This window comes from Catharus ustulatus, chromosome 6 (genome assembly GCF_009819885.2).
Source record: "Catharus ustulatus isolate bCatUst1 chromosome 6, bCatUst1.pri.v2, whole genome shotgun sequence".
NCBI lineage: Eukaryota > Metazoa > Chordata > Aves > Passeriformes > Turdidae > Catharus > Catharus ustulatus.
In genome coordinates this window covers 27,481,070-27,769,427 of record NC_046226.1, presented here as the reverse complement: position 1 = coordinate 27,769,427, position 288,358 = coordinate 27,481,070, and the positions used below count along the sequence as shown (strand labels likewise).

The 288,358-nt window shown below is 38.3% G+C and overlaps 7 protein-coding genes across 30 annotated transcripts in view; 3 read left to right on the top strand and 4 right to left on the bottom strand.

Annotated features, from left to right (window-relative positions):
- STRN3 (striatin 3) overlaps positions 1-3,881 on the bottom strand; it is a 63,493-nt gene extending 59,612 nt beyond the window's left edge. For 3 of the 4 annotated variants that reach the window (XM_033062275.2, XM_033062278.1, XM_033062279.1), the window contains exon 1: positions 3,475-3,880. In XM_033062275.2, the coding sequence (XP_032918166.1) occupies positions 3,475-3,795 (321 nt within the window). In that variant the 5' untranslated portion in view covers positions 3,796-3,880. Of the gene's footprint in view, positions 1-3,474 lie in introns of all 4 variants that reach the window. The other variant, XM_033062276.2, reaches the window with a different exon arrangement.
- Positions 3,243-24,861, top strand: AP4S1 (adaptor related protein complex 4 subunit sigma 1). Of its 3 annotated transcripts, none has more exons than XM_033062281.2 (7): positions 3,243-3,328; positions 9,704-9,847; positions 11,509-11,705; positions 13,166-13,252; positions 14,208-14,276; positions 17,291-17,302; positions 24,108-24,861. In XM_033062281.2, the coding sequence occupies exons 3-7, from the start codon at positions 11,568-11,570 to the stop codon at positions 24,234-24,236; spliced, it is 435 nt and encodes a 144-aa protein (XP_032918172.1). In that variant the 5' UTR covers positions 3,243-3,328; positions 9,704-9,847; positions 11,509-11,567; the 3' UTR covers positions 24,237-24,861. The 3 variants fall into 3 exon arrangements, with proteins under 3 accessions (XP_032918172.1, XP_032918171.1, XP_032918173.1); XM_033062280.2 differs by lacking the exon at positions 3,243-3,328 and adding an exon at positions 4,025-4,086; XM_033062282.2 differs by lacking the exon at positions 3,243-3,328 and adding an exon at positions 4,195-4,413.
- A 1,228-nt stretch (positions 24,862-26,089) lies between these two features.
- On the bottom strand, positions 26,090-87,766 carry HECTD1 (HECT domain E3 ubiquitin protein ligase 1). 8 transcript variants are annotated; one of them, XM_033062267.2, is made up of 42 exons: positions 87,668-87,766; positions 85,347-85,626; positions 70,376-70,610; positions 69,250-69,477; positions 66,460-66,741; positions 65,896-66,184; positions 65,511-65,587; positions 65,325-65,423; positions 63,996-64,110; positions 63,269-63,443; positions 61,777-61,915; positions 61,415-61,585; positions 60,119-60,341; positions 57,360-57,635; positions 57,183-57,259; positions 56,257-56,391; positions 55,889-56,035; positions 55,438-55,532; positions 54,946-55,051; positions 53,890-54,024; positions 53,670-53,809; positions 52,858-53,181; positions 52,282-52,448; positions 51,931-52,107; positions 48,327-49,163; positions 44,487-44,708; positions 41,711-41,844; positions 39,596-39,752; positions 38,525-38,747; positions 35,843-35,897; positions 35,422-35,604; positions 34,866-35,076; positions 34,698-34,783; positions 33,110-33,237; positions 32,547-32,748; positions 32,264-32,401; positions 31,398-32,005; positions 29,816-29,894; positions 29,614-29,707; positions 29,164-29,314; positions 27,423-27,567; positions 26,090-27,043 (listed from the first exon to the last, which is right to left on the bottom strand). In XM_033062267.2, exons 2-42 carry the CDS (start codon positions 85,484-85,486, stop codon positions 26,906-26,908), a joined length of 7,743 nt encoding a protein of 2,580 aa, XP_032918158.1. In that variant the 5' UTR covers positions 85,487-85,626; positions 87,668-87,766; the 3' UTR covers positions 26,090-26,905. The 8 variants fall into 8 exon arrangements, with proteins under 8 accessions (XP_032918158.1, XP_032918162.1, XP_032918159.1 ...); XM_033062271.2 differs by having other exon boundaries at positions 48,327-49,022; XM_033062268.2 differs by having other exon boundaries at positions 57,372-57,635.
- Positions 87,767-105,936: 18,170 nt separating this feature from the next.
- Positions 105,937-171,203, bottom strand: HEATR5A (HEAT repeat containing 5A). Of its 7 annotated transcripts, none has more exons than XM_033063720.1 (38): positions 171,117-171,203; positions 163,172-163,255; positions 161,572-161,819; positions 160,351-160,562; positions 157,485-157,593; positions 156,818-156,967; positions 156,403-156,574; positions 154,394-154,554; positions 150,763-151,018; positions 149,490-149,645; positions 148,527-148,777; positions 146,016-146,127; positions 145,033-145,185; positions 142,864-142,963; positions 142,087-142,196; positions 137,876-138,039; positions 137,549-137,724; positions 136,108-136,213; positions 133,325-133,515; positions 132,734-132,893; positions 131,451-131,640; positions 130,704-130,873; positions 127,688-127,714; positions 125,711-125,849; positions 124,703-124,882; positions 123,633-123,872; positions 122,709-122,890; positions 121,024-121,092; positions 120,425-120,604; positions 118,256-118,490; positions 117,611-117,859; positions 115,884-116,011; positions 114,514-114,661; positions 113,578-113,850; positions 111,000-111,224; positions 109,410-109,564; positions 107,859-108,072; positions 105,937-107,584 (listed from the first exon to the last, which is right to left on the bottom strand). In XM_033063720.1, exons 3-38 carry the CDS (start codon positions 161,695-161,697, stop codon positions 107,283-107,285), a joined length of 6,171 nt encoding a protein of 2,056 aa, XP_032919611.1. In that variant the 5' UTR covers positions 161,698-161,819; positions 163,172-163,255; positions 171,117-171,203; the 3' UTR covers positions 105,937-107,282. The 7 variants fall into 7 exon arrangements, with proteins under 7 accessions (XP_032919611.1, XP_032919609.1, XP_032919612.1 ...); XM_033063718.1 differs by lacking the exon at positions 171,117-171,203 and adding an exon at positions 170,513-170,671; XM_033063721.1 differs by lacking the exon at positions 171,117-171,203 and adding an exon at positions 170,513-170,671 and having other exon boundaries at positions 109,410-109,561.
- A 7,606-nt stretch (positions 171,204-178,809) lies between these two features.
- Positions 178,810-186,579, bottom strand: DTD2 (D-aminoacyl-tRNA deacylase 2). Of its 2 annotated transcripts, none has more exons than XM_033063727.1 (3): positions 186,497-186,579; positions 181,096-181,165; positions 178,810-179,167 (listed from the first exon to the last, which is right to left on the bottom strand). In XM_033063727.1, exons 1-3 carry the CDS (start codon positions 186,560-186,562, stop codon positions 178,842-178,844), a joined length of 462 nt encoding a protein of 153 aa, XP_032919618.1. In that variant the 5' UTR covers positions 186,563-186,579; the 3' UTR covers positions 178,810-178,841. The 2 variants fall into 2 exon arrangements, with proteins under 2 accessions (XP_032919618.1, XP_032919616.1); XM_033063725.1 differs by having other exon boundaries at positions 186,455-186,562.
- A 13,975-nt stretch (positions 186,580-200,554) lies between these two features.
- On the top strand, positions 200,555-208,245 carry LOC116997394 (iron-sulfur protein NUBPL-like). The gene is made up of 4 exons (XM_033062013.1): positions 200,555-200,695; positions 201,587-201,734; positions 206,584-206,622; positions 208,214-208,245. Exons 1-4 carry the CDS (start codon positions 200,555-200,557, stop codon positions 208,243-208,245), a joined length of 360 nt encoding a protein of 119 aa, XP_032917904.1.
- On the top strand, positions 206,590-283,527 carry LOC116997449 (iron-sulfur protein NUBPL-like). Of its 5 annotated transcripts, XM_033062162.1 has the most exons (8): positions 227,139-227,253; positions 228,632-228,671; positions 228,762-228,852; positions 249,550-249,643; positions 262,210-262,295; positions 268,091-268,211; positions 272,994-273,076; positions 282,617-283,527. In XM_033062162.1, the coding sequence occupies exons 2-8, from the start codon at positions 228,640-228,642 to the stop codon at positions 282,677-282,679; spliced, it is 570 nt and encodes a 189-aa protein (XP_032918053.1). In that variant the 5' UTR covers positions 227,139-227,253; positions 228,632-228,639; the 3' UTR covers positions 282,680-283,527. The 5 variants fall into 5 exon arrangements, 4 of the variants coding, with proteins under 4 accessions (XP_032918057.1, XP_032918055.1, XP_032918056.1 ...); XR_004418191.1 differs by lacking the exons at positions 227,139-227,253; positions 268,091-268,211; positions 272,994-273,076; positions 282,617-283,527 and adding exons at positions 206,590-206,618; positions 217,126-217,216; positions 250,923-251,712 and having other exon boundaries at positions 262,210-262,278; XM_033062164.1 differs by lacking the exons at positions 227,139-227,253; positions 228,632-228,671 and adding an exon at positions 217,128-217,216.
- Positions 283,528-288,358: the final 4,831 nt, after the last annotated feature.

The following is a 288,358-nucleotide window of genomic DNA, read 5'->3' as shown; positions in this document are numbered from 1 at the left end:
TTGATTTTTCCCCCCGAAGTTACAAGCTTTCCTATGATACTCCTTTTTAACACAACTTTATCTTCCTTAAGAGTTTCTGTGCATCCCTATAGTGCTTTCCCATCCAAGGTTCTTTTCCTTTCAGGATACTATGGAGCCACTTACCACCTTGAACAAACAGTTATCTCTAACAAATACATAACATTCAATATGAACTTGCTGTAATTCCTCTAAAATACATACATGTCTTAGAAAAGACCATTTATCTCAGCATAACAGCTGGTCATTATTAAACAACATCAAGACCATTTGACTGGCAGATCAAAGTTACATTGCTACAGTGAAAAACCTTTCAGCTCACTAAACAGTGAACGGATCGTGCCCATTACTGGCAGTGAACAAGACACTACGCAAGGCCGTATTTTCAACACAGCAGCCAGTGAACTTCGAGAAGTCACTGCAGCAGCTAGTATTACAAGTAAAAGGAAAGAAGTATACTATGTTTCAAGTACTGCACTCCTGATATTTGCCATTTCTGTACTTGATACTGGTTTGAACACACAGATTTTTGCAATGATTATGTTGCTTCACTTTTGCACACAAGCAGAACATCATGCACCTGAGGAGGTGGAAAGACAGTGCAAAATTATTAACATTTTAGATTCAAAGTCTGATATAAATGTAGATCTAAGTCTACAAGTACAAGACTTCAGACCCAAAGGGCTTGAGACCTCCTGTCAGGCACTACTGCCACGGCATAAACCCCAACCCAATGAAGTAACATGTGCTTTATTTACAAAAATGTGTCCCATAGGTGGAACAAAAAAAAAAAAGTCATTACAAGAACCCAGAAAGAATAAACTGTTACTGAGGATCCTTTCTCCCTTCACTATCACCCCTCTATGCAACAAGCACTCCTACTAGAGGTGCCAATTCTTCCAGTCACTTGAATTACACAGGTAAAGAAAGGGGGTGGGTGGGTAAGCCACACAGAAGGCTCATTAATTCACACCAAAGATAAGAAAGCATCTTCTTCTTCAGAATATTAAATTCTTTGATTCAGAACACATAAATAAAATCACACATATTGTTAAGTCATTTGGCTTTCCACATACTTTTTAAAAAGCATCATTAGCAAAGTTATAATAGCAATAGCAATATAATAGCAATAGCCAGCACCGATAAGCAATGTTTATAGAGTTTACTGTCATTTTGAAAGAATGAAGAAATAAGAATGACATTAACTGCACGAGGAGAGCTGCAGCTAAATCATCCAACGTCCACTTCCATATAAATTATCTACTGTCATGCTATGGAATTACTGCTTTGCTATCACCCAGGAGGCCTCAATCATAAAAAAAACTCACAGTTGTACCTAATAACACGATTAACAATCTCAACAGCTTCAACGGAAGGGGTACAAACTATTACAGTTTTACTGGCCACAAAACATGCTATGACTTCACAACTTAAGTTGCAGAACCAACAGAAATCCCCGCAGACCTAGTAAACATCTATCTACAAAAATCATTCACAATATATCCCTGTATCAGTCTTCACCATTGTATAGGCTGAGACCTAAAATCTACCCTGGGCTTCCAAAGTTATATAAAAAAACCAACCAAAAACCCCCTACTGCATAGGCATTGTGCAGCAACTCTGCTGTCTCAGTCCCACGACATTTGCACACGTATGTGAATCAACACATACATCATCAGGGTCAGAACTGTTACTGTACCTCCACAGACATGCAAAAGAAATGGTACGGCCATGGCCAACAAACAGCAACCACAAACGAAAAGCAGCAGTTGGCTGGAGTGCATCAGGGAGTCTAGAGGCCATGTGAGTTCAGAGAAGCACCTTTTTTATCAATCAGACACAACTTTCCAAGCCTCCGGACTACTCTTCATGTTATGGTACAGCAGTGCCTCGTTTTCAAGTAACAAGTCCATACCTAAAACAAATACTTCAAGGTGGTTTTGTCTGGTAATGAATAGCACTAAGCAACTTATTTATAAAAATAACGCTATATCACTAACATGCTAGAGAAAACAGGAGAAACAGCTAATTGCTCTTTGCTAAAAACACCCACCCATGTCCACCACATATTTTAAATCCAGCCATTTCATGAGGTTTAATATGGCAAGACTAGTAGTAAGTGAAAGAAACAGTAAAATCTCTTCAGTTGTTTCCCTTGGTGGTTTGGGGCTTTTAAAATTCTTTCTTAATTATAGTTGTAATAAAAATAGTAGAAATTACTTGCTTATTATAGAACCAAGAAGTTCCTAAAGAATTGTCCAGGCTCAGGTATACTTCTCAGTCCTGAAATTTAAAAGTAAATGCCTTGCAGACGTCGGCTGCTGTTGCAGTGTAATTTGACAGAATGCTACTTCTGGACCATAAACATTCACTCAGTACAAAAATCACAAAAAAATTCTTTGGAAGCAATAAAGTCTGCTAACATTTTTATTATGTACACTTCTGTCCTATGAAAAGATAATGGCTCCTGTTTGGATACCTCACATTCAGTGGATTTCGTAATCTGTTCATAAACTGGTAATAATCTATGCATAATCTTTTTACTTGCAAAAATAATTAGTAGAATCATCCTATTACTAAAAGCAAACATTTAGTGGCAAGAAATATATATCACAACTCCAACACTTGCTCTCAACCCTGAAAAGTTATTCAATTTCCGTTCCCGAGACGAAGCTGCTATTTTTTTGTATACTGAAATGACCACGCCGCAGACTTATCGATTCCTCACTCTTCTCTGATATGAAATCTCCTAGGAAGCGACTCCGAAAGAAAGAGAGAACAGATCTGACCTGTCTCAAATTGCAATGCCTGGCTAAGTCTTTTACTCACGATTTACCTGAATTCCTTTTCCTCGTCCTGCCCTTGCTAAGAAGGCAGGCACTCCAGCCACCTCCTAACCCCCTCTTTTCCCTCCAAAGCCAGAGCTCGCTGAGATGCAAGGAGGCGTCACTCCTGCCTCCCAGGCCCGGAGGCTCTTGCTGTCGGTAACCCGCACGGGGCCGAGGAGCCCCGGAGTCATTGTGCTGCGGGACCCGACCGCAGCTGTCAAGGCGCAGCGCAGCTCGGCCCGCCGGCGGGGAGGAGGGAGAGGAGGGGGAGGAGGGTCACAGCCCCGCGCCGCGGCAGCGCCCGCCCTTCCCCGGCCGCGCTCCGGGCCCCGCACCGCGGCTCCGGGCGAGCGGCCTACGGGGCCGGGGCCGCTCCGGAGCCGGGCGGGCGCCATGCTACAAACCAAAATGGCTGCCCCGGGGAGGGAGCCCGGCTCGGGCCTCCGCCGGTAGCGCCGCTCCGCCCGCCGGACCTCGCCCAGGTACCGTTCCCGGGCCTCGGCGACCGGCTCGACCTCGGGGGCCCCGCAGACCCCGCTCGCCCGGGCAGCACTACCCCCGCACTCCGCGCGCGGCCCGGCCCCCGGAGCCAGCTGGGCCAGTCCCGGATCGCCCTCGTCCCCCGTACCTGGAGCTCGGCCCGCTCCACCTCCCAGTGCGCTCTCTCCATCTCGAAGCGAGCCCACTCGTGCTGGATGTAGTGCAGGATCCCCGGGATGGTGTAGTGCTGGGGCCGGGACAGCTCGGCGGGGCCCGCCGCCTCCTGACCGGCCGGGGCCGCAGGGCCTTGGGGCTGTGGCTGCTGCCCTCCTCCTCCGCCGGCTCCAGCCCCCACGCAGCCCCCACCCGACTGCAGGTTCATGTTCCCACCCGCCTGCGGCGGCGGCTGCTGCGGTCTTGGGGCGGCCGCCATCCCACCGCCTCCTCCGGCTCCAGGGTGCTCGTCCATTGTCTGCGGGGAGCCCTCCTCCTCGTCCCGCGGCGGAGGCCGGGAGCAGGGGCCGGGGAGGGGGCGAGCGGCGCTGGCTGGGGCGGGGAGGAGGGGGCGGGCCGGGCGGGGGGGCTGCGCCGAGCAGGTCCGGGTGTCAGCGCAGCGCGGAGCCGCCGCCAGCCGCCATTACAGCCCCGCGGCCCTCCCACCCTCCCACCCGGCCGGGCGGGGAGCGAGCGGCGCCTGCCGGGAAACCGCGGCCGGGCCGCCGCCGCCTCCCGCGGCCCTACGCGCCTGCGCGGGAGCGAGGTGAGCGCCGCGCCCGGGGGGAGCGGGACGGGCCCGGGGCTGCCCGTGGCTTCCTGCGGCGGGGCGGCCTCGCCGCGCCTGGGCCGGCCCTGGGTCGGTCGGTGTCGGGGCTGGCGGCTTGGGGCCCGGCCGGGCGGTTCCCGTCTGCCCCGAGTGACAGTCGGAAGTGGCGGCGAGGCTCGGTTCGCCCCGCGACTCGGGAGTGCCGAGCGCCCTGGGAAAGTCGGCGGGAATGCGACCAGGCCGGAGCCTGTGTCCTAAAGCGGCGCTCAGCCAGCGCAGCGCGGGTCCGACACTTGGGTTTTTGAGACTCTGAGCGGTTTAATGGTGCGCTGCGTTTGCCCTACAAGGAGGTGGTTTAGAATAGATGTATTAAACTTAGGGTATGCTTCTAGAAGCTGGCTAATCTCTGGTCATCTTTGCGATACGTCGGTTGTGATGTGTGTAATGTACTCCCCCCTTAAGGAAGAGTGCACCATGTTCGCTATTCAAAATTTCCACGTGAGGATGGTTTTGCAAGAAATTACTGGTCTGTTTTATCTGGCTCAGTTTTACAGTGATAGCAATGCAATGTTTGAGGCTGTAGTTTGCATATGGTGAAATTGCCTCTGTTGCAAAATACTACTCCGTAATGTAATACTTAAAAATTATCGGCACTATTTCAAATAATCCATAGGTCATCCATTATAGGTAAGGTAGGTCTTTGGTTTTGCCTCTCTTCAACATTTTTACATGTAGTGCTCATTCACTACGTGGGTAGTTTCCTAAATAAGGTCCATTCTTGACAGACCTGGAATTCTGTTAATTACTGGAAAAAAAATACTGTTTGTCTCAGTACTGGTATTTCCTTTCTTTACCAATCTCTCTTAGGTGTGTATTGATGCCTCAGTTAGTTCATCCAGTCCTTCCTTTCTTCTCCATTAAATCATTTCCTACTAAAATGTCATTGTCCATTCTTCCTGATTCCAAACTGATTAGGCAATCTAAATCCAGCTCATTTCCACCAGCTCCTAACATGACAGTTAGCTAATCATTATTAAAAACTGAGACTTAGCTCATAACTGGTTTAACCTTTTGTTTACCTCCAATTGTCCAGGACATTCCTCATTCCTGAGTATATAGGAGTTATTGCAGTCTAATTCTGCCAGCATTTTGACAACAGCAGCAAAGGAAACATTTTTATTCTTTCCTTCCTCCCTTGACTTCCCTAGATAATTAAGGCTGCTTTTTAAAAAAATCCCTGTCCTGAAATTGAACACAGTGTTTTATTTTAAAGCCACACGAACATACTTGTTTCATCTTTTTGATGAATTGTTACAGGCACAGTAAAAAACTAGAATGCAAGAATTGCTGGTAAATTTAAAATAGTATGTAATTTTATTAAATCCTTGTCCACTGACAGAACAAAACTAGGAAGACTGATTATCTGTGGCCTTCATTTGCTACATGGTTTTCTGCAATAAATCTGTAGGGAGTTCAATAAATGAAATTATAAAAAATGCTTGTTCCTGTGCTACACCTGCTGGTGCTTCATGCCTCTATCATTAAGCCATTTTTAAAATTTCATTAATGTTTTAATTCCAGTTTAACCCATTTTGTTCTGTCTTTGGTGAAGGACCCGGAGGGGAAGACAGCTGAGGTCACTTGGTCCGTTCAGCCTGGAAGAGACTGGCACCTCATCACAGTCAACAATTTCCTCTTGAGAGGAAGAGGGGCAGGCACTGATCTCTTCTCTGTGGTGCCCAGTGACAGGACACAAGGGAATGACCTGGAGCTGTTCCAGGGGAGGCTTAGGTGGGATATCAGGAAAAGGTTTTTCACCCAGAGGCTGATTGGGCGCCAGAACAGGCTCGCCAGGGCAGTGATCACAGCGCTGAGTAACAGAGTTCAAGAACCTTTTGAACAATTCTCAGGCACAGGGTGTGACTGGGGATTTTCTGTGCAGGGCCAGGAGCTGGACTCAGTGACTTTGTGGGTCCCTTCTAACTCAGAATATTCTATGATTCTACATTTCATGCACACATAGAGTGCCATGAGGTATCTGCATCCAGAAAATCAACCTGTTTAGAGTTGGACAGTGCAGTACATTATTAGCCGATAGTTTTACCTAACATTTATTTTTAATTCTTGCTGAAGCAGTTCTGTAAATATGTAGTCATGCCATTTCTTCTTTGCAAGTTTATATCTCTTACATTCTAGCTAAGAGCCCTAGAATGTTGCAAACCTTTCTTGGACTGAAATAACTAAAATACTTCTAAATCTGTAGACATTGACTGGAGGGGTTTTAGTTTGTCTAATTAGCTGTAGTGCAAGTACAATTCAAACTTAGGTTGTTTATTTTTTGTAATTTATGCATCAGATTATTTATAAATAATGGTGAAATCTGTGCTAAACTAAATTCAGTGCTTGTATCTATACCAGAAGAATAATTAAAATTATATTTAAAATATGCTTTATATTACTGCATGTAGAATCAGCTGGGCTGGCCTTGTGGGAGACTTAAGATCTTCATATCTGCAGAGCAGGTATTGCAGGCTTTGCCTCTCTGTGAGGTCTCAGCTGTTATCTGAAAAGGAGCGTCACTCAAACAGGGACAAGTTACTTTGAGTTGTCTCATGTGGTTATGCAGCCTGCAGAGCTGACATGTCCTGGAAGCAGCTCCTGAACCATGTCAGCCTGGCAGCATGAGTCACACAGGCCAATCACTATGTGAATTTTCTCATAGATACTTATCTGCAAAAGATACTTTAATGAGGGTGAGATCTAACACACTGTAACAGCTCATATTTAAATCACAGTAGATAAACTGTATGTCATCTTGTGCATGCCAAATTATCCTTACAGAAGATGTATTTCATAAGGGAAATAAAGGAGAGTGCTACTAAGTCACTCCGGAAGGTACAGTAATTTCACGACCATAAGGCGCACCGGATTATAAGGCGCACTTCCGGGTGTCGGCAAATTTCTGAACTTTTGCCCATATATAAGGCACACCGGACTATAAGGCGCACTTTTTTTTTGCAGCGAGGCTCTGCCCCCAGCTCCCCCTGCACGGTTGCCGGCCAAGGCCCTGCCTCAACCTGGCAGCCATGGGGCCCCGGGCCCCCCTGCACCCAGCAGGAGCGGCGCCATGGGCCCCCAGGCTCACCTGTACTCGGCAGCCATGGGGTCCCAGGCCCGCCTGTACCCTGCAGCCACGGGGCCCTGGGCTCGCCTGTACCTGACAACCACGAGCCCCCGGGCCCGCCTGTACCCGGCAGCCCCGGCCCCACGGCCCTGCCTCCACCTGGCAGTCGCGGCCCTGCCGGCTCCCCCCACGGCTCGCAGCTCACACTTCCAGGTTGGTAAATTTCCGAACTTTGTCCATTATATAAGGCGCACCAGACTATAAGGTGCACTTTTGGGTTCGGGCCAAAATTTTAGTCAGAAGGGTGCGCCTTATAGTCGTGAAATTACTGTAATTTCTTTTGGAGGAAAGTTTGCAGTTTCCAGACTTTTTACATCTTCCCCAAGCAATACCTTCTGAGGTTTTTGTTTATAAGGAGCCTTCAGGTGTTTTGTAGATTGGGTAGGCAGGACATGCAGGAAGTATATACCATGGGGTCTTCTGGACAAAATTTCTAATGCATGGTTGACTGGGATGGAGAGAGTTGGAGTCCATCAGTATCTTGATAGTATCTTCCAGTCTTCGGTTCCTAAGCACATTTGTGGTGCAGATAGTTGTCCAGTGACCTGGAATGAGAGAGCCTATTCATTTCTGACAAACAGCCTTCAGATAGTAATGTCTTTTCATTACTAAAATGAGCAAAATAATGGCAGAGATACGAAAGGCTTGCATCTTGTCACCAATTCCCTTGAACCATTTGATTCTGCATGCATAAAAGCATTGGAATCTGTGTGTGTGCATGGATACAGGCAGACATGTGCGTGAGAATGCTCAGAAAAGCATGTAAGAGTTGTATCAGAAGAAAGGTAGCTGGCTTTTTAAGTCGAGTACTGATTATTGATCATAAAAGGTAGCTTCTCAAATGCAAAGAACTTGAAGGAATGGGGTTTCTCTACCCATCAACATGCACAGATATGCTTTTTGTTTGTTATATTCCACAGATTTCTTTACGTCCTATATATGCAAAACTCATTTTAATGTGTTTTCTGTATCTGAAAGCCAAGATGAAAAGAGAAGAAATAAATTTTGTTTGTTAGAAACAATACTCAGTCATTTCCTTTTTTTGCCTAAATTGTGCAAGCAAATGCTTTTACAAGTGATTTTTTCAGAATTAATTCTAAAGGAAATAAAGAAACCTCTTAAGATATTTTTAACATTAGCATTATTCTCAAAGCCAGCTATGCTTGCGTCTTTTTTGTAGATTTTTACAAAGTTATTATTTGAACTTGTTAATTTATTCCACTTTTTCTGCACAAAACTGTGTGCTTGTGCTGCCATTCATATGAACAAAATCTTGACAGCTATCTTTGGGACTGCTGGGAAAATACAGAAATGGCTACCGACAGAGTGGACCTCTTTCCTACAGATTCAAAACCTGTTGATTATGTTTTCCAATCCTATGAAGAATAATTGTCTCATAAATTACAGATAGTACTTTTGAGTGCTACTATGGTTCTACCTCTGTTACAACCTTATTAATTTTTTATTTTTTAAAAATCTATTCTGAATAAGAGCATTTGTGCAGATTTTAAAAAAAACCAATCTGGTCTAAATATTTTCATCTATAGAACCATCTAGGCCATTTAAAAGGACACATGCAGATAAAATAGTCATAAGATCAGAAAGGGATTAACCATGTACAAAGATTAGGCTAATAAAGGAATAATTAGGATTAGGATCCAATCCTGCAATAGGATCATACATATGAATTTGTCATATGTTTTCCTGTTATATATTGCTTAACAGTAACTCAAAGTACAACAGCCCTGCCAGTACTCCTGGGGTAGTTGTACTCTTCTCCCTGTCCTCAAGCCCTTGGTGCTATTTATGACTAAATTATTAAAATAGCTTGGAACAAAACAGAGAACCATTAATTCTTGTCTCAGTAGTGCCAAACACAAAGATGAAGTGTAAAACACAGATGAAAAAAGAAGAGCTGTCTACGCCACTGTTATTATCTATTTCGCATGGACAGAATCTTTTTCAGTTGGTCTCCTGTGTCTGAGCTTGCTTAAAACAATGGGCAGCATTTCTTAGATTGTTTGTCTTTCATGCCACAGCTCCTTCTTAAGTAGCTTTGAAGTTTCAGGTTCCTTCTGTCATGAGGTTGGTTCCTGCTAGGGGGCCTCATTTTGAGCTGGAAGGGATTGTTCATTCTTGTCCTTCTTGGAAGGTTTTTATCAAAAACTGACTACCTCATCTTAGTATTTCAACTTTATGCTTAAAAATATTAATCTATCTTATTGCAACTCTAACTTTAGGCAGCAATTCAAAATAGAATGTGAGGGGAGGAAAAAAGGCCATATACTAAATAAAGCAAAGATTGTATAGATGGTAGTCTCCCATTTAGTCATCAATGTTATTACTTGCCATCCAACAGTGAAGATCCCATCGTACATTTCTACCTGGGCTTTTTGTTACCTTAATGACCTGGTTCATTGTTTCTCATAGATAAACTTGTGCTGATTCAGAAGTCTTGGGTGCAGTGCACAAGCCTTGTGGGCCACGGCAGCAGCACTGACCAGCATCCACGACTGCTGTCGACGTGACGCAACAGAAGTGCATTCCTGAAGAGGCTTCATGTGCCTGGAGGAGGTGAGAAAGCACTGAGATTGTCATGATTCCAAATAGATTCTGTTGTCTTGAGGACTGATCCTGAACTATGTGTCATTCAACTAAGAATGAATTCTCAGCGTCAAGTCAAATTAGTAAAAATACTTAGAAATTATATATGGCAATCTAAACTTCTTTGTAGCTAGTGTAAACTGCAGTATGCTGAGAAAGAGAGACACTTTCTTGAGATCCAAGTGATGGTAAAAGAGGTGGCTTTTCTTTCATAAAACAGTGACCACTCTGAATCACAAGTAAGCAATAATTAATGTCAGCACACTATGTTGGGACTAGTTGCATCACTAGTCATGAAAGATTTGTCATCACTTGTCATGAAAGATTTGTCACCCATGGATGGTATATAGCCACTTATTCAAGTTACTAATAATATGATGCAGCACCTATGGAGCTTGCCTTGTATTTTTTCTCCTTTTGCTTTTCTGCACTAAGATACACTGTTTTTACTCAAAGAGCTATATTGTATTGTTTTTTGGATTCCTGGTAGGTTTTTTCTGTTTAGACTTTGTCATAGAAGCTGTGAGACCTAAGATGCACCAGGGAAGGACTAACTTCTCAGAACTGGAAAAAAATAAATAACTTTTGCAGTAGTTGCTGTATTTCCAATGCACAAACCTCAAGATTATTTGGGCCAATAAATCTGGGATAAAAATAGTCAGATGGAAAACATTACAGTGATTGTTCTCAGGCATTAAAGAAAACAACCCAGAACTTGTATTTCAAAAAAATACATCTGCACCTTACTCTATTTTCATGCTTTTCAAAACATCAGAGATGTCAATTGTTTAGCAAGCAGATTCTGGCATACCCTGTGCTATTTTTAATGCTCCTTTTCACTGTACATTGCAATGTGGTATACTTGTATTATACAGCTATATTTCAGTGGTGTTGGGTGGATTAATATTTATTTATATTGAGATGAATCTCTCTTCATGTGAACTGATTTCTCTTTAGCTATTGAAGACCGACGCTTAGTTTTCATTAAGTGCAGAATTTGCCTTTTGCATCAGTGTGGGAAATCAGACAGGAGAAGACTGCTTTCGTTAGCTCCTGGTGCAGCTCGAGATATGTGTTGATACTGCAGATACCGAAATATTTAGGAGTCTCTCATTCTGCATTAAAGAAATGATCATGTGTTGTGGCCCATGGATTTCCCTTTGTCACCTCTCCATTCAATTTGTTAAGACAATGGTATGAATGTAATTGTTAAATACAGGTCGCAGTGGGGAGAAAGTGCTTATAGGCAAATTTTGCTCTTAGGAGCTGTATTAGTGTGGTTTGGTATTGAGCAAATTTCTGGTGTTCTCAGACCAGTTAGCATGCAGGAAGAAAACGGTGAGTAGATTTATGGTTATGAAGAAGTAATTGTTTACTCCTCCAACTTCCCAAATCCTATCAAGAAATTAATTTGATTGAAATGGGAAAATTTCAAATTTGAAACCTGTTATTTGTTAGATAGTTTGTGAATAGTTGTGTGGGGGAAAAGGGAGTTTTTCCATGGGATGTGTGCAAAAGATTTGAGATTTTTTTTCAGTGTTCTGAACTCAGTCATAAATATATGCATACCTGGGCTGGATAGCTTTTTGGAAGTCTGTATTCCTATTAACTTTTTTTTTTTCTGCTCCCAGAAATACTATTCTTGATTCTTGCGCCCAAAAATTGAAATCTACCACTGAAATCAACAGAAATGATAAAGTTTTTTCTTATGGTTAACAAACAAGGTCAGACAAGACTGTCCAGATATTATGAGCATGTAGAAATTAATAAACGGACAATGCTGGAAGCTGAAGTAATCAAAAACTGTCTCTCCCGTTCAAAGGATGAGGTAGGTTTTCTAGGTTTTATTTTACCCACATCTCATAACTTTCTCATATATATATATATATATTTATATATATATATATATGCTTCTCCCCACATCTCACCATATTCCTACTGATAACTCTGAAACCTATCAGTGTCTGTCACAGGTCATTATTTCATTTGTACACATGATAAAAAAGATTGTGTTTCTAGAATATGGGTTCATTCAGTTGAACTGTTACTCTGTATTAAATGAATATGTTTTTTTGAGGCTTGCAGAGATTTTGGAGCTGTGTGTATCACTGTCATGAAGATTCCTCTTCTTTGTTTGAAAAAGCTCAGAAGTTCAGGAAAAACTCATTTTGTCCTTGTATTGCTTGTGTGATAGAGATGAATGGAGGGATATTACTGTTCTGCCAGAATGTAGAAGGCAGAATACTGACAGCTCCAAGTTTAAACTTAGGGTAGAGCATTCCAAATTATGAAAACATTATCTAAAGCACAGGAGGGTTTGGAAACACAAATTTTTAGACCTCTGTATTAGACTTCCTTATTCAAAAAAAGTGTTCAGGTGTTCTGCAAGAAAATCAGAAAACATAGTAGTTGAAAAATTTTTGGATTAAAGTTGAGATTTTCATTCCTCTCTTAATTAAATCATTGGTTCTTTAAGAAAAGCACTAAACTTTTGAACACTTACTTGAATTAGAGGAGAAATATGTGACTTGGACAGTGAATGAAGTTTTTGTGTTCTGAAGTCAGCTTCTTTACTTTTCATTAATGATGTGTGTTCTTGCACAGCACTCCTCACATACTTATTCTAGGAAACCTCAATAAAAATAGCAGTTCTTATAAGTCCCTTAGTTCGCAGCTTTGACAGTGGCTAAAGAAATGAACGCCTTCGTGCTGCTCCTGCGAGGGCATTTCCGAGCGCAGGCTGCAGCGTAGGAGCTGCCTGCGCTGCCGCTGCCATTTCGGGCACCGAGCGAAATGACACGGAGAGTAAAGCGGGCGACATCTCCTCTAGCGGCGTGAAACTGCGCCATCTCCTGGCTCCCTCCTGACGGGAAAGATGTTAATTCCCCACTCGGTCTGGAATCTAATATTCTTAATTTTTATGTTAAAATAATGATAACTTTTTAAACAGGAAAATTACCCTTAGGTCTCTCTTTGAAAGGGTTTGCAAAAGAAAATTATGGGAAAGTATTGGGTACCATTATAACCCCAAACAAGTGACTTCTGTTCTGCATGTTTCAGTTTTTCCATTTAAAAAGTAGTGGCATGTTTTCTGCCAGCAGATGAAAAGTGTGGTGTAACAGTTACTGTACTAAATTTCTTTCAAGTTAAAATTGATGACTCTTGGAAAATCCATGTTCTCTGTGGGTCTCACCAACCTGAAAGCTCAGGCCCTTTGAGCAATGTGCTTTACACTGTTGTATGCTTAAATGGCAGCTGCTATATTTGACTCATTTTGCTTCTGCCTAGTGCTCTTTCATTGAGTATAAGGACTTCAAGCTGGTGTACCGACAGTATGCAGCCCTTTTCATAGTTGTTGGCATTGACCAGACAGAGGTAAGACATTACATACCCTCTTGCATGAATGTTTATAATGATTATCACAGGCTAGAGCTCAAGTTTTCATCCAGTTTTATTTCTTTGAAGTAAGAGAAGTATAAAAGCAAGTGTGCTATATTTGACTTTAGTCTTTAGCAGTAGAATGAACTGTTACCATGAGGCAGTCTTCCTGACCCTTGTGCTGATTCTGCACTCATTTTTGTGAGGTGAGTTTATCAACAAATGCTAGCATTACAGCCAGGTCAGCTGTCTAATCTGTGAAGACTTGTCACTGCTTTTAATGTCCTTGGCCAAAGAAAAAATTCCTGTACTGTCAGCTACAAAGATGCCAATTTATTTTGCTTTTCAAAAAGAGAAAAAAAGAAAGGTATTTGAAAGCTGGCGAGTACTATTACCTCATTTGTTCAAGTTGCATCTGGGAGGCCTTAGGGTTTACATTGATAACTGGTTCTCAGAAATTAATTCAGCTCTTTATGTTGGAGACCTTAACAGAGTGGTGTGGAAGGTAGCTACTGCCTACCGCAGTATCTTCAGGTCAGGGTTATCATGGTGGGCAATTTGGGACAGATTATTTTGGCTTTGCTACAGAAATCACTCAGCAGAGGCTGGCTCTGTGCTACAGCTGGCTGGTGTGACTTCAGCATGGGCAGGCTTAACACGTGTGTGTCCATAGGGCTGAGCTGGGAGGGGGTGGAACAAAGCTGCAGTGGAATGGCAGCAGCCTGGTGAGGGAATCCATTGACTATTGCAGAGGTGCTCTGTGAGACCCCTGGAGCTTCTGCCCTGAGCACTGCCCAGCTCTCAGCACCTCAGCTGGGTAACCTACATGGCCTGAGCAGAGGGCTCATTCTGTTGTCTAGTGGCTTTTCATTCACCACAAACTGAATTAACACAAAGAATACTATTACATTTTCTAGATATTGATTTAATATTAAGTTGGTTTTAATTTCAGAATGAGATGGCAGTATATGAACTAATTCACAATTTTGTGGAAGTTTTGGACAAATACTTCAGCAGAGTGGTGAGTGAGACACTGAATCTGTTATGAAATATTTTTTCTCTTTCAAAACTTTGGTGAAAGTGTCATTTCAGAGAATAAACTAAAGGAGAAAAATATTTAGTATTTTAGAATTTTGATAAATATTATCACTATGGGGAAAGGCAGTATGGGCTGATTTTTCAGAGAAGTAAAAGTATACATGGGTTATAAATTATCAGACAAGGAATACCAGAAATATTTATGTTAGAAAAGCATGGGTTTATGGGTTTTATGGGGTTTCTTTGGATCATATACTCTTAAATTATCCATGGGCATTTTATATGTTTTAAAGAAATAAAGAGGTTTTACTTTGCAGTCCTCATGTACTTTATAGCTTTACATTCCCCAAATGTACTTCATTCATGATTAAGATGGTGTAAGCATGAAGCAGGGAACTGACATCACTCTCACTGAACAAGATCAGAGGAATGAAGCAAAAGAAACCTCAGAAACCAGTCTCTACTTGTACTTCCTGTATTGTTTTCAGGCAACAGTGGATATCTGATAAAACAGCTATTACAGAGATAGTAATTTGGTTAAGGATTCGACATCAGACATGGCTTCACTTAAAATGACACTGTTCCTTTGCCTGGGAGATTTTTTTGCTTGTTTTTACAAAGTTTGAAAATGCAGCATTGTAATTCTGGTTAGAACATTTGCTATTTAATACAGGGTTTGTAATAATTTTGTTACAAAAAAACTTGGCTGAAGTCATACCTTGGTGCAGTTTCAGTTAACCTTTGGTGAAATGTGTTGGATATCCCTCTTGGAAAAGAGGACTGGAGAGTTTCCTCTGCAGTCTGTGTGCTTGAGGGTATTGCACTGGTAACTATACAAGATATCGATTTGCAGGGTCTGTAACTGCTTTCTCAGTTCTAGTACCATAGCAGGCATGGCAGAGCTCCCTCTGTGAATTCAAGGACATGCTTGAAAAAGTCATCTGCACACTTCACTGTTTAGATGCTTGGCAAATCTTTTAGGCTGTTATCTCAACTGACGTTGCCCCAGCCCATTGAAACTGCTGGTACTAAGTATATCACTTTCTGACTGCACTGAGTGCTGATTCTCTTAAAATTGCTGATTGTAGTCCCAACCTAAGCAGTGATAACCAGGAATGGAATTAGATCTCGGCAGCACAGGAATGCACAATAAAATTTAGTCACATCTTATTTGTCTGATTGAGCTAATAATTGCCAGCTACCTCTCAAATTTTATTCAACTAAAGCAGAGCAAAAATAGATGTAGTTATTATACATATAAATGTAGTATACATATAATCCTTTGACCACACATATAACCCAACCACTGATAGCTGTTAGAAATTTGCTGAGTTCATCATACCAGAGGGGTTTTTTTTATTTTCTATAGCATTTTGGGTTTGAGACTAGAGGAACCTAAAAGGGGGGTGCTAAAATAAATCTCATGCCATTTGATGGTTCTGGTTTTAATATCATATAACAGGGTAAATGGCAGAGCACTAAGACAAGGGCTGTAATTCTAGCTGGGGTTTCTGGCAGTAACCACAGAGCAAGAAAGTATAAATCTGTACTTTTACAGATTACTGTTTAGGATTTGCAGAATTTTAGCAGAATCCCAAATTAGGATGATGGCAACGGAGATAGAACTCTGGGAAAGGAGAACATGTCCCACTCTAGAAGGACGTTTTGTCATCTATTATTTTTAGACTTGGGAGCTTTAAACATTCTCAGGTCTTGTATTTTTATCTAATGGAGTTTACAGAGCTTGAATTCAGATATGAGAACAAACATTAGTGGAACTAGGGGAAAGCTTTCAAAATTGCTTGTGGGATGTAATTCTGACTCCTCTTCACTTTTATATGGCTGCCCAGGAAAAATTCTGCATACTTTTCAGAATAATTCCAATGTCTCCAACAACTTTTTAATGCTGAGAAAACTTAAACTAACCAGGCCCTTAGGCCTGTAGACTAGAACCAGTCCAGTTTAGATCATCTTTAGACCACAGAAGTAGTAGCAATTTTACCAGTAAAACTTAACAGCTTTATTCTGCCTTAAAACCAGGTTTAGACCATGAATGAAAACCATGTTATCAAACTAAATTCTCTAGGCAGCAAGTAAAGATTGCCTCTTTTAGTGGAGATTGAGGAATCTCCACTCAACTGTGCATGATCTTGTCCTAAGGCTGTGGTTAATTCTTTCTAAGTTTAGCTATTTAACTGAGGCACCTAAGTTAGAAATTTGGTCATCCTAAGCTCCCATTACTGGCAGTGGAGACCGATGAGTATCTGAAGAAAGTGAGTCATGCCTCAAGTGTGCTGAGTCAACTGGTGAAGATCCCCATCTCTTGTGCTGACTGCAGAGACCACGAGGGCTTCTAAATCAGACATTTTGGTTAAATGAGTAATACTGCTTGGGACAAAGCCAAAAATAGAAGGGGAATGATGACTAGATGAAAAATTGTGTTGCTGGGGCTGGACAATATTTAGAAGTGCTAAGGGTCCAAAACTTGGAGTTGCTTTGCCTTTCCTAATATATGCAGCCACTACCACAGCCATGGGTATATAGAGTGTCTAGATTTTGCTGTTGAAATGATCTGCAGCAACAACTTCAATTGTGTAAACTTGGCATTAATGTCCTGGTTTTGCAGAAGGAGGAAAAGAGAATATAGGGCTGGAGCTGCCATGATTAGAATTGCTGATTTTCCACCCACTCACTCTGATGGCACTGCCTATATTCAAATTGTTACTTGTAGGTGACCTCAGTGGGTTTTTTATGTAAAACATTAGCTTTGATTACAGAGACAGGGAACACACGTAAAACAAAGCATGTTCCAGGAAAGAGCATGTAATTGTCCAATCCAGCACAGAAATCTGAATCACTCTAAAATTTCCTATTGTTATTTTGAAGACTTTCTTTATCCTTTGAAGGGATGTGCAATGTTTAATGATTATGAGTTGAGATGATCTGAGATAAGAGATCAAACTGTCACTAATAGCTGTCTATCTCTTTTCCTTGCAGAGTGAATTAGATGTATCCTTTTCAGTATCAGAAATCAATTTATTATCACTTTTTGGTATATGTTCCAGTTCATACTGTCTTCATAGCACTGACTGTCACTCAAGTCAATGCAGATGTTCACCAGTTTTGCACTTGGAGTAAGTAGCACCATTTTGGCACCTTTCTGAAAGCACAGCTGATGTTCAAATGGGTCACCTATTTAAATCCTCCATCATTAAGATAAGCCTGGTTCCATTTAAAGTAAGACACAGAGAGCTTGCTTTGAGAGAACTAAGTACATGAAAAGTTAAATTCATGGAGAACTTTCAGTCTTAACCAGTTTAAGGTTTCACTTTCAGTTTACAATGAAAATAGGTATTGAAATTACTGTAATAACAACTGAATTATACAGCTTTGTCTTGAGCCAAATAGCAGCACTATTTGTAAGATCATGTTTGTAGTTTGATCTTGCTTCATGAAAGCAAGAAGTGAGATTTACTTTCTGTATTTTTGGAAAGAGGGAAAAAAACTGGGATGAGAATATTTAGAATACCAGGTGTTAACTCTTTTTTTCCCACTCCTCCCCTTACACTGGTGTATTTTCATGTGTAAGTTTTGCAGCGTATTAATTAAAATACAAATACAAATACTAAAATACAGTCCTGAACAATTAAACACAAATAGCATGATGGTATGAATAAAAATATTTAGAAAATAGGAGTGTACATTACTAACTTACTTGGTAATAGTGAAAAAAATACTGGAAAAGCTCATGTCTGATACATCTCTCCTTAACACACATGACATATGCATTAAGTATGTAGCTTTAGCATTCAGAAGTGCACTTTTTTATTATACGTTTCAGGGACAACTTTGCAATAAAACACTTCTATATATGTACAAAATAATTCTCCCATTTAGAGAGCTTAATTCTTAACTTGAAAGGCTATGTAAAATAGTTGAAATGAGATACCCTCCCTCATTAAATGTAAAGCAGAGGTGTAACTAAGGAAGTGGATTGTTCAAGACTTATTTATTTTTGACAACAGTTTGAATAGCTGACCCAGAAGAACAATCTGGACAGGTGCCTTTAGCTATTATTGCAGTGCAAGAAATAAACCATCAACCTGCTATTCAAAATATGAAAGAAAATATCCTCCCCTGTTATTAAACCATTGCCTTTGACAAATGGTTTTACACTAACTCTTGTGCTTAGTGCATTTAGCTTGGATGCAAAATATCTGCTGGAGAAGGTATCCTCTGAAGACCCGCAACAGTGAACACCAAGTAGTATTTACAGAATCTTTGTTTACAGAGTATCTTGCAGGAGTCTCTGCTATTATTTTTGTGTACAGATCCATAGGAAGTTTATTTTAAATGTGATAGTGACTACTCTATATAGCCAGGAGAGTTTACTAACAAGAGAAAAATAGCAGGAAATGACATGAACTCAAAACCTATTTAAAATAGACCATAATTACTAAGGCTATTCAGCCATGCACAGAGCAAAGCCCAGTTAAATCCAAAGGCTGAGCCTGTCACACAGTTGAGATGTCCCTGGAGCCTACACCAAGCCTGCAGCACACGCAGTGGTTCTTGCAGCTCTCAGACATAGTGCATTACCCCAGTATTCCTGGCAATGCAGCTTCAGCAGAGGCAGAACTCCAGCTTTTGTTTAGGTCCACAGCTGAACTCATCCAGCACATCTACACTATAGCTCATGTCATGATCTGTCTGGAGTCAGATATCAGGAACAGTGTTGTGGGCACAAGGCAGGGGACTGGGTCCGATCTGAATCCTTGCCAACAGGATTTATACATCCTGTTGGTATGTATGACATAGGCAGGTGTGATGCTAAAAAATGCATGAGCAATTGCACAGTTCTCTCATGTATTCTGCAAAAATGAACACAGATTACCTATTGACTAAGTACTTGAGACTAGTCAGCTTTTTACAGAAGCTTTCATGTGAGAATTGTGAACCAGTTACCCATCAGATGTCCATTTTAATTTCGAGACTCAGTTGCACACTTAGAGAGTACCTAGGCTGGAATGACATAACATTCCTAAAGTTGTTTGGATTGTTTTTAAAGTAAGGAGTCTTGTTGGGCCAGCTGAATGAACAAGTCCAGAAATTGTCCTCAGGTTGTTATGCCCTAATGTGTTAATAGCACTAATATAAGCCTCACTTTGTCTATAAAATAAGTGGGAGGAATTTTCTGTAGTACTAAAACTCCAGCTTTTGTGGTGTAGGAACAACTTTCTTGCTATGATGAGGACAAAAGAGACTATAAAAACACAAGTGTTAGGACAGCAGGTTTATAGGGAACAAAATGCTGGTAAGTGTGGCAGTTTCTAAAATTACTAAAGGTAACTTTTCTATTGCTTGAACTGGTGAAGCAAAGCTTACTTGAAGACACAATATTAATTTCTAGAGAAAGAGACACGCTCCCCTTGTGGGAAGGGAGGGGCTGACAGAGTACTCTAGGACTAAGCATCTGAAGAACGTTTTCTTGATCCAAAAAAGCCATTACATTCCATTGCAACTAGCTGCTGCTGCTCCTCCTAAGATAAATAAAAAGCTTTGATACAGGGAATACTTCATGTGAATCAACTATTCTTCAGTTCCCCGTGGGATAACACTGAGAATACAGTGCATTTAAGGAGTGAGAAAATTGAATGATGAATTTATTCTGCGAGTTTGTAAGGATACCGTTCAGTTTGCACTGTAACATAAGTGAGTGAAATGGAAACCTATAAAAACTAGCTTAAAATTAGCTTAGTTGTTCTAGAATTTCACAGAACTTGAAGGCACCTTTGTTTCATATTTAATATCAACATAGTCATTTGAGGAAGAAATGTTCAAGAAAGCATTTTATGGGTTTCAGTGCCTTAAACATGCCTGCCACTAGATAGGTTAAAGGTTATTGAAAGTGAACATTGGCAAAGATAAGTCAGAATGTGTGAGTCTAGACTAAAAGAAGCAACTCCAACTAATCTCTAGTTGAAGATGAATGTAGACTATGGAAATCAAGGGTTTATAGTGCTGTATATTCAGTAGCAAACCATCTGCCCCATATGTACCTGTACAGTAATCTACAAAGCATTTATATGTGCTCCTGGGTGTGCTCTGTGATCACAAGGTGCACTTCATCATCTCTTGAGCCTGGACACACCTTTCAATTACTTGCCTGGAAAACCCCGAGATCTCTTAAAATGCCTCCATCTGAAGAATTTATTTATTACATGCAAATCCTACCTGTGCCTTTTCCCCTTCTTTCCTTCCCCTCTTCCCTGCTCCGCTGTCTATATAATGTTCTGTGAAAGGAGACACAATACTTGTGTCACATGTACTTCTTCTTAGTGTACATTTGTCATAAAAGCTCTGGGATAGTAGAAAGTACCGTTAATGTCTTTAAGAAGGGGAGCTCTTTTAGTTACCAAAAGCCATTTTAACATTTAAAATGCCAGGCTGTGTAGGTATATTTACTTCTGCTGCTTGGTGTGCAGCTGCTGCAGCATTACCAGAAATCGGGAAGCCAAAGCCGGGGGGGCCCACCAGTCTGGCATGCAGAGATTAACATGTTTTCCTCTGTATTCTTCTTTTAAAAAGTCCTGGATCCAGTGAAAGTCCCTTAATGCTCTTTTTGTGGGCAGCCAGGATTCTTACTGGAAGCAGGACCTTAAATGACAGCTCTGGGTGGAGCACATGGCAGTGCAAACACCAAATACAGCTTTTTCCTGTTGCCAGCTGCTCAGACTGGTTTGCTTTGCTGCTTTCAGTTGGGTGTGGATCTATGACTTCAGGGCTTTAAACCCTGAAATTTGGGGTCACTTGCCAAACAAGTAACAGGTGGGGAGGATTGAGCCTTGCTAAGAATCAAATACATATCCCTCTCTGGGAAGGGCATTGAGACATGAACGGCTGAGCTACGTTGGGCAAGATCTAACCATAAAGCATAGGTGAAGGTTACAGGAAGGGGAAAAGGGCCAGGGTTGCTCCCTATACAATCCAGCTGTTTGCCAAGAACACTGTGGTGAAGAGAGGTGGGATGTTAGGTTGAGGGTAAAGGTTAAAGAATGCTTTGGGACCTTCTGAAATCAAGTTGATCTTTCCAGAATGGTATTAGTATCCCCATTCAAACTGCAGATTAAATTACTGCTTCTGGAATGATGACTGGGAGATTACCACATTAGAGATGGACAGAAGTCATATCACTTCTCTGCAATGGAGTAAGCTCATTTGGAAATAACCTGCAATGGCCTGCAGGGAAATTGACATCTCACTGAACTACATCTCATTAACTACTACTGAGTGGAACAGCTCCAAGATTCTTATTGGCACAGTTACAGTTTTCCTTTGACATAGTATTGGCTCTTCTGGAAATACAGCAGGGGAATAAACAGTGCTACATGTGATTTAAATGTTCTTAAACAGGATGATGCAGAAAAATAAGATGGGTGTGGCAAGTTGCTGCAGCATCACTGATCCTGGTAGATTAAGTCATCTGGATTTTAGATTTTTGGAACTATTAGAGGAAGAGGACGAGAAGGTCTGGACTCTGCCATGGGAACTGGGGCAGTGTAAATCAGTGGTAGAGTGTAAAAATTAAGTCAAGAGAAGTTGACTTTCTCACTTGTTGAAACCTGAATGGAATGTTATCTAATTTCCTTAAAAGACCCTGTAGCCCAGTACAGAGCAGTGCCAGAGGTAAACTAAGCAGCAAAAGAGCTGTCTTTCTAAAAATTCTCACATTACTGTAATAAAGAAATCCTAACTTCTTAGATTAAAATATTTCTGTAAAGGCTGATTTACTCAATAAGTTTATCACAGCAAGAAATTTGTCTTTCATCTTTAAACTGTCAAGCCAAGTGAAGCTACTACCTTTGTCTCTGGTGCCGTAGAAATGGTGACTGTTTGAAGTTGTAAGGACTGCACTGCTCCTTGGTATCAAAAGGCACAAGAAACAATGCAAATATTAGAAACAATGCAGGCCTATTTCAGATTCAGGAAGAAGTCTGATATTTAAAAAATACTTCAGAATTAAATTAGGTAGTTAAGTTTAGGTCAGCAAATTGGAAACTGTATGATGAACCATGGCCATCCGCAAGACCCTGTTGACAGCTATAGTTTCTCACCTAGCAGTACCCAGTAGAAAAGTTACTTGGGGACCTGAATTGCATTACTACTCATACCTAGACATGCTGTGCTCTTGGTCAAGCAGAACACTTCCGCTGGAGCAGTGTTACAATTGCTTCCCCTTCTGCACAAATACACAGTAGCACCAAGTTCAGCCCAAAGCGCTCACAGCAAGGAGTAAGAAATAAGATACCTGGCTCCTGAGCTGTTGTCATCTGCAGTTGAGTACTTACACTGCTCCAGCTCTTTAGCAAAGCAGTACGGCTGACTGCCAAAGTCAGATCCAGTGGCAGTCAGGAGACAGAGCAGTCTTCAATGCCTGAGTTGTGTTCAAAAAATAAGACTGGTATTTATCACACTGAGCAGAGGAAACTCTTGATGCCTTCAAAAACCTGATTCTTGCAACTCCACTGATTAGCAGGGAAGTCCACTAACAGTAATACAAAGACTAGAGCAAAACCAGGCTGTCTTCCTGAGTTCAATTCATAGTGTCATAAGTAGCAGGGTGGGAGAAAAGGCACTCAAGAGACTTATCAAAGTGGGGAGAAAGTATTGAGAGATGTATTCATCTGTTCTGTATTCATCAGTTACTGCACAAAGTCTTGCTAGCTCCACTGCAGCAGTCCTCAATACATGGGCAAGACTTAGAAGGTACAAAATGAAGGCAACGCAGATCTGTTGTGCTCAGCGTAGAACACATGTAAAGAGCAGCAACAGGTGGAGAGTAATGCAGATAAAGGGTTATTCATGCTCTGTGTATGTGAGACATAACAGATGCACCCAGCAGGCTGCTTTGCTGTGCCCGTTTCCATTTCAGGTTCTGGTGATACATTGCAACATCCAAGTCTCTTTTCACAGCGTAATCCTTGGCAGTTGTTCAGTGGATGTGGTGGACACTCATGTCTGCATGTATGCATTCATGTGTCATGAATGCCCACCACATCATACTCCTGGAGGGTCTGTCAATTGTTTTTGAGATAGACGCTGTTAGATAAAGTTAAGGAAAGACAGATGTGCCTATGGACTAATTTAATTTATCACAACTGTACAAATTCATATTGCTCCAGTTTATTTTCTTTTGGGTGAATATTAGAGATTATAAATATATTCTAGAATGTATTTAAAACATGAACCGTTTATTTACTTTTGCTCTTTATGAAATTTACTGCTAGATCAATGACTCAACTTTATCTACCAGCAAACTCCTCTTAAGCTATTTCCAAGCAGATCAAATACTGTTAGTTATTCAGGGCAAGGAAATTTTGAGTATCTAGTGTTTAAGAACTTGGTAATTACTTTTCTTTGAAGAATGCAGAATTTTTGCATCTTCACATAGAAGGTTGTGACCCCTTAATAACACTTCATATCCAAACAATACATGATACTCAAGCAGACAGTAAAATCAACCACCTACATCTGAGTGTAAGTTTACCTGGCTTTTGCCACTATGTACTACTATTACATTCCAGGACAGGATACTGCTGGGGCTTCAACTTGTCTACTTCTGACCACTCTGTGATCAGAAAACAGTGTCAGTTGAACTGTTTCCCTAGCTTTAATAACATAATGGTAAATAAACTAGCATAAATTAAGAAATATCTATTTCTGTAAATTTTTATTAAAGACTTAGGTGCCTAAGATTTTTTTTCTGAATTATCTTCATATTGTTCAAAATACACTTAACTTGAAATGTTTCTAGATCATGTTCAATTTGGACAGAGTCCACATAATTTTGGATGAAATGGTGCTAAATGGTTGCATCGTGGAAACGAATCGGAACAGAATTCTCGCCCCTCTGTTTGTGCTTGACAAAGTGGCAGAAAGCTAGGAAGATGCAAGCATGACTAAGGCATTTTACAAAAGATGAAATAAGCATCAAGAATGTGCCTATAGCAGTTTTCTGCTGTTGCAAGACTGACTCATGCAACCTTCAAATTAGTTGGAAAATATTTTCCATTTCTCTTATACTCTGTGTATGTTTCTCAATGGGAAAGATACAGCTAAACATGTGGATGCATTCAGATGCAGCTTCACTGACCCAGCAGAAATTTTCCTAGAATGGTCAATAATTTTAAAACATTTGAGGATGAAGAAACGGAAACTTACCATGAGTGACTAGGTATTACTTTGAATTATGCAGTATCATGCCAGACCTAGAAGACAAAAACCAAAGAAATATAAATTCAAATTGAGTTTCATTCCTTCCCTTAAGCATCAACTGGATTTATTTTCATACAAATTTATTGTTAATAATGGTTCTGTGATTTTTATGCCCACTTCTAAACTATATTTATCCATCAAAAAGCTGGTTTCCCTCCCTTTGACATCCAAGTCATGGACACAAAAAGAAAAGTACAGATGTAGTAAATATTTTTGCAAACTTTGCAAGTTATAACTGGAATTACTTAGCACTTAAATATTATAATATTAATAAAAGATAATTAAAATCAGAAGTTTAATGCTGTTTTGTTCTGTTGGCTTCATAAATTACACAAAATCTTTCCCACTTTGGCACACCAGTGTATTTTTTTTTCCTCTTGTATATGCTATCTATGCATCAAGATTAAAACTCTTACAGAAGATGAGTAATAAAAGAAATGCATGTTCTCAGGACCAGGTAGGTATGGAATGAAATCTCTCTTTTTGAGCAGGAAGCTGTAGCTATGCTAAGTTGCATGCCCAGGCATCCAGCATGCTGATTCACACTGCACACTACTCTGCAAATCAGGGAACAGTTGGCAATCTCAGCTTACTTCCACTTACCTTTTTAGAACTGTTCTCTGCCTCTGTCTTCTTAACCTCCAGCCCAATCCTACATATAATCTGATACTGAACAAGAACATTCTGTGTGAAAGCACATACTGGTCACATAAATACCCCTCAGAAACCAGGGTCTAAGGAGCATAGAGTGTTGTGTGTGAGAATAATCCACAGGGCTTTGACACAGTAACACATGTATCAAAACAAGATGATGTTGCAACTGGAACAGAGTTGCATAAACCTGGACAGGGGTGTTGGTCTGAAGCATGACAGGCACAGGAGTGGGCAGGATGGTGGATATTCCCCTCCTATTCTTCATTAGGGAAAATCTAAAAAAATAATGCTGTTAAGTCCTATAAACAATGCCATGAAAAGAAATCTGCATCAACCTGATGTCTATGTGCAAGGCAGAGTCTTTTGGCAAGCCCCTCTCATCAGTGGTCTGAGAAAAGGTTTTGCCAAAGAAAACTGGCACAAAGCAAAACTTACTACATACAATAGCCTTTTTTTTCTGGTATCAACTACTTTAAAATCTTTAAAACCATAGTCATCTTGCTTTATCTTACTGTAAGCCACTTTTTGTCAGTAAATATCATGTGCTAACACCAAGACAGCCAGTCCACCTCAAGTAAAACTGAATCAGCTGTATCATCTGACCCAGATTTTATTCCAGTGTAATGAAGACTATAGTCTCGGGTCACGTGGGCTCACTGAAGAGCACCAAAACCTGCCACATGCTGGTTATCACTGCCAGATTCATTCTAATGAAATTCCAATTACTCTGAAAAGATCTGAACACAGATGAATTTGTGAGATCAGTAGTTCTCTTATGTAGTTCTTTGAAACCTTAAAAAAAACATGGCATGTTGTTCAGAACATGTTTAGATATTTAGTAAGTACTAATGAAGTATTCAGAAGAGACATTTTTATATGTTGCAAACATTTTAATGATTACTTTTGAGCTTACACATTGGGTGCTTTTTTTTTAAACTTCAAACTGCAACAAGTTAAATAAATGTTTATAATATACAAAGAAAATACAACCGAAAGTAAAACTTGCTTTAAGTGTGCCTTGCACTAGGAACCAGTGTTTTTTAATAGCTTTATTGTTGAGCTGCACAAACACACTTAAGGATTTGATCTTTATAGCAGGGCATTGAGAAATCAAAATATATTCCCACTTGAAAGAAAAAGAAGAAAAAAAATGGTTGTGCATGATTATACGCAAAAACCCACTAAAATACTCCAATAGTGCAGGCACCATTAAAAAAGAAAAGGCTGGGGATGCCCATTAAGTCTAAATTTTAAAGGAAGCAAGTTTCTGACCAGTTAGCTTAAAGCCAGCAAAACAGGGATCAGTGATGGCAACCGTAGTGTACAGGGTATTAAAAGACAAACTTTACACAATACACTGTTAGAAATTTGTATCAGTGAACACTGAAAATCTGATGATCTGTTCTTTGGAACAGTCAAACAGAAACACCTTAATTTCCAGTTGTGCAAGCCCTTGAAGCATCACACAGTGTTCTGTGCCAATTTCTTGCTGGCTGTGTAGTTACAAGGATTTATTTTGTCATTAGCAGCTAACAAACATTCCACATTTTCCTAAAGCCTCACAGGTGAAAAAAAGGCAAGTCTCATCAGAGCACAGCGTGGAGATCGTATTTTTTGCACACAAACACAAGAGGCTTCGCTAGTATCAAAAACACTTCCGTGTCCCAGGCTGCGGTCAGCGGCTCAGTTGAGGTGGAAGCCTTTCTCCATGGTAGCAGCTAGCAGACGCTCCCTCATAATCTCCTCAGAAGAATACTCAGGCAACTTTAGGTAATGCACACATGTATTCACAGATGGATAACTTGCATCTGTAGCATCAACCTGAGGAAAAACAAGAATTTTACTGCAGTTGTTCACAGCACTCAGTATGGAAGTTCAAACTTGTCAAGTCCTCAGATTCATGGCACTTGTTGCATACTAACACCAGTTGTCAAGAAACAACAGCATCAGCAAAGCTACAGGCCAATTTATAAATATACTTGCTTTATATGTACATTAAGGTTTGATATTTAAATATATGAATTATATATGAAAATATGAGATTATAGTATCAGAGAGCAGACATGAAACAAGAGATTACTATCAAAACCTTAGCATAGTGCTATAAATTCAACAATGAAAATAAAAATCATCATTGTTAATGTAGAAAACTCTTGCACTGCCAAGCCAAAGCAGCTGGATCCTTTGATAGTGGCCTTACCTTGCGCACAACAGTGAGCCGGGGGTGGAGGTTTGCCAGCCCTCCTGGTGGGAGTGTGGAACAACCAGTGGTGAACTGCAGAAAAGCCTTCCTCTCATCCGAGGACATACCACACAAGACTCTCACAAATCGAAGGAATCCAGGGCTTAAAATAAAGTAAATTAATTAGTTCTGATAACACTACAAGAGAGTGTGGAGGTTTTTAAAATTTCTCTTAACTTGACACAGTAGAATTACAATCTTTAGTCATGGTTAAGCAGACATTTTAAGATTCTAGAGCCTGTTGAGTATTAAGAATAAAACATTCTTAAATCCAAAACAATAGTCTTTAATCTCCTTGCAGAGTATTACATAAAAAAATGTAGGTACATACTTATCTTGGGGTGTTATTTGGGTATTTTGCATTTGAATGCATATGAGTGGGTAGAGAAGTAGAGTTCAAACATTTCAGCAGGCTTATTCTAACAGTTCCAGAAGTAATTTGTACGTTATTGCTACCAAACATGACAAGCAGAAAAAACAAACCCCAAACTCAACAAACCTGAAAACATCAGGACTACCTTCTGATAGTCAGCCACCAGTAAGCATATTTGTCCCTTGAATAGTACACTTTGTTTTTTAACTACACCTCAAGAGAAAGGAATAAGAAATATGGGCAAAATAACAACTGTACACAGCCAGAAAGAAATTATAACTACTATCAAACATGAGACTAAAAACTCTAAAATCTAATTTTAGTATTAGGTGCCATTATGTTTTCACTAGTTACAGTAATTTCACGATTACAAGCCGCACCGTTTTGACTAAAATTTTGCTCCCACCCCAGAAATGTGACTTACACTCAGGAGTGGCTAATATGTGAATAATTTTCTGACATTTCCAACCCCAAAAGTGCAAACTGAAGTGCTGAGTCAAGCACCTGCCAGTAAAACCCGGCATTTACGCGATTGTTACAACTTGGTTACTCTGTTTCGCAGCGGGTGGAGCCGGCTCAGTGCCGACAGCAGGAGGAGCCGGGGAGTAGGGGGGGTGGGGGGGGGTGGAGGAGGGGGAGCTCTCTCCTGCTGGCCCCATGGCTCGGGGGGAGGCAGGGGGCTCCCGTCCCGCCTGCCACCACCGTTGGTGCCAGCGGGCTCCATCCCCGCCTCCCACCACCGCCGCAGGTGCCGGCGGGCTCCGTGCCCCCTGCCACTGTGGCGCAGTGCCAGGCTGGGGCGAGCAAGCTCAGTGGTGGCCGGCCCCGAGCAGCCCCGCCGAGCGGCAGCGCCAAGCTGGGCCACTTGGCCTGGTCGGCAGCCCCGAGCCTTCACGGCCCGAGCCGAGCCAGTAAACCCCGCCATGCCGCAATTCTGTTACTAATTGGCAACTTTGTTGCACGCGGGTCCTCGCTGCAAATGACAGAACGGCTTATACTCAGGTGCGGCTTGTGTATGGACAAAGAACGAAATGTTTGCCAACACCCGGAGATGCGGCTTATAGTCAGTGCGGCTTGTATTCGTGAAATTACTGTAGTTGTATTTGAATAATTTTTTTATCTTCTCTCAACAAAAAACTACTAAGTAGCTTCTAACCTATCTGTTGTAACACATGGTTATCTCATCCAATTTTAGACCATCACCTGCTCTTCACTAATCACCAGTTTCATCCAATTTGGCATCTGCATCTAATGAACATACTGGACATTCTATCACTTCACGTTTTCTTTCAGCTACTATTTTAAAATCACTCAGAATAGAAGTACCTATCTCTTGTATATCCCAGTTTGGGTTCGGTGTAATTGATGATATCCTCAGCTGCCCAAGAAGGTGATTGATTTCCACAAAGAATCATCTGAACCTCTTCGTGGCTGAAGGAACTCAGCTTCTCCATTGGAAAGACTCTATTGAAGCCATCTTTAATTTACACAAGATACAGTTATAAACATGAATCCAAATAATGTTTATAAAATAAGGTCACCATTTAAGTCATATTTTAGTCAAACCAGAATCAATCAATAGTTTTTTAATTAAATTAAATGGAACATCTTCACAATTAAAACCAGCATAACTAATGCAAAGGTATTCTGAAATTAGTATCTTACCTATTGCATTCTTAAGTAAAAAGTTTATTTTTGAAAGCCACCACTTTAAACCAGCATGCCCTAAACATCCATTATTCCACCTAACTTCATATATGTTATATTTACAATTACCTCTGAAGGCCTCCATTTGTTTCTGTATACCAGTATGCATGCAGAAGTCAAACATGAGATCTACGTACTCCTCTGCATTATCCATTGTTACAGTCTGCAAAGACAGTAGATAAACATTGTAAGAATTCACTGTTCATTAAAATTATTGTTGAGACAAAAATTTAACTGCTGGATAAACTGTAAAGGTAGGTTATTTCCTTACCTCATCTTCACCACCTGGTTTGAGATCCACAGCTGTAAACCCATATACTTTGGATGAAGGGCAAAACTGAAAATTTAAACTTCAAAACACAAAGGTAGTTAATAACTGAAAACAAGTCTGCTACTGCTTTTGTAAACACACCAGATTTCCAACCTGTCACACCCAAAAGAACTTTACTGGATTTCAAAGTGCATCACTTTGAACCACTGCTCATGTACATACAAAAGCACAGAACTAAACAGTAAGGGACTACATAGATCATATATGTTTCATACATGAGGTATGCAAATACATATTCTCACTATTTATTTGAATTTGATAACCACTGTAAATTTTATAAATTTGATGTATTTAAGCCATCAGCTTCTAAACTACTCAAACCACTTAATTTAGTTCACAAATTCAGAAAAATAATTTCCATTAAATTCCAGCAATAACAATTACAGAGCCACTTAACCTATTAGGCATTTAGGCTCTTCAATAGTGCTACTTGCTTTCCCTCCATAACAACCAAAGCTAAATTCCACAAGCCCTTTGAGGATATAAAGCTATTACACATTACTGACAGAAGGGAAACAAACATGGGGAAGGGTCTAGAGAGGAAGCCATACAAGTGGCTGAGGTCACCTGGTCTGTTCATCCTGCAGAAGAGGAGCTAAGGGAAGACCTCACAGCAGTTGCAAGCTCCTCATGAGGGGAAGAGGAGGGGCAGGCACTGATCTCTGCTCTGTGGGGTGACCAGTGATAGGACACAAGGGAATGGCCTTAAGCTGTGCCAGGGGAGGTCTAGGTGAGATATCAGGAAAAGGTTCTTCCCCCAGAGGGTGGTTGGGCACTAGAATAGCTCCCCAGGGCAGTGGCCACAGTGCCAGCCTGGCAGAGTTCAAGAACCTTTTGGACAATGCTCTCAGGCACAGGATGTGACTCTTGGGGATGGTGCTGTGCAGGTTGTTCCTTGGGGGTTCCTTTCAGCTCAGGACAGATGACTCCAAGGCTGTGAAGTCTGACACTAAACAATTTTTGTGGCACAGTATGATTATAACAAATAACCCATAATATTAATGGTAGAAAAACTGTTGCTTCAAAGGAAATATTTAAAACTAGGGAGGATGACATCCTGTCATGGATTTACACAGTATGACTACTTTGTCTTTTACAGTTACTAAAAGTCAACACGTGCTCTTGTTTAACTTGGATTCAAACAGTGCACTAGGAACAAAATCAAATGTCAATCTGTCCTCTTTAAAAGCTCTCCAAAAAACTTGATATATTTCAGTTTATCATAGCAAAGAAATTACTGAATCACCCTTTTTTAAAGCTGTAATTTTACAAGTATTTGTATTTACAAGTATTTATGTTTCCAGAGTCATACATCACTGCAGCATAGCCACATTTAAGATTAGGAAATTGAGCAAGACAGAAAACCCTCAAACCAAGGAAAAAGTATATGGCTGCATCTCTATGGATTCCCCCTTACAATGATGCTAGTTAAAACTAAGAAATCTTCATTTGTAATTATGTGTTGGCTCCTGTCTCTAATACAACACTGTTTGCCTAGCTACAAATAAATAAGAAAACTTACCCCAAATCCTCTATGCTAAGAGGAGGTCCCGAACCTGATGGATTCTTCAGCATTAATTCCTGCAGTTTTGTGTTCTTTTCATCTTCTGACAGATTTTTGTTGCTTAAAATTTGACGTCTTTTAATTGCAAGGTCCTTAATTTCTTTTAGAAACCTGGCTCTATGTGGGTTTACTAATTCAAAGTCTTCCCATGTCAAAATTCCATTAAACCAGGCAGGAGGCTTAGGTTTTGGTGGATCAAGAATAAATTCTGATTTGGAGTCTTCTTCCAAACTTCCTACTGACAAAGAATCATGTCCTTCTTCTGTAGAAGCCTCTGACTGACTTTCAGTACAGTGCAAGTCTCTGTCACCCCGTGATTCATATATCAACTTGCTCATGTTACTTTTAATGTCCCCCATACACATGAGTTTAAAAAAAGGCTTAGAAATGGGTAAATCCACAAGTCTATTGTCCTGAATGCATTTAGCCAAGAAAATTCCAAGAAAATGAAAGAGTTTGGTTATTCTTTCAAGTTCATCACTATCTTGTGGGAATGGTGCTGTAAACAGTCCACATGATCTCTGTACATAGTAGCCAGGCGGTTTCAATCCACCACCAATATCAACCTGATTTAAGAGACAGACAAAAAAAGCAGACGTGGTTAAAGGTGGATTTAATTAGATATCTGCACTGTCTTAACTTCTTATACTCCACTGCTCTCTCAAAAAGAGAAGAATTAGAAAAATAAGCTGTGGACCAGAGCAGTCATTATTGACCATGATGATTAGCTGCTGTATGAATATGTGTTCTTCCTTCCTGAATGTCTAGCTCATTTTTCATTTTTTTACACAAGCACTAAGTTTAAAATACAAATTAAAATATACCTGACGGGACTCATCATCTGGAAAATCATCATCACAAAGCCAAGCTCCCAAATCTGTCCTCTGAAATTCTGCTGCCACCAACGCATAAAATTCTAAGGTAGGACCCAGGCCTGTTCCTTCCTCCCCTAAAAACTCAACCTAGAAAAACATAAGAAAAGTTAATAGTAAAAGAAAAATCCTAGTGCAATGTCCAGCATTGGTTATGGAACAGGATATTCAATATCCTGTCCAGTACATTAGAAATAGCTATCTAACCTCGCTCTGCTAGGCAGATATGCTTTACCTCTAGAACAGATTTTCTGTCTGCATGAATCTGCATGACATTTTCTGCCCATTCCATCAAGGATTCACCTCGCGGAACTTTCACTCTTTCATGTTTGAGGCGTCCAACTCTGAATTCTCCCGGGTCATCACGTCGCACTGTGCTCGTGGTCCTTGTCCGTTCAACAGTGGCTTCACGTCTGTTCTGCAGCCATACGATTGCTCTGGGAAAAAACCAAACACTGGTTGTATAAAACTTTCATGTCTTCCAGCATGAAGACATGAAAATAATCATCAAAAGTACTATTTTGTAGTCCTTTATGCAATGAACTGCAACCCAGACAAACTGGCCAATAGGATAACCTTGCTATAAGTACACGAGCAAGTCTTCAGCTCAAGTTAAAATGAAATTCCTTGTCATTTTGAGCTTTTCCATCTTCTTCCTTATATTATGCAAAATTATTCAGATTTGGCAGGAAAAATTTGTCTCATTTGGATTAAGGCCCTTCTGGAAATAAGCAATTTAGAAACCATTATATGTAAAATCTGAAAAGGAAGTAGTCAATTTTTTTTTGTTTTTTTTACCTTGATGCTCCAAATGCTGTACATGTGAAGTACAACTGTCTTGTTTCAAATGGAATTAAGAAAGGACACTTGCTTGTTAGTTGCTCACACCAGTCTGGCAAAGCTCCACTTGCTAGTGCCAAGGGTTCCTGTTGTTTGATGCAAGAAATAAAAAAACCACCAGCATCAGTAATGTTTGACTTAGGTAGTCCCAACAAGTTTGTAACTAAGTACATAAACAGCAAACACATCCAAGTACAGAGTTTTTATCTGTGCTTGAAAATTCCTTTCTTCTCAGTAACTGAGATTTTCCTCCCTTTTAAATGCTATCAATCAAGAAAGAAGCTGTATGATGAGCAGCTGAGCTCACTTGATCTATTCTACCTGGAGGAGACTGAGGGGAGACCTCACTGCAGTCTATAACTTCCCCATGAAGGGAAAAGAAGGGGCAGGCACTGATCTCTTCTCTGGGGTGACCAGTAACAGGACACAAGGAAATGGCCTAAGTCAGGGAGACTTATGTTAGATATTGGGAAAAGATTATTTACCCAGAGGGTGGTTGGGCAGTGAAGAGGCTCCTCAGGAAAGTGGTCACAGCACTAAGCTTGACAAAGTTCAAGAAGTATTTAGACAATGCTGTCAGGCACAGGATGTGAGTCTTGGGATGTCCTGCATAGGTGCAGGAGTTGAGACTCGATGATCCCTTCCAACTCAGCATATTCTGTGATTTTAAGTTCATAAACTTTCTAGGACTTTAGAGTAGACACAGGGTGCTTTGACAGACACTGAAAGTTGTAGTAAATCTCTCGGATATACAGTACTCAAAGCACTGTGGGGAGATCTAAGTACCCAATTACCTGGAAAGAATTACTCCTGAGTTTTGTCCAAAAGAAATTAGATACTACTGTTTTAATATCAGAAGACATGAAAGAAACTTGATGGTAGGAAATTATCCCCTTGAAATATTATTACAGTCCCTTCTCAAATACAGTTATAATAAACTATACTACAGAAATTATTACTAAAAGGATGTTCACGGTGCCAGAACAGTCTTTGAAAAACATGAAAAATTGTTTTAAACAAATAATTAGGACAATGTAACTGTAAAAAATTACCCAAACCTCAAAAAGTACACAAGGGCTAATAAAGTTGAGAATCTTCTTTAATCTTTGATGAAGAAAATGTAGTTCTACTAAAGAACTACATCCTAAAGTTTTCCTTTAACTATATCTAACTAATATGGTACCAACGGGACATTTTCTAAATTATATTTTTGAAAGCTTTATGTAGAATATATGAATAATAAAATGTCTGTGAACCCTAACATAATCAATTGTCTTTTTTACATTATCATCATAACTAAAATATATCAATGAAAAAAAGTTTTGTATGCTTTGCACAAAAACAAACTGCATGGTTTTATTCAGACTAGTCTGTACTTACAGAATTTACTCATTCAAAATATAAGGAAGAAAATATGTATGAAATAATTCAAAAATCAAAAATGGCAAAAAAACAATAATTTCAAACAGTCAAGGTACAGAAGAGAGTAAGAGTTCTAAAAACAATACTACATATATATACTGCATGTAATGTATTAGTGTAATACCTCAATCTGTTGCAGAATCTTTGTAGTAATTTTTTTACTTGTGAATTCATCTGGTGGAAAGTTAAACTGAGGATGCTCATCTGCTTCTGAAAATAACCAAGAAGAAAGTTTTCCTTTATTTTTTCTTCATTAAAATATTTCAGAAGCTCTGCAAAATAACTAAGTTACCTTCTTGAGAAGTCCGTGCTGTGTAAGGGTCACTAGCAACTATATACAAAATTCTAAGTAATTGCAGAACATCTTCTACTCCACAGGAGTTCTGTCCACTGCCAGCTTTGGCCTGGGGTTGTTCCTTGGCCAAACTAAGGATATCAGAATTTTGAAGAGTAGAAATAGCCCCTTGACTCAATCCAGATTTTGATCCATGTTCACAAAAATCCTGTAAAAATAGAATGGTTAAGAATGAAAACTCTGTGTTGCTGTCTTTAAAATTGTATTCCAAGTAGATCTGAAAAAATCAAAACAGTTACTGTGTTCAAATTTGACATTTAATCAAATTGTGCAAGGTTTAAACTAGGATTCAAATGCATTTTAACACAACTATGTCTAACAGAAGACATTAAAATAAAAAAAGCAAGAGCAGCAAAATCTAAACTTGAAACTGGCTTTTGAACATTCAACTTCCCTACAAATACCATGGCTCTCCCTCCACAAGGATCTTTAAAGCTGCAAAACAAAGCACACAGCCATTCATAATAAAAAAAGTTTGGATGCAGACATATACCTTGTATGCAGCTATGAGCTGGGAACAATTTCTGTTTTTCCTAATACTTTTATTAGTGCCGGTTAATTTCCAGTGGCGCAGGAAAGCTGAGTCTGCATTCTTCTGCAGGTAGGTTATCAAGTCATTCTTTGGTAATTCATCAGTGCCAAGGTACTGCTCCACATGCTCTACTGACCAGCAACCCTACAACAGGAACCACCAAATGTTGGTTTTTCCTGATTGTAAAGTCTTCAAGATTTCACATGCAATATATAATGTCTTTTTTAAAAGGAGCATGCATTTACAAATATACTCACTCATATTCTTTAAGTAATTGAAAACTGTTAGTTTTTTTTAATGTAGCATTTCAAAAACGCAACAGTGTTTATTTTGCTTTTCTTAAAGCAGCCATAAACCACAAAGGCATAGAAGTAGGTCTTACCATTTTTCCACTTTCTTTCTCTTTATCAGAATCCTTCATTTCTCTGTACATGATTCTAGACATCAAAACAATGAGTTAATATTTCATACTAATAGCACATCCTCTAACTTCTGAGGTTATACATTGACTCATTAGGTATAAGTGACATTTAGATAATGTGATGTAAAACAGCAACAGCAGCTGCTCTTTGCTGCACAGAACATCTGAGATGCCCTGAGGCAGCAAAGTTCTTAAGCTCTATTTTCATTATGTTGGTACTTATCTTGCAAAGTATTTATGTTTCTTTAAGTGAAACTTGAGTAATCAAACAACCTTCATTGTGCCAATTTTCCAAACCAAACAGATTTTTCAGTACATGTGCACCAACTCCTTAAAATTCTGAAGTTCTAGGGAAGCTTGCTGTGCATTAACTTATCTTAACATATCTTTATGCACATTTACAACTATTTCTCATGTTTTCTAACTGGAAAACTGTTACAGCATGCAATTTTTGACACAAGGCAACTCAAAAAATAGGTGCAACACACAAGCACTGATGAAATCTGAACTACAGTTAAAAATACTGTACCCCTCCTTACTGCAGCTGTTGCTTTCATACACATTACTCTTCTAGTATGACAGAAGTTACACTGATTAGGGTAGTAAATGGAAAACACTTCCCATCATATAGTCTTACAATTTCTGCCTATTACTATAAATCTAGTAAAGTGAAATTAACATTGAGAGAACAGCTGAGGTAGGAAGGGCCCTCAAACATCTCATTTAAATAGAATTTCCTGTATTTCACTTTGAGCCCTTTATCTTCTTGTCCTTTCACATCACAACAAAGAAAAGTCCACAGTCTGGCTTCCCAGTGTCCTTCATCAGGTATTCATATACATTGGTAAGAGCCCACATGTCTTTTTTCCTCCAGGTTAGACAGATCCAGATCTCTCAGACTCTTCTTTGTATGACAGAAGTGATCAGCATTTTAATCATCCTAGCAGCCCCTTGCTAGACTCAGTCCAGTGTCCATGTCTCTCTGGTACTGAGGAGCCCTGAACTGGCACATAGCACTGCAGGTGTGTCTTGCCAGTGCTGAGAAGATGCAGATGATCACCTCACTCAGCTTTCCTAATGCAGCCCAGGTTGCTGCTGATCTTTTTTGCTACTGGGGTCCACAGCTGGGTCATGTTTAACTTTATGTCCACCCAAACCCTCAGGGCCTTTTTCACCAACCTTTTTTCCAGTCAGCTGGCCCCTCGCCTGAACCAGTACCGTAATTTCACAACTATAAGGCGCACCCTTTTGACTAAAATTTTCCCTCTAACCCGGAAGTGCGCCTTATAGTCCGGCGCGCCTTATATGATCTACAAAGTTGCAAATTTTGCCGACTCCCAGGGGGTGCACCTTATAGTCTGGTGCGCCTTATGGTTGTGAAATTACCGTACATGCAGAGTTACTTTTCCCCAGCTGACAGACCTTACATATCCCTTTGTGAAATGTCACCAAGCTCCCCATTTCTCCAGCATGATGAGGCCTCTTAGAATGGCAGCACAACCATCTGGTCCAACAGTGACACCTCCCCAGTTTTGTTTTGCCTGGAAGCTGAGGGTCTGCTCTGTCCCATTATACAGTCCACTAACTTAGATGCTTAAACATCTGGATTCATATTAACACGTGGGGTACACCAGCTGGCTTTTACACCAAGGACCACAACCATCTGAATTCAGCAGTTCAGGTGTTTTTCAGACACTACCTAGTCCATGCTTTTGAAATTTGTCAGTAAGAAAAAAAGCACTGAAAGCCTTCCTAAAGTTGAGGAAAATAACATCTGCTGCTCTCTTCTCATCCGCTGAGCTAGGCATATAATAGATGGTTATAAAGCTGTTTAAGTAGGATTTTCTGTTCATAAATCCATGCCACATAATTCCAATCACCTTATCCTTCATTGTTCGAAAATGGTTTCCAGGACTACCTCCATCACCTTTCCAGGGATGAAAGGGTGACCAGCTCATAGTCCCCTAGATCTTTCCCGCCTTTGTGAGAAGCAGGAATGACACTTCCTTTTCTCAGGTCCTCAGAAGTATCTCCCAGTCCTCATGACCTCCCAAAGACAATAGAGTATGGTCAGCTCGTGTGGGTACATTCCATTGGATCCCATGGATGTGTAGGTTGAGTAAGTGTTCATTAACATCTTGCCATTCACATATCACTAGATTCAACTCCAGATGTGCTCTGGCTTTCCTAATGCTCTGCCTTCAAGTTGGGACAACCAGGATTCCTCCTAGATCACTTGACCCTTCCACTCCTTGCATACTTCCCTTTCATACTTTTTCGTTCATCCATGCAGATCTCCTACTGACTCTGCCTGACTTCCTACGTATTGGGAGGGACTGTTCTTGAGTCTGGAGGAAGTGATCCTTGAAAAAAAAAACATCAATGAACTCTCCTCAACTCCTTTTTTTGCTAGGACTATAACTCCATGGGATTTTTCCAAGCAGATCCCTAAAGGTTATGATTTTTTTCCTTGGTTTTGCAGGCACAGCTGTAGTCTAAAAACCAGTAATAACATCCTGACATAAACACAAAAAAAATCTAATTCTAGCATTGCTTATTGCAGAGGAGGAGTTAAAAAATTAACATCCATTTCCTAATCAATCACAGTGTTCTCTACACAGAATAATGAACTGGTGAGCTTACGTGTATGTTGGCTCCCAAATACGTCTAAGTTTGTCAGATTTCACACTGCCATTACAGGAAAGCTGCAACAATTTCTGTACATAGTAAAAGATGGTAGATCGAAAGTTCGTTAGGGGCAGTTCTACTTCTCGAGTTGTTCCAAGACCCGAAACTTTCAAGGTAAGTGCTAAACGTGGTGAAGGCATGCACTCAACCTCTTCCAAGAGTTCTGAATGAGGTGTACCTGCAAAAATCATTTGAGAACCCTTAACACAAAATACATAATGCATGACAAGGTGGCTTAAACATCAATAACATGGTTCAATAAGGAAATGTAATGACTCACTGCACACATGCCAAAGAGACGAGACAGAGTTCTAATGATGAACTAAATTATGACTGAACCATTTCTTTATGGGAAAAAAATTAACAGGAATTTCTGAAATCCCTACTGATCTCTGTATCTTGGAAACATCTTAGATATTATCACAGCACATGCACGCTGCTTTTCCTATACCATATCTTCCTTTCAGTTCTTCAAAATAAGCAGTGGTTTATTTCCACCTAATCTAAAACCTACTTACTCCGCTCTACAATGAATATTGAGTACATCCACAGTGCCGAACAAGAATGACCTAAGGAGCCAAGGAGCAAGATCAGGTGCTGTGCTGCTGACCACACACTCTGCTCCATCACTGCATTACCCTGCCCCTGCCTCAGTTTTGCACTGTGTCAGCACACCCTCTCCAATCAAATCTATTCTGGGTAGCCTTAACACAGTTAAGTTCCTGCAGGTCAAACCAGGTATCTTTATCACATCTTTAACATATCAAGAGATTTTATTATTTATCATGGTAAGAAATTATCCTAGTTAAATTCCTAGATTTGCTTATTTTACACAGCACTTAATTTACTTTTCCCTCAGTAATGATTAGATCTGCAGAGGTAGATGAAACTCTCATTCAGAGAAAAGTCACAGCCACAAGAGCATGTTGTACTGATTAATAGTGGTAGCATCCCCAGATCCAGTGGGCCCTTAACCGAATCTCCATCCTAAAGCCAGATTAAGTATCACGTATTTTGTCAGCATACCTGGTGGAGGGATTTCTAGGTCAGTTGTTTGTTGCACATTAGTACGACCAGGTCTTGGGTCAAAAGCAGGAACCAAAGCAGAAAACTGCCGTTTCAGTACATAATCATCATCCCATGTTCTTCTACGGCCTCCTTTGGTTTCATACTCCTCTTCTTCCTAAACAAACAAACAAAACAAAACACCCCTAGTTGCTTTTTGATTCTGCTAAAGAGAATAATTTGATTAAAAAATTCATGAATACAGCAGTCACAAACTAAACTGCAACTCTACTCCGCTCTGGTAAGGCTGCATCTGGAGTGCTGTATCCAGTTCTGGCCTCCTCAGCCAGGAGAAACATGAAGCTCCTGGAGAGACCTCACAGAGGCTACAAATATGATTAAGGAACTGGAGCATCTTTCTTATGGGGAAAGCCTGGGGAAACCAGGCTTGTGCAGCCTCAAGAAGAGACAACTGAGAGGGGCCTCATCAATGTCAGTATCTGAGGAGACAGTGTCAAAAAGATGGATCCAGGTTCTTCTCAGTGATGCCAAGCAATAGGACAAGAGACAGAAAGTGACACTCAGCAAGTTCCACCTGAACATGAGGAAGAACTTTACTGTGTGAGTGTACACACACTGAGACCGTTTGTGTGCCACTCTGGGGATACTTAAGAACTGTCTGGACACAATCCTCAACATAAAATAAGTCAAAGCTGGCACAGATGTATTTATAGTTTCTGTAAAGAATTAAACTTTTCATGAAGCACCTGCACATAGGAAAATACAGAGTACTGTAGACCAAACTTGGTGTAGATGTTTTGTGTATTTCACAAACTTTGTAATACCAGAGGTTCAAATATATCCAAAACTTTTTTCTTTTTTAAACAAGAAGCACTTTTTTCCAAAGTGTATACATTTACTGATATATAATGTATACATATTTTATCCAGAGATTAACTCAAGTATCAAAATTCTATAACTATTTTGGTGGGAAAAAAAAATCTAATTTTCAGTAAGCTTTAACAAGTATTAATTGGTTATTAATTTCCTACAACAAGCTTTTAATCTGTTCAACTTCTCATTGAGAAGAACTGCATGGTATATCAGAGGGAATAGTACTGGAACACAAGAAAGGAAAATTTTCTTTTCCAGACCTACTTCTTGTTGTGTATTCTAAAGCAAAGTCTATTTTAGCTATTTCTGACACTTCCCACGAACAACATTAACTCCATTTAATAATTTATAAAAACTGGTCAACATTCTACAAACGAAAGTTACTGTTTGCAATGTAGATTGTAGACTTGGTTTCTTTCCTAACTTTGTATCTTTCTGCAGAAGGTGAAACAACAACATGTTTAGTGATGCACCTGAGTTTCTATTAAAACCATGAACATAGTAAGTTAAAATGCTAAATATTTTGGTTCAAATGAAATAAATATTTGCATATTAATTAGAAGATGAAGCTTCTATAATTCCACAAAACAATATTTATATTTATTCCGTAAAACATTAAATTAGCATTAGTGAAGCCTTCTATTTTTCCTGTTAGATCTTGCAATATTCATTCTGACCACTTCAGTAATGGTAGAAGAACAAGCACTATTTGTATCAGTAAAGAGCAACCAAATGAAAAGCCAGAACTCCTGACAGTGTAGGCAAGAACCATATGAACTACCATACTGGGTTTAGCCCCCACCCCACTGTTTTTTTTGTTGGGGTTTTGAGGGTGTTCTTGAGAAGAGAGAGAGGTCATCTGGCAAACTCTTGCTTCATACAGGCCTACAGTTATATACACCCCACAAATGGATCACTACAAAATGCAGCAGCATATCACAGTTATACAATTTCATCTGCCTGTGAACTATTGATCCATCATTTCTACTGTCTGTCAACTTGTTCCCAGCCTAGTTTTAAGACATTAATTCTGAGCTGTAAGGTCTTGGGTATGCTGGTGTTTAAAAACACTTTCCTTGTGGTTTTGACTATGTGCAAGAAACTAAATAAATCTAAATAAATTTGTTTTAACTAATGGAGATATTGTAGCTAGGACTTCCTTCCTATTGCAGAAAAGTATCTGTGGTTTTTTAAAGCATCTGTTAGTCAATTAAGATACCATCAGTCCTAACTAGATCATACCATAACTTCTTCATATTCTTGATCTTCTTGATTATCATCTTCATTTTCATCATCTTCTTCATCTGGTTCAGGTAGATCTTCATCATCATCTAACTCTGCCAACAGAGTACTAGCTCGGCAGCTATCAAGAAAATCTATAACACATACATATATTTACATACAGAACAAAAAACAAGAATAACTTTTAAAGTAGAATTTTTAAAATAAGGAACAGAAGCATTGGGAAGAGTGAAAAAACAAATCTCACTTAAACCAGAAAAAGAAAACTAAAATATTGCTTATTGCATAACAGGAATAAAAGCTGTGATGAAAGCATATACCTGTGAAAAAGTCCATGAATCTAGCCAATAGAATAACTATAGAAGCACTTACTATTGGTACAATTAATAGTGATCAGCAAGAGTGATCTGTTTCTTATTTGATTATAATATTTTATAATTACACTTATTTTAGATTACAGAAGACCACCAGAAAATGGTGCACAAATGCCTATTGTCTGCTTCTGTCTCAATAATTGAAAAACAGCTGAGTGATGTAATTTCCACTAAAAATGTGTGGTTTAGACCTTAACTTTCAATGTAAAGGACATATAAGATAAACATTTAAGAGTGATATTTTAAAGATTCAATTGCTAGTTAATTACTGTAACAAGAAGTTGAAGGCAAAGTTTCACTTACTCACTTAGTGCAAAGATTTAAAAAACATCCTCCCAAAACCAGAAAAGAAGTTCACAGCAATCCAAATGGACTAGGATGAAGCTTTGAACTTTTACATTTTTCTGTGCAGAAACCTTCTATACCACCCAAACACCCTTTGTATTGTTGCTACCACCCCTACCAATAGGTGAATGCACTCTATTTGCTCAGTTGTTGGGGATATACAGTAATTTCACGAATACAAGCCGCACCAATTTGACCAAAAGTTTGGTGGAAACCCGGAAGTGCGGCTAATATTCGAGGGCGGCTAATACATGAACAAAATTCTAAAATCTGCCAACACGGAAGTGAGAGCCCGCGGCAGCCCCAAGCCAAGCTGGAGCCCGGCCGGCCCCGGCTGAGGTGGGAAAGCCTGGCAGAGGCGGGGCCTGCAGTGTGGGGGGTGGGCAGCTGAGCCCGGGCCAGCAGGGCGGGGGAGCCCGGGAGAACTGGGGCTAGCAGTGCAGGGGAGCATGGCAGAAGCAGGAAGGCCGGCGGGTGGGGCTGCCTGGCAGCGGGGGAAGCCCAGCAGAATCGGGGCCAGCAGCGTGGGAGAGCCTGGCGGTGCGGGGGCCTGCAGTGCCGGCCAGGGCGAGCAAACGCGGCGGCGGTGCAGACGGGAGGGGGCGGCCGGCGAGCCTGGCGGCAGCCCTGCCGGCCGGGCGAGCAAACATGGCGCGGGGCGGCCGGCGTGCCTCGCAGCGGCGGCAGCGGCTGGCCCGCCGGCAGGGCGAGTAAACTCAGCGGCGGGGCGGCCGGCGTGCCTCGCAGTGGCGGCAGCGGCTGGCCCGCCGGCAGGGCGAGCAAACGCGGCAGCGAGGCGGTGCTGACGGGAGAGGGGGGCCAGTGAGCCCGGCGGCGGCTGCAGCACCACCCGGCCGGCCCCGTTGGCAACCATGAGCGGGCCGAGCCTTCCTGGCCCCGCCCCGAGCCAGTAAAGCCCGCTATGCCACGATCCTGTTACTAATTGGCCAATTTGTGAAAGCTGCGCACGGATTCTCACGACGAACGAAAGTGTGGCTAATATTCGGGGTGCGGCTTATCTATTGACAAAGACAGCAACATTGTCGAGGCACCGGAAGTGTGGCTTATACTCCGTGCGGCTTGTATTTGTGAAACTACTGTATTTTAAGACATGTCACCCAATCAAAGTATCAAACTAGACTTAATTAAAAGACTAAAGGAAAATAGTATATGCAGATATATTAATCCACTGTCTCCAAGAAGTTCAATTCCAATACCCATTGAAATGACCAGAAATTTTTCAAGTTAATTTGAATAGGCAACGAAATAGAACACAATCTTAATCTGAGAACATTTTAAATAAATCAAGAATCTTTCTTTCAAGAATATCTCACAATTCAATAAACCTTACATTAGAAAGCATTTTCCCATATCCAACCCAGGTTTTTCTTTACTTCATTTTATCAGCTCGATTCCTATGTACTACTGACCGAATTATCTAAATCTTTTTTCACTGTATTCATATGCCTCAAGTAACTTCTGTCCTAAAGTCTGTTTCTAGGGTATAGCGTCCACACAACTCTGGATCAACTTGTCAAATGTAATTTAATTCTTCCTGTCAATTTTCGTGGGTTTTTCCAATTTTTTGCAATTACTATTATGGTATTGAGATACCTGGAAGCTACTTTAAGGATACAATGTGCCTAATGATGCACGCTTTTCAATCATAGTAATACAAGCTATCAGAGTGTGCATGTAGCATGCCTATACAACACAACAAAAAACAACATTTTGATTGTAATTAGAAGTACATATGCAAACTACATTAGGAACTAAACTTGAACTAAACATTCAAGTGCTTAGATAAATTATACCATAAATAATAGTAATATGGGATAGAAACTGCTGAAATTAAAGATTTGAAAACATAAGGAAATACTACTACATTAAAATTATTTTACTTACTGCCTTACAGAATTATTAACATATGAACAGCTCAACTTTTAAATACTTTTCAGTAAATAAACTACTATATGAGAAAATCATAACAACGGGATAAAAGGAAAAATCATTATTGGGAAGTCTAATGCTTATGTTCATTTAAAAATGAAACTTACCATATAAAGAATATTCTGCCTCCTGCCCTGTATCGCTCTCACTAGATGTTGATGTTAGGCTAGTAGTTAGAGTATTACTAAGCGACTGACCAACAGATAAAACTGTAGTTGCTGTAGCTACATTGCTGCTGCTAGTAACACTGGATGTAGACATGGTCACTGTTGATGTGGTACCAGTTGTAGTCAGATTAGGAAAACTTTGGGCACCCATAAGAGGAGAAGCTATAGATAAAGATATGGTAAGATAAAATAAATGATTTGATGACTTGAAGAGTACAACTTACATGCATGACTCCTGTGTTGAAAAATATATTTGGGGTTGAAAAATTATCAGTGTGTCATATTATAATAAAGAACAACAGACTATAAGGGGGAAGGGCTTCCCAATGCAAAAATGCACCTTACAACATAGATGCCCACTTCTGAGATTATTCCCTTGCAAACATTTAAAATAAATAATTTTATCAAATAAATCCCCAAAATCCCACTATAAATCTGAATTTACTTAATTTCATTTTCAACATATATAAAGAATTTCTGAAATCTGTTACTCCAACATTGCGATCTGTCTTTAAACCTATATGAAATTTAACATCTAAATTACAACATTATATAGTGCAAACAAGTTAATTATATATAAGTTAATTGGGAACAGAATACTCAAATGTGAAACCTGTGATTATTGTGCATTTTTTTAAGGTTTTTAAATTAGCTCTGACTTGTTATTTTTCACACAACTACTAAAATATACGTTCATCACAGTCAACAAGCCTGAACTGACAGTACTATGAAACATATGACTTATACAGGATTATTTAAAATTTTCAGAATAAGCAAGAAACAACTAAAATGTTATCTTACTGTACATTCAAATAAAACAGTAAATGCATTTTAGTGAACAACTGAAACAAAACTGAATTCACTGTAGACTCAACAGAAATAACTTCAGATCGTGTACATAACTGAGTATAAGTTATATTTATGTGCAACTACACATTTATATCCCAGTCTTCAAAACACCCTCACACACTTATTTTTATACAAGGAGATTAATCATAAGCTTGTAGACAAGAAGTTGAGGGGTGATCTATACTTAGAATTTAAGCCTTAGGTTTTTCAATCAGCTTTTTCTGAACTTTATCAAATACAAGTTTTTCAGTTTTAAAAAGAAAAATTTTCATTATTGCCATTTATGTAAACTGAGAAATGCTTTTTGAAACAACAACAACAACAAATAAATTTGTTAAAAAATCTCTGCATTTCATATCACTACCAAATTTTGCAAAGGTTACTACTGTGGAACAAGGATATACCAAAGCTTCTTCCCCTAAGTGAATGTGGTAGCTTTTTATGACAGACAGACAAATGTTCCTGTCTCTGTTTTCCTTCTCTGTTACATACAGTTACTTATATACTTCCCTGCCCCTTAAAAAACATAGCCAACATTATTCAAATAAAAATACAACAATGCAGGGGAGGTGTGAAATACCAGTATAACAATAAAGGAAAGTGCAAATTTTAAATTTAGGGTTGTTAATAACCTTATGTTCTTCTCTATGAAAGCGTGGAAATGAAAAACCAAAGAGTTTTTATTTTGTTGTTCAAGAGCTTGAAAATAAGTTGCTCGCTATTCACATCTTTCACCCTCTACTAATTAATAGCAGCAAACTTGTTACTGTTACAGCAAACAGAAAACGCCATTAAGCATCAGCATTTCATTTACTCTGAATTGAAGAGCAAATGGAAATTGGCTACTCCAGACACGACTTAGCTTCTGGCAAATACTGATGTTTTCAATATAACCAGTACAGAAAGTCCAGAAAGACTTATCCACTAACAATTATTTCAGTCTTGATTTTTGGCATGTTGGGTTGTTGTGGGGTGGTTTGTTTGATGGTGGGGTTTTTTTTATTTGGTTTGGTTGGTCTTTAGTTTGGTTGGTTGAGTTTTTTTACCTGAACAGGCTAAAAAAACCAAAAAATAAAAAATTAATTTTTTTTAAAAGTCAAGTTTTTTTATAATGTTCTAATTGAACTCTGGTGAGATTCCTCAAATTTAGTCTCTAGTCTCTTTTAGGAACATGAGTTGCCATTTGCAGTTTCTATTAATATAAAAGGTATAAACCAAAATAACTCTTACATGAAGAATAATATAAAGTATGACTATTTTCATCACAGAATTAAATTTTTAAGTTGCCCCATTCTTATTTCTAACTTTTGCAGTGCATAGTATCAAACATCCATGAAATTTTAAACATGCTGTTGAAATATTTTATCATGTTTTTCAAAGGTGGTCTCTTTTCTCTCCCCTCAATACAGAACTACTTCTGAACCAGAGCCACTATCTTGTCTATAAGAGAATCAATTACTGAAAAAGTTTCTTTGAGTATTTTACTTATATTTCTATTGCAAGCTGCAAAAGACTTTGCCCCCATCCCCATGAATGTAAGGGTACATTAAAAAAAAATCTCCCCATCAAAAAAAGAACACATTCAGTATTCAAAAATAATTTAAAATGCTAAAAGTAAATACCACATTTCTAAATAAGGAAGCATAGAGTCATAGAATTGTTAGGGTTAGAAGAGACCTCAAAGAATGAGTCTAGATGTTAGCCCAGCACTGCCATGTTCACTTCTAAACCATGCTCCTGGGTGCCACCTCTACACAATGTCTGAACACTTTTTGGGACGGTGATTCCACTTCCCTGAGCCACACATTCCAGTGCTTGACCAACCTTCCAATGAGGAAATTTTTCTCCCCTGTCACTTCCAAGTGATGTCTCCCCTGTCACTTCCTACTTGCAAAGAGAGGCTGCCTCTGCTGCGCCCCACCTCACTACAACTTCCTTTCAGGTAGTTGTAGAGAGCAATAATATCTTTCCTGATCCTCCTTCTCTCCAGGTTAAACAACCCTCAGCTGTTCCAGACCCTTCACCAGCTTCACAGACAATCATATGACAAGCATGAAAGCTTAACAAGAAATTTATGCTTTTTTCTAGCTTGGGTAATTTCACTTTTTCTAACTTGCCTACCACCCCATGAAATGCAGTGCTCTGTTTAAAATACTAGCACCATCCGAGAACAAAATACCTAACAAGTAACAGCTTTAATGGGAGCATGCTCAAAAAAGAGTGAACTCACAATAAGCAGGTTTACAACTTACCTTGCTAATAACTTGCTCCTACATATACTCTGAGAACATTAACATGCAAACATTAAAGCATGTACATAATGTCATTTAAAACACTGTTAACTACAAACTTCCTTACATTTAATGACTGTACAGTTCACCAAATCTAAGCCTTAATGACCATACTATCTCTAGAAAACACACTCAGTATTAGAGTACATTATGTTATGCAGATTTACAGAATCAGGAATCTGCTAACATTTCATTATACTGTAGTTCTTTTTCCTTTGTACTGTGTTATTAGCTCCTATGCTGAGACACTTCACAATATGCACAAACTGTTCTTCCTGAGGAAAATGGAAAAATAACAGAAATATGCAACATCTACACATATCAGAAAGCCTAAGTATCTGACATTAGCTACTGCTGCTAGACTTCCATCCTCTTGTCTAAACCATACTCTCTCCTTAAATATATAATCAACATCAATTTCAAATTTCTTTCTGTTTCATGAGTACCTGTGATCTGAGATCACAGGGTACTGTAACACTTCAGCTGACAGCAACTCTGAGTCCTTCATGAGTTCCACAGGTACACACAAGGTCAAGGTTGCTCTAAGTACATTATTAGGCCAACACAACCCAAACTCAAGTGTAATGAAAGTTAAAGAAATAACAAAATTCTCAACTAAAAATAAAAATAGCTTACTTACTTGCAGTACTCACAACATTTCTTCCCAAAGTATTAGTATTGTTATCACTGCTACTCCGGCTTAAATTCATGTTGTTTGTGGCATTGGTACGTGCTATGTTTGCCACTCTTCGTACAAAGGACTCCAGGCTAGAAGTTTCTCGAGATGATAAGTTCGGAACACTTGCACTGGAGCTCATGGGTGCCCCAGCAGCCAACAAAGAACTGACTGAGAGTCTGTTACTTGCTGAAGAGCTTAGGGGTCGTTGGGAAGCTGCTTCTTTGTTAGTTAGTTCAGAGACTGAACTCACATCAGGAGAGCTTACGCTAACAATTCCCATGGATATAGCACTGGACTCCCCAGGAGTACGTATTGAGTTATCAGGACCTAACTTCCTCTCTGCATTTTCGTTTCCCATGTCCGCTGTTAAGGTGCTGGTGCTTGCACTGGAAGATGACCCTATGTCAGCCTGAGGCACACTATCAGCAGAAGACAGAACAACAATTGGTTCATGGACGTCAGTGCCTGAAACTATATTTTGTTCCAATACACTTTCTGATCTCCGCTCCATTTTGGTCGAACCCAAGCTGATGTCGCTGCTACTTGCCACGCTACACACAGAACTGCTGCTTCCTTTTCTACTTGAGGAGCCTGCAGCAGCAGTCGTCTTGTCTGGACAGTTGTTTTTCACCAAGCTGCTCCATGACTGCGTTGTGCCTGAAACAGTGGATGAAACAGGTTTGGGTGATGCCGCTGAATCAGGGTCGTACCCTGGTGCAAGCTTGAGGTCAAATTTTCCTTCTGCGCCCATACGGTAAGAGTTAGAGCCACCAGCATCCCAGGTGACATCAATCCAGCCTGGAAAGGGACAGGAGTTTGTGAGATCCAGCAGAAAGCAGACAGGAGGCGTGTCAGACAGTAGCTCCACAATGTGGGATCAGCTTCTCATAAAGGCTGCATGTCTGATCAATGAAATCACTAAATAACCCTTAACGCCAATTAAAAAGGAAGTGTTAAATCTAAACAATTTAGTATTTTGTAATGTTGTCAATTTAGAGGCTGCTCATTCTTGCCACCTTAGTCCTTGGGATCACAGAATCCAGCCAAAAAAAAAGTTTCCTTCAGTAAGGGACCTGACCTACTAGAATCTTTCAAAATTTTATTAGCATCTATCAAAATTGGATTCTCTAATAGCAAAAATGTATATTAAAACATATCATAACTTTACTAGCACCTCTCAAGAAGCTGTAATCATTACAGGGACATTCAACAGCATTTTTCTTTGTTGGATGCTTGTGGATAAGCATATTACCCAACAGAAGACATACCATGAAACTGCTTGGTTTGAGATTTCTTATTTTTAAATTGAAAGAACTAATTTAGTGATACACAACTTTTTAGTTCAGTAAGTTACACATACATACTTGAACACTCCTTATTCATAAAAATTTTTATGGCAATAGGGTAAGGGCTACATCAAGTAAAATTTCAGGGTTGTAAAGAGAATAGGTTTCAGAGAAAAAACTATCCTGGGAGCAGAACAAAACTCCAGAGAGATGCTACTCTCCTGTTCCTTTATTAAATGATTCTTTTGAGTAGCAAAATTTTTTAACAGCTACATATAATAAATATGCAATAATGAGGGTAACATACAAAATTTAGCTAACTAGGACTGAAATGGGGACAAAATGATTTATTTTTACTTGTCTAAATACGTATCACAATCTAAGAGTCAGCTAAAAAAATCCTCCTAACATTTCCCACTGTATCTTAACTGCAACAAATATTGGTGTAACTACTTTAATTGAAACACATTTCATCTAAAAATGAAATCTCTAAAGTTTAGTAATCTTCTGCAGTCTCAGACAAAGTCAAAACAAGTATCAGGTCCAGATACACAAGTATTTTGCTTTATGAAAACAGAAAAGAGTTAATATCAAGTAAAATGTTCTTTTTATTACTGTCATGTGCACCTTCTGCTTTTAACTATCCAAATGTCACCATTCCTAGACCAAAACAGATGTTCACAGGCAATGTGCTATTTATAAATATCACTCTGGAGGAAAAGCAGTTAAAATGGATAAAGTTTTTAGGTATGATTAGTAGACATCTCGTCCCTAAATGAGCAAGTTTAGATCATGTTATTTGTATGATTTTATTCCCTCTTCACAAGCTATAGTTGAGTAGTTTCGTGACACTAAACCTTTGAAGGGTAAAGTTGTGAAGCAGAGTTGAAATTTTTTCTTCTACAATTTATTTGCCTTTTTTAACAAATACAAAAAGAAAGTTCCATATTGCAGTTCAACAGTATAATTTTTCCCCTTTATGAATACCTGAACCTGGTATTTTTTCCAAAACATAATTAAATAACTGGTTTTGTTTTGTATAGCTCCTTTCCCTAAAGTATTAATTACAAGCAGTTTTAAATCTGAACAAGTTTTAAGTACATATTATGTACTCAAAGTCATCCTGCTTCATCATTACAGGCCTAAAACAAGTCAACATTTGACTACACTTGAGAGTAACCAAAAAAGTAAATCAGATACTGTTTTCAAAATTCTATATGAAAAAAAGCTGTGACAGGAATGAGACAGTTTGGCATCACCATTTGATAAATGAACCTCAATTTCACCTATGGTTAAATGGGAAAGTTTTACTGGAACATAGGAACAAAACCACTGATTTGGTAGAATACTACTCACCAATAATACCTAAAGTCTTCCAAGTTATAATGTAGCTATGGATACTGCTGCATCTGATAAGAAAAATATATGGATGATGGAAGACTTCCCCACAAGCTGTACTGAACAGCTTAAATAAAGTTCTGTTTCAAATCATTTTAAGGGATTGTACTTCGCAGACTTCTCCATGTTTGAGAGCTGACAACTCAACAAACTAGAAGAAATTTTGAAGTCTAACTAAAAATGAACCTAAAAGTATATTCAGAAACAAGGCAAGCCTTATACCTCAAAATAGGGGGAAGAGAAGGGAAATGATGCTTCATTTCCCTTCCGAAAAAAGGAAAAGCTGACAAGATCACCACCTCTCCTGGAGCCTCTTTAATAATTTAAGTCCCTGAGTATTGATTTCCCTGGTTGTTGCAGGTTTTTATTTTGCTCCTTAAGTGAATAAATTTTCATGCTTTAATTAAAAACAAAAACTTGATCCCAAAGAAGCTTGCAAGGTAGGAAAGGTATAGGATATAATAAAAGTTAAGAAAAATACTGCAAATGCTCAGCTAGAAGAAATGAGGAAGGTAATTATAGATTTTGCAGGCCCAAAGCTTAATTTATCAGTTTGCATCACTCACCCTCATATAGTTTGTAACAGATGTCTAAAGAAGTTTCATATTTTAATTAAATAAATTAATTTAATAACAGTTTAATATTTTAATTATCCAAAGCTGTATAAAAGTTTCGTTTACAGCAAGAATTTTTTTCATGCGCTCAAATGGAATTTCACAAATGGATTCCAACAGCTGTAGTATTTTAAGCTTCTTCCCTCCAAAGTATTTAAACTTTTCTCAACTTATCAAGGCATTACAAAGAAAGTGCTTTAATGCTACCCATTCTGCATGATGTAATCATGCAACAGACATTTATAAGTTCAGGCAATTCATGCTCACCATTATGCAGTTCTCCTGTAACAGTGCCTTCACCCTGGGGGCTTCCATCCTGATCTCTCCATTTCCAATCAATTCCTCTGATTACACGAGCTCCTGGAACCATGTATTTTAACACCTGAGAACGGACCAGACGTCGCTGCCTTCTCAGATTTGCTTCAGCTTCTTTAGCAGCTTTTCCTACAAGAAAAGTTAATTGAAAGGCTTAAAAGTATTGAATGGGGAATAATTTTGAGCTTATTTCTAAGCAAGTTCAACTACAAAAGTTAACCTCTTTTTTCACACTTATTTTTATATTGTACGCTGATTAGCATTTTAAAGGAGCAAATAGGATATACATGTTCTTTTCCTTACCCAGCTGATCTTCACATACTCCATTCACAGTGCCATAAAGTTCAAATCCAGACAGGGAGAGGTAGTGTGTTTGCCCACTGGCATTCTTTCCCATCTGTTTTATTCTAACATGTCTCCAACCTTGTTTCTCATCTTTGGGTGGATCTAAAGGCCATGTTGCTGTAGATCTTTATGTTTATAAGAAAGGGGTGTTGGCAGGTAACAGGAGGAAAAAAAAAGGCAAAACCAAAAAAAACGCCTTAGTATCAAAGCAAACAAAACCATAACACTGATACATATTACCAGATAGAATAAACCTATTAACACCACAGCAAACTTTGGATGAGTGTTAGTGTTATGATTTTGTCAAAAAACCAAAATGCGACATTTACAGTAATGGAAAAGCACAAATACCATAATGTGAACTACACAGAGAACCTATGAAACACCTATTCTCCAGCCCGTCCTTGATAATTTGTATCACTTCTTTAGATAGAGACATTATTACAACCACAGTACACATTAAATTAGTCTACAGTCAAGTAAATTTTTAACTGCATTAAATTTTATGAAAAGTGATAAAATACACTGACGTACCCTGGTTCATTGAGACTACAGTCATCAACATGAGTATACAAAGTAGTCCAGTTCTGTCCATCCTTAGATACCTGGAAAACCCAATTCCTGAGAGCAGATCGCCCATAACCTCGAGCATGGCGTAATGTGTAGGCTGATGGTACAACCCAAAGGCCAAGATCTATGGCAAACCAAGCATTCTTATCATCATTAGTGTGACAATTGAGAGCTGAACTGTCACGGCTCAGGATGTCCTCCAAACGACCATAAGGCAGATTTCTTCCTTCTGAGGATGTAACCACTACTAAGCCATAGGCTGCTGGATTTACCCACTCATATGCAGTTCTGTATTTAAAAAGAAAAACATACTGTTCAATTATTACTTAAGTAAAAAAACTGGTGACATTTACTGTAAATTGTATATAACAGCTGAGTTTATCACACATCAAAATTACCAAAACTATTTTAGATAATTAGATAACTTCAGATATGTTCCAAACATCACTCTGTACTTTTTAAAACACTGTAGCAAAGAAAAAAATAACCAAACTCATACCAACAAAATCAAAGAGAACCATGGCAAGCAAAAACAAAGACCCAAACTTCCCCACTCCATCTTCTTAGGGAAGCATACAAACTCTCAGCAAGTGATTAATAATTTTCTATTATTTGAGAAGATCCAAAAGAAAGGTAATCCTATTGACAAAAAGATACCTCCCACTTCTAAAAAAATAACAGATTTCATTTCATTATGAATTCTTTGTCCCCATCCTGGTTCATGGATTACAGTTTATTGTGTCTGACTTTAAAATATCTAGCTTTGAAAAACTCACTTTGCATTTGTTCCAATCCAGTAAATAATTCCATTTTCATCAAAATCATGTTGATGCCTGAACACAAATGTCTGGCCTTCTCGTAGTTTCCGTACAAAAACAAATGAAGCTCTATCAAAGTCGTACCACTGCTTTGCAACCTACATATGAAAGAAATCAAATATTAAAGAAGCAGAATACAACTATTCCCTGTGAACTCTGTGTGCAGTATGCAGCTCACCATTTTCAGGAGATACTGTTCCAGAGATTCAACAGTTGCCAACGGCTCCATCTTTAGCATTCTACCAGTTCGATCTATTAAAGACGTCTCCCCCGAGGCACGCTCCAAACGAAACCTCAAGCGCCTTGTCAGTATCTGAAAGAACAGCTAAACATTAATATAGGTGTTCCTGTTTAGGCTTTGGAATTTTAATAAAAACAGTGTATTTCACTACAACCATTTTAGTGGCCTTCAAGTATCTTTGTTGCTCTAACGTAAGCACTATATTCTGATGAAATGCTTTAAAAAGTAATTTCCTACTACCCTTTTTCAATTAATCAAACAATTCTTTACTATGACAATGAATAAGTCAATTAGACACTCAGCTACCATTTTCTCATTTTTTCTAAGTCTTCATAGTTTGTATGCATTGACTAGCAAATACAATAATACAGAAACTGAAAACTATTTTCAAAAATATTGAACAGCAACAGTGGTTTTGCAACTTTTTGCAACTATTTCCTAGACACTTAACATGAAAACAGAAATATTTATACTACCCTACCAATGTTGCAAAATCCTGAACTGCAACTTCAAACACAAAAAAGTAGACTCCACACAAACTGGGAAAAAACAAGTAATATTTTTACCAAACTGCCAAGTTTCCTGTGTATGAAACTGCTGAGCCTGAAGGCATCTTGCATTACCAACCAAACACAGAGCCCTAGACAAGACTCTTTAAAGCTTATCCCCTGTTCTTACTAACAATTGCCTTGAAATCGTAGTAACATGCACTTTTACTTGAGGGTATGTTCCTATATATAGACAACAATAAATGAAGACCGAAAGAACAAACACATTATCTCTTCAATCAAAATTTACTTTTACTTTACAGTGTTGAAGTGACAGCAGAGGAGCCACGCATTCAAGTGTTAGAGGAAATAGACATCAAAATTTGGTTGTTCTTTACCTAAATCCACATCTACAAGAATGTGATTCTTGCAGACAAGGTGTGCAACATAGAGCCTTCAGCTGTGCACCGCTCAGCATGATATGCTGCTATCACTGTGCATTTACCTGAAGATTGTACGTAGATCCTGGTGTATCATACAAGTGGAGAGGTAGCCGTTCAATAGACTCTAACACTGCTATCAATTTTCGAATTAAAGCAACTGCTGGACGACTGTGAAAGGGAACAATTACTACGTTACCACAAAACAAAACAAAGAAAAAAATTCCACAGTATCTCAGAAAACAGGAAACTATCTCAGCACGCTATTTCTACTGATGGTATCTGTTCTACTCACAGGGTGACAGCACAGTAAGAAAGATATTAATCTGCACAGTGATGAGCAAGTCACCTTTATTTCGTCAACAGATGTTCTACAGGTTGACTCTTAGAGACAAAAATTTTCAATTCCTACTTCAATATTAGATGTTGTCTTTTAAGATCAATTTTCTATTCCATTGAAATGGAAAGAACAGGTACTTTGTCTTTAAATTATTTTAAACATACTATACTGCTTCACAATTTCAAAGGGGGTTGTGTTGGTTTGATATTATTTTTACCTTTCATCATCCTCATTTTCACTGAATGCTGTTTTGAAAACGTTTATCCTCTCTACCAGTTGACTACAGTCTTGTTTCAGATCCAAATCAACATTCTAAGAGGAAAAAAAACCAAGTTACACTTAATATAATTTATTTAATTTTTATAGAGGTAAAAACATCTATGTAGTCTCAGTGAAATCCCTATTTAAAGTCTCTATGTGAAAAGCTAATCCTCAGGCACTAGACCTGAACAGAGTTATTTATAGATTTTTAAAGGCTCATTTAAACTTAAGTCATTGATTGTGATAGCTTATCTTTAACAGGTAGACAAGTAACTGGAGCAAGTCTGCCTCATTTTCACCAAGACAGGAAAAAGACAGATTTATAAAGGATCTTTCAAATGGTGGCACGTGCCTTAACTTCATTTTTTAGGAAGCTTTTCTTTAAACACTTATGTCAATAAACTCACATTGTTTAAAACTGTCAGCAGCGATTGAACTAAGCCACTACTGCACATTTCGTATGGAGAAATAGTATTCTCATCCTTCAACAGTACAATTAAGTTTTCCAGAGCAGTCTTCATTAAATCTCTCCAAGTATTTTCTCCCTCAATGCACTGAAAGACAAAAAGATTATTATCATGAAACAAAGTAATCTCTCCACTTGCTTCAGTTGAAAAATAATGTCCTAGGAAAGTATCTAACTAGGTAATACATGCATTAAAACTCCCTGCATTGCAGACATGCTGTGACTCTTCTTCACATCATGACAGACTAGTCTGAACATGATCTGATTTCCACTGATGTCACACATGAAAAATAAAGGAGATACACTTACCTGCCTGTTTGCATGAAGTTCCCATGCAGACTCTAACTGTGTTGCTATGTTCCTCAGTGTTACAACTACTCCTCGAGGCATACTTTCAACTGCTTTAAAATGATCATCATATAAATCTCTTGCCATAGTGCGTACCTACAAATGGATTTTGATAATCATAAGTCAGACCTTACTGTAATGAGACTGTTAATATACTCCTAGATACCTTGGTCTTTTTAATTAATATAAGTCCACAACAGGCAGACAAAAAGGGAAGAATAAAAACCCATGTGCATCATGAAATAGCAACGGTTGTGAAAAGAAAAATAGGTACAGGAGAAATAAATGAAAACAGACAAAATCTTACTGCCAGAAATGAAATTTAACATCATGTATTAAGTTACAGCATAAAGGGTGGTAGGAACAGGTATGATTCCCAATCTGCCAATCTTTCTTTTAGAACTGTATCATGCATCAGGTAATCTTTTTAAACGTAAAATTAAGCAGGTTTGATACGGTTTCTGAATGCTATATCAACATTCCTTAAATTCACACAAAGTCCCTATGATGCCTCAAGTTATATGCCTCTGAAACAAATGCACTAACTATTGTAACATTTTTTCTTGTAGCACAAAGACAAAAAAATCAAACCACAAAACCTGAAGAATTATATAAATGCAAGTCAGGAAGATTGGATTTTCCTACATTTTTAAAAAACAATTTGTTTTCCTCTAAAGGAGCACAGAGTGTACTAAGACTGTTGGATAAAATCACCCAAAGAAGTGCTTTCTTCTGATTGATGTTTTCCCCTTCAAGCCTCACATAAAACTGTATCTAGTTGAAATCAGAGATTTTAATCTTCTAAGAGGAAACTACATCTCCATAAGAATATTATAATATAAAACAAAGTCAACTAAATTGTAAATATAAAATTTATGCTCACCAACCTTTTGCTTTGTCTTCTCCAGTTTAGATTTCAGTTTTCTTCCTCTTTTGCCTGTCCAGCCAGTCACAAACTCTGACCCTGCAACATATATTTTAGAAAAGTCATATTTTCTCATAGCTTTGAAAAGCAACAAAAACTATCTCATATACACTTGTTCCTACCTGCACATAACACATACCTACATACTTACCCAAGGAAGTTTCAGCTGTAAACGAATGCTTTGTTCCTCTGTTGGATTCAAACACAAAGCCTGGCAGGTCTTCTTTCAGTATTGTAGCTTGCTGACCATCAGAATTGTGAATAGCAATTTCTCCTTCTTTTAAACAGGTCAGTGACCAGTTTCCTACAGTAAGTTTAGTTGGCCCTGGTGCTGATAAAATTGGCTGGCTTGTGGTAGATGGTTTTACTTGGCTTCGAGCTCTCTGTAACTTCTCAAGGAACTCACTCCTACTTTCTATTTAAAAAGAAACAAATTTGGTTTTTTTCTGACAACTGCTTCCATCATTACGTAGCTTATTTTTTTTCAAGAGCAAAACAACTGAGAAGATTCAATGCAAAATTAAGTTTGAAATTAAGGGTCTTAAAGTGTCCTAAATTTCAGTGTAATGTATTTCTGTACTTCAACAGTCATTATTCTACAGTCATATCAAAGCTGCAATGCAACAATGCAACTCTTCTGAAAGATGTAATTCAGATGTATTAATTCATCATTACAATTATAATAGGAAGATCAAAGAAATTCAGTATATATTTTCAGTCTTTAAAAAAGGGTTCTCAGAATGAGCCAGAATGAACTATTCTCAAAAGTAGGTTTTCAGAAATAAGAAATTTTAAAAGTTATTCCTAAAATATATCAGCTTTTATTAAATTATATATTTGTATTTTAATTAAAAGTCTGAGTATATAACTTTTCAGAAATTCCATGTAAAGTAAACATGGAAACACCTAATTAAAGATTATTGTTGTTTGCCTTTTGCTGCAATGACAAGCTCTAGGTTCTTTAAATATGCCCTTTTTTTATAATACAAAATAATGCAAAAATAAATATGCACTTAAGGCACAACATTTTTTTATTGCTTAAATTTCATAGCATAGACAGAATCACAAAATAATTGTGATTTGATATACAAGATGAAAATTCTGTTAATTAAAGATTTTCAGATTTCCATAAATATATTTTAATATATTTATTATATAGCATGTTGCACCAAAAATACTATATTTCTACATAGTTGGGAATAATTTCAGGTTCCCTTGGACAGAATTTTGAGACTTACTTAAAGCTTCAGAATCACCACTGAATTAAAATTTTTGCATTGAATTTTTTTTCTAAAAATTCAAACAAAGCAAATACAGAGTTAATGTGGAGAGGGGTGAGTACAGACCTTCCAAAATGATCACATTATATATACTTGCCCACCCACCCCAACTTTCATCATGCAATACACACTAACAGATTTCACTACTCAACCCTCTATATTCTTGCCAGTTGGGAAGTTACTAAAAAGTATACCACAAGATTAATCAGTAATGATTTAGGACAGCAGAACATATAGTACAGTTCAGGACTTAAAGATACTGTTCTGAATCTACACTGAACTGTAGTCATTTTAGTTAACAAATATTAATTTTTTAAGTAAAAAAGGTTGCTGCACATGCTTAGAGCTCATGGTTAAAGTTCAGGCAAATTACACAGCAACATCAGCAATCTTAGTAGATGTCTATTTGACTACATATTGCAAGAAGCCTCATTTAATCCTACATTTAACTCCTTTTGCCTCATGATATTCAGACTAGGTATCTTGTTAAAAAACTTGGGATTTATTCAGTCTTTTTCAAAAGACTGACTTGAAGTAACATCTTAAATGCTCAATCTGACCTCTTTTAAGTTCCCTTCACTTCAAATTCATCTGCACTGTCACCATTCCACTCATACAGAAATAGTCTCATCCCCTTGCCCAGACCATTCGGAAGGAAAAACCAAAAAATGTGGCATCCAGGGGCTATGAGAATTTAAAATATTATCTTCATGAATCTTCTTAAAATTGTATTGTATGATAAACAAGTATCTCAACACAGGATTTGTTTACCTTTTAAGGTATTAACCTTATTAAAAAGAATGCAAAGACACATTTTCTGACCAAAAAAGCAATAAATCTCTAAGTGGTTTCCAGCTGCATTATAATCAGAAATACTATATTGCATTTTGTCTTCTTGCCCTTGCCCCAAACTTGATGCATGAAGACATTAGCACTTCATTTCCATCCTGAATCATAATATGTTCTGTTATTTCACTCAATGGCTCATTGAAAACAAAATTGCAAAGCATTTTATGTCTGCAGGTTCATGAATGCATGAACTGCTGCAAAAAAGATGAAACAATAAAAGGAGAGTTGTTTCTGCGCCCAGAACAAGTTGTGTATTCTGTACAGAAAATCAGAACCAGCTGTGCATCGCCGGTGCATAAGGTCTGTTCCCTTATCCTCTCTCCAACAAACAGTTAAGACACTGTAATTTGTTTCCCAATCTCAATGAGAAACTTTCCATTACTTTGTCTTCAAACACATGCGAATTCATTCTGCCAGCTAGAAGCAAACAAATCACCATTTCAACCTGCTTTTCCTGGGATGGTCACTACAAAGTGCTTTTAATGACTGGGGTGAAAAAATTAAGTATGCATGGAGAAGAACCAAAACAAAAAGTTAATACGCTTTTACTGGCAAGATGTTTACTTAACACAATTCACCAAAAAAGTCAAGTTATGGTCACATGCTATCTGATAAAATGCATCACAATTAACTGACCACCTTCCACCTGTTTACATCCTTTACTATTTAGTAAGCCAATTCCTGAAAAACAAAATAGCTCAAATCAAATTATATAAACAAATATGACAGTCTCAAAACTTAACCTGGACTTGAATTGCAAAAAGTCTACCTGAGCTATCGGATCCTCCTTCAGGGCTCCCACTGGAATACATTGTGGCCAGCTTCCCATCCAAGATAAATCTGAACCATCCATTGCTACCATTAGATAGCTCCAGGGCTGCAGCATCACTCCAGATATACAGGCAGTCCCTTCCTCTAATGATTGACCAGTCTCTCCAGTGGTACGGTTTACCCTGCTGCAGTTCTTTAGCATCCTCCTGTGGTTCATCCTCCTGAAATAACATTGTATCGAGCAATAACAAGAACCTCAAAAAAATCTCCAATCCATTAAAAAAAAAGAAAAAGAAACCCCAAACAAACAAAAAAAAACCAACAGAAAAAACCACAGACATTCTTTAAAGGAGAAGACTCTGTCTTTAGGAGAGAAAAATGATTCAAACCAAAAGTGTAGGAACTATACTACTTCTGCCTGTAAAACATATCCTTAAAAGTATTCTTTGATAGAATAACATACTTCTTAGAAGTTTCCTTTGACACCCAGCTTTATCTTCTCAACAATAACATTGGCCTACTGCCTGCAACATCCACCTCTTCAAAACCCAAATTGTGAGAAAAGAATCACAAAATTATTGAGGTTGGAAGAAACCTTTAGAGGCCATCTAGTCCAAACCCCTGCTCAGGCAAGGCCACATATGACTGGTTATCTAGGACCACGTCCATATGACTTTTAATATCTAACCCTTTGAAACAAAAACGAGCGCCCCTCCCAAGAAAGCCCAGAAAACCCAAACCCACAGTAAAAAAGTTTAACCACACACTTAAGAATCAGCTAGAAATTTAATTAAATTGGTAACAGAAGAAGTCTGTTATCCATTCAGTTCATCAGACTGGCAATAAGACTTGGAAACTGATAAATAACTTCAATATGCACTTACGGCTTTCATTAACCAGAAAATTATTTTCTTTTTTATATGTTTAATATATTTAATAGCAACATTTAAAACATCTGGAACTATTTAATGCATGAACATCAAAAGAGATACACTTTTGACACAAATACTTTAGGAAGGATTCATTTTGTTTACCAGTCACTTTTCAAACACTAGACAAAATCAAGCACCAAACAACTTGACCACAAGGAAGTATGAATAGGAAAACTCAGCAGATAATAATATGCTAACAGAAAATGCAGGCAGAGAAGGAAACTATTAAAACAAGTGGTATAAAATAATCATTAATTTAATATCCTATCTCCCTTGCTCTGGCAATTTTTGTAACAATGAACATTTCAACAGAAGTGTCACTTTTACAGTAATAAATAAAGCTAATAAATCCATACACTTACCTTCTCAGGTTTAGACTCCTCTTCATTTTCATCATCAGATGATGGCCCCGCCAAAGTTGACACTTTACTAATTACACCAAGTCTAGCCAGTTGGTCTAGAAAAAGATCACCACCTTTATCCACTAAATCCCTTATGATTTGCAACGCTAACAAATGGCCATCATCATCATCCTGTAATACATTGGGATGAAAAGAAAATAACAAAGGAGATCTTGTTACTTTACACACTGAACTGAACATGTAGTCACAGATGGACACTGTAAAAGTTTTAGGGTTATTTATTAACAAATACACAGAATCAATGAGTATAACTCCCTTTTTTCTACTGGTTTCATAAAGGATAACATTTTCATTCTTCCTACCTCTTGATCAAGCACTGTAGCTGTTATCTCAACCAGTATTGTGGGTAGGTTGTGGCCAGCATCAGAGTCACAAACCTCTTTCAGCAGCGCCTCAGAACAAAAATGTATCATTTTTCTAATGAGCGCAAGACTTGCTTTCCTTTAAAAGATTGTAGAAAAAAAAGGTTCTTACAGTGATAAGCAAGCAATAATCAAAGGAAAAAAAGGTTCAAGATAAGACTTCTTTTGTACTCTATGCATGTTTTCAAAACACAAGAAATTCAATCTGTTTCAGTTCTTGTTATTGGTACCAAAATTAGTTATTGTTACTAAGTCCTAGATTATCTTTAAGAATAATGCACCTCAGATATTTTTTGATCCTATAGCACTATCAGTCTAATATATTCCTTTCTCCTCATCCCTTCCTAGGTAAACCTATGTCCTGTCTTTATTCACTTTTAACACTGGCAATTCACTTCCGCACACTTTGTCACCCTCAGAGGTATTCAGCCTTTCATTTCAGTCATACATTTCCCATGTTTCAAGATCCCTACAACTTTTACCTCTAAACACATTATTAGATCATGCAGTTTTCCACACTAAGAATCATAATCTGAATGCCCTACTCCTGTAGGGTTATAGATTAGTTTTTTGACTGTCTTCCAAAACCACAATTTTTCTGATTCATAAAGATAACTTTCAAGTAGAGAGCCAACTACTTCTTTGCACAATCTGCAACAACAATTAATCATGCACAGACTGTTAACATAGTTCCTTAATTATTTTATTTTAAATGACCTCGTTTAAGCTTTCTATCATCAGCTCATATGGAGCCTGTCTCCACTAGAGACCTTTCTTGTCTTGCATTTTCACCCAAAGTACCTGTCAACCCTGGGAACATAAATAAGAGATGGAATAAATGTCATATTTGTAGTATAAAAGGCTAAGAGGTTATAATCAGATGCAATTTATCACAACCATTACACCATGCACAGCATTCCCTTTGAAGTAATAAATTAGACTACATTTTTGCAAATCAACAGAATTACAAGGAGTATTCTCTCCAGTTAATACGCTGTTAAGTAAGTCTTCTAAAACCTTCTAAATACCTTTTTCTAGTCTTGCTGATTTTCCACTGAAAGCATCTTGGCATCATTTCATTAGTTTTCCTCTACTAAATTACAACTTTAATTACAGTGGCTACAAACAACTGTAACCAAATCCTGATGCATAGTGTACACAACATACCACATGAACACAGCATTCCTTCATCCTGCTGCTACAGTCAAGAGTGTGCTCTGCTATCTCATGACTAGCCAGGTTTTTTCTAACACATCACCAGAAGGGGAAAAAAGTGCTGCTTAAAATGCTAAGTAAAAATCACTCTTGCAACACTTTCTAAACAACCACTTCTATTCAAATATATATTGTCACTAGCATTACTTAAAACTTTTAGACTTACTTTGGCTTTTTTAAGCATGTATTAAGAAATTGTCTCTCATGATAATATTACCTTATTGAAGGCAACATAGTTTGTTGAAATGTTTGTGCAAACACAGGCAATAGTCTTTTCAAGTATATGGGTGCCATTTCTGGATCTCCTTTGGGTTCATTGCATTCTTCCTCATCCTTGTTTGCATCCTTCTTTTTCTTCTCATCCCCTTTGTTGACAGGACACATCCAATCCCCTAGAAGATTTATTTTCCTCAATACATTCAATTGCAAAAATCAACAAACCAAACAAAAACCCCTTCAAAACATCCAAGTTTTCTTTATTAACATCCAAGTACCTGAACTTGAACACGTATTCCTAAAAATATAAAATTTACACGTGCATGACATCTTGAATAAAGTATTTAATAGCAAGTATCACCTGTGGCACCAGAATTCTCAGGAACAGGGAAAGGGCAGTTCCCATGATGAAAGAAAAGATACCAGAGAAGCTAGCAAGGCTGACATGCTCTGAATCTACAACAAAATTCCCAGTTTAGCCTGATCCCACAGCTGAAGAGCAGGACAAATGGACCTGATCATGCCTGCTCACTTGGTTATTTCTTTGGTAATTCCCCTCACTTAACATCATCTTAAGGTTTTCATACTAACGTTTTTATGGGTTAAGGAAGATAAGTCACTTTTTTTTTTAATAACCTTAATAGAGTAAAATTCTAAAAACTGCATAACTTAACGTATATCAGCACTTCTCCTATAGCAAGTGTTATGGACTTAAATATTGCACTCACCTGGAGACTGAAGAATAGCTACTACTTCACTGTGCCCCCTTTCCCGAGCTTTGTCCAGAGGAGTTTTCCCATCCTCATCTCTCAAATCAGGATTTGCTCCATGTCTTAAGAGAGTCTGAGAACAAATATTTTTATATATGAAAAAAAAATAGGATTTCTTGTTCCAAATTAGCAAATGTGGTTTTTATACATCACTCCTGCAGTCTTCTCATGCTTCTAAGTATTCTGTTCTTTTTATATCTGTAGAGCTAATATAAACGACAGTAATTTCATGACCTTAAGGCGCACCGGACTATAAGGCGCACCCCCCGGGAGTCGGCAAATTTCGCAACTTTGTAGATCATATAAGGCGCACCGGACTATAAGGCACACTTTTTTTTTTGCACCGAGGAGTCGCGCGGCGCGCAACAAAGTAACGGATTACAGGCAGGTGCTCAATTTGCAAACACTTTTAAAAGATCGGTGTAGCCTTTAAATGCAGCCCCAGGCGCCCTCCCCATGCAGTGGGCCCTGGCACTCCCGCCCGCCCCCGGCGCCATCTGGCACAGCTCATGGCTCCCACCGCGCGGTCGCACTGCGTTCCGGTTTCCCCCTGGCTGGTGGCTGCGGCGGCCACGCCACTTCTCCCTACTTCCCTGCGGCTGTGCCGCTTGTCACCACTTCCCTGCGGCCAGCAGTGGCGCCACTTCTCCCTGCTTTCCCGCGGCAGCGCCATTTGTCGCTGCTTTTCCTCGGCCGCAGGGGCTGCGCCACCGCCACCGCTTTCCCCCAGTCGCCCAGGCCGTGCCGCCGCTGCTCTGATGCCGCTGCCGGGCAGGTTCTGCTCAGGGCTGTTGCGGGCTCGCACTTCTCGTTCCCCCCCGTGCCTGGGCCGGGGCCACCCGGCTTCACTTTTCCCCCGCACCTAGAACAGCATCGCCCGGCTTCTCGTTCCCCCCTGTGCCCGGAGTGGCGTTGCCCGGTTTCTTGTTCCGCATGCACCCGGGCCGGGGCCAGTGGCAGCTCCCACCCCACATTGGGGCTCACACCTCCGGTTTGGCAAATTTCGCAACTTTGTCCATTATATAAGGCGCAGCGGACTATAAGGCGCACTTCCAGGTTTGGGGGAAAAATTTAGTCAAAAGGGTGCGCCTTATAGTCGTGAAATTACTGTACTTTTATTCATTACTGTCCCACAATGAAAAATCTGTGTTTTGATAAATACTATGAAGAATATGTAAATATTTGATAGTGCATGTGTCCAGCACATTGCATTGAAATTATTTTGAACAGAACAAGATGAGAAGTCAGCAGGCAATGCTTTTTAATAAGGGTGAGTTTAAATCATACCTTTGCTACCTGAGGTCTTCCAAAACATGCTGCATAATGTAATGAAGATGACCTCTGACCTCTGTTAACATCAGCGCCCCTTTCACAGAGGAATTCTACCTGTTAGACGAGAAAAAGGAAAATAGTTTTTAAAATCTTCCTTTACATAAATAATGCAACTTCTTAAGGGTCTATTAAGCAATTTACCATTTCCTGAGTTCCAAAAGCTGAGGCCCAGTTTAAAAGAGTTTGTCCTACATCATCCATAAAATTTACTTCAAAAGCTGAAAGACAAAATTAAATAAAATAAAGCTCCCACAACTATGAACTAAAGTTCAACAGTATTTTTAAACAAAAAGCAGGTCTTAAAAAAATTAAGCATCCTCAATAATTCTGGAGAAGCATTTATGCTCTTAATTACAATACAAAAGTATGACTACTAACAAGACTTATTGAGTATTTAATAAAGTAAGCGAACTTGTATATAATTACTTTCAATGAACTACCTAAGCATTTCTTATGACACCTCAGATTATGAAAATCAAAGATAAAGCCAGCATCGTGTTTCCTTTTTCAGAGTATTTTTGCTTACCTCCTGTGTCAATGGCATCTATTAGTGCATCAGTATCTTTACTGCGGATGCAATCTATCAGTTGCCGATGAGAACGTTCCCCAGAACTATCCAGTCTTCGCAATCCTGGGATTCTGCCTGTAGATCCAGCACTAGATTTTGGCAGGGCTTTTCTGCCTTCGAACAGTAGCACCAAAAGAAGATCTACTAACCGCATGGTATCCAGTACACATCTCTCATCACCCTGCAATGCACTTTCTATAGAATCTGGAAGTTCAGATCTTAGGAGATCCTGGAAATAATTAAAAGTCTGAACAATAAAAAATATACAGGGCTTTAGAAAATACTATCAGAATTGGGTTTCATTTCCATATGAAATGTTTCCTTTTTTCCCCTCTTTAAAAATAACTTACATGTACATGTGTGAGCACATATGTGTACATATATATATATATAAATTAGATCTATAAATATGTATATGTATATTTATCTATAAAACAGCAACATAAATTTTGCATATATTGAAGCATATGAAGGGAAAAGCCCCATAAAAACAAAAAGTTGTAGTATAAAAGGATTTCTTACATGTGTTACTACTGGAGAGCCTCTACACAGGGTTGACAACAGGCTTACAATTGTTGACACCTGATTACTTAATTTAGAGTCTGCAGCTGTAGAGGGTGCTCCAGTGCTACTCCGTCCAGGTTTGCAAGCTGAAGATGGTCCTGAGGCTGTCCCACCAGCAGCTGCCATGCGAGATAACAACTCCTCAGTTAATCCATGTTTAGCTAATGGGGCTGGGTCAACTCCACGCCGTGTGAATCTGTCAGCTAATGAAGCAAAGCATCTCAAAGCTCCATCTGAAACCTAAAAAAGATGTGCAAGAAAAACCAATGAAATATCTTTTACTTAAGATGAGAAGATGCTAAGGGGATATCTACAAGAATACAGGACACATACAAGAACTTGATTTTCCCATGAAGCTTGATTGTTCAAGTTATATTTAAAAGCCTACATATTTCTCTTAAGCACAAGGAAGTTTTCAATTGGACCAAGCCTAAAAATAGGACAAACTGGGAAAAGCAAATTTTATGTTTGGATAACTCAGATTATCCACTGAGCACCTGACACAGGGACATGCAAGAATTTTTATGCTAACAAAATGCAAACTTCCAAATTTAGGTTTGTCACTAAAGGGAGGAAAAAATTCAACCAACCAATCTCACACAAAAAACCCCAATGATGCTGTAGAAAGGCTTACTGATGATCCTCTTAACAATCCAGCAAAAAGTACTGCCCAGGAAAGGACCCAACATCTTTTCATGTCAATAGTGAAAATAAAGGAAGGGTTTGACTTCAATGTCCCTCTACCTATACACTAAAAGTGTCTCATTCAGTCTTTCAAGATCGGGAGGTTTGCACCAGTCTATTGAGATAACTTGCTTCAGGCACATTTGCCTTTAAAGATGTGCAGTAGCAAACCAGACTGATGTCAAGAAATAGTAGAAAAACTTCCACAATACCTGTTCTCAAACTCTGAATCACTACAGTTCTTACTCCCTAAAAAACTCAGTCGTCCATTTTCAAAACAACTGTCTGGTATCACACCAAGGACTTCAAGACAGCTAGTCATCAACACACAGAACAAGATTACAGTATTAGCCAGACTTTATGAAGACAAAAATCTTAAATCTCCATTAAGTTTGCAGACTTCTGATATGGTCTGTATATGCCAAACATTCTGCATTATCAGTACTCTTTTGCACCAGATTTTTTTCTTAAATGTGTAATGGTCACTGTTCGTGTCCTCTGGCATCTTGCTCCAGTTCTCTGACAACACAGATAAACAATTCTGACAATCTTTATGTAATTTGTAAATACTCCACAGATCTTTACCTTAACAGCTGTAAGAAACACGTAAGAAAGTTGACTTGCTTAACACACTGCATTAATGGCATCAGTTTACAAAGCAAATGAATACTTGGAAAGTATTTACATTTCTTCTCCCAAAATGAAAGTGTAACACAAAGGCTAAAACCCAAAATTATAGATATGCTGCTGCTGGGGCCACATTCATATGGCCTGAACTTATTCATCAAGTGGTGTTACTAACTGGTAGCCCACACAATAAGCAATCAAACCCAACAGTGTAAAAGGACAAGGTAGAGAGCAACAAACTTGAAAAAGGACATTACTGGACAAAACCATAACACACATCCAACGTTCACTGTAATCCTGAGGCTTTCTTCATGCATAACCTATTTCTCAAGGATATCAGCACGGATTTATTTTCTATCATCTGGGTCCCATCTTAAGCATACTTATTTTTAAGCTTAACTGCTGAACAATTAAGTTAATTTGAACTCTCATTCCCATCTCCAACAGCCCCAGCAATTGCTTTTCTTTACCACCTTATAAACTGGCAAATAGTTAAAATACTAAGACTTAATGGTTTGAATTTCAAGATTACCTTGCCTCAGATGATTCGTGTACTAATAAAATTATTTAATGGCTAAAAAACATAATAGTTTGTTCTGAAATGGTTAGTGTATGACAGCCCCCTGAAAATTTTTAAGATCTAAAAATATATTTTAAAAAATATTATCTCACAGGCAGAAAGACTTAGCTTCCCAAATATGCTGTGCTTAATGAACCACACTGGAGGCTGGATCTGTGTATGTAGAGAAAGGAATGAGGACAGATGTCAGAGTGAAATGGGGATACAGTTCTGAGAACGGACAAGAAGCCTGGCCAAGTTACAGCAAGAATTTGGTTAAATGGCTATTCCAGAACATTAGCCTGACATACACAACAAGATTCTACTAGTAGAAAGATAATTCCTCTGGGATTCATTTTCTAGATTTGACAAGAACTACTTCATCTCAAGTTAGTAAAACTGCAGTAAAGCAGTGGAGCAAAATTTCTACTAGTATCATTTAAGCTGGCATCCAGTGTAATACTTTAGCATTGACTATGGATGGTTTCATTGCTTCATTGCTTGGCAAAAGAAACACAAACCAAATTTATGTTTGCCTCTTATGTTCAATTTTATAGTGATTAAGGTACAGGCATAGAACAAGAAATACTTCAGAAACTGCCTCAAAACACACTGAAAAAAGTTACAGGATATTTTTCAATACAGTTTTCAGAGGTTAAATAAGACTATATTCAAACACCAGCACTTGGAGCCAAACATTAAGCAATGTTTTTATTCTCTTACCACTACAACTATAAAGGAAACTATTGTAATATCCAAATATAACAACTTCTATGTAAACACACAGTTAGGGAGGCTGTAAAAAGTTACCTAGTAATTCCTTTATTAAACATACTGAAAGTTAAACTCACAGCACATTGAGCCAACTATTACATTACCTGATGGTCTTCATGTTTTAATAAACTAGACAGTGATTCCACACAGATCTCTAATGAAGAATCCTGAGGCTCCATTTTGCCACAGAGTCTGGATACCACAGCCATAGCTGAATGCAAAGTATCTTTATGAACAAGGTGTCCACTGTCACGAATGAATGTCAGAACACAGTTCAACCCTCCAGCTTCAAACACAGCTCCTGACTCACGGGTACAGATTAATTCTAACACCTATGCCAAAAAAAAATTTAATTTGAATGAAGTACACACAAAAAGTCAGTTATATCCACAATCAGATACTTATATCCATCTACAGAACTGCTTAAGAAAATGAAACAACAAGAAAAAAGAAAAATCCCTCTCTTTCTCAACATCCACAAGGGGCCAAAGCCTCCAGTACTCTACTAGTTAGTAGTTACAGTTGTCTTCAAAAATATGGGAGCCAATACAAGAACATCCCCCAAAGGTGTGGTCATAATAGGTGCTCATGAAGACAGGTAATAATCTCTCATCCTGGGAGAAATATACAACTGAGAGTTTTGAAACTTGTAAGAGCACTGCTACCCCAGTGAAGCACTTCTGAGTCAATCGGAAATAGTAAATAGGAAATACATGCATAAATTCTGATGCCATGGAAATCAAGAATTCCAGCTATATATTACCACATGGCCATGAGTTATGCCTTAAATGAGAGATTGTAAGGGTCTTTAAATATCCCTAAAAACTTCACAAGGGTGCAGAGGAGCTAGATCCAGTGCTATTGAAGAGGCAACAATTTTTTTACACCAGGTAATCTGTCTGTATCTGGAGCAATTCTTCTTTTCTTTAGTAGCACAAAAATAGCCTTTGGCATTCTATTAGCATTCTAGTCATACAAGATAAAAAGAAAATTTCTTCTAATATTTTTTGTTTCCTTTTCTATACTTTTTTAAAAAGAAGATCAAGCTGTGAAGAGCACTGGACTGACAAGTAAGCATAAGTAGCAGTGTCAGCATGTACACTTTTGCCATAATCCATGTTTTTGCATCACATTTTAACTTAAAAAAACAGAATTGGAATATGAGGATGCTCTTTGGAAATAGCAAATTACCCAACTCCTTAAAAACAAGAGGTTCTTAAGTATACTTACCTTCACACATTGCTCAGCCAAATCTCTGCTCGTTCTGTTGTTAAGTTCAACAACCACTAAACGGTTACAAAGCGCTTTGATAGCTCCATCCACTCCCACAATCCTACGGGTGCATTCAGCCGATACATCCAGGTAATATGTTATGGCACGAGCTGTTACTTCCAGTACGTTGTCTGGAGCACTTTCATCAAGAAAAATTTTGCACAGTGCTGGCAAAAAAGTTCGAGGAGGGCATCTGCAGGAAAAAAAAACACAACGCATTATTACTATGTTGTGCACACTTCTCTACATTAAGCCATTTCATACACTTCCATGTTAATGCTTTCCATGCACTCATAATTCGTTCAACTAGTTCATAGCTGGTTCAAAACGTTCATTTAGAACATTGCATCTCATACACACATGAAAATTCAAATAGGTAATCTGAAAAGATGTTGCATTAAGAAGCCAGCAGAAGAAGATGTTCCTGAAATTTTACCATCATACAGAGGGAAAGTTTATCTTTTTGGGATTTTTTTCTAGGAATTAACCTCATATCACCAAACAACGCATGTTTTCTTAACAGTGCTTCAAGGTTCATGATGATTACTAGCTACTTAATCATTAAATTTTATATACAAAGACTAAAGATTTTGGGTTTAATACACAATTTGATTTTGAGTGGTCCTTTTTTCTGTATGTTATTTTCCTTGTCTTTTCATTCTATTTCAGTCTCCTCCCCTATCCCCTACCTCATTTTTCCCTTAATCACACTGAGAACATATTTAATTAATGCAGCTTTGTGTCTATTGCATTTTCTCTCCACATCCATGTCTCAGTTAGCCTCTGACTCCTCTTTATTGTTAGCCTCACTTCCATATGCAAGAATGGTGAAGAACATCCCCAAAACTTAAAAAAAAAAAAAAAAAAAGCAAGCTGCAATGGTCCTCTTTCTATTCCTCTGACACTATAGAATATGAACTGAAATAATACTTTTCATTATTAGAACAGCTGTGGATAAGACTGATTTGGATCAAAAGTTCTAACACATGAAGCTACATTTTAAGTCAATGTATCTTCCAGCAGCATATTTAGCACAACTTAGCATTATGATGGCTCACCACAGTGGTAAAAGACTTCCAAGGTGATGGTGGGGAATTAAGTGAAGGGGATATATGCTGCGACAGTAGCCAAAATAGTGGATACCTCAACCCTAGATGTAGGAGATCAGACTAAATTTACAGGAAGCAAATATTGCAACTTTTCCTTCAAGTAGGGTTTTGGTTTTTAAAAGATGGCCTAAAACTTCTCTAAATCAAAAAAATAAATAATAACAACATGTTTTTTAGTCTGGAAGACAGGTGAAGTACTTGTTGATGAATCATGCTGAAGATTCAGAGGTCATTCAGTATCCCATCTGGTATGCAATGAGTCACACAAAGACACCAAATCCTGAGACAGCAAAATGCTAATAGGTTTCTTCAAGATCTTACCATGCTTCTTTATGAAACAACTAACACTGCCTGACAAATAAATACATTACTCAACAATACTCAACGACAAATTAGTAAGTAAAGTTTCAATAAAGCTCAATCACACATGTAAAACTTATACTGACCTATCCAGCCTATATATCTGTTGTTCTTAAGAAATTTGTTATTTAACTCTACGTCGGTAAGAAGGGTTTATACAGTAACTTTGCATTTTAGACATTATCCACTGGGAGAAAAAAGGTCTGAAATTTGTACTCATTATTAGATGACCATCATATGCTGACACAAGAAGCACTTCAGTACATAAAATTTAAAGTGGACAATGTATTCAAGGATTTTGGCGTTGGGCCTATTATATTGAATTTTATGCACCAGGCAGATCACTTAAACACTGCTAGAAACAATGTGCTTTAAACTATATTGCAAGAAAAAAAATCCAGTCAACACAAATCTTAAAAAGCCCCAAACAAACCAGACCAACACACCTATTACCAAGTGGAATGTAGGGAACTCCACTGTCTGTTTTAATATTAGCAAGAGTAGTACACCATTTTTCTTAGATGGTCACAGAGCTGCAGAAAGTTAAAATCCATACTTAGCAAATCTAAAACTTACTTTTTTTTCTATGATTTAACAGCTTATAAAGAAACACAACACAAAAGGAACTCAGATGTATTTTTTTTAAAAAAAGAAATTTTAAAAGGAAATTTTAAAAATTAAAATTCATGTCCTTAAAACACCTATCCACCAGAGCCAATCACCCAGCAGACACAGTAAAATACTATGTTACTAAGAGCGTATCATTTATGTAGAATTCTTTGTCAGCACACAAATGCCAGTGCACTGTATCAGCAATGCTGTCCTTATAAAAGTGTAACTCTCTAGCACAAACTTAAGGATTGAGGGTTTTTTTAACCTTTCTGCCAGAACCTCCAGCTACACTAATCAGAGACCACCTTTTTAATCAGCAGGTAGAGAACAATCTCCACTTGATGTCACTAAATTTGTTTTCTGACTTAGAGGAATGATTTCCAGTCTTCCCATAAGAAAACGAGGCTTCATCACAGAATCACAGAATGGCCTGAGTTTGAAAGGGACCTTAAAGATCATTCAGTTCCAGTCCTCCCACTGAGAACAGGGACACCTTTCACTAGACCAGGTTGCTCACAGCTCCACCCAACCTTGCCTTGAACACTTCCAAGGATGGGGCACCCAAAGCTTCTCTGGGCAACTATATTGGGTTTGTGTGACCAGCTTTTGGTAGCACAGAGAGCTACAAGGGTGGCTTCTGTGGGAAGTTGCCAGAAGCTTCCACCATGTCCTGCAGAGCCAATGCCAGGTGGCTCCAGGATGGCCTGGCTGCTCACCAAGGCTGAGTCAATCAGGAATGGTGGTAACACTTCTGTGATAACATATTTAAGAAAAGAAAAGAAGTCATTGCACAGATGTAACTGTGGCCAGAGAAGAGCAGGATGAGAATATGTGGGAGGAACAGCTCTGCAGACACCAAGGTGGAGAAGGGGCAGGAAGTGCTGGAGCTGAGATTCCCCTGCAGCCCACGGAGGACCATGGGGATGCAGAGATCCACCTGCAACCCATGGAGGAGACCCAAACTGGAGCAGATGGATGCTCAAAAGAAGGCTGCAAACCTGCTGGAGCAGGCTCTGCCTGAAGGACTGCACCCCATGGAAGAGTCACTCACACTGCAGCAGTTTGTGGAGAACTGTTGCCCATGGGGTGGACTCACATTGCAAAAGTTCCTGGAGGACTGTCACCTATGGGAGGAACCCCACACTGGAACATGGGAAGAACTCCTCTTCCTGAGTACCAGCAGGAACAGGGAGTGATGAGCTGACTGCAAACCCCACTCCCCATCTCCCTGCGCTATTGCTGGGGAGGAAGTAGAGATTGGGAAAGAAGAAAGGGTAGGGGAAAAGGTGTTTTTAATACTTATTTTCCTTCTCATTATTCTGCTTTGATATTGTTAGCAATAAACACAGTTAATATCCCCAATTCAACTTTGGTTTTCCTATGACAGTATTTAGTGAGTGATCTCTCTCTCCCACACCTTATCTCAACCATTAACCCTTCATTAACCCTTGCTCTCCTGTCCAATTGCAGATGGGAACAACAGACTGGCTTTGGTGGGTGCCTAGCATCCAGCCAATGTCAACCCACTATAGTAACCTTCTCCTGTCACCACATGCTCTTGTAAAAAGTTCCTCTCCAACTTTTTTATAGGTTCCCTTCAGCTATTGGAAGCCCATAATTAGGTCAGCCCAAAGCCTCCTCTTCTCCAGGCTGAACAATCTCAATTTTCTCAGCCTTTCCTCATAGGTGCTCCATCCCTCTAAACTTCATGGCCCTAATCTAGAGTCACTCCAGCAGGTCCATGTCCTTCCTGTGCTGGCATCCCAGAGCTGGATGCAGCACTGCAGGTAGGGTGTCACCAGAGCACCAGAGCAGAGCAGAACTTGACTCTCTGGGCTGGCAGTGCCCATGGCTGGCTCATGTGCAGCCTCTCAGCCAGCAGCAACCCCAAGACCTTCTAGGCAGGGCTGCTCTCCATCTTTCCATCCCCAGCCTGTGCTGGTACTGGGGGTTGACCCAACTCAGGTGCAGCACCAGCACTTGGTCTTGTTAAAACTCATGAGAATCCCATGTGCCCACATCTCAACATTGTTCATCCCCCTGGAGGGTATCCCACCCTTCAGGTGTGTCAGGCACACCACTCAGCTTGGTGCCATCTGCAAACTTGCTGAGGGTGCAATCAATCTCTTTGTCTATGACATTAATGGAGATATTAAATAACACTGGTCCCAAAACAGATGGCTGAGGCATACCACTTTGTCACTGATGTCTATCAGGACTCTGAGCTATTGACCACTACTCTCTGCATGTGACCATTCAACCAATTTCTAATCCATCTAACAGTTCACCCAGCAAATACTTCTCTCTCCAATTTAGAGAGAATTATGTTAGGAGGAAGCCTGTCAAAGGCTTTACAGAAGTCCAGATAAGTGACAACTGTAGCCCTTCCCCTGTGCACTGACAGGAACCCCATCACAGAGGGCCACAGGGTTAGTCATGCAGGGCTTGCCCTGGGTGAAGCCCTGCTGACTCTCCCAAAACACCTGCCCTGTTCTCAGATTCCTGAGGATCTGTTCCATGACCTTCCCAGGCACAGAGGTGAGGCTCACTGGGCAGTAGTTTCCAGGGTCCTTCTTTCTACCTTTATAGATGGGTTCAATGTTTCCTTTTCCAGTAACTTTGGATTGCAATGACTTTTTATGGAGTCATGGAGAGTGACTTGGCAATTACAAGCAGAATGGTTGTGGAATCTCCTCCGGAGATACACAGATTACTTACACCCACAAGCACACACAGCCCATTTAAATAAATTCAGATTCTTTTGTCTTGTTGAAGTTCGCTTGGGCCTTATTAGTGTAAAGTTCCTGAAAATAAAAGAGATCAGAAGTACAAGTTCTGTCATTCACACACAGCCTAGATCAATAGTTCAGCCTGTGATAGCAGCAAGAAGGATATATGGACACATCCCTAGTGCTCCAGCCATGATGTTCGCAAACAAGTGGCTTAACGATTACAGAATAAAATCGCCTAGCTGTCATTTTGAAGGACTTCAGCCTTTATGCTGTAGCTAACTTTTCTATCAGTAACTGCATACAAACAAAAGGACACTGGTCAGCTTTATAGTGATCACCCTTTAATTCCCAAATTTGCACTAAGCGATGACATGGGTCTCCTGTGGTTGAAACTATGAGCATCGGCTCTACATTGTCTCAGGGAGAAGAATATGCCTGTATGAGTAATGCCAGAGAAAGACCTAACAGGGGTAGGTGGGAACACCGGCCCCACGATGGGATGGGGTGCAACACCATCAGAGTCACATAGCAAAGTACATATTGTACATTGGCCATAGCCCAAAGTACACCTCTCCCTTCTGCTCAGGCAGCTCCACTGGGGATGTCTCTGCGCAGGCATTTAACCAATAAAAAGAGAGGGTAAGTGTTGTCTTTATTCAGTGGATGGTCTTTGTACCTCAAAATTGTGAAAATGGGTTTTCAGAGTAGCCCTTGAGTCCTCACCCAATCCAATCCCAAGTAAAGGCACTAAAGCATAAGCAAAGGCAGCAGAGGGAAAGGAAATCCACTGCTTACCTAGAAGGAATTCTAGCAAACAGGCCAAGCACGGCACCGTCTCAGGACCAGCCCGTCCTTTTAATGAAGCACCAAGCAAGCAAATAGAGTCAACACCAGCAGGAACCAAAGAGTGAATCAGACACATCATGTTATGTAAGCATCACTATTACACCATAATTCCAAGGTAAATCCTTACTGGCTATCGTAGGCAGGCCAAAACAGATCAAAAGGACCGAAAAATGCTTCAAACATTGGCTGAGGAAGATCAGGGTGCTTCAGTAATACAGACCTTACCGCAGTTCCAACTAAGGCTATGCTCAGTATTTTGACACATAGTAAATCAAAGCATTCCAGGAGTGTCCATAAAACAGACAAAGGCTGAACATTGAACTCACCTTTAGAAAACAGTTCACATGGGAAAAACAAGGCTGTCAAAACTTCCTGGGACCAAAGAGAAACTGAGGTCAGAGCTACAGCACTGAATGAACTGATGTGACGGGATGGCAACAATGATCAGCTTTTAGTACACTTCCATCTATTGACAAATCATGCTTTTAATTTCCAAGAGAAAAATACACCAATAAACCTGCCATTACTGCTAGCATCAGCACCTACCAAGGGCACAATTTCTAAATCATTCCAGTATCAAAACTGGGTCCACATGTTGCTTTTATCCAGATCATATATTAACTAAAAATAATATATCTCAGGAAAAAAAGAAACTATGACAGAAAAATTCCTGAAGTTGTCGGTGAGGAATCACTGTTCACAATGACCTATATGCAGTGAAACAAGCAAAAAGATACTGAGTTTTCTTAAATACAGAAAAATCTACATATAATAGTGTTTATTCTTTCTAGTCAGAAAATAATGGCAGATAGGTACCTCAGAAGTTCAAGTTTCTATTTAGGCCTTCTAATAAACATGGAAATGAAAGGAAAGTATTTTCAGATTTTTATTTGTAGGGAGCTGTATTAATATCACATTGGGCACTTCCTAAAGTACTTCAAATGTGTACTTTAGAAGAGTGATTAGGGACTACTTAGTGAATTAATGAGGTCAATCTGTGTTACTCCTTAGTGAAAGACCGACTTCAAGTTAATGAGGTTACTCTACAACCCACACTAGAGCTCTTGCTAATTACTTTAAGTCTTGTAGCTCTCACTGTCCACCCAACATCATTCCTGTACTTCCAGAAGAGCTGCTGTTATTACTATCTTCCAAGTTTTCCACCCACCATGTTTCAAAGCTCTTGCTGAAAGACAGGTTTGTCCAAAAGAGGTAATATTCCTCATCAAAATTTGTACTGACATCAAGAAGTAAACCACATTGAAAAGTGCTGATTCTGTATGATTTATATTTAAATAAATATATTCATACTTTCAGTGTTAAAATGAGTTATTAGGTTGTAAAGAGAATAATACAGAAATTCTTTAATATGCATTCTTTCTCTGCAGAAAATATACTTGATCTAAAAACATTTTGTAAATATCATAATCATCTGGATGTCAAAAAAAGCTAAGAAAATTTGTCAGTATAGTTACATTACTACAGAATTTACAGCACTATCATCAGCATAACTCCATATGCTGACACACTTCTGAACCTTTACACACACACCCACCTCTTTAGGAACAGAAATATCCATAGGGATACAAAATTCTTAAATAGCTACAGCAGTAATCTCCTGCCAGTGCTAATCCCTTAAACACTAATGAAGTGACTCAGCTGATTTTACAGCTTGCAATGTAAAAAGATATCAAGGAAGTAAAAATAGGCACTGTAAACTCATTTCTGTAATTACATTTCATATTTTATTGCACCTAAAATCCTTAGCTAAAACAGAAACAGTAATAGTGAAGACTATACTACTGCCATGCTTGAAAAAAAAAACCTTACGGAAAAAAGACCAGTTCAGTTCATTCCCAAAACAGTTAACAACTACTGCTAGCATTAGGGTGTGTTACTCAATTCCAAAGTAACCGCTGGATTCAGTTGGTGCAGAGACCCTTGCATGTGACAAAGCCTTCAGTGAAGCTGCCTGGTCCAAGACATGTGACTTGTGGCAGAAAACCAAGCTCAGCTGCCTGCCAGCAATAGCTGGATCTTTAATGCATACCATCTGCTGAGACCAGTTAAAAGTGAGAAAATAAGGAATTATATGTGTGTACACTACTTAATATATGATAATTTAAAATAAAAACTAAAATACTGAAGCTAACTCTCATTAGTAACAATTTTTGAGGAAAAATATACCAGATAAACACACACAACAACACATCACACAACTCTGAAACTTTTAAGAACATCCTGCACAACTGATTTTTCTTAAAGCAAAAGTAGTTTCAAGTTCATTTCTGATTAATGATTTTTTTCCTTTCTGTAGTTCTTTCTATGAGAAGAGATCTCAGACTTCCCCTCATTGTTTCTTCTGTTGGAAGACTGTTTTGTTTCCACATATGAACCAAAACCAACAGCATAGTAATCAAGACCATCCACAAGAGAACTCATACACCTGCACTGCCTGTATGTATTTTTTTGGATTCATTACCAAAACATATTTAGCACTGTTTTCATATAACACTGTTACAATACAAATGAAAGCCAGAAAACATCATTCATGTATAAGACTTTAGACACACCATACTGTATTTTAAACGTACCAGGAAAAAGCAACTAAAAATTAACTGGCAATTTAGCAACTTTTATCAGACTTAAAAAACATTAAAACTTACACAACTCTGAATCTGTACTCTTAATTGCAATCACAGCCCAGGCCAATAAAATTAACCTGGAGAATTAACAATTCCATCCTGTTTTCATTCCAGTAAAAACTCCACTTTATTAGGAATTGAAACAAATTTATTTAGAATTTGAACTTGACATTTAAAAACACTTTCAAACTTTATTTTAGCTAAATGAATGACAGAGCTGAACCCTCTTCTGAGAGTTCATTATTAGGCAGGAAGACAATTACTATTGGACATTTAGTATTCAACTACACATTCAATAAGTATCAGTTGTGTAAAATGAAAAATAAGGAAAATCCATGAGGAAACGGCTTCCACAAGATAGGTAATTTCTGTATTTCTAAATAAATTATCATTTGCATTATTTCTGAATTTAGAAAGGATGTGTTAGGCTGGCTTTTGTACTTTTCAGCATCTTATAAAATCTATGCCATATGCCAGAGTAAAAATTCCACATTTGTTCTCCAATCCGCAGCATTTTGTAAATATTTTAAAGATGCTGAGTACACAATAGCTGAATAAATTAAAGAATGTGAAACTACATGTCTTTCTGCCTATGATTTCCACTAGTAGCAACCTCAATTGTGCAAACAGAAAATGCTTTGAGTACATATTACATCTGTCAACATTTCAAAAGGAAATAAGCAATTTAAACAAAAAGTAGGATTTTGTATGTGTGTCTAAATATGCACTTCTCCCCACCAGCTTCTACTGCATTCCCAGATGCTCAAAAAAAGAATTGACTTACACAAGAAAACTTCCACTTCCCTATTAGCAATCTACTTAACATCTGTGCTATCTATACCTCTTCTTAAGAGGCCAATATTAAAAATCATTTGACCAGCAGTCATGCAAGAAAGGAAGCCTGCAATTTGAAATTCCTGTAACATCTTTTGTTGGTCTCATCCAATCTGTTAGGAGCTGACACTTTCAAAAGGTCATTACCTGATGCCTCAACATTCTGCATTCCTCTGTTGCACACTACTTGCAAGAATCACTTCAGTTTTATCTCACACACAAAATTCTGAACAAAACAAATGATACTTGACAATAACACTAGAAAAAATTTTTTTTAATGCCAGACTAGTAAATAGTGACAATGTGATGAGTTGTCTGGAATACCTAGAGGCACGGGCTCATTTAAACAAAATGTGTTTTAACATACACAAATGCCAAGTTACAGATCTTAGTCTAGGTAATACATCAAGCCATACCTAAGCAGCAAGCACTCATACCTTCGAAAGCAACTCTGAAGACAGATAACTAAAACCACACTTACTGTAAAAAGTTTTGAAAACATCTAACTCAACTTGGCATGTTTAACAGTAAACAGTAAGTCAAAGGCATTCCTATAAACAGTATGGATTAAGGCAACACTGGGAAGTATTTCTGAAGAACTTGTAAACTAGAGAAAGGGAGCAAGACCAAGAGCTGATGAAATCTTTATGTGCAGGTACATTCACAGCAAGAACACTAATGCCTTTTAACCTAAATAGGAAAAGGTGAACTGACTGCTGTCTATAAAATTCATCAGACTGGAAAATTTTTATGGAAAAGAGAAAGTAAATTTCAACAAAGAAAACTTAGGCAGCAGATTTAATAGCAAAAGAAAAGGTAAAATTCAGGTAGGATGCCCTCTCAGAAGCATTAGGTACACATTATGCTTGTATCAAACAAGATGCTCAATCCAGTAGTAACCATATAAAATATAAGGGCCAGGACAGAAGACAGGATGTCAATTTAGACTTAATCTTCCCTTCTGACCTTTGCAACCATTAAGATTCTCAAAATAGCTAGACAAGGTTAATTAATCTCCACATTAGCAGTGACAACGAGGCCACAATTTCCATTTTACAAAGAGCAACCAGAAAGACATTAGTATTTTAAAATCCATATAGCTGAAAAAGAGAAAAAAAAGCCAAAAAACCAACAAAAAACACCAAACCAAAAAAACAAAAAACAAACAACCACCACTAAAAAACAGGAATAATTTTAAACAATATGTTGTAACAAGATAGCGCCCTGAAAAATGCAGAGTCCACCCCTTCTCTCATCTCAGAAAACCACTCCTTAGAATGCTGAAGATCCCACTATATTGGAGGCCACAGAGTAAATCACTCCACTGTAGGTATTTCACTACTGCCATACTCTCTGGTTTCATTAAAAGAAAAAAAAGCTTACTAGGAATCACATGGGACTTCCTGCTTTAAAGAGTACAAAATTTCATTTGGGAGAAATGTCTGCATTAGTGCAAACCAATAATTTACTAAGAACATGTGCTTTTCACGGTTTAAAATAATGAAAACTGTAGTCTATTGCTGACAGTAATACTTATTCTAATTTACTCACTCCTGCACTCCAGCACAAAAGTGTAACAATGATCTGACTTTATTTTTTCCTTAAAATAACAAAACAGCAAATCTGTAGGACCCAAAATGTGAAATCACCTTGATAACAACAGAGCTGCTCTCTCAGACTGTTAGTTTTTCCCCAGTTGTCAGACCTGTTAAAGGGTACTTTACTGACTGAATTACAAAGATGCTTTGTAAAGGCAACACAGATTGTAAACAGATTCCTGAAAATCAGCATTTTGGATCCCTATCCCTATCTCTGAAGGAAAAATTGCTTTTCTCTATACATCTAATTTTGATTTACTGGAGTTTTGCAATCCTGATAAACACAGGAGAATGTAGTTTTAAGCAGGTGGAAGTAAAGCTAAACTGTTCCACATTACTCTAACAGTCTTACTAGCTCACATCAACAGTCTTCGGTTCACTAGAATTTCTTCTTATACGCGATAGCAAATACAAGATAAAGATACATACTTTTCCCCTAGTGAATAGATACTTTGGAAACAAAAAGATTTAGTGTGAATTAAAGTAAATATGTTTGATCTAAAAAATAAACTGAAAGGATTTCTATTTTACACATTAAAATCCTAACATATGACCCTTTGTACAATTTTTGTTTGTCAAATGAGCTGATAACTTCTGATCATTTTTTGCTTGCCAAATCTGTTAATGCCAAATATACAGAGGTAACTTGCAGAACAGCCAAAGAGGAAGATGTTTCCTCCTTCTGAGCACTAATAAAGCCTATTTCATCTGCTGTGTAAAAAAGGTTTTAAGCAGGTCTTGCCTTGTTATATTAGTGCCTTAATCTACAAATTTTCATTGTAATTAATTGCTAAGTACTTTTACTCTGACAGACAGCAACAGAAAGCCCAACCAGAAGAGCTCTAATTTTGTTTCACCAAAAAAGTGAAATAATCACACACGAGGTGAAAAAAGAATAAATTGAAACACCTATGCAGAAAAAGGCTACATTTATAATGTGAGATCGCAACTAGGGGCCTCAACTGTTACAGGTAATTTAAAAGACAAAAAAAAAAGCCTATCATTTCAATTAAGTTTATATTAAATGCATTCTTTAAACTCCTGTTCAAGTGGATTTAATAGCACACAGTTTAACTACAATTTGGAACACTTATAATCACAACAGTTTTGCAGTTTTACTCAAACTCAACTACTTAACAAAGCCATTTCTTCTCATTCATTAAGTTTCTGTAGTTCAAGCTAGTGGCTTTTGCTGCTGATAAAATGTTAGTACTCTTCAATGCCAAGTGACTAGCAGTGTCTGTGACTCATTATCACCAGAAGATGAATATGCCACTGATTTTTGTAATGTTAACATATGAGTAACTTCCAAAACAATTTAATTGGATGTAATATGTAAATCTGGGAAGAAGTAAAGAAACATCAATTATCTGGCAGCACCACCTGTTAATCAGCTGCATACCCCAAAATCTGCTGTGATACTGCCGGAACTCCCAAAGAACTTTATGAAATATACCAACTCACACGTGTGCCTGCTTCTGGTTTGGAGCTCACCTGAAACACTACTTTCACTATCCATTACTCTTGTACAAAAACAAATTATTAACTTCATCATTAGTTATATAATTTCCTTCAGAACATGTCTGCAAAGTAACCGTGTTACTTTATTGCAAAAATGAAGTGCAACATTTCAACACTTCTTTTTTCTGCTCAACTTTGCACTTTCTTTGCTAAGTAAGATTGTGTATCGCCCTTAACTCCTTAAGAAAGCAGGATGGAAACTGACTGTGTTGTGGTTTTAGAGATGGTGCACACCATTCATGTCAATATTTCTAATGTGGTCTTGTTTCACAGCTTTGCCAGTCCTCACCATATGCAGCTTTTAATCACCAGATGCACTTCACTAAAATGATGGGGTTTTTTTTCTTAGCTTACATCATAAAAGTAAATAATTCCTTATGTAAAAGTGGACTAATATGTAATATTTAAAGTTACTCTAAGTTGTGAAAAACACCCCATTTCATTCTCCAAGTAACTGTTTTAAAAGTCCATCTTGAAGCTGAGTTTCATAGATGAAAAATTTTATTTAAAGTTTTGTCAATATATAACTAATAGCAATAAACAATTCCAAGATCTTCAAATAACATGCACACAGCATTAAAAAACTTGGAAAGGCTGGTCTTACTTAGTAGAAGAATTTTTTTTTTTTAAGTCTAGAGGCTGGTTTTCTTACCAACAGAAAAATACATCCATATTCTAGATCAGACATGCACTGAAAATACTTTCAAAATTAGTTCCTGAAAAATGGGGGTTTAGCAGTCCTTCTGTCACACAGTAAATCTCCTATTTCAGCAAACAGCAATTCCTTTAAAAAATAAGCTGAAAAGGAACTATAAAATATTATTCATGATCATTTTAGTTATACTCTCCCAGCATAAGACAGTTTTGGTTATTTGAACTGTCATTTTGAAAGATTTTTAAAAACACTGTTCAAGATATCATCTGTGTCTTACAGAGTTCCAAATTAAATAAAGTCACCTTGAAATGCAGGCACCCATAAGCACCCAAGACAATCACTGAGAAGTTCTCCACTGAAGACTCTATACCTTTCTCTGCTTCTCCCACATTTCCACTTATGCAGTTCGACCTCCAGTGCTCATCAGACACCTCTCTATATGCTGTAGCTCACTGTAACAGCAGAAAACTAACAACTTTCTTCAGCAGGTTTAAAGAGCAGCTTGCACTTGCAGAGAATTAGAGCAGTCCAGTAAGCCCTGACAGTGGCAGGAACAAGAGTACAGTTGGGAGGAATAAAAAGGGTGGGTGATAAATGGGAGGAAGGTAACGAGCTACCATGTCAGCTCACCAAATACCATGGTACCAGATCATATACTTCAGTATATTCACAGAGCCAATAACAAGTAGCAGTTTCAACACTATTGCAAAATCACTTGAACAGGCAGAGAACTTCGGTAACTTCTTCCCCTATTTACATTTCATTCTCTTCTTTTTGAGGACAGTTCACAAGAGTAAAAGAAACAGAGAACTTAGAAGACAAGTAAAATTAAACTATACCAACACTAAAACGAAAAATTAAAATGCCAAATGGCATTTTAAATATTTCTTCTTTCAGACATAAATAATTTTAAAACCACAACACTGCAATAATACAGCATTCATTATATACACTTTCAGAAAGTGTATAAAAAGTATTTGAGCTTCTAAGAGGTAAATCCGAAAACTGTTTCCTTCAGAGCTACAAAACTAAACAGTGTAACAGACAGCTAGCTACCTCCTCAAATGCTTCTAAAGCCATACTCCTAAAAAGAGGAACGTACCTGAAAAACATTAGCCATACTTTATTATGAAAAGAAAGTGAGAGCAATGAAAAAAAATCATGGAAAAGAAGAGAAGGCAAAACATGAAAATCAGAACTGAAAACCCCAACTAAAAGAGCAAAAGTTGTGATTGGTTACACTTTTGCTACTTCTTCCAGACTAGTGGTGGGTTCTCACAGGTAGTGTAACACATGCACAGCAACACTCAAGTAACAGAAGTGATTACACCAGCATTTTGTGCCGTGAGAAATATAAAAAAGATTGAGTGAAGGGACTGTGCTATATGATGTGTACAAATGCAGCTGAGAAGGAGGGTGGCACGAATAGCAACATGCTCCAAAGAAGAGGCAAAATATTTGTGTGAACAGTGGTTATTGTTTGTGATTTTTGCTTGAATTTACAGAACTCAAAAAAGCTACTATATCCCTTGAAAAAAGTATTATGAGACTATGGACGCTTAAATATACTTAGGTAATCATTATAATCCTAGAGCAAAAAAAGTTATTCTCTACCAAAAATAACCAAAGCAAAACCAAACAAAAACACACATAAACCCCAAACCAAAAAACCACCTCCAGAAGAAAAAAAATTGGAAAAAAAACCAAAAACAAAACCAACACCCACCCCCCCCACACACACACACAAATCCACATCATTTAATTTAAAGAAATGTATCAAGAGTTATAATCAGCTCCTGTGTCACAACAGCACTATCACCCAAACAACACTACATTTTTAATCAGACAAGGGTACTTCATGTGACATTAACAGAAACACTTGATTTCAGTGATCTAAACTGAAGTTCAGTTTGTAAAAACATTTTCAAGGCTGAAAGTTTCTAGGAATGTTAAACATTACATTCAACTACAGAAAGGGGAAAATAACATTCCACAAACGAAAGCCAGAACTACTTACGTTTCAAAACAGCGATCCACGTTGTCTGACATCAGAAGCAGCATGCAGAGCTGTTCCAGTGCTATTAGCTGCATATCCCTTTCATCCCCCTGCCCCATCTGCAGCCATTCCAGCAACGTGTCTGGATCCACATCTGCCATGGTTATTTATAAAAAAAAAAAAAAAGCCGCCTCCACTTCAACTAAAAAGTACCAAAAATATCCTTTAATTGTTGAAGCCAGACTAACTTCAGCACAATTATTTCTCTCTTCAGTCAGCCTCACACTTTTGCAGTTTTCACCTGGCAAGAAAAAGTAAAAAAGTAATCATCATCACCATCTTGTCATTGAACTTCCTGTATTTTCTCCTCTCTAAAATGTATAGCATATCTTTGGGCTGAAATTAAGGAAATTTTCACACAGTTTATCAGCAAATGGGGTTTTTTCCAAGCTTTGTAAGCAAGTAAAGAGTAATGAGTTTTGTTCTGAGGATAACTCAAAATTAAAGTTAGAAAAACTGTACTTAACCCTTTTGTGTATTCTTAAAGCTAAAAGAAAGTGCTGTCTTGCCCATCCCCCTCCTTTAATATCACTTTATTATAAAGTGTTCAGCTTGATGAGAGATGGATTACCTCCTCATGAAAATATTAAAATATAGAAAGAGAATGAATTTCATATTTTAAATAGAAATCCATTAAATAAAAACCTGAGATGTACAATTACAGACTTGCAGAATCTTTGGAGACCTTTTATGAATCCTTCATCTTATAAAACAGCATTCAAACGTATGGAAAATAGGCTTTTTATGTCAAAGGATGAAAAAAAGACAAGAATCACTTGCATTTTCAAGAGCTGGGGGTTTGTTGGGTTATTTTGGGACTTTCTGGAAAAAAAAAATTAATTCATAGCCTTCCAAAAAAAGGGTGAATAATTCAAATAATTCACATACATTATTTGCTGGCCCAATGTCATAGTTGGCACACGCAAGCTGAAGACCAATAAAGTCCCTTCAAAATGTTAACATATTTTTGGCATATGTACTTGCTTTTTACTTTGTGATTAACAAAGAGTCAAATTCACCTCCCTTGCCTCAAAATACAGCAAACATAACTATTCTCATATAAAAACTGATAGGTTACAAACCAGTCTCTCCAAGTTAGACATACAAGAAAAATAACGTTCTTCTAAAATACAGCTTAGAGAAGAAGAATTAGTTTATCAAACTCATGGGTAAATACGAAACGCTGGACAGTGTCCCCACAAACAGGGGGGAGGTGATGTGGGAGGAAGAAGCTTGATCTGGACAAAGTCTGCCTACTTGTTTACTTGCTGCTAATGAGTTAATAGTTAAAAAATAACTCCATCAAGGGCATGTCTACAAAAGTGAATCAGAAATTAGTATTATATGAAGAAACATACACTGAATCAGCTCTTTCACAATAGCTTCAAACTCAAAGATGTGACAGAAGTACAACAGATAGGACTTTCATATAATTTAGGACCATAATACAACAGATCACTCAACCACTGCTTGGCAGTTATATATTTGATATTATCTTACTCTAAAAAGTAACTTAATGTTAGTAAATTCATTTTCTGTGTTTTAAACAAGGCCTATGATTTTCCAAGATGGTTACAGACTGCATTTCCTGCTCTAATCCTATAGAAAATACTTTCAGACAGTAAAAGTGGGATCGTATTATAAGAATTCTACTTCTCCTTACTTAGCACGACTAAATCGTTATTTCCGGGAGCAGGGAGATGGGCGACAGCGAGAGAAACAAGAAAATTAAGAGACGGAGAAAGTGGGTTAAGTTCAGCACAGGCACCTGCTGTTCTCACATCCCAGGCGGGCAGTACAGGAGCCACCGCGCAGAACACGGAGCGCGGCGAGCGGCCGGGACTCCCGGGAAAGCCGCCCCAGAGCAGGGGCCAGGCCGCAGCCCGGCTCATCCCGCGCCGCCCGGGCCTGCTCGCACACACCAGGCGGGCCCCGCGCCCGCGCGGCGCTTTGGGCCCCTTCCCCACACGGCGCCGCCCGGGGCAGGAGAGGCACCGCCTCCCCCTCCTCGCCGCCCCCGCACGGGGCGCCCGGTGGCGTGAGGGGCTCCCCGGCAGCGCCGCCCCGCTCTGCCCCCGGCCCCTCGCACACTTTCCGGCACCCGCCGCCTGCCCCCCGCCCGCAGCTCCGGCCCGCTCCCTCCCGGCCCGACAGGCCCGGGCAGCGACGCTCGAGTTCCCGGCGAGCCGCAGGCCGCGCAGGGTGACCCGGCCTGGCTGCTCGGGAAAGGCGCCATCTCCCAGCGCGGGCCGGAGAGGCCCCGCGCCACCCCCGCCCCTCACCTCAGCCTCCCGCAGTCTCCTCGCCGGAGCAGAGCCCTCCTCAGCGCCACGCCGAGACCGGGGCAGCGGCGCGGCGGCGGCGGCAGCCCGAGCCCCGCGACAGGCGGCGGCCAGCGGCATCCATGGCGCTCCGCCCGGTGCGGGGTGGGCGGGCGCGGCAGGAGCCGCGCTCGGGGCGGAGCTGAGGCGGCGGAGGGGCCGCTGGGGGCGCTGCGGGAGGCTCCGCGGAGAAGGGGCCGCTCCGTGGGCCCGCGTGGGTCCGCGCCGCCCCTGCGGAGCTGCGGGCCGTGTCCAGGGAGCCCCGGCCGCGGCCTGGCGGCGAAGGGCCCTTCCTGGCTCGGGTGGCCTTTCCCTGGCTGCCTGGGGGTTTATTTTTTTACGGTTTACACGTCATTTTATTTCTTGCCATATTCTGGTTATTTTCTTCAATATGATATTCTTTACATTTACGGTGGGGCTTATACTTTTCGGGGGCCGCTCTTGCAAACACTTTGATCCCCCTCCAGCACCCCCATTAAAAGGGATTTGGTGAGCGGATTTAAGCTCCGCACTGCTGAGTCTTACACAGCGGAAGTTTTAGGTTGCTCTTACCAAGCAGTGAGTTTGAAGCGCTGCAACTACGCCGCGTAGCTTGAGACACCTTTTGCTGTAGAGTGGTCCGCTGACATACGTGCTGCAAAATGCTGTGCAATTACCTTGCAGATGATTAAAAGACAAATGAAGCAGACCGCTAGAAACTTAAAATGAAGGAGTTTCAAAATAATTTCATTCTCTGTAGTATGACATGTTTTGCAAAGGAATTTAAGCCTATTAATATAAGTACAGTAAATAAGATTATTGTACATTTGAATGTCACTCCTACCTACATCATAGACATTTCCTGTAATTAGGAGGCTAAAACTACACACTGAAAAAAAAGGCAGTAGCAGTCATGCTTGGTTAAAACTTGCCAAATGCCAACATTTTTATTGGTCAATGCTGTAATAACACCTCTAGAAAGTGTTATCTTTATTGGAGCAGATTTTATTCAGAGCACAAGAACAGTAGTTCTTTGTCTCTGTTTCTGATTTCTGAGGCCTTTCTGTCTTACCATATTACATCTCTGTTAACTGCAACTTGTTCCAGCCTAGTGGAGATTTACATGTGTATCCTTTGCCTGTGCTTGTCCTTCAGAGGTCAGGAAGACTTCTGATATGCTTAAAGACACAAGGCAATAGGAGGACTGAGTCTACAGTCTTTTAATTTAGAAACTCGGTCTTCTTTAACTTTTCACCAGTGCAGAAGCAGCAAAATTAGGCCAGGCTTTTGAGACTTGCATCTGCTGAGTGACCTTGTTCCTGTTGCATGATGCTAGAAAAGTTGCCTTCGCTTTTTTTGTGAAGAAAATTTCAGGTAGAGAAATATTATTATTTTCTTCTGAAGAGCAAAAACTTTGAAATCAAACAAACATTTCATTATTTTCACATAGAATGCAGTTTCTGATTCAGGTCTCTAGACAGATACATGGTTATTTGTGGACAATATAAGTATATAAAAGTACAGATCAGTTTAGGAACAAAACAAAAAAAAATACTGTGGTTTAAAATAATATGATTAATGGATTTAAAGTACTATTAAGCAGGACTACAAAACTTAAATACTGGAAATGTCTTTCAGTTACATAGTTGTTTCTAAAAGGAGAAACATAAATGCTTCTGTGTCCCGTTGCATTTTTTTTTAAACTCAAATAAGTACATTGAGTAATGTATTACAGCTTCAATCAGGAATCGGGATCTTTTTTCATTCGGATACACTTACAGTATTTAAGAGTTTGCTAGTGCTTTTTGTTCCTCATTATGTGATTTCTTTTCACCAGAAAAAATCTGAAAAAAAATGCTGACTAGATAATTTCTGCTTCATTGATTATATACTTCTTAAAACATGTGCATGTTCATTGACTAATTAATACTTTTTTTCACTTTCTGTGCTGATGGGCATTCAAATTATTTTCAGCACTCTCTTTGTCAGAGAGTACTCCATTGAAATACAGCACAGCAAGTGATACCCCTGAAGTTACTGTTTCAGACTCCCTCTGTGTGCAGCACTGATCCAGGCTAGAACTGCCTCCTCAAAAGTGGCTGCTCCTTACTACTTACTAAGAATAAAATCACTAGCAAGTAAGAGTGCAGCTTAGCAGATAAGAAAGACATCAGAATCACATTTGTATGGAATTACTCACAGTCATTTGAATTTTCACACGAGTGAAGGTTTGTTCAGGCCCCCAGATTCCCAGCCCATGTCTATCACTCCATTAGTGCTGGGCTTAAGCCTTTTGAGGAAGGAGAACTTTACGTGGATTAGTGCAGCCAGATGGGGAAGGCAAGCGATGGCATATATTGAAGTGACAAGTAATGGAGCTTGACTGTCATAGCTGCTTTGAAGAAAATCACACTGAGCATTGTGTGAAACTTGTAAAAACAATTCCTGTTCCCTGTGCTTGTGCAAGGTACATATTTTTCGTTCAGTTAGAAAATTACCCAAATGCTAACACTAGCTGGCAGACACTTCATGTATGACCTTGGCCTAATCCCATAATCACTGCACGTCTCTGTTCCCGCCTTTACAAAATAAGGAGATAGTAATGCTGGAGTCAGAAATGTCTTAGCACTTATGGAACTGTGAGTTGCTGAGGCATGTTACTATTTTCAGTCTTAAATAATGCCATATATTTATGACTACAGTTGAGCAGGCCACACATGTGACTGACAATGTCTTTGGAAATTAGGTCATATAGGGTCAACACAGATTGATCTTTGTGGAGTGTTATATTGAGCAATTACCATCATTTTTGCTGAGTATTTACCTGAAAATTAAAACCTGGCTTTAAAAGAGAAAATGTCAACATGGTTACTGGAATAGTCAGAGGCACATGAACAACAGTAAAATATGCCACGAGGGTAGCAAGGCTCAGGGATTGGGTTGCAGACACAGAGATTCTGAGATATGCTTAAAGGACATCCCACTTGAGACAGCAGCTCAACAAGAAGACATTACAGGTGCTCTCAAGAGGATTTAGTTCTCTTTGAAAAGAAGTCACTTTGGGCTAGGATTCTGCAAAATCTTCTCATGATGGGAAATATAAAACCTATGTGTTTTTCACTTACAGCTCCAAGAGGAATAGCACTTATTACTGCTTTTATATTATATTCAGGTTGGTGTTTTCTAATATGGTTTTAGCTGATAGCAGAAGGAATGTCGTGGACACTCCTAATGTCACTGTGTGATAGTAAGGTTTGAAAGCTTCAGACTGGAATGATTGGGCTTTTGTTACAGAAAATACAAAACTGACCAATAATCAAATACACCTACAATTCAAACAATACAAGAAGACTCAGATTCCTACTTCTTCTTTTTTTTTAATTGATACAGCAACTAGAAGCCAGAATAACTGATGTTTTGTTAGCTATCTGCCTACTTCAGTGTACATGCCAAGTTGATGTTTCCAAAAATATTACTCCTCTGTAGTAAACAGATCAGAGGGTGATATAAGCAGACCTTGAACACCTCCATAAATTTAAGGGAGTAGTTTATGCTGAAGACCAGGACTGTGCCCAGTGAAATAGAACTGTTAGGTTATTTATGGATTATTTATTCTTTTGCTTTAACACTCTTTTCTCTGACACCCACCCAATAACATAGCTGAAAACACTGAAAGTACCTATTCCTTCAAATCCAAAAGATTGATAATTTCATACATTTCATTTTTTGGATGAATATTATACTTCCAAAGAAAAAGTTACTGAATGTTTACTACACATTTCAAAACAAAGAGGTCATGTATTACAGAAGCTTTCTAGCTATATCAAATTAAGATTTAGTTTTATAGAATGTGGCTATTTAACTATATTGTTAGATTTTCTTATGGAAAACTTTTTTTTTTTTCATAAATAAAATGCAGTTGTGAAAAGCTTTTTTAATTTAAATCTTCCTACGTTACCACAGTCTCTTCTTAGCCACTCCACTGTTGCACAAGCCTGGGGAGTACAAACACAGTGTCAGCGTCTTGCCTTTCCAAAAGTACGTGGCAGCCTTTGGAGCCCCGGCAATCAGCAAACAATGCCGTGCTGCTGCACAGCGAGGTGTGTTTACGGTGTGGCTCTGACGCAACCCTGCAGCAGGAGCTGGGTGAGAGGTTTCCTCTTTGGGAGGCCAACTCTTGCAATTACGCGTCCATGTGCTGAGCACACGAACGGCGCTGACGCGATAAATATGCGAGTGACATGCTGGTGTTTACTGAGGTACGGGCTGAGTCATTGCTCAGCGGGGAGGGCTCCTCAGCACAGGCTCTGCTTCCTGGAAGCTTCTTCCTCAGAAGAGCGAGTTTTTCAGAAATCTGCAAATACTCTGAAATTATCTTTTATTCTTTCTTAAATTACTGCTCACAATCACATGCCTTACAGTGTTTTTTCCGAAGTAAACTCATTTATGTGGGTTTTTTTACTGTTTTGCTGTTCCAGGCTGAATAATCAAAAGTGAGTAAACTTTGTATCAGTCAACTATTTTCTACCTCAGTTTAGCTGCAGTTATATCACTACTTTGGAGAGAAAATAGACATTAAGTTGCTCTTACTCATGTCCGTTCTACCTCCAACTGCCAAGGGGAAAATGAGACAGAATTTAGGCAAGAGTTCTCTATTTCAGGCTGCTAGCTCTACCCTGTCCACTAGTACCATAGGCAACAGCAATAAATCCTGATCCAAGACAAGTGCAAGGAAAGATCAGTGACTCACATCACAGGACTTCTTACTGTTTTAATGGCACAGACTGTGTTGTGACTCTGAATCAGAAGGTTAATTAAGATTTGGTATTTGTTCCTCATAGTTCTGCTCTGTTGTTACAGGAGTAAAACACATGTAATCCTATCAAGCATTTGATGTCTCCCAAAACTCCAGTGAAGTATTATGAATTAATTTGAATGATCTTTGTTGATGAGAAGACTTACAATAAGAAGAAAGTGTCTTCATCGCAAAATGATTCTTCTGTATTCTGGGATTTTAAAAAATCCTTCTTAGAGTTTTATTGAAAAGAATGAAAATTTGTCACAACTAAAAACATGCTAATGCCTTTAACTATTCTTGTTGTGAAATTATGCCCTATTCACCCCCATTGAATATTCTGGCATGCAAAAAGAAGAAACAATCTCAAGCTTCTAAAATCTGAATTTCTAGATTGGTTACTGTCTGAAAAGAGCTACATTGTTCACTCAAACTAGGAAAAAATATCAGAATAGTGTGGTAGAGCATGACAAAATTCAATAATAGCACTCTTCTACGGCACATGAATCAGACAAGAAGAAAATTTTATTATTTACTACTGTAAACAGAAAAATTTTTTGCTCCAATGATGACATTTAGGAAAAATGGGAAAGTAGTATACATTCACTGATGGTTTGTTTGATCAGAAAGTTAACACTCTGCAAGCTCAATTGAGCTTGGACTGTTGGGTTTGTATGAAAGGTGCCATTCAAACAAGTTAAATCTATACTCTGTTTAGAATTGTTCTAGGGATGTGAAACTAGGTTTCTGCAGATCCTCAAGTCTATACTTCTGCAAGGAAAGAATACACATTCTTTGAGGAATATATTGCAGGCAATAAACTGTGTACCTTGTTTTCTCCTCATTAATTTTTATTAATAAATGGATCCCACCATATTGGGATTTTCCCTCTACTGCAACCTTTGAACTTACTCCCAGGCTGCAAACTATATTAAATAGAGCTGGCTAAAAATGGGGAACTGATTCTGCAAAGACAGAAGAAGGACTTTTCATATCAACAGGGTTGATTTTCATTCTATACCCATTGCTAGTGAATGTGGTAAATGATGCTGTGGAGATTCCTCATATTTTCTTAGCTTTTGTTTTCCTTTTATTTTTTTTTTAACTTCCTTAACAGAAATATTTTTTTAAAGATCAGAAATAACCCCTTAAGATCAAAGACCTGAAATTCATTCTGTTATGTTGAATGTGAGGAAAAGGATGAGAAACACAACAAGGACACTAAAAACAAATTGAAGCATTCCTGTTAAGGAAAAATCTTAGAAGAAGTAGGTTGTGAGTGAGAAACTCATATGTCTCAAATGTTCTTGTACTAGGCAGTGCTGGGGCGCTGGATTTAACAGCACTTCTGGTGGGAGAAAGGATCTCCAAACACTATCTTTGCTCACTACTTTTCAAACTGTGACCCAGGCCAACTAAGGAGATCTTTTTGATCTGACAGTAGATAGCTTTGTGGTGGAGCTACATTTTTGTAGGAGAATAAGGAGCCATGAAAGAAAATTGGTATAATTATCAGATCATTTGCCTAAGAGCTTTCAGTTAACTAACAAAAACATAAGGAAAACGACAAGTTGCTTCTTTTTCAAGGCATGGTTATTGGCATATTTTTTAAAAGCTTCATCATCTGTATTTTAACTCCTTAAGAGTTCAGAGACCCACCTGATGAGTATGAGAGTAGCAGAGGATAAACAATTAATATTTGTTTTTCTTTTAGTAGCCTACATTTTACCCATTGACTTATGCTGGTAAAAGTGAATATCCATGAACAGGTTACAGATTACTGCCACTAGTGCACAGGATTTTACATTTGGGTTCCTGTGTCCCTGGTACCAATACCTCAAAAAATGAAGTCAGCTGTAAACTAGCTCCAGTCCAATTCCAGCCCAAATTGCTGCAGCTAAGCTTTTAATATCAGTGTTCTGATTGCATTGACTCTTAGTTATAGACAGTAAGATACAAGCATTATTTTTTTATCCAAGCATATTACATGTGCTTTTCCTATCAGTTCTGTTCATAAGGTTATATTTTTGTACTATAAAGCATTAGTTCTTTGTGGCTTTGCTGTCTGTAAAATTTCTGTGTAAACACTGGTCTCAGTGGACAGAAGTAACTTACTAAAGTGATTGTGTGTCAGTCTGCATCAAAGCAAGAATGAACACTCTACCCATTTTTTCATACAGTGTCAGCCTTTAGATCAGCAGCCAAATTATCTTTGTAAAGAAATGCCATTCTACAGATGTCAGTAAGGCCTCACCAGTTTGGGCAGCGTGCAATTGGGCTCAAATACTAGTCCTGATTATAGGAGTTTAGCTAAACCGAGTCCAGAGAAATGTAAAGTTTTGTTCAAGATCCTTAGCTGGCTTGACATTTTAAGGTGAGACTCAGATGTAGTGGCAGTTCTATTCAGTTCATTCAGGATGCAACAAGTTGCAGATCAAAAGAGTACAAAGACCTAATAGACTTTTTGCATGTATTTCAGTGAGAAGCACTATTGAGATCGCCTCTTGCAAGCTAATTTATAGGGAGCATTGGACAGTTATTTTGATAGAGAAATGTTATCTGCTTACAACATGTTCTCAAAGTAAGTGGTGTTCTGCACTGACAACATCAGCAGTTATTTTAGAGTAGAAACATTTGTCTATGTCATTTTTGCAGTAACATTTTACATACAACAATTAGTCTATGTTGAAGTCCCTACTCTGACCCTGATGAGAGAAGGCATAGCCTGGGGCTGCTGAATCTTATGCTAATGATTCCCAAGTATTTCACAGTGGAGGATCAGTGTCATTGACAGACATTTTAAATATTGAAAGGCCCCAGGAAAAATTCAGGCCTCACTGTACATATGAGATAAAAGATATCTCCACCTCAGAATTACCAGTAAACAGAAAATTCAGACAAAGGCTACAAAGCAGATCAGAGCAACACAATCAGTAGTTTAACTCCAAAGTCTACATATTAGCTGTCTCCCAACTTTACTGAGCTAACTCTTTTGGTTGTGCAAAGTGCAAAGAAAGCCAAGAGGAAAACAGAACCTGCTCTGCATTTGCACTTTCTAGATCAGGGCTCCAAGCTAGCCTGCACTTCCTGACCGTGAAGTGACCCACAGACAAGGAACATGCACTTAGAAGAAAGGATTCTATCTCAGCATTAGAAAGAAAGGGAGCATAGCTGGAAGGGAGCTGGCCTTCCCAATGTCACATGAACTTAGGGCTTCTTTTCTTAATGGGAAACTTAGACAATAAACCAAAGCCAGAATCCAGCTCCATCTCACAGGCAGGGCTGGTAAGGTTGCCCAGTGTTTACATTACTTGTAATTCGATAGGAAAGCAGTAAGCAATGTTTTGAGAAAAACAATTCATTACTGGTCATTGAAGTTACATGCAAACATACTTTCAAGTTATCTCAAGCAGGTAACCTTAGGAAGCAGGCTAAAGACTGTAAATTGTGCCCTCCATAATAATACTGTACCCCACCAATGTATGAAATTGGTAGGTGCTTATGCATACAAATGTGGGCAGAAACTAACCCAAAAGCACATTTGAAAGTGAGAGACTTCCTCCCATGGTGTTAGGTAAGAAAGGTAAGATTTTTGTGTTCAGTGTTTGGTGCCTCACGTATACTTTAACAGAACTATGCCGTAGCAATAGAATATCCTGTTTTAAATAATAAAGATAATGAAGACTTCAAGATTATCTGCTTTTCTTCTTGATAAACAGTTGTGGTAGATACTGATACCCTGGTGTCTCCTAAAACGGTTAGAAGGTGCAACCATCAAACCGTTCTCAGCTGTAAAATGATACAGTTTTGTGTCTCTTATGAGCTAAATATCTGACTTCTTACTGCCTTCCAGTATTAACCTGTACCTACCTGCACCTAAGGTGATGTTGTGCAGTTTTAGACACCCCACATGGCTGCTTTAGTTGTGCAGGAGAATTTGAAAGGTAGAGTTTGTGTCACTATCAACTGTATTCTGTAAATCCTGGTTGACTAGGGACATAGAAGGACATTCCAAAATTAGAGGATTTTAAAACACCAGCACCATTACCACACATCTACATTCATTGTTTTTAATGAAAAGGTAGCTCATTCCAATTGTACCATGGGGTACATTACATACTCAGCTTAAAAACAGAGAAAATTGCACCCTTGGTCAGTATGTCATTAATATGGTGGTGCTGACTGCACTAACTCCAGGCTTGTTTCCCTCCCCACTCTGCTTCTGTAGCTAAACTAATCAGCTTTTTGCACTGGCAGGAGCCAAACAATGCTGGTGTATGCTGACACTTCTTGGCTTGGCTCAGTGATGTTTTATGCTATCAAGAGTAAGCACGAATCACAGATGAGAACTAAAAGTAAGCTTAATAATACATATTTTAGGGCAGTCCTGCCAGGACAAGTTGTGGTTTATAAAAACATAGAATTGCAGAAGAAAAAATAATGCAAAACTAATCTATCTTGTACTACTGATCTGAAATATGCAGTTGTATTAGGGAAGGATTCTCTTTCTGATAGCCTTACATAGTTACACATAAGACTGACAATTTAAATATTAGAATTAATTTTATTAGTATAAATTATGTAAATAGAGATGATAGTTTCAGTATCACTTCACAGTAATGCTGCTGGGTTTCCTTTCAGGTAGCCTCTATTGGTAGAGCTATCTGGCATGCTCAGTTGAAGTTCCTCAGGGCCTTTCATGTCAGAGATGTAGAGCATTTCTGGGATGGCAGCAACACCTGCCCCAGCATTCCTTTGAAAGAGCTTCCCATTTTCTCTCCCCTTTCCCATACCGCTAATACCAACTCTCTGGTGCAGTTTTCACAGAAGGTCAAAGGATTTTTAAGGAAATACATTTTGGTCTCCAGAGTGCCTCAAATAAACTTCCAAAGTAATAGCTTACATGTGGGTTTTACATCTTTCAAAAAGGCCTCTCCCACCTCATCCTTCAGATGACAGACATATCCTACACATAAGCTTTTCTTCTATTAAGATAAAGTAGAACAGCTAGGAGGGAGCTGGGAGTCCCACAGTAGCCCTGCAACTTGCAGGCACTCTTAAGTACACTCTGCCACCCAACCCACAAGCTCCTGCCTTCCTTCCTGTCCCAGCAGGAACCCCTTGGGTACTTCATTCAGTCCTGGTGATGAGGGTAGCAAGGCTGTGTCTATCTGATAGGCCAGTGCAAACACTTCTCCAAAAAGCCTCTAAACCAGGTTAATAACACTGATATAGCACTTCCGAAAAGTAGCCTCCTGAACTATTTTTTTTTCTCCCCAGAAATTATGCCATGTCTAAATCAAATTTGCAGTAAATTCAAAATTTTCCTTGACAGTGAGTCCAATCTTTTTTCCTCTCCCATTTTCACTCCCTACTAAGATTTACATGCAAAATGACTTGAAATTCCAGGAAATTACAGTATTTAAAATCATGGTTTGGCTACCAAAACATTTGGATTTTATTTAAATTGTGCTTAAGTGTTGCTTTCAGCTTAAAGAGCCATGGAATCAGAATGCTCTTTGTAGGATAACCTTAAGCTCAGCCTTACATCAAAGTTCAGATCATATCAGATGTCTGAAAAGAGCAGTAAATGGTGGACCCACAGGAAAAAAAAGGCTAACACATTTTTGTACGTTTCAATATTTAAACAGTTCCACACACTCCAGCCTGAAAACCAAAAAATTACAGTGACTGATCAGATACCAAAAAAGATGAAGTTAATCTCATTACTACCCTTTGATGAATGTATCCCATCTGGTTTTGAGTCTAATCTACTTCGAAGAAATGGAGTAATGTGATTTTAGCCAGAAACAAACCAGGAAAAAAAAAAGCTTCCCTACACTTGCTTTATATAAACATTTTATCATGTAGTGATAAACAGTCAATTTTATCAGATTTACAAATAATATCACATTGTTATTAAATTTTTGGGAGTTTCCTGGGATTATTTTGTTTTCAGGATTCTGTCTTACTTGGTACAATGTTAATTACTGAGATTGCTCTAGCGATCTAGTTAGTAGAATGGGAGCCAACACTGACAGTTCAGCTAAGACACAAGATAATCTTGGATTTTAAAATAGAAAAAGTTTAAAACCTTGACCAATCCACAAACATTATTTTGCTGTGGAACAACTCTGTTATAAATGCCAGTTCATTGGCCTTGCTGTAGCTGTGAAGAAATTCAGAAGCTCTGATTTCCAGACAGCATTTGCCAGTCAGCTACTATTAGTACTTCTTAACCAGACAACCTGTACAGCAAGAATCTTATTTGCATGACAGTGGTCCATGTGGCCTCAATGCATGTCTGCCAAGGTCGATAAGGCTGGCATTTTGCAAGTAACTAGACTTTCTTTTGTGGGGTTGGGGTGGGGAGGCACAAACAAGGGCACAGCAATATTTACTTTTCACAGAATGTTTTCTCTGGCACCTCCATGATTTGTTTCCAGTGTCTCTCTCTCCCCAAAAGGACAACAAGCATATTTCTTTTTATTTTTAAAAAATCAGTTCCCATCTCAGGCCTACTTTGTGCAGGCTGTGTTATCAGCAGCTTCTATTTCTTCTTAACTGGAGAGTAAGAATAAGCTATAATTAAAGGCTGAAGGTATTTATTCTTTCTTCCCTGCCCTGAAGGGACTGAGCTGTTGCCAGCAATTACAGGCAGCTGGCAGTTCCCTGGGATCACAGTAACCAGGAACCAGTAAGTGCACTCTGGTCCCATCTACCTGCCCCAGAAAAACTCCTGTGCCACTGAACAGTGACACTTCCCAACTCTGCCTTTCCTCTGGCCTCTGAGCACCCACCAAGCAATAGACTTCATTTCCAAAAGCTATCCACCCCTTTAGGTCAAAATCCTAATCTAAGAAGAGTGGTGAAAATTTTGCCATTCAATTCACTCCTTATAAGCAATTTCAAAATCTGTAGATGTAAATACCCAAAGCTAGTGTGCAGAGGTGCTGTAAAACCAGTACTGAAAAGGCAATGGAAACCAGGGCGTGTGACTGCCCTTGCAGCTGATGAGTTACATCATTGCCAACTCGTCCTCCCGCTTTGCACAGTATATAACATTTTCCTTTTCTGTGTGTATAACAAGTAGTGCTTTCTGATGAAGTTTCCATCATTGCAGCAGCTGTTTTCATGGTTTAGTTGGGAACTGTATAGAATGTGATCCTGTTTTGACGGCTTTGCATGTTTCAGTAACAGGTAGAGATTCCCAGTATTGTATTCGAGTAACTGTAATACTTTTTATAGTAATGTTGTTAACTTTGTCTCATCCTGTGCTGCTACTACTCAGTGTTATGCTTTGATTTACATGGCTGGTTTGCAGTTTCTTTCTAAATAATAGGCATACAAAATAGAACAAGAAAAGCTCATGTAACAGAAAATTGTGTGAACTTTACGTATCAGAGCAATTTAATTTTTAAAATATTTTTTAGGATTCCAGTGGACTATTAAGTTGTGATATTTCACACAGGCTGTTTTGAAGCAATGAATCAACAAGATGAGTGATTTAATTATTATTTTCTCTACCTTCTTTTACTACCCAGGCATGTGTCTCTTGTTCTGCTTCCCTGTTCGTTCCTTTCTGTCCTGTCCTAATTCTTCAGCACTTGTTTGATTTGAAAAATCTCTCTAGAATGTTGTTGCTTCCTCAGCAGTCTTTGTATTTGCTCTTTTCCTGCTGCTTTTTCCTCTGAGCTGTCCTGTCTCTCCTGGCTCACTGGAGCACATTGCCCTCTAGCACTTGTACACAACAGAAGTCAGCAAGTCATGGCTGGGTATTGGCTACCTAAACATAAGGAACATGACCAGAAAAGATCTCTAACAGCAAGTTGCACACAGTTCTAGCTCTGGGATTTTAGCAAGAAGAGGAAATGGATTTCAGATACTTGCACGTCTGCCTAAGTCCTTACACTTAGTAAAATACACCAACCCCACCCCCCAAAAAAACCCAAAACAAAACCAAACAACAAATAAAAAAACAAAACAAAAACAAAAACAAAACAAAACAAAACAAAACAAAAACCCAGTTGTTTTGGGGAAAATTCCATGTAGTCTAGTTACAGCTTCACAACCTAGTGGGCCAGGAGAGAACCCCTGACAGTTAATATATTCATTACTTCCTGAAGGAGAAAATTATGGCATTGAAAGCCATTCCTTTAGGTAAAGTACTGAACAAGCCAATGAAGAGTTTCAAATTCTGACCACTAAATGTACAGCTGATCCAGCCAATATGTACCACAGCCTGGAACAGCTGGTTTCCATAGGCACGAGTTGCTTCTGTAGTCTCTCTGCTCTATAGCCAGTACATTCAACAGCCGTTTCTCTTCTGTTTTAGCCAGGAAAATCTCCAGAAGCCTTTAGGAATGAGTGCTGCTTATCCTAAATCATTGCAGTTCATGGTTCTCAATGTTGTTGCAAGTGCAGAGAATGAGCAGGACATTGTGTGGATAAATACACGTGTGTTAACAAGCTTCAGCAGCTGCTGCTCTGAAGGATCCCAGGGAGAGACATACTTACATTATGGCCCAGACCAATGTGAAGAGCACCTCAGTTCCACGTCATTTGAATTTATCTACAAAGGCCAGTAGCACTTGAGCAGCAACAGTTTCAGCACAGTTCCACTGTAAGTGACTGTGCAACACACACACACAGACATACAGACACTCAGACACACCACAGAGCTCAGCGCTCCTGAGCAGCAGTAGCTGCATGGACCAGTGCCATCCCAGAACAGGTACCTATCTGAGGAGCAGGTGGCCACAGAAACCTGCTGAAAGGTAGAAAACTGCCTACTCAGAAAAAATTGACTCATAGCTTCCCTGGGTGCAGCTGCCCTCACACAGAGAAAACTACTTTGGTGGTTCACACCATGCCCACTGACTATCTTTTCTTCCTGTATCTAGACAGGGACGCATCTCCAAAGTTATGCGGGAAAATCAGGATAGAAGATTGCAAGTCTTTAAGCCCCAAGGGTCTGCATGTATCTACATTTACTATATGGTTTAGAGGGTGCCTAGAACTATGCTCCAACTGGTTGTGGCTCAAGACCAACTCAAGACCACTGGTTCTTGAGACTCTCTCTCCAACCAGCTTAAGAATTCTCAATCCACAAAAGTACATTATACCCAGAATTGTTGGTTTCAAGAGGGAACTGGGAGGAATGGACTAAAAATAAGCCCATCTACTCTCCCACCCTCCCCGTGGTTACATTACTATGTGGCCTGCCAGCTTGCCATGTGCCTCAGATTGGAAGGGAAAATACATTCACTTGTATTGCCTTTTCTATTTCCCCTCTTCATCCCATCCTTGATTATTTAATAAATGTGCTTGAAGAAGTACCTGATCTTTTCTTATAAGCAAATTATTTTATTCCCTTAACTGATTTTCAGGTTAATTTAGTGGCAGCAGCTTGAACCAGTTATCCTTGTGTTTCCCATAAAACATGCATACATCTGTGACAATTTTTTCTTGGTGTTTGACATGAATTTTACATGAGGGAAGATGAGGTTAAGAGCATTTGCCTTCATAATTATAGGTTTTATTTTCAAATTGCATAATATGGCTATTCTTAGATATAAATCAAAATTGTTTCCAGAATCCCTGAGGCCTGTATACTTCATAATTCCACAGAAAATGTGTCTCTTACAGAACCTTATTTGTTTTTTGTGGAAAAGGACACAGAAAACTGATACAGTGGGAAGAAAAAAATGCTTACAAAAATATCATAAACAAAACCATCCCCAGAGAAGGTTATAATAAGAAAAAAATTCCCACTAGTAGCAACAGGGATTCTCAGTAATTCTGTACTGTCAGTGAGATAGTTCACACACATTTTAATACATGAATATTAACACTGGTTAAAAAAAGGCATTTTCTTAGGCTACACAATTGCAAATTATAAGGCTGTAGCTTAGAATGGGACTTTATCAATTTTTGTCATTACTAAATTTAGCTCCTTATCAATAACTAGTAGGAACAGATTTTCTTCACCTGAAAACCTCTTTATATACATAAGTTTCTCTGTGCAGTAAGTAGGCAAGCTGGCACAGGCACTCATATGCACACACAGAGCAGGCTCTGTTCTGGCTGCTCATCCTCACAACTTGTTTCCTCCTGCCTGTGCCACCATTAAGTAGCTGGAATGCAAGAACAGAGGAAGGGGATTTGATGTCACATTCCTCCTTCTAGAATCAGATTTTGCACTTCATCTAAACAGGAGTATGGAAGTGACATAAGGAACATAGACCACAACAGACATTAGGCTGCAGAATTTGGGTTAACGTACCACAGGTTACTGCAGGAGGTTTTAAAAGCCTGCTTTTGCACTGATCTCTTTCTCAGACAATATCTTCAGCCTTACTTTTGCTATATTTAGATGTAACTTCCCCTTTCATTGTTATATGGAATAAACCACTAATTCTCCAGAGAATCCAGAGAATATTTTAGGAAAAAAAAAAAAAAAAAGCTTAAAAAATCCACAACCACACATCAAAATCAAAGTAAGAACCACCCATTTTGGCTAAGTTGGTGGCATAGCACTGACCTCTTTAGGGTTCCCTTGTGCAGATAACATCACACATCAAATGCAGGTGGCTTATTTCATTTTGCATAATCAACTTTCAGTGTTCATTACTTTAAATATGTTAGAGGCAGATAGTGCTTGTGGCCAAATATGCTTTTTAATTTTTATGTCTTTGAATCTATAGCCCACTGTCATTAAAACAGCTTGAACTGCTTGCTACATACTTCAGCTAATTGCATGGGAGTCCTCTGTGAAATGTCATCTACAGCAACAGCTCCAGGTGCTCCTGCTCAGGTGCTACGGACAAATCTGAGCACTTCTTTTAACACTTGCAGAAGAGCCAGTTTATTAGCCAGTTTTTAGGATTAGAGGTTCTCATGTGCAAAAAGCAGTATCTAGGAACACCAGCAGGATCAGGGTTGGCCAAGCAATGCTACTTTCAACACAGAGTGGAGTGACTCTTCCAGTGGTTTTTGATATCACAGTGCAGAGAAGTAGACAAGTAATCCACCTTGCTGTATGTTCTTCCTAAACAAAGTGCTAATTGTCTAAGTTCTTTTCCCTTTGCTTTCTTGCTTAGTTTGAAGTATCATTGGTAGGTTTTTCACTGGCAGGAAGCATGAGTGGTTTATTAGTAGACCAGTACTGGTCAAGAAACACCATGTTTTTTTTGGAAACTGTTTCTGACTTACTGCCTAGTGATAAGAGAGTTACATTTCAGGAACCTGAAAACAAAATATGTATACCTAGTGTTGAGATTAGTGACGAAGCTTCAGAGGAGACTGTCACAGTGACCCCTCATATGTTGTTATTGCCACAGATACACCCAACTTTAATCAAATTAAAGCTATATTGAAATGCTGCTGAATTTTCCACCCAATTCCCTATTAAGCAGTATGACTGCTACTTCTGATAAACCAGCAAATTATCCTAGATCCTTCCACCACTCCTGCAATTACAACGACTCATTTTGATACTGCTGTGGCAGTCTTGAAGGGAAAAAAATCTCTTTGGAAATTCCAATTAGTAACTGACATTTATTAATAAAAAAATCTGCTATGCTTCCTATGCATTTGATAATCCCATTTTATGGTGATATGTGCATCACTGAACTGATAGCTCTGTCAGCCTCAAGGTGACTCATGCATCTTGGAACATATCAGGCCAGTCTCAGACTTATTCTAGTCTAAGCAATACAGAAAAGCTGCTATTTCAGCTGCAGTGCTACAGACTTGTATCCAGTTAGAACCACATCCCATAGCTTTGACCAATTCTGGTTTGTTGCAGTCAACAGGAAGTTGTCTGCAAATAATTTTTGCATAGCGCTGAAATAGCACACTCCATGATGTAGTCATGTGTGTATATATGCACTTGAGGTTGGACATAGGATCTTTTGTCACACAAACCCATTAAACTCCTTGTATAAACAGTGGAAACATACAAAGTAAACATGCATGCAGGCCACATGCTGCATTGCAAAGACAATTTACTGGAAAAATGCATTGGTTCTTGTAGAGAAATGACACAAAAAACAATCAGAAAGAAGGCAAGGGACACAGGAACCAGGAGAGCTGAAAGTGGGGCTCTGGTTTATGGCTAAACACGTTTGGCTCTTTTTGCTTGGCTAAACATGAGAGCTTGCATGTCAGGCAATGCCTAAAAAGGAAGAATCAAAACCAAAACTGCTCTGTGGTCTTGCTTATTTCTTCAGGAAAAAAGAGAATTATGCGAGTTCGTTGTAAGACAGCATCAAAGACACCGCTTATCTAAAGGCCAAAGTCTTTTTATAATTGAAACAAGGTAATACCCATAGGATTCTTTTATAAAATTTTAAATGAGTAGTATCATTCATGCAATCAAACTCATTGTTGATGTGTATGTAAGAAAGTAGAACTCAGGGCACAGGTATATTTACTATGTGAATAAATTAATTATCTGGATAAATAAAGCCCACACATTTGTCCTAATTGACAGCTGACATTAAGAATTAGCAACAGTTCTCTTTATTGGAATAATTTTTGCTTCTGCAATACACAGATATGTTGAAAATGGTACTTTCCACACGTGCCCACAAGACTTGATCAAGAAATGTCAAATCACATAATTATGGCACTTCTCATCGGCTCAGTTGTGAGCTACTGCAAAAAGACATTCTAAGAAATCTAGGACTAAGCTGCACTAAACTTTAATTTTTGGCTTTTAACAGCTTTCCTTGGTACTCTTGCAATTTGAATATTCTTCTTAAAAGTTTTCGAGCAAAGTAGGTTTTCAATAGATCGTCTTCTCAAGATCAAAAAAAATCTTGGTACATTGTTATACATGAGAGAAAACAAAAAAAGTAGCCACAAATACCTTTTGTAGCAACTAACTTCCTCAGCAAATATACTTGGCCATTTTGATAACAAACATGACTTGAGTTTCATTTAAATGTTTTAAGTTTCATAAGGATTTATAATCTTCCAGAATCAGTCTTGGGAAACAAAACAAAACAAAAAACCCCACCAGTAAACTTGGAAGGGTAAAGCAACATGGTAAAAAAAATACCAACGAGATAAAGATGAGTAAGTGCCAAATCTAAGTCCCTTTTAACACAGCCAGCAACTACAGATTTGACTTCAATGAAGAGATGGAACACAGGACTTCTGGTTCTCCAGGGAAAGATGAAAGGCATCTCAACCATCTTCCCACAGTTCACACATTTCAGCATTTGGCACAAAACACAGGGATTTACACCAAAAAAATCTCCCTGGTCCTATTTATTTACTCACTGTGCTCCTCACAACAGAGGAATACCTGCAATGTCAAGTCACAGACCTTGATGAATCCAACCCAAACATTTATTATTAGTTTCCTTGAGGCTGCACAGAACATTTTTTTCTGATACACAAGTCCTTAGATTTCCTCTGCTATTGGACAAAGTAATGAAGACAAATATTAAGTGAAGAAAATTAGGTTTATTTATGTAAATTAGAAAAAAGAATTGTTAGAACTTTGGTCAAATTGTTAATTCTGTACAATTTACAATTATATTTATATACAAAACTTCTAATAAAATACAGTACATCACACTCTTCCTGAGTCACAGTGTGTTTCTCAGTTCTGTAAATATTTTTTCTTCTTCCTTTTAAAGCAATTAGATTCAAGAAGGAAAATAGTATCCTCAGTTTGACAGTGTTTGGTTTAGGTAATACTGCTATTAAGAAACAGGTCAATACATTGTACTTAGAAAATTCTTTATAGCCATTGCAGTTTTGGTAGTTATTTTTCTATATTAAAATATGTTCCTTGCTAAAAATGTTAATTACATACTTCTTATTATGAGTTTGTTGCACTCTACTTACAGACACAGACAAGGTGACTTCAAATACGTCCATCTCCCACTGCAGAGATGCAGAAATGAAATGACATGTATATATCAGCGATCATTCAAAGATCAGGGAACATCCATCCAGATAGAGCAGAGGTCTGAATTGAGGCACAGTACGTTAGAATTGCTGTCCAGTCCCGGACAGGATATGTAATCTATTGCCTGGCTCCCCTAACACAAACTTATCAAGGTACACATCCTGAAAAGTAAGACTGTGTCAAGCAGCAAGGCACTGAGCCTGTCAATCCTTACATATGCATGCCAGTCCCACTCTGGAAAGAACCACAGTCCCCAGAGAGGCATTGTAGAGCTGTATTCCACAGCATTTGTTACATCTTGGCCAGCTCAAGATGTTATAAGGATTAAAGCTATCCATATTACCTTTATTGAATTGAATTTTCTGAGATCAACAATAAACTATCATAAGGCTTGCAAGGATATTTAATCTGTTTAATGAATGATGCAGTGTGTTAAATTAGTAATTAGCATAGATTACAAGCTGTAAGAAAATTTATGTCCCTGTTAAATCCAAAAATCAATTACAGTAACTTATTTTTGACAAATATTGATTAAAAAAAAAGTTAACTTTACTTAATGGCTAAGTGTGGAATGCTCCTAAATATATCTGTGGTAAAGTTCGCTACATCTTTTTAAATATAGGCATGTGCATTTCTGATATTTTAGTCCAAAATAATAAAAAAAATAGATTTGATGACCTCTGATTTACTCATAAAGTTTAGAGATATTTGTCTTACACTAAGAGAAAGTTATCTAGAGACTTGCTTTCTCTTAAAAACTTTCTGTAATACTTCAGCACAAACTGAAATACAAGAGATCAACTCATGACAATCCTTTGTGAGTAGAAATTAAAAGGGACTTTTTTGCTGTTGATATAAAATGACAATATGGGGCTTTAAAGAAAATTGGTCTTTAGCTGAATGCTTGAACTTTTCCCAGGATTTTTTGCATGTTTAGTAGTCTTCACTTTGATGCTTTCTTGATTGCCTTTAACAGCTGACTCAAGCCTGGCTTTCATAGTTGGAGAGGAGGTCACTAGTTTTTTAAAAACTGATGAGTACTGTGGACCAATCTGCATCAGAGTTTGCAAAGCAAACTCATGTAGATTTTTTGCCGAGATTGTAGCAGAAACCAGCGCATTTTCATCCAAAAGAAAGGAAATGAGGATGGGAAGAAAGCAGGCCACCAAGTGAGCACCTATAAACATTGAAAACAGAACTTAAATACACAATTTTTTAAAATAGTGTCAAATTCTAACTAAAAGTATTCCTCTAAGTTAACATTTAACTCAAACTATAAAGCTGCAAATGTTAGCTGAACTGTAGAGTAAAAAACCCAACATTCCTGCGAGCAATTTCGTTGGCAATTATTGTTCAGGACTGAATTGCTAGTGGTCATTTTGGTTTTAGTTTATTTATGGCAACTTTGAGAATCTTTAATTCTTCGGGTGCAAGAAATGGAAGTAACTTACGGTGCTGCTCCTCAGCAGCGGCTGTCAGAGCTGTAACCACCTTTATTCCCTCCTGAATTACTTGAAGTTCAGCAGCATTTTCAGGTTTTGCTTTTTCTGTTTCCTGCAGTTTCCCCACAATGGATGGTGCTAAAGAATGGATATAAGGGTATGACACAGTTTTGTTTGGATGCTGAAAGATGGAGTGCAGCAGCTGGTAGCATTTACACTGTACCTAAAGGGAAACGAAATTTGCAGTCACAAAACATCACAGTTCAAAATACATCTCTGTGTGTTCTAAATCTATCAGCTTGTCAGATAAAATTGTTGGGAGGTGGAAAAATGTGCAACACAACTTGAAAATCCCTCAGGTTATAGGCTGCTCATGTATAATACTTTACAGGACCATTATAACTTGTAATCAATTATTGATAGAAACCAGATCATGCTTTCTGTTCCTTTCCATCAAGTCTTATATCTTCTGACATTTTCCAATTAAGAAAAAAAATTCCTATTTTTATGGAAGATTAGTATTATTTTGAAAATACCCTCTTCTTAGTAAAACTGCAATAATACTGAAAAAGTACTTAAAATGTAAGCAATTTCCCTGTCAAACTGTAGGCACAATTTTAAAATTCCTTAAATGCTGCAGTAGCTTGCATCTCTTTGGCAGTCAAAAGAATTGAAACTGCCAAATTCCTACATAATTTCTGAACAGCTCTGATGTCTAAATACTTGGATGAAATTTGCAAATGCATGCTAGTATTTCCTTGCAGTCACATTTGGCATTTTCAGTTTCCTAACAGTGAAAACCAAGTTTTACAGTATTAGGAATGTACTGATATATAAAAAAGTACTGTCTTACAGTTATTTCTCAAGTAAATGAAACTTTGTTTAATTCTCTATTACTACACCAATATATACAGAGGAGGTGCAAGAAAAGCAGCTTACAGTGAATTTTAACAAATATGAAATCTAATGAATGCTTTTTTCAGAGCTGAACCTTGAAAGCAAGGTAGTCCCAACACCCAAAACCACCATTTGCATAAATACTTTTTTCCCCCGATATATTATTTTTTTAGGTGAAGGACAGTAATATATGAACTGTGGCACTATAATCCAATGCCACTATATCAACATATTTATGCTAGGTCAGAACAAAGCATTAATTTAGTTCAGTAAGCTGCATCCAGCAGTGGCCAGGAGCTGATTCCTACGGGACAGTAATGGTTTTGTAGTGGTACTTGCTCCAGCTCTCAAAGACTTACAGCTGAGGGATTTCCTGTGCCAGAGACAGTATCTGTGTGTCGAAGATAAAATGAACAAATAAAATTTGACAGATACCTGAAACACTAGACATCTATATTGTGAGTCTGACACAGTAAAAAAAAAAAGATTAAATGCACTGCTGGACATGGTCTTGCTCACTTGTTCAAACTGTATTTTAAAATACAATAGGAGAGAATTATATCATCAGGAGCGAATTAACATCCATCCACGCACAGGACTAGCAATACAACTAAAATAAGCCAATGTTCATTCAGTATGGTAGTGACATTCACCAGTACTTACGAGAGGATCTTTTGAGTCAAGTGTTGTTTTAAACTTCTCAATACAACGCTTCTGAAGGCACTCTACAGTAGTAACTTCTGGGCTGGTAGACATAACAAATACTGTAATAGCAGTGAGAAGGCTGACTTCATCAAGTTCTTGCAGAAGGCCATCTACTATTAACAAAGTAAGGAAACTGTTAGATTTGCATTGAAAATTCTGTGAGTTTAAGTGATAAAAGAGGTGGAATAGAAATAGCAATGTCTAAATTTATTTAGGAAACTCTGTTTTCAAATACATTACATCCTCTGATACAGTGAGATGGATTTTTACTGCAATAAAACCCAAGGCCAAAATGGGAATTCAGGGGTGATATTTAGAAATTCAGGCATATTTAGAAATTATAGCATACTACTATTCCATTGTTTCTTTGTATAAAGTACACTAAATATCTTTGAAGATCTGGTATGATATATTAGAGTACAATGTATTTGAGAATAATATAAAATTTGCATTTAAAAATATATTATTTTGCTATAAGTTTTGAATAATTTTGTAAACAAAAGTTCCAACAACAAATTACAATGTAAGAGATTAAATGTAAGAAACAATAAAAATACTAGAAACTCAAGAAGTTGAAGTAGCAGCAGACAGTAAACTGATTAAGACAAAAATTCTCTCCTTGCACTACTGTTTTAATACCCTTTGCTTCACTAGAGACACTAACTCGGCTGTCTTTTAAGTCCACCTGTACATTGAAGCCATAGCTCCTGTTTCTGCCTTCATACCATGGAACTACTCCATGGCACTACACATCACAGGAGTAAGCCTGCAAACTCACTGTCCTGGTTTCAGCTGGGGTACTGCTAATTTCTTCTCAGTAGTTGTTGCAGTGCTGTGTTTTGGATTCAGAATGAGAATGGTGTTGATAACACACTGATGTTTTTTGCAAAGCTGTGTTTATCCTAAGCCAAGGACTTCTCCCCTAGTTTCATGATGTGCCAGTGAGAAGATAAGCAAATGAAACTGGGAGGGAGCATGGCTGGGATGGGTAACCTGAACAGACCAAAGGGATATTCCGCAGCATAGAACATCATGCTCAGTAAATAAATTGGGGGAGTTACTTGGAAGGGCAGATGATCTTGGTTCAGGGAGGGGGGTCTGGCATTGGTCAGAGGGTGGTAAGCAACTGTTTCTCTCTTTTTTGCTGCCATTATTATTATTATCATTTACCATTATTACTTTATTTTAGTTTCAATTATTAGACTCTTCTTATCCCAATATCCAAGTTCTACTATGATTCTTCTCACTCCACTAGGGTGGGGGAAGAGGGAGTGGAGGGTGAATGAGTGGCTGCATGGTGCTTGATTTCCAGCTGGGCTTAAATCACAACACCCATGTTTATACTTTTATAGATGATGAATTCTCATATAGATTGTAGTGCAAGATCACACTTGAGTTTCAACAGTACTTGGTAACCAGCTAATTCTCTTGTGACTAAGAGAGAAGTCTTTTTTACAGATGTGTATGAATTCAATTTAAATAAAACCAAACAACATTTCACACAAACATTTCTCATTTTCAACTCATAAACCCAATATTTGTGCTTACCTTGATCCCAACAGTCAAGCACTGTGACCAAAGCACTACGTAGAAGATCAGTCCAAGCATTCTGACTCTTCTCTGCTCGAGCCATTGGAGAAGACAAGAGTCCTTTAAGAGCTTGTAGAGATGCAGCAACTGTCAGAGGTAACTGGCCATCTTGAAATTTCACAGCAGTTTCTTTAAGTACTCCAATAATTAGGTACAAAATAGTAGGAAGAACTGAAACACTTCCTATAAAACAATGCAAATTAATTTCACATAAATTAAAAAGCAGATATCTTTTACATGGAAAAAAAAGAGGCAGTTTTCTTGGATTCTCTTTTCTATTTATAATTTTAAAGCATATCTATGAATAGAGACACTGGTAAGTTGAAGAAAAGACTTTAAATATCATGTGGCCTGCTAGAACAAACAGGGAGTCAGACTACTTAGGTGAACTTAGACTTCCTCCCCTTTAAAATAACCATTGTATATATTTTCCTTGATGATTTTACTACATAAAGTGTGAAATGTCATATTCGGAGAAAAGTAAGAACAGAAAGATCAGAACCACTGAGGAGATGGTTCTGATGGAAAAGAACCATGGAAGTATACAAAGTATAGTAGTGTGTACAGTATATAGTATATATACTAGTACATAGTATATTATTTGTATATACTACTATATAGAAAGAAAAGTAGAAAACAAAGTATAAGCATCTAAGTATATTTTGTAGGTGAAGACAATACAGTGAAGGAAATTAACAGGTAATTTCAAAATTGGCAAGAGGAAATACTTCTACCACATGATGGCTAAGGATGCCATTGCTCCAGGAAATCACTGAAGTCAAGAATTTAGAAAGAGTAAAAAGGACTTCAGAATAAATATGTGTCTAAAACCCCCTAGAATTTAAATAGAAGCTTCTAAAAAAATATCTAAGGAGAGAAGCAGATTGTTCCATAGGCTACTAAAGAGATTTTTATGTCTGAGAATCTGATAGTTGACCAGTCATAATAAGAGATCACTAAAAATGCTTTAAAATTCACAGGAATTACGTGGCATAGCAGTTTCACTTATTTTTATATCTTGGAATCTAATAGTAATGCAGAATTCTGTATATATTGGAGGCAATCTAGAAATTCTGCATACTTAGGTGCTGTCCTAAGTTATGACTCAGCAAAGTACAGAGTTAAGCATATGGCTTAATATGCTTATCTCATTCCCTAAAAAGCAAAACGTTTATGTTTTTAAGATTTTAATGCACTGATGTTCATGAGACACCTGTTGAATAATGAGAGTCTCTGACTTATGTGTAAGTATTTTCTGAAGCTGAAGAGATCTATTTTTGGACAGCCAAGTATTTGAAAATTTAATGTTGGAATTCATTAGGAAATGTAGATATGAATACCATTTACTTGTAATTTTTTTAATGCAAACATATCATGACAGGTGCCTGAAGTAAGACACACGGCAGTCACAGGACTGCAACTTCAGTTACCTACTAAAGGGGAAAAAAAATTATGCAACTCCACAGAAGAATTCTCATCTCTTTGATTATGTGAGCCAACTTTTGGAGCTGCTTCCTTATCCACCTGACTGTATAAGCAAGTTTAAGTTCCTCTTTTTAGTCACCTGAACAAAATGTTTAACTTGTCTAGAGTAAACATTCCCTGAGGTCTGATCCTGCAACCTGTTTATTTGGGAATAACATGGACAGCTAAAGACAAACACAACTACAGTGAGAAAAAAATCAGAGATTATTTTTCATACAAGATAGCTGTCCTCAGATATAGGTGATGCTATATTTATTTCCTTTCACTTTGAACTGATAAATAATGGGCTGCAGATGGAAATGAGAAAGCATATCATCACCTTACAAGGACTGCAAGGGCTGCCAGCTACTCCATTTGGAGTATCATATTCCCCACAGAAGAATCATTTAAGGGAGAACAAACTTGTTTAAAAAGAAAAAAAAAGAAATTTTTAGGGGTGGTAAATGCCAGAAATTTGCATAAGGTGTAACAACAATACTTGAGGTGGGAACCAAGGAGTGGGGCACAAATGGTTTGTATGTGTGGCTGTATCAGCACTGAAAGATTATATGTATGAATATGATATTGAGGGTTGGTGGAGGGGAGCCATCCTAAAGTTTAGAGTGAATCCAAAATGGATCATGGGTAAAAGTCAACTAATCTGAGAATTCAACCGTAACTCCTTGCAGCCATTTGTTAATGTTCAAATGACGGACAGGTAACATCACAGATTTCCCTTTAAAATTTAATTTATGTCTGCATTATAAATCCCAGAATAGACAATTCAAGTAGCATATAATCATGTAGCTGTTCTATACTTCCCAGTACAAAATGAATCTATTAATTGCACTGCTATAGGGTGGGAGGAAAAGAGAAACTACTCATTTAATTGCTTCTGTTTTTTAACTTGTTTTGCAATTTGACAGTCAAAAAATAATTAGAAAAGGAAATTGTCACAAGCAAATCAAAACTTGCTGCCAGACCTAGCCAGCTAAGAAAATTAGGTAATAACAAAGGCAGAGAAGGGCCTAATATTCTTTCATTTATCTTTTCTTGTGATGAAATAGCATACCTTCAGGAGAGCAGATTGCAGGAACATCAGAGAGAATAACTAATGCTGCTGCTACCAGTCTGCTTCCATCTTCTGACAGTAACAGATGTTTTCCAGGTGGAACTGCAGGGCTACAAGTTAATTTAGGGTTGAGCTGGGGAAGCTGTCTGACAAGAATACAAACACACAGCTCCAGTGTTGCAAAGACTAATGATTTCCCAGGCACCAGTCCCCCTGTGTCTTTGCCTTCTCCAAATTCTGGTAACGTTTCCTTTTCTGCAGCACCATCATCAACTGAAAGAGAAACAAGAAATATGGCAGAAGTCTGGAGGCTGTGACTTGTCTCCAAAAAGTTTACTTCTTAAGACTCTTACAGCACCAAATTATAATCTTGACACATATATATGTGCATGGATATGTATTCAAAATTTCATAGCAAACACCATCCTTCTGAATAAGTAAATTATGCAATGATTACCAAAAGGCAAAAGGATGCACAATAGACTTTGATGTACAAGATCCTGAGGCACCAAGCCAACATGATGTCACCTGATACAGGCATTTTGATCCTTCTTCCAATTTTTTCCTTTTAGCAAATGAATGTTAGGAAGTTGCAATCAGAATAACTATCGGAACCTGGCTTGTAACAGCTGTCCCAAGCATGTCCATTGCTCAGTTGCAGCTGTCCTAGGACTCCTCCCTCCCTGATGCCATTCAGCTGCAGTTTGTGCAGTTTTCCTCCTCACTTTCTACCCTCTTTTCAACACCCCAACCACCTGCTGTCTATCACACCACCTGAATTTCTCCTGTCAGGAACCTGGACTGTCTTAAGTAAACTAGAACTAGAATCCAACTGTGAGACACTTCAATTAAGACACATCTCAGGATCCAGTTTTCCAAGAAAGAATTGCTTTAACCCTGATAACAGATATTCAAACATCTCATAGAGTACTGTACCTTCTGCACTTCTCCGCTTTTCCTTCACATGTTCCTGAGCAGCAAAAAGGATCAAGCGAACCACTTCAAGGACAGCAAGCTGAATATCAGGCGACTCCCTGGTCAGTATCAGTCGATGCAAAACATTCAGCAGCTCTACACCCAACTCCTACCGTAAGAAAAACATCTAATAAATTTTAATTTTAATGCAGGAGTTTTAGGAACTTTAGGAACTTGTTAAAGCCAACAGTGTTATTCTGATTGATCTCACTAAATAACACAACGTAATTGGTACAATCATTTGAGTTGGTACTTACTTCACCATCCAGCTCCTAGCTCTCAGTAACAGCCGTGACTATCAATACTCCCAACAAAATAATTACCACAGTTATTTAAGATATAGGATGTTGTAACTTACGGTATGTCCCTTAACTCTTAACCCCTGTAATACCTGTGAACTGACCCTATCCCTCTACTTTACTCTATTGGCAGGATGCCAATTCCCCCCTCTCCTTCCTAACCTTAGAAAAGACCCCTGTCCTTGGCAATCTTCCTCTTTTACCCCCTAGACATGAAGAAATAAATCACAAAACCCCCTAAGAGAAAAGAGCCTCTTTATATCTTTTACCTTAAATCATGCTGCTGTCCCAGGCTAGGCCTGCTACAGAACTACCAGAGTGCGAAGTGAGCCTCAAACAGAGTAGCAATAGGGCACTTAAAACAATGAAAAAAGCCAAAGTAATCTTTATCTTCTGGCTTCTTAACCCTTGAAGGTGGGGACACTACAGTGCATCCCTCCTACACTATATGCATTTCCTTGGACAGAGCATCCCCATGTCCACAGGTTTTATCACTTTCATTGGGTTAGACAATCGTATGACACATGGGATGGTATAAACCTTAATTTAAAGAAAAAAAAAAAAAGAAGAAATTTCAGATTACTACTTCTTTTTAGGATCACTGTTCTGGTGTTGGTCTTTTTCTGGTTTTGCCTTTTTTTCGTTTTTTAGTATTACTGCTTTTATCCAGTCTTCTTTTATCAGCTTTGACTTTTATAACAGAATTAATTCAACTATGCCTTGATAGAGAGAGAGTAAGAGAACTCTCTTTTCCAGAATTTTGTCTTTACCTGGCTCTCATCCTACTCATCTAATTACTCCTTCCTGACAAAATGCGCTCAAATTCTCCGCCCCTCACCTCACGGGTTCCACGTTGTGTTCTCTTTTACCTCCCTCTACAGCTTTGGATTTGGGTAAAGCATACAATTTACCTACTACTTGTACGTTGAAGATTCCTGAATAATAAATAAATAAATACAAGCAATTATAGAGGTACTGCTCAGACTAAAACTATATCTTAATTCTGGGGGACATTTGGTCATTATGCATTACCTGATCACCACCTATTTTAGATCTTGGCCACGGAACATCGAAGAGTGCCTGTAGGGCATGCAAGCAGGCAATAATGCTCTCCATTGCTGCATCTGATCGAGGAGAGCACAGGAACTCCACGCTAATTCCTGTAAGCATCAGAAAAAGAAATCCCCATGTGTACTAGAAATTTTAAGAAGAAGTAATTTTTTCTATTAAGTAACCTCACAGAAGGTTGAGCAACCACAGAAATAGCATTGTAAGTGAATTTGTCTCCTATTGCTAATATCCTGGGGCAAGACCTCTATATCCATCAAAACAATGAAACTTCACCTTCTAGACAGTAAAAGAACCAATTATAACTGGTTACTAACATAAATAAAACCCCAGAAATTTCTGAATAAAACATGAGGTCCAGTGAACAGACAGGACAATTCATAATGAGCATATAGCAGAATATTTGCCTGATCACTCTGATTTATGTAATAAAAGGAAATTCTGAAAGTAATAGTAGTTCACAAACTCTAAGGCTGAGGTTTATCTTCCGATTTAAAAAAATGCTAAAAATGCCAACTACCACAACTAGACAACCAGCAGTAAGTACATTACATGAAGCCTAAGTTTGTAAATCCCAGAGCAGATAAGAGCTATCTTTTTTCTCAGCTTTCAGGACACCTCAAAATATTGGAGATAACCTTCATATAAATGGTAATCCATATTCTCATCCCAGTTGTACAGCTGTAATTCCAAACTGTACGATGACTTGGGAAACCAATCAATGTCCACTAAACAACAGCTGTGCAACAGAAAAGCAGCTTTAAATTCTCCCAGTTTCTCCGTAGGGAATCAAAATTAAAATGCTATTTTATTAAAAAGCAGAATAAACAAGCCATATGCCCATGGTCAAATATGTGAAATTTTAGAGGAGGAATTTAGTAGAGGAAGAAGGGGAAATGAGCAGCTTTTGTATCAGAACTCTCTCTAACAGAGTTCAATAGGGAGCTGGCTCTCTGCAGACGGGATTCAAAAGAAGAGACATGCAACAAAGTCATACAAACTCATTCCAAAAGAGAATTACAAAAGAAGGATACAAAAGAGAGGCCAAGAAAAAAATATATAACCAGAAATGACTAATTGTGTAAACTTAAGAGAAATGGGACTGAATTCAACTACCTGATTAGCTCCTGCAGTAGTGGAGGCTTAACAAAGCTTTATATGAGTGTGTACAGTACTTCATTACTGTGTAGGTGACTGAGCACTGGTACAGATTGCCCAGAGAGGTTAAATCTCCATCCACACAGATATTCAAAAGCTGTTTGGACATGGTCCTGGGCAGCTGGCTTTATGTGAACCTGCTTGAGCAGGAGGTGGACAACATGATTTCCACAAGTCCCTACCAACCTATAAACTATTGTGTGGTGTAAAACTGTACTTCAGTGAAACTAATCCATACACTCTGTAACTGTACTGGTACAAACACTGTAAAATCCACCCCTGAACTTGCATGTTCATGAGCAGAGCAATAAGCATTTCTTTAGGGCTTGTTTAGCTCACAGTGGTTTTTGTAATTTGGGAAAATGCCTTACAATTTTCTCAGTAGGACTTAAAATTCTTCTCACCATGCTTTTCCAAAATATGTGATATTCAAGGATACAGTTAAATTTGAATAATTTAAATTTCATTTGCTAACTGTTTTATCTACATTTTGAGTTACGTCATCGAGGCAGACTATGCAGTCACTCACTAACCCAAGATAAGATGAAATCTGTCAGTATTCACATCCTCAGGAGATTTCACCAAGGGCTTGGTAGAAGAGTCTTGACACATGGTAGTTGGGGTAACAGGTCTGGAGAGATTTGTAACTCCTTCATCTGGATCAACAACAATGAAACCTGTGCTAGTGAGCCATAAAGCTGTAGCATAAAGTATCAGTGCCCAGGAGTTGTAGTAGTGAGGTCTGGCATTTTCAATTGTCTCTGCTGTATAAAATGTACCACCTACAAGAAAAGAAATTAGTTTTAAGGGTGTAATTTAGTTTCAACTACTGGATTTTCTCATTCTTAAAACAGGATTGTGTTCTATGTATGACTTTTTTTTTTTTTTTTAATGTTTAGTATTAAAATTCAGGACAATGAGGGCACTTCATTTAGATTTATTTGGACATAACTCAATAGCTTACCTATTTCTTCTTTCAACCATAAAAATAGCCAACAAATAAGAATACCAAACCACTCTTCACATCCATGAAACCTTTGTTCTCAAAGGCAGTTCTGATTTTTGAATAGATCCATAAGTAGTCTTATTCTCAATACAATTTAACCTTACTACGATCTTAACACAAGTCAGTTTGCTTACAAGTGACTCAGGAAAATCCAACTCATTTGCCTTTTTACCTTCAGCAGGTAGTTGTGATGCATATTCTGGAGGCAAAGTTAAGAGAGCAAAATCCTGAAGTGCAGCAAGCCAGAGCTTGCTCAGTGTTCCAAGATCCGCCTGTACCAAGTCCAGAAGACCACTGGTCGAAAATGTTACATTGCTGAAGCTTTCTTCGGAGGAGTTTGCAATTTTTAAACAGTGCTTGTGTGTATTACCTTGATTTTTCTGCTTTTCAACTGCAACTATATAAACCTGTTGATATATTTGGATAGAGAGTTACAGATATTAACATTTGGAAAACTACTCTGATCACTAGCCTGGCTGCCTGTTGAACAGGCATGAGGTTTTCTATCAAGTCCAGTAATCATGGGTAAACAAGCACTTATTCTCTAAACACTCTGAATCCTTTCCCCAGCTAATTACGATGCAAGAATCCCCCAAAAGGGGAAAACTACTAAAATTCCTTCCTGCAACTAAGTATCCTGCTCTTAAAAACGAATATATTATTTGTCCAGTTTCTGCTTCCAACCATCATAGACTAACAACTATTAAATTATATATTTATAATAATGATTCAGAAATGACACTTAACCCATTCCTAAATCTTTTAACTGAAATGCTATAGGGGCACTTGAAACTGACTTCACAAAAATACATGTTATCCCAAGTTAGCAATAAAGAATGAAGAGTGAAATCTTGCATACTTTGCAAACTTTGGGTGTTACCATCTACAGGTTAATTTCAGTGTTAATTTCCCTCTCTGGTTATCAAAAATATATGTGAGATATATGAGAATGTTTCAGACAAAGTTTTCTGTAGTATCTCCAAAATGCCCCCGGAAGGAAGCTCTTCTCAACTGTAAAGCACATGTTTAGATTCAATGTATCTCAAGTCAGCTTTGTTGGATACTAGTCTCCTGCAATTATGATTTCTGCATCTTTTTCATGTTTGCTACTTGTACCGGGCTGTCCCAGACCAGCAACTAAACACACATCAAGTCCTTGTCTCAGGCCTCCCTGCAGCATTACAGGATAGGAGAATTCCTTCAATTACTGTAAATAAGAAATAGGTCAGTTCTAACGGAGAAGGAACTGCCTAGGGCTTAAGTGAAATATTTGCAAATTACAGGCCACAAAAGCTTATAGGAAGCTCTACAGAGTTTTCTCTGAAGAATTCTAGTGATCTTAATTATAGGCTGGAACACTCTACAGATCTTCACTTCTGACAGTTGAGCCTCACATCGAGTCTGAATTTTGCCCTGGCTTCTGACCAGTGAAAGGGTTACTATATGCTATTAAAAACCTATTCTTCATGCAATGATTTTAAATTGTTCACAGTACTTTATATTTTCCTGAACAGATTAAATAGACAAACCCATTTAAATCTTTCAATGTAAGCATGTTTTCAAGATTTTTATTCCTACCTGCTAGCTTGTCTCCAAGAGCTTTGCTATTTGTCAATATCTGTTCTCAAACATGCACATGAAACATTGGTATATTTTTCTACAAATGTTTACATTCAAATTATCTATTGCCTACTTTCTCCTCCAAAGCACCTTCCTGGTTATACATTGAAATATCATCCACCTCCATAACATGATCAACTTTAGTTTGTTATCAACCATCAGCATCCAAGGCCATTATCACTACATTCTAATACACATCTTTTGGAGGTGGTGTACATGGTTCACATTTTTGAGTTTTAAATATTTAACCTTGCATTTACACATATTAAAACAAGTACTCACATGAGCTGACTTTAATTTAACTAAAGCAGTACTCAACTGACAGTATGAATTTAAAAGATCTACTTGCAAGATATGAAATGACAACAGGTAGAGAGAAAAATTACATCTATTTAAAATAGTACATTGCATGAACCATCACCATAACCATTTATAACATACAATTTTGAATCAATATTGAACCATTTTAATATATTAAGCAATTAATATTTTTAAGTATGACACACTGTTCTTAATGTATAGTATAGTAAAAGCCAATTTAATTAGCAGTGCTTTTGTCAAGTTTACAAAATTCAGGTAATTTTAGTAGTAGCAAAGCAAAGCAAAGTATCAGCACCTTCTATTTAAAGAAGCATATTAGAAACTCCTGAAAATTCGGTCTGAAAGGTTCTAACTCACCTACCTGATACCAAGACTAACATTGCAGAGCTGTTATACTAACCTCTGCCCAAGCCTTAAGGACAGCTAGTACTTCCATAGTTGAGGTGCTTTCATTATACTGTTGATTTTGTGCTTCTTTTCCAGCCTGCACTTTGAGCAATGAGGACACAAGCAACTGGTGAACTCTTCGAAGGTCATTAAGATCACTTACTACACCACTTGCTATCCAGGCACTGCACACCTAGTGTTGTGAAACAGAAACAATGAGGAACAAGAAAAAAACACCACTGGACACTCTTTTTTCTATCTGTAAAATTATGAAAGCCAGATTTAATTTCTACCAAGGTACAGTTACCCTTAGACAATACCAAATGTGAAATGACATCCCGGTTTAGTACACTTAAGTAGTGAAAACCAAAATATTAGTGAAGTGTCACGAATAACAGCCAAAATAGCAACTTCAACAAAGTTTCTCAAAAGACTTTAAAGTGACAAAAATCTTTGAGTTGTCACAATATAAAGGTAATATAGGTGAGATTATTTTTTGTGAATGTATCTAAAGTTAAAGGATTTATTTGCTTTTTCTTGTGTTGCATATCAAGCTAAAAAGAAGTTTCAGAGGATCTATTACCTAAGAGACTTCTGACTTTCAACACTTGCCTGACATGCTTTTGCTGTGACATCAGGAGGAGTTTCAGGAGCAAAGGCAGGCCTAAGTGCAGCTCCAACCTAAAGAGAAATTATACAACATTTAATACATAGTGAACAATTGACTAAAGACTTACTTTTCATAATTAGGCTTTGTTACAGTATTCCTTTATAAAGGTAGCTCCTTTGTCATTTTTTCACAGACTGATTCAGTGAGATTAAAGAGCAGATAAATAGTTTAAGTCATATTTTTATTGTTTTGCTTACACTGGAGATATTGTTCTGTTTGAGAGGGGTCTTCAGGGTTGATTCTATTTTCTGCACAGTCTAAAACAGAAATAGAAATGTCTTCCTTCCTGAATGTTTGACTTGATGAGGAGCCCACAAAAGAAAAAGCAATGTTCTGAACCATGAAAGACTTGCAAGGCACCTAGTGAGTGACATTTCCTTATTCGTAAAGAATACAGATTTAAGAAAACAACCAACTGAAGCTGGCCAACTTCAGAAAGTGAAAAAAGGGGAGAACACAAACCCCGTTCACCTAATAAAGAATATACAAACACAAAGTTACTGGGCTGCAGAGATTTTGCCTACTCTCACAGTTGAAAACCATTTCACTAAAGGCTAATAAAAGATCCCCTAGCTGCTTTAGTGTGTATTGGAAAACTCATATTTAAGTTTGATGTATTATACTTTCATCCCAAAGAACAAGTACTACAATAAATGTTTGTGAAATAAGTGAAAAGGATTTGTTTTTAATGGCAATTAATGAAAATTTTTTAAGATCCTCTAAAGCTGAGACTTCATTTATGAAACTTCTGAGCAAGATTTTGGGAAGTCAGAAAATTTATATCCATCATTTTCTGGATTATTATGATATTTTTAAGGAAAAAAATCAGATAATGTAGACTTGATTTTTAACAGTTTCCCATCTCTTAAACTTCTTTGAAACAGCTGATGAGATCTGTGCACAGTATTAACAGAAACATTTTAAAGGTACTGAAGCTTAAAAGAAGAATTATTAGCTTTACTTGATGGTTTTGGACAGCAAGAACAGATGATTTATTTTTTTCCCTTGATAGCTTCACACTAGACCAAGGCACTTCCTTTCCATAAAGGTGTGCCAAAAATCTAGAATTATAATGGCAAAATCAAGATCAAAGTAGGTCAGTCTTCAGTGTCTTTCCAATTCTATGAGAGAAAGTGATCTGACCTATTCAGTGTCTGCTAGAAATTGAAGTTATGTGAGTCTTAACAAATCTGTCTGTCATATTTAACACAAGTGTGGTCTGGAATGCTAAATGACTAGAACATCTTTTCTCTAAATCTAAACCAAGACTTCACTGAAATGGACTTTATGAGATGGTTGCTGTGCAAAGGTTAATTATTTCTACTTCTTGCAATACTTTCACACTCTGGAACCAATGCTTTCCAAAAACCCCCCACCAATGATCTATTTTGGCTTTTTTGTATTCAAGAGGGAAAAATGCTGAAACTTGAAAAACTTTGGAGCTAAGAAATTATATATGCTGACTGAAAAGACGATCTCCAAGGAAGTTAAGTCTGAATAAAATAACAATACTTCAGTAACAAAGTAACTGAAACCCAGCTCCATACCTACACACTGCAAATGCAAATTTCTTTTAGTAATTGACTGTAACTCTAAACTTCTCTAAGTTATTATCAATGGTGCTTACATTGGCTTGATATTGCTCCAGGATTACATGACCCGGAAACTCTGGTTCTGGAACAGCTGCAAACTTCCGAACAATAATTTGCAACATTTGAAGCCCAGAAAGACGGAGTTGATCACTGTGATCTGTGGCAGCCATGAAAGCCATACGGACCAAGTCAGCCAAATGCAATACCAAAAAGTCATCTGAAAACAGAAATATGAAAAAGAAAATAGTTCTAATAATTTTAAATTCAGACATAATGTGTTTTATAAGTTCCAAACATTTTCAAAATGCATATTTTACATTTTACCTTAACACATATCAAGGATTCACTTCAGGCAGCTCACCCATAGATCAGTTTTACTTGTCTACCCTATGTTAGCTGATCTAGTCTGCTTTCCATTTAAATGTAGCAAAAAAGTACTTAGAAGAAAGTATAAATAACTTCATGTATGAGACAGATTTTCTAAAAAAGAGTGTTGAGGAAAACACCTCCAGATAAACACAGAGAAGTACTGAAAAAATAGCACTGTCCTGGTGATTATGCAAATTATGGAAAGAAAAGAAGTGGCATTTTTTAAAGTCATACTCCCAGACACCAAACTGTGATGTTGTAGGCTGGTGGCATCTATCACTTGTGATTGCCAGTGCTTATACAGAAACAAACTCTTCCCACACATACACCATGGTACTATAACCAGGAAACTGAGTGTAAATGCTAAAGTAAGATGCCATTCTTTCAGCAAATAAAAATTTCTCTATACCTTAAAGAACACAGGCTTCCAATAAGAGTAATTAGAGATTTCATTGATTACAAACAACAAATTTATGATGAATTTCATTAAGATGAAAGAGCTTATACTTATTTTAAAATACTTATACTTTAAAAAAATATTTATTTTAAACATACTCTGCATTCTATGAAATACAGTGCTTAACACATACCTCTTGAATCACGTTGTTTTCTTTCCTGAGCCAAAGTTATGTCAAAATGTGCACTGCCTGCATTTTCACACTGGCTTATAATTTTACAAACACACTCTGCAGCAAAAACTCTGGTGGACCATCGCGGATTTCGGAAAGGATGGAACCTGTCATCACTGTCAGATGTTAATACAGATACATCATCCCCTTTGCCAGTTTCCTCTTCTTGAGTGGTATCTATTGATGCTACTGTATTGAAATCTGTATTTATGACACAGAGGGGAAAAAAACAAACATAATATTCTTTCTTACTATAACTGAAACCTACAGAAAGAAAACTCTTTGAAGTCTAGCCTCAAATTCATGTTGACTCCCTTGAATTTGGTATCTTACAGTAAATGCTAGAATTCAAATATAATTGAATTCAAATATAAAGACAACATTTGGTCGATATTACTTTCTAGTAGACAAGAAAAATACCAGGAAAGAAAATTAAGAACTACAGTGAAAGAAGCAAAAGAAAAAACCTTTTAAAAATAAGTGTGATGCATTAGAAGCTAGTACTGTTCCAAATAGAAAAATCTAAATCCAAGGAGTTTTCCTCTTGCACTGCAGGTAAAAGAATTTCCTTCACCCCTGCCAGTATTCAGCACAGTAATTGATTTTGCATGCTCAAGAGTTCCATTACGATATAATAGGCCTGCATCAGTTCTATTACTAATGGAAGAGATGGTCAGAATACTCTTATTGCAGGCAATTGCACAGGACTCACAAGCTCAAATCTATTCTGTATTTCCATTTCTGATATGGAAATTAGTTAACATTAGGAGTACAAATCAACAAGAATATGAACAGGCAACATATCCTAAGATGTTTACAAGAACTTGTTCAGTGGGGAAAAGGCAATCAGAAGAGAGAAAGACATATTCCTCTGAAGGAACTAAGTTAAAGGATCCAATCTTTCAATATGAATGACGATTATGCATTCCATAAATGGCAAACATTCATTGAACACTTTCCCTCAGTGGCACACTGCACTACTGCATGCCTTATTTTGATTGTGTTCTCAACTACAGTGTATTAAGACTCACCAGCAGAGGCAGAAAGAACATCTTTACAAAGCTTCAGCCAAAAGGAGAGCTTCTCAACTGCCATTGAAGTAAGCATGTGAGTCAGAGTCTCTTTCATATCTTGGCACAATCTTGGATCCAATTCTTTGTCCAGCAAGCCCAGCAATGCCCCCTCCAGGCCTATTTCTCTGATGTTCACATCTGCTAAGAACAAAGTCTGTGAACTGAGTACTGTACAAAACTGCATTAATGACAACAGAAATCCCACTGAAGGTTGTACACAGGGTATCTTGTGAAAAAGTACTTACTAGCCCTGAAATATTTTTGAAACAATTATATTTTTCACTTTAACACTACAGCTAACTTATGAATACAAAACAGATGTTGAGCTTTTACAGAAACATAGAAACAACAGGAAGAAAGTTACTCCAGCAAAAAAAATAAGAATCCTACTCTGAATTTCATAGCATTACCACCACCACAGCATCTAGCTCCTGAAAAAAATTATTTCACTTACCTGACTTCATAAGATAATTCTAAAACAATGTTTTAACTTGAAACGGAAGTTAAAACCATTCTCCAAAAAAGCATAAAATCAAACACATGGAAATAATTTGTTAAATTAATATGACCAATTTTTATTTGACCAATATTACACATTTTAAATATCAGCAGTTTTAAAAAACGGCTATAGTCTATCTTTTCTGAAAATTTCCATATGAGCTTGAATTGAAAGCTGAAATGAAATAAATTTTTAACACAGGCACATGAGAATGAACTAGTGATCACTCTCAAGCCTTTTAGCAAAAAGTTAGTACAACAGTTACTGGCTAGATAGGCTCAGATTTCCTTGGAAATCCCCTTGCGTTGCCTCATTTTATCATAATTTGGTTCTATAAGTCGGTTCTGACTGAGGTAGAAAGTTTAAGATTTCAAGAATGTAGCAAGTTTTCGCACTCATAGCAAAGTGTGTTTAAAACTCACTGTCAATGTGTCAAGACCTTTGATCCCAAAATTTCAATACATTACCTGGAGAAAAATCTTCTTTGCTCTCCTTCACTAGTGCAACAGCATATTCTGACACTTCAGCAGCTTCTCTTTGCACAAGCTGACGTAAGCAAGCTACCACTGCACGTCTCAGCAGTAAGTATGAGCTACAGAGATTCATCTGAAACATGCAAGAAGATACAGTAAGATGGCTAACAAACCTCTGTGGCAATACCTCAGTAAGGCTTGTATTTTCTGAACACGTGCAGCTATGGCAAATCTGTTAAGTCAGTAAACCTGCAATTGATGCTCTTTTTGTTCAGCTTTTTTTTTTTTTTAAACCCCCAAATGAAATGTTTTCCAAGTTCTGCAATCAATTTTACAAAACATATCAGTACTGTTAGAATTTTCTCTCCAAACGCAACTTACAAAATCGGTTTGGGGCTGAATCCACCTCTCAACCAATATTGTACAAAAACTGCCATTAACTTCAATGCCAGGTGAATCGTGGTCTCAATGAACAGCTAACTCTTTGACAATTAGATATATGCATACAAGGAGCTTGAAAACTCAGTACAAGACATCATCAGATGTAACTAGAGAAATGTCAGTGAAACTAAGGGTAAGAGAGTCAATCAGGATTTAGTAAAACAGAATTCCATGCATGAAAGGAAGTTTATAAGAAAGGGTAAAGAGAACACTGCTGCAGTTTCACTGGAAAAAAATTATACTCAATTTACATTGTTATGTTTCAGAGAAGTTGAGAGAAAGGGTGAGAGTTACTGGTGAATGTATAACACTGAGACAGGTCAGCTCTCCTGAGCAGTCTCCAACAAAAAAGTTCATAGCACAATCATATTTTAATACCAACAGGCCAGTGTGTGGGTTATTTTACTAGAAAATACATGATCATAGATTCACTATTACTGGAACAAGGGAAAACACTTTAAAAAACCAAAGACACAGCCTCAAGGTTTTTTGTTAAAGTAGAGCTTTCCAATTTTTATTTGCTTCTTTCAATTTTAAGACAATTCTGAAGTGAATCCTAAAGATATGCTAAACTGGCTGTGTGGTCAGGCAAGACAGCTACACCAATATTTATGTCTCTCTTTCTAAATTAAGCTTAAGTTATAATAAAAAAAATGTTCTCTACAACTAAGCAGCTGTGTACCCTTAGTTGTTACCATCTGTAAAAAAGAGCTGTGTGTCTGCTGCAAGAAAACCTTGTGTTAGGCTATGCTCCTCATTTGTCAGCAACAGGCCAATATATGTTAGTCAAAATTACTAACATATATTAGTTAACATATGCTTGAAGAAAGCAACTTAAGGACAAAAAGAATAAGCAGTACAGAATTTTAGCTTTGTTAGAGTAACAAAACTAAGCTTCATCTTCGGAATTTCTATGCGTGCACATGAATCTACAATGTTCAGAATTACATAATTATGCACAAAAACACACACTCTCTGCATAATTCTTCTACAAGGAAACGAGCCTGACTCAATAGGTATGTCTGCAAGGTACTTTAATTGCAACTTCAGAAACAAGTGAGACTTAATGCAACATTTATGCAAGCAGGCTACACATTCTACTTCAAGCTGGGCATGCAAAAATTCCGTGCTCGTTTTAATAGGGAAAAAACAGAGGGCCCAATTGAGGCTTCCAAAATAATGCAAGATGCACATAATTCATCTCTCTCATTTTCTCACATTCTAAGCAGGGGACAGGACTAAATGACAGACAAAAAATGCAAGCATCACATTAAAACTTAAATGTACAAACAGTTCCCTTTCTATATTTAACACATTAAAACCAAAATTATCCCTCACTAAGCACATAAATGAAATGTATTCCTGCCATCTGCAGAAAGTTAGGAAGGCTCTGGTTAGGATGACAATAAAATATCACTTGACATGCTAAAAGAAATTACATTAAAATGGTTAAAAAGAAAGACAAAAGATGAAATAAAAACACCACTGCAAACTGCAAAAGTTTAGGATTAACAAGGCACAGGGACCTACCAACACAGAATTATCCAACAAGATTTCCTGCACAAAAACAAACGACAACCAGTCATGACAAAACCAAAAAAGATATCACAGTGATATTAACCACACATGGAGACTGTAACATGTATGTTCAGCAAGTAATAGAATTCAGAATCTTATCTCAAAGATACCAAAAGCCTAATTTGCTTAGTTAATTTCTCTTATTTTTAATGTTGAACACACTCAAATTCCAATCCAACTGCCCCTAAAATTAATACGTAAACAATACCAAGACAACAGCACAGCATAGTTATTAACATTGTATACTTATTGTGTTTCATGAAAACTGGCATTCACTGTGTTCACAAATACTGCACACCATAAGCTTACACAGATAAGCTCTTTAGAAGTCTGTGCTCACCTAAGTTAGTTTTAGAGCTAATTTTAGACCAGATTAAAAGCATACAATTTGTACTCTGCTGGAACCAAGAATGCAAATTGCAGGACAAGTAAGCATTATTGTTAGAAGCCCTGTGAAAGATCCCATTGACAAACAGGGAACACTCGCAGAAGCTGAAGAAGGGAAGCTAGATAGTGACAAGCATACGTACACAATATAAACAAACAAAAACCCACAAAACATGAGCCAGTGAAGCAGTGTGTCCATTTTAAAGTCATGTTTTACTAATGCTTGCACAGTTACAACCTGAACTGCTTAAATACACTGGAGACCTGAATCATCCCATGCTGTAGGGGCTGGGAAGATGGGTGGAAGAGGCAGCTTGCAGCTGCCTGCACAAGAAATAGTGTTAGCATGCTTAATGATGGAAAAAAGAAATTAAGAGGGATAAGAGGGAGGAGAGGGAGGATTATGAGAGAGTGGAGGGAGGTAAAAGAGGAGGTGAAGAGCGAGTGGGGGAGAATGGCAGGAGAATGAGAATTTTAAAAAGTAAGTTTGAAGGTACAGACATTTAACAGAATCCTTGGGCAAAGAGGGTGGAGAGGGTCGTTGGTCCAAATACTACTAAAAAAAAGTAAAAAACAAATTGTTTGCACATTTTTTTTCAAGATTTTGAGTGAAAATTCATGTCTCTATGGCTGGAGGGGGAAAAGATCACTCATCTGACCCCAGATGCTTTGCCTCTCCTGTTTTTCTTTCCTAAATAAAGAATGCAGTGGTGAATATCCACATGATCTAGAGCCTAGCTTTTGGATGTTACTTCGCCTTAAGACGTCAAAATGCAATGCAACGGACTGTCCCACCTTGTTTTCCAAATTGCAGACATTTAAACTCATGAAGAAAAACTATCTGAGAGTCACCTTGCAAGTAAACAGCACAGTAAAGTGCAGATTTCAGATCCAATAACCTATTCTGCTTCCCTAATGAGATGGTGATTTAGTGGGTGGAAACTACAGGGGTGGATGGCAAGTTTTACAAATACACAATTGCTTGTGCAATTATCTTCTCAGAGACCTGCAAAGCAAACACTCAAAAACCCTTGTTTATAACACTCTTCAGAGACATACTGACATTACTGAATTGTCAGTGCCAGCAACATTGGCCTTAGTTGTACAAGTTCATGTGAATGAGGAAAGGTCACCCATGTGATGCCACTGTCCTCGGTGGACTCCTCTCCCAGGAAGCCTACAGCCATTTCTGGGATAGAGGGGAACACACTCACATGCATGAACACACACACTCAAGCCATGACCGCTGCTTCTTAATTGACTAATTTAGTGTTGTGAACTTCATGAACTGCTGTATGAAGTACTTTGAGACAACTTGTAAAAACAATAAAAATCAGTAAAATGATATAGACAAGACAACTTTGTCATGACATCCTCTTTATTGATATTAGTAGAGAGATAGAAGCAGGCTGTACATGGAATCACAAATGCTCCCAAATGCCGCCACACCCTCTGAGAGACTGACTGACATGGCTTGTTGCGATTTTAGCAATGTAAGAAAAACTATGTATAATTGTTAGTGTATATTAAAACAACACTTCAGATTAGTTCCATCTCTTCTGAAACTAGCATATCTATGTGTATCACAGTGTGGGGCAGCTTAAACAAAAGCAATATATGTTTAATATTGATACCCAAGTGTGACCCAGCGGAAGATGTGAATAAGAACTGTGTTCAAACAGATGAGATTAAAACAAAATCCAACCACACTTTAGTATCTGTGGATTTTTGTTTCTCTCTGATTGACAGTGAGACAAGACAGTATTAAAAAAACAAACAAAACAAATCCCTCAAATACCTTCAACCAACCCCCACACCTAGCTAGCCCCCCAAATCCACCAAGGCTAATAGCTACCAGAATTGTTTGGAGTTTTTCTAATAGAACTAAGTACTTCAGAACAGCAGCTACTCAAAGACAGAGATACCGGGTAAAAAAAAAACAAAACTAAACAAACCCCACCCAACAAACCCCTCCACTTCTTGTCAAATAGGGCTGAAAATGTTCTGTTTATTTCTTCCAAAGACCTGATTTGAATATAACCTATGTGTTAGAAATTGTTACACTGACTGCCAAGATGTCAGTATACTGAACCATTAATGCTACAGAAACTACAAAACAGAGAAATCTATAGTTTTTCAGCATAATGAAAAAACAAAATGAAACAATTCCCAGTAATTAGCACACGCCATTTTTAAAAAATAATCCTTCAACCAAGGCATAAAAAGCAGTGGAGGGGAAAAAAACTAGCCAGCATAAACAAAAAAATATAAAAATCCGGCAAAAAGTTGTAATTAATTGTATATCCTGCCAGACAACTGGTCTTAACAAGAACAGCAGAATGCATTTGCAGTACAGAAGGCAAAGATTCCTAAAGAACGTGCTCATCTTGTAAATGGGAAGCAGAAACTGAGGAAAAAGAAACTATATAGAATACTTGCCTGTAGGAGAACATGAAACACCTCATCCCTATACAATGATCAGTTTCTCTGCTTAAAGAAACATCTGCATTTTTTGAGTGTTTATGAAAAATATGAACAGATTTTAAAATACTAGGATATAAAACAGTAAATATATACTCACACAGAGGCAGCTTACAAGGTTAGACAAGTTGACGTGTCTAGGAGCAAACATGTGAAGCTGCTGAAGGCAAGAGATGGCTTGAGCTTGAACAAGGCAGTCAGGATTATCCTGCATCACTGCACAGCCCAAAAGGCAGGAAGTTCTCAAGGCTGACACTGCTGTACTGCTGCCTATATTGAGCATAAAGAAGGTGGTTTTTTGTTGTTTTTAAAATATATATTTATTTTTAATAAACATGATAACCTGTCTTTTTCCCAAGCCAGCCAGAACGTTCACCCTCCTAAAGGTTGATCCTTGTATCTATGCTATACTTTGATATCAATGAGTACTGATCACATTACTCTCTGGTGATTTAGATGTAAATTTTAAATATCTGCATCATAACTAAAACATAGATGGGCTCTTAACTCTTGAAATATGAACATCTTCTTTTCTCATGCTAAAATTATAAGATGTAAGAGTATAAGAAATGTAAAATATAAAATTAATGTAAGAAATTTCAGCCCAAGTCAAAGCTCAGAGAACCAGTTCAAACAAAGGAAATTACATCAAGAGGCACTATTTTCGGAAAACTAGAAGTCATGTCATCTCAACTGCATAAAGTCATGGCCTATGAAATAGTGTCTTGCAGCTACACAAAGAAATGTAGATCTGCTTACTTGTTACAACTGCAATCATACACATTCAATGTTTAGCAATTTGGCTGCTGCAGCAAACAAAGCTGACACATTTGTCTATGTTCTATACCTTGCAGCTCAGGACCCAGAGAGGTAATAAGTGTATTTAAACAGCGACCAAGGCTTTGATGAACTTCAGCATAAGCCGGAGGCACACTCAACAACAACATGAGAACAAGAGATAAGGTAGGTTCCACATGCACGTGATACAAGGGCCCAGCCAGATCTACTACTAGTGACAGAGAGTGTAGTGCCCATGCCTGTAAAATAAGAGAAGCAGTAATGCAGTCTCTGTATGATATACACAAGACTTTTAAAAATTTTATAGTTAAAAGTGAAATTCAGTGTAATAGAAGTTGCACTTTTAGGTTCCGAAGGAACGGACAGGTTATACAAAGAAACTTTATGAATCTGATGTTGAGTAAGCCATTTTGAATATTTTACAAGGAACTGTATGTTGTGCAATGAAGCAACCACTTTAAATTTCTCATTGTTAATAAACATAAAATTAAATGTAATAGTAAATTTGTTTAACAGTGATTATTATTCCTTTATTATATTCTACTATTTTAAAAATTTCTTAAAGTTCCTAGTGCAAGAACAGAGTTGTGAAAAAATACTAGAGTTTCTGAAATAACCTATTGTTTGTAGTCACAGTTTCTTTGCACCAATAGCCACATCTGTTTCATGTCAATAAACAGTTCCTCTTTGTGCAAAGATACTGTGGAAAACCTTTAAAAATTCTTTAACTGATATTTAAACAAATACATTAAATACACTCAATGCCTCTTAAAGCTATTCTGATAGATAACAGTTTTAGCCATAGGGAAATAACATTAATTAGTCTTCAGAATTTCCTGTCTTACTCAAGGATGTATATCCACCAAGTTCTACAGCATTGAGGCTACAAATCCCTTTTATTTACCATATGACCCTTCAACAAAACATGCTGTGAGGTAAACACTGTAAAAGTGACAAAAACTGACACCAACAAAAAAACCCCTCATAAACAAAAAACCCTAGGTACTATCTAGTCAAAGTCAAGATATAGGTGAATGTGAAACAAATCAATCCCTAAAACATCAGATACTGTTTTCGAAGTGAGCCTTATCAGTCTTACAGATCATTGAATAAGAACCTCCCACATCTCACCGTAGTTCTTGCTATGGAAGTTGCTGAAGGTGGATTTTGAGTAGCAGCAGTCTTCTACACTGCCTTTGCTGCTCCAGCCATTACCTGTGAGGTATGCCTACTAGGTTGTAAAGTACTATTCTTACAAGAAAAAGAACCTTACACTCCAGAATAGAATTCAGTTAATTTGTAACACAACATTTTAATATAAATGACAAGTACCTGTACATCAGGAGAAGTACTGTCCTGAGACAAAGTATAAAGGATTCCAACACATGCATTCAGGTGCTGAGTAGAACCTATTCCTCCTAGGTACCTATACAGACATCCCAGAGCCAAAGAATGACCTGTTCTTGATACCACATCCCTAGCAGATTTTAGCCTATTAATTGAAAGAAAGCTGTTAGTTTCATTACCAAGACTCTTGCTATGTAATAAGCACATCTACAGATGAAATTTTTGGTATATAATCAGCAAAAAAAATTTATTAGACACTATTATATTCCCAAAATTCTAAGTTCATACATTGTCTCCTATCTGAAAAAAGTACCAAAATTATTTTAGGTACACTTAAATGATGTTGCTAGAACAACAGCCAATTTAATTAATTTGAAAGTCTACATGCTTACTTAGTTAGTCTTACACTAAGAAATACATGCAGAATTCAGGCAGTGCTTTTTCCTGTTAATTTCTGAAGTGACATCAAATTAATTAAGGAAACCAGCTTTAAAAAATTATAATAGGTGTCAGGTAGATTTCTCAAACATTTCTATAAACTCAAGCGGTATCTTTTCATGCTTGCTGTGAACTTACTTGTCAAAACTGACTTGCGCTAATCCAGCAGTGAAGGCACTGTCGGAAACCACCTGGGCCAACCTGGCCAAGCACTCTGCAGCAGCACATCTTAGAAGGGGATTATTGCTTTCCAAGGCACCCATTACCAACATCAGCGCAGATCTTCTAACTTCTTCTGAACCTAAACTTCCCTTGCAGTTAGCCAAGTGCTAAAAATAGACATTAAACATATTAAACAGACAGTAATCAGGGTGTGCTTTTCTGTCAGTCATGCAAAAAATACAAAACCTGCAGAAGGATTCTGATTTTCTTCCCTTTGTCTGAGGAATTCCTCCCTTTCAATTTGCTGTTAGGAGAATTAGACATCTAACAATACACAACTATACACCACAGCACAACATTACAGTATCATCACTAAGATTTTAGGAAATACTAGATAAATTGCAGTAGAACCAACATATTAGATAAACCAGATAAACCAACATATTAGCATAAAATTCAGGAAATAATATGAAGAAGAAAACCAGTGAGAACAGAATAACATAAAAAAAATTACAGTCCAAAACATTTGCCTAAGATGAGAAGAATGAAAACTGCACATGAACAGAGGAAAATACAAATAAAGCATTAGGGAAAACAAACAACAGCAGATAATTATGAGATCACTTTATTTTACCAATTGTTACTTTTAAATTTATACAGTAAGAAATACAAAAGACAGTGACAAAGATTATACTAACAGAATTTTTCCATCTCTCTCATATTTGAATGACACTAGTATGGATGCTAGTACACCAGAGTGTACTACAATATGTTTCCCTAAAAGTAATATTAGAAAAGGGGAAAAATTAAACAGTGATTCATTTGCACTCAAGAAAGCTATGACATCACAAAACAACATATTTCCATAGAAAATAGACTGATCATCTTGATTGTTAATCAAAAAAAAACTTCTGTGTACTGTGCTGGTTTGGACTGGGGTAGTATCTACCATGGTGCCATGTTTTGGATCTGTGCTGAACATAGGACTAACAATACTGAGATGTTTCGTTATTGCTGAGCAGTGCTTACAGAGCCAAGGCCTTATTCTGCTTCTTGTGCCAGCCCACACTGAGCAGAGTGGGGCTGCACAAGGAACTGAGAGGAAACACAGCTGAGATAGCTGGCCCCAGCAGACCAGAGGGACATTCCACATCACATGGCTGTCAAGAGATAGTTGTTTAGCATAAATAAGTTTTAAGTAGAATGAGTTACATAGAGGTAAAATACTCAGTGATCTAGGATGTTGTTTGCTCAGCTTTACTGGCTCAGCATGAGGAGCTGATTTAGATGAAGCCTTGGGCCCATAGCTCTGAACTTAGGTCTAGAGATGTTTTCATCTGGAATGGAGTTAATTTTTTGAGTAATATTCCTAGTAGCTGGTACAATGCTGTGTTCTGCCTTTAGCACAAGAACATTGATAACACACTGATGTTTTAATTGTTGTTAGGTAATGGTTATCCTAAATCTAGGACTTTTTTAGTTTTCTGTGCTCTGCCAGAGAGCAGATGCATCAGAAATGGAAACCAGATCAGGACAGCAGAAGTTGCAATTCCTCAAGAACCACCTACTTTCACAGACAGAGATAAACAACCCAACAACATATTAGCAAACCCCTCACCAAAAGTCACCACTGGACCCAGAGACATGTGCAAGGCTTGTAGAGAGCATATGAAGGCTAGATGCATAAATCATAAGGGTATAACTGCCTAGGGATTTTTGTTTCTGAGTACAGTAATTTCACGACTATAAGGCGCACCCTTTTGACTAAAATTTTCCCTCGAACCTGGAAGTGCGCCTTATAGTCCGGTGCACCTTATATGATGTACAAAGTTGTGAAATTTGCCAAACCAGAAGTGTGAGTTGTGAGCCGTGGGGGGAGCCGGCAGTGCCACGGCAGCTGGGTGGAGGCAGACCCAGGGGCCCGCGGCACTGCCCCTGCCGGGTACAGGCGGGCCCCGGGACCAATGGCTGCTGGGTTGAGGCGGGGCCTTGGTCAGCAACTGCACGGGGGAGCTGGGGGCGGAGCCTCGCTGCAAAAGAAGTGCGCCTTATAGTCCAGTGCGCCTTATGGTCGTGAAATTACTGTACCTCTGCAGAGGCACCCAGCTTGAGCTGACCTGCTGCTGTAAAACTCTAATAAATAACTTAGCTTTATAAATTTGATTCCTGACACTGCTGCAGGAAATCGAGAATCAGTCTGTAAGAGGGAGAAAGCACACCAGAGAGTGAGTGTATGTGATAATGAAGAGACAAAGGGGACACCTCTCTGCTCACAAAGTCTTGGGTGGTCTGCATGTAACTCCTCAAACAAAGTGAGAATGCTCCGGCAGCAGCTCTTCCTTTAACATAAAATCATGCTCAGCATGTAAATCTGGGAAGAGGCAAGGGAAGGTTTGGACTGATGGTTTTTTGTCTTCCCAAGTGACTGTTAGGCATGATAGAGCCCTGCTTTCCCAGGAACAGCTGAACACCTGCCTGCTGATGGGAAGTAGGAAATTAACTCCTTGTTTAGATTTGCTTGAGTGCATGGCTTTTGTTTTCCCTATTAAACCGTCTTTATCTCAACCCAGGAGTTTTTTCACTTTTACTCTTGCAATTCTTTCCCTCATACCACTGTGGGGGGAGTGAGCAAGTGGCTGTGTGGCTGGGTTTAAACCACAGCATTGATTCTATTTGAACCAAGAGATGCCATGGTTTAGTAACAGAGAGAGAAGGAGAAACAAAGGAGAGGAAATGAAGGAAAGAGAGAGCAGATTTACCTTTAAGGAAGTGGAAAAGGCTGACACAACATGTATTTGCACTATTTGTTGTCGAGATCCTTTTGTTTGCCTTATGGAATTCAAGAACTGTTCTAACACTTGGAGCCTTAAACAAAAACAGAAAAAAACCCTCATAATTGAAAATTAAGGAAATTAATCAAGCTTTTAAATTTTATTTTAAAATCCATAACAAAATCTATATATAAAACCAGAAGTGGAACAAATCAACTCTTGAGCATTTTCCTTCAACTGGCATCCCTGTCTACTTCAAAAAAAAAAGTGTATTCCATATTAGAATATGAACTTCCATATATGAACATGAACTTTTTAACATTTGTTCCTTATATGTATTCACAGACAATCACTTACAGCTAAGTAACATTGAACAGACTTTATTAAAAGGAATTATGTATGGGAATAATGCATTTTGACTTCCAGTTGAGAAAGGAGGCGGCAAAGGAAAAAGAAATGAAAATGCATTTGTCTGCAGCAATTAATTCAAGTCTTGAGAAACAAATGAAGAAAACCAACTGGCAAGCTGGTGACAGATGGGGTAAAAAAAAAAGAAAGACAAAAAAAATCCACAATAGAAGCCAGTCAATGAAGACAGAATAAAGTAGTATAGGCAGGTCAGAAGAACAAATAAATCATGTGGCAATTTTATTGGCAGGTATTCTCATATACAAACAGCTGCCTGGAACTTAGACTAAACCCCAAGCATTCAACAATGTGAAGACATCAAGACTCAGGACTCATCAAGACTAAACATTCATCCCACACAGGAAACTATAAAACCATCACTAGCAACACTGATCACAATCTAATGATCGAGGACTAACTACATCAGGCTTTGAAAATATAAAGCCATTTAATTTTAATATAATTCATCTGCTCTAAAGCTGCATTAAAAAATATTACAACCATATGCAAAAATCTTCAGGAATTTTATGCCTTAGCAATCAGTGTGCTTATAAATATGAAACAAACCAAAATGCCAGATATGCAGTGAGAAAATATATAAGGAAAAAATTCCCAAAAGAAGTATTCTTGACACAACTGTGTTGAGACACGCACTCTTGCTTCTCCCCATCCACTTTATAAAAAGAATGTATTATGTATTAAGCACCACAAAAATTATGTAATATCTCTCAAAATAGCTTCCATTTTGATCTGGCTATCAAAACAAAACATTATTTTTCTGGGTCCAGAGATTTGATATGATAGTAACCTCTTGCTGGATGTGCCTTGTTGTTGTCAGTAACTTTAAAGAGAAAAGTCCAATAATGCTGTGGTCTGAATTATGCTATTCAGATGGTTTACAGACTCCATTAAAGTAATTCGTAAGTTTTTCAGAACTGTTTTCTTCTGCATTCAATGTCAAACACTGTGACCATCTTACAAGATCTCCTAAATTCCCCAGCAGTTACAGTTACTACTTTACCTGTGAGATTCTGTTATGTGGGAAAACATAACTCCAAAAAGTCGAGTTGCTGCATTTATAACAGATAATGCAGGAGCTAGTGGTTTAGGAACTGAATCCCCTTTTGCAAATTTCTCATAAATAGAGTAAGGGTCATATTCCAGACTGCCACCAGCTATGCTGTTACCTAAAAGGAGCTGTAAGAAGGAAAAGAGTGATATGCATATTTTTTACCAAGTCTAAATGAGCACTAATAACGAGACCTAAATAACTACAACTGTACAAAAATACAGTAATACCTTTTATAATAGAACCTGCTTTTATAGAACCGGCTTTTTATAAAAGTACCTGCTCCTCAATAAATCGGTGGTCAGTCTCCTGCAGTAAGGGACCAAGTAAAAGGAGATCATTCTCATGACAAAGGGATGGAAGCAGGAATGCAGAGGCATCAATCTGGCTGTCTGTGACAGTCAAGTCAGTCACTAACTCCTTTAGAACAGCACTGACGTTTCCTTTAAATTAAAGAAAAAATATTCAAAACGATTGTTAGTTACTTGCCATAAGCAACCTTGGGAGCAGTATATTTATACCGAAAAGTAACATCCATGTAACATTTCTCTTTAGTCTTCAAACAGCTAATTGGAGAAGACTCTCTGTTAGAGGGGAAACCACAGAGCAGTACCTGACACAAGCAAGCTAAGCACCCACAGCAATCTAGAAGCTGAAAAACAGAGACTTTTTTCTTTACAGAAGGCATAATGGCAGACAACTGGTAAGCCAGTAAATTAGTTACACTTACAAATAAAGTGGAGGGGAAATGGCACTTAGGAACACAGCCATACTTTCTACTATTTCCTTAAAATGAATGCTGTGGAACGTATTATGTGATCACAAAGGAATACTTGAACTTGGCAAGCAGAAGTAATTTAAAACTTCCATAGGTCTGATAAATAAGCAAAAGCTGATGAATACTGTCCCCATTTTAGGAGTTTGCATGCAAAAACCAAAGCAGGAAGAGTTTATTGTAGGCTGCATTACGATAAATTTCACTGATAGTTGAAACTTCCACATATTTTTACACATAAGATTTCTGACAAGGCTGTACATAATACCAAAAAAACCCAACACTGAGCATTTTGAGTCAGACTTTTTAGGTCATTAAAATAATCAGTGTAGTAAGAGAACATTTCCAATGCTGAATCACATGTGAACAAAAAGGACTGTTTTGTAATTGTGTTGAAAAACACTGCAGAACCGATCTGAAAGAATGTACTCCGTCTTCATACAAATGTTATGTAAGAATTTACCTCCAGAGCATTAAGGTTGAAAACTAATTGGGAATTATCAGCACTAAGTAGTGGGGAGGGGGCAGAGACAGGTGCTTAACACCACATATCCAATTCCTTGCATTCAGTTTTGTTGTTAGCTGATCACACAATTACAATGTTTGCACTAAAGTTGCTTATAATTTTTCAACACATGGAAGTTTCAGAAAGTGGGACAACACAGTTTTCAGCACCTCATGAGCACAAGCAGCGTTACTAGCATAGTTAGAGCTGGTAGCTACAACCAGCTACTTAACCCCCTTCCTGGAAACAGACTCTATTCTGAGAAGCTGACTTTCTGTCCCATACCCATTAAACTCCTGGCCCTACCAGCCTGTCTCCCCTGCAGGCATCTCTTGCTTTGCCTGCCTCTCTGATTAATTAAGCAAGTATGTAATTTTTCCAAAATTCTTCATATAAATGTAATTACAAAATGTTTGCACTATCAAATATACTGCAAGGTACATAGATAATGTGTGAAAGGAATAGAAATTGAGCCTCTAAAAAACCTACAAACTAGAAACTGTTCTTTCATTATTACTCATCATGACAAAAATTTGTTTTCAAAATCCCCTTCCTATGAAAAAATACCAGCTTTTGAAATAAAATTTCATGGAGATGCCCAGCATTTTTTAACCAAATAAAGGTTTATTTTCATCCCAGATAGCTGGCAAGCCTCAACACTTCAAACAATATTACCCCAATGTAAAGTTGTTCAAAATTTTAAGCCAGAACACTGTTTCAGCATTCCAGCTATTCATCTCATCCTATTAAGAAAGAGAAGTGAATGCCTGTATTCAATTTTATGGTTTAAACAGTGGAACATAACAAGTACAAAAAGCTGAGGAATGAAAAGAATCCTAATGAGCTGTCTGACAAAACATATTAATTTCAGACAACAGAAAACATCAAGATATCTAATAGAATTCAAGCTACTGAAATTATTTTTGTGAAATTTTCAATTTGGACATCTTAGAACCAGCTTTCTTCATCCCAAAATGCTCATACTTTGGTTTAGATAAATTACAAGTCTTATCCATTCATACCCAATGGAAGACAGCAATTGACATGTTAAATGTATTTCACCGATATTCAGGTTTACCTAATATGCTCTTCTTATATCTGTCACTGCTGAAATAATGAAAAAAATCAATTATGATTAATGCACACTCATGGTAAAACTTTGTAAAATGCTTCTGTTTGAGCAGATATGATTTTTAATGATAACAGAAATCAGTAAAAGAAACATCAAAGAGGCAGAAGGGGAGCAGTAAAGGACAAAGCAGAGCCTAAATAGTATCTCAGGCCTCAGAAATCTAAAGGCATGCATTGACAAAGAATCTTGGATATATGAATAGTCTGTTTGGAACTGTTTATTTTCCTGGTTTTTTTTTTTTTTTTTGTTCTCTTGTACTAAAGAAAGCAAGTTACCCATTATTTACAAATACTAAAAGCTTGAGTTAGAACTCCTGGTAAATGTTTCCATTGTCTATATTCTCAAAAAGAAACAACTTGCAGATTTCTATCATCTGGCTAACCACCTGGACTGAAGAAAACAAATATAAAAGAAATAAAACTATGAACTGGTGAAAGCTTCTCCATCAGTATGTCACTCTGAGCCATGTAAAATGAGCCCTGCTGTGCAACACAAGAGTACTGCTAGTATCATTCCTATTTATAATGACTAAATTTAGACAGTGAAAAAACCATCCTGAGTTCTACAGTGATACTGTTTCCCAAAACACTTTATTTTTAAAATTTCCAGTGTTTGGAAGGACATACAGTTTCTGCATGAAGCTATCATACTGGAAATAACATGGAAAGAATGGTATTTGTTTCAAGTTTTACCTTAGAAACATTTCATTGCATTTTTAAATGATGCATACCTATATGCTAAGATATACAAAAACAAATTCTGGCAATGTATGCATTTCCATTCCTTCCCTACTCATACTGCTGTATTGCACATGAGTGGACACCTCTGAGTCTACACCTGTCAAATTACTATTTTAATTCTAAGGCTATTTTCAAAGATTTCAGCAGGGTGCCCACTTATATATAACAACCTTTTCAAGCTTTTTATTTATTTATCGTACTAGAATGCAGCATCCTCAACTAGTCTGCTCCCTCACAAGAGGTACAGTTGGCAGGTCACACTGTAAACCACTGTGTATTTTCAGTGAAGTTAGAATTTTGGCAAAAGTTAGATTTTTGGCAAAAATCCCGAACACATGGAGAAACTGCCAAACCCAGCCATACCCAAATATTTGTATTTTGTAACATGTTGTTCCTGTAATACAAGAACAAAAGGAATGACTTGCTTTCAGGAACAAAAGGAATGACTTGTTCTATGCTTCACTATATACATACTTCTAACATGACAATGGCTTTAAGGCACCGGTCAGGGATTTGTCCCAATTCTCTTAGCAGTTACCACTAGATGGAGCAGATTTTTGAGTAAGGATTCCTTCCAAGATGCAGAAGACATAGCTCATTTAGACCATGGTTGCTCCATACTGTCTCTGTCCTGAAGAATACCCTGCACTTCTCTTTACAGCTGACAAAAACACTGTGGTTCCTTAGTGCAGTCCATGAACTACTGTACAGCAAATGGTTTAAAGACAATGAAGATATTAAATATTTTAGCTGAAAGCTAGACTCATCCAACTACAGTGCATAGTTAATGGATCAGAGGCCTAGACTGTTTTTGTTTTGTTCTCCTGCAAAAAGCAAGTCAATCCCCAGATTTTTTGAAATTGTTCTTTAAATACAAACCTTTTACCCACAATCAGCACAGGATCAGATTAATATATCTATAATAAATCCATTAATTTGAATTCTTTCAATGGTCTATATGCAATTAATTTAAGTTAAAGTTAAACCTTTGGGAATTAGGATTTAATGGACAAGTAAAACAGGCATCAAAGAAAAGAAATTTTTCAACTAGTTTGAAATTGAAATATTGTCTAACTTCAAGTTTCAACCAAAAATAGAGCAAAATTGTCTATTTGTAACAGAGGTCTGTACAGGTATTAGAAGGGAAAGAACAACACGAACACTAGCTTTTCAAAACCACAGTGACTTTGCTACAATTCATCAAACTTAAATAGGGAATAAAATTTGTTTTTATAAAAGGCGAAACTAAGTTTTACTGGCTAAATACATGATGGACAAAAACTAAAAAATGAGTCCATAGTATTTTAAATGGATTTCTCTTTGTATGGAAGTACATACCTTCGTAGGCTTTTGGAGGCAATACTGCTAGTAATTCATAAAGTTTCTGTCTGTAAACTGTTGATGGTGTTTTTAAGGAATTTCCATATGATTTGTATATTGAAGAAAGCCTGAAAATATAAAAAGCGCATCAGAGCTAGCAGGGACTTTGAGTTTTATGTAACACCCCATTTTAATTTGTACACACTACTGAATGTTTTTAAAATCTACACATACTAGAAGTACATTTTGATTTGCATAACTAATTGTAAAAAAAAACAATTTATTCCACATGTTCTGACAGAGTATCTGTTGTCCATTTCCAAGCGTTATTTTCATTTAATACTAGAGAAATAAACAAGCTTTCTGTTTCTATTGATTGTACCTGTATTTATGACAACAAACTTTTGGGGACATATTTCGCTAAGTTAGAGCTTAGAACTCAAATGCATAAAATTGCTCTATATTCAGAAGACAAAAGTTTAATAAAACCCTTACCAGCATAGATATGAAATTAAAAACAAAAAATCCATGTCTATAAGATGTTTTTCCAGTATATTCTTGAATTTTGTTTCTTATTCAATAAAAAATAATGGTATATAAATCCAAATGTGAATATACAAATTAACTTTAAGAAACCCTTGCAAGAAAGTCTTCTTTAAATTTTTCACAGCACTGGAATCTGCAAACACATAAACTCTGATTTTTGTCCCTTGAAAAGATAGTTATTTAGAAAGTGCACTAATCAAATACAGATTACTCTCATTTTTCAAATAACAGCTTTATTCACACACTTACTGTGTCAATAAATCAACAGCGCTTGGGAGAGGAGGTAGAAGTGTCTGAACAACTTCATCCGTAAGAAGACCAGCACAGTGGGAAACAAAGCTTTTAATAGCTACAAAAGGAATTGGATTTCAATTTGCTTAGTGTGAGGTATGTTGAAGAAAAAAAAATCACATTAACAAAGTAATCACATTACTACATCATTAATAATGTATAAAAGTAGAGATGAAAAAGTCAGATGCACTTAGTGTCTTAGCTTGGACATTCATATCCTGACTTTTAATTGCATGCATAAATGCAATTTATTTTTGCATTTTGTTATGAACTAAGTGATGGTATGTAACTTGACTTCATGATAATTCCAGAATAATAAGAAAATAAGAGGATGATCAAGTGACCTACTGCTTACTTTACTAGTTTTCCATTAAAATTTAGTTCAATTACTGTACTCTAGGAACCAATAAATATGTACATAATTCACACTTTGTGACATATCATAATAGTGACAGAGAGGGGTGCTTACTACCAGGATACACATTTCTGGAAAGCAAAGTACCCTTCAGTACTGTAGAACACAAGATTGAAACACATTAAGTATTTGAAGATCACTGTGGCAATCTCTTGGAAACCCAAATTCACAGTATTTATTGATAAAAAATTGCAACCTACCAAAGAGCAGTCACATTCAAAATGCTCTTTCCAGGCTGAGAATTGCAACCACCCAATCGTAATTTTTATCCAAGTCCTTCCAGTTTTACAAACCCTCTTGAATGATCCACCAATTCTATCTGGTAGGAAACAGAACCACTATTTTCCAAATATAATAGACTGTATAAAAAACAGAACATACCTTGCTTCGGGATCTTCAGTCATTATTGTGATTTGCTTGCTAAACAAGAGAAGCAAGCTTCCTGCTTATCATTGATTGCTTAAAAATCAACTGATTAGAAGAAGGAGAGGAAAAACTCTCTTGGGATTACAGTAATTTCACAACTATAAGGTGCATACTTTTGACTAAAATTTTCCCCCGAACCTGGAAGTGCGCCTTATAGTCCGGTGCGCCTTTTATAATGGACAAAGTTCAGAAATTTACCAACCCGGAAGTGCAAGCCGCGAATGCCCCGAGCCGCAAGAGCCGCGGCCCCTGCCCAAGCTGCCGCAGCTCCGGCACTGCGGGAGCCCTGGGCCCCCCTGAGCCATGGGAGCCATGTGCCGTGAGGGGGAGGTGGCACCACAGCGCCACGGAGCTGTGAGGACAGGCGGCACTGCGGAGCCACAAGGGGGAATGGTACGGCAGCAGCGCCAAGCCGCGGGGGACAGGCAGCACAGCGGTGGCGCCGAGCCGAGCGAGGGACGGGTGACAGCGCCGCAGCAAGCGAGGGGCGGGGCAGTGGCAGCACTGTGGCAAGCGAGGGGCGGGTGGCGGAGCGGCGACAGCGGAACCGCTAGGGGGAACGGCACGGCAGGAGCGCTGAGCTGAGCGAGGAACAGGTGGTTCAAGAGGAGTGCCGAGCCGAGCAAGGGACAGGCGGCACGGCGGTGGTGCCGAGCTGAGCGAGGGACAGGTGGCATGGCAGGAGTGCTGAGCCGAGGGAGGGAACGGCACAGTGGCTCCGTGGAGCCGTGAGGGGGAACAGCACCGTGGTAGCATGGTGCCGCGAGGGGTAGGCAGCCCCACGGCTGCACCAAGCCACGCCAGCCGGCACCGGGAGTGGGTGGGAGTGCCAGGGCCCACTGCACAGGGATGGCGCCTGGGGCTGCCTTTGAAAGCCTACACCGATCTGTGAAAAATGTTTCCAAATTGTGCACCTGTCAGTAAACTCCACGATCCTGGGATTCTGTTACTAATTCGTTACTTTGTTGCACGTGGTGCGGATCTTCGCTGCAAAAAAAAAGTGTGCCTTATAGTCCGGTGCACCTTATGGTAGTGAAATTACTGTAGCTTTTTTAGGGGTTTTGTTTGTTTTGTTGCTTTGTTTGTTTTGTTGTTTTTTTTCCACAAAAATGAAACATATATTTATACATAAACATTTATATACAAGCATGTATGTTGGGGACTGAATATAGCCTTTACCATCTAGTGAAAAAAAATCAAAATGAAGTGTCTTTGTTCTTTCAGATGGAAAATTAACTAAGAGCCCAATTATAAATATGCAGAGCAAGACAGTAAATCCTGCTTACCACAGAGGGCACCAGCACGACCTTCCAGTGTTACTTGCCAGGTAAATGCATCTCCTCGTGTCTTCTCTGTTTCTAGGTCTTTAGGAGATGATGGAAAGATGCACTTCCACAGTAACAGCACTCGTGGGAGATGATGTTGGACAGCTGCAGGACCTACAGATGTTGGCAGTTGTCAGGTCAATGCAAGGATTAATAAAACTAAATTTTCTTTCCTTCTTTTTTTTTTTTTTAGTTGTGTTCACAAAATCTTCACAGGATTGAATAAAACCATATGCTACTTTCCCAGCCTTCTCATATGTAATTTCTCAAATATTTACTGATTTGGTACTACATTTTCATATATAACTACATACCCATTTACATATTTATTAGTATGTTACCAAACCAACTACAATCTCTGTTTTACAATGTACAGACCCTGTGGATTGCCAGCGTAAAAGAGATGTAAGGATAAATAGTGATGTTCAGAAAAACAAACATTTGTTTTAGGTTAATTGAGTACAATAACATAAGAAAAAAATGCTAGTTGTTGAGCAGAAGTAATACATGAAAACATTAAAAATATGATCAAAGCCAATAAAATATATTTTTCATTAATGATTTAGTGATCAGTAAATAATCTGACCATTAATACATCTTAGAAAGTTAAGATTTCAAATGCCTGACAAGAGGGAAATACAAATGATTTTTTGCTGTGATAAATATTTAAAAATTCATCATGACCACTAGGACATTTGGATAGATTCATTATCTACATTTAATTAAATCCCCACTCCAATCATTATTTTTCAGACATTGCTCCCAATTAACTAATAGCAAATTTGAAAGAAATTTGTCTCAGAAAGTTTTTCTAAATACTCCAACATTTGGGATTTTCAAAATTATTTTGCAGCAGTAAATTAGACAAAACCTCAAACTGAAAATCAGAGGTACAAAACCAAATACCTTTATGTAGATTAAGAAAAAATGCAGAAAGCTACTACCTAACGTCATGAGAGCAGCTATCAAGAGCCATCCAGCCTGCATTCGCTGCAGTGAAATGCGACTGTTCTGAGAAGCAGAGCACAACAACTCCTCTGCTACTGTCATGATTACCTTCAAAGTAAAAGAGAAAAACAGAGCATCAAATTTTGGTTACTACAATTTTTTTCCCAATACTATTTGGTGTAATACTTTATCCTATTGTCTTCTCTCAGAGGAAGAATGCCATCTTCCTCTTACACCATGGTAATAAACTCAGGCTCATGAAGTTACAATTCCTGACTTCAGTACTAGTCTGGGATGGCTTCAGCAGTTCGCTGAAGTACTAGGTAAGTTACTTTGCTGCTTTGTACCCTCTCTTTTATCAGCAGTAAAATGACAACTGATCATTTCCACAGGAACATGAATTGGAAAGATAGAAGTGTTATATTCTAGATATTCTATTTATGTCACAATGTATGCATGACATCTATAAATTGCAGCTCAGAAGAAGGGGTGAGAGTGGTAATTATCTTTTTATCCTTGTTTCAGAATAAAGTCTATCATTCTCTCTGACCATTTTTCAAATCAACAAATGGTATGACTGACAAATAAATTAAAATAGTATAGTTAGAATTAATCCTATTTTAGCTGCTCAAAAAAATTGCACATGCCCACTATGTGCTAAATACAAGGTGACTCCTTGTTACCAAAAAGGACCTACAACTTACATGGAGGAACATCCTCACGTCCATGCACAAGTACCACAGCATGGCTAAAAATGCTGCAAGTATTCTGCATATAGTTTGCTTCAATTATGTTTCACATATGCTAAAAAATATCTTACAGCTTGCATTACATCCAGTCTCCAAAACAAACTGCTCTTAAGTCAGTATTCCAAGTAAGAAGAGTCATTATCAAAAGTATCATCAAAAAGCTTCAGCAAAGAAAACATCCTTACATAAATATTTTTCACACTTGAAATGTCATGAAAGGTTGCACATGAAAGTTTGTTTCATGAATGTTTGAGATTTTTACACTTCATAAACTTCATTTGAAGCGTTTTTTCCTATCTGAAAGTATTTGTTTCCCCAGTTCCATAATGGTACCAGGTGATTGTAAAAGAAGAAATGTACTTGTATAGATTCCTGATAGAGTTAATACATTTGATTCTAAAATAAAATAGTACCTTAAAAAAATTATACTACTAAAAATCACTAAAAACTTAGTACACTTAAACTACCTGTAAAGCCTACATGCTGGAAAGGATGTAATTTAATGATTTCTGACAATTTTTCTCTGTGTACTAGGAGGAATGCCTTATATTTGAAGGATTTTTGAAAACTGAATTACAAGCAATAGGACTGAATGTTAAATATACACAAATTCACTAATTATTTTATTTTCTTTAGGTTTCACCCGAAACTCTAACTGCCCTCTGAAAGGAAGATCCATTAATATAAAACAGCATCTCTACAGATCACTATTGTCTATGCTTGATATTTCCTTCTCAAAACTTCTCTATTTAACACTGGTCTTTTTCCACTCCTCAGAAGAGGAGCTAGTCTGGAATCTGGCAGTGTTCCTAGGAGAGAGCAGAAAAGGGCTTTTGTCAGCTGTTCTGTTCCTCCCCCAGCCAGCTTAGTACAGAGTACATTGTTCCTCCCATATTTTTTGTGCTCTCCCATACCTCCTCCCTAGCCCTATTTCATGCTATTATATTCCTCTAAAAGAAATCTTTGTTAAGAATTAGGTTTCTCTGTTTAAACAGAAACTTCAGCTCTGCTTAGGTGGATTGTATTTGAATGGCACTTCTTATCTATATAAGTGGGCAAACTACATTCATTTTGTTCTCTCTGCATGATCTTTCAGCAATCACAAGGAAAATTTCATCAGTCAGGACTCGGAATGTCCAGAGTGTTCTTAATGTCTGCTGATGCTGAAACACTTATTTTCAGAAGAAAGAATGTAAGTTTCTACATCATGCAAAAAATTAGCATGTACTGCTGACATTAGTGATCCACCAGAGTCTCCCAAACATGAGCAGTTCAGTGGAAAAAGTTTCCATTGATGGAAACAGCTCCTTCCCCCAGTCTTTATTTCTACAGCTGCATGTCCTTAAACCTTCAGAGCACAGCATCTTCTATCTGTGCTAGTGAGGAGATGGGCATCTTAGACTGAGTTAATGCAAGAAGCTGATTTGTGTTATATTCTGTAAAACAAAATAGAAGTGTGTATCTGTTCAACTTGACCAAAGATTTTCAAGATAATACATAATCGCAGTTATTGCTGTAAGCACTGACTAACCTGTACACTTGAGAGTCATTCCCAAGAAACAGGAATTTCTGCTCCTGATACATGTGAGAAAAACACATGCTTATTTGGGTCACAGTATGCTTCAAAGTCCTCTTCTTGAGGAATCAAAGTATCTCATCAGTATCACTGGGTATTCTGATCATGTCACAAAGAAAACATGCAAATACCACTGAAAAAAAATATAAGAACAGCCTATATGTAAAGTATTCAGACCATACCTTTCCTTTTCCATGTGGAATTCCTAAAGGACAATGTTTTACTGCACCCAGCAAAGCAGCAACAGCAAAACTATAGCCTGTTACTGCTTCTGGGCAGGATTTCAGTGCACTGAGACGCTCAACACAACGATCCAACAGCAGGGACACGTAAGAGGGCAGTGCTATTGCAATACAGCGCAAACACCAAGCTGCTGTCAGCCTAACTGAAATGCTGGGATGAAGAATGACAGAAATTACTGCTTCCAGAACGCCTGAAAAATAAAATGCATAAACACACTTAAGAAAGAGGCAAGCAGATTGTCAAACATGCAAAAATGTCTACACAGGACTGGTAAACATAACACAATCCAATTCCTATACTTCTCTTGAAAAAGTACTATTGTTTTTTATTTTTAAGTAGTTGTAACAAATTTAAATAATTAAATTCCTTTAAGAAAAATTTTTCCTGGATGAAAAGTAACATTATGGATAAAACCTAACATATTGCACATTATCCCCCAACATGCACAAAGAATATCTGTAAGCTTCTGGAAGCAGAAATCCATGCCATAGATGCAGCTAAATGAGAAAAATAAAGGTACCCAGCTCAATATAAATGTTTTATGATAAACATTATGAAGTGTTGGACTCTAAATACCACTCTTAAAAGAGTAAAATTTGATAAAGATGTTTTGTTTTTATCTGAATTAACATACTTGTACAGGTTAGGAAAGATACAGAACTCTTTGGGCAATGTCTGAAATTTTCTGACAGCATGTGATGCAGTCAACTTTCCCTCCTCCCCCCTTTTTATTTTTAAGTTTACTGGAAGAATATAGAAGACAATAGAAGACAATAATAAGAAATGTGGAGGATCCTGGTTAGGAGACTGAGCTCCAGAAGAATAGCCATAAGAAATCAAAGAAGATCACAGGGAACAAACAAATTTGTACTCTGGTTCACAAAATAATTCGGGGCTTGTACCTGTACTGGAGTCTTGCAGTAATGGTGCTGCTGTAGTTCCTAAGCCATGAATGAGACTTCCAAGTTCCTGAAGTGCACACACAAGCACATGCTGACACGCTGTTGCATCTGCTGTATTAATTTTTGTTTCCAAGTTACCATCACTCATTGCAGCATCTGATAACACAATACAAGAAAATCATAATGAAATCATCCCCAAAATCAAACAAACAGATGGGAGAAAAGTTTTCGCCAAGAGAAGTTGTTTATATTACTAAATGAGTTTTTACCATTACTATTTTTGTTATTGTTTTCATAAAGGGTTACCTTCACTGAGACAAGTACACTTCTTTTACTGAAAGGATGGTGTAGTAACATCTGTGAGGCCAAGAGTGTGGATAAATGGAAAATGCCAAATTGCTTATCTTTACATGATGGGGAACAGTAGCTAGCAAGAAGAGCGCTATTGTCTGCCCCACCAAAAGTAACTTGAAGAAGACACACTTCGATATAACTTCCCAGATTTTACTGCCTTGTAGGAAAAAAGGAAAGGGAAGAAAAGAATGAAATCTTGCAAGAGCAAGCAACTGAGAAGGCAGACACGGGGAATGAAGAGGGAGGGAAAAATATGATGATTTTTGAAAGTGTACCTTTTGAAACACAAATCATTATGTCTGTTTAAACACAAAATATTTAGATATTTAAACCAGATACAACATGCAGCTATATACCAGATGACAGTGGGTTATGTCCAGGACTGTCTTTCTTATCCTCCAAAAGGACAGTGGTAGAAGATCAGAGGCTTTTTCTGGAAGCAGTGTACAACATCTTATCATGCAAGAGATCTGTTTTCTCCAGGAGAAATGCTCATTTGTCATCTAAGAACAAATGCTTCTTTTCTGAACCTTCAGTAGTGTCAATTGCTCAGAACAGAAAGGCAGGATCTGACTAGACATGCATTATCTGCCAACCTAACCTACTTTACAATACTGTCTGTATACTATTACTGCAATTATTTCATTTGTTAGTGGTTAAAATTGCATTTGCCAGGAATGGAGTGTTAAAAAATCTGTACATACTTGTGTGGGTATAAACGTACAAAACCCCTGACACACACAAGCAAATAACCAGCTCAAGCTAAAAACAAAGCAGTCCATCAAAAGCCCTCTACATTATCATGGTAATAAATCACCACTATATATTCCATTTCTGCAGACTCTGGATTAGGTAGGTGGTCAATCACTTATAAAAGGAAAAACAAAGGCCCAAGTCGATAATCTTGTTAGACCCATACCTACAACTTTCTTCAGTTTCCAGATGGCCTGACAAATCTCCTTGGCAGCTGCAATCTGAGCCTTTTCCCCAAGCAGGCCTCCTACTGTAGCCCGAAGGATGAATGAAACACAGCGGCGACAGCCGATAGCCTCCATCGGACTCTGAACAGCCTTAGGGTGAGACTGAGACACCAGATCCAGAATATGGGATAGGAAGGCAGAGAAGTTCCTTTCAAGCCATTGTGCTCCTAATGTAGAGACAAATACCACATATGCCTGAAAGACATTTGAAAAGAAACATATTTTAGAGCAAAATATCTGAAAATTCACTGCTAACTATCCTATATTCTTAGTTTTTTAAATCTTCACATTGCCACAACGAGAACACTAAATTGAAATTATTTATACATTTATGCATCCATAAATCACGTACATTCTCACTTTAAGGTGTCTGCAAATTTTTATATCTAAATATTATTTTAATTTTTTTAAAAATTTAAATTATTATCAAAACTATTATGGGTCCTTTCCAACTCAGCATATTCTGCAATTCTGCACTAGTAATATTGCAGCCTGCTTTGACTGTAAGTTATTTCAAGCTGCTTGCCCATGTAATCTCATTCCAGAGTGTGAGAAATGGCAGTTTACCCAGCACAGGCACTTGTTATGTAAAACATTGTGTTTGGTCTCACTGAACAACAGATTCCAGCTATTTAACATTCTGCACATGAAACCCAAATTTAATGTATGAATGCATTTTTAGAACTACTATGTTACAAAACTATAACCCATAACCCAGAGAAAATTTGGTTATTAAAGGGTCTGAATCAGGGAATATTTGCAGCCCCAAGCACTGTTCTTCAACCCAATGAATTTTAACAGTTTGCCTTGCAATGGAGATACCATAAAAAGATGTTTGTCATAACAAAGAGAAAGAATGCAGAATCACTTTACAAATCTAATCACCACAAGTCCATTTATTTTGCCACATAATAAGCTCCCCTAAAATTGCCTTTTACATGCGTATGTTGGATTTTTTAAATGAATAGATCAAGAAAACAGAATATAAAAAATGAGAATATGCAAATGAACACACACAATTCCTCATAATAAAGTTCACAACTACTGCTTATAGTACTTGCCTCATACAAATTTTGTATTGTGTCTAACATTAACAACAAAATTACTCATGTAAAAGAAAGGGAACTATTGTAGACAAAATAATTATACTATTAGATCTTGTTAGCAGCTTATTGTTCTTGACAAATACTACTTAGGCTTCATAATGCATCAGTACATTATCCTGGTTTTACAGTTTTGAATTTAACTGCCATGGCTTTAATTTTAAACTGTCTTGAACCTGACTTGAATAAATATAAAATCTTCCCTATGTAAGAAGTCATCTTCAGAGCGGTTCTTATTTTTAAATTCACAATAAGCTGCAACATTTTATAACTGTGTTGTCTATCATGAGCACTGATAAATTCACAGTTTTTCAAGCTTTTTTTGGTAGAAACATTGCACTGTTTAAACTGTTCTAGTGCAGTTTAAGTGTAACATCTAGTACAGGCATTACTGTGTTAACGTAGATATGCATGAAAAAGAAGACAATTTCCAAAAACCAGTACAAATAATTAAAACATTGAACTGAGATATCATATATTCCTGGAAAACTAATAAAACTACCTTGCATGTAGAACACCCTAGAAAACTCTGGCAGGTATTTTCTAAGCAAATAGCTGTCAAGATATTATTGCTCCCTAGCTTTTCTGTTCTCTCTGCCAGAAGTTAATGCTTCCACTCAGCACAACCTGAGCACAGAAGACAGTTTGTAGCACCTTCTAGCTGTTTTACTGCAATACTGGCAGCTTGTATTAGTAATTCAAGCTAATTAAAAGATCCTTTGCACAGAAGTTGGAATGTACTGACAAACTGCCTTACTGGCAAAGGTGACTGTCACATAGTTGTGGGACGGTAACATAGTAAAATAATCACAGTATTTGATGCATAAATGTTCATCATGACCTTTAGTCTTGCTTCAAAGGTTTCCCATTTGAATATCTACAATTCAGCATGTACATTTAAATTTTACATTAAAGATAATATTTACAGGATGAAGCCAACCTGAAATTATCTGAAAAATGTATACTGTTCTTACCAGCAGGCACTACATGGCCTGGCCTCAGTCCTGTTCAGTTTACAAGATTCTATGCTTTGAGCATTCTGGAACACAAAAGACATGCTGGGCTTTTTCCACTAAATTCTGTTTTCCTTACTTTTCATGCACTTACTCAAAGCAAAATCATCCTTTCAGAACTAGATTTGGAATTCTCTACACAGAAGGAAACTATTTCAAGTTCAAACATTTTTGTAACTTCTTCCTTTAATTTTCAAATGTGAAAAAAGAAATTTTAAATTAAAAATTGAGGAATTTATTTATATCGCTCCTTTGAAATTCATATAACGTGAAGGTTTCACAAGTAGCACATATTTAATTTTTAAAATGTCAAACTCTCAGGTAAATAATAAACAACATCAGAAATCTTTTTTGCTTTTCATTCTAGCATGACTCAAGACCTAAATCCTTCTTTTCAAACACAGTAATTTCACGATTATAAGCCGCACCATTTTGACTAAAATTTTGGTCCGAACCCAAAGTGCAGCTTATAATCAGGTGTGGCTTATATACGGACAAAGAACAAAAAGTTGCTGTTTTAGTTTGGAGGACAGGTGTCTGCTGAGAAAGGCAGGAGCTTCTCTTTGAAATGGAGAATGTAAACCCCCTCTCTCCAAATTATTATAATTTTGAAATCAAGGGGCTTTCAGGCAAAAATATGGGAATTAGGAATAACAGTTCTTTTCTAGGGAAATTAAAATAGAAATACAGTACTACAAAGAAACAAACTCCAAACCCTGACAAAGTCAGAGTACAACCTGACACCCCGTCAGGCAGGGTGTTGGTAGGCCCCATTCCATGGTGGCTGCATCCTCCTGCAGTGACAGATGTGGTTCAGTTGGAGCAGTGCTCCTGCAGAAGGTGCAGTTTCCCTCTAAAAGTCCAGTGGTGATGTGCAGAAATCCAGTTTCCCTCTAAAGGTCCAGTGGAGAAAGAGGTTCCCTTAGTGTCCCAAAACCTCTGTTTTTATCTTGGTAAGAAATGTGGGGCTCTTCCCCCTGGCTGGAGCAACTTCCAATGGGATGCAGTAATTTTATCAGTCACACAGTGGGACTCAATGGGCCATTAGCAGAAAATGACTCCCTGGAGGAAGGATGGGTTGTGAAAAGATAAAGAACAATGCCCTGCCTGGTTTCAATGGATGGCCCATTAGCAGAATATCTGCCGTTGATATAAGGATCACTGCCCCCACCCTCAACAGATGGTGATAGAATAGATACCTTTTATCACACTCTGTATTGTAACCTGTGACTTATAATCAGGTGTGGCTTATGTATGGACAAAGAATGAAAAGTTGCCGACACCCGGAAGTGGGGCTTATACTCAGCGCGGCTTATAATCGTGAAATTACTGTATATACATTTCATTACAAATACAAAAAAAAAAAGATGAAAGAAGAGATATATACAGAGTAAAGCAATTATAGAAATAAATGTTTAGCAATCTCAGAAAATCATAACTGATGTAATCCAAACCTGGGTGACTCCAACTCTAACATCTCTGCTGACTGAACTGGTCCCTTTCAACATATCACCACTGGCTCGTAGAAATCCACAACTTCCACGCAGAAATCCAGTTCCCAATAGCTCCATCACATCTTCCAAAGAGATTCTGCGGAAGTTATGCTTGGTGGACGCTAAGAACAGATGTACATTTTTAGAGGAATAGTTCAAAAATCTTGCCACATTTTAGAAGTAGAGTTTCAACTCTCTTAATTTTAGTAAAAATATTTTGGACAAACTCAGCAGCACAATCAAATCCAAATACTGTTTGAGCATAACTTCACAAAAGAAACTAGGACATTTTAGCTCTCAGTGCTCGAGCAAAGCACAATATTTCTTGTGTTTTTCTGTTTTAACTGCCTTTAAGTAATTTAAACCATTACTTAATATGCATACTTACATTTACCCACCCTCACTATTTACCATCTACGCTCCCTCTGCAAAAAGTCTCTAAGGTCTACTCCTACCACCCATAGCTTCATGAAAGCCCTAGTTCCTACATATTCCAGCTTACTAGCAAAGACATTCTCCATTTCAAACCTCAGACAGGGCAGATTCCTCTCTGATAACACTTAGCAAGGTAAAGGCATAGCTACAGGTTCTCTTAGAAAAAATACCAACTCATCTTAATTTTAAGAGAGTTCTTTAAAAGAATGAGATAAATAAAATATGCCTGCAATTGTTCAGGAAAATTATCCACCCCCAATTCCTATTTCAATGTTTTATTTCTTGACAGAAAGTTCATTTAAAATACATGCTGGGACATTTACTTGTAAATTTAGGATGATGACAGCACACTGTGTGAACTGACCAAAAATTTTCACTGCATTTTTCATCAAGGATTCAAATGAGAAAAGGAGTGAGAGGAATTGAGATAAAGATGTCCAGAAAAAAAATTAAACAAAACCCCTTCAATATCTGCAGGTTATCAGACACAATACACAAGTTTCAGGACTACAAATTTCTTCATGTACTGCTTTCTCCACCTCTCCCCCAGCCCCTTCTAGTCCCCATCTAGCTTCTGCCCCACTTAGCTCTAACTGCTTTTTAACTAAAAATAACTAAAATAAGGACAAAACTCCTTGAAATAGCCAACCAAATAATTTATAAGCTTCTTATATAACCTTATCTTAGAGCCTTAGAAATAACAAGTACATTGTTTACATAGATTAAAGGAAACTAATGAGTCTATAAAGAGGTCAAAATATTAATTTTTTATTTTATTGAGAAAAGATAAGTGCTGATTTTTTTTTCTGTAACACAGTAATTCTCTTCAAAAATTTCTGGGGGAAATACTTTGTGAACCAAGACTTCAGAGCCTACAATGCAAATACACAGCCTCAAGACTACAGCTAGATATTTAGCTCGGGGTTTCTAAAACTAAAACCACTCAGTCTGAATCACACTAAGTACCTGGTTGTGCCAGGATGCTTCAGTTAATTCAAGTACTTTCAGAAAAAACTGTTACATAGCTGTTGTGTGAACAAAACTGCAAATTTATGCTTCTGATCATATTTATACTGCTATCTGCTGACAATCCAGATGCTGTATTGATTACTGAAAAAAAAACAGCTTGAAGGTATCCTTAACTTTTTAGTCTGACAGAGCAACTGCCTCAAATCTTAGTTATTTTTAAACTGCTTAAACTAATCTTGTTTTTAAATTCCTGAAGTTACTAATTTCTCTCCATACAACACAGTGGAGAAAACATTTTACTCACTACTTTCCATTGTTCATTATTTTATAAAGATAGATAGATAGATAGATAGATAGATAGATAGATAGATAGATAGACAGACACAACCAAAACCACAGCACTTCACAAGAAAAAAAGTTAGAAAAAAAGACCAAACCAGAGATGTGAACAGTTAGAAGAAGCTTACAATGTGATTTTACTTCAGTCTTCAACAGAACTTGAGAGTTTCTTATCATCTGACAGATTTTTACAGATGAGGAATCAGCAAAGAAAGTACATACTTTACCTGCAATCTGCTTAGATGTTAGAGCTCTAGCCAATATTGTGCCAAGAAGTTTAGAAACTGCTAATCGTACATCATAATTGGAACCTTCAAAGGATTTAAAACATAAGGTAACAACACTGTCCAGATCTGTACTCCACATAAATACTGCTTCATTCTGAAGTTCAAGAAGACACTAGACAAAAAAAGGGAAATAAAAGTGTTTTGACATGGAAAAGCACTAAGTAAAAATTTTAGTTTGCTACATAAGACACTGAGTTCTCACTAACAATACTAAAATTACTTGAATTTTTCTGCCAAGTTAATATCAAAGAAACACAAATAAGCAAACAATATTTTTACTTCCCTGTTCCGTAATCATTAAGACAGAATTTTATGCTTTAAGGAGCTACTTAAAACATCTCTTGGAGCAGTTTACCTTTGCAGCAGCACAGCGGACAGCCATGGATCGATCTGTCAAACACGATCGAGCAGCTTTGTAAATATCTCTATGACAGGGGATAGCAGCAGCTCCTAAACCATTCAATATATTTTGCAAACTAAGCATGATTTCATAACGACCTTGAGACTGAAAAATGAAAAAGAGAAATGTTGAAGTTTTGTAACTCTAAGTTCTTTGGAAATACAAAACGCCAGCTACTGAAATAGGTAAAGAAATGGCTGGGTCTTTCAGAGATCTATTTATTCTGAATTAAATTAAAGCAGCTAAGTCACCCCAAAACTCTGTAAGCAAATGAAAATATTAATTCTATGTTCTATTGAAAAGTAATAATTACAAGTGCAAAACACAAAACATAAAATGTGAGCTATAGAAAAAATGTTCGCATTAATAATGCAATTAAATTTTCTAATTTATCAAGTACTTTCATGAAACCAGATAAAGAAAAGCTGTGATCCATCCTTTCATAGTCATGATCCATTAACTCTAGTACTTCTTTAGAATTTAGACAGTGATTTTTATCTGACTTTTCACAACTTTTTTTTGTAATTTGGTATCATGCATTTTCTCTTATTCATTGGTCCAGCTACCAACAGTAAAAGTGTTTTTATTTTTCCAATCATTTTTAAACATGCTGTTCCAATACCTCTGCATTCTTCATTGCTTTAAGCACATTCCCAACGGTGTCAGTAAAACTGTTTCCCAAAATTCTTCCCAATTTTTTGTATAAATAGCCCAAGCATACCACCGCAGCACTAAAACAAAAGCAAATCCAAAGACGCGTGAAAATGGATGCACTAAGAGATGAAAGGGTTAAGACGACTGAAGTAATCAATGTGCAAACAGCAAAATAACTAATAACCAAAAATGCAAGTGGATCATCTAAAGTGAAAAAAATGTGTATGTGGCACATACCCTCTACAAGAAATGCAGATACAAGGGTTGCTAAAGTAACTTGGATAATACAGGAATTCGGGTTATACAATCTTCGTACATTTTACAAGAGGAATACAATTTTCATATCCACCTTTAAACATTAACATTAAACTCTTACTAAGCATGCTCTGCTTCATGCTGCAGCAGATGATGCCAGAAGTAGTCTGGGACAGGTTCATTTTATTTCAACTTGATGGTTGACAGTAGTAGACTGCAAATGGTGTAGTAATTACAATTCTGTCATTTATGTACCACAGTACATAATAAGGAAATACCTGAAGGAAATAAAACTATAAACCCATGTCCTTTTCACTGTAGAGAGATTTTGAATTTAACTTGCAGGCGAAATACCTGAGAACTTGACTCTGTGTGCTCATTGGCCTTTAGAAAAGAGGTGCCTAATGAAAGAGCATTTTCCTTTGAATAATTAGTTAATGACAACACTTTGGTTTTCTATTGACAGATCTATAACTAAACCAATTAATTTCTTGAATATGGGGAGAAAAACAACTCTATGTTTAACCAGCTTTCAGCTCTTTTCCAGACCTACTTAAATATGCAGACATTGCTCAGCACCCCCTTCAACAAAACATTTTGCTTATTCCGCAACCAAATTCAAGTTCCATGTATATAATTTTTAATTGTCATACTGAATATATTCTTAATTTCAAAATACATTTAATATTTACAGTAATTCTCTAAATGCACAGTAATAAAAACAAACCTAGTATCCTTTATCTCTTGTCATACTACAATATTACTTTATTAAAAACCCGGTTTTTTTATTGCTTTCATCCAACTCAGTACACACCAACAGTATGGATTTAAATTTTGTTTATGGTGTGCCTGGGCATAAAATTACAATTTTCCAACTTCACTTCTAAATTGAACATCTGATTGTCACAGGTACTCTCCTTAATAAAGTAAGAAGCTGCATTCACGCTGCATGACCTGTTTATCTAACTTGGTAGAGCATTCATATTATGCTGAGTTTTAGTACCAATGAGCACCTAACTAAGGTCGTGTTTAAAATGCTTGCCTAAAATATTTTCATCTTCCACCTATATGAAAGAAGAAAAGTGACAATCTATGGGATAAGAGACCAATTCACTGGAATCTGTATTTAAAGGAGTTCCCAGGTGCATCAACATATTGTGAACACTAATGGTGAAGTGTTGCTATGAGACAACATGGGCATGCGTACTAAATATGAACAGATGGCAAAGACAACACTTTAATCAAGGTCAAAACAAAACAAAAAAAAGCAGTTTTTCTACACTGAACACCAAGTATTTCATATACATGCAGCCTAGGAGGAAAGAATTTACTCAACACACAGTTCTGCAGTTCCAATTATTTTCTGGTGCTTGTTGCTTCCGTGCCAGTTCTACCAGAAATCCCTTAAACCAAAACTTTATTGAAGGAAATAATATTTTACAATTACCATTTTCTCCATCTCTTTCTTCCTCTCCTTACCACTGCTTACATACATTCTGTACACTGCCACCTCTCTCTCCCCTCCAGCTACTACTCTGCACTCTGGCTCTGCTTATCTCCCATTTCTGCTTTTCTGCTAACGGCCTCCCCCATCTCTCCTTGCTGTGCTGACATCATCCCACTTCCTCCAGTGTGCCACACCACAGCTAAAGCAGGAAGACCTGCAGAGCTCTGTCCCACACTACAACTCAACTCTAAAGTTAAAGCATATCATTGTTAAGAACGCAATATAGCAGTAATTTACTTTGCAAGACTAAGACCCTTTATAGCAAACTTATTCTTAACTCAAAACACTGCACAAGAGGTCAGCTGGAACAAGAAGGAAACAAAAAATGGCATTAGAAAATAAAACTGACTCCTTGCAAAATCTATTTTCAGGAATCTTTACTTGTGTTTTCAGAAACAAATTTAGCATGCAAAGTGAAGGAGGAAGAGAGATCCTGCTCTGCTTTCAATGCCATATCATTAATGCATGGGATAATTAAAAATAAATTAAGATAAAAATATAAATTAAGAATGTTTTACTATCTCATCCTTACTACCTTCATCTTTAATTTGTTTCACTAGAGTGAAAGATGTGCATAATTTCAGGAATGAAGGTTATTAATAACATTTCTGCACATAAAGATTTGGCTTCACTTTCTGAGCTAACAGTTCATGTTTCTCTGCTCTGTTGGTTGGGCTTTCAGTATTTAGTTACAAACATTTCACATGTTTTTAACTATATCCAGTTTCCCAGTTGAATTAAGAAATGTACTCAGCAACTCTCTTTTATACCTAGAGTAGTACCTCTTGTTTCACTGCTCTTGTCAGCACTGTTACTACCTTTCCCTTGTTTTTGAAGCACCTGTCCTCTCATGATTCTGCTATCCATTGTTGGTATTCTCCCTGGCCTGATTTTCAGCTGACTGGCTGGAGACCACCAGGTGTCTTTTGGTTCCTGCACACATACAACAGGGACTACCAGCACAATCCTTGTTTCATTGTGTATTTTGTGGCAGGGAACTCAGATGCATCTCACCACTTGAAGCTATCTTGTTATTACTGGCTTTGAAGCTTCAGGGTAAAAACACACTTACAGTTTCGTAGGCAGATAACTTGGTGAGTCATCTTTACTCCGAATAAGTTCATTGCATTTGTCAATTGTTTGGTAAACAGAAAAAGTGTCTCCACTGCTATAAAGTACAGCTAAATTCTTAGCAAGAAGCCGTCTGGTAGGAGGTCCTGGTGAATTGTTTAATAAAGAAGTCAATTGTTCAACCAGTTTCTTCTGGTTTTCTCTTATATCAGCCTGAAAATAAAATCAGTAACCAGTTAAAGTTCAGTTAAATTTAAAAGCCAATTACAGATTATTATTGTAAATTATCTTTACTTTTCATTATTACCATGCTGATAATGACATTTTGAAATACAAATGAACATTTTATTGCATTTTTATACTTAAAAGACATTTCAAGTTTGTGATTATTTTATTCTTAAAAATCCATTACTTTTTTCAGAGCACAATTACTGCTAGTAGCATTTCAAGTGTATTTTCCCTGTGGCATGTCTATACTTAAATATTTCTCAAACAAAGCTGCTTTTTCTTTCTTTTTTATTCCTGTTTTAAAATAAAATAATTCATATATACATATATAGTAAGTTTAGTAGGAAAGAAGAACTTAAAAGAAAAAGCTGAGTTTCAAGAACCTGAGCATTGGAAAAGAGAGAACTTCCCTTAAAACAGTTATCCAGTCTTACATAATTTTTTAATACTTTTTTAAAAAAAGAACCTGGCCCTGTTTTTCATTTACATGTTTTCATCACAAATAACAACCCTTAAATAGTATTATTTTGGTTAGTTTACTCTTACATGTCTACATAACCTACTTAATATACACTAAACAGTGAATGAAACAACTAGAGAGTTGGCTGGAAACAGATATTTTGTCATTTGACTAAAATTTTTAAAAAACAACAAAGAGAAAGATGTTACGTTCCTGCTTGGTAGAGAAGCATCAAATAATTGTGCAACACTAGGTGGGAGCATTACTGACATTCTTCATAATGGGGCTGCAAGATCTTGCAGTATTAATAGGAGTTTAAAAATAATTAAAATTCCTTTAATTGGACAAATGGCTCTGCCACTAGAAGGGTTGTGACCAACAACTTATAACATTTAGAAAGCTGCTGCTAACACTGAATATATTTTACTGCTTGTACATACAAGACATGAGGCAAATAACACTGCATACTGTTCTTTGATTTTAAACAAAATAATAAAAAGACAGGCTTTTCTTCTCAAGTCTCATTACACTTACTCTGCTAGTCACTGGTAAAAGTTTTTCCAAAAATTGTAACCATTCAAAAATGAACTCTGCTTTTTGAAATTCACCAAGCTGGTTATATGCTTCTTCATTAAGTAGTAAGCTGTGAGCTAACTCCATTCCTTGAAATCTTCCTCAAATCTTCCAACAGTGCAAGATGAAAAACAATCCAATGAACTACCAAAACTGCATTAATCAGTTTTCTTCCTCATTAATATCTGGCAAATCAAAAGTTTGAACACCTGAGCAGAAAAAAGAAAGAAAAAAGTTAATAAAAAGTCAAAAATCTTATCATATATAATATCCATGTTTGACTTACTAAAATGAAAAGTTGAAAGGAAAGCCTAATATAGAAAGGAAATTATGGCAGTTGTATATATTATATTATTATATTTATTAATAACACAAAATGTTTTTGAAAATTAGATAATGGCATTGATGTAATATGCCAGTTGAAACATAATGATTTTGTTATCAAGAAAAAAGTGCAGCAAAAGCTGCAACCAACAATTAACTCCTGTTAATTATATTCACAAATATAAATGCTGACATATTATTCAAACATTTCAGGAATTCTCAGTGCCAAGCAACGTATAAAAAGCCCTCAGAATTTAATTGCTGAGCAAACCTCTAATAATCTCTATTTGGAAAAAAACCCCAAACCTGAAAAGATTGTTACAAAACTCAAAGTTCAAAAGAAGTTACATTTTACTTATGTCTATCAGACTATTTTGGGAATTTCCTCATTGTTGATAAGCAAACCAAGATGGAAAATACTTCTAATGATATCTTAACTCCTAAATATCTAAATGCCATATAGCCTCAAAATACAAAATAGAATATTCTGTAGGTTTCATAAATAAAAACAGTCGGGGAGATTCTGGTAAAATGTCAACCATATTTTAAACTCCCAAGCAAGTTATCCTTTTCAGAGGTGAGTAAGACTGCTGAACACAGCTTTTCCTATGCAGTAACAATATTATACTGTAAAATGATCACTCAAAGAGTAGATGGGCAATATAAAGCACTGATAAATAATTCAGTACTCAGGCTGTCACCAAACACAGAGCAGAAGGTTACCTTCACCAGTTTCTACACATTTTAATATAAAATTTACTCACCAAAAATTAGTCACATTTAATTTATTATAATGAACTGTCACTTCAAACCTACCTGAAATACCAAGTAGCTTGACAAGGCAAAAGCCTAGGGCAAGCAGATCTAAATATACATAGCACATTATACCACTACATATTTTGTCTGCCTAGGTATGTAGAAGTTCACAGTTTATCAGTTATCTCACTCCTAGAACACTCACAGAATTTAGCTCTATCCTCACATTTTTTGAAACAAACCAAAAAAAAGTAGGATTAAGTATAGAGTTTCATCAATGCTCAGCATGAAAAATTACATCTATAGGTCACAAATGCTCCTTTTTTCCCCTCACCCAAAGTCTGTTCTAATGCCTACCACCTCTGAACCACCTACTACCACAGGAACTTATCCAATTTACATGTCCATCTCAGGATTACAACTCACGGTCGTTTTCCCTAACTGAAAACACTGCAGTGACAGACATTGGCATTTCACTTACCAGGTAGATAATTTCTCCTCATTATAAAAACTGTCTCTTTGCTGCCCCAGGCTTTTGGATAAAGGATGTTAAGAACTCAATTTTCTAGGAAAATAATTAATACAAAGACCAATGTTAGGAATGAAAGCACATAAGATACAAGTGTTTCTACAGAAAACAAGAATTCCAAAGTCTTGCAATACCAACAAAGTAATAGTAATAGCTCACCAAAAAGACTGGACCTCCATTAATATTATTAGCTCTTTATATGCTACCATTTAAATTTGGTAGACCCACCATATGCACCATACAACTGGGTTCATTTAACTACTGTAATCACATTCCTCATTTCTGTTTTGCTAACTCAGTTTAATTCTAAGCCAGTAAAAAGTAAGTTCAAGCAGCAACATCATAACCATAATAATTTTCTAGAAAAATTAGCCAACAACCAGCAGAACTGGCAAAGGTGATCCAACTATTCTGAAAACTTCCTGTACAATGCTATCAATACAAGACATGAGGTTTATCAATCCATTCTCCTAGCCTCCAGATACAGTTTCAACAGAAGAATTCACGGGCAAGAACATTTCCTTTCATAACTCATTCTCCTTGAACTTATTCTGGTAGGACATGAAATACAGGTTGCATGATGTTTTAAAAGCATAGACTTTTCAATCACTCTTCAAAAGACTGGTGCTGAAAACAAATAAAAAGTACATGTAGATATCCGAGTAATCCAAACTTCTTTTTGCCTGGTGAACCAGTGTTCAGCCTGCTGAAGAAAAGGCTCAAATGACCTCACAGTCTGAAAAAGGGAAGGTCACCAAGAGGATGAAGACAGATTCTTTACTTCATAATTAAAACAAGAAAGCTTCCCTCTTGATAGAAAAAAATATTTTCACTCTAAGGATTATCAGCCACTGGGACTGGTGCTGAGAAATTGCAGAACCTGCACCCTCAGAGGTTTCTAATACTTGACAGGACAAATCCTTAAGAAACACCATCCCAAGTTATTATTGTAACTTGTTTCTAAATGAAACACTTCAATGATATAAGCACTCGCAAAATCAATATACATTTATTTAATTTTAGCCTAAATTAAAGAGAGAAAAATATTCTGGTGAAGATGTGGATCTTTATAATGAGTGCCTGCTGCCATGGCCAGAAACACTAGTATTTTTTGAAGAAAAGACTATTAGAACTGAATTTAAAAGGCTGACTGTGTATTATGCAAGAATTAGTTTTGTAGAAACAGAATTGTCCATGCAGAAAAAAAAAATAAAATCCCCTAATTTCCCAGACCTGATCGCTCCACTGTCCACTGCTGATCAAAAAGCAAACCTTGATTCCACAAACCTCTACAGAAAGCAGCATACTCCCTACCTTAAGCAAAAAACTTTATTCCAAACACTTATTGAGGTTCCCTTCAATAGGCTGTAAGCCTGTATCCCCTTACAGAGATACTTATGAAGTTTCAAAAGTAATGATAAAAGCAGGGCATGTGCATACAGACTTGAGAGAAGCAGGGCGAGAATGTAGGGCATTAAGTTCTCCTGCAGCATACTGGTTTTGCAGAGATCAGATCAAAAAGCACAGGGCTCACAGTGCAAAGCTGAACACAAGCACAGAACTTGGGGACAAGCTGCACACAATCTAGATGAGGGTCTGAGTTCCTTACACCTACTGTGTAGTGAAGAAAATAAAGTGCCATTTATCTTACCTTAATAATAATTATTTATATTTTTTTAATTTCATAAGTATTAACATAATTCTGCACTAAATCTAAGATAACAAACCTGTTGATTCAATTTTGTACCAATGACTAATGTAGCAGAGACATGAGTGCATATTATTCCTCTAAGAAACTACTGCTGTTACTCATTGACAGTAATGAGTAATAGTAAAAAAAGAATAATGAATAATAGTAATGATTAAGACGAAAAATGACCAGTAATAATAACCAGTGTTTTCATAACAGCTGCCATTGGGCTGACTACATAATCAATGCCATAACCATCCCACTGCTGAAAAACAGAGCTGAAGTACATTTGCTGGCTTCAAGATAACCCTCACTGCACCACAGTGATATTTCAACTGACTTCAAATCCACGTTCTTTTCTTCAGAAAGCAAGATTTATTATCATCTGCCTAACAAGTGAACCAATATGTTTAAGAGAAAGCCTTTCAGCCTGACACCTTTAATTCCAGCCATTAACAGCTGAGATCAATGTTGCTCCTGCAGCACTGTTTAAAAGTTTAATAGGACGATCGTTAGCATCTGAGCTGACAGCACGGACAGACATCGATGCTCAAGCCTTTCGTACATCCTTGCACATACCTGTGTAGTGTCTTCCAAACATAAACAAAACTCCTGCCCAGCTCCCTCGGACTTACTTTTAACAAGAGAAACTGAGTATGATGGTCTTTGCCAGCTGGGCAGAAAAACCTTAAAGCACCAGCCAAAGGCAGCTACTAACAAATGAAACATAGGCCAAAATCCAAGAGTTACAGTGTACTGTTTATGCTAGTAGGCAAAAAACAAAGATGCCCCCCAGGTCTGGAGAAGGCAAAAAGTGCAGGTTCAAACTCCAGCAACCTCAAATAGGAGATATGACTGCCCAGCAAATTTATAACACAGACAGAAATAACCTGATTTAAATAAACAACAATTACAGAATCTCAGTAATTTCATAGGGAATAAAAAAGAACTAAAATTTCAGCCTAAATTAGTTTAGAGTTTAGACAGTGGAAATATATTGGAGTGGGAATATTCAACAGATAAATATGTTCATAATTACTGGAAAGACAGAGCAGCCTTTGTTTACTTACTGACTTCTACAAACCATTACAACTAACTCACAGAATCAAAATCTTCAGTTAGAGAAGGCAAAGCTAAATAAAAGCATCAGTGTAAGTGAATCAGTACTTGCACATCCTTTGTGTGGCAGGATCCCCATCATTCAGCCAACTTGTAGCTTTTTTCTATATTCACAAGCTTTAAATTTTTGCTCTACAGAGTTATATGAAGCAAGAGCAGGTAACTGCAGGTCCCAACGTAACAGTGACCCCTCTGTATATATTTTATGTTCAGTAGTGCTTATCACTCTTGGCCTTTCACTCAAGCAAAACAAAACAAAACAAAACAAAACAAGAAAACAACAAAAACCTGTGAATTTCATGCGCTCTTTTACTGCTTTCTTGTATGTACTTTCAAAGAAAAGTACAAATGTAGGAAATTTCAGCAACAAGACAAGGAGAGGGAGAAAGAGACAAAGTTAACTCCCCTGAAGACTTTAGCAGAAACACTGGTATGTTTGACTGACTAAATACTTCATAAAGAAGTAGAAGAACAACTTACAAAACCAGAGCCTAGTCTTTCAATACATGCACACTCATACCTGAATTTGCCACTGATTGGTCTCATCAACTTGAGCCAAATTACCCTTGCCATCAAACTGACAAGTGCTTTTCATCCAAAATTAATACAGAGCCATAAAAACATCAGGTATTTTGGAGTATTATGTTACACTGGTCAGCAGTGGAGAAATTTGAAGCCAAGCGCAGAGAAGAAGGCACCAACAGTGACATTTTACAGCAGTTTGCAAGAACAAGCCACAAGAGAAAGTCATCACAAGACCACAACTCACAACACGTGGAAAAGAATACAAGGCAACAGAGAAGGTCCAAAATTTTAAGGCCTTTTAATCAGGCATAACTATAACTCTTTTTATCAAATTTTGAGTGCATTAGCATGTGAAAAACACAGGAAACAAATCTCATGGTTGAGTACTCATATGTTTTATTGTATATTTTATGCTATAGTGGGATTCAGTTTTCCTTACAAATCTTCCTTTTTAAATAAAAATACGTACACATTTGCATCACATGTTTATTTCAAACAGCAAAAAGTAATGAAGAGTTTGTCTGACTACGAGCAACAAAAAATAACACGACTGCAGAACCACTTCCTCTAGTTACTGTGAAGATTTCAGACTAGGACAACTTCCACTTACATCATATTTTTGTATGCAATTATTCTGCTTAGAAACATGTCTCCAAAATCATAGATGTTGAAACAAGACACTTTTCTTTCAGTCTTTCCTCTTAATAGTGCTCTGCATGAAGAAATTTGCTACAGGAACACTATGTGTCTATTCTCTCATAAAAATTTGGTAGCATTTATGTAAGAACTTGTAATAGATGCAATCCAAATTCATCTCCATTCATGCTCCAGATATGGAGATCTTGCAGTGTTTCCACAGTGTTTCAGGCTGTACTAAAGAACAAATATCGTGCAGCCCAAACAGAATTCTTGTTAACTTCTCAGCTACTTCCATTTGTGTTGCAAAACACAAATGATGCTTTGCGAACAATGATGCTCACACAAAGTACTTGTTTACTTCCACAGGAACAGTTCCAAATGACTGGTTTTCCTACCAAAATGCTTATCAAATGTTATTGATTTCCAAGTTTTGGAGGAATTACCCTGTATCTGAAAGTGCAATAAAGCTTAAAGGCAACAAAGACCTATGTGAAATCTATCAGAATTCTTGCTCTGGGCTTCCTGGTTTTAAAAATATTCATTCAAAGAATGTGACCACCCACAATCCTCACATAAAACAGTGACATTGACAAGAACTACAACACAATATACATTTGCTGAAGTGTGAAAGAAACAGCAAGACAATGACTTCTAGGAATGCGGAATGATTTCTGTGAAGTTGGAGGACAAAGCTTGAGAAAATTAAAGAAAAGTACTCTGAACAAAATGCCTGAAAATGCAGTAGCTATTTTAGTAATGCAAAATGTTAAAGATCTTTTTAAAAAATTGGAAGACATTAATTCTTTGTGTTAAAAGTACATACACTTTGGTTTCATGTTTCTTATCATCACTTCAATTTTTATCTCCACATGAGAAGAACTATTCCAGGAAACCAAAACCAGCAACATTCAGTTACTGAGAAGTAAAAACAGCCATTTCCTCAGCTCCACAGCGGGCACTACTGGCACACTCTGACCCCTCAGGCCCTTACAACTCTTGAATATTATTTAGGTTCATTTCTGAAAGTTTCAGTCAAAAGGTAAAACTTGGTTTTATTATAGGAATCTCAGAACATTATTTTGTTTACGGTCAACTGGGCAAATTGCATATAAATAATTAACTAATGTTTCTAATAGTCAGAAAACCAGTATCATATCTGATACTGGCAAAATGAGTTTAAAACATTTTCTTTTTCCCCATAACTGGACTGAGTAAACTTCAAAAAGCAACAACTAGCTTCAGTCTGAATAAAAATGCATAGAATACTTTGGGTTTACTTCTTTGCAGATTTGAAACCTGATGTGATAGCAAGGCAAGTGCATGAAAAACACAGAAGTATAAACATCCACCTACTAACAATAACATACAACAATTTCAGTGTATGTCTGAACATAGTTTTAGTCTTGAGAATGTTGTAGACAATACTGTTTATCTAATATAGATAAAATACACCAAACTAAGTATCCTGACAGGGTGGGGGTTGTTGTTTGTTTGGGGGTATTTTTTGTCACAATGACAGAAGTTTCAGGAAGTTATTTGTTAAAATGTTAAATTGACGAACAGTAATATATATGTGAGCAGTAGGTGATACATATATGGATTATCCAAAAAGTAGGTTGATTTTAGCTACCGATTTTCTGTTAAGGTAAATGCTGAATTTAGTCTAACTTAGCACTAAATTAAGCCACAGGGAATTTCTGTTGCATATATACTGAAATCCCAGAAAAGGACACATGTTTTTCCTGAAAATCACTATAGCTTTTATTGTGATTAGACTTCAACTGCACTGGAATACCGACACAGAAATTTAGCAGCAGCAGCAGAAGCCCTCACAGATGCAAACTCTGCAGGAGACTTGTTTGACAGATCAGAGATCACTATCTGGCAAAAAATCACTGACATACCTCACTGCAGTGGTTCATTCTCTAGGTATTTTATGTGGCTGTTCCCCAAAGAAAACGCCAAAAGAGCTCAAAAAATGTAACTGCCTAGAGTTTTCAAGCCTTTTTGGTCTGCAATGTAGATATAGATACCGTGTGTCTTTTAACAGGTTCTGCTACCTAAACCCAGTAAAAACCAGACAGATAAAATCTGAATAGAACAAACAACCCATAATCTGAAAATGTTTTTGTGAGAAGGTGTTTCTTGTCTCCTGCCTCATTAAGGAGTTCTGAATCCTAAAACAGAAGATCATCCTGCATTGATTAATAAAGGTTTTTTATATGCTAGCACACAACATCATGAACTAGTTAGTAAGTCAGATATTTTACTGACAATGATATTTTACAATCCTTTGTTCAATAATCAAGCACAAGTTTTCAATGTATGGCTAGACTTAGTGCAACAGTAAACTGCCTTCCTCCTTTACATTGTATCAAACCAGCAGGAAAACAAACCCATTCATCACACAACCAGAAGTAATCTATTTTCTGGGTCTCAACTCTTATTTCATACATTAATTGAGACTATTACATATCCTGTAGGAAAACTCTAAAGCATACAATATAGCTTGACTGTTTCTGAAGCCAGGGAAAATATTTCTGGTGAGACTAAAATAAATGTACAGTTCATGGGCACAACTGCAAACACCTAATCCTACTAAATCAAACCCCAAACTCAAAGAATCGCTACAATTAATGAATCCAAAATTCAAAAGATATCGAATTTCACTTACAGAAACACAGAGCTGGACTCAACTTTTATCTGCCTTCCTCATCTTCTATCATCCTTCCACCCATATCTAAATAAACTTTACTCTTAAGTAAACTTGCAACACCTATTACTCTTTCCAATATTCGAAAATGTCAACACTAATGCAACTTCAGAGGTTCTACGTCCCTGTGCAAGGTTTTTACCAGTTATATGGTGCAAACTTAGCCACTGTCCTATCCAGACAACCAGGAATTCAAACTGCAAAAGCTTACGACAACATTTCCAGATATCAGAATGTCCACTATTGCTACCCCTCCCTAAATATTCCCAATTACCAAGGTTTATAAGGAAATGTAAAGCCAGACCCCAGAATGACGGAACTCGGTGCGAGGGAATGCCAAAGCCCTTCCCGCAGCCTCAGGGACCCATCAGTACCGCAGGCACCGGGCAAACCCTCCCGGCCGCTCCCCGCGACACCGGGCGGCGCCCGGCTTGCCGCCCCCTCCCCTTCCCTTCCCTCCCCTTCCCTTCCCTCCCCTTTCTTACGGGGCTGAGAGCTGCCCCGCAGCCCCGAGAGGGGACGCGGCACGGGATGGGATGGGCTGGGCTGCGGGAGCCGCCCGGCCGCCGGCTTTAGAGCTGGCTGTGTGTGTCACCTACCGACCCACCTGGCGGCTCCGCGGGTGATCCAGCACTTTTCGGGCGCAGGCCTCGGGCAAGCACAGCCCCGCAGGACTCGCAGCCCCGCTCGGCCCCGCTGCCCCTTCACTCAGCCCTGCTGCCCGCTCAGCCGCGGTACCTGCCGGCCGCAGCGCTCCGCGCCGCTCTGCGGGCTCGGCCCCGTCCGTCCGCCCGCCCTCCTCCGGCGCGGGGGGGCGGCGGGTCCTGCGCCCGAGCTGCCGCCGCCCGCCGGCGGGGAGGGGGGAGGAAGGGGAGGAGGAGGAGTGCGAGGGCCACTCCGGTGCTCAGGACTGTGCAATCGGGCCCGGAGCCATCGAGCGCCCGCGGCGGCCGGGGGCAGGCGGGAGCGGCCCGGGCAGGGCGCAGCCCGGGGCGAGGGTGGCGGAGCGGAGGGGATGGAGCGACGGGGACAGAGCGACGGCCCCGGGGGCGCTCCGCGGCTCCGCAGCCTCCGGGGCGATGAGCGGCTCTGCCCTAGGGGGGACAGCCGGGGGCTCGCGCCCAGCGCTGCCCCACCAAAAACAGCCACAAAAGATCCCTCTTGGTGATGCTTTGTGAACGTAGCTCAGCTGGCACGGCTCGGATTTGTACCTGGCTGTGATCAGCGCCTGCCATGGCTTCAGATTTCCACTCCACCCCTCTGGCATCCACGTCCGTACTTCCCTGGGAAGGCCCCTGGACGCTGCACAGGACAGTAACAGGAACACGCCCTTTACGGTATAAGCGTTCCTCAAGCCCAGTTGCAAAAGTTGCTACTCCTGCGTTTCATCGGTGTAAACTGTGATCCCAAATCGATATGGAATCCCAAGCCAAGGAATAATTCTGTGTCTAACAGACAAGGTCAGCTGAAACTGCTCCAGGAATTTCACCTCGTTTCTCCTATTGCATAGGTGGTCCGGCTGGAGGGCGTTGCTTTGTCACTGGGAATTACTTGTACCCTTCCAAACTTTCATTAGCGAACTCATTGGTTATGAGAAAATATCCGTTGTAGGGATTTTCTTTAATGTATTCTGTGATCAGTTTAAGTTCTGTCATAATAAGAGCAAAGTATATATGTCTCAATCATTTTTTAGTTTAAAAAATGTTTGGAATCCAGCACCCAGATTTCTCTCCACAAACCTGTGTTTCTGGGACTATCTTCTCTTAACTTGTGCACACAATCTCAGAATCATTAAGACTGGAAAAGACCTGTAAGATTGAGTCCAACCTTTGACTGATCACCACAATGTTGACTAAATCACTGCATTAAACTCTATGTCCAGACATTTCTTGAACACCTTCAGTGATGGTGACCCAGCCTCCTCCCTGAGCAGTCCATTCCAATGTTTAATGACCCTTTCCATAAAGAAATCCTCCCTGGTGTCCACCTTGAACCTCCCCTGGCACAGTTTGAAGCTATGTCCTCTTGGACTATTACAGGTTGCCTGGGAGAGCAGGCCGATCCTCACCTGGCTCCAACCTCCCTCCAGGCAGTTGTAGAGACGGAATAATGCCCAGGACACAAAACCATAGGAGCAGAAATTGTGTCTAAACCTTGCATAAGCTTGTACATTTGACTTCATATAGGTTCAATATGTAAAATTTACATGCAGGGGATCCTCTGTGAACATCTGTACTCAGTTATGCAGATGATACTGCAGAGAAATATTTCAAAAAGCACATGCAGGGCTGCCTGATTACATTGTTCTGTAGATGCCACAAGCATCAGGCTGTGTTACCATATATGGACACTAGTTTCATTTTTACTGAACTGACTGTGATAAAAAACATGAGCACTGATGCAATGACCTTTTATAAAAAATTCTGGCAATGGAGGCGGTAATGAAGAATATGCCTCATACCCGAAGCAGGAAAATATTACGTTACAGAAATCGACACCACAAACTCATATTGATGTTAAAGGTGTTAACCTGTTTTCAAAAATGACATACATTCCCAGGAAAGAATTATTTGCTAAGTTAACCTCATTTGGATCAGGAGCTGAATTGCTGCTACTAATACAGTGATTTGCAATTCATTTGTGAGAAAGGTTAGCTTTGAATTTATATTCAAAGACTATTATCCATAAGCAACTCCAGAAAAACAGGGCTCTCTGACAATCCTGAGGTACCAGAAACTTCTGTCAGTATTTGTGAAGGATTGATCATATTTAACTCAGAAAGAAATAAACAACCCCGAATCTAGACTAATTTTTGGAAGATCATTGCTGTTATTGTCATTACTATACCTATAATTCACTCTATTATGATAGCAGGCAGAGACCCACTCAAAATTAGTCTCTCATAATGCTGAGTGTTACATGAACACAGGACAAAACAAAACATCATTCATTAAGAAGTGAAGGCTCAGTTTTTCCCAAGAATTATTTTGCCCAGCCCCCCAGGACACATGATATCAGATCTAAGTAATGCTTTGTAAATGCTAAACCGATATGAATCAATTGGAAAAATGAGGCATATTGATGCAGGATGCTCCTTCCATCTCTGGGTACATCAGCTTCAGGGTTGCTCTGTGCCAGCAGTGCTTACATAAGGTAAGAGTCTGTCTTCACTGGATTTATAGCTAACTTGGATATTTACTATTATTTTTCCCTAAATTGGTCAACAGACTGTTAACCATGCACTGATTCAAATTAGCATCTACTTCAGCAGTTATGCATGCCATTTTTATTTTTCTCCTTTTCAATTTGAAATTCAAAAAAAGTATATTGTGCAAATTTATAGCAGTTTGTTCTAAAACAGAAAAATTGGATAATTAGATGTGTTCACCATGTATTAATTTAATTTCCCTTTCTCCATTCGTCCTGATTGTGCTTCAATAACAAATTACCTAATAAAATAAGCAACTCGCAAATAACTGAAATGCTCAAACCTACTGATCAGTCTTCTCATTAGTCTATTTTGGTAAAGTGGGTTGACTGATTTAGAGCATGAGTCAGTTCTGCCATACAAATTCCAGACATAGTAGAATATCTATACAGTCACATATGCCTCTGAGCTAAATATTTTCATTCTTTCAGCTTTATAATCCTCAGTAACTCTAGAGTAAGAAAAAAGAATGTATGCCTTTGAATTCAGTGGGACTGTCCATGCATGACTAAGAATCACAGGACTAGGGGCCTGATTTGAATCAAATGTTACATCACCAAAAAATTACATAGCAAACAAAACCTAATTCCATTTTATTTTAAAACCATTAAGAAGGAATGTCTTTAAATTAATTATAAGATTAACCATTTAGTTTTACCTTCTGGAGGCAATGAACCCAATGCACATTGGCCTGTCCTAGCTTTTGCAATGCTTTGGGTAACAATCTTGCTTTTTTTGCAAATTGAATATCAAAAATAATGTGCAGTTTTAAGCTACAATACTGCTAGGCTTCTTTTTATTCCCAACACAGTTCCTTTTTGTACTATCTCAAAATGCAAGGCCTGAATTCCTGCCAAGCAATTACACAGTCCTACTGTTATTTTAGATCTTAAAATGCAAAAAAAAAAGTATTATGCAGGCCTAGATAATGTTAGATATAGCTACCAAAATGGAAGGGGAAAATAAAAAAGTTAGATCTAGAGATGGATTGCTAGCTAAATACTAAGGCCTCCCAAAAACCTTTTACATTCAATGTTAATCAAAAATTTTCATTGCCCGTCTCTTTTCTAATGGAGCACATCTAAATAGCATTAAGCTCATTTCTTGCACACTTTTAACACATGTAATAGGACATTTATTTCAGCACTTACACCAGAAAATGTAATTAAGGTGAATGGAAAGCAATTTTGAATTCAGAGTAATGAGATAGATAAGAACTAGAACAGTAAGACAGGAATGCCATTTATTTGCTTTCCAATGCTGTCTGGATCACTCCTATTTTAGAAATTGTTGTATAGAATGAGGTGTTGTTTGTACTGATACCATACTGAGTGTTGAGGTACTCAAAGTGCTCTGTGAACATTAGCTTAAGCCACATTTGTGAGGCAGAGGCTGAAGTAGGAGGTAGTGAAAGGCAACTTCCTGTAGCTCCAACAAAGATGAAGAGATGTGAAAGAGTACTGCCTTCTAAGGGAAAAAGATCAGAGGTGATTCTTTGCTTTTAGAGAAAGGGGAAAAAACCAGTGGTTTTAAACCTCTTTTCCCCCCATTTTCACTCTTTCTTTCAGATCACAGATGGAAAAAATGGAGCAGAAAATTGCTTTGCCCAAAGCCACACACTGGCAGTAATTGAACTAGAAGACAGCATTGGTTTAAATAGAAAATGTGCAATACATTCATAGTATTTGGGCTATTCTAACTGCTGTTTCTTTCTCTTGTCCACATACAACATTTACTTTTCAGCTGTAATTGCATGGCACTTCTGGTAACAGAATCTTTTGGGAATCTCAGTGGGATTCCCAAATTGTGAGCTGCTTTCAAGAAGCTTCAAGAAACAAAGAAGGAACAGAAAAGAAATACCAAATTAATCAAATTCTTGAGAGAGTGTCTCAAATTCTGGGTGCTGTTTCCCCAAGAAAAACATTGAGGAAGCTCTGCTTTCTGTTCTTGTCCAGCAATTGTGACTCTGATGTCCAGAATAAAGCAGCTGGTGGATCTCCCAGACAATCCAGTCCTGTCCCACTGTGCTGTGCAATACATTAAACAGCGATGGTCATTGTTTTGTTCAATGTATGGTCTTAAAAATCAAGACACTGAAAACAAGAATAGATAGTCATTTATTAGATGAGACTTGAGATACAAAGAATTTAGGAAATGAAGTCAGTCACAACAGTCTGGAGGCAGACATCAGGTAATGAATGCCTGCGGATTTGTGGAGACCCCTCCAACCCTCACTGGCATACTGCTACTCCAGTTTCCAAAGAGAAACAATGTGTTTGAAGGAGTCCATATAGAAGACAGTAACAGAAACTAAAAGCAAAAAAATAACAGAAGCTTTAAAAATTCATCCCTCCTTGTCCAAAGAAGCTGTTTTTACACCAGAGATGAGACTAAGGTTCAGTAGATCATACTTTTAAATCCAAGTAGATGTGGAACTTTGTTCTCAAAGAGAAGCTAAAGAGCATTTCTTGCATTGAGTCACAATGAAGAATTTTTGTGGAGCTTTAGTGGTAAATGAGATCAAACATCACACATGCATTAAAAGATCTGGTGAAAAGCACCACAAAGGCTGGCTGATATCCAGAGACCCATCAAGTGGATGCGACTTCAACATGGGGAAACAACTGTCTGCAGAAACTGTTATGTGTAAAACCTTGTTACAGGCAAAAATAAATCCACCACATGTTTAGAGTCACACCGAATTTATTTTAATTGTAATCTTAGCAATTTAATCAAAGAATTATTATCAGTCCAAATCTAATTATTGCATAAAAACAAAGGAAATAAAAATAAAGCAGCTATATAGAAAGTCTCAATAATTAGCCATAGTCTCCTGTCCTTAGAAAAAATTTGTTACAGCCAAATCAAATAAAAGCAAAGCTCTGAGAAGCCTAGGAAAAGTTCCTGTGGTAAGCCTTCATCCTGAGCTCTTGGAACACTTGGGACCAGGCCAGTGGACTGTCAGTAGCAATACAGTTGCAAATATTACTGGGCTACATGCTGTTTATTAACTTCCAGTTCTGGATTAATATTTGTATGTTGTAAATTCACATGTTACATACTCTATATAGCAGCAGAAGTAAAAAATTCCCAGAAAGGGCATGGGAAGGAAGCAGGAATACTGCTGACTAGGAAACAGGCTATTGCCCCTGAACTCATTAGTGAGTGTTTATGAGGCCAGTTCAGAGTCCACACACGCTCAGCTTCAAGACAATGGGTGTGTGCGCTGCAAACAAGGTCACAAAAACCTGATATTGCAAATTCCTACGTGGCAGTTGAATTGGAGACATAATAGCATAAGGACAACTCCTCACTTTATTTCAAGGTTATTTCAAGGAAGTGGGGAATATTAAGCATCTTCTAATAGATATTCTCTAAGTATAGAACAGGATAATTATCTGAGTTTTTGTCTAGTCATATTACAGAAACTATTTAAAGCAGAGTCAGGTCATCTGTTTAAAGCATATATTCATGGTTGAAGGGAATAAGCATTTGGCTTTGAAAAAGTAATTTTAATCAATTTTTTTATCAGTATGGTCCAGCGTGTTATTCAGAAATGGCTTCCTTCAGTAAGTGGGTTGTGAATCAATAACAGATATAAATAAAGCAGTACAAAGGGCACAGCATTCAACAGGCTGCCAATCCCCAGAGCAGAAGATGGTAGAAATCAGTATTCCAAGATGGAAACACAAATAAATCAGAAAGGGGCAGATAATACTCAAATATCCACCTCTTTAGAAAAACTGCGGAGTTCCATCTGGCCCTAACAACCACTGAAATGTACATTAGTTTTTATGTGCTTTATATGACAGACCACTATGAGATGGAATTTGGTTTGCAGTCTATTCTTCACAAAAAATTTCAAGCTTATCTCTCTCAGAAATTTTAAGAGTTCTTTAAATATAGAGAATGAATTGCCAGGCCACCAAAGATCTTTCATAATGCAAAATAAAAGCTGCAGACTTTGTATTATACCTCAAAGGGTTAATTCTTGAGATATACTAAATACCCACAATTCCTGTAAGGTCTGTGAAAAGTGGTATTACTCAGCACTTTCTAGGATTTGACCTCCAACAGAAAGAGGAATTACAATATTTTTTCAGGCACACTGATGATACTGAATTTGTATCAGTCATTTGCATCAGGACAGTATTATTTAAATGTTGCTAGTAAGAACTTTGAACATGATTCATATTGTGTCTGTCATAACTGTTAATTATTAATGAATAAATATGTAATTTGGGTCTTAACAGCTAATATTTGCAGGCCATTTGTGTAAATGGTTGTTTTCAACTGTGAGAATGTCAGTTGCAAGGAATTCAATATCCTTACTTACTTCATAATTATTAACCGTATATTATGCTAACTTGAAAAAAATCTCATTACTCTCTTATCCAGATTATAAGTTTCATATGTGTTAAAAAAATATGATTCTCACGGCATAATTTGAGCCTACAGATTATACATTCAATGTTTTGTACAAAAGAAAGATAAGGTCAGAGTATTTGTAACTGAAATTTAGGATTGTGCACACTGCCATCCTCACTAACCGTAAGGTTTTACATACCATCCAGAATAAATTCTTACTCACATGGCAATTCTGGATAATTGCTGCAAACCATATAAATGTCTGATTTCACTTTGAATCCTTCTAAACTATAATGCTGCATTAAAAAGGGAAACTTGAGTCACAGGATGAACACATTTGAATCAGTTTTGAATTTGCCACATTTTAATATATTTGTTCTGTTCTTACTGCCTTTCAAGACAGAATTTCCCATGATATCCTCTTAACACTATCTATTAATAATGCTTATAACAGAACTGCATAGGGGATCTAGCTGGGAAGGGGGCCACAAATGAACCAATATTGTCTCTAAAAGGAAAACTAGTCTCTGCCTAGAGCTTCAATAGACAAAAAGCTGGAAGGAAGCAATAGGGGCAGAGGGAACAATGAGATGGCAGCGTACATTGTACCATCTTTATTTTTTGTTTTCATTTAAATGTTCCTGTTCTTTTCCTGAGGCCCTGTTATGAAAGAATTGAGTAGACAGCAAGACCACAGTAACAAGGACATAGACCAAGCTATTGCAGGCAGCCTATCAAAACACATCAGAGATTTCAGAATGCAAACTTCAAGTAAGCAATTCAGTGATACTGCTGGTTTCGAAATGTGCCTCACTTATTCTCCCCTGCATAGCCCATGATCAGTCCTGTACTACCTTAAGTCTCCCACCCTTACACACTCAGGTTGAGGGGGATGGACTTTATAATTTAGAACTTACTCTCCAAGAGGCTACAATTCAGTAAATTTGTTTTCAATATATTAGTTAATTAGAAAGCATTGTCATTTTATATGCAGAAAACATAAAAGTAAAAATTTATGTAAGTACATATAAAGTATTATTTTTTATCTATAAATCACTTTTTCAAGCTGTACATGTAATACTTCTTTCACTATTTTTAGTAAAAAATGATTGCATTATTGGATCAATATTAACAAATATTTTGAGCACCCTTTAGATGCATATGACCAAAAAACCATACTCATTATAGCAAGGCAGTCTCAGGAATTCTACTCAATGGGATTGCCAAAACCAGTACAGATGAGTAAAAGCTTTTTTTAAACTATCTCTCAAGGGAATCAAGCACTTTAATGCTTAGGAGAAAAACAAAACAAAGCAAAACAAAAGACATCAGTCCTGTATTTGGGATACAATTTATTTTTTCAAAATTCGATCAGATGAGTGTAAGGTCCATTTGTATCCAGTTTTAACACCTGCCTGTTTCCGTATGTGCCGTGCTTGACAAGAACACCTGCTTCCATGCATTTGGCATTGGCAGCCAGTTCTTTTTCACACAAAGTCACAAACTGAGAATAAAGTTCCAACCCTTTTTCTTTTTCAATGTTTGCATGGTATTGCATCTTTCTTCCCTTTGGTTTACCACCTAGGGTAGCTTGTGGTATGATGAGTACATCACCTGGTAACTCAAGAACAGAGACAAACTCGCCGTTTCCATTTTCACTTAATTTAACATTCAACAGCGTATCGACTGCAAATAAAAATAAAATAAGAGTTAGTGTAACTGAAGTGAATTAAACAAGACATCATAAACAATATCCAAGAAATATTTTGATGTGTGACAAACCACTGAGTGAAAGAAACTGTTTATTAATGAACTGAAATATGGACAATTGCCACTTAACCAACTAATATGTCTGAGTATTGTAAGGAATGTAAAGGATATTAATATTGTATGTCTAAAGCTCTATTTTCTGGGGAAGTGATTTGCTATCTAAAATCCTAAAGCTGATTCTAGTTGGACACCCCCAAAAGAACCCAAGATGCAATTACCGAGCCTTCCTTAACTGTTTGACACTCAAATAGGCAGTATTTGCACAACACCCCATGCTGTAGCACACACCATCATCAGTGCACTTTGGAGAGCGTTGTGCCCTGACTCTCTTTTCATTCTGATTGCAGCAGGACCCAGCATTGATCTGAGATGAAGTCACAGCTCCACAGTTTGGTCTCAAGTAGAGCAAGTGTCCTTCAGTGCTCCACTTGGAGACATGCAGCTACCAGTTTGTCACTTGAGACAGGAGGTGGGCAGGAAGGTCAGATGCAATTTGGCTTACAAGCCAGAATATATAAACTTGCAAATAAAATCAATGCATTTACTAACTTTAAATTTTTTGATGTTTCTATAACAAATTAGATCATTACCCTAACTCTGTAAAAGCTGGGAGGAGACTAGTCATGCCTCCAAACCCTAAACAAAAATGTTTAATGTTGTTAGAAGCAAAAACAGCTAGCCTGTGATTCAGGAACCAAACCCACACACTGAAACAGATTCAAAATATATTCAGGAAACAATATTCTCTAAGACAGGCACTCAAGGAGGATGATCCTAAATGGATCTCCTGAAGGAAACAGAACTTTTTTTTCTGGTCTGTTTTAGCTGAAAATGTAATTATTCTCAAGCAACATTCTCATGAAACTCTCTGTAGCACAAAATAAATTTTTCTATCGTACATTTAAATGTTTAGTATCACAGAAGGACTGTGCCCTCCAAGACCAAGAGAGAACCCCCCCAAGGAGTTTCTCTCAGCATTTTAATTATCACTTGCACTTGTGCACTGCTGATCCAAGCCAGCAGCCTGAAACAGACTGAAATAGTGAAATATTATTACACAACCTTTAGCCAAATCACTAGTATCTGCCAGCCACAAAAAAGGGCACTTTTATCTGGAATATGCGGCATCACAGAATTTCCCAGGGGAATCAGTACTACTGATGGAGGAAAAGAGGCAGAAGAAATGCCATGAAAGTAAAAAAAAACCCCACAACAGAACAAAAAAAGTCAAGCCAAAACAGCACTGGGTAAAGACAGAAACAGCTACTATTTGACCTTATCCACAGCATCTTCTCTGCTTCAATGTAAATGTTAAAGTGCATGTGGAGAAGAAGACAAGAATTGCAGATGTTGCTGTTATTGCATCTGAACCAGAAAACTGCACATGCTAACAGTGTAAGCACCACTGAAGTGAGATGGAAAAGACACTGTTTCATTATCCTCACAACTCCCTCTACCGGCTATAACTTTAAATATCCTGCACATACAGTGAGATCAGTGTTTAAAAACTTATCAAATCAAGCCATGAACTATTTGAAATTCAGTTCTGTCCTGGACTGAACCTATTGCCCGACATATGTAATATGTTAAAAAGGAGGTGCAGCGTTTTCTTTGATTACTAGAATGCTATCAGGGCAATTTGTTTCCTAGGTTGGTTGTGGACAGACAAAAAGGCATGAACAACTGTCACAAGAAAGAAGACAGACCAAACTGTTCTTTCAGCCAGGTAATTGATTTAGAATAATGCTATCTCATGGCTTATCCAAATGGTTGCTACCTTCTCTACCTCAACTGCTTTTCTTCCTCTTCAAACAATATAATAATGTATATGGATTATATCATACCAATTTTTGGGACAAGATCCTCATCAGCACCTTTGAAGAAGCATATGTAGATAACGAGTCCTCTCTGGATCTACAAAAGATTACAGAAAACAATGTCAATGTTTTTCATTATCTACAATGCATGCCTACCATTAAAACTGGTATAAAAAATTGACAAAACCACATAACAAAGGTACAAAGAGTAGCTTTAGTTATTTAGTATAGCTTCAGACATTGAGCTTACACACCACACTGTGGAAGATAAGACATATACTGATTATCTGCACAATGCTTCTACATACAATTAAGGCAATTTATTAGTTCCAAGTGAAGTCAAATTCAGTTTGAATGTAACGTGTACAACATGGATTAGTATACTTAAATCCAGCATAACCAAAGATTTAAGTTTTTTTCCTATCAAGCATACAGCTAAAATAAACTTCAGTGTGAATTATGATATTATTTCCAATTATGAAACATGAAAAACACCACAGGACTTGTCAAAGAACTGAATTTTATTTTGATGTTTAAAGTAATCTAGTACAACATAAATCTGGAAAAAATCAGTCTGTTAATTAAGTATTATGACCAAAAATTGTGAAGTTGTTCAGAATATTATAAAGTTGTTCAAAATAGTATTTATCAGCTTGGGTAAAATCTAACTGGCAAATGGAACCTTTTAGCTGCATTCAGAGATACTACTTTAAAGAACTACATATTTGAGGGAAGAATTAGGCCTCCACTGAGGAGAATGCACAAGAAAATTCTCGTGTAGCTTTTCTGTTCACTTGGTTAGTCCTTAAGGAACGCACATGCAACAACCCATGCTTTATTAAGCCAAACCGATAGGCTCTGCAGCCAGCAGCAACTGTATCTCACGCACAAGTATACCTGCATGGCTTAACTTCTCGGGGGAAAAAAACCCAAAGTATCCACAGGCAGACAGGATCCACAGACAGTATATAAAGAAACCTCCCTGCTGCTTCGTCAAGAATAAGTATATTTTAAAATTTTGTTAGAAGAAACATAAATGTCAACTTGTGAAAAACCACTGAAGAGATGTTAAACAGATTGGGACAGGAAGGAGTTATTAATACCAATGCTGTGAAAGCAAAAGGTTAGAAAAATGTGAATAATTTCTGAAAAATACTTAGTTTTTTTTTCCTCTATTTGTTTTATCCCCACATGATAAAGGTTTTTGGTGAAGAAATCTTAGCTATACACATGTATTCTTCCCTTTGTTATTGCAGAGATTAAACAAAATGCTCAAGGCAATGACTGAGAAAAGCTAGGCTTTCTCAACTATTTTTCTAGTGACTAACTCCTGAAAAAAGAGAATGCTCTTTGTAGCCAAAATGTCACATGTTGAGAACTTTCAAAAGCTTTAAACGGCTCCTTTCAAAACTGAATTTGACCACTGCAGAATATTATACAGACTCCCAAATGACAGCCATATTTCATAAACACTGTAAGAAATTTGATGGCCAGAACCTCAAGTGACATTTCAAATCAATTCAAATAAGGGAGAGCAATGCAGACTGCCAAACATTAGCTATCCTGACATGTTTAGCTAGATACTCATTACAGAAACAGACTGCAGGATATTAATAGGTAACAATAATGCACAAATAGATACTAATAAAAACATTTTTGATAAAATAGGCCAAAGGTATTTACATTGTATACATCTAGTCCCAGCATTATAAATAATTGACTGTGACACAGCACACATCACAGAAAATAATTTCAATTCTGAGACTTCTGAGTCTTTTTTTTGTACAGTCTTACAGCAGTAATGATATTCTGCAAGCAGCTCATTAAAGACACAAAAAAGTAAGTGACCCCTGCAAGTCCTAAGGCCAGACAGAGAAAGATTAAGTAAAATAAAACATGGTTTTTCCAGCCTCTGCCTGTATTTGATTTCTGTTTTTGAATAAACTATTTATCACAAGGTGAGACATACATATTGAAGAAAATTAGAGGGGCAGGAGGTTAAATGAAAAAACAATTAATTCAGATACAAGTTAAAGCTGATAGAGGATGCTTCTGTTTATACTGCACTTTTATGGTCTTCTGGAACACTCTACAGCCATGATATAGATGAAAGCTTTGCAACTACTCTTAAGCTGAAACTTATGGTTTCAGCTATGACTGAAAACTGAAATTCAACACGTGCAGCCATATTTCAACCCCTTAAGTCTTACTTTGTTCTTTAGTTTTCTTAATTGAATAGAAGATGTAAAATTGAATGCAATTACAAGACCAAAGCTAATAATAACATGTGTCAGTCTGACCTTAGATCAGTAGTCCAGGGATCCTAACACTTATGCTTGTTGTCAATGTAATGTGTAAATTTCCTGAAACGAAACAAAACCTTTGCCATTGCTGCAGGTCCTCTGTAACCTGCCAAAGCCCTAGCTGACTGCTCCTCAGACCTACATTTAATGCACAAAAATTCGAGCAAAATAACACAAATAAGAAGTTCATAAATTCAACATGCTGGTGTGCAAACAACCACTGCAAGGAACCTACACGTTGACAGGACAGGAAAGTTGTGTTCTATGTAGATCTACTGTGGGCAGTAAAATGCCTACATAAGTAAACCAGCAAAGCAAGATACTGTGCAGCTGTCTAAAGTAATCATCAGATCAGGCAACCTGCATCGTGAAAGGCTGAAGTACCCAGCCCCAATGCCATAGAGACAGCCTTAGCAACGCTGCCTTCAAATGCTGGTTTTTAGCTCTTTTGCAGGAAAAAACAAATAACTGACTCCTCCCTCACTCTCCTTACTAAATACATTCATCTTTAATTTTCAGGACTTCATAAGCAAAACTGAAATATATTCTGCAAAATATTATCTCTACTTTTTATTATTTTTTCCTCCAGAAAAATGCAATGGATAATAAAAACAGAGATACTTCGTAATTCTTAGAAAGTCAGTTTGGGAAACTAACTTACATAAATTACTCTGTGACAATTCCTTTTCAAGTTTGCATTTACTACCCTCTGGGAAGATTTCCTCATATTTCGTATATTCAGAGCAGCAAAGAGAGATTACATCATCTGCTACAGGTCACAGAACAAGTCTGTGCCTGGTATTTTGCACCTCTTTTGCCATAGTAACCAGAAATAAGTCAAGTGAAATAAGATAAGGAAAAGAGAGTTTTCCTTGCATAAAGTGTAGGCACTTCTACATTTTAGCTGAATATTCATTTTATGTTTCTTTTTTTCCCACAGTTATGAAATACACCAAACCTTACCTTATTTCACCCCTAACTTTACAAGAAGAGTTTCTTTTTTCCTCCCTGTGTTGCTGTATACCTAAACCTTTTATGGAGAGCACATAACCAAAATTCTCCATAAACAAGACATCCTATGCGCAGAAATACTCAACAGGCCAAAAAACTCAATCATGAAAACACAATGAAGGGAGAGATTCATGTATAAAGTACACTCCTAACCTTTTTGCAGATAAAGAACATCTGCTCTGAACATCCTAAAGTACCTATAGGGGTGTCTTACAGCTCAGAAGCTATTCAAAGCCACCTACATAATATGCCATTTATCATATGCTAGAAATGTCTCAAGGTGAGGTCCTGCTCTTGATAGATCATGAAACAGCAGGAACACACTGGTTTATGTAAATAATAGTTGATGAAGTCTGTATATTTTATTTTTGTGGTTTTGTGTTGACACACAAAAATAGGGAGTAAAATTACCCTATCAGAAAATGTCAGCAGCAAAATTTCCTTCCAATGACCACTAAAGCAGTCATATTAGAGAAAATATGAACTTACAATTGGCTTTCTTTCCTGCATGGTGACCAGTTCTTTTTAAAACAGACTTCTCTTAAAAAGCGCCAGGTACCCCAGAGAGATTGCCAAGTACTCATGGCAAGTATTTCTAAGGTTCATGTTTGAAAAATATCTGCTGGAGACCACCCAAATCTCTTTTAGATTCCTTTAGTGCTATCTATTACCTTTCTACTGATTTTGCAAATTAAAGATAAACTACATAACCTCCTTGCAGCAAAGTTATTCATAGCTCTCAACCACAACATGTACCTTTTAAGATAGTTTAAAAGAAAGACAGCAAGATGACATTTCTGCTTTTCTTTACTAGATCTACAATTACTTCAGTGATTAGTAAGCTAGAAATAGTTTATTTCTCCTGCAGTTAATTTATGCTGGGCTGAGCAAATTTTATTGAAATTAATCTTATACTGAGAGGCTAATAATGCAATATACACAGATGCACTACATAGTATCTGTGAGACATTCTGGCTTCCCAGACCATAGTGCAGAAGCTAGTTCTGCTGGATCCTCTGCCCCATTTGAAAAAGGAGAGAAATGTTTTAAGGCTAATGTAAAAGGTAAATAGTGAACTCTCTTCAGATGTGTTGAATGAATGCATAAACCCTTCAACCATGCTAAATTTTTTTAAAATTTATGCAAATGACTGCATTAAGCCCCTTCTTGCTGTAATACTTAAAAAAGAACAAAAGACAAAACCAAAAAACCCATGGGCTAAATAGCTGACAATGGCAGAAACGAATTATTCTAGAGCAGGTAACTCACAAGCAATAGGTACAGCAGGACAGTGCATTCCAAAGGGCAGCCTTCATGCTATGGTGAAGAGTCCTGGTCTGCATGCATAGCACACCAACCCAGGAGTCTGCAGATCTACCTACCTAGCTCCCCCAGCAGAAGATTGTGGGAGGAAAAATGGGAAAATACAATGTTTTCCTTAACCTGTGTGGTGATCTACATGCTAAATTTCATTTTTAGTTAGTGTCCTGGAAAAAAAGCAACCTCAAACAACATCAGAACTACTGCTGCCGTAGTCCCATTGCCCTGCCTGGCGTTTCTTCTCCAAGTTAACACTATCACACAACAAAGTCCACAGCTGAACACACCAGCCAAGGCTGCAGTGCTTCTGTGAAAGTGTGTTTAAGAAGGAACAACATAGTTAGAAGGGAAGTGTTTGGTCGTGGAGCAGTCATGCTCCCGAAGAGGATTCTGCCTGTGAAGCACTCTGTGGGCCGCAGGGAGAAAGAGCAGCAGAGAGAAACCGCGGTGCGCCGACCTCGGTCTCCTGCTGCTTGCCCCTCTGCCGATAACCAGAGGGCGAGGAGAGGCCTCTGGAGTGGAAGCGAGACGAGGTCGGAACACTGCCTGCAGCGCAGCCTAGCCCGCAGAAGGAGCAGCGGCCGCTCCCCCCAATGTCGGAACGCCCACCCAGACCCCGCCGGCGCACGCGCGCACGGGACGGAGCGCTGTCCCGCCGGCCGCCGCGATGGGCCCCGCTCCAAGGGCTCATCGGGCGATGCCGAGGGTCGGGGGCGATGCCAGGGTCGGGGGCGGCCCGCGGCCCACGTTACCTCCACCCACTGGGCCTCGGAGCCGTGCTCGGGCGGCCGCACCTGCAGGCGGGCGGACACGCTCTGCTGCAGCAGGGCCCGGGCCCGAGCCGGCCGCGCCGCCGCCATGGCGAGCTCGCAGTGCCGAGGGCGGGGCCCCGTCACGCCTTTCCGGCCCCGGCCCCGGCCCCGGCCCCGGGCCCGGCGGGAGCCCGCGGGGAGCGTGAGGCAGGACCGTGTGCCGGGACCGTGTGCCGCTGCTTAAACTCGGCCTCTGATGTGCCCTCTCTGTGCAGGGGGCTGAATACAAGCTTTGGAGCAGAATTAACCAAAGTGTTTCTACAGCGCTACTTCCCAATGCCCCAACAACGGACTTCGGTTTCTTATTTTGATGAGAAATTAAAGATCATGTCTTCTGGTGGGGAAATGTTACAAGCTTGTGATAAGAGCAGCGTGCTGTATGGTTTATGCATGGAAAAGAAATCTGAATGTTGTTTATTATTTGGCCATTACTTGTTTGTTTCGAGGGCTGAGATCAGTTTATCATACTGCATTGGAGCAGAGGGAACAGAAAAGGCAGTTAAAAGGGATCTGGATAGCTAGGGATCCAGATCATCTGGGCAAAAGAACTGCATGGTTTCGAAATGAGCTCCTACTGCTAATGTGAAAAGTTAAAATATTGCAAGCGGTTCTTGTATTATCTTCCAAGTTTTTGGCTACATACTCTGATACTCCTTGAATGGCTGCAAAACTGGAAGAGTTGTCTCTTTCTCCCATACATGAATTCGGACAGAGACGAGTTTTGAACAATACTGCCTTCATTCAAATCAGGATAGAATGATGCAGAATTCAGTATCTCTCTCCAAATTAATTTTGACCAAAGATATTATTTTTACAACTGTGTTTTAAAAATATTGTATTTTTTAAAAATAAAAAAGTGTTAATATATAGCAACGTAAGGAGCTGAATTTTAGAACTGGAGTCAATCACAGAGTAAGATTACCAAAGATTCCTATTGAACCGCAAGGGCCAATATACACTTTTGAATAATCGTTACACATAGGGATATATTTGGCTTCTCTCTATCATCTTAAAAGAAGATTCTTGATATGTGTTCAATGAGGTTGCTCTTCCAAAGCAAACCTTCCTGGAAGAATGGGAAATTGCACTAGGTGGTTAGTGTGTGAAGTAGCTTGTTTTCGCTAGCTGTAGGGTATTGTAAAATCTGATATGTTTTTATTTAAACTCAGCTAATTTTATTTAAAACACCTTCTGTTCATTTACTTGAAAGCTGTATCCCCAGACTCATTAAGAAGAGTTTAATGAGATAGAAATCCATTTTAAATGAGAGGGTTTTCCATATATATTTGCAATATAAATTGATTGTTAAGGAAAATGGATTTTGCTACAGTCTGAGCAAATTATAATAAGCAGATTATAGAGGGATATTAATATATAAGGATATTGATTATTATTTGGTGCTATGCCATTATTTACACCAGGACATTTATTTGTGTGCAAGTTTCAATACAAATGTCTGTGAAACATTGCATAGAAAAAAATTAGTATGACATCATTGTTTATTTATGGATTTTTGGTAGAATTGTGTCATATTTTGTTGGGAAGCCAAATACAGTAATTTCACGAATACAAGCCGCACCAATTTGACCAAAAGTTTGGTGGAAACCCGGAAGTGCGGCCAATATTCCGGGGCGGCTAATACATTGACAAAATTCTAAAAGCTGCCAACACGGAAGTGAGAGCCCGCGGCAGCCCCAAGCCAAGCTGGAGCCCGGCCGGCCCCGGCTGAGGTGGGAAAGCCTGGCAGAGGCGGGGCCAGCAGTGTGGGGGGCGGGCGACAGAGCCTGAGCCAGCAGGGCGGGGCAGGGGGGGCGGCAGAGCCTGAGCCAGCAGGGCGGGGGAGCCCGGGAGAACTGGGGCTAGCAGTGCAGGGGAGCATGGCAGAAGCAGGAAGGCCGGCGGGTGGGGCTGCCTGGCAGCGGGGGAAGCCCAGCAGAATCGGGGCCAGCAGCGTGGGGGAGCCCGGCGGTGCGGGGGCCTGCAGTGCCGGCCAGGGCGAGGAAACGCGGCGGCGGTGCAGACGGGAGGGGGCGGCCGGCGAGCCCGGCGGCGGGGCTAGGGAACGCGGCGCGCCGCGGCCGGCGAGCCCGGCGGCGGGGCTGGGGAACGGGGCGCGCCGCGGCCGGCGAGCCCGGCGGCGGGGCTGGGGAACGCGGCGCGCCGCGGCCGGCGAGCCCGCCGGCGGGGCTGGGGAACGCGGCAGCGGGGCGGTGCTGATGGGAGAGGGGGGCCAGCGAGCCCGGCGGCGGCGGCAGTACCACCCGGCCAGCCCCGCCGAGCCGTGGCGCTGAGCTGGGCCACCCGGCCCCGTCGGCCACCATGAGCGGGCTGAGCCTTCCTGGCCCCGCCCCGAGCCAGTAAAGCCCGCTATGCCGCGATCCTGTTACTAATTGGCCAATTTGTGAAAGCTGCGCACGGATTCTCGCTACGAACGAAAGTGCGGCTAATATTCGGGGTGCGGCTTATCTATTGACAAAGACAGCAACATTGTCGAGGCACCGGGGGTGCGGCTTATAATCTGTGCGGCTTGTATTCGTGAAACTACTGTAATTCTATTGCACCTTGAATTTCTTGACTCTTACTGGCCTATTGTTTGATTAAAGGCCTCTCTTTTTATGCCAAAGAATAATAGTGAATTTGTTGGATAGATTTTAGGCGTGGATTTGGATTTGACTGTGGGTTTTATATTAAAAACCCCACCTCCTGACATCTAAAGAATATATCCATGAATAAAATATATCGGTATTTTTATCAGGTACTATATAAAGACATTTTTCTGCATGTTTTGGATTTCACAGTCGTCCCAGAATATTTCCTATATCCTCTATTCTTGTTGTCACTAGATCTGAAAGTAGGTATTTTGAGAATGGTACCCAGAAGATATTTCTGCTTATTTTTAAATAATTTCTCTTTCAGAGGGGCAGTCTCACAAATTGCAGTGGGAATGATTAAGTGTCTGAGTTCAGGATTTGTTTGGACAACACTAAGGCACATGTTGTGATTCTTGAGGTGTCCTGTGCAGGGCCAGGAGTTGGACTTGAAGATCTTGATGGGTCCCTTCCAACTCAGCGTATACTGTGATTCTGTGATTCAATGTATATTTGAAACAAATCCTTTTGTCAAGAGGTGGGTGGATGCTGGAAGGAAGCTCTGCCTGTGCGGGGACTTGGCTTTCTCTGTGTCTTTCAGTACCAAAATGATCTCAAGTGGTTGAATTCTTCCCTGGGGATTTTTCTTGAGGATTTTTGTTGTTACTAAAGCTTGGTGTTGCATACCATTTGGCAGGAGCAGGAGTTGACTGGACTTTTGAAGAGACAAGGTGTATCTGGGATGTTTTTCCTTTGTCTATGGTGTCTAAAACATGATCAGTGGTCTTTCATGCAGCTATCACATCGACAAAGTTGCCCCTATCTGTTTTGAAGAGAAACTATACATAGCTGCAGAGGCACGAAGACAGCTGGCAAGGATTATATCTTGGTAGAACTCCCTCCTTTGGGACAGATGTAGCTGAAAGGCTCCAGAGTGTCAAGGGAAGAATTAGATTTCAACATTTTATTTTCTCCATTGCCAAATTTGGAACTCTACCCTTGCAAAATGAACCAAAAAATTTCAATCACTTAGAATCATTCAGCACAGAATCATGGGTGGGCCCCACTACTGATGTGAAAGGTAAGACAGAATAAATGGATCTCCTTGTGCCAATTGTTAAAGATTGCTGTTAAAAAACTCATCATCAAAGAATGACCTGAAAAGGGGAATTTGCAACAGTGAATTGCAAATTTCGATCACAAGGTAAAGATATTTCCACAAAATAATTTGTAAACTGGGATTAATGTTTAAATAAAGTAGAATTTTAATTTGGAAAAACAGGTCAATCATCAAAGAAATTGAAAGGATATTGCATATCTTTAGTCCAAGATGTTTAAACTGCCACAGGACAGCTCAAAATATTAGTGTGATTTGTTTCTGCAGTGATATTTATGATCATGCATCTTGAACTAAGTCAGAGGATGACTTATTATTTTTCCCTCTTTTTCTCCCCGTTTACTTATTTTGTTTTTCTTTTTGAGCTCCTTGCCTAATCAAGAATAGCACAAATAAGTTCTCTGGCTCCTATATTTGGTGATTATTTTTTGTAGCTTATTTTTCAATTTATTCAAGTTCAAGACGCAGTTTAAGCCTATTGCAGCCTCAGAAATGTTAGCTGAAGTGCTAATTAGCTGGAAGAGACGAGGTACTGCTCAACAGTGGTGTGGGTGCAGAGAGGACTAGGTGGTGGTGTTAGAATAATTTTACTGTCTAAGACATGTTATGATGACTGTATTTAGTACTGATTTATTCAAACAACTGTCCAGAGGTCAGGAGTATGTCTGCCTCCCAACCACCATCCTCCTTCCCCCAAGAGGTATTTAAATCAGAAAAGCAAAGAGGGAATGAAGAATTTCTCTAGCACAAGTCAGACAGAAGAAATGAGCAGTCCTGTCAGTCAAAGAGCACAATTATTGCACAATGCCTGTGCAGAGCTACCAGAAACAGCTCTTCCAGAGAAGTGAAGACTGTCATCCACTTTGCCTTTCAAACTGCCCCCTAGGTCTGTTTAGCATTTGAAAGAACCATCGAAGACTTCTGGGGGAAGTTGATTTTGAGAGGAAGATGGTACTGTGGTTATCTTTGTGCTTTACCTCTGAGGAAGGTCATGGCTTCTTCAGCTCCAGTTCTGTAGCATCAGAGTTGGTCACCTCTTTAGCTCTTCCAGCAGAGCCAATTTAGTGTCCCCACAAATGTCAGAATTGTTTGCAGTGAAGGTTGGTATTCCTGTTGAGGAAGTACAATTCACTAATTTGAGCAGTTGATTTTATCTGCTGATTGTGTTTAAACAAAGCAACAAAATCTTAATACACAATTAAAAATAGATTAGTGTTTTGTTTAGTCCTTCATACAATTACAAAACAGACACTGAAATGTGTTATCGCAATCAGAAGTTAATTAAACTTCTGAAAAAAATAACAGATTCAATGTGAAAGCTGTGTCAGATACAATTACTGGTTTTTATTGTGAGAAGCAGAAATTTGCATCTGTTAGGGGAAAAAAAGTAGCCTGATAAAAGACACACAATCTGCTTACTTACTGCAATTGCCTGAAGGAAGGAAGAACACTATTAGTCAGTTTCTTTCTCATTGGGCCTGTGACATTTTGCTACTCATTTTTTCTTGCTTGAGTGTTTCCTGAACCAAATCTTTGTCTGTATGATTGACAGGCATTCATGTTAAAAGGACTTCAGTATCGTGCTCCAGTGGAATTAACAGAGCATTGGGGTGCCTGCCTGCAGCATGTACCATGGAGTCTCACTCCAACACGGTGGACTGATTAGGAGCAATATGTTTATTCTTTATCTTCACGGAATTGAGCTAATCCCATATGCCCATATGCTCTTTCTTGTGCAGAGCCAATCTTGACTTTCAACACTTCACTCTTCATTCTGGAATTCAGAGAGAAACTGAATGGAGGCATGGAGCTGACTCCATAAGGAGTCCCTCAAAGGTCAGCAGTTTGCTGCTTCACCATTAGGAATGGTATTGCCAGATCCAGGTCGATCCCTGCAAGTGTATCCAAATGCTTCCTGGATCTCCTGAGTTTGGGATCTACACAGCAGGAGCACATGAAAACAATTTGGGTATAGGACAGCACTGACTCAGTGATGAGGGAAGCAGCACTCAGCACTGAGCTAGAAAAGGGCTACCTTATGGTCAGAGGTGGAGCAAGCAGGGCAGGAGTAATGGAGCTCAGTGACAGTCAACAGCGGTACAGGCTGTTCGCCATCCCTGACCAAGCTTGGTAGGGCCACCCAGGCCACCCTTGACCAGTCAAAGTCAGCTTCAGCTTATTGTGCTCTGTGTGGAGCTGCTGACCACACACGAGTTCAGAGCCTGGCACTGCTCTGGAAGGTGGGGATCTGATTTGCCTCAAGCCCCTGAACTAACCCATGCCTGGCTGATTGTACATGGCTATTGCAAGCTGGGTTCCTCTTGATGGAGGAGGTATTTTGAACAGGCACAATAGAGCATAGCTTCAACATTCTTTCTTTTCCTACCAGCAAGGTTGGTCTGCTGCATCCAAGGTGGATACTCCTCTTCCCCTGCCATGTAAAGGAATTAAAGTCTGTTCTACCCAAGTATTTCTGCATCATTGCTCTCTTCACCTTATAAACACTTTTGTAATAGCAATTAGTATTACAGAATGTGGTTAAGTTACTTAATACCATTTTTTTCATCTTCAATGAGAAATTTTGATGATAATATGAGGATGTTGCTATAGATAAAGATGCATCAATATCTTCTAGGATCTTAAACCTGCGCTTCCATGTTTTCATCAGATGCCATGTGTAACATCAGAGTATTGACATAAAGCCTTATGTTATTAAAAATGGACATGAAATGAGATGTGGCTTTTTCTATTCCTTTCACAAACAGTATGAGAGTCATTTATTATTCTCTTTGTACCTGGAGGACTCCTTGCCTGCAGTTACTGTTGAGTATGCAGGCATAATAAGGCTGTCTGTCATTTTTTTGCATTTATATGGATGACTTTTGAAGTAAAACTCACCACAGTTTCAAGCCAAAAGCTTTCTCCTTGAGTTACAGCTCCTATCATTTTTCCCCCTCAGGCATACTGATCCTTAGCTAGTCAGGGAAGCATGCACACGAATGATAGTTCATTAGGAAATTCTCTGAATGGTAAACTCTGAAATCAGCCCAAATGCTATTTGCCATGCATCATGATAAAATTTGTGAATTTGACGAGGCACTAATTTTATGCTTGGTCTGCCATTTATGAGTTGTTGGAGCTGTTGTTTCCAGAACACAGCAACCTTTTTCACAGCGTAGTTCAGCAAAATTGCCAGAGCACAGTGACCCAAGCAGGGGTTGACAGATTGTGGCATTTTATTCCAATTTTATTCAAATCGGTACCTCACTTTGCCATAGTACAGCATGATATACTGATACAATGATGTTGATCTATGGGCTTTTCCTAAAATTATATTTTGGGAACTCATTTCCCTTAGAACAAATGGCAGCTGTAAGATTTTAATTTGCCATCAGTCTTTGGTTTTTGATGGTTTCTTTCAGTAATACAATAGTTACATATATATGTATATAATAATTTCATTATTTTAGCCCACATACGTAAAAGGTGATCTTGGGAGGAAAAAGCAAATGTTTAATACAGTGAACTAAATAATAAAAGATTGTAAATTCTAAAGAATATTCATGGAGGCAAATGAGATAATAAACATGTCAAGAAATGATGTGACTTCCTGCTATGACTTCCAGTGTAGATTAATATGTTTCAAAGAGCAGTGTCACAAACTGTTTTTTAACTTTTAATTTTCACACTTTCTCAAAGCACCAATTTTTAAATGCATGTTTCCAAATTCATTTAGGATGACACTATTAGTGTATTATTAGATAGCTCAGAAGCATTGCAATGACAGGATTTTTCGCCTATTCTTTGACTGTTTTATGTTTTTTTAAGCTGCCAAAGAGTTAGCTTCATTCTTTTACAAAAGATGCTAAATTGCTTCTGCAGAGTGGAAGTGAAACACTTTATCTTCAATATTTGATGTTATAAAAGAATACAAAAATAGTATTTGGTATAACTTTTTCTTACAGATCTTTTTATTTCACAGATAATTCTTGGAATTGCTGGAGGCTTACAATTTTATGATTAACAGAATAAAACAATTACTCTGTAACTTGGGGTATTTTAATATTAATTACAGACGTTTAATCTTTCCTTGGATACACTGTTGCCCATAGGACAAAAAATAATCATATCTTCATAGTAACAGTTCCAGTGATGACCACATCCCGATTAAAAAATTCTTTATTTTGGTGCCCACAAATAAATTCTAGCAGAAATATGACAAATTTTAGCTCCTGTTACAGAAAACACACATCTAAATAATGCACAATGCACCCTGGAGCTTAGAGAATGATTCAGCTCAGTTTCAGGTGAACCTCTAGGCTACATCTGTACTAAGAATCAACATCAGGAAATACTCTTGGCCATTGCAACTCATCTTCACTCCCTGACATAGTTTTGGCCAGGGCTTGCTCACTATTCTGTTCCTGGTTCAGCAGTTAAGAATCAGTTAAGAACCTCTGGCTCAGTGTAAAACCTTGAAGAGTTACATTGACAGCTGAGCATTAGCCAGAGGATTGTGTTCCAAGAATCAGTGCTCTGGCTTCACAGTGATAGAGCAGTTCTACACAACAGTGCTTCATACAGGGTGCACTGACAACAAGAAGTGTTCTTGGATCACAGCTATTTTCAGCTGAGATTGGTCCTGGCACACCAACCTCTGGAGCAGATTGCTATAATTGTGTAAGGTTGTCATAATTGTGTAAGTGGACAATACACACCCAAAGTTCATTGGTGCCTTCTGAAATACCTTGCTCTGCTTTTGCAGGGATTTATGAGACAAGCACTGAATGGCTATGGAGCAAAACTGAACTGGTTTAGAACACTAACCAGATTTTAAAAATAATTACTACTGTACACAAAAAACAGCAAAAATTGATGTAATGTTTCAATTAGCATCATTGATCAAATAAGATTGATTTGCTGTATAAAACCTGTTTAGGCTCAGGGTTCTGATGTTCACAAAAATGCTTCCTGTAAAACAAGCTTGCTACTGAGAAAAATGAAATGCAGAATTAAAATAATTTCAGAAACTGAAACTGTGAATGTTATTGTGACTCAGATCCATAGTGCCAAATGGTTTACTCAAGCTTTTAGGAAAGTCACCATCTTTTTATTCTTTATTTGTACACTGTCTAAAGCAACAGGACTCATTCTGTCCCTGAGACTCTTATAATTGCAATTTATCACCATTACTGAAAAAAAAAAAAGGAAATAAGAAAAGAAAGAAAATGACAGTCTTCCTTCAATGTTTGTAAATGGCAAAGATTAGGAATAGTTTCAAAACCTTTCTTTTATCTTCAGGTATGGAAATACTGTTAATTTGTGTTAGTTCCGTTCATACATATCTATGTATGTAAGGTACCTATGAAAAATTATGTGGCTTTGTTATAGAAGGGCATATTGAACAAAATAAATCCTTTCATTTTCTGCACCACTTCCTAAAGGTTGGAAAAATTGCTGTAATATAAGCTGCATCTTCACTCTGATGTGACTGTTACTATAGAAAGCAATATGAACCTGAAGAACTTGATGACCAACTTAAGAAGAGACTAGTGACAATTTAAATAAGGTTTTCATCACTTCTTGACTCTGAAGGACTGCACTTTTTAAAATTCCCCAGGAAAGCAATATATAAACTAAATTGGTCCAATTCTTCAAGACCTTCTTCCTCATTTAGTGAAACTGAATGAAAGTAAACAATTTCTTTTTCAGTTTAAGATTAGGCAAAGCTTTCACATTGGATGAAGCTACTTATCTGGTCCTATACTTATTGGCAATACTAATAAACATGATAAGGAAAAAACATTAAATTGTTACTGTTTCTTGTGTGCTTTCTTTGTGCTTTTTAAAGGTGTTGCATTTTCAAGTACTGCCATACATAATAGAAATTTCTTCTTAAACTAGGTAATATTCTGTATGAAAATTCACGTAAACCTGCCTTGTTTTGAATGGCTACTTGAAATCAGAATCTGTTACAATCCCTTGAGCCAAATTTACTTTGCAACAAGTGGGCATAACTGCCTCCATGCATGTCTAAGCCTAGCAGGAAAAAGACTTTAGAAGAAAAATTCCAGTGAATGCAGAGAGGTAATATCGCAACACAGAAAGACTCTCCTCATATACACCTGCAGTTGTTTTCTCCTCTAATGCCTGAAATTCCCTATTTACACGTTTTTGAGATGTGCCTTATTGATGTATCTGGAGCCTGTTCCCCCAGGTATGCCACCGTGCCCCTGTGCACAAGCTCTGTCAAGCTGATGCTGGTCTGTATAGGACCAGATCAGTGTTTCAGCATTAAGTAAAGCAACATGGAAGCTGCTTTAACTTCCTTGTGGAGCACAGCAAAGATAAAACAAGGAACTCACACTGGTAGGCATTTTGGCTTGGATTATTTTGCAGCCTGATAAAGTTTGTCAGCCCCACAGGAGAATGCTGTTTTGGCAAGAGCATGCTGTAGCATGGTCTCATAGCTGCCAAGGGGAGGAGGTGGCAGCTATCCTGAAACACAGTGCCAGGGCTGAGCCAAGAGGTAACGCTCACAGCCCAAGGCTCATTAGCCAGGGCAGAGCCCTGAACCCAGTAATTATCACCGTGTGACAAAAAAAGATAAAAAGCATCATTTTAGCCTTATTTATCTTAAAGGTACCAGGGCTGGCCAATCAGCCAGGGGGAAAAAAACCCAGAATCTGAGACTCGCATAACACACATGCTCAATTCTAGCATGCAGTGGATATCTCTGTGGCCAAAGGTTGCAGGCCTGGTCATGAAGTTAAAATGACCCCTTGGTTCTGAAGAATCTTTCTTTTGCCATTCTTTAATATATTTTCTAGTTCAAATAGTGACTGAAATAAATGGCTTATATGAGAGTTTGCAGTTACTGTGTTATTAATGTGGTACTATGCAGACACCCAGAAATGAGAATGGATACTTTTTTTTTTAAAGCCACTTACATCCTGCTGCGCAAAAAACAACCTAATTATCTACCAAGTCACTTTTCAAATGTTATTTAATTTTTAAATTTTGGAGTTATTTTGGCAAGAAATCTTTCCTAGCTATACCTGGATACCCTTAATTGATTTTGGGTAGAGAAAGAATACATTTGAACACAAAACAATATAATTTCACACAAAAATCAGTTCTATTTTTATCATGTTATTGTTCAGGCTGAATAGCAATTTAGAGTCTATGAAACAGTTTCCTACATTTTCTTAAAAAAAACCATCACTTTGCATTAAAATTAAATATTGTGTCTTTAATTTTGTTACACTTTTGGAAAGTCCAAAGTGGAATTTTCTGAAAGATGCTGATATTACCTGTAGTTTCCATCAAGACTCATGTCTGGCAGTAAAAATTTTACTAATTTTTGTTGCATTTTTCTAGACTCATGTTACCAGTATATATTGTGCTGTGTGTCAAACAACATAGAACAATATTTTCAAATGTTGAAATTAAAATAGGAAGCCAAGAGCAATTGTGAGAAGTGTACAATCCATAAAATTGTCTTCACAATTAGTAGAGATAGAATGACTACACAATACACTGTAGTGTATTCCACTAAAGTCAAGGCATTTTGAAAATGCCTACTATATTGCTGAGCAAATGTAGTATTTGGCCCTTTTTAATGACCAAATACTGCATTTCATACTCATATTCAATACAACCTACTGCCATGTTAGCTACTCTACTAACAGGGTAGTTAACAAACTAGCGCTAGAAGAAATTACAGTAATTTCACGACTATAAGGTGCACCGGATTATAAGGCGCACCTCTGGGAGTTGGCAAATTTCACAACTTTGTAGATCATATAAGGCGCACCAGACTATAAGGCGCACTTTTTATTTGCAGCAAGGAGCTGCGTTGTGCACAACAAAGTAACGAATTACTGGCAGGTGCTCAATTTGCAAACATTTTTCACAGATCGGTGTAGCCTTTAAACGCAGCCCCAGGTGCCCTCCCCGTGCCGCGGGCCCCGGCACTCCTGCCCGCCCCCGGCGCTGGCTGACACGGCTCATGGCTCCTACCACGCAGCCATGCCGTGTCCTGGCGTTCCCTTGCCCAGCGGCTGCGGCGGGTCCCGGCTTCCCCCTGGCCAGCAGCTGCACCGCGTCCCCCCGGCTGGCAGCCACAGCTCCCGCGGTTTCCGGCTCACCCCGCGCGGCCGCAGCTCCAGCGGGTCCTGGCTCAGCTCACAGCTCACACTTCCAGGTTGGCAAATTTCCAAACTTTGTCCATATATATGGCGCATCCGGATTATAAGGCGCACTTCTGGGTTTGGACCAAAATTTTAGTCACAAGAGTGCACCTTATAGTTGTGAAATTACTGTACTAAAGTTAAAAATATTGAGGATTGTCAGCTCAATTTTACTTTGTGCTAGCTCAGCTTTACAAAACCCCACAAAAATACTTGAGTAGTATTGTTGTTGGTGTTGGAACTATTCCCAAAATGAAGAAGTGTATCGTATGTTTTTGCCACTTTCTTTTCTCTGTAAAGACCTTGGAGTGACATATATCTCAAGTGTGTTCCTACCTGTGATCCTGCAGTATCGATTCCATTGATGTGACATGCACAGGATCTTGCTTTTTAACACTGCCTCCAACTGCTTGAGGTGGGAAAAACAATTATTGAAATATCCTGCAATGCAAAAGAGAATGTGGTTTCCAGAGGCAGTGAAAAAAAGCCCCGGAGGCCCATCTATATCACAGTTTCAAACAAAGTCCCTTGTTAGTTTTCACTACTCTTTATCAGTTGGGTTTGACAGTAGGGTAAATTACTGGGAAATTATTTGTCCTCTTCAGATGTCTGTGGACATGCAAAATATTGGTATCTGTAGATATGCAAAATATGCTCATGTGAGTACATAAAAAATGTAGGTTGAATGGGAATCACTTCAAGGAAAGGAAGAAAAAAAATGTCAGCATTCTAATTTACGTGTTGCAGCTGAGCACTGGAACATGCCTTTGGAAATGGTGGGGTTTAGCAAAATGTTTCATCAGAGCTTTTAATAATGTAATTTAAAAAGCAACATTTAAAATGGTGAAAATTCTACTCACTGTGAAAGAAAGGAAATGTTTATCATAATAACACTTTAAACTAATGTAAAATCCTCTGATCCATTACATATTACAACAGATACCAACAAAAGACACTGTCGACACTGTATTTTTCATTTGCAAACTGATGACCTGAAAGTGCTAAGATCTAAATTATTTCTACATTATCACTTAGCTGAATAAGGAATATTCATGGAATTTTAAGAGCAAATCTAGTCAAACAAATCTAATGTCCTTCCACAAGGTGGTTACAAGGCTTGTAGGTAGGAGAGAAGCAGATGATGTGTGTCTTAAAGCTTTAACCAAATCTCACATGATATAAGGAACAGAAATGGGTTTTGATGGTGAGGGTAAACTGGATGGAAAATCAAAACCATCACCAGAACAATGATCAGCGCCAAACAACAGGACATGAAACTGATGCACAGGAAGTTCCACCTGAGTGTGGAGAAGAACTTCCTTACTGTGCAGGTGACCAAGCCCTGGAACAGATTGCACAGAGAGGCTGTGGAGTCTCCCTCACTGGAAATATTTAAGAACCGTCGGGTTGCAATCTTGTGCCATGTTCTCTAGAAGGACCCTGTTTGAGCAGGGAAGGTGGACCAGATGATCCACGGTGGTGGCCTTCCAATCTCACCAATTCTGTGATTCTGTGCTTTAGTATTATTAAAAAAACCCAACAGACCAAAAAATCCAAATCAAAATAAGCAAAAAAACCGCCGCCCACCACACAGGCGGCATCTGACTCGGCTACAGGTCCCTCTATTTAGGCAGTGATCCAAAGGAGGAAATGGGAAGTATTTATTATATTTGTAGAGGACACAAACCAAGACAGGACCGAGCTCTTGCCCAACCATTTTGCGGGCGAAGATGAGAATTCAGAAGGCACCGACGAGCCGAAGGAGCACTGTAGAGAGCGCCAGAACGAGGGACAATTACAGCACAATGAGGAATTAGCCCGAGGCAGTTTGCACTGCGTGCGGTCACTCGGTGGTGACCCCTTGGCCCGGTTTCCTCACGGACAGCGGCCGGGATCTGCTTTCCGTGGTGCAGCTTCCCAGCCTCACCGCTCGGCGGGAGGGCGCGGGCCGCTTCCCGCAGCACCGGAGTCCGGAGCCGCGGCCCCTCTCGGCGCCACACCCTCAGCTCCGGCACGGGGCTGCCGGGCCCACCCAGCGCCAGCCCCGCCGGCGGGGCAGCGGGCGGGCGGGCGGAGCGGCGCGGGGGGCGGGCCGAGGCGCGGCCGCACGGCGCCATCTCAGCGCGCCCGGGGCGGCCGCGGCATGGGAGGCGCTGCCTGGCGCTGGGGGCTGCGCGCCGCCCGCCTCCTGCCCGGCGCCGGCGGCGGGAGGGCTCCGGCGGCGCGGCGGGGCGGCCCGGGCTGTGCGCCCGCCGCTTGCACCGCTCCGTCCGCCGGCTCCGCGGTGAGTGAGGCGGGAGCGGAGCGGAACGGGGCGGGCGAGCGCCGGGCTGGGCTGTCCCCGTGCTTGCGGGGGTGCCGTGGGGGCGGCAGGCGGGGCGGTCTCTCCGTGCGCGGGTGCCCTGACGGCCGTGACTGCGGCAGCCGGTTGTTCACAGCAGCGTCCCTGCGGGAGGGGATGCGGTGGCTGCAGGCGTTGGCTCCCGGGCCGGTCCGAAACAGCGGCGGCCGGGATAGGAGTATGGGTGATCGCTGCCCGCTTGTTACCCGGGCTCGCGTGGGCTCCGTGGGAGCAGAGCGCGGCGCTGAGCGCAGTGGCCGTACCGATGTGCCGGCCGGGAGCAGGTGGGGCTGATCGGCTCGGCTGCTCCGTCCGCGCAGCCCTGGGGCCCGCGTGTGGCTCTTTGCGGCAGCAGCAGCGGAGTGCCTGTGTGCGGTGCGGTGCCTGTGCGCGGCTCAGGGCAGGGACAGCGCTCGGACAGCCCTGTCCGGCAGCGCCTGCCCTCGGCTCCTCGGGTTCCTGCTCCGTCGCTGCTGCTGTATTTGTTGTGTCTGGAACAACTGTAGCGGAAGGACCGCCAAGTCCAGTCTGTTTCATAAAGCTTCCGACTTTGAAGCAGTGTTTTGGTTTATTTCAGCACAATTTTTTTTCCTTTGATTGTTAAGATCAATCATATTTGTTTATAAAAAAACCATGTGACTGGCGTTATTTTAAATTGGCCCAGTCCTTGCTGCCTGTGAAGCAGGCTCCCTTTGGCAGAACTCCTGTGCAGAATGTTTTTCTGGACAAGTAGTGAAAATTTCTCAGTGTGCAGGTAGTTTTCCTCCTGTCAGCTTTCTCTGCGATAACTGCAGGCTGGTGCACATGCATTCACTTGCTTTTTGGTTTTGTTAGTCCTCAAGCTCTGGGGATGAGGCTCTGAGGGACAAACGTGCTCGGATCCTGTCACGGGGGCTGCCGAAGCAGAAGCCCATAGAAGGAGTTAAGCAGGTAGTGGTTGTGGCTTCTGGAAAAGGGGGAGTTGGAAAATCAACAACAGCAGGTAAGGTTTCTTTTTTTTAAAAATAATTTCCTTTGCACATTTTGTAGTATTTCATATGGAATATTTAGGTGCTCGTGTCATTACCTTGTAATTGGGTTCCATAACACGTCCCTTCATGTCTGTCAAGTCCCACTGCAGCCGTTGAGGATCTACTTGGATACAGAAATCCTGGCTTTAATTTAGGTGTGAATTGAACTTGGTAATCGTATCTTTGAAATAGTGCAGTGCTGTCCTGAGGCAATGGGACATCTTAAGAGGTGATGTAGGCTGAGGTGAAGAGGATCATATGCTAGTGCAGTGGCACTGTTCCTCCTTCCCATGCCAATTAGAAGTGCCTGCACAGTGCCTTTGTGTAGAGGATACTAATACTTAGAAAGTTTCAAGTTCAGGACTCCGTTCAATTTTCACAACTACTTATGTAGGCTTTTTATAAAGAAAACATGAAACTAGTTATAAAACACATAAATTGATCAGAACCTTGTGAAGCTCCTTGAACTCTCTCACAACTCCATCATTAGGTTTTGAATTAATTTTTCTGTAATTTTTTCTCTACCACCTGTTCCTGGGTGGTAGAATGGGATAGTACATGGGTTACCAGTACTGCAGAAATTGACTTGAACTTAAACAAATGGCAGAATGGAAAAATATTTGTTCTGCCAACAAATGTGGTATCCTTCTTACAGTGCTGGTGGATGAGGGAAGAGTGACTGGTGTCGTGGACCTGGACTTCTGCAAAGCATTTGGCACTGTCCTGCATGACATCCTTGTCTCTGAACTGGAGAGACTGGGAGTGATGGATGGACCACTTGGTGGATTAGGGATTGGCTGGATGGCTGCATTGCATCCAGGTCTGAGTCCCCTATCGTAAGAAGGACCTGTGAGAGTGTATCCAACAAGATGATCAAGAGGGCTGGAGCACCTCTGCTGTGAAGACAGGCTGAGAGAGTTGTGGTCATTTAGCTTGGAGAAGAGAAGGCTTTGGGGAGATTCTTAGAGAACCTTCCACAACTTGAAGGGGCTTACAAAAAAGAAGGAGCATGACTTTTTATGTGGGCAGATAGGACAAGAGTGAATAGTTCTAAACTAGAAGTGGAAAGATAGATAAAAATTCGATAGTAGGAAGAAATTCCATACTGTGAGGATGGTGAGGCACTGGAACAGGTTACCCAGGCAAGGGGTGGTTATCCCACTTCCCTGGAAGTGTTCAAGGCCAGGTTAGATGGGGTTTTGCACAACCTTGTCTAGGGGAAGGTATCCCTGTCCATGACAGGGGTTTGGAGCTGGATCATCCTTAGAGTCTCTTCCATCCCAAACCATTCTATGATTCTATGACACTGAAAGTAAACTTATTTGAAAAGATCTCTGTAAAGTGTTAGAAATTTGCTTAAAGATCTCAGCATCTAGACCAGAGAAGAGTCATCCTTTAGTTGAAGGAGGTCTGCTGTTCATCTCCATGTGTTGTGAATAACACATGGAAACACCTCTTAATGTATCATTTTGGGGTTTGTATTTCAGCCATGCTTGAAGCGAACTGATAGTCTAACAATTTCTAGAACAGACTAACATGATATCTGTACTAAAAGTAACTGTTCTTAAAAAAAAGGAATTTTTTCCCATTTGTCTGCTATCTATCCTATACATAGGATACACCTACCTGTACCAAGACATGTAAAACAATTAAAACTTGTGTTTCTTAACCATCAAAAGGTATGTCATTATAATAGACTGGTTGTTGCAGGTTACTAAAAATACCCAATACCTGTTCATCAGTTGACAGTTTACAAAATGAACATAATTTGATGAGTAAATTCAGGTTATTCTCTTCATGTCTGCAAACAAATATCTGAATTTAAGCTCTTGTAACTGGTCATCTGTGTGCAATTTCTACATAAAATATAATGCATGTATAAATAATACTTAGAGCTGGAATTTCATTCCTACGCATTTAAAAATAAAAAAATCAGGTTAAATCAAGTGTTAAATAAGATACTGAAAATGTAAATGAAGCATTTACATGTGTCTGTAATGGACAGCCTTTTTAAATGAGTGTTTTAATTCTTAATATTGAGAAAGAAATTTATATTCTTGTTTATTACAATAAGGGTAAATTTTGTAGTTCAGATGAACAATTGAATTTCAAATAACTTGTATAGAATAAAGTATTGCATGGCATCATTACTGAATTATGTACTTAAAATCATATTCTTACTTGAGGTTTGTGGGGAACATTTATGGTGACAATTTTGCTGATGCATTTTGAGAGCAGAAGTTGAAAAGTAAGGAGACTAGTAAGCACCTCTATTTCCTAAAGCACCACAGAAAATATCATCAGTCTTGTGTGCATGTCAGAAGGACTGTCAGGGCTTTTTTTTTTGTTTTCTGCAGTATAGTTGAGTTTCAGTTGCTCTGGATCTCCATTTCCAGAAAAGAGCATTCGCATTCTGGTGAAGTTTGTCAGGGTCATTCCCCAACCTGTTGAATAACTCATTCTGTTTATTGCATATGACTTTGATGTTGTAGTCTCTGTTGCTTCCAGTGCTTTTTGGTCTTCTGAAATCAGTCAAGTTGATGATTAGAAAAAATTACAGTAATTTCACGGTTACAAGCCTCACATGATTATAAGCCGCACTTTTGTTTGCAGTGAGGATGCTTGCACAATGGGTGGCTTGTAGTTGTGAACTTACTGTATGTTACTGGAACAATATTTTTCAATGCATGTTTAAATACATTTATTGTTTTTTGTTGTTTCTATTTGTCTAATATGTTGCTTTGTTTGTTTGCTGTCTTCCTTCTCACTTTCCTGTCAAGTTTCTGTCTTTTAATGGCATTCTTCTATGTTTACCACATCTGTCCAAAGTCTGGGATTTTTTGTTTTTTGTTTGTTTGTTTGTTTTTGATTCTTGCTCATCTGTTCCCTTTTTACACTACCCTAAAGATGAGAGTACTGAAGAAAATTGGTCCTAACATAAAAAGAAGTCAAAAAGCAGTCTTGAAAGAGGGGAAATTTCTAATTTATTGAAAGTCTTATTATCAGCTGTGGAAGTAGAAAAAATTTAAAGGCTGGTGTTCTTGCTCACATTCTGCTAAACCTGATATTTGAGGAGAATACAAAAACTGATTACATGGACCTTCAGATATTTTTAACGAAGACTGAGAAGCTGGGATTTTTCGTTATTGTTCAGGGAAACTGATATGTTTGACCATGTATTGACTATATTTCATATAGTCAACATATCGCATATTAACTGCATTTTAACTTTTTTTCCCTTTGCATACTCTTATTCTGCATGTAGGATGTACTGTTATTGAAACTTTTTTGATTTTGGGCCTTCTTTATATGCTAAAATATTTGCATACACTCTGTTTTTAAATGGTCCTTACATTGAGATGTAGGTATTGAAAGTTTCCTTCCAAAGTTCATCTAAATTATCTATAATTATCTATAGATATTTTATTGATGATGTATGTTAACCATGTCAGATGCAGACACACAGCTGGCTCTTTATATGTCTGATTTTGGACCAAGAACTTTTATTTGTATTGTTAGCTGAGTGTTGGGAGAGTTCAACTGTGCTATTTATTCCTAGGACCAGTTTAGATTTGGAAGTTAGAAAGTTGGAAATTACAAACTAGTAAACCTTCCCAGACTCATACTGATTTCAAGAGGGCTAGAGTCATGGAATCACAGATTATGCTGAGTTGGAAGGGACTGACAAGAATTGTCAAGTCTCACTCCTGGCCCTGCACAGGAACATCCCCAAGAGTCTCATCATGTGCCTGAGAGTGTTGTCCAAAAGTTTCTTGAACTCTGTCAGGGTGGTGCTGTGACCACCACTTCTGAGTGAGGAACCTTTTCTTGATAGCCAGCGTTTCTCCTGACTCAGCAGGTAGGGTTACAGTAATTTCATGATTACAAGCCGCACCTGATTATAAACTGCACTTCTGGGGTGTCGGCAACATTTCGTTCTTCCTCCATATATAAACCGCACCGGATTATAAGCCGCACTTTCGTTCGCAGTGAGGATCCGTGTGCAACTTTCACAAAGTTACCAATTAATAACAGAATCGCGGGATCGTGGGGTTTACTGGCTTGGCTCGGGGCCTGGCGGGCTCAGCCCGCTCGGAGCTGCCGATGGGGCTGGGTGGCCCAGCTTGGCGCTGCTGGGCTCACTCGCCCCCGCCTGCCGCCTGCACCGCCGCCGCCGTGTTTGCTTGCCCTGGCCCGGCTCTGCCAGGCTTCCCCCTGCTGCCGGGCTCCCCCGCGCTGCTGGCCCCGGCTCTGCCGGGCTTCCCTGCCTCTGCCGGGGCCAGCTGGGCTCCAACTCAGCTTGGGGCTACCGCGGGTTCTCACTTCCAGGTTGGCAACTTTTAGAACATTGTTCATATATAAGCTGCTCTGGATTACAAGCCGCACTTCCGGGTATGGACCAAAACTTTAGTCAAAATGGTGCGACTTATAATCGTGAAATTACTGTAATTTAGTTTTATAGTATGATGTCCACTTTCAAAAGTGGGTACTTCAAAAAGTTTTTCTTAGTGTTACTATTTGGCAGAATACTGAGACTGTATTTTTATTTTGCAGTGTAGCAACTGAAAGTCTGCAAGTTTTTGCAGATAAGCGTGTTTATTTACTAGTTAAAAAACACAGACTGAAATGTAAGTGCTGCTGCCACTTAAACTGCAAATGTTGTAGAGATGCAAGGAGCTGAGTACTGAGATGATGATGATGTAATTATTAAATAAGTGTGATATATTTATATTTGCTCTTGTTAGCAGTGATAACATTCTCAGTATTCAGGAATTAAATTTTCCTGCACTTAATCTTTTTTCCTCTTCTTCTTTCTTACAGTTAATATAGCCCTCGCCCTGGCAGCAAATGATTCGGTAGGTGAGCATTTAATTATCAGCCTTAATGTGAAATGTGGGTTATAAATAAAACAGTTACTGCTGTGGGCAGTTGCATACATTTAATGTAATTCATGTTTTTATGATGTGAATTTCTAATTGTTTTTGATGGGCTTTTGGGTTTCTGTCAGTTCATTTATATTTTATCGGTACCATAACTTAGTAAATCTCATCCTACTTCTGGATTTGGCTTTGTTCTTTCTCTGGTGTGTCACTGAGTTGAACTGCAATTCTGGAAGGATGTCATAGAGAATGCCTCTGCAGCTTGGAGACAATAAATAATTAAATTCTGTAACTTCAGAACACTGACTTGAGAAAAATAGGAGCTAGTGCAGAATAGTGTCCAAAACATTTTTTTTAAATAGCTCCAGAGATTTACTGTTTCTGGAGAAATTATGTATAGAAATACTTTATAAATAGCTAAGGCAAAAAACTCCCCAAAACTATGTATCTTCCCTAAATCTTGGAAATACAATTTTTTGAGTGATTTCCCAGCTTGGTAATACTAAAACTGTTGCTTGGACTATAAATAGATGGTAGGAACCATTCAAGAATAAAAACCACAGGTGTTCATTGTGTCCACCTGCTGCTGTAGGCTGGGAGTAGTTCCATTGTACACATTATTGCCACACAGGTAAACTCAGAAGCAAGCCTCCTTTGCAATGGGAGGATATATAATGCAGGCTTTGTACTCATAAAATATTAAATACAAAGTATCCTCATGTATTTTAATCGGGCAAATATAGTGTCTTCTTGTAAAGGACAAGTAAAACAAAAAACAGCAGGTAGAAGGAGCGAGGACTACATGCAATCTGCAAGCTTCCTGGAGGAATTTTGTAAAAGATTTAAAAATATTTCCATAAACTCACTCACACTTAATAAGAGGAGTGTTTAAAGCTGTTATATGAAACATGTACTGTTTGTGATGGCATCTGATCTTGTTATTTCACAGTCTTTAATTCTGTGTTTTAAATAGGCTGTTGGAATAATTGGATCTCAGAGAAAAATCTGTCATCTTGAAAAGCAAAACTGCTTAAATGGTTCCTTCTGATCAACTTTAAAACAAGGCATTTGCTCTAATACTTTTGCAAAACAAATATCAGTCTGCAATGTGATCTGTGTTGTAGGATGGTTGTTGAGTAGCTCCATGGAAACCACATCAACCAATTGCACATAACTTTCTGAACCAACTTTTAAGATGGTGTCTGATAGTTCTCAAACATGCAGTTTTATGCATTTAAAAATATATTTAGATAAAGTATTTCTTAATAATTCTGACATACACAAGTTTTGGGATTATGCCCTTTATTAGGAGTTTTGATGTTACAATTATGTGGTGACGTGTGAAGTTTGAGGCCAGCATTTGGTGGATGTTAATCAATGAAGAGTAGCTAAAACTGATGAAATAGCTGTGAATTGTGTGAACTGGTGGTCACAGGTTAGCAAGCTGTTACTGTGCTGAAATTGTGCATTGATGTAGTTACAGGTTAGAAAGTATGCAATTAAGGTGGATTAAATAAGCAACTGGTTTTTTTTTAATGCATTAATCTTTTTTTTGTTCTGTTTTCTTTAAGATAATAATGGCATGCATCATGTTTATGTTTAACCTTTGGGCTTGAAGTTGCTGGTTTGTTAATTTGTTTACTCACACTGATTTCGGCTCATTAATTTTGTGAGATAAAGTTTTGAAATGAGAATCTCTGTGACCTTCTTCCAGGCTGGAACTGTCCGGTGCTCTGAATTCTAGAAATCATTTCAATTTTCAGTTTTGTAATGTGGGGGTTGGTTTTCAGAGTCCATTGGTGCCTCCTGCTGTATTTTATAATGCATTTCTTTGTCTTTAGGTATGCAATAATGGTTGCCTTTATTTGACATCTAGTAACTACTGATTGTGCCTCACCTTGCCATGGTTTTTGTTTCCTTCATTGCTTGTAAGTTCATCTATTTCAGAAGAAACAGTAATGATTGCTAGTAGACCAGCTCTTCAGGAGGCCCCTGCTACTTCATTAACAGTCTCTTATAAACAAAATACAAATTTCTAGAAACTGATCTTGAACTTGGTGTACTGCTTAAAGGAGGAAAGAAAGGACTTGTGGAGGAAAATAGGTCACTATGACTATAAAGGTCTGTGCTTCCTTCATTAGTCTGTGTTACAAGTTCTGTGCTTGTAACTGTTGTTCTTTTTCTAAGATAGAACAGGTTACAGGCTATTGAAAACTACTGTTTCTGGTGAGTGAGATCTGTGAAATATGCTGTCCTCTCAGAGGAGATTGGCTTAGAGTAGATTCTTCCTGCTTTCAGTTACAGCTGTGACGTCTTGTTGTTTGGTGTATCACAAATTAGAAGATTAACAGTCAAAGTGTAAAGGATTTTTTGTAGTGTTCATGAAAGGAAGCATTCCTGTATCTTTTAAAAATCTACATTCTGTAGTTAAAAAACAAAACAAAAACCCCACTGTTTCTACTGATATATGTATTTTAAATTTTTTCTTTAACATGGAAGCTTTTTCAGTTATTGCAGTGATGGTCTGAAATACTAAGGCATCAACAGAGCCTTGGACATTATCACGGTTGCACAGTGTTGTTGGCAGAGCTGGGATTAGAACTTTGGAGTTCAAAGTCTTGCATGCTGGTGCTCAGTCTGCTTTGCATATTTTTACCTCATGGTTACAGAGTAAATAATTCAAGACAGAAGTTCATTTAGATGCCTAGATACCATGTCCAAGACAGAGTACGGTTTATTTTTCCCTTTTTCTTGGTTGGTTGGTTGGTTTTGGTTTTTGATTCAGAGCCAGGGAAGACAAGCAGGGTAGCCTCTTATTCCTTCCTAGAATATTAGTTTTTTTGGTACCTGTTGTAGATGGATTAGTTAAGAAATATATGAGCTCTTGGGTCTGTAACAAGGCCTATCAATTTATACAGTGTTCTTTGTGTGTTAAGAAATAACTTAAAGTTTTACCCTTGTGTCCTATTGTTAATTGCTTGCTTAGTTTGACAGCTGATTCTTTTCATTCTTTTGATGTACCAGCAGTCAGTTGTGCTCCCCTAGGAGCACTTGGGAAGAATTTTTGGGTTTTGTGCCAGGACAATTCATATTCAGACTAGAATGACTATTTATGAAAGCTGCCTGGCCAGAGACAATTTATTATAGTAGAAACAAGTTGAATTAATAGATGGCAGCAATAATAGGGTAGGGATTGCTTGTTTATGAACAGAGTATTTTAGTGAGCAAACACCAGCTGTGCATGACTAAGGATGGCACAAATCCAGTTGGGAGGCTGACTGCTTGTGCTGTCACTGTGAGGCAAGCTCCCCAGTCAGATTTCCTTTGGCTCGCCTTGTCGTTCGGGAAGATTTACATTTGCACTATACGATGAAATGTTTTTTTGTGCTGTGAAGGACAGAGGAGCAAGAAGTAAAACCATATGAACCAAGTTAGCATGTACGCATAAGCTGGTGTCTTCTGCCTGCAGTACTGGGGACGTGTGCTGAAGGGCAGCAGTTTTCCGTGTTCTAGCGTAGCTCTGCGGCAGGGGTGACTGGGCCGCGCAGAGCAGGAGAGATGTGAAATGCTCGGAGGGCGATTTTGGTGCAGGGGAGCGGATTTCCCATTTTGCCGAGCCGGGCCGCGGTGGCTGCGCAGGGCGGGCATGGCGGCTGCGGGCCGGCAGGGGGCGCGCGGGCCGCGGGCGCTGAGGGCGCTGAGGGCTCGCTCCATGGCCGGATGGTCCCGAGCGCCGCGCCCGCCCTGCGCTGGAGCCGGGGATCGGCCCGCACGGCCCAGCCACGGAAACACAGCCGGCGGGGACGGGGCTCGAGCCTGTGCACTCAGTTACTGCATACCAGTGGTGTGCATAGCAGCCGGCCCTCCGTGTGAACTCACTGCTGTGGCAATACAACTCACTTTAATTTCTTCAAAACTCACACCCTCAAAAGCTACCCACAGCTTACTTTCTTTACATTCCAGCCTTTTCTGCATTTATTTATTTATTTATTTAAAATATATTCGGCTCGTGCAATTAAACCATTTGTCCATAGGATAATATCTGACTGCTACATTCATAGATGACTTTACAATGCATAAATATTTCTTGCTGGCAAAGAAAAAATTCCATGTGGGAAAACAAATAAATCTAGAAGAATTTAGACAATAATGGGATCCTTCACTGAGTAATCATAGCATGAAGACAAGTTTCGACTTGTTCTGACCTCTTCTTATACAGCTTTTCTAGTTGTTTGGGTTTGATTTCTAGGTATCTTTAACTCTGTTGCATAGAGAATCAGAAGACCTAAACCACTGTAGCTAAGGTCTTCATACTTGTTTTTTAATGCTGAAAAGTTTCAGTGAAGCTGGAAATGCTAGTTAGAACTGACGTGCTTTATTTGCAATGATAGCTTAGCTTCTAGATCAATTGAAAAAAAATGAGATAAAACTTTAAGAATTTAAGAATTTAAGCTGTTTTTCAAGGAAAAAATCAACAAAAATGTTTTGGCATAGACCTAAAATATATTACTTAAATCAGATAACTACATGCTTAATTTGAAGAAAATTTCTTGTTTATTTGTTTTGAAGTTAAATACCTGTATCCTTAGTCTTCAAGTCATTGAAAGCCCAGTGCAGATACCAGAGAGACTGATGTGAAAGGTGGACCCTTTTTTATAATCATTTGACATGCTGTGGAAATGGAGAGGCATCTTGTAGAGATGTGATAATGCTGGGGATTCTGTTTTGGTAATTTATTTTTCAAATGGTTCTGTATTGGATTATTTTTCACCAGAATGGATAATGTGCAGAAAGGCCAAACAGTGTTGAATTACTGGTACACCATTGTTAAGAAGGAATAGGAGCTACTGTAGGCTGGAAAAGAAGAGCTGGAGAAGTTCTGTGGCTGGCAGAAAATTGGAAACCCTTCATGTAAAGGAAAAGGGCTTTTAAACCAGCAGCAGACTGAGTGTTTAATGCAAGTTTGCATTTCTAGGATAGAGTGAAGAGACTGCAGTGGTACATTTTTGGCTTTAATCCAATTTACAACCAGGCACTTAAATAGTGTGCAGCTGAAAGAGTAAGAGAATTAAGAATTAAAAGATGGCTATTCATTGTGTCAGTATGTCAAATGAGGAATCCATAGCCTATCCTGATTTTGAAGTTCCCTTTTGTCCTATGTGTTGCTGCTTGCACTTTGGGATTAGCTCTAAGTCTATAACGACATTAAAAGGGTAAATTGAGAGTCCTGGTGGTGGATTAAGAGCACCAGCTTTAAAGTAACTGGCACTTTCACTTAGCAAAGCTGGAATTTCTATCTTTGGAATGGATTACAGCTGCTGAATATTGGGAGCACTTCTAGTGTAGAAAATTTTTTGCTATATAAAACAATAACAGCTCATTAACCTGTGCCTTTATCCCTCCCAGGCTAAACACCAGGGAACTCTGGTGGTAGGCAGAGTTTACTTCAAAGTAAAATAATATCTAGTAGCATCCAGTGGGGATACATATACCCTACCAAGTATGGGAAAAAGTCTCAGAAAAAATGAGCAAAAATAAAATTAGCGCAGTCAAAGAGTCTCTGGATGTTTAGCAGTAACATAGACTGTGTTGATTAACAGCTATTTATAGAAGCTTTTTGTGAACTCTTATTTTTATTTTCTCTCTGTTGGTATGAAGTCTTTAATAAGGTCTATTCCTCAATAAAGCATTTGGCTACTTGGAAAAAATTAGTATAACCAGAGTCTCTGTTGCACACAGAATTGTGTGGAGGGGTCCTTTGTGATATGTGAATGAAACTGGTTGCATTTGTTTGAAAATTTGTTACTGGAAAATATAATTGATTGAACAGTTAATATTCCCTGAGAAACAGAATAGGGAACATACCTAAAGTGTAGGGAAGGGCAAAACCATTCTTAAGGATCTGCTCAAAGATATGGATCATTTTGTCATTAGCATTAATTTATACTGTCTGAAAAAGGATTATGTAAAGTAACATTTGCCTGCCTAAGAGAACAAACATAATAGCAATTGAATACTTTCTAATCTGCATAAGGCAAAAAAAAAGGAGGCAAAATTTATTGGTTTTTTTACATGACCTCTGCCAGGAATTTGGCCTTCAACAACTTCATTGTAATTTTTTCCCCCAAAAGAATTACAGCTATGTTCAGAGCTTGAAAAATCATCAATTTAGAATAATGCTGTCTTCCAAATCTCTTATTGCTCACAAGGCAGTGTCCAGGTTCAAGGACTAAGCTGAAATTTAATAAGGTAGAGAATCTTGCCAGAGAAGGTAAAGGAAAGGATCTTTTTAGTGTGGTTATCTGTGCCTGTAATTTGTACAGTGCACAATATGAAGCTGTAGAATTCTCAACTCTAGGGGATATCTGCAAGAATATCTCCTTTGTCTATTAATGTAGCATCTAGTTTTCTTGTAAATATAGAATCTGTACCTGGTGACTGTGAAAACTGGTTTTTGATTATTCGTGTAGGTGAGGGAAGTTTCTAAATTAGAATGTATTTTTAATGGGTTAAGAGCTGCAGTGATTATGTAACTTATAGTACCTCATGAAGAATGTTTGTCAGAAATTTTTAGAGAGGTCCGATGGGCAAAGTAAAATTTTGCTGAGAAGATTAATGACAGTGAAGTAGAAAGAATTGCTCAGTCAATCATGTAAAAGTAGAAGATGAAGAGGATCTGTAGTATTTTTTATCCTGTAAAATTTTCATGTTCTTGAGGTCACCAGTGATCAGATGAGACCATGACAGTATCAGTACTGCAAAAATAGGAAATCCTAGCAGTAGTTAGCCTATGCTAGAGACTGTTTACCTGTGGTGGGGGAACCTTAAAAGCATTGATAAGAAGATAAATGGGAACATTTGTGAGTTTTTAAGTATAGCTTTTGCTGACATGGGAGTACTTCTGTATTTTCATGTGCTGACAATAGGTTTATTTCTAATTCCATCTGCCTGATGGAATTTTGATAAGGATCTTATGCTGCATGAAGAGGTGAATGATACTGCATGTGTTTGTGTATTTTTTCAAAGTTGCTTCCAGTGATGTGATTGAATCATATGGGAATGGTTACATTGTTACTTGTATCTTTAGAGCTTAAGCTGCAGAATTTGCAGTGAGGCAACCAAAAAATAAGGTCTCTAGAAAATACTTTCGAAGTGTAGTAACTTGAAGATTGATTCAAACTTTCTTTCACAGCTGGGCAGATGAAAGGCAAAGGACAAATGTTAGCTTGAGAACAGCTGTTTTGAACTTGCTTATTGCTGTGCCATCTGGAGAGATGGAATGCTTTTTGTTTAATAGCACAGGAGAAAGCTATGTTTATAAGGAGACAATACAGCTATAAGCCATACAGCCATAAGGAGATGATGGAGTTGCATTTTCTGAATCCTTTTCCTGCCAGAGTGCCAAGGGTATAGCAGTGGTGTATGCTGTGCTCTGAAAAACACTTAGTAGCAGGGCGACTTCTACGTGCTTGAATGTGTTTTAAGTGTTGCATTTCTGTCTGTGTAATGAGTATTACTTAAGGAAAAAAAGATGCACTATTGGTGTGAGAAGTATATCAAAATAATGTCAGAGGACATAAGGGGACTCTTGGAGCTTTTTCCCCTCCTCCTTTTTTCCGAAGTTGCTTTTTCGGTTGCGCTTTTGATTCCCCATAATCGACTCCTTCTGCCCAGATGTTTTGTTTTAATCTTGTGTGATGTTATATATGTTTTCTTAGGATTTGTTTTAATATATCAGTGCTTTGAAAGATGTGCTGTTTTATATGAGGTGTGGGTTGTATGGGGAGAAAAAACCATTTATTAAAATTTAATTTAATTTTTTAATTATTGTAACTCATGCATCTGGCTTGTATTTCACCCAGCATGAGATGTATCTGGTAATTCTGATTAACAGTTTCATGTGGTAGCATCCAGGTATATGCATATTATTTCTTCTCTTGGGGATTTAAAACATTGCAAATGCTGGAAGAAATGATCTGGACTGTACTATGCATGTCTTACAAAATCCCTTGGTAACTGCCATAATATTTTTCTGAGATAATTAAACCTTGAGTAAAGGGTTATTGGCATTCTAGGGATGTGTGCATGCTGCAAAAGCAGGAATAGTTGGGAGAAAGAAAACCATAGCTTATTGGGCCAATGCTTTCTGTATAAGCTGCTGCTTCTAGGCAGTGTGAACTCTACTTACCTAACATGTTGAATTGCTTGGTGAAGACAAACCCCCTGCCTTAGGCTATCTTAAGTGAGGTTCTGTCAGTGATTTAAAGATTTCTGAAATACCTTTTTCCTGTAATCCTGTAGAAAGCACTGTGCTTACAGGAACACTTGTGCTTTTGTTAACATGAATTGTAGAAACTTGAGAATCTGTTAATTATTCTTCTGTATGAAGACAACAATTTTATTGAGCCATATCCACGAACAAAAATGGTGCATCTCAGAAACAGGCACTTTGCTTACTTTTGAAGTAGTGTGCAAGTTTTTTAGAGAAATGGTCAGGTTTTTTTGTATTAGCTTGGTAATTTAAAGTAGTAGCTGAACTTTTACAATCCTCTAGGATGCTTTTCTCCAGTATGGATGCATTTATTCCTTATTTCAGGAAATTCTGTACCCTTAGGTTGGATAATATAGATATAGTAGATGCAGTGCTGCTGACTTCTAGGAACAAGTGACCTGTAGTGGTGAACATCTGATTATGTCCAGGAGGTCATAAAGTCATTCTAATTAAAGTCATCTTAAATGCCTAGTCACTTTGGGCTGAAAGTGAAACTCTAGTGAGTTGTGAGATCATTGAAGTCAATCAACAGTCTCAATCCTTGCATGAGGTGGAAAATCCTCAAAAATTCAGGGGAATTATGTCATCGGGTTTAAAACTCTATGTAGGTTTTTTAGAAAAAGAAACTATGTGCTTTCATTTGGGTAGGAATTAGGTGGAACAGCCTGTAGATGATGTTTTGATGAGTTTGATTAGTTGCCGACACAGATAAAGGGACTGAGTTGTGACTCTTTCTGATCTGTTAAAATATGCATTTTGTACAAGAGCAAAGAAGCTCTCATAGTGTTTTCCACATATTTGAAGTCTAACATAAAGATGGGTCCTTTCAATGTTTGTGAAATTGCAGAACGTGTTATAGTAACTCCTGAACTTTTGTCTAAGTTTTCACAAGACACTATAAAGAAAAAGTGTTTAAAAAAATCTAAATTAAATAATCCAGGTAATTATATATCCTTTGCACTGTTTTGCTAATGAAAAGTATATGAAATAACTGAATCCAAATTTGGTAGATTTTTGCAGTAAATACTTACTTTGCAAAGTACGTAGTAGATCAAATATGGTGATGCTTTTTTTTAAACTTATCATTCCATCTTTCCCATCAAAACTGTGATAACAAAATATTTTAATATAAGATACAAAATTAGAAAAGCATAATCTGAAAAATGAAGTACACACTTTGAAACACTGACAGTGGAAGTCTGATGTGGCATTGTTGGAAAAGCTCCTTTTGCTTTTTTAACCTTTCAAACAAGCTCTTAAACATATATGTTAGCAATTTTACAAAATGCTGAATACAGTTAGCTTTCTATATTAGAGAAACTTGACATTCAGCATTTTAAAGGGCTTGCTCTTTACTACTTAATTTGCAGAACTTGGTAATTGATACTCTGTCTTCCCATCTGTAGGAAAAACAGTCTAATTTCCATAAAATACATATGTGTATCTATTAAAAAAATACAGAAAAGAGTTTTGTAAGTCTAGACTACATAGTTGAAATAATTTTTATTTAAAGTTTATTGCTTAATGTACCATATGTAGTTGAATAAACCCATTTTTAGCATACTTTTGTATAAATGTATTTGATTAAAATGTTATGCCTGCTTAATTAGCTTCAAAAACTTGCATTTCAGTAACTTCAAGATGTCTGCAAAAGTGTACTCTAGCCACTTAAATGGAAGATAAAAATATGTTTTTTATGTTTTTCACATTCTTTAATCATTAGTATGATTTAAATTGCATTCATTTGCATATACTTACAAACCTCCTGTTTTGTTTTGCTTTTTTGTGGCTTTTTTTGTGCTTGTTTTTTTTTTTGTTGTGCGGTTTTTTGGTGTTTTGTTAGCAATAAAATTTGATACCTTGTTTGAAAAGTTAAGGTGTTAGTCCTGTATAAAAGTACGCAGAGTAGAGAGAATGTTGCTTATAATGCTTGTTAATATAAAGTCTGTGGTCTACACTGTTAGTCAGAAACTGTACAAGTGAGGATTCTCTTTATGGAGAATCCATAAAAGTTGTAAAGGCAACTGACCCAACTTGTAGACATTATTATATTTCATTCTTCAATTGCTGTTTAGAGATAAGGGAAACAGTGACAACTGATGTCTCAAATCAAGATCTTACTTTAATTTCTTTAAGGAGTACTGAATTTTGTTCAGCTAATAATACAGAAATGAAGACTTTTTGACAATTCCTTCTTTTGCTTTTACACAGACAAAAGAAATTGGTTTACTTGATGCAGACATATATGGACCTTCAATTCCAAAGATGATGAACCTAAAAGGAAACCCAGAATTAACAACGAGTAAGTGGGAGGGATTTTTTTTGTGCTGTTTTTTCTATACAGGGATGAGCATGGTCCACTCATGGGTGCTGTCTTGGCGTGGCACAGAAGGGATGCAAACAGAAGATAAAGACTGAGTATGTATTTATTTATTTATTTGCTTCTAATGTTGACGTTACTTTCAAAGTATCTTGTATGACTGAGAGCAGAGTTCTAGTTTTTGTTAATCTTGGTCCATGTAATCTCATGGATTTTTGCTAGAGACTCTGGAAGAGAGGTTATTTATCACTAGTTTTAAAATCATTATGTAGTATCCTACAATAGTTGACTTTCAGTTAACAAAACCCACTAGTCTAGGGAAAGAGGCAGTAAAAACAGTAAGAGAGGGATCATTAGAGTAGCTTGTATGCAATGCCATTAAAATGAGTGTTTGATCTCCAGCCAAATGTGCCATTCCCCTTCACTCATTTGTATTTGAAGTTGCACATTTAGGAACACAGTGGTGGTCACTACCAGAAGGGGAGGCGAGTAGGCAAAAGTCCTAATTTTCCTATTTCTAGGAAGAATTCTGGGGAAACATAAATTCAGGTAGAACAGTCTTCAGAGAAATAAGGTGACCTGAAGTAGAAAGATGCCATCAAGTCTGTTTACCTTTCAGAAATTTAACTTTCACCCAGGCCAACCAAGGATGTAAGTAAAGAATGGGTTTCTCTTGATGCCCTGCTCATACAATGTTTGAGTGTAAGGCAGTGTGGTTTTTTAGGGTGGTAAGGATGCTGGGGTGATACAGTTTTTTTTAATATTTTGTTTTGATTATCCTGTGAGAGAGTACATGTAGTAAAAAATCAAAAAGCATGTAACCACGTACAAAACTAATCTACAAACTCTGTAGCACCTAGTCAATGCATTAAAACGTACTTGGATCCTTCTAAAGAAAGTACAGACTGGCCATATGTCTTGTCAAAGAGGGATCAAGGACATCTACCAGTTCAAACAGGGCATAAAAGGGCTTCAGTGAAGTAACTATACTATATAACTATATATATTATAGTAAACTATAATATTTGTGAGCAGCAATTGCTAGGTAAAAGGAAAGTTACATATTCCTTCTACTTCTTTTCATGCCATGATCTCTTTTTTTATCACAGAAAGGTTTGGGTTGAAAGGAACCTTTGAAGGTTGTCTACTCCAGCCCTCCTGCAATGAGCAGGGACATCTTCAACTGGATCAGGTTGCTCAGAGCTCCTGATCTTGAGTGTTTAGTGTCTACTGCCACTCCTGGCAACCTGTTTCAGCATTAACCAGTTTCATTGTAAAAAGTTTCTTCCTTATATCTACTCTGAACCTAGCCTCTTTTGACTTAAAACCATTACCTCTTGTCCTATTGCAACAGACCCTGCTAAAGAGTTTGTCCCCGTCTTTCTTACAAGTCCCCTGTAAGTACTAAAAGGGATTCATAAGGTCTCCCTGGAGCCTTCCTTTCTCTAGGCTGAACAGCCGTGATGCTTTTGGCATTTCATCATAAGAGAGGTGTTCCATCCCTCTATATCTACTCTAGTGGTGTTGTAGAATGTTCATTTGTAACTCATCTGCTCACCTGGAATAAAGCATGCAGAATGAAACAGTGCCAGTGTCTTTAAAGGTTTGTTATTAAGCTCACAGTATCAACCAATGAAAACTTAATGTGGCAAACTTAGTATTTCTTATATAATTAAAATTCCATCTCCTTATGATTATGCCCTGTACTCTGGATAAAGTAATGTATTTCCATGTACTGATGCACTGCATTTGCTTATACAGACAGCTGTCAAATTGAGTACTTCCTACATTTAAGTACCTAGCTTACAAATGCAGGTTTTATTTAGATAAATTCCTAAGAGAGAAGGAGAGTAGTTGTATTTGTTGAATTTTTCTTACATCTTTTGAAGTCAAAAGGCTGCTGAGTGATAAATAAATAAATAACTGAGCCTTTTCATGTAATCAGTAGGATTTAAATTCCTGATACAAATGGAAGTATTCTTGCATTCACTTGGACTTTGAACTCCATTGAGAATGTATGTCATACAGGCTATGTTTTTCTGTAACAGATTTTCTTGCTATGAATTTTGTATTTGAAGTGCATTGTGCAAAATGAACACAAAAAGGGACTATGTTGTGATGTTCATATCTCTCGTCTTTTCATATTTATGTGATGTTTACTTTTGTTTCTCCATTTTTCTGTGCTTTCTGGAAAATGGATTAGATAATTTAGAACTCTGTCATTTTGCTATGTATTTTATCAATCCATACCTAATTTAAATCCATGTCTTGAGCCACAAATTAAAAAGCAAATTGCCCAGTCTATTTCTTGTGATTGTACAAGTCAGCTTGCTAGGAATGCAAGAACTTATGACTGTATTCACTCAGATATCGAGCAGCTCAGTTTTCTTTCAATGACTAGAGATTTCTGGTAAACAACTCAATAGAATTCACTGTAAATTTTGTCTTAACGTGTTTCAAGCATTGTTAGAAGTGCAGAATTCATCGTAATAGAAAAAAATAGAAGATTTCCATGAACTGAAACTGCTGCTGACGTCTTGTAAGCACTAACATTTTGATCACTGAAATATATTCCTTCCAGTTCTCTGTGGAATGTACAAGTAAATATCAGGATTTGAAGAACATACCTTTTTTTTAACAGACAGAAAAAGTAATTTGTATATTTCAAAAGCTTGACAGATGACACAAGTCTGCTGAGAAAGACATAGTAATTTGGTATGAATAACAAGATAGAATTTTTATTTCAGGGATTCTGCTCACTACTCTGTGTATTTTTAACTATTGAGTTGAAACTGAAGAGTAACAGCAAGAGAAGTAGTCAAAGATGATTTAATTGTGAAATAGGAATGACATAGGAAAGTTTAACTGAAGTTTAATCAAGGATTCCTTTAATCAGTGAAAGATAGAATATGCTTGCAAAGAAGTGATCAATCATCATGTGTGTATGTATATATGGTGTATATATAGGTGTATATAAATATATTGATATAAAAATATGTATGACTCTTGGAGCTTTGGTGTTATCTTCTGGTTTCTTACTATATTTGCAAGAGTAAAACAAGCTTTGAAGAAATACTGCATAGCAACTGAGAGAGCCCAGGCAGTTCTGTGTTACAGAAGTGCATAAACTATGTCTACATAACAATAAATCAATTGAAGACATTTTTTATAACATAGCAATAAAAAAATAGTTTAAAGTCTAATGCTTACTTCAGTGTGAGACATGGATTTGAAAACGAATCTGTAGAGTAATCCTGGGAGGTTCTGAGCACTTCTTCAATCTTTGATTTCTGTTTCTTTTCTCACATGAAAAGGGATTAGGGATGCCCAATAGCATACAAAATAAGTCCATGCAATAGTTATTACTTGTGAATAGAAATTATTATGGTTATGCTATAATTTAAGCATTCAAAATGAATTAGGAGTTCTTAGTGAGGAATCTGTATAAATGGAAGATACTACATTAATTTAATTTTGGAAACTGTAGTACATTGAAAAGTCTGTTGACATTTAATAAGTTGTCATTCAAAATACTTTAACTAAATGGTCAGGGAAATATTGGTTAATAAGTTCACCACTGAATTTAATTAGCTAATGGAGGATTATCTAACTATGGAATTAATATTAACATCAGCTAAAATATATATACAGGGCAATGCTAATAGCGTAAGTTACAGAAGTATTGCTTCTATTATTTCCCCAAGATTTCTGCCATTTAAACTCGATGGCAGAGCATAGAAACTGTTATATTGCCAAAATAATTTGCCACTTTACCAGATACATAAAGTTTCTTTATTTAGTTTGATTATGAAGGTTTTGGTGGGTAAATCTTTGACAGGTGACTCTATTCTTAGTATTTGAAAACTTTTTTCCATTTTATGATAGCTTCAGTTTCTTTCATTTCTTAGTAAAATAGTATATTCAAAAGACCAGTAATAGACATCTATTTTCACAATTTAGAATAAAATGTAATTTCTTAGAGAAAGCTAACAGTGTTTGTGGCTTCCCCATTAAATCTAATAAAATTGCAGGAACTATAGAAATGGACACCTGAATTTTTTCGCTGGGACAAATTTACATATATTAAGACTATGGTAGTAGACTCTCATAACAGAATGTAAAAATTTTAAATAGTTGTGACTATTTAAAGATGTCTGCTGGAATAGTATTAAGGAATTGTTGTGCATTTATTTGAGGGTCATAAATACAAAATTTGGAGTGGACTAGTGAAATAGACAAAATGTTTTGTAAGTAGCATAGTGTTTTTGGTAACCATGAAGAAATTTCTTGGTTTTTGCTAAGGGTTTAACTTTAAAGGTAAGACTTGAAGTCTCAAAGTTGTGTTTATCATGCTTTTTCAGTGGAACTGCATCGTGATTAATTTTTAAAAAAAACCAAATTTGATTCCTTAAAAAAATATTTAGTAATGACACTAGCTCTCGATTGGTGAGCAAGTGATTTTTAGATTGTGTATAGTCTAATGATATGTTTTATTGATTCCAATTTGAAAGTAACCTGAACTGAAATCCTGTGGTTTACTTTTGGTGATATCTTACACAGTTAATCTGGATGGCAGAAGTCCCATGCATCTTACATGTGATAAAATAATAATTGAGAATGTTGTAATTAATTGTGGTTTGTATTTTGGAGGCTTTTAAAAATGTGACCAAGTAGTTGAAAATGAGAAGACTACCTGAGTGCTTATATTTTATTCTGGACCTTGACTATTGCCCTCAAATCTATAACAATAAACCTCAAGGTGGATTAGTCCAGTTATTGTTGAGTTTACTTGTGAAAAAAATCAAAGACCTTGGAAGGGAAAGGAGATGCAGGATATCCAGTTCTGCATGGAATTATTTATAGGCATACAGTTGTTAGCTGCTGTTTAAAAGAAAAAAAACCTCTAGGGAATTAATTTATTAAAATTTTATTCTTCATTATACATAAATCCATACAGTTACAAAAAGTATAAGATCAGGAATGTAGTGTAGTAATTAAAGCCTCTTACTGAGAGCAGTCTTTTTGGATAAATGGCAAATCAAATTTTACCAAATGCCATTCCAATATAAATTACCAAAACACTGTAACCTGAAATAATACATTTGAAGTACTTGAAGGAAGATTTTTATTCCTCTTTATATTCTTAATCTTGTAGTGCAGTAATTCCAAATGACTTGAATTGTGGCTAGCAGATATTTACTATATTATAAAGTTAACTCTTAGAGATAAAAATGTTTTTTTGGTTCAACTGGTATAAAACCTGAAATTAAATTGCAAAATGGCTTTGTTATAGGAACATGATAGTCTTTTCATTTTACATACACAAACAAAAGAAATCAATCATGCTTTTGTAGACAGAACACATTTACCTTTTTGTTTATTTCTGAGGAATAAATGTTTCCATTTCTCTGCTAGAAGAAAAATTGAAGGACTGTAACTAATTCTGAATTTTCACAATATTTTTGCCTTCCAGTTTCACTTCCACGCTTTTTTTTCCTCTGTGGGCTCCTTGCTGTATTCTCTCTTTACTTCTCCTTCTCTGCCATACCATGGAGTGGCTTTTCATAACAGAAATGAAGCAGAATAGATCAAAAACAGGAAAAAAGTGGTTTAATCCTTTCCCTATAAAGCCCAGAGGCCAAAAGTGAAAATAAGAGTTTAAAAGCTAGCATCTCTTTCCTTTGCTTTAGTTGATGGTCGTAATCGTTTATATACTGAGTGTGATGCCATATGGTGTGGGATATCCCTAAGGAGATCAGCTATACTGATTGTGTCCCCTCCCAGTTCCTTGTGCAATCCCAACCTGCTTTGCTGGTGGGGTGGAGTCACAAGCAGAAAAAACATGTACTGTGTAAGCGCTGCTTAGCTTTAACAAAAACATCCCTCTGTTACTAACAGTGTTTTTGTCAGAATTCCAAAACACAGCCCCATACCAGTTACTGTGACAAAGAATAACTCTATTTTAGCCAAAATCAGCTCAATTACACATAATCCTTTGAACAGTTTTTTTTTCTTCCCATGTCTTTTCACCTGTATTACCTTTTTCTTTTTTTTTTTTTTTTGGTGGGGGTGGGGTGGGCCGGGTCTTGATTGCAGTATTGAACCTTAAAAGGCTGAATTGACACAAATGCATTGAGTTCTGTAGTTTTACTTTGAAAGCAATGAAGTCCCTAGTTAACTGGAATGTTGTTTTGAAGTAGAGTCTTAAATTAAAGCTGATGTGTAGTGAATCTCTACCCCTGGGGTTCCTGCTGCTCCTTGTTCTGCACTGCTGTCTGGCACCCAGTTATGTGACTGACCAGGGCAGTCCCCCTGTCATAGCAGCAAGTTATTGCTTCAAATGACATGAGCTTTCCCAGAGGTTTTGTGTGTCAGGACAGATACCTTAAACTGAGTGTTGGGTTAGGCTATTTCATTCCTTATGGGTATAATGAACTGAAAGAACCTGCCTAAATTAGTCTAATAAAGCTTTTGATCCGCTATAAATAAGTTTTTTTGACTCCTTGGGGATCTGAGGGCATTTCAAAATGTGGGTTATTTCAACAATCATAAGGAAGACATTTGTGATGTAAGGTAATGGCATGATGCTTAAAACTAGTCCTGTGTTTTAAACCTATATTAAGCCTCACAAATCAGTGCTGCTTTAAAATGTAACAAAAGATGTTTTTAAATCACTGCTCTCTTTTCTTGTGCCAGTCTTGCTTTTGGAATACAGTCTTCCAGCAAGCAATTAGTTATTTTACTTTTAGGTAGGACTGATGAAGTCATATCTGCAAAACTGTTCTGTAAATGGAAAAGCTTTTACAGGACTTTGTTTCCTCTGCAGTCTGTTGGGAGGGGAAAAAAGGTGTAAAACCTTCTCAGGTAATGGTACTGGTAGACCCTCTAAATACGAGAATCAAATCTCTTGGGGAAAGTTGCATTTCATTATGCATATATTTCTTGAAATTGAACCATGAGCATGGAATTATGCTCTTTAAGTCTCATTACTAGTTTACTTTGGTTAAGTATTTGGGATGTCTTTGTGGTTAGATAACACCATTAGTGCAGGTTGTAATGGGCAATCACAGCCTTCCTTGTGTGGAGCTCTTCAAGCGTAAAATACAAATTGTAGTATTTCTGGGGCAATCCTGCAAATAAACTTACAACACAGTGTGAAATCAAGCCTGAAGTCTCAATTAGTCTGTCACTTGCCATAGAATATTCTAGACTTCTGGCCTAAGCAGTTAAAATAATGATTTATAGTTAAAGCAAGGATTTAAGATTTATGACTTGGACTAACCTTTTGGTGACAGCATCCTTTTCCCTCTTTCATAGATTGGTGTCACTGTTCTGTTTCAGGGTACCTTGGGGCCCTGCTGCTATTCATTCCTCTCCCCTCTGTGACATTTCTTTCGTCTTTACCATTCTGGGTGGAATTCACTTGCCTTTGCTTAGGATACCAGTCCTACTTTCAACATGCCTGGAGTATGGTGTCAGGCTTTTAGCTTCCCCTTCAGAGGGTATGTCACTTCTCTCCCTATACCCTCTGCCAAATCTGCTAGTCCTGTAGAAATCTCAGCTCCCCAAGGCATCCAGAGGGGCAGGAGACATCTATCTTTACACACGTAAAGCCCAACCATCCTTCCCCTTCCCTCTTGAAAATTCAGAGCAACTCTTCTGCATTTGTGCTTGCTGAGCCAGTGAGTTCAAAATACATTTGCTAGGGTGTTGCATGATCCACTACAATAATATTTAATAGTTATTAGCTACCTTTGCTTTTCTTAAACACTATAATGCCATCTAAGGAGGTGTACCACAACATCACAGTCTTCTAGAATAACGGTCTTTGCTTACCTGGTGGGGTAAGGACCGAATGTAAGCTTTTGCTTGCGCTAATGTGTCACTCAACAGACCACTTCCAAAAACTAAGCCAGGAGTTGGAATGTTTCCTTGTGGCTTTACCCTGGGCTCCATCACATGCAACTGTTATTTGGGAAGACAAACACCATGATGCTGAATGTGCTCCCATTTCTTTTTTGTTTCCCTAGCTATATACTGAGCATGAGGCCATATGGTGTGGGATATCACTTTGGTCAGCTGTGGTCATGTGTTCAGGCTGTGTCCCCCTCCCAGCTTCATGTGTACCCCCAACCTGCTTGCTAGTAGGATGGTGTGAGAAGCAGAACAGTTTGTGACACTGTTTTTATCACATATCACATGCAAGCTACACCATGGTTAAGAAATATAACTGTATTCCAACCAAAACTATATACATACCTATATCATATATATATGTGTGTATATATATATGTAGTTCTGTACACACCTTCTGTGCTATACTGCCCTGTTACCCTGGCCATCATTGAACTACTATGTCAGTCTTTTTAGAGAAACAGTGGAGTAACTCAGTTACCTTGTTAGGATAGTCTGAAAAGCTTGATTTGTTTGGGGAGAAAAAACTTAGTAAAAAAATTATAAAATGCATCTTCATTGATGTAATGAAGATACATCTTCATTATAACAGTGTTCCTCTTTCCCCGCATGAGTAACAATTCAATCTTCAGACCGGTCCCAGAACTCTTTTGTCAGCAGTCTTCTGTAATGCTGTCATGAATTTGCACGTCTGCCTTTTCTAGTGCCCTACTTGTATTCTGTCACAAAAGGCATTTACTGACATGTCATTGGTCATCTCATCTTACTGATCTGATTTTGTATGTTCAGAGAAAACCCAGCAGTCTTTTACTTAGAGCCATCAAGCCTACTGGAAGATTGCAAACTAGGCTATTTTATTTATCTCTTGACATAGTTGGTATGGTATTGCTGTGTGTTGTGATTTTAAGAAATCTGTTTTGTGTGTTGAATTTTTGGAGCTGTATGGTAGGCTTCTGATAACAGAAAAGCGAACTCTAAGAGCAATGGGAATTAGAGATGTAACAGATCTCATTAAGCTTAATCTTCTTTACATGTTGTGTTTTAGAAAATCTTCATGAGACCCATGGTGAAAGAGAAGGAAGACCTGTTGCTTTTGATGAGACAAGGGTGATTACCAATGCCCACTGAAGCACTTTAGATTTGAGATTAATCTTAAAAATGATTTTTAGCAGTAGGCAAACAGTGGGGAGCTCTGCAGTATTTTGTATTACTTTGAAAATATGTAGAATATTACAACCAGAATATACAGCAAGTTGTGAATTGTTCCTGTACATTGTATAAATTTGATTAAATCTTGCTGCTTAGAGCATTTTATAGTCCTTGTTGTTAACCAAAGAAAATAAGATGCAATTTTAATGAAAGGTGACTCTGCTGTTGAGAAATAAACCATGCATGTATTTTTAAAAACAGAGGTCTGTTTTGCTGCTCTGTAGGCCAGTGTTTATCTACTCACAGCAAATCTCCTATTTTGTGAAGGAGAAGGTGTGTGAGCTCAGCCTGTGTACCTGGTGTCTGTGCAGAACAAATTGTCCACGCAGGTTGCGGATGTTGAGATGTCTCTACATCTATGTCAGTGTAGAGGAATTGGACTGAACTGAAAAGTGGCATAGTATTTTGGTGAACTTCCCAGAATAATACATCTTTTCTATTAATCTTACATCCAAGTTCCTGAGCCTCATAATTGGCAGTCAAAGCTTGGCCTCCCCTTTTTGTTTTGTCTTAAAATTGTCCCTATTTCATGATAAAAAGTGAAGGAAACCTTGAGTCTGCAGTGGTAGACACTGTTGCAAATACTTTTTTCCTATTTCTTTTTTTTAAAAACCCTCTCTTAGGTAAATATGTAATAATTTCTCTCAATACTTCTAACAGTATTTTAACTTGTGGTGGTGTATGTCTTGTTTATCAGGACACCAAAACAGTGCCTAGAGATGGCTCTGAGCTGAAGTTCCAATGTCATCAACCTCTTGACAACTAAACTGTCTTACTGCAGGGGGAGAAGTAAGACTGTGACTGCTAGAAATGTGGTTAGACAGTAAAATACCACCAAAGTAAGCCCTGACTCAACACTGAAGAGCTGCACAAGTCAAGAAGAGCTGTATACACTGGTACAGTGTATCAGTCCAAGCCATCTCTTTTTCAGTAATAGCTCCCAACTCATTCCTGAATGAAATAGTCATTACAAATGATTTGTTTATTTTCCTGTTTTGTTCTTTTTGATTTGTAAACCAAAACATCCAATTTCTTCTCCACCATATTTCTACAAAATTATATGGCTTGAATGCTCACTTGCTTGATTGCTTGAAAGCTTTCATCTGTAGAGTTTAGCTGTTTAATTTGTATGCTCTTGGTTGTTATTTTGTCTGAATTTGGAGTTCAGCTTTGAATGCACTGTTTTTATTTTACTCTCTTTATATATTTTACTTTGTGTGCATCAAGGATTTTTGTCCAAATTATAGTATATTTTATATTGTTTAAAGTATTCTTTCTATTTTCTACTAGTCCCTGCCTGTGCATGCTCCTCCAAGACATCAGCTAGACCAAGTAACATTCCATTTGTTCTTTTTTGTGTGTGTGCCATTTTGAGATAAGGTGTGGATTTAGATTGTAGAAAACACGAAGAAGAGTTTTGGCTTTTGTGAGATTTTGTTTTAAGTACCTCCTTTTTTATCGTTTTGTTTACTTTCTGTTTGCACGCCCCTTTGGCAGCAAAACAATTAAAATAGTCCCTCCCTACTTTTTATTCTTGACATTGGAGGGCATAGGAATAAGAAGCGTGACAAGGACAACACATTTGCAATATTCAATTAAGCATCTTCTATTCCTACAAAAATTTTAGAAGTCCTGCAGATTTCTGTCAACCTGAAGAAATCTGGGACTAATTACCTGGAGCTGTTGACAATGTATAGTTTAGGGATGGCTTTATTTGGTATCTCTAGTCTGGGGTTTCTTTAGCAGATTTAACAGAAGGAGACAAATTCCCTGCAACTCTGGTATGTTAAAGGGAATACTCTTCTGATTCATGAGATTAGTGAATATGATAGATTAAAAAACGAGAATTAAAATCCCACCATGTTGTATGACTTTGGTTTTGTTCCAATATAAATGATACAGTTGTAGTGATTCCTGATAGGGAATCTATGCCTTCCAGCATAGGGATTTCATAAAAATAGATTGATTTTGGCAGCACAAGGGCAAGCACAAGGGCAAATGTGTTGTTATTCTGGCAAAAGATGAATGGTATTAGTAAAATGTAACAACCTAAGAAAAGGTGGAGTCAGATTCTTGGGCAACATAGGTAAATGCATACATTTAATGAAGGGATGAGGGGAAAATAAACAAGTGTTTAAATAGAGAGAGAAAATTGCTCTTAAAAGATAAAAAAAAAAAAAAAAAAGAGTGTAAGCTTATTTCTTAGAAAAAACCTGAAATACCCTAAAACCATCTCCCCTCCAAAAAAAACCCCCTTGTTTGCTTTTATTTTAGAGAATCTAATGAGGCCCCTTAAGAACTATGGAATCGCATGGTGAGCATATGTTTTTATTGAAATCAAGCTTCTTTTCAGATGTACTTGGTGTTGTGCTGTAAAGCTCAAGTCTTTGCTTTGTTGTTTCAGCATGTCTATGGGTTTCTTGATAGAAGAGACTGCTCCGGTTGTATGGAGGGGGCTCATGGTAATGTCAGCTGTTGAAAAATTGTTGAGACAGGTAAGGCTTAGTTATGCATTTCTGCTTTAAGTAATCAGTTATTTTAAATGCACTTAACTGACACATGAGTGTCCACAACATTATTTTATATGTTAGTGGTGAGCATTTTTGTGTCTTGATCTTAAATTCAGGTAAGGGGGAAAGTTGATACTTTTGTGTTTACCTATCCGTCTTAAACAGAGCTGTTGTTCTATGCCTTTGATGAGTGGCTTACCCCAATCTGCCTTCTTTCTCATCCATTTTTACGTTTCTTTATGCAGTTGTTAACAAAAAAAAAGTTGCCTAAGGATTTGAATGTATAGGTGTCTGTGCATATCTACAGCTGTATTCCCTTATGTGCTTGTTAATTCACCAGCGCTAAGAATTGTTGGATCGCATTTGACGTGACAGGTACAGGAAAATAATTAGCTACAGTTTCTGTGTAATGCAGATATATTGTTGGTTAATAAATTTTCTGGCATGTAGAAGTGGGGTGACTTCTTTTTTCTGTGGCAGATTTTTTTTCTTTTATTGTGAAGAGATCTGTGAAGTGCTAATGAGACAAACAGCTGAAAAAATGAATTAAGGTTGCATGTTTAGACTTAGAAGTGACCCAGATTGTTCACAACTGACATCCATTCTAGGGATCTACTGTATACAGCCTGGAGATCACAAGGTTTCCGTATGTCTTCTTTAAATGCTTCCAATTATTGTCCTCCTTTAACGACTGAAAATAACAATTTTTTCAGCCTTTTTCCATTTTTACTGAATCTTCCTTTAACACGGATTTTAGAATAGTGGCACTTAACTGCTCTGGTCACAAAAACCACGCAGCTGCCAAAATTTCAGGAAGGACATCTTTGTCTGGAATTGACCTTTAAAAGTAAGGGGTATCCATGCCAATAGCTGTGGAGACCATTCTGACCTTTTTGTGTGCTGTGTTGCACTGGCTGGCTCAGGAAACTAGAACGTAAAACCTTGAAGGTAGAACTGAAGTTAGCACCTGCTGTATTGGCATGCTCTGCCCTGGGAGACTGGAGCTGGCAGGCGCTGCAGTGCTGTTCCTCAGTCAGCAGTGTCCCAGATGGGAAGCGTGTGCCAGCATCCTTGTGCAGGGTGCGGGTGATGCTGTGTAATGAGCTCGCTGCTCCTTAGCAACCAGTGCAGTTACATGCTGGCCAACCATGCTGTGGGAATGAGACAAGTCCATTAATGCTCAGGGCATCACTGGTTTCCCTGGCAGTGAAACCTAAGCTGGGAAAGAGGAAGGCTTTACGGCTGAATTTCTCCTGCCCACATGCATTTTGCTTCTGCATGATGACCAGGATAGTCTTAAATCTGAGCTGGAAAAAGTTTGCATCTCCTCCTTCAAAGGGAAGCTCACAGATCACAGGGAAAATCAGCGGAGTCTGTCTGATGTCCGGGTGGCTTTAAGAAAGGAATGAATGCATTTTTCAGACTGAGATGTGCTATTTTGTTTTTAAAAACTATAATCTCCCTTCTGCAGTTACAAGCCAGTCTCAAGAACAGGTTAACTGTAGGACCAATAGTTTAATAATCTTAGACACCTAAACAAGAGACAACCGCAGCATGTGATGATTTTTTAAAGACTGTATAATTCTATTTCATATTAAAAACAGTTTTTTGAACTGTTGGGGACTTCAAAAGTTCTTATTTTCTTTTTATGTGTTCTGGTTGGTCTTAGCTATTACCTCTTTTTTAACAGGATAAAGTTGCTTCCAAGAGTAAAATACTTCTGCTTGTATTTAACTTCCTAAACCATATTCTTAAGAAATAGCTTATCTCATTAATTGCATAGAAACAATTCCAATTACTCCCTAATCTAGATTTTTAATATAATGTAAGTCCCTGTGCATTCTGACAAGCTGATAAAATGCAAAGTTCTTGAAATAGGTAATTCAGCCTGATAGAAAAGATAGATTACCCAGACTTTTGCCCTAAAAGCATGGGTGATATTTCATATTTGTTTCATATTTTTATTTGTTTGATAGCATCAAGACTATGCATTCACTCTGTGAAAGAGTTTAGATATGTTTTCTTTTTTTTCCATGTGAACAAACCTGTTTTCCTGAGTTTATCATGCTTCAGATACTGCAGTAAAGCATTTGAATTGCTTAATTTCCAAATTCTGTAATGGGGCCTTGTTGACTCATAAATGCATGTGCCTGTAATGAGTATTTAAATGCTTCTCTTACACTTGTAACTTTTAAAAATTTATGGAATTCTTAATTTGTTAAATATATACATAATGCTTTTTGTATATACTTACTGCATGTGATCTCACTCTTTGTAATACAGGTTTGTTGAATAGTGTTGAGGCTGATAGACAACAGGCAGTAATAGTGAAGTTTTGAGTGGTGAGTGCTTGGTGTTTCTCTGGTCATGGATATCTCATGAGCAAGGATTGTTTTCTGCAACACATTATATTATTCTCCTTTAGCAGAATTTGAAGGAAGTGTGCCTTACAATACCAAACAAAGTAAACAGTTCAGGATACTGTATTACTTACATTACCTATATATTGATGTGTGTGTATCGAATTAGTATATGAATGAAAATATACAGCATATTAATTCTATAACAAAAGAATTGGTCAATAGGAAAGAAGGAAAGTGTTGATTTTAAGCTATTGACAGAAGAAGAAATGCAGAATTTAGTTTTCACCTGTGGCAAAGTGAACTGCAAACAGTAATGGAACATATGATCTTCATAAACATATTCATAACTCTTTCTGTTAAATATACCTCTAGTTTATATGTCTTTAAATTGCCCAAAATTTTGTTGTGTCTGAGAAGTGCTTCTTTGCTAGCATAATAAGATGTACTGTAGGCCCATTTATTCTTTGGGATGCTGTATCACTTATCTGGGTTTTAACTCTTATTTCCCTGGTGCAGTTATCTTTATGTAAAAGTCTTTCACCTCTTTTAATACTTCTTTAGAATCTTGCTTGCCTGTAGGTGAGATAGAAGAGAGTGTTGTTTTTTTTTTTTTAATTTAAGTTTTAAAAGATTACTCTTTTCTCTAAAGGTAAAATTAAAGTCCACGTAAGGAAGCTTTAATGGCTTTCCAGTGTCATCTGAAAAAGCACTGGGCTTTTTCTATGCAGATCTCACTTTACCTGAGAAGCTAACTACTCTTTTGCCTGGTCTCATTTACTTTGTTTCTTTACTCTGTGTATCTTTAGTCAGTGTGATGGTATTTGGTTCAGATTAAACAACCTACCTCAAAAAGCATCATCTTGCTGTATTTGTTGTGGGAGGGACTTATGATTAACCTTTATGCTAAGCACCGTAAAGATACAATTTTTTTTGAGAGTTGCTGAAAGCCTGTACTTGAACAGTAATGGGTCTGGAAAGCTGTTGAAATAAGTATCAAGTAGGTAGGTAAGAACCTTAGATATACAAAGATGGTTTAAAAAAAGATAAGGCAAGCAAAACTTGCTGTCTGGTTTGAACTGCTTTTTCAACTGGGTTTTCAAATACCATTGCCACTGTCCCATACACTCTGTGTGGCAAAGTTTTCTAGCACCATTCTCTAAGAGAGATTAGGATTAGAGTCCTAAAAGAGATTAGGACATCTAGACAGTGGAGCAGCAAAGGAGAAATTAGAAGGTTGCAGATACAAACCTGCTTTATATCTTGGAATATGTTGTGGCAATTATTCTGCCAAAAGGCTCTGAGAAAGGAAGCGTCACTCTCCTGACTGCTAATTTACTATCTGCTATAGTCAGAGAAGCAGTACAAATGGAGGGGATTTCCTGTTTAGGGAGTAATCAGTAAAACTTTTAATATTCTTTGACCTTAGACTCGCTATCTTAGTCTCTGTATGTTACCTAGTTGAACTATCAGCAGAGAAGGAAAAAAATTCATTATTCTGCACATAAGTCTGCTTCTCTTTTAAAAACATCAAGTAAAAATGGGACTATAGATAAAATGCAAGTGCATATTTTAGTATGTAATATTCTCCTTGTATTTTTGTCATATCGATAGATAAAGTTATATCATTACTGGAAGCAAATGTTGCCTACACAACATGGGCTATAGATACCAGTAATTCTGTTTTGTGTAAACAGTCCCCTTGGAACTAGCCTAGAAATCTGCTCTTTTTTCAAGGGATGTATCTCAGGTTGATGAACACCCTTAATAGGATTTCTTATTCTGACATGAGATTTCAACCTACATTTTTGCAGGTTAGCCAGATCTTAAGAGGCAGGACTCTTGTGTTTTTTCTTTATCATAGTTTTCAAGAGTTTTGCATCTTTGGTATATTATGGCTATAAAGCAAACCTCAGTGCTGCTAAGTATTTGAGAATCCTAAAGGTTCCTGTACTGTACTTGTCAAGGATGAAGCTGTGTTCCCAGAAAGATGATGAAGTTTTTCCTACAATGGCTTAATTATAGTGAGTCCCTAAAATGCTCTTATTGTCATCAAATTATAATTCCTTCAACTGTTTCTTCCTCCTTATTTTAGCATCATTTTAGCTGCTGTTTTAGTCAAGGTGTATTTATTGAGAGAAAATTAAAATAAACTAAAGTTTCACTGGGAAGGATATAATTAGAAAGGAAAAATACAGGGAAATTAGCAGAAAGCAAATTAAATAAAACTACTGCTGCAGAGCCATTGCACATCAGCAAAACAAAGTAGAGCCTTGTACTTTGATGCTTGGATAGGCTTTATGCCCTGTAAATTCATGTTGAAAACATGAAAAAATTTATGAAAACATCAAAAATCATGAAAAAATTCATAAATTAAGCAGAAGAAGAATCAAAGTTATTTTATTGGCTAACCCAGTGCTGAATAGGGCTGTGGTCTAAAGGTTCAGCCTTATATTTTTAAAAAATTTGAACTCAGTTTACATGATTATTTAATCTGTATATAGTTTTGAAAATTTGGGTAGCAATGAGGACTATATGTGCTACTTTATTTTAAAACCATCACCTGCCAGAGGTAGTGATGGCAGCAGTTATATAGTGGAGTGTGTGAATGTATGTTATGTACTTGGACCTATTTTTGTACCATAATTCTCTCTCTGATGCTCAGTTATCATACATAGATAGTTGTAGAGTATATCATGTTGTCACTGTGAAGAAAATTGACTCTATTGAAGCCAGAATCAGCACACATACATTATAGGGAAGACATAGACAGATGGATAAATAGTCTTTGAAATATTGAGCAGACTATGGGTTGTGAGGTCTGGGTTATTTCAAGAGCCTATACGAGAAAACTGCCATAAAAGCAACTGTTGTGTGAATAGAACAGTAAAAACTCACGTTTAAAGATTTGGGCTTAAGGTAACTTGGAAACAGAAGTAGTATTTAATTTTTGGAAAGCAAATCCTATGGAGGCTATATTGTTTTGGGTTTCTGATCAGTCTGAAGTGACTCATCTCTGTAAAGGAGATTATAGATATTCAATACTAATTTTGTTTGAGTTACTTAGTAAATTCCTACATGCAGTTGCTACTATTTGGCAAATATATATGTAGTTACTGGTATCCTCCTTTCCGCCATTTACATTGGAGAGTTTGCAGATACAGATTGGGGCCAACATTTCTTGAAGTCTTGTTTATTTAGCTATATGTTAATGCTGCACTTGAGAAGACAAAAATAGATAAGGTATTGAGAGCAGATGTATTTATACCTGGTAAAATAGCTACCATGCTGCCATTGGCTGTTTTACTGTGCATGTTCTAGGCAGCAGAATGCTCTCTGTATGATGTTTGTAGATATCAGTCCAATCTTGGCATGTATGTGCATAACACTCTTGTAGCTTATAAATTCTTCAGTCTGTAAATTTTCAGCTTTGCACTGCCTTTTGTGTCTGTGTGTATAAATGCATTTCTTATAAACGGAACAGTTGAAAAACGAGGGGAAAGCTTTCCACATTAGGGGAAACAAGGTGTATTTGATTTGAAGCAATAAACAGCAAGAACATAGTCGCTGAAGCAGTTAAGTACTAAATGCTGAGCCATCTGCCAGATTGGTTAGTATGGATTCCTAAGAGTTGTACTTTGGCTTCTGTTTGTGACTGTGTTGTCTTTTGCCTTACATTTGTGGGACCATGGAAATGTTGTTCTGTGTTTATGTAGTGTTCAGCACTGTAGTGAGTTACCATTTTTTGTGAGAGATGCAGAGACATACAAAGACTAGTATTTACAACTTCCAAGCAAATACAAACATTTTTCTTTGATACTTTTTAATATTTATAAAACGAATTTATAAAACCTTTTCTCTTTTGAGCACAATACATTTTGTGTTCCTGGTTCTCAGTGTCTGTACATATGAATGACATATATCTTTTAAGAATGCCTGAGATCAGTGTGAATGTATTACTGGCATTCACCATGACTGATATACTTCAGAACCCAAATCTCTTTTGCAGCTACATATGCAATTGCTCAGATTTGATTGTACATGCTACCTTGCCTGTATATTCTTCAGCAAAGAGCCATCAAGGTGATAATGGAGGGTGAAGCATGTACAGTAATTTCACGATTACAAGCCGCACCATTTTGACCAAAGTTTTGGTGGAAACCCGGAAGTGCGGCTAGTAATCCAGGGTGGCTAATATATTAACAAAAATGTGATATCTACCCTTACCTGGTACCGTGCCGGTCCTGTCCCGAGCAAAAATGGTTTGAAATCCATGGTTTCCCGGTGTTCCGACGATGAACCAATCAGAGAACAGCTTATTGCCTGCCTGTGGATGACGGCGTTACTGCTATTTGAGAGATTATTTTCCCCTCCTGGATTTATCTCCACACTCTTTGGCAGTGTTCTTAAGATAATAGGTGCAAATGTTTGATTTTAAGGATAGCAAAAACTTGTCATCCTTTAGATCCATTTCTGAAACAAATTGGCACAAAGTACCCCTTTTGCTGTGTTTCATCACTTGCATGGTAAATGTCAAAGATGAAATTATTATTAGTGCGGGCAAAAAACTGTCTTACCAGTACAAAATTAGTGAAACAGTATTGATGAATGGGAGGGAGTAGTGAAATGGTAATTAACTGAGAATGGCACATACTGGGTCAGGAGGAAGACAAAGCAATTTGATAGCTCTGATTTTTTTGTAGCTGTATTTTCAGTGAATTGAAAGGATGCCTAGAATAGTAATAGTGAATCAATGCTGAAAATTATTCTTATTGTAAATGTAAAGAGCAAGTGAAGAAGGAGCACTGCTGTGATCCAGATGATTTTTTTGTGTGTGTCTGTTTTATTTTTAACACTTTTTGGTTTAGGAAGGGAACTCTATCAAGAGATGAACATTGAAGGAATTTAACTTGCATTTATGGCACTAAATTTTCAAAACAGGAAAAGAATGAGATGGTACAATGGCAAATTTTAGCAGAAGGGGCAAGAAACATAAATAGCTCTTTGTTTTTCAAGCTTTTGTAGTCTTTTTATGTTCTAGTACACATGTAAGAGTGTGTGCACTTGTTTGTGTATCTTCTGTTGATACAGAAGATATGTACTGGAGATATATATGCTTAGTGTAGATTAGTACTGTTTTTTCTTTCTATGTTTTGTGTTTTGGCAAATATCCATCTATCTTAGGATACTTCCTAATTTCAAAACTGACATGTGTTCCACAATATTCATGTCTTTATCCAGTTTATCTCCAAGTATTTGAGGCACATAATCAGTAGCAAATATTTACAGTTTATGTTTCATAGAACTAAATAAAGCTGCTATATGTATATGTTTCTATTATAAACAACAAAGATGTAGTTTTTTGCACATTTACAGTGCATAATTAAACAACACAGTGTCTCAAATTCTTACTTACAGTGTTACTACAGTGGAAAACTTGCCAGCTTTTCCCCAATTACAAAAATATTTCTTCTGTTTATTTTTTCAGTTTTGAGATGCCTCAGCCTGAGGTGGACATGGAGATAGTTAGTTGAGGCTGAAGTGCCACCTTATAGTTTTGGCAAAAGGAAAAAGTTAATCAAAGCAACAGGAGCAGTTGCATCTTTAGGGAGTTGGAAAGGTTTTCTATTTTTATTTTTATGATCTAGAACATGAGAATGAAAAGATCTGGACATTTCATCCCTAAACAAAAGATCATTGGTGTTATGTATTTGTTCTATTTAGAAAGGTCCTCTGCTCTTGGAAGTATTTGGAAAAGAGGAACAGCACTCAGTAGTAAATAGTGGCTGAACTGCCTGTGCTCAAACTGTTCTAGGATATGCCACTAAGACTGCTTCTACAGCTGGAAGATGGTAAACAACTCTAAATGCTTGTGAGATTTTTCTTAAGTTTTTAATAAACTTCCCCTTAAATCGAAGAAGGTCAAGTTTCATTTTCTTGTTTTATCACTGAAATTAAGGAAGCTGTTTCAAGGGCAAGATGAGATTACCCATTCATACCTTAAAAAAATAAATTCTTATACTCATTTTTTGCTATGTTTATTTTGCTGAATTTAAAGGACAATTAAACTAGTTTCTTCTTCAGAATGGACTTAAATCAATGGAAATCTCTACACTTATTTCTACACCATGGTTCAGCTGTGATGTTGATGTTTTGAAAAGCCTGCTACAGGAATTTGTATAATCATTGCTAATTTGCTCATATGTTAATAATCACCTTGAAAGGTCCTGTCTGTCCAGAGAGAACTGCCTTAACCAGTCCCAATCAGTATGTACATATTTAAACGAAATGATGGTACTTCCTGGAGATCAGAAGCTGAACGTTGAGGCAGAGATGTACTGTAGCCAGAAGTGTTGGAGATGACAGAAAGCTCTTTCTTTCCACTCCTCTGTCCCCCAGTTAGAGTACTTCTGTTGTCGCCCTTTGACTTAGTGTGCCTGTGTGTTTTGGGGTGGGTGTGACTGAACGAATATGGGCTTCATTCTTTTTGTTTCCAGCTGAAGCTACAGAACCTGTTCTCTTGCCTTTCTTTCCTTAATGAAGCAGGATCCATAAAGCTCCCTGTTGCTTTATTGGTTTGCATTAGCAGCTGATACGAAAAGGGATTATAGCTGCTGAAAGGAATTGACAATCATAGAAAGAAGTGGTAAGAAAACCAGAAAAACCCAAAAATATCTTACTGCTGAACTGGAAGCATTTGCAATAAATGTATTTAAGTGTCTTTGAAGATTAAAAACAAAGGGCAAAAAAAACCTAACAGCATAGTGAGAATGTATTTACAGCAAACATTTCTTGGCCTGGTTCCTCAGCTGTCATGGTTATGACTGTGCAGTTACTGCTGCTGTGGGAACAGGCTGGGAGAGTGTTTTCTTTGCTCTGCTTCCAGTAGTCTCATCTCTCACACACATTACACAGGTATGCATATGTCTACTCTCCTTTGCATAAAACAAGACAAATGCAAAACATGCAACTGTTTTGCTGCATTTGTTGAGTAGACAGGCAGAGAGCTCACAGTGTCTCGAAATGGCTGTGCTGGGGTTAGATTTTTTCATTTTTTCCGCTCAAGGTTTTAAAGGAAAGTGTTTTGAGGTTTAAGGTTTCTCTGCAGTTCCGAACTTTGTGCATAAATGGCATCCAGCATCATTCTTGGAAAGAGGTAGTGATTTAAGCATGGTTTTAAGTGTTGGCTAAACAGGAGTGGTGGTGGTAGAGGAGCGAGGGAAAGGGAAGGCACTGCTTGCTTTCTTTTCTAAATAAAACTTCCATTATTTATGTAAACTTTTTAAAAATTAGGAGACACCGAATGCTACTCTTCTACTTGATCTGTTCTCCACTAATAAGAGGGTTTGTTCTTTGTTTCTAGCTGCTGTTGGTTAGATATGAAAAGGGACATGGGCATGGCTGTGCTGTGCATAAGAGGCTGGTGCCCTGCCTGCAGGAATGAAAAGTTAAACGAAAACTTAGCCTGGAGTCACTGCATACCAGAAATGGTGAGAATACATTACTTGTCATTCTCAGTGGTACTGAGGGGTTACTTTGCCCTCCTGGAGGTATCTTCAGACTCTTTGGCAGTGCCTTAGCAGAATAGGTGCTCTCTTTTGGAGTGCTGAAATTTAGAGCTTGGTGTGGAATAAGTGGAAATTAATGGTGTGAATCAATTGGAGTAGGTTTGCCAAGTGAGATTAAGCGGGGCTGAACGTGTTGAACAAGAGGGCTATAAGGAAAAGCCCGTGGACTCACTTTGTCCTGGATTTCAGGACCTAAATGTAACCTTATTGGATGGCTGTATGGAGTGAAGATTTAAAGCCAAAACTGAGCATCTCTGTTATGTGCCATGATCCTTCTTTCAGCTGAACTTTACAGGCTTCTTCTCTGTTCATAATAAGAGCCTTGGAAGCCTGCAGGTGAGAGGTGCAAGTTTGGTTACGCTAGCAGTTCAGCATTTAAGGCTGTATTACCTGCTACCCTGGAGAGTGCCCTGCAGTCACATGCAGCAGTCTACCCTCTGTGCTACAGGTAGAGATGAAAGATTGCTGAGGCCAGGAATAGACGTGTGAAGGAGGAGTATGACCAGATCTGTGCAGGAAATTCAGTTAACCTGAAGCTTTACCTTTCTAGGTAAATAGCTTAGCTGCTGGCCTTATATAGGATCATGGTGGCTTCTGTGGCTTTTGCATTTTTGCTTACACAGTTTTATCCAGCTGAATACCACCTGCCTGGGAAATGAAAACTGACATCTTCCCATTCATAGGTAGGTACTCTCATATGTCTAAATGTGATATTAAGCAGTTATTCTTATAATAGCCGAACCACAGGCTTTGCAATTTTGTTTTTGGTTTGATTTTTCTGTTTTTAATGGCCACATGTGCTCAGCTTTGTGTTGGGTTCAGTGTTGCCAGTGGCAGGTACATTTAGAGAGTGCCTGCTAGATTGGGCTTGTAAGATTTGCTCCTTTCTGACAAATGTGTGTATAATTAATGGATCCCAAATGGGCTTCAGGTTGAAATTTTATGCTCAATGAATATTTCAGTTTCCCTTCCTGAACAGTCAAGATGTTAGGGAGAATGTGTAGGTGGAGCTCACCAAAGTTGCTTTTTGAGCATGTTCTTTTTTCCATTTTTCAGCCTTTCTTTTTAATCAAAATAAAAGTGGAACCTCACTATCTTGGGATATTGATTGAACCTTGACACATTTTTTTTAGCGGTACACTTATTTTACTTATTAAATAACTATGAATGTAACTGTATAAACAGATTTTTAAAAACTAATGTTGAGTTAATAGATCTTAAACTGCACAGAGTTGTTTCTTTTCTTTTTAATAATCCAGCTGGCATTCTGTCTGTTGGAAGCTGACAGATTGATCCTTCACTCAAACCATCCTCCCCTATCTCTTTTGCTCCCAGAAAATAGCTGCAGATATCCAAGAATAGCAGCAGGTTTTGTACCAGTATTCTTTGTAGAAAGTGATTATTTCTCACATCCCAAGTGATTGACACAAACGTAAAGTAATTGTGCTTAAGGTACCAGAGATTAGTGTCATGGGGCTTTTTTCTACCCTCCCCCTCCCTAACAAAGAAAAAATTGCTTTTTGGTACTATTTATGAAGCTTTAGAAGATGTTTCACTTCCTACTGTGTTTTTCTCCATCAATGGTATCTTTTAAAAGAAAGATTATGTTCTCCTAGCAGAATGCTGCCTTTGGAATCCAGCTCTTACTATGCAACTGAAGTGGACACCCATCTAAAATTCTTTTTCTGCTAGAATTTTTATTCTGTGTAAAAAACTATTAAATAAGAACTGCAGCTAAAGAAAAAGCTAAGAAGGGAATAAAAATGTGAAGACTCTCCATTGCTTGGCACTAATCTCTAGATGTCCCTGAGACTCATAGTATCAGCGCCTTCAGCAAATTAATTTGGTTTAGAATACAACTAACACTTTTATTGTTGCAGATTCATAACTGAGGACACTGGTGAATGCAAAAGCATGGGTCTGTGAGCATTGCAATTATTTTGGCTATCTATAATTTAACACTTTAACAGATTATCTGTTGTCGACTTCATAGTAAATGCTCTTACTACTCCAGGAATATAACATTCAGCGCATCTTTAAATTGTGGCTATGGTATATGTGTGACTGCAAAATGTGTATACTTTTAAAATATATTTGTCTTTATTTTTACATCTTGTCTGTGTGTTTAATGTCTGTCTCTTGTTTTTATGTCTATGTCTTTAACATCCTTTCTATGTTCTGTTATTTGTAAGGAAATGTATGTGTAATTTTTCTTTCAGCTTTCTGACCTAAAGGCAGTCTTTTTGACAGAGAACATATACCAACTTCACAGTCACAGTCTCATGGTTATGGATCTGCTGTTCACTCTCATACATACTGTTGCTTACCTTCTTTTTTCACACTCTTTCATCTTCTTCAATCTTCCTTTAGAATTGAAAGGTTCTATGTTTTGTGCGGCCTTGTTACTTCTTGTTGGAAGTATTGATTTTTGTGCTTTGAGATAATTCAAGCAGACTCTCCAACACTGGCTTCATTTGCAAGGGGTGACTTTTTTGAATTCAGTGACTGAGAAAGATATACTTGTGAATTTAAGTACAGAAATTTTGGAGGACAAATTTTAATCCATGTTTGTGAAAAACAGGTTGTTTTAAAAAGCCCCAGCATTTTATTATTTAAAATTCATGTTTCAACCTAAAACTATTTACCTTAAAACCTGGTAGCGTCTCACCAGGGAGAAAATAAAGTTCTGTATTGAGATTTACTGTCTTTTGGCCTCTGTTCAGTGGTCTACATCTAGTTGATTCTATTTTAGTTTTTATGTTGCATTGTTTATGGTAATATTGAAGGGTTTTCTTCAGCAGCAATTTCAGGTTACTTCCTCCAGTAGACCTTTTTCAGAAGGCCTTAGACTGTCCACTGTAGAAGTTCACTTTTCTGTACAAAAAAAGCACTGTACATTGTCATTCAGAAACTGCATTTTCTGACCTTTTAAATTTAATTATTATTAGTTTAAGTGCTGATTTAAAATCATTGTTTCAGTGATGGTCATGAAATGGTACCTATAAATAGTACCCAAATAAGGAATTTATATATTTTTTTCCTTATAACAGAAAATGAATTGAAACTTAACTTTAATAACATACTCAGAAATTTAGGAACGTTGCTTTCCATTGCATAGTTTAAGTATTCAGTCTTTTAACATCATTACAGAAGTATAGGCTGAAATACATATGGGGAGTGGGCTTATTAAGTTTCTCCCTTTTGATATTTGTTGCCAACACTTGTAATATTTCCTTCTGTTGTTGTTTAAGAGAAAATCTGATTCAGAGAGCTTATATAAATTTTATGAGCTGAAGTTGGGTCCTGATAATACTGCCTTACAAATGTGTTGTTTGGCTTTGGGTTTGATAGCTAAATGATGATTTCACTGTTGTGTACTAGTAAGGAGAATGCAAAGAGAATTTGTGATTTAGATGATGTTTTTAACATAGCTGTGTCAACCTGGTGATTAGTTAAATTAGAAGATGTGATGCTAGCCCAGTTTCTTACTTTTTTACTTAACTTTTGTGCTTAGTTTTATTGCAAAAAGACATAGGAATAGACACTTTTCCTATTGTCATTATTCGGCAGCTGAACTACAGGCAGCTGTGTATTGTAGAACCTGGAAAAAAACAAACCAACAAACCCATGGTGTATTTCTGAAGAAAAGTTTCTGCAAATTATGTACTGTAGCTTGTGGCTCAAGAGTACAGAGAGCAGCAGACCAATGATCAGTCTCAAGACTGATAATGGAAGTTTGCTTTCCAAACTGTCATCTTTTAGAGAACAGACTCTGGGAAATGGGAGTCACAGCCCACAAAAGCTCTTTGTAGTGACAGCTTGAATCTAGAGGAAGAACCTTTTATATGTGGTAATGCTGATACAGTCTTCATCAGAATTATTCCTTGCCAGTCACCCCCAGAGACCATCCCCAGGCTCTTGTGGACATTCCAGACTGCCCCAAGCTGCGTTCCATCTTCCCTTCAAGCTGATGTGGAATTGACTGGGATTCCTGAAGAAGTTTGGTGTTGAGTGCCTTCCTGTCTCCTGGAACACCACACAGAGAATAACCTCTTCATTGCTGCTTTCTGGCAGTGTTTAGTTTGTTGGTTATACAAATCAAGGTGACAGAAAACTTCAGGTTACTATTTGCCTTCAGTTCTTAACATTATTAAAAGCCAGCAGGGAGGAAGAGGAGGAGGCTAGTTTCTGTTTTGGTTGTCGAATTGAAACAGCATTCTTCCTAGGCACTTACAGAAATAACTTACTCTTAACCTATATAGGGAAAGACTACGAGAATTTCCTTCTCCTTGCAGATGTCTTTGTAGCAAACTGTTCTTATGCTTCACCTCAGTTTCTTTCTGAACTTGGCAGAGCAGACTGCTCAAAAAAACCGTAGAGGGAATTTAAATTTTTGCAGTGCATCTCTTTTTTCATGGTGCTGCATTGCAAGGCTTTGAGATTGGTTAAGCATCAGAGGACAAGTCAAAGGGGTAGTTGTGTTTGTTCAGAAAGTGTTGAGTTGTGTTAAGCACTGTGCCATATCCTGTTACGATACTACCAAAGAGAAAGTTTCCGTAGGGCTAGAAATCTTCTGGTTTCTATCTCGGGAATGTCTCCTTTCTTTATCAAATACTTCTGAAAGTACATTAAAAATTAGATTAAAATGCCATGTTTCATTATACTGTTCCTAAATTATCTGTTTGCTTACACTGTGAAACTATTTACTTGTTCCTAATGTCTGTGTGTGTGTCTAAGCAGCATCTTGTAAGTAATTTTTCAAGGAATTATATTAAAATACGTATTTTATCTTAAAATACATGTTTTTTTATTTTAAATGCATGTTTTATCATAACACATAAGTACATGTGAATAGGTATATAAATCTTCATTTAGGAACAAAATCTTACCTATACTTTGTTCAGCTGTTTGCCTGTATTAAACCATCAAGATACACACACAGTAGTTAGGAGAGGAGGATGGATCTGGCAGGAATAGAACTTAAGCTGCCTGCAGTATAGCTTTTGCTGTTTTTCTGATACTGGTGTTCAGAGTTTGGCTGGCTACTGCCAAGTCTGCACCTGCATAATAATTGTAACTCTGCATGTATTCCTCTTAATAAGAACAAATAAATAATATCTTCTGTTACTTATCAAACAACCAAGCATGAGGATTACTTCAAAGTCATGAGTAGCAACTCTATCATTTCTGCCTCATGCACAGAGGATGCTCAGGCTTCATTCCTCAGCAGAAATGTCATCTATATCTCTGTGTTGTACCTTGAGTTTAACTTGCTATTTAGAACCCCTACTCAAAATGCGTATCTGGTATTTTGATTATGGATTGTCACATAAACAGAATGATTGATTAAAGTAATTTACATAGAAGCATTCGTGGGGTTTCTGAGCAAGGGAGAATACACAGAAGCACATGGCACTTAATTACTTTGCTTAACAATATATGTCAAGTTAAACCTTTTTAAAAAAAGATGAATGCTGTGCTTAAGGAAAATGCAATTACATTTCTATGCTTTGAAATGTTTTACACACTGTATACATTAGAGGGGCAAAGACATTAACACCTCTGTACATGCAAAGGTGCTGACAGATTTCAGATGCTACAAGACAGGCTTTTGTAGCCCTGTCTGCCTATTGCTTGCAAAGGGAACTTAACTTGTTCACTGTAATGTGCTGTTAATCTGAGCTCATTTTCTTGTGTGAAACCACATTTGCATACAGACACACTTCTTGGAACTCATTGAGAGCATGAGGACAGTGGTCCTGATTTGGTAAATTGTTGCATATAAACAGGATTTGCATTCAAATTAGTGTTTTATGTCACAGTCTGGTTATGTGTTCCATTTTAATAATGTTGAATTAATGGCAATAGTAGATTTCAAAAACCCACTCCTATTTTATGTTCCAGTTCTAAATTTAATTAAAAATATCTTTCCCCTCTTTCTTTCCACTATATTGCAATTTAGTAACAGACCTGGAATCCCTTCTGCTATTAAATAAAGTGTACACTTCTTTAACAAATTATCCAAATTACATTCAATAATGTGTTTAATAAAAGATTTTCATACTACTGTATTCCTGTGGGAGGGTGATGGAGGAGCAACTGCATGTCATCCAATACTTGCAGAATAGAATCAAATAAGAGGAAGTCCACAGTGAGAAGTGGGATTATGTGCAGCATTCCCTAACCCAAGTCTGAGCAAACCTATACGTTTAGACACTACTGTTCACTACTAGGCAAATTGACTAGCTCAGTTCTTTCCAGAAATTATGGCTATATCATTTTGGTGCAGGTCTCCCTTTTTGCCCTGAATTACAAATGAAAAAGAGGAAAATGAAAATTTGAGGATAATTACTTGACTACATTCAAAATAAAAAACAAAGTTAGTTTTAATTAGGAATGGTTTTCCAATCTAGTTTGCCACCTGACTTTCATCAGTTTGGATCCACCCACAATGGCATGGCTCAGAGAGGTTTGTGGAGGCTGGTTCTCTTACATATTCAGTACTTAGGGACCTTGGCATCTTTACTATGGCTTTTTCTGAACTTGTAGGACAAAAGTCTGTCTTCTTCCTACTCAACAGTGGCAAGATGTCCTCTCCACTGCTGCTGAAATGGTGCAGGTTCTTCATTTTTCTGTGCTTGAATTTGTAAGTATTAAAACAGAGTACACTTCATTTGATGGGCAGGTCATTTCTTTTCAATCCATGAATTTGAAGAAAATATGTTTACACTGCCATGAATTAAATAAAGCGTTATAATTTAATAATACTATGTGTTAACAGAGTATTTTTCCTGTTGCCTAGCAATGAGATTTACCATGAGAGGATTCCTTTATTAACTTTGGTTTTCAAAGGTTTATAACTTTATTAAAAATCATTATTTGTAGGACAATCCAGAAAGTACATGTTGGATGTTATGGGGTTACTTACTAAGAAAGCTTGAGGCAGAAAGCTCTGGTGCCCTCTGATTTGTGTACCCTTTCTCCCCTACTACAACATGGGGTAAGTTTGACAGTAACTTCTTGAGCAAAACTTGGTGTATCCTCATAAGTGAATCCTGAGTGTCTAGAAGAGGCTTTGAGCTGCTCATGTTTGCAGTCACGTCCTGTAGTGTTGTACAACTGCTTGGTGCATTGCTTGGTACATTGGACGATCACATGGAACTTGATGAAGGAGAATAGTGCTTGAAGAGTTTGAAGGAGCAAAACACTGGCTAAGGCTGAAAAGAAAAGCTCTAGGTCAAGCCCAGAAGGTCATTGTTTCACAGGAGGAGCTTAAAGTTAGGCTCTGCAAGTATATGCAAAACCAGACAGCTTACCTCTGATAAATGTGGGATTTGGTTTGTTTTGCACTATTCCGTAAGGCAGTGCTGTACCTATAAAAGGACTTGAATTTGAACTCCTGGATAAAAGGGCTGAAAAATACTAAATATTGAAGGTTTTTTTTTTCCAAGAATATATCCAAGAACCAAGTGTTTTTGGCAGACGAAGTGATTAGAAACTGTGTTAGAATGATAGTAGTGCTATGCCACTCATAGATGTGTTTCCAGACTGCATCTTCTTATGCAAGGGAGGAAGCAAGAAACCATTTATTCGTTCTAATTTGTAGAAGCATTTAAGGAAGGGAAATATGATTACTGGAATTCTATTATATATTGTTTAACAAAAGATGCCAGAATAAGGCTTCATGAGTATGTGGGAGGAGGGAGGTATTTTGAATTAATCCATTAATCCTTTTTAAAAACTAAAACTGCCCATACCTATCTACCTTTTCAAAATGGTGTGATTATTATGAAAGATTTGGAATTCTCACATTGAGATTTATGCATGTTATTTATAGAACATCTGTTTGTTTAACAGCAAATCTTCAAGGAGTGTGGCTTTATTCATGTTGCAAACTGCTGCATCTATATAAAATTTCAATTTTTCATCTTTATAATGGTTGATTTTTCATTAAGAAAAGTAGAAATTTGGAATTCATGCCTTCATGGGAGTGAAGTAGTTTTTATTGGACCAGGAGGCATTTATCTGGTGAATAACTAAGCAAGATTAGTTAGGAAAACCAAAGTAAAATCCGGACTTTTTTTTCCCAGTAAAATGGCTTCTCTACCCATGATTCTTTCAGTATGTATATTTTTGCACATATATGTAGTTTTTCTTTGGGGTTATGTAGTCTCAATCTGATTATGAATGGTAATTGATTTTAGAAGTCTGCTAGATGTAGGTATTTTTTTGGACAAACTGTGGATATTATAGAGGACATAGATCAATTCAAATGTGGAAAAAGTACAGTATTTCCTGTGGTTAATGTAAGTGGCATTTCCTGTTTACCTAGACTGTCTTAGGCATGGTTTAGTGTTCCTCCAGCCTTTGTATAGAAAATGAGAAAAGGGAGGTGTGCCTGAGAGTCCTTAATTTAGACACCTAAAGTTAGAATTTTCAGCTAACCTTCCCATCTCTGTTCTCTCATAAGTGCTCTGAAATCTTCCTTCTTCCTTAATCTGCCTTGAAAAGTTCCATTTCTCACTAAAGGGCATGTGTAATGTGCTTCCCTAAAAGATCATCGCCCATACAAGAACTGAATGAAAATGAATGAGTGTTGCCCTGACAGGGTGTAGTATTCTATGACAATAGCTAGAGGACTGGCAAAGTATTGATTGTTTTTGCTTTTAAAATAACACTTGAGGAAAGTGTAAAATACATTGCTCTAGTTTGGCATTTTCCTGTTTCAGCAGCTCGTACAGTTGTATATGTTGGGTGAATCAGAAGCATACCATATAATTCCATTATATCTGTTGGGAAGTGTTTACATAAAGTATAGGTAGGCTGTCCATTATATAGAGTAGGCCAAGGATCATTTCTGTTTTCATTAAGAGAACATTTATCTTGGTGCACTATGCTCTAGTGAGAGTTTTTTAGCTCTCCTGTAAAATCTGTCTTAGTAACAAAAATGTAAGTAATTCACAGCATTCTCATAATGGAGTCTAATATTTTTAATGGGTGCTTTCATTTGATGTCTAGCAACAATTAAACATCTTAAAATTTGGGATGTTAAGAGTGTTGTCACTCTGTATAGTTATACATGGTGATTTTAATTTAACAAATCTGGAGTGTTCTGTTTCTTTTTTTTTTTACAGTAATTTCACGAATACAAGCCACAGCAATTTGACAAAAATTTTGGTGGAAACCCGGAAGTGCGGCTAATAGTCGGGTGCGGCTAATATATTAATAATTTTCTGACATTTACAACCCCAGACGTGCCAGCCAGAGTGCCGAGCCAAGCACCGGCCAGTAAAAACCGGCATTTCGCAATTGTTACAGTGTTACCGTGTTGCCCTGGCTCCCTGCAGGCAGCACGGGGGGCGGGGAGAGAGGCGGGAGAGCTCTCTTCTTCCCTCCTCTGCTGCAGCCCAGGGGAGGGGGGGTGGGGGGGCGCCGCCATTGCCGCGGCCCAGGGAGCCGACGGGGGGGGGGGGGGCGCCGCCATTGCCGCGGCTCCGGGAGCCAACGGGGGGGGGCGCCGCCATTGCCGCGGCTCGGGGAGGACGCGGGGGGGCCACGCCGCCATTGCCGCGGCCCGGGGAGCCGACGGGGGGGGGGCGCCGCCATTGCCACGGCTCCGGGAGCCGACGGGAGCCCTGCGCAGCCATTGCCGCGGCCCGGGGAGGGGGGGGGAAGTGCGCGCCGCCATTGCCGCATCTCGGGGAGCCGGCGGGAGCCCTGCGCTGCCGTTGCCGCGGCCTTGGGGGGGGCGGGAAGTGCGCGCCGCCATTGCCGCGGCTCGGGGAGGAGGCGGGGTGCTTTGTCCGCGCCCGCCGCCGGCGCCACGGGCGCGGGAAAGCTCCATCCCTGCCCGCCGCCGCTGCCGTAGGAGCAGGGGAAGCTCCGTCCCTGCCTGCCACCGCGGGGCAGCGCCGACCCGGGGTGACCGAGCCCAGTGGCAGCGGCGGCCGGCCCCGAGCTGCAGCACCGGGCTGGGCCACCTGGCCCCGTCAGCGGCCCCTAGTGGGCCGAACCTGCACAGCCTTAGCTGAGCCAGTAAACCCCACCCTCCCGCGGTTCTGTTACTAATTGCACGCGGGTCCTCGCTGCGAACGACAGAGCGGCTTATATTCGTGTGTGGCTTATCTATGGACAAAAACCGAAATATTTGCCAACACCCAGAGATGCGGCTTATACTCAGTGCGGCTTGTATTCGTGAATTTACTGTACTTTTCTCCCAGCACCTCCTTTTCCTAGGAAAAAATCCAGTACTGATAGCTCTAACTTCATAACAACAAAACAGAAAAAAACAGCTAAATATGTATGTAGTAGATAAAGTATGTAATTTCAACAGGCGATAAGAAGGAAAGAGTCTTAAATTAATGGAAATTACTCCTAAGTGACATTTGTTGACAAATCCATAGTTTTTAGCCTGAGTTTAACTTAACATTTGCTTCTAACCCATGATTAAGCAGCTGCAAAGTAAACATCTTAAGTTATTGCTATTTTTTGGGAAGGAAATAATTAATAATTATACCAATGAAGTTAATTATAATGTTGCACTCATAGTTTTGAGTGATCAGCAAAGATTGTGTCTCAGGAAAATAATGTCTTGATACTGTGCTGAAAGTGTGACTAAGAGGGCACCTCAGTATTACTCTTTTAGATATCCTCGGTTCACTTTTTTACTTTACAGGAGACAAGGTACTAAAACACAAAGTACCCTAAATAAAAATGTGTAAATCTCCACATATGTTTATATTGTTGTCTTCTAGGTTGACTGGGGTCAACTGGACTATTTAGTGATTGACATGCCACCTGGGACTGGAGATGTACAGCTGTCAGTATCACAGAATATTCCAATTTCAGGTATGTGTACTGCTTGACTGTTTCGGAGATTTGTAGTTAATTAAGTTTGATAGCTTTAGAAAAAATCTTACTTTAACACACTAGTCAGAATTACTTTTGTTTTTCTTTCCTGCATACTAAGAAATTGTTTTTTCAGTTGTATGGTGTTGGAAACATTATCAGTGATTTTTAACATGTGAGCATTACAGTTGTGTTGCTTTTAAGCTAAGTTTTGAAAAAATGGAGAAGTCAGTTGTAACTCCTGAAGTAATGACAGCCTTGCCAAAATCTGCTAAGTTTTGTGGTAGAAAATTTCCTTCTCTGCATCTACTATAGAGTAAAGAGAATAAAATAAAATAGTGATTCATACCCATTTTCTTAAATACAGTGCCTAGTATTGCATGTGTCAGTAGCAAAGCAGGAAGACCTTTATCTCTCAGGGTTTTAAGCAATGAGGTGAAACATGACTCTGGCACAGAAGTTTCTGGTAAGGTAAAATTTAACTGAATATTGTACATAAGGGCAGTAAAATGATGCAGTTAAAGCGTTGTGACTTTATTGGGGGCTTTTTTAACTGCAATGGGTATTGATAATTTCCATTTACTACAGTGCACCTAAATGTCCTGATTTAACATAGAAAAGGTCATTAGACTCCTCATTTTCTAGGCATTGTTGTGCCCTTTCCCCACAGAATTCTGCACTTTTTTCAGGAGTGTGAGTCATTTTGGTGGTGCACTGAGTCCTCTGGGACAGAGAGGTGATGGAAATTGCTTTAATCCTGTATGTCTTCTAAATTTTGCTGATCTCTAATTTCTATTTGAATTATAAAATGGCTTCACTTTGTTCCTATAGTTGTTCAGTTCAGCTTATTTTTTCATCAATCTTAGCTTCATAAAATTAGGAGTGATAGCATCACTTTACATTTGTATCTCCCATTAGTTGGTTTTGTTGACCATGCTGAAATTGACTTGTGCAGTTTAAAAAAAAGAATTCATTCTGCTTTTGATGAAGACAAACACAGCAGAAAAGGAGTGATAAGATACATAATTCCCTGTGTTCTTACTGGCTCAATGAATTTGTGATTTAGGAAGAGTTTTTCCTTTTGTTTATTGTGGCTATTTTTGACTCTTACTGGAAGGATGTATTTTTGTGTATTACAGCTTGAACACTTCTTTTCTTCCTCCTCCCTCCTCCTCCCTCCTCCTCCCTCCTCCTCCCTCCTCCTCCCTCCTCCCTCCTCCTCCCTTCTCCTCCCTTCTCCTTCCTTCTCCTTTCTCCTTCTTCCTGTTATTTTCTTCAGCTCCGTTCAAGGGTGTGGAAGAGAATGTTACAGATCTTGATGATCATATCTTTGGAGCAGTGTGCAGAATTCAGTTGGTTTGGAGACTCCATCTTTTCTCACAATTTGTATTTTCTAAGCACTCTGTTGTCTTTTACTTTGGTACAGAAAGTATTTGGTGTTGTGCAACTCTGTTCCTTTTCTGTTTTTTTTGTTCTTTCTTTATCCTTTGAAGATGCCTTGAACAGTCACAGTGGAATAATTTCTCCGTTTTTCCTTAGACACAACATATGTATCTTAGTTTAGTAAATTTAAAGTGCATCATCTAAATTGCATAGAAGTTATTCTTTGATTTGCATTCATGCATATGTGAGATACAGTATTTGCATTATGATTCCTTCATTATTAATCTGTGGCTTCCTTGGGATAGACAGTGTAGAATATTTTTATTTTGCCTCTAAATTTACAAAGCCAGTACACATTATTGCCAGCCACTTACACAATTTTCTGTGAGAAAGAGCACTGGTAAAGAAGTTTTGTTTGTGGTGGGTTTTTGCCCAGATGGGGGATGAAAAGCTGTAGCTTTGCAACATCTGAGCATAAGAGAGACACTGATAGGATATGTGAAATGATGTTGGGTTTTAATTTTACAAGAGTGGTTTCTTTTCTTGCATTACAGGTCCCATAGCTTCCTTGATTCAAAAGGAGACTAGAGGAATTCCTAATGGGTGTAAAAGCAATGCAACAAGATATGTCATATAATTCCACTAGTCATTAAAGAGACTGTCAGCCTCACACAACCTTGTTTTGTGTGGGTACTTTTCCTTCTTTAAAAGAAGGTGGAAAAGGAAACTGCTGTGACTTGGTCTTAGTTACCTTTCCATTATTTATTATTATATAGCATATTATTCTTCAATCATCTGTAACTTTGCTCATGATGTAGTCATTCTTCAACAAACTCATAGATGAGTAATGTTACAATAGCTTGAAAATGTGGTACATGTTTCTGCATAAACGCCACTGCTTTCTTCAGATGCAAGGTTGCTTTCCAAATGGAAATCCAGTGTCAGTCTGGAGAAAATGGCTTTGTTCATGTCCATTGTTATTTAATTTATATTGAGTTCCTTACTTTTACTTTATACTTCTGTTCCATCTTTTGCATGAACAAAACTTCCAGAAATAGGTTCTTTAACATGTATTGAGCATGCATACTTGGAAAAGTTAGAAACATCCTTACACATTTTCCAGTTTTTTAGACATTTTAAGAACAGGGGGTTTCAGATGACATTATGATGTTTGTTGTCAAAATATAGTGTGAACTAATGGTATTATGAAAGATAAGGCTTGTGATTCCTTTGCATTACCTAGTTGCTAAATTGAGAAATCTAACTCTGTGGATTTGTTTGATCATTTAGCTAAAGGAGCCGTAAATTTAATAAATATTATTGGAGATGGGTAATTAGCCTCCCTAAAGGCTGGGAGAGCAGTATATTATTCTCTCCCTTTGGAGTGCAAGGGCTGCGTGGGAAGCAGCAAGAGCGTCTCTGTTCGAGAGGCAGTCTCAGAGCCCTGCAGGAGCGTTTCTGCCTTGTGGAGAAGCTGCATTGTGGGGGCTGACCATTAAATTGGGCTGTCTACTGCCCTGTCCTTATTAATGTTTAAATGAAGTCAGTGTTAGTGCAGTGTGACAGCTTGACAGCTCTAGAGACTGATCCTTTCTCAGCTGCAGGTTAATACTGGAATTGTTCTATTTGCTGAAGTTTGTCATACCACCCTTTTCTTTGGATATTGAGGTGCCATAGCAGTGAAAACCATTGGGAGTATACATCCACCCAGTGGGAAGGTGACTGACACTGACAAATAATTTCACACCTTACTGAACAATCTTTTAATAATTACAATAATGAGTATTCTACCGACTGTGTTTGTAAAGGAGACCAAAAGGTAAAAGGCTTCAGATTTTATTTCAGTGCTTTTAATTTTCCAACCTTCTGAAAGTAACTTTTTTCCCCATACAAAGCACATATTATAACCTTTGTAATAATAAGCTCTAAAAAGGTTGTTAATAGGAATCAAAAAGACAATTAGTCAAGATAGGCAAAGTGAAGGCAATGTGAATACTATTTGGTTTTTCAAGTTCTAGAAAAGCAAAAGCATTGTCAGTGTTAGTCATACAGGAAATTACTTTTGTCACCTCTCAGATTTTAAATCAACATAACACAGAGTTGCTATCATTTTTAAATTGCCTTATGCTATAAATGGTGTACTTTTTCTGAATGTTTGCATCTTTGCGCAATATGTATGTCAGAATGCCTTTTTCAGGTAGGGCTGAAATATTTATTAAAGGAATTTTTGTTAGTTCAAATATGAATTTTCAAAGAATTATAATTAATAGGATTTCTTTTGGCAGTTTTGATAGATTATTTTAAATAAAACCAAAGAGCATATTTTTATCTCTACTGGTTAAATGTTAAAAATCTGATTTCTGTTCAATGTATATTGAATAGGAAGAAGTGAAGGGATGCCACCAACTTGAAGATGTTTGGCATTTTAAAATTCTTTGTCATGTGACACACCAAACTTGCAAACCAAATTATTTACTCGCATTTGTGGCAGTGTCACACAGACCAGGGTGTAGCCTTGTACCCAACTATTTTATAGCAGTGTGTGGGACTGAACAGAACCAGATCTTGGCTCAATATATAGTAATGTACAAGAAGAGGGAGTTCCAGGTGATGAGTAGACAGTCTCTTCAGAAATGAACATTCAAAAAAGTAAATGGAGATTTTCAAATCAGCTTTAAAAAATACTGTTTATGTTTTATAAAACTGTACATGATTTAGCGTGGAAAAGAATTGTGACTAGTATAAGGGTACTTTTTAAGTTATCCTAAATGGAAAGCTGAGTAGGTATGGTGCTGTTCTTTTGTTTTTCCGAAATGATCAAAAAAACCCCACTGCTGCAGTACAAATTGTGTGTAGCACACAGTTTAAGAAGTATATCTGTATTCTGTCATTGCTCTTGGTGTGTTTGTTTACCCTTGTTGCACACCTTACTTTGGTGCACACCACAGATGCAAGGCATCTGATCTGTCCTTTTGGTTTAATGGTAGTATACAATATTTTTCTCCATTGCTGAGCTTACTTCTTCTGTGGTGAAGGTACATAATTAGTTTCTGCAGTAAATTTTTGAAGCTGTTTTATGGGAGCCATTTGGGTAATAGTAGATTTTACTTCGTTTAGTTCTGAATGGCAAATACTTTTAATATCAGATTTTGATGTAAACTTACTCTTCATTTCATGCTGTATTTTGATGTTTTAGATAGCTGCAGGAAAGGCAAGGCAAGTGGGTTTAGGATAGATTGAAAAACAGAAAAAAAACCTGAGTCTCACCAGTGGGGATTTAAAAATAGTTCTTTGTATTTGCCCAAATATAATTTGCATGTTTATATAGTCTACTTCTATTGTCAAAATAAATGTAATTGACAAATGCAGATTATTGACAGGGTTATCTTAGCTTTGGACACTCCTGGTGCTTCATTATGAACTGTCAGACTCAGGAGACTCTCTAAACTTAATTTAGAGACCAAAATATAATATGAGTTTGCACATAAATACCTCACACTTTCAATATAAATTTAAATTTCATTCTTGGCTCATGGAGTTTGATTTAACACACATTGCCTGTTGAAGCGGGATTGATAGTGTATTCAGTGCAAGTTCTTTAAATTTTATTGTTTCTGAAAAATAGTTTCCAGGTACTCAGGAAAAAATTGTGAGGAATTGAGGCTTTGCAAACTGGGCTCTAAGGTCTGGCAGCAGTGGCTAAGTGTATGCTAAATACTAGATTAACTGCAATTGCCTTGTTGGTTTTTAGACCAATTATTCTGAATAGGAAGAACAAACTAACCTAGTGTTCAGCTGACGATTGCTAAAGGTGAGAGAAACACATTTGAATAATGGTATTGCGCTTTTTCCTCTAGCTATTTCTTCTGAAAAAAGTAAATGTTCAAATCTGCTTCTTACCGTTCCTACCTCCAGGGAGAAAAAAGTAAACAACAGAATGGTTTGGGGAGCTGATTTTGAAGTGATCTCACTGTTGTCTTTTTTCTGCAGTAGAATTACTCTTTTACCCAGTTCTTTTCTGTGGATTAGGACCTCTCATTTAAAAAAAATGGTTTTCATTTGTCAGAGAGACTATGTGGAATTTACTCTCGCCTAGTACAATTCTCATAATAATCTAGACATGATTGGCAAATGCCCTTGAAAGCAGGAGGTGGAATGGAGTTGAGCTGAAAAATGCTAATTCAGAAAGCCAAGAAAGGGTGCAAAGTGGCAGTGTTTGTGAGGGATGAGCTTTTTGTTCTAGGCCTGTACTTTGCAGATTGTGCTTGTTCACAGATGTTATTATGAATGTTTTCAGTGTTTTCACTTCACTAAATAAATACTTTGTTGTAAATTGTGTTAGTGTGACATATGTATTCAGTTTGCCATGACCAAAGCCAAACATTTTACCACAGTTGTCAATCCACATCTTTCTCCATGTGGTCTGATGTGAAATGGATGTTGTAATACTTACTGAGAAGTATAGATGAGGGCAATTTAGCTTTAGGGTGACAGCTTTATCCAGCATGTGATACTCCTCTGCTCAGTTGTTTCACTGACAGTTCCACTGGGCAGGAGGAAAAATATTGCTGTAAGACTTCTGTTTTCACGTGGGCAAGTTGGTAGTATCCTGCCTGATCTGCTAGTTCATGGACAGAAGAGCACGTGTGGCTGTTGAAAACATCCCTTGTCTGAGCAGTTGTTCAGTGGCTCCTCCAAGAAGAAGGTATCAGGCAGGCTGGAGGTGCGATGCAGCCAGGATCCAGCCTTTGGGACAGTTCTGAGCCATGTTATGGGGTTGAAGTGAGGATCCTGTAATGCAAATTCACACTCATGGCTCTTTTAAAAGTTGCTGTTTGTAATGAGATGCCACAAATAAAAGCTAAAGGAGCTTCTTTATAACGTTTATTCAAGAAGATGAATCATTTTCTAATGTTAGTTTGTCTCTAATCATTGCCGGTTGAAATTACAGCAAAGACAAGCTTTTGTTCTTGCAAGACCTTTTTCTTCAAATGCAAAGATGTCTCTGTAATTGCAGGCAAATTTTATCTATGAAGGGACAAAGTTAACAGAAGGTCAGAGGGGCTCTGAAGAGATCCACGATGGAGAGCAGTCAGGTTGACCAGGCTATTTATGACGGGAAGACGTAACCTAAAAGTTTGAATTTAATGCAGTGGAAAAAATAGCAAAAACTACAAGAAGTGCGTGAGTGGTGTGGTCAGATCAGGCCATCTACAGCTGTGCTGAGGCCTGAGTGTGGTTCCTTGTCAAGAGTGTTCAGAGCCTGTCAGTCAGCAGATACGATTATTATGTGTCTTTATTCTCCAGAGCTCTGTTTGTCAGTCTCTTGGTCAGTTGTACTTCACAGCATTTGAGGTGGCACTGTTTGCTAAGAGGCTTATATAAAACATGGTCTAATCCTTGTATGTGGTGGCACCCTTAATCATCTGTCTTGGATGAGAGATGCATAACTTGATTGTGAAATCTCTCTGTGAAGACAGTGGAGGGGAAAAAGAATATATTAGGGGCATCCTTTTCATCTTAAGGTAGACCTTCTGTATTGCTGCTGATCAGATACTTTTTAGAGCGCTGATTTTTTTTGCTTGGGTACAAATTGACTACAGCTAAGGTTTGGTGAGATTTCACCTTACGCTTTGTAGCTCCAAGCATCTAATGCAAGTCTTAATGATGCAGTGAATATAGGTGATGCTTTCTGTATATGGAAATTATAGGGTATTTCAGTGTTTGCAATTTCCTGAGCGCCAGTCCACCAGAAGGGTACCAATGTACTGTGTAAGCACATTTTTCTTTTACTGAGGACTAAAGACCTGAGGTTTTAATAGAAAGGCAAACACCAGTGTTACAGGGTATTGTTAGTTCTGTCTCTATATGTAATGTATGCTAAGGATTAAAAAGACTATTAACATAGTTTTTACTAAAACAATCTCACCTGGAGCGCTGAGTCCAGTTCTGGATCCCTTAGTAACAAGAGGGTCGTGGAGCTCCTGTAGGTAGACCAGCAAAAGGCAAAGAAGAATAGGGGATGGCAGCATGTCACTTACGAGGCACTGGGGGCTGTTTAGCCTGGAGAAGATTTGAGAGGGGATCTTATCAATGTACAGTAAATTCACGAATACAAGCCGCACTGGGTATAAGCCGCATCTCTGGGTGTTGGCAAATATTTCGGTTTTTGTCCATAGATAAGCCACACACGAATATAAGCCGCTCTGTCGTTCGCAGCGAGGACCCGCGTGCAATTAGTAACAGAACCGCGGGAGGGCGGGGTTTACTGGCTGAGCTAAGGCTGTGCAGGCTCGGCCCGCTAGGGGCCGCTGACGGGGCCAGGTGGCCCAGCCCGGTGGCCCAGCCCGGTGCTGCCACTCGGGGCCGGCCGCCGCTTCCACTGGGCTCGGTCACCCTGGGTCGGCGCTGCCCCGCGGTGGCAGGCAGGGACGGAGCTTCCCCCGCTCCTACGGCAGCGGTGGCGGGCGGGGACGGAGCTTTCCCGCGCCCGTGGCGCCGGTGGCGGGCGCGGACAAAGCACCCCGCCTCCTCCCCAAGCCGCGGCAATGGCGGCGCGCACTTCCCCCCCCTCCCCGGGCCGCGGCAATGGCTGCGCAGGGCTCCCGTCGGCTCCCAGAGCCGCGGCAATGGCGGCGCCCCCCCCCCCCGTCGGCTCCCCGGGCCACGGCAATGGCGGCGCGGCCCCCCCGCGTCCTCCCCGAGCCGCGGCAATGGCGGCGCCCCCCCCCCCGTCGGCTCCCCGGGCCGCGGCAATGGCGGCGCCCCCCCCCCCCCTCCTCCCCTGGGCTGCAGCAGAGGAGGAAAGAGAGCTCTCCCGCCTCTCTCCCCGCCCCCCGTGCTGCCTGCAGGGAGCCAGGGCAACAGAGTAACACTGTAACAATTGCGAAATGCCGGCTTTTACTGGCCGGTGCTTGGCTCGGCACTCTGGCTGGCACGTCTGGGGTTGTAAATGTCAGAAAATTATTAATATATTAGCCGCACCCGACTATTAGCCGCACTTCCGGGTTTCCACCAAAATTTTTGTCAAATTGCTGCGGCTTGTATTCGTGAAATTACTGTAAATAGGTATCTGAAGGGAGGGTATCAAGAGGGATCTGGGCTCTTCTTGCTGGTACTGAGTAGTAGGAAGAGAGGCAGTGATCAGAAACTGATGTACAGGAAATTCCACCTGATCATAAGCAGGAACTTCTTTAATGTGCAGTTGATTAAACACTGGGACAGTCTGCCCAGAGAGGTTGTGGAGTCTCCATCACGGAAGATACTCAAAAGTCATCTGGGCAGAATCCTTAGTAACATACTCTAAGGGACCCTGCTTGAGCAGGGAGATTGGACTGGGTGACCTGCAGTGGTGCCTTCCAACCTGACCCATTCACAGATTCTGCATGATTCGGTGAATGTGTGTCAGCTTTTTGTCAAAGGAAATACATTGAAATTAAAAAAATTATGGGTAAGTAGATAAATCAGTTAAACATAAATGTGTCCTAGTTAGATATCCTTAGTATGCTTGAGGCACAGAAACTATTTTTCTGCACACAACTGCAAACACTGAATTTTTAGTATGTTTCAGTGTGTGATGTGATAGCTTTATAGTTTCCTCAGCTTCTCCATTCAATTTGTCAGGCTCAATTTGTCTCATTCAGACACTTGTGTAAACATTGCACGTATTGCTTCAAGAGATATACTGTGCGCATGAATTCCATCATATTTTGTTACTTTATTGATGAAAATAACTCTTTACTGTTTGATATTCCTGTTAACTGTGTAGAGTCAAGATAGCAAGGAAAGTGTAGGCTGCGTTCTTTCTTGCTTACCATATGAATAATTTTCTGAATTAAACGTATGCAAACTTATTCAGGGAGGGGAACACCATGAAAAGTCTCTTTTGCCATATTTGGTTGCTAGTAAAGGAAATAATGTTGCAAATAATTTGAAATCTTGAACTTCAGGTTGGGTTTGTTGGACTAGCAGATGTAACAAAGAAAGAGAGAAGATAATTGTCTTATTGAATGTTGCTGTAAGTCAGTACAAGCTGGCTATGAATAAATTTTGCATGTAACTAGTTCAGAGTAAAAAGGAAAATAGGAGAGAAACAACTATTACACCCTCAACAGCGGCTTCTGTAGCATGTTGGCTTTCATTCTGTGGAAGAAGCCATGGAAATTGTCCACAAGCATAATTTTAACTCATGTATTTCAGGAACCAGAGGTTTTTTGTACAGACAGTTGGTGCTTATGACAGCTCAGACTGTGTAATGTGCCATTCGGTCTTTTTGGCATTTTTCCTTCTTGCCCTTTGGATGAGAATTTGTTAGTAAAAAATAGCTCTCTGTTAAGCTGCTTGTGGTTCTAGTGGGTGTTTTTGTTGTGCATAGTCTGTCGTTCATGCCATGCCAGTTATTAGATTTTTAAAACAATGAATAACGAAGCAGAAAATTTAGACTTCAGTCTTGTGGACTGCATATTAGGTTCTATGTGAAGATCCAGGGAATACTAAGCCAGCATCTTCAGAGATGAGTGTGAATAAAGGTGTACACGCAAGGCATGTATTTCCAATTTTGCTTGGAAATTTCACGATTATAAGCCGCACCATTTTGACTAAAATTTTGGTCCAAACCCAAAGTGCAGCTTATAATCAGGTGCGGCTTATATATGGACAAAGAACAAAAAGTTGCTGTTTTAGTTTGGAGAACAGGTGTCTTCTGAGAAAGGCAGGAGCTTCTCTTTGAAATGGAGAATGTATCCCTCCCTCCAAATTATTATAATTTTGAAATCAAGGGGCTTTCAGGCAAAAATATGGGAATTAGGAATAACAGTTCTTTTCTAGGGAAATCAAAATAGAAATACAGTAGTACAAAGAGACAAACTCCAAACCCTGACAAAGTCAGAGTACAACCTGACACCCTGTCAGGCAGGGTGTTGGTAGCAGTCCCATTAAATGGTGGCTGCATCCTCCTGCAGTGACAGATGTGATTCAGTTGAAGCAGTGCTCCTGCAGAAGGTGCAGTTTCCCTCTAAAGGTCCAGTGGTGATGTGGAGAAATCTGGTTTTCCTGGAGTCCAGTGGAGAAAGGGGCTTCCTTAGTGTCCCAAAACCTCTGTTTTTATCTTAGTAAGAAATGTTGGGCTCTTCCCCCTGGCTGGAGCAACTTCCAATGGGATGCAGTAATTTTATCAGTCCCACAGTGGGACTCAGTGGGCCATTAGCAGAAAATTACTCCCTGGAGGATGGATGGGTTGTGAAAAGATAAAGAACAATGCCCACCTGGTTTCAATGGATGGCCCATTAGCAGAATATCTGCCGTTGATATAAGGATCACTGCCCCCACCCTCAACAGATGGTGATAGAATAGATACCTTTTATCACACTCTGTATTGTAACCTGCGGCTTATAATCAGGTGCGGCTTATAATTGTGAAATTACTGTAGTAATAAGCATTTTTTCAAGTTTTGAAAGATTTTTGTTTTACAAATGCACAAAAATCTCAAGGACACTAAGTCTAAATTATGTGCTTGTGGTCTGTGTTTTTAGGGAAGGGTGCATTCATTTTGTGGAATTAACCCTACTTTTCAGTGCTACCTGTAAAGTAACTCTACATTTGGTGAAATGAGGAGCTAAGGTGATTTCAGTGTAACTGAGAGGCTTACACATTATTCTTTGTGATGCCATTGGAGACAGGTTGGTTTGGGAATACCAGCAAATTATTTGGCTGCCAGAATTTTAGCAAATAGGGAAAATTGCATTTGCTTGGTACATTACATGTGGCGTTCAGTTTTTGGACTTGTGTATAATACTGTGTAAGGCACAGATTGGCAGCTTTTCAGGAGTGAGGTGCCAGATTGTATTTTTCTTTCACAAATTAGAGGTTAAGAATGCTGGCTGAAAACATTCAAGCACGCTGTTAGGCGGTGTTTGGAAACGGCTGGCTGTCAGCAGGCAAGATCCCACCCGGCAGTAGGAGGATGGTGAAAGAGGCAGAGCTCCCTGTCCCAGTGCTGCTAGAGCCAGGAGTGCTCTCTGACTGCCAGGGCTTCTGCTGCTCTGGTCCCTGCCAGCAATTCCAGGGTTGTGTGCCTCTGGAAGTCTACCCACCTCTTCCTTTGCCATGTACAGCAAAGGGCTGGGAACTGCAGGCCCAGTAGGAAACTGTCCCAAGCATCTAGAATTCTCTGTTGTAATTGCTATTATTGTGAAGTCTGACATAAATTTCTTGTGCATGCTTGGCATAATGTGACTCTGCAGAAATCTTTTTGTAACAGAGACTTTTGACACTAGATGGTCAATTTGAAACCAAACTAATCAATTGACCAGTAATGCTTCCTTGTACATTACATTTTTATAAAATAGGGAGAAGCATGAACACTTTTTTGTTGCAAGTTTTGAGGAAATAACATTTGAAACTCCAGAGCATTTGGAAAAAGGTGCTCTTTGTAAAGTGATGTGGAATATTCTGATGGCTGTATTGGTTTTTCATGCTGTATTAATCAAGAAGTAATAACAGAATGGGATAGTAACCTGTAGGCTTACTTTACTTTAGAATCTGTCTTTGACATGGAGTGCTGGTTGTTTTGTATGCTTAATAACTCTCAGGAGTACTAATTATCAGGTAACCTGGAGCCATGTCTGAGCAGCGAGCAACACTTTATTCAAACCTAGTGCAAGTGTGCATCAGCTGGCCTCTTCCTTTGTGGTATCATTAATACAAATACATTGGTGTCTAGTTCTAGTGTGACATGGTTCAAGAAAGCGTAGCAGGTCTGGAGAACAGCAGTCTGATTACAAGCTACTGCCTCCTGATTTTAGATTAAGACTTATTGTTAAATTAGAAGCTTCCAAATATAATTATGGCATGGGACTGTTACTATGTAGATATTCCCAGAGTACCACCTCTGCAATGTCAACGTTTGGCTGATTGTATGATTCTAGATAATTTTTCTCATTTAGAAAGTATTAATGGTTTCTACATAGAAAAAGTTATGGTGAAAGTATCTAAAGTATTTTTATCTCTTCATATTATATCACAGTTATTTTGATCATTGTATAGTAGAAAAACCTGGCATAATTTTCCTCTTTAAAAGCATATAAATGTGTGACTACTTTGAATTTAGTAGAATATATTTAAAATATTTAGCAGAATAATTAATTATATGTATTTTAATGGGATTTCATGTTTTCTTTTCCTAGGAGCTGTGATTGTCTCCACTCCACAAGACGTGGCTTTATTGGATGCGCGCAAAGGAGCTGAAATGTTTAGAAAAGTTCATGTACCTGTAAGTGTCTACGTGAAAAACGTCAGTAGATTTTTCTTTTTCCAAAATGTAAAAAATATTTCCGTATGCAGCAATAGGTGAACATTCAGAAATCACTTGAACTTAAAAAATTCTTGGTTTTTGGCTTAGAATCCATTTATCTGTATCAGGAACTTGGTTGGTTAAACAGAAAGGAGAGAATTTTCTCAGGCTGAGGTCATAATAATAAATGATTTGTTTTATATCTATTTGTTTCGTCATGTGAAATGGATCAGATTGCTGAACAGAGTATACTCTGTATCCTCATTACATTTCATCTTCAGCACTGTGTTGGGGCTTAAAATTTAATGAAATATAGAAAAATAATTTTTTGGTATTTTTTAAGAAGCAGACTCAAATTTTTGTGGAAATATGTGTGTATCTAGTCACTTTGCCATTTGAAAGGTTCTGTAACTATCATGACAAGTAGAAGGCTGTCTAATCAATGTTTTTCATGAGGTTTATAGTTTAGCTTACTTGTTTGAGAAATGAGAAATTTAAGAATATCCGCAATTAGAAGAAAATATTAAACAGGCTAACATCCTTGACTTGATATTTTCTGAGTGCTACAAGTTGCTAAGTAACTGAATGTAATACTCTAGAATATGTAGAGATTCATCTTTACTTTGAAATGGGCAGTCGATAAAAGAATATTTGAAATGCTTCCTTACCATAAACTGTAAGGAAAAAAACATGTTTTCTTGCTTACATGTGTGAAGGTCACTTTTAATCGTTCTTAAGAAAGGAAGTTTCTTTCATAGCTAGTGTTTTCCTAATTAAAAAAAATGCAACAGAAAGTTCAAGTGAATACTTCCCCTTTTTTTAATTTACAGGATGGTTTAGCAAAAGAAATACAGTAATTTCATGACCATTAGGCGCACCCTTTTGACTAAAAGTTTCCCTCAAACCCGGAAGTGCGCCTTATAGTCCGGTGCGCCTTATCTGATGTACAAAGTTGCGAAATTTGCCAAACCGGAAGTATGAGCTGTGAGCTGTGGGAGGAGCCGGCAGTGCCACGGCAGCTGGGTGGAGGTGGGCCCAGGGGCCCGTGGCACCGCCCCTGCCAGGGGGAGGTGGGCCCAGGGGCCAATGGCTGCCAGCTTGAGGCGGGGCCTCATCCAGCAATCGCACAGGGGGAGCTGGAGGTGGAACCTCACTGAAAAAAAAAGTACGCCTTATAGTCCGGTGCACCTTATCTGATCTACAAAGTTGCGAATTTTGCCAACTCCCGGGGGGTGCGCCTTATAGTCCGGTGTGCCTTATGGTCGTGAAATCACCATACTTTGAATTCCTTATTACTAGTCTGTAAGCATATTTGCATCAAAATGGAAGTATTGCAACATTTATAATTTACTGCCAGAAGGAAAACAAGAGTAACATACAGAACATTTTGTTTTGATTTTATGTTTGAGTTTGCTCAAATGATGTAAAATTATTTTTCTTCAATTGAAATTGTGTTCAAGTTAGTACTTCACTGAATTTTCCTTTTGTTTTAATGACAAATCACCAAGATTTCTTTTTAAAACTGTTTTGTTCAATGTCCTTTGAAGAGAATGGCCTCCAATAAAATTGTACGTTCTAGGATGGGCTTGGCTAATACTGATTTGACTAGTGGAACATACTAAGTATGATCTGTTTTGGTTCATTGGAATGATCAGATCTTGTCAAGTCAAGTGAAAAGTCACAATAAAGCTGTTACATGATGTGTGGAGTTTGAATGTGCTTGAAACAGCTTGAAACAGCTATCAGACCTTACCTTTTTCATTAAGCTGCTTTATTTTATTCTACCCTGTATGTACATGTGTACAAATACGTAATTTACTTGAGTTTTAAAGCAGCTTCTGCCTATGTACTACATTTCTAAATGTCAACTAAAGATGGGGATATCTAAAGAAAGTGATGTAATTTTTCATGGCCGACTTCACACCTGAGGTTTATGTCAAAGAGGTGGAATCTGCAGGTCTGTGCTAAAGTTACGTATCCTGATTATGAAATGATCTTTAAATTTCTAATCTCTACAATCTTTAATCTTTCAGAAAGTGCTTGCAAAAAGCTGACTTCAAAGAAGCAGAGAGTCTATAGATTGCTGAACTCTGAGTCTGCTTCCTTATATTTAATGAACTATGGTCTCTCCCATGTACATACAGGCCTATATATTCCACCTTCCCCTCATCCCCACTGTTATTAGTATCAGAGACTTGGATGACACATGTAGAATTGCAACAGTGAAGTCTCAATTGTCAATGTTGTTTGTCCTTTATTGAAATTGAAGTAAAATGACTGAAGGAACTAATGAAAACCTGGCAAGGAGAGTCAGCTTTAAAACCAGGATTACAAGACAAAATTCATATTTTCAGGCTTAGGACAGAGTCATGAAAAGAGAAGTGACATCTCTTGTGCAGTGGATCACACCTAAGTGGATCACACAGTGAAGAAGGAATTTGTGTTGCTGACTCCTATCACAAATTTCAAGATTCTTGTCTATTACGCAAATTTGGCCAATGTCTTCTTGCATTCCCAAGGGTGACTCAAAGTGAATAATTTTGAGTATTTGGGGAAAAAACTGACTATTTTCACTTGCTGAGGCTGAGTTCAGCTCATAGTTTCTTACCAATTATATCCCTGAACGAAAAGACAAGGTTTTATTTAAATCTGCAACTTTTCTGGAAGCTTACTTGAATTGGAAGGTTATGCTGTGGATTTTGTAGGTTTCAGAAAACTGCTTAGACTCAGTTATGTATTTCCTTCTGAGTTGTACTAAAATGGTTTGTTAGGCTATGTTCTTACTGATATTTCTGAAGCATCCAGAGTAACCGGCCATGGTTATGGCTTCATGTTGGGAGCAGATATTAGAGGCAGAAATTGCCCATTATAAGATGAAAGGTAGGAGGACAGAAATATTGTGCATGTGTACTTGACGCAGGAAGTTGATGGCAGAGGAACTGTAAACAGTCCCCATCAGACTGAAGTCAGCCCTCAGCACCATCCATCCTTAAGTACAGTGAATCACTGAAGTGGGTTTCTCAGGAACTGTCTCCTAATGTAAATACAGAGAGCTTTCATTTCATCACTGTATTTTCTTTAATTTAGAAGGTTGTATATTTAGATATAAGCATGATTTATTGTGTAACCAAAGGTTAGCTGAGCACAAGAAATATGTAAACATTCAGAAACTGTGTGCAGATAACTCATAATGAAAGGGTTCTTTCTTCATTTCCTGTTATTTCTTGCCAGATGCCTCTTCACCATTTCAAATAACAATTAGACTAAATGGAATGCAGCTCCATGCTGCTACCATAGGTTAGCTCCTGTATTGTGGTGCGTACAAGTTTTCATGTCATTCTGGAGCCAAGTTTGCCACATTCACCATGGACTAGAATAGAATTCACGTACATTTACGGAATAGTTTGTGTAGACAGTAACAGCTGCTTTGAAGCTATTACAAGTCTATTATTTGATCAGGGAAATGACGGTTATTACTGACTTCATTAGAAAGACCTATTACTTTGTAGATTTAAAAGCTCTGAAGGTCATAAGGAGCTCCCTTCTGGGCAGAAATATGCATGGTAAAAATACACGTAAGCAGTAAAGTTGTGTTTACAAATATTCTATATTATACTCAGGATTTTTAAGTGGCATCTTCATATTCCAGAAGAATGAGTGATATATTATTAAATATGCACTATTTATTGGCTAACAAACAGGACAAATACCGAAAAGTTAAAATTATCATGTAATGCTGAAATGTCATTTACTTTTAGTAAGGTTTGTTTAAATGGAAACAAAAAAAGAACTCTGTATAAGGCCTCTATCTCCTCTAGCGTTGGAGATACAGCTGTGTCTCAGCATTTGGTTTTGTATTGACTGAAGGACTTCTTAGATTATTAATATATGAACAAAACAACTGTAATAATGCTTAACCATTCACAAAAAAATAGTAGACTACATAAATTTTTCTTTGATAAATTTGCTGAATCATAAATGTTGTATGAGTACTTTGAAGAGAACAGAAAGTTCAAACCCCAAGATACCTGAAAATGAATTAATTAAAGTGTAAATTTCAAGTTACTTTTTTTTTTCCCATACACTGTCAAAAATGGCTCCCTATATCCTGGTGAAAATAATATTTTTTCATTTGTCAAAAAATACTTCTTTCAATGTTCTTCAGTTTACCAACTGAGTAAAAGCTGCATGACTTGACATTAGGGGAGAGCAGGATGAATGCCTGCTTAGAGGTCATCCATGGAAGGTTGTGGCTGAACAGGTCCCTTTTTACTGTCCCTGCACCTTGTAGCCTTGGACATGTAGTGTTTCATGTCTCTACTAATTTAAGAACTGGATGATAAAATTACCTGTAATAATTTGTCAGTTGTTCCTCTTGCTTCTCTGACAGTCCATGGGAGAGAATAGAAAAGGAGGAAAGTCAGTTTGAGGTGTTAAAATGGAAGTATGTAAAATTTTTTTAAACATTACTATTTCTTAAAATGTTCCTTGATTTAAGCCATCTGAGAGTTTTACATAAGTAAAGGAAGATATAGCAAATATACTTTAGAAAAAACAGGTGACCATCTTTTGATAAATTTCAGCTTAGAGCTAAGGAAACTTTTATTATGATGTTGTAAATAACAGACTGTTTTGTTTCAAGTTCAGTGCCAGAAGTTGTACATTCACTTTTAATTAAATGGATTTGTTGGTCGCATTGAACACTGCTGTTTCCTCCTAGATATGCTTCATTAGCATAGTGGATATGTTTCTTCTCTAATAACTAGAGACCACCTTGCTCAAGCACAAAACTAGAAGATTCAGGAGAATGTACGAGTACAAAATGCTGCAAAGTGACTAACAATATAAATGATGTATTATAAAACTCAGCAATAGTGTATGTAGCATCTAGGTAATATATAAATCTGAAAGTGCAGTATTGTAACATTGAATCTCTTAAAGCAAGTGTTCTATTCATTATCAGGTGGATGGAAACTTCCACTCTAGCATTTGAACACTGTTTTCATCACTTCTGGAAATTTTGCTCTGCCTCAATAAAGAGTTTTGCTTACTATGTGAATAAAATGAGATCATTAGCATTATTTCACATTGTGAAAGAAGATTTTCTCTGTGAATGACTTGGCAAATTTTTATTTGACATATTTTATAAGGATGAGGTTGAAAACTTGGCATCAACAGAAAGGTCCCCAGGATGTGTGTATTAAGTTTTTACTCTATGGGTTTTGCCTCTTAGTTTCACATAATTGTTTCTATTGTTTGATCTTTAAAATGTGTTTCTTCTCTTCAGAAGAATAACAAATTTGGTTCTTTTTGAAAACATTTCCCTACAGGATAACTTATAAAAATACCTTAAAAACATGTCTGATTGTATAATTACTTGTAATGGTAGGTTTTTATTTTGTCTTTCCTGAAACTGTAAAGTACAAAATTGTAAAACACACATGAAAATTCACTCGAGTGTTCAGAGTTTGAAAATTACGTAAATACTGGCAGGGAGAGTTCTTGGCAAGTCAGATTTTGTGCAAGAAATACTCTTGTTTACAAATAAGACTGTTAGTCTTTGAGAGGTATAAATGTGAAAAAATTGAACTACTGCACAGATAATGGTGCCACTGAGATGACTAACAAGAGCTGATAATTATATTAATGAGTCTGATTCCTATTTTAAATAACCACTCTGTTGGTTCTTAGTAGATAATCTATTCTATATTATCAGAGATGAATAATGGAGATACCAGTGCTTGGTTTGAACATCCTTTCCTTTACTTTCACAGGTTTTAGGGCTGGTTCAAAATATGAGTGTTTTCCAGTGTCCCAAATGTAAGCATGAGACACATATCTTTGGAGCTGATGGTGTAAGAGATCTGGCAAAAACCCTTGAATTGGATATTTTGGGTAAGAAATGGAAGTGGTTTTATTTTTGAAGAAAAATTTAATGGTCTGCATGAAGCATTAACTGAACTATGAAACTGCGTAATCCTAGATTACTTTGTATTCAGATTGTTTTCAGATACAATGGAATCAATAAGTAGTATACTCTGTTCCTTGTCAGTCTTGTAGTGGTGATGTTGACTGCATATGAAAATTCTTGAATTGCATCTTAAATCTTTGTATTTATAAACAATCCAGAACATGAATTGTTTTGATATCTCAATATGTTGTATTACCTGAAATTCATTATGTGTTTGACTATACAGCAATTTTTACAAATAACCTAGAATTCTATTTAGTCTTAGGACAGACCTAAACTCTGCCCAGTAGTATTAATAAATGTTTTCTCATTTATTTCATTTAAATGAAATAAGCTGTTACATATTGACTCAGTGAAAGCCTTACAGCAGCCTTCTGGTACCTAAACGGGTCTTAAAAGAAAGCTGGAGGCTTTTTACAAAGGCAGGCAATGATAGGGCAATTACAGTAAATTCACGAATACAAGCCACACTGAGTATAAGCCGCATCTCTGGGTGTTGGCAAATATTTCGGTTTTTGTCCATAGATAAGCCGCACACGAATATAAGCCGCTCTGTCGTTCGCAGCAAGGACCCGCATGCAATTAGTAACAGAACCGCGGGAGGGCGGGGTTTACTGGCTGAGCTAAGGCTGTGCAGGCTCGGCCCGCTAGGGGCCGCTGACGGGGCCAGGTGGCCCAGCCCGGTGCTGCCGCTCGGGGCCGGCCGCCGCTGCCACTGGGCTCGGTCACCCCGGGTCGGCGCTGCCCCGCGGTGGCAGGCAGGGACGGAGCTTCCCCCGCTCCTACGGCAGCGGCGGCGGGCGGGGACGGAGCTTTCCCGTGCCTGTGGCGCCGGCGGCGGGTGCGGACAAAGCACCCTGCCTCCTCCCCGAGCCGCGGCAATGGCGGCGTGCACTTCCCGCCCCCCCCGGGCCACGGCAATGGCGGCGCGGGGCTCCCGCCGGCTCCCCGAGACGCGGCAATGGTGGCGCCCCCCCCCCCGTCAGCTCCCCGGGCCGCGGCAATGGCGGCGCCCCCCCCCCCCGTCCTCCCCTGGGCTGCAGCAGAGGAGGAAAGAAGAGAGCTCTCCCGCCTCTCTCCCCGCCCCTCGTGCTGCCTGCAGGGAGCCAGGGCAACAGAGTAACACTGTAACAATTGCAGAATGCCGGCTTTTACTGGCCGGTGCTTGGCTCGGCACTCTGGCTGGCACGTCTGGGGTTGTAAATGTCAGAAAATTATTAATATATTAGCCGCACCCGACTATTAGCCGCACTTCCGGGTTTCCACCAAAATTTTTGTCAAATTGCTGCGGCTTGTATTCGTGAAATTACTGTACTTTAAATAGGAATTACTTTAAACTGAAGGAGGGTAGATTTAGATTAGATATTAGGAAGACATTCTTTATTGTGAGCATCTGGCACAGGAGTTATGGGTGCTTCACTCCTGGAAAAGTTCAAGGGCGGATTGGGTAGGGTCTGAGCCACCTACTCTACTTGAAGGTGTCTCTGTCCATGGAAGGGGGGCTGGAACTAAATGATTTTTAAGGTCCCTTCCAACTTAAACTATTCTGTGATTAGCTATGATTAAGCTATCTCATACCTGTAGGCTAAAATATACGTGGATCTTTAAAATATACGTTACTGATTTAAAAAGGCATGGTTCAACCTGCACTGTAAGTAAAGAATGTAACACAGCGTAATTAAGTTGGTAAATGGGGTAATTGCATGTGCTAATGATGTGTTTCCATGTATTACTCTAATTATCTCAATGATTTTCCATAGCTAATTCATTAAAAAGAACCAGGAAGCTCACTTAGAAAGATCAACACAGAAACATCAAGGTCTGACATAGACTTAAGATAGCAAGGCAGCACATAATTAAAAACATGCTTTTGGGCTATCTCTTAGTTTTCTGAATATATAATGAGTTGTGATCAGAGCCCAAGGGGACTTCTACAGCCTTGGGTTATGTGGATGGATGCAAATGCTCTGCAAGCAGTTGAATCAAACATACATTTAGAAACACAGGCACAGATGATCTACCATGGCATTGGTCCCATAGGTGGGTTTTGTTATTTCCCAAGTGTGCAGAACTGATTGTGATTGGATTTAATTAGGAGTGATGTGAGAGATGTGCAGATTTAGCTGGGGATATATGAGATGTACAGAATAAAGCAGAGTGAAGTTTAACTTCAAACTGTCAATGCAAAACCAGACTAAGATTAAGAGTAATGCCCCAAGGTTTTAATTTAGAATTACAGTACTTGATCTGATTAGTATACTCCTCCTTCCAGGGATGACCATTACATAATACTACCATATGGTATTGTAAGAATTACTGCTTGCAGATTTTACATTAATCCATCCCAAATGGAAGTTTTATCTCAATATTACTTGAATTCTGCCCAAAATTTTTGAGAACACATTTTTACATATATATCTGTAAAGTGGATATATTTAAAATCAGTAATTCTAAATTTATTTTGCCTATATTTTCTGACACCTATGGCTATTCTGTTAGTTTAGATAAGCACCTAGTCCTCCTTGGAGACCCAACAAGATGTTTGTCACCCAACATCTGACAAATTCTGCAAGCTAACAGTGTGCAGGATTGAAAAGTATCTTCCTTCCACTTGCTCAGAGTTGGCTGTGATTAGTATTATTTTTGTTTATGACAGAAGACAATTAGCAGTTGCCAGGAGACTTTCAAGTGTAGTCCATTATTTCATATACTTCTGATTGTCTTGTATTTTTACTATTCTGTAAAGGAAAATGTGACGAGGTTTCTGAGAGACTTTGTGCTGCTGATTTTTCTCTCCCTGTCTCGGAAATTTTTTTCCCGGAGTTGAGGGCTGTAACCTTGACCAGAAAGCTATGCCATTGGCATACATGATACTGAGATGATAATTTCTGTGTGTTCCATCCTGACCTTTGCAATTCCTGATGTTTTAACACTAGTCTAGTTCCTGACCATCAGCAGTGGCTGCCAGATTTTAAAGATTATTTGGTTTTTTTCTTCCTGCAGTAAATTTATTCTCTTGATTTGCAGTCAGCAGTAGTTGTTAATATTAGAAAAGCTTACGATGACAAGTTCCCATCGCATTGGGTAGTGAAGAATAGTGCAAAAGTTTTACCTTCCTCAAACCCTTATCACCCAGTTATGCAGATGGTTTTGATGTCTTCTGCTTAAATAATAAATTTTTGATTTTTAAAAAATCTAATGCATTTTTCTTTATCTTCTGACTGCAGTTCTGTTCTTACAAGTCCTCTATGCTCTTGTAGTACCAGCACGTTTGTAAGTCTGAGGAAGAAAAGAGAGAGGCTGCTATTTCATAATTATTGGAGAGTGTTATTAAGCTGGTAGTGAAGAAGTATTTTTCCATTATCAAAACATCCATAGGAGAAAAGAGATCAGTCTCTACATAAAGTAAGAGTAGAAAGTGAATGTCAGAGAGATTTACAAAGTCACTGTTAATCAATTAAGAATGTTTATGGTTAGAAAACTTTCAGAGGACTCCCTGATTTTTTTTTAAATGAGTACATGAACAGACTATTTTACCTAAATTTATTCGTAACTGAAATAAATAAGAAAAAAATAAATTTGAAGGAAATTGACTGGAGTTATCCTAAATAATTATAAGGTTCTTCAAAGATTCAGCACTCTAATAATGGAACCACAACTTCTGTGTTTACTATTTGTTTGTTTTTATTTGGATTCCTATTTGCTTTGGGTTTTTGGGTTTTTTTTATTTCTTAAACTTTGTCAATTTTCATACAGTTTTTTTAACTGTTTCTTTCTGGATACATTGAATCTCAGTAATTTACACTGGCCTTGGTTATAGTTTAATCAGGTTGCTAAAATGTATGAATTAAACTTACACGGTTTCTGATATGTTGGGATTGAACTAAGGTAGGCTGTTCTGCCTTCATCTGTCCATAATGTAAAATTTAGCTATGTCTTCCAGTAAAAGAAACTTGGTCTTCAGTTCACTTCAAAATTATTTATGTAGCAGTGAACTAAACATAGGAGTTTCCAAGTTTTTTGTAGTGGTGAAATCTGTGTTTCAGAAAGTATGTCTCAGAATGGAATAGTGCTGCTAATTGATTCTCCTTTAGAACGTTCCTTTTCTCTCTTACATTTCCTTGCTCATTATAAAAGCAGAATATAAAGAAGATTTCTGTTGGAAAGAAGAATGAACTGAATAGTTGTCCACCTTTGAATTTGATCCAAGGCCTAATAAGGACAATAACAAATGCTGTTATTTGGAAATTAAGTATTCAAAAAAGTCTTTGAACAGTGATTAAAATCTCAAAACAGCACTGAAAAGAATTTAAAATGAGGAGATAGGCTGAACATAAGTTGCATGATGAACAGTTTCCTAACACTCAGGCAATTTATTTCACGTAAACAAAATAATTTGTATTTCAGCCTGTATTTTTCTATGTGTTTGAGGCAAAAAGCCCTTCCTTCTCTAATAAATGACTAAAACATGATCCTTTCTATTCAGAGAATCAAAAATCAAAAATATATTTGGCATTATTCATTATGGATGTAAGGAAACTATACTGCAGCCAATTTTCATTTTAAATGCTAATTTCTGCAGATAAAGCAATTCAAAGAGTATACTGAATGGGAATTGGATTTCAAGTTGCTTTAGTGTTATTTTAAGGAAACATTTAAGAAATACTAGGTCTTCACATATGTGTGCCTTGGTATTTTTGATGCAGGAGATGTTCCACTACATGTTAATATACGGGAGACGTGTGATTCAGGACAGCCTGTTGTGATCTCTCAGCCTCAAAGTGATGCTGTAAGTTTGGTGCACTGCACTTAGAACAACAGAAAGATCTCCTCTGAAAGTGAATGGAGAGCGCTGCTTCTTATTGCTGTTCGAAAAGAAATGTGTGTTTGAATGAAGTAAGGAAATAAAGTAAAAGAAAGTAGTATCAGTAAGGCCCTTGATTTTGGAACGCTGGTCATCTGTTCTGCTTCTGTGGGTTTGAGTTTGTTTAATTAGGCTGAATCATTCAGAATAGAGAAGATTTGATCCAGGTCCTGGCACACTAAGAGGAGGAAGGTCAGTGTCAAGCCTCATGGGACCTTTGCAGCTAATGCAGGTCTTCTAAAATTGTCAGTTAAGCCTTTGGTAGCTGTGCCTGGAAACTGTCAAAGGGTCTTATCCAAAGATACTTGGAACAAAACTTTATATTGTCTGTACCTTGGTTGTTTTCAGCAGGAAGTGGAGCAATTTACGCACAAGAGGAAATGGATTTTTCAGTGTATTTACCATCACATTTTATTGCAGTGGAAGATGTGAGTTGTTGAGATGGTGGGAGTCAAATAAGCAAATGTGTAAAGGAAAGTAGTTGTACATACAGAATTTCATTAATGCTGATAGAGTAGCATTTTCCTGTCTATTTTCTTTCTCTGCTAGAGTTTGTCTGCCAGGCTCTGTAGGGCAGGGTGCTGTGTACAGTGTATGGCATAATGCAGCCCCTTTCTTGACTGCTGCTTAGATGTAAAGATGTATAATAAAAAAAAAAGATTAATGCTGATAACAGACAGTAGAATCAATTCACAATAAGGTAGACTGTACCTATGGAACATTTGAATATTGGTGGTTTTTTCAGTATCATGATTGCTAGGCATATGCTGAAATATGTTTTTTCCTTCCCAGTATTTTAGAAGGAGAAAAAAAGGGAGGAGGAGAGGATTAACATTGTTAATCCAGTGTTATTAACATATTGAATAGGATCCTAGAAGAATAGTGACAGTCTTAAAGTTGTAATTTTGTTTTCAAAGAGAAGAGGCAGCACTATGGTGTGTTGACTTCGAATTGAATGCTGTATTTTTGCTCGGTTTGGGCAAGGTCTGTGCTATGGAATAATGTAGTGATCTTGAGTCCAGGTCTATTTGAAAAGGAATCCCTATAATCCGTATGGCAGTTTCTCTCTGGGCAAGTTGATCAGCAGTGTGAATGTTTGAATGGATGCATGGCTTTGGTCAAAGCTGAAGTAAAACAGCTGGGAAACTAAGACGGAAGGCTCACACTGTCTGAAATCTGTAATAACCAAGAGTGTGTAGCTTGCTGGACTATTGATCTAAAAACTCAGACCTATATGGGACAGCATTCTGAAAATAAAAAGGCAAGAAAGTCTGTTGTGTTGCCATCTGTTCCCCCTTGAACTATGTTCTTGATAACAAAAGGGTGGGTTATAATCACCATTTGTGGCAATTAAGTTAAATATGCAGAGGAATAAAGACTGACAAATATGTGTGACTCTCGGGAAAACTCTTAATATCCTTCTCTGCCATTGTGTCTGTGAGATAACCATTCTCCTTGGAGAATGTGTTTTTTAAAAATGTCACTGATCTCTACAGAATAAATAAGAATTTTCCTTTATCCCTGGTTTTCTTCTCATTTTAAAGACAGAAAAAATATCACTCTTATGTTTTCAAAGACAAATTAAATTCTTAGCATATAACTGATGGTGGGAGAGGTCATATAAGGTCAGATTCTAATCTTTAATACATGACAGTCATCCAATGTTTCTCAAATAAACTGACATTGTGGCTATTCATGCATTAACAACTTTTCGGATAGAGAACAATGTCTGCTGAAATTCTCTACTCTTGTCGCTTAAATGTGCATTGGATTTTCATACAAAATTCTATGGTGATTTTGTTAGAACACACTTACAAATCAAATACAGAATCATAGACCTGAAATAATACCTAGCAGATTCAAGCAGTAGGGAATAGGGATGGTGATTGACTTCTTAGAAACCCAGCATGTTGTCACACCTTTTGAGCTCTGTCAAGCCTAGAATAAAATGGTTTCTAAAATATGTCAGTTAATACATTTTTGCTTACACATCTGCCATGGGGTTCATCTTGCCTGCAGATTGTATAAAACTGTATCTCTGACTTTACAGTAGCATTTCAAAATGCCTAAGCAAGCTTGTCTAAATTTATTATTTTAAAGTTTAGATTAAACTCGTTGGTGGAAAAGGGGTTTCCTTTTCACAAATGATCAGGCAATTACCAAGAACTAAAAAAGAAAATTACTTGTAGAATGGTGCATGTGTGAACTTAAAAAGTTCTTCCTCAGGGAAGGCACAGAATACACAAGACAATCTGCTTATGGAAAGTAGTGGCAATATAGCTAAAGGATAGGAAGGTTTGATGACTGGAGTTCTCTTCTGATGAAGCTTGAGGCAGCCCCCTGGGAGAAACAACAATGCTGGTAAAATTATTTTGTTCTTGGTATAACATTGTCTTACATTAGTGTTTCTGACAGCTTAGTTATTTAAATTGTGGCTTTTTTGTGGCTTCTTCTTAATACTCTTCATTGATAGAACTTTGTGATGTAGAAATGGAATATTGCTGTACTTACATGGTCAGTCTGATGCAGCAGCTGAGAGTGACCCAAGATCCTCTACAAGAAGCTAGTAATTTCTTACTGCAATCAACAATGAGGGCTTGCCTTCTGAAGTGAGACCCTTCTGGAGATTAACTGAGCATTTTTCTCCTCCATCACACTGTGGAGGTGGATTAGCTGGGCAAGGCTCCATTTGTTTGCTCTCTCAAACAGATGCAAGAGTCACTGGACAGCAAAACTGGTAAACGAAGTCAGGAGTGCTGCTAAAATGGTAGAATAGGCAAAAAGGTAGAATAGGGAAAACAAATGAGGAATCACTGAAACCAGGTGAAATTGATCATGCTCAGATGTACTGAAACTTCCTATGGACCATGGGAAAGGAGCCAGCAGCAAAACAGGTGTTTGGAAGAGGCATCCTGAAGCTTGCAGATAAGAAGACTAGAGGCGCAGCAAGGGATATAGAACATGATTAATTGCAGTGGAGTTATTCTTCTACCAAAGGAACTGCTTAAATGCCCAGTGAACTCTCCATCACACTAGGAGAAAGATAAGTAGAGGTTCCTGAGAGCTCTTCCTTCTGTGTGTGTAAAGCCCAGAGAGTTATGGAGCAGTTGGTGGTTGTCTTATGAGGAATTCCTGCTAGAAGCTTTCGGGTATATCACAGCCTGGATGGCACAGTGGATTTATCAGTATCTTGGCAGAACAGACAGGATATCTGTGATTGTTGAGCACCAAATTCCCACCTGTCTTAAAGTTGAAGAAGCAGCTCAGACAAGTACAAAGTACGTTTGCTGTACAGTGTGTCCATTCACATCCTGTATATACAGGTGAAGGATTTTGAGTCCAATAAATTGCACACTGATCTATAAGTGAAGAGTAAAAGCCCAGTCAGGTGGAAAGCAGGACACAAGGCATCAGCAGTCTGATGGAACAGAGCAAAATAAGTCTGGTTAATAATCCCTTTTCAATTAAATCAGAGTGTTACAAACCTTGCTGTGGTGTCATCCCAAGAGACAACTCAAATTTGTATTCAGAAACACTTTTTCTGTAGAATGCTTATGAAAGGGTGATATATAAATAGGGTAAAAACATACAGCGTTTTAAAGATTGCAAGAAGTGGTTGGAGAAAAATTGAAGTACTGGTAGCAAGTAGTCACAGAATTCTGCTTTGTGGTTTAGTTGTCATGAATAATTCTGTTTAATGAGTGGTCAGTCCAGGGTGTGATATTTTTGAAAAGAAAATCAAACCCTCAAGAAGGCTCCATGGTATGATTTATAATATGCCTTTATCATCAAGGCTTCCTTTGAATCATCACAGTAGCATTTGGTACATGTAGGTTCAAATCCTTCATTCAGTGTGTAGGTAGTACAATGCATCATCAGACCCTCATTTATGGTTCTGTCTGCTGAAGAAAATGCCGAGTGTAGGATAGTCTGTTTGAAAGATGTTACTATACTGCATTTCATTTGTACTGTTCTACTTACCATGTTTTTGGGCAGGATGTGTTTTTAGATGTCTGTAACAGCACCTTGGGGATAGGAGTATTACCCAACTGGGCCTGCCTCCAGGAGTCGTTTGGGTGATACAACTACTGATACATAGGAATGATAGGAAGTTTGCTATGAACACTAACAATTTTTCTTTGAAGTTTTAGTTTTGTAAATCCAGCATACTTACCCATCTCCTCTATTTCATGTTATAATGTATGGATTGACTTTTACTGTTTATTAAGGTTGCCTCTCTGACTTGAGACTTCATTGAAATTTGGCAAGAGTTGCTAGTACATGCAAAGAAGAATCTTATGGTAGAACTGCCCAGAGGAGGACAGAGTCTATAGTCTCTCGACCTCTTGTAGCAACCAAGAATTTCTCTGGGTGACATGAAGCTTTTATCTGAAGTAGATTCATTTAAAACTGTATTTGTCATGTTTTTAGTATTTTCTGAGTTGACCACAGTAAAATATAGATATTGAAAGGCAGCTCCAGTCATGCCCTGAAGGCTGGAGTTGTGTCAAACTAACAAGTAATTTCCATAGAAATTAAAGCTATTTAAAAATCTGACTGAACTGGCAAATAGAACATGGTTGTGCCGAGTGCTAAGAACTGAAGTAATCAATGACTGGCTGTGCTTGTTTTCATGTTGATCATAGCTAAGATTAGTATTTGTCCTTGTGATAGTCACTATTTGATTAGTTGCTCATGGTGGCTAGTTTCCGTCAGCAATTAATAAATTGTAAGCCCAACAGATCAGTTGAGCAGATTTAAATTCCTTTTCCTTCTTCGCAGATATATTAGCATCTGCAGCATTTGATATCCCAGACAGTCAGGACTTGCACAGATTCTCCTTTGGATTGCTGGGCTGGATAAAGCAGCTTAATAATCTTGGAGTCTTGTAATCAGAAATAGACATTAGAAACCATACCGGTACTGGAATTTATAGCCTGTGGTGTATGAGGCCTACAACCTAGTGATGGGATCAGAGTGTGTTTCTGAGTTGCTGAAGTTGTTTGTATGCAGTGGTTTGGGTGAAAGAAAATGTGATAACAGCTCCTACCTGCTTTGACTTTGTTGATTGTAGGTCGGGTTTTATGTTTTTGTGGCCATTGCACCAGACACTGGCAGGCACTAGTGAGCTGTTGTCAGGTTAACATCAGCACCCCAGTGGAAAGCAAACCAGCAGGTCAGGCCAAAGCAATCCAATCCATGACAACAGGGCAGAGTCAGCCATGACCTGTACAGTCTGCAGTAATCTTAGCAATGATGCATGCTTCCCTCACGTGTAAGATTTTTAGGGAGAATGAAATGCCATAATTGAAAGGCTCATATTTCCCTAGGATTACTGTAGGGCTTAATTAGATGAGCTAGTAAAAATCTTCCAGTTTAAATCTACCCCATCTCTATTAGCCCATGGCAATACAGATTTGTTACAGGGTGATGAATCAGGATGTTCTGATTATTTATGCTGAGTAGGACTTTCCACTCTATTTCTTGGTAAACTTCATTACGGGTTCTCTGTTTCCTACTCCACCATCTATGCTGTCATCAGTCACTTCATCATCAGCTGTACCCTTGATGTCTTAAGAACTGTGCCCTTCTGGCACTGTACCACTCTTCGAGAGGTGAGCAGTCTCTCACGTTGCTGTTTCCAAGCTTTTTTTGACTCTGTGCACATCACGTTCCACCTCTGCCTGTCCTAGTGCTGCTCTCAGGCCCCATCTAGGCAGTGTTCATAATAAACAAGTCTGCTCTGGTTTTAGGGCGTTCTGTCTTTCTGTGTACTTCTTCATCCTCAAGAAATGGGAAGAATGATAACTGATACATTGTTGTTAAATAAAAAGTCGTCCATCAGCAAGAAAATGGTTTTCAGAAAGTCTGTAAACCATTCATTTAGAACTTTCAAACATTAAGGGAGTAACTGACCTGAGAAGTTTGCTTTTATCCGATTAAAATGAAAAAGGTTATGGGGGATAAAGAACTCTTTATCTGCTGGTTTTCCACCCAGAAAAGAAATAGTAAACCGTGTCAGTTTTCAGTTGCAGCCCAACTTCTTTTGCTTAGTAATGATGGATTAAACAGCTGAACTGAGCTGCAGTCTCTGTCTACAGATGCCACATTGAAAAGATCACAAGTAGGAAAAGCTATTCAATATACTTAGGGTTGTTTTTATGGAGTGCATATTGACAGTCACCATGATTCTGTTTAGGCCTTTCAGGTGTGTTGATTGATAGGTCCTCACTTATAGTTAAATTATTTGTTCAAAGACAGGAAACCGAGGCTTGAAATTGTTGATTTTTGCCAAAGCCAGATGACTGGCAGAGTTCTGTAAAGACACATATGAGATACTGGGCTGTTCAACAGACTAAGTGGTGGTCCAGAAAACAAAAATCCCAAAGCTCAACAGGCAAGATCTGTTGCTGGGAACAGTGCTGGCATGCTGGCTACAAAGAGTTGCACCAGGAACTTCCTGTTGCAAAGTGGTGATCAGCTGCTTGGCAAATGAGGGTCAGTGTACACTATGTGGTGTTGTTCAGACACTCATTAACAGCTTTTTGTGGGAAAAGTATCTTAAGTTTATTGGGCTCTTGACAGAAGATAACATTTATACAAGCAGTTGAGTCTGTTTACAGTTTATTTATAATTCTGTGTACAATTTGGTCAACTCTGTAGCAGGCAAACAGCCTGGGCAGTCTTTAGAAGGGGCCACGTTTTGTATGCAGGTTCCTAATTGACTAATTAAAATGCATGAATTGATCTGTGTAAAGTGGGAACTGCCTGTGGGACTGTTCCAGATAGTTTGAAATTCCCACCTGGAGCACTCCTGCACCAATTAGTCAAATACTTAACTGCAAAGGCAGCTTGACTTCAGTCAGTCTGCTTATTTCAAGTGAGTCTATTATCTTGTCTAGGCTCGTGGTTAGTTGCGGGGTAGCTGGACCACCCAGGCCAGTAGTAGCTGAGGGAGGTGAGTGTTGCACACAGGCTGTTACCCAGCTGCACTGCAACTGTAGCCATAGAAGTTTGAAATTCATAATTGTGAATTAAGTTCTAAATTCATTCTATCATTCTTGGCACAGAGTCATGTATGTGAGAGAAAACAATTCTGTCTTGTTGTCTGCATTCCTTATGCACTCAGAAAATTTTATGGCTTTAGTTTTAAGGGGATGTGAGCACTGAGACTATGAGGTTTAAAGGGTGGGAGTGCCAGAAAAGAAAACCCTACAAGCCAGGAGCAATCCCTAAAAAAGAGAAAATGTGAGCAGTGCATGGCCCTGCAAAAGGCTGACACCTTGTTCAGTGCAGTGACAGTGAGTGCTAGTGGCCCTGGTGTGACAGACAGACTTTCCTTTCATGCTCCCCAAGCTCTGACCTCTAGCATGTGTCAGTTTGTGTGCTGTTTTAAAGGCTCATCAGGGATACAAGGATTAATTCATGTTTAGAACCATCTTGCAGGAGACAGGAGAAATCAGTGTGGTAGGAACTATTGTGGAGATTTGTTTGAGGAATGCAGGAAAGGTTGTCAGTGTGGTCTCTGTATGCAGACTTACTGGAGAAGATGGAGTAGGTTGGTCATGATGGAACAGAGTAGGAGCAGAAGGGCAAGCTCAGCTAGGGGACTTTGCTGTGTTAGTAAAGACAGACACAGAACTTGATGTATCAGCTAGAAAATGAGCTATTGACAAATTCAAATTATAGATAAGGTGTACATTTTTAAAAATGGAAGTTATCAACCTCTGGAACAGTGTGCAGTGTGTATATACATAAACACAAAAATATTATTTTAATTACAGTAATTTCATTATTACAAGCTGCACTGACGATAAGCCACATCTCCGGGTGTCGGCAACATTTTTTTCTTTGTCCATAAATAAACCACATCCAATTATAAGCCTCTCTGTCGTTTGCAGTGAGGACCCGCGTGCAACAAAGTTGCCAGTTAGTAACAGAATCGCGGGATTGGGGTGGGTTTACTGGCTCAGCTCGGGCCGTGAGGGCTCAGCCCTCTCGGGGCTGCCAATGGGGCCAGGTGGCCCAGCTCAGCGCTGCCGCTCGGCAGGGCTGCTCAGGGCTGGCCCCCGCTGCCACTGGGCTCGCTCACCCCAGACGGGTGCTGCCCCGTGGCGGCAGGCGGGCACAGAGCCCGCTGGCACCTGCGGCGGCAGGAGGGGAAGGAGCCCCCCCACTCCCTCGGCAGGCGAGGACGGGAACCTGCCTGCTCCTGCGGCGGCGGCAGCAGGCGAGGATGGGAGCCCCCCGCCTTCCCCCTGGGCCGCGGGGATGGCAGCACAGAGCCCCCCGCCTCTCCCCCAGGCTGTGCTGCCTGAAGGAGGGAGTCCACTGCCTTCCCCCGCCTTCCTCCCCCCACCCCGCGCTGCTGGCATGGAGCCGGCTCCACCCACCGCAAAACGGAGTAACCAAGTTGTAACAATTGCATAAAACCAGGTTTTACTGGCAGTTGCTCAATTCGGCACCTCGGTTTGCACTTCCGGGGTTGGAAATGTGGGAAAATTATTCACATATTGGCCGCCCCTGAGTGTAAGCCGCATTTCCGGCGTGGGAGCAACATTTTAGTCAAAATGGTGCGGCTTGTAATCGTGAAATTACTGTAAACATTCTAACATCAAACTTCTAGATTTTAAAATGTTGTTCTCTTTTGACTACAGGTTGTTCACCTTGGTACAGGAATAATTTTGTTTAATTTTGAGGTTTGTTATGTGTTGGACTTTACACAGTGTTTTTATATAAGTCCCTTGACATTAGATTTGTAAATCATTGACGGTGGACTGATCATGGTCCTAACTGTGTCATGGTTTTTAGAGATGTTAACATAAGTATCCTTGCTTGGGTTGCTCTCCATAGTCTTGCAGTTCTGTGCTATTGTGCCCTCCAGCTCAAGATGTCTGACCAGATGCCGCAGGTTGGTGTGAAAGAGAGCTTTAACTGTGTGGGTTCTAGTTTTGCGGAATTAGCTCTTTCCAATACCTACTTCAGTTTTGGAAAGGTGTCTTTTTAAAAAAATACTTCAAATGTCTGGATAGGAAATTCCCTAGTGATAGTCTAGTCTGTAATGAATTCATTGTCTCAAATTTTTTTTTGAATGCTGTTATTTTCTCTGATTCTCTGTCTTGTCCGTGGTGCGTCCTGGTTGTCAGGAAGAGGGAGGTTTCTAATTAATAGTACCTGTGGGACTAAAAAGTATCTCTTCCTCATCACTTCTCTTCCAGAAGGCTATTGACTCTGCTTGTTGTTAAATAGTTCAGTTAAACTCTTTCACCAATATTTTTATATAATGCTTATGCTTATTCTGTGTATTAATGCATTGTTTTTCCTGAACACAGACTAAATTTAACCCATTTATTTAAACATCTTTGATTTTCTCTTTGTGTGTAAAAGAAAAAATTCCTAATTGGTTGTGAAATATTCCTTTTTATAGAAAATGGGAGTGCTTAATGTATGTTTCTGTTTTTGCAGGCTAAAGCCTATCTAAAGATAGCTATGGAAATATTAAGAAGACTACCAGTACCTCCTGCTTGAAGCATTTACCACTGGAACTTAGCAAAAACATGATCTTTGATGCAGCTAATGCAGAAGAGTCCTGCTGTCTGATTACATGGAGGCCATTTGTTAGTTCTGAGAACTTCTTTAGGAATTCATTTACCAGAGGTTAAATTATGATTGCAATAATTACTGTTTTTCACATCATTGTTTGGCCATGTCCAAAAGGATTCACGTATGCAAATGATGATACTGTTTAACTGCTGAATTGTAGCATCATCAGGCAAGAAAGGAATGGAGTACATTTTTTATGTGTGCCCTGTTTTAAGGTCAAAAATGAAAAACAGCCTCTCCATGCAAGGAGAATGATAAGAGGTATACCAAGACATAAATCCTGCTTAAAAAATTATATTTTCAATACTCTAATTTCCTTCAGTTTTTGTTTTGCTTTTTATATGGTTAGCTATCAAACTGACCTTAAATTCTGCGAGATTTTAAGAAGCAAAATCACTTCTGTAACTGCTGTACTTTTGTGTGTTCATCTTAAAAGAAAATTTAAAAATTCCACGTATACTCTGAAGAGTTCTTGTGATGGATGATGAGCAAATTCATTCATTATCGGATAAAGTTCTATCATGAGGCAGTTCACAGTTTTAGTGGAGAATGGATTACGTGACCCTGAGGCTTATTTCTCAACTGTTTTACATTATAATGAACCCAGACAGAAGACAAGGTAACCGGATGTTTTTCCTCAGCTCAGTTTGCCAGGGAATGCAAATGATCAAGACAAATTAAATTTATGATTGCATATTCCCGCTACAGTGCAGCAACTTGGAATTTGAATATAAAGATATATTTTTGAAGTAAAGAAATATTTGCTCTTCAAACTGCGTGGCCTTCTGCTTTATTTTTTTCATTGCCTGTGATCTTTATTTTTGTGTTGGTTTGTGGAAGTGAAAGATTATGCCTTCAGGGAATGAGTTTTCATTTACAATTAGATCTTTGAGTTGACATTTAGGCTTTTCCATCTACACAGTCAAGTATTGGTATCCTAAACACACATCGTAACCGAGTGAATGTAACCATACTAGGTAGCTCTGCTATTTACCTCTAAGGGACCAAAGTACAAGCATTCCTTTCAGAATTTTGGATGTAGTTTTCTCTTACTGAAATGATACAACATAAAAAAGTTATGCATTTACATTAAGAATATTTAAGTCATATTCTTACACAGAATTTACACGAATAATCTAGACACAAGTGATGAGTTGAATTTCAAGCTTAGGTGATTTTCTAAATATGTAAATTATATAGTCCAAAACTATTGATTTTTTGCTTCAAGTCAATATCTGGACCTCCTTCCCTGCACCCTCTCCCATGAAATCTCATGTCAGTGGTCAGCTTTTTCAGTAGCATATTATTGTGGTCTATAGAATTGACAAAATACTCAGTTCCTTTCAGTTGTCTGATATATTTTACAAAAATTAAAGCTGGCTTAGTGTTCTGCCCTTTCATACTTTATTGGTAACATTTTTTTTCAAATTAGATTTTGTCTCTACATATTTATTAGCTTTGCTTTACATAGCGTAATCGTTGATATACATGTCTGTAAATAATCCTGTGGGGGTTTTGGCTAGTATAATCTTACATTTCAGTGGAAGAACTGGGATTTCTGACTTTTTTAGCAAAAGATAGTCATATAATCTGAGTGTTAGTATTTGTAATTCTGTTAAAAAGTTTTTGAATGTCTGACACACAGTTCATGTTGAGCCTGGGTGAACACTCAGTGTACAGATAGGTGGTTGTTCATCTCCCCTTTTGTTTCTTTCTCATTATTTCTTGAGTTAATTGAAGGATGAAATTTGCTTTCAAGTTTTCTTTTATTTTTACTCCTTTTTACCTTTTTCCCCCCTTTTAATTAAATACTGTGGTTTTGCTCTGTTGAATCTTTCAACTGCAGAATATTTTGCGTGCCTTTATCAAGAAACTGTCATAATGATTAAGCGTAGTTTCTACACCAGTCTGAAAATTCATATTTGGTTGACCGTTTTGTGGAAGGATTACACAATGTAGTTGATTTATTGATTGCAAATTGTCAGTAATTTTATATATATACATATATATATATATATACAGACATATAATTGTACAGAATTGGTAGGACATTTCTGTGTTTAAGGATGCCAACAGTCAACTCAAATTTAAATTGAGAATGTATTTGCTGTATTTCCTTCATTCTCATGAGTGAAAAACTGTTTCCCAGACCTTCTTCTGCAAAGTAAACGAAGGGCACTGGCCAAGTGTTATTGCTTCTTAATGTTACAGAAACACATATTCATATTTTTTTATTTTACAGTACACTGTTAAATACATAGTAATGAATTCCAGTCAACATACTATATTTGAAATTATATTCATAAAATCATTGATGTAAGTTGTTGGATTGGGGGGGGTTGGTTGGATCAGTCGGGGATTTAGCAGGAGAAGGTGGTATTTAACTGTAGTTTATAAATATAAATTACAGACTTGACACAGTGCTGTTTTCTCTTTTCAGCTCAAATATTTCACTTCATTCTAATTGATGTTTCTTAGTGTACTAATATGTTTTGTTCTAAAAATGCTAATCATAGCAAGAGGGCCTGGCTGTATGGGTAGATGCTGTTTGCTCCCCAGCAGGGGAGAGTTATTGTGCTCATGGGTTACCAGCACAGAATTACTGAAGTCTGTAGCACTGTGAGTTCAGTTACACACTGGAAAACCCCACAGAGGAGGAAAGAAAAGAAAGAGGAAGGCTAGGGAGGCATGGGACCAAAGACAGGAATGGGGGCAGAGGCAATTTTTAGTTCCAGTTTACCTCCTGTGTAGTTTAACAGCAGGATTCCCGAGACTCCCAAGATCCTTTTGCAGTGCTGTCAGGCTTAGTTTTGCATTTGCAACATGACCCTTTGTATAGTGACCACAGTTCTTGTGTTTGCAGATAATTCCTGCAGTTTCATTCGGTGAGGGCTGTGCATTTCATGGCTTTAATGAAAATGAAGCTGAAAGAAGGTATAGAATTGTTTGTGCTAGTGAAGTATTTTGCTATAAATTTTTTACTGCTCTGTTCAGCTGATAAATTGTTCAGTCTTTAAGACTATGATTTCTGCAATACTTTGGTGCTACATCCTCAGAACAAAAAAAAATTGTTATTTGAAGTTGTGAGAAAAAAGTAGTTTGCAGGTTAGTTTTTGTCTACTAATTCAATTTGTCTACTAAAACTACAACCCATTTTAATTGCTCTGACTGGTGATCATGATTATGAATTAATATTAATGCAGAAAAGTCCAAGACACAAGAATTTGTTCTACAACCAGCTTTGGTTAAGAAGATTCAAATCCAGAACTCCTAAACTTAGGAGAGGTCTTCAGTCACCTGGCTTAATCTTTGCTCAGGACCATCATAGAATGTTCATCACTCCTTCTGATAAAGCTGTATTGCTTGTGGAGGAAGTAAATATCATAGTGCTAATCACAGCTGATTTTTGGGGGGTTTAATGGCTTGGACTGGGCTTTCTTTGATCCTTGTTCCTAGCCTAATTGACTGCTTTTACCTAATGAGGCTGTGAATAAAATTACCGATTCTTAGGTTAATGCCTGGCATTTTAGATGCTTACAGATTTGAGATAAAGCTCTGGGGTTTTGCATTTGGATTTTGATACCCACATGCCATTTTATTTTCTCCTCACCACATCTGGCCTATATTGTTGTTGTCATTTTATTAAACAAAAATTCTTCCTGGTGGAAATGGCTAGGGGAAGGCCTCCTGCTTAAGAACAGTTGACCATAAGATGAATCTGAATTGCTGATTTAATTTCAGAATTGACTTATAATGACAGGAGTTATAATAATGAATACATTTTATTTTGGCAGCATTTCAGCCAAGGCACTGGTTTGTCAGCCACGTATCACACAGCAGCAAAAGAAAAAATTAATTTAATTCCCAAAGTAGTTTTCAACCTAAATTTAAGACTTGCCTTTTTTTTTTTTAATTTTTTTAGACTCTGTTTTGCATTATAAAGATATTAAAGTCTGAAGAAAAAGAATATTCAATGTTCTGTATTTTTCTCACAGAGGTGGGTGTTTTTCAACAAGAAGAGGACAGGCACAAGCTGTCCTTCCTTTTGTACCTATTTATCTCTTTTTCTCCATTTGTATGAGTCTGGATCTGAATACCCACTTTCATCAATGCAAATAAAGGACTTCTCCTAGGGAGTGAGTGAGTCTCCGAACAAGCTAGTGGGGGAGAAGAACATTTTAACATTGTTTTGAGGGCTTACAGATTTATTTGAAGTGTTTTCCCTCATACCACTGGGATTTTCTAAAATTTGTGTTATTTCCTGTGGTCCAGAGGTTTTCTTTTTGAGAGAAGTGCAGGAGATTCCCCACACTTGCCTACCCCCATGTATGCTTCCTGTTACTGAACAAGGCCTGTTTTAAACATACAAACTGCTGTTTACTTGTTCTGGAAAGTTAGCTTATGACTTTCTAATGATTCTTGTAAGTACTTTTTACTTTTAGGGGCAACTCTTTTTCCCCCAAATAATTGTGAAAGAAATGCTGTAAGATATTTTTAAAGCCCAGTTTTGCTGCATATTTAGGAAGAATAAAAAGGGTGAGAAACAATCTTATTTAACCAAACCCGTAGATGTAGATGTAATTTTGGAATGTCCGCCATGTAAATGTTGCAAATATTTGTTCTTTCATTAAAGTGCTAAGTGAAGTTCAGGAGCCTGAACATTCTCCTGCTCAAATACAGTAGGCATTTGAGGTTGATGTGAGTTGAGTCTGTAGCTGGTCGAACAGGCAAAGATGAGTTTCCACATTGACTTACTTGCTGAATTGGGAAGTTTCTACATGTCTCCTTTTAGAAGAGGAATTTCCATATAAACGGGCTTTTGTCTGTGGTACCTGGAGGCCTCTAATAATTACATTTCAGATGGAGTCAGGAGGTTTTGGGTTTGCACTCTGCACTTCCCTCTGCAGCATAATGGGGCCCAATGGCTATTTTTGAGAGTTAGTTTTTAAAACAAGTGTTAAAAGGCTGGCAAAACACACATCGTAAGCATGTAGACTTTGAAAGCAACCCTACATTTGTTCATGAGTGCCAGCACTACTGGCATCTCTTTTGTAATGCATTAATATCCTAAGCTTTTAGAAAGCCTGTGAGTTGTAGCTTGTTAGCACTTTTTTAAAAATGCATTTTTTATTAACACAGTGCTACTTCACTTTTGTCTTAATTTTTTGACAGTGTACATTAGCCTCTTTTTGTAAAAAGCAATTTTCCTTGCCTTTGGGTAATGCATCCAAAAATTTATTCCTCTAGAGAAAGAAAAGAGCTGTTTGATGCTGAATACCTTCTTTCCTGTAGGGTTAATATAGGAAATTATAGTCATTGTCTCAGTGAATTGTTGATTTTGTTACCCTGATGGGATATACATCTTCATTAAAACAAAATGAAACTGCTGATAAAATGCCTGTTAATTACTCAGAGCTTGCAGCTCATGAACATTGAAAACCTCATACTCTAGAGTAATTTATTTAAAATACTTCCATTTATAGTTTTTTTAAAAATATATTTTTCTAAGAAAGTAATTTAAGATGTTTGGACAAGGTGTTTGCCGTTGAAATGGATTTCTTTCCACTGACTAAAAAGGTCTGCCATTTTCACAAAGAATATGAC

What these genes read in the sequence shown, in the direction of transcription:
- AP4S1 (XM_033062281.2), top strand. Translation starts at nt 11,568, where the DNA reads ATGATAAAGTTTTTTCTTATGGTTAACAAACAAGGTCAGACAAGACTG. An exon ending in TCTCCCGTTCAAAGGATGAG is followed by an intron (nt 11,706 to 13,165) that starts GTAGGTTTTCTA and finishes GCTTCTGCCTAG; the next exon opens with TGCTCTTTCATTGAGTATAA. An exon ending in TTGGCATTGACCAGACAGAG is followed by an intron (nt 13,253 to 14,207) that starts GTAAGACATTAC and finishes TTTTAATTTCAG; the next exon opens with AATGAGATGGCAGTATATGA.
- LOC116997394 (XM_033062013.1), top strand. Translation starts at nt 200,555, where the DNA reads ATGGGAGGCGCTGCCTGGCGCTGGGGGCTGCGCGCCGCCCGCCTCCTG. An exon ending in CTCCGTCCGCCGGCTCCGCG is followed by an intron (nt 200,696 to 201,586) that starts GTGAGTGAGGCG and finishes TGGTTTTGTTAG; the next exon opens with TCCTCAAGCTCTGGGGATGA. An exon ending in GGCAGCAAATGATTCGGTAG is followed by an intron (nt 206,623 to 208,213) that starts GTGAGCATTTAA and finishes GTTTTCTTTAAG; the next exon opens with ATAATAATGGCATGCATCAT.
- HECTD1 (XM_033062267.2), bottom strand. Translation starts at nt 85,486, where the DNA reads ATGGCAGATGTGGATCCAGACACGTTGCTGGAATGGCTGCAGATGGGG. An exon ending in GTGGATCGCTGTTTTGAAAC is followed by an intron (nt 70,611 to 85,346) that starts GTAAGTAGTTCT and finishes TTTTTCCTGCAG; the next exon opens with ATGCCCTCCTCGAACTTTTT. An exon ending in TGTAGTCTCAATGAACCAGG is followed by an intron (nt 52,449 to 52,857) that starts GTACGTCAGTGT and finishes ATAAACATAAAG; the next exon opens with ATCTACAGCAACATGGCCTT.
- HEATR5A (XM_033063720.1), bottom strand. Translation starts at nt 161,697, where the DNA reads ATGGAGTTAGCTCACAGCTTACTACTTAATGAAGAAGCATATAACCAG. An exon ending in AGTTATCTGCCTACGAAACT is followed by an intron (nt 157,594 to 160,350) that starts GTAAGTGTGTTT and finishes CTTTTGTTTTAG; the next exon opens with TGCTGCGGTGGTATGCTTGG. An exon ending in AAAACAACGTGATTCAAGAG is followed by an intron (nt 122,891 to 123,632) that starts GTATGTGTTAAG and finishes TTCTGTTTTCAG; the next exon opens with ATGACTTTTTGGTATTGCAT.
- LOC116997449 (XM_033062162.1), top strand. Translation starts at nt 228,640, where the DNA reads ATGAGGCCCCTTAAGAACTATGGAATCGCATG. An exon ending in AAGAACTATGGAATCGCATG is followed by an intron (nt 228,672 to 228,761) that starts GTGAGCATATGT and finishes TTGTTGTTTCAG; the next exon opens with CATGTCTATGGGTTTCTTGA. An exon ending in CCTTGAATTGGATATTTTGG is followed by an intron (nt 268,212 to 272,993) that starts GTAAGAAATGGA and finishes TTTTTGATGCAG; the next exon opens with GAGATGTTCCACTACATGTT.
- DTD2 (XM_033063725.1), bottom strand. Translation starts at nt 186,562, where the DNA reads ATGGCGGCGGCGCGGCCGGCTCGGGCCCGGGCCCTGCTGCAGCAGAGC. An exon ending in CCGAGGCCCAGTGGGTGGAG is followed by an intron (nt 181,166 to 186,454) that starts GTAACGTGGGCC and finishes AATCTTTTGTAG; the next exon opens with ATCCAGAGAGGACTCGTTAT. An exon ending in GGATCTTGTCCCAAAAATTG is followed by an intron (nt 179,168 to 181,095) that starts GTATGATATAAT and finishes TTTTATTTGCAG; the next exon opens with TCGATACGCTGTTGAATGTT.